The sequence below is a fragment of the Aquarana catesbeiana genome, linkage group LG07 (genome assembly GCF_042186555.1).
Source record: "Aquarana catesbeiana isolate 2022-GZ linkage group LG07, ASM4218655v1, whole genome shotgun sequence".
In the NCBI taxonomy this organism is placed as follows: Eukaryota; Metazoa; Chordata; class Amphibia; order Anura; family Ranidae; genus Aquarana; species Aquarana catesbeiana.
The window spans coordinates 268,571,559-268,811,992 of record NC_133330.1 but is presented as its reverse complement, the minus strand read 5'-3'; the positions used below and the strand labels follow the sequence as shown (position 1 = coordinate 268,811,992).

General features: G+C 43.1%; 1 protein-coding gene across 2 annotated transcripts; it reads right to left on the bottom strand.

Moving 5' to 3' along the window:
- Nucleotides 1-16,046: 16,046 nt before the first annotated feature.
- LOC141103574 (protein FAM163A-like) lies at nucleotides 16,047-136,586 on the bottom strand. 2 transcript variants are annotated; one of them, XM_073593315.1, is made up of 4 exons: nucleotides 136,208-136,582; nucleotides 82,618-82,749; nucleotides 23,266-23,379; nucleotides 16,047-20,936 (listed from the first exon to the last, which is right to left on the bottom strand). In XM_073593315.1, exons 3-4 carry the CDS (start codon nucleotides 23,356-23,358, stop codon nucleotides 20,631-20,633), a joined length of 399 nt encoding a protein of 132 aa, XP_073449416.1. In that variant the 5' UTR covers nucleotides 23,359-23,379; nucleotides 82,618-82,749; nucleotides 136,208-136,582; the 3' UTR covers nucleotides 16,047-20,630. The 2 variants fall into 2 exon arrangements, with proteins under 2 accessions (XP_073449416.1, XP_073449417.1); XM_073593316.1 differs by lacking the exon at nucleotides 82,618-82,749 and having other exon boundaries at nucleotides 136,208-136,586.
- Between the last annotated feature and the right edge of the window lie 103,848 nt (nucleotides 136,587-240,434).

Here is a 240,434-nt window from a genome sequence, read left to right as displayed (position 1 = left end):
CAGCTGCATTGAGAATGAATGGAGAGAAGACAGCGGCTCCTCTCCATTCATAAACTGACACATCGTAATCACAGGAGATTACAATGTTTCAGTTATGTGAATGGACAGAGTCAGCTGACTCTGTCCATTCACAAAGGAAGGAGGGGGAGGACGGAGGAACTGAGGGGGAGAACGGAGGGGACAGATAAGGAAAGAGGAATGCAGGGGACAGATAAGGAGAGAGGAACGGAGGGGGAGAACGGAGGGGACAGATAAGGAGAGAGGAACGGAGGGGGAGAACGGAGGGGACAGATAAGGAGAGAGGAACGGAGGGGGAGAACGGAGGGGGACAGATAAGGAGAGAGGAACAGAGGGGGAGAACGGAGGGGACAGATAAGGAGAGAGGAACGGAGGGGGAGAACGGAGGGGGACAGATAAGGAGAGAGGAATGCAGGGGACAGCGGAGAGGCACTGAGGAACGGAGGGGGCACGGAGGAGGATGCAGTGACAGTCAGCTGTGAGTGATCACCGCTGTATGTCACTAACGCTGCTGAAAGCCGCTGGGGGAGAATCTTGTAACTCCCCCACGCGCCGACCACAGCTGTCCTCTAGGTATCGGGGGAAGCATCGGGAGCATTTGCCCTAGTACAAGTACTTGGGCAAATGCTCGGTATCGGTGCCGATCCCGATACTAGTATCGGTATCGGGACAACCCCAGTTTAAACGATGAGCAAATCTTAGCTAAAGCTCACCCTATGATAGAATTAATTAGTGCCTGCAGCCTTAAAGTTCAGCTGAACTTTCAGAATAAATTAGCTTAATATACTGTTCAAGAGTTGATGCCTGGATCCGAATGCAGACACCCGCTCATGAACACATGTCAAATTTTGTCATGTGTTTGTGTCCAAGCTGTCGCTGTATCTGCACCCACTTCTATAGACTGCTTGCATGCAGCTCCAAGGTGGATGCAGATGCAGAAAAAAGTGTCACAGCACGCTCGATGGGTCTTACAGCCATTTGAATGAGCCCTATATGTCCCCATTGAATTTGTTGAGCTGAGTAGAGTCAACAGGGCCACCCATGGCTCGGTTTATGGCCAGTTGAGCAGAAATTACTTGGAATTTTGAGCCACGAGTATCCAGCATAACATTGGGACATATTTTGATAAGTTTAAACGATGGGCAAATCATAACTGAAGCTCACCCTATGATAGAATTAATTGGAAAGTGCCTGCATCCTTACAGCTCAGCTGAACTTTCATAAAATATGTGCTTAATACATTGTTCAAGAGCGGGTGCATGAATCTGAATGCAGACACCCGCTCATGAACACATGTCAAATTTTGACATGTGTCTGTGTCCAAGCTGTCGCTGTATCTGCACCCACTTCTATAGGCTGCTTGCATGCAGCTTCAAGGTGAATGCAGATGCAGAAAAAAGTGGCTCGGCACGCTGAATGGGTCCAACAGCCATCTGAGTGAGCCCTATATGTCTCCATGCTGGTGCTCCCAGATTAGAGTTCAGATTAGTAAACACATATGCAGAGGCTCTGAGTGCTGGGAAGCTTTACTGGTTTATACATTAGACATCAACTGCCTCCGCCACATCTTTGCAGTTTTTTTCACTTTGCATCAAACTGTATATTAACTGCTTTTCCGTTCAAACAATGTAGGCAAAATTGTCATTTAGTCATATTGGTTCTTCCATGGACAGTAGTTCTTCAGGATGGAATGTCAGACACAGAATTAAATGCACAATTGACCTGACTTAGCGCAAAAAAAAATAAATATATATATATTATTTTCCCCATATGTTTTGCAATTGTAAGTCTCAGGTTCCAGTTCTTGTATTCATTGTCATAAAGATGAGCTTTGAATTTCTTTTACTTTTACTAACTGAAAATGCTTGGCAGCTACAGTAAATGGTCAATTCATGTGACAAAATAATTTCACGCGTAACCAATAACTAAACATTTTAGGAGTAAATTATCTGAGCTAAAATAAGTAATATACCATAGTTAAAATAATTCTTGTGTCTTAGTGAATTAATCCTATTATTTGGTATTTCTGTTAGCTCAGCTTCTATTGGAATTCTTCTCAGTGCCCTGCTATACGATAAAGCAGTTGTGAACATGGGAAGGCTTAAAGTGTCTGTAGGAAACAAATAATGTTTTAGACATGGACCACGGGTAAATAGTATTTAGATTTATTACAAACCTTGCTACTGTATATGGTTATGTTACTCTGGTAACTTTACAGAGCCAATAAGCCTTCAATGTATTCTTTCATCAAAGGTGCTATATCATTAATAGGCTGTGTATGGCATAATATGCAAGAGTATACACTGTTTTCAAAGCGACCCTTTCCTCTGTGCATTCTGGGCAAATTAAAACATATCTTCTCCCCTTTATCATCTTTAAATGCTCACACCTATTTCTTTCTCCTGCACAGCTTAGTTTCTCCATTAGAACTTCTGGGTATGAGTGATTTACTCCCCCTCTTCCATGTGACAATGCTGGTGCCTCATGATTGGTGTAGGGCTGTCACATGAGGCTGGGCAAAGAGTCCACAGTCTGTGTAAGCTTTGACAAGCAGGTCTGGAGCTTACAGAGAGGGCTTTCTTTCCCATCCCTGGAGACTATACAGCACAGCAAGGGGAGCTAGACAAAGATGAGTATATGGTGCTAGGGAGAGGGGGGGTTAAGTTTCCCATTTATTGTTTCTCATTTATTGTATACACTGTATACACTGACTGGCACTTTGTTGTAGTCCAGCAACATCTTAAGAGCCCTACTTTTCCCACGCATAAAAGCAGGAGCATTCATATAGTTACACTGTTGTTATTTGTAGGGTCATATCAGTGTTTTGTCAATTCTCCCATACCCCACACAAGTATCCTGCCCTAGATATTTAAAGATGAACTCCAGGTATGCATTTTATTGCATAGTTTCATTGGTCCAGCTTGAATATGCCATACTTGTGGGAATGCTGTGAAATCAGAGAATCACTGTGTATTCAACACCATTGCACTGGTTGTCACTGTCTTCCGGGTCCCATGCCAAGCAGCTGCCTTGCTGCATAATAATCACAGGAGGGTTACTCATTCAGCACTGGTGCCATTACCAGAAAACCTTGCATTTTTTCAGTGAATGCAAGTTGTTCTCTGATTGGACAAAGGGAAGAGGTGAGGCATCACTATCACCACCTCAACCATCAGATACAAAAACAATCTTTTCTGTGAATGGCATCCATGCCAAGCAAGCAACCCCCTGTGGTCACTACTACAGTGATTCTCCGCTTTCACAGCAGTCCTACAGGTATGGTATACATAAGAATAAGTGAATACCTCGCGCCGAGAAATTAATATATAAATTAGTAAATAGAGCTGCTAACCCCCCGAGCTAGATATAGAAATGCTAGTGCAAATTGGAAACAAGTGTGATGGGGGCACTAGGCCACTAATTAATGCTTACTTCAATATATAGTGAATACACATATCCATAAAAAAGTTTTAAGTGTATCAGTACCACTTTAAAAAAACTTGTGTACATCTATATTGAATACCCATGTACAAATAGTGCATATGTCAAATAATTGAATTTGCAACCATATATTCACTACATGTGCTGAAACGAAAAAATTAATGAAATTTTAAAATGATGAAAAATCACAACAGAAAGCCCAATGTGCAAAACAAAAAAAAAAACAAAACAAAACAAAAAAAAAAAACATCAAAGAGTGCTTCTTTCACTGTAGAGATGAACCACCTTCACCGACTACGTTATACACCCAAAGTGCTCTGTAAGTGGATGTCTGCTTACCAGAAGTTGTTGATCTTATTAATTAAAAGAAAGAAAGGCTATACTTGACCTTCTTTTAATTAATAAGGTCAACAACTTCTGGTAAGCAGACATCCACTTACAGAGCACTTTGGGTGTATAACGTAGTCGGTGAAAGTGGTTCATCTCTGCAATGGAAGAAGCACTCTTTGATGTTTTTTTTTTGTTTTGCACATTGGACTTTCTGTTGTGATTTTTCATCATTTTTAAATTTCATTAATTTTTTCGTTTCAGCACATGTAGTGAATATATGGTTGCAAATTCAATTATTTGACATATGCACTATTTGTACACGGATATTCAATATAGATGTACACAAGTTTTTTTAAATGGTACAGTGGCACTGATACACTTAAAACTTTTTTATGGATATGTGCATTCACTATATATTGAAGTAAGCATTAATTAGTGGCCTAGCGCCCCCCATCACACTTGTTTCCTATATGTATACATACATTAGTGAAAGCTGGACCAATTTAAAAAAGTATAAAAATTTAACAAAAAATAAACATTTGTACTCACCTACGTAGGTGGGTGGAGCATCAGATCAATGTCCCCTGCTGCCTCTAAGTCTTTAGTGAGCAGAGAGTCAGTCACCGGCTCTCTGCTCTGCCCCTCCAGCACTCACTGGAACGCTGGGATGTGGGGGGGGCGGGAGGGGCTGGGTCAAGCTCTCAGCTGCATGCTGAGAAGCTGAGCCAGCTGCAGGTCCAGGCATCTGGGTAGATCCTGACATTAAAGTCGGGGATTCCTCCAGAGCCGGATGACGTCACCCGACAGCAGACTTAAGCCCACTGCTGAACACGGGCAAAAGGAATGCATAACAAAGTGCAATCCTGTGACCCACAGGAGAAGTAGGGCCAAATAAGCTTTGGCCTTATGGAGTAAGTAAAGTGAAGTGGCTGTTGCATTACTTGAAGCAAGATCAATCCTATCAGTGTCAGTGTGAGACAGTTTTTCCTCGGGGGTAGTCAGCGTTCAGGAGTGCAAGAAATGCACATTAAAAGTATATTGTTCATTTAGCCATGGATGGGTTGTGGTCAGTGCATGGTGAACATGTCAAAAATAATCACACTCACTTAATTGTCCGATATATGTTTTGTTTTTTTCTTGCACTGATTTAAAAGGTCAGTTCTGGTTAGATGAATCACCCACTGAAATCATACACCCTTTTGGCAATGTGGTTTTGGCACCTCGGTTACTAGATTGAGTCACATGGCCTGAGATTTAGGGCCATTGGCAATCATTTCCTTTTATTGGCCTGTAATGGCATAGAATCAATAACAAAGAAAATGGTGAGAGAGTGATATCTCACTGGACTGGTCTATAAGCAATCCCAATGCACCAGCAGATTTGCTTATTTGACATGGCCTATACTAAGAAAGATCCCAACACTGGAGTCATTTAGAGATATCAGTAGCTGGTGCCTGATTCAGGCCATCAGCATTATAATTTAATAAAATGGTTACATTCTGACAAAAATGAACATGTTCAGTGTCCATAGAAGTCCAGTCTATTGGAAGGTAAGGATATAATATAATATATGTCAGATCCATCAAGGCTAGCCATGTGGACTGTTGCAGCCACCTATATGTAATTCATTCATGTATTTGTGTGACATTGCATTCATTCAGTACCCACTAGACAAGTGCTATTAGTTAATCCCAAAGCATCATGGTAGATGTAGTGTAATCTTAAATGGAGAAACAATATTTCTCTTTTGTAGAGCCATCAAAATTGATCAACAAACCAAAGCTGTTTCTACAGCCCATGGCAGAATATATTGTATTCTTGAGACAAGGGCCGCCATGCCCCGGCTCCTGCTATAAAGACATTGTTTGAAAAAGATGTATTTTTATTATTCTAAATAAAAGATCTAAACAGAGGAATGTGGTTTTATTTTAAAATTGCTAATTTTGTTGTAGTAAAGTTTTTTATAAATGGTCAACTATTAACACTTTTAATTACACAGGTCCAGAGCTGTTCCATTTTTTATGCAAAGTAAGCTGCATAGGGCTAATGTGTAAATAGTGTGTGACATTATAAAACTACAGTAAATAAAACAGGAGCAAGTGTTAAAATGTTTCCCTCCTCACACGTCAGATTCCTTGTTTTATTTTAGTTGTGTAGACAAAAGGCGACTGAGCTGGTGGACAGGAGGACCTTTACCCCCTGGGCCAGTACAGACAGATTATTTTGGGTTAGTGGCAATGAATGGAGATGCTCAAGCATATGGTGGCTATACATGCTTCGTTTTTTTTTTTTTTTTTTTTATCCAAGTGATCTGCAATTCAATCAAAACAATTGAATCTGCAAAACAATAATACAATCACATTTTGATCAACTTATGGGAAAAAGGTGATGGTGGAAAGAGATGAGATTGATGACTTATGGTTGAAAGATCCAAACATATCTTAATCATTGATTGAAATCCACTTCCCAGTGTGTGACATATTGAAGGTTGTTGACTATAGATTGATTATCCCGATTGGAAAAAAAGTAATTTATTGAAGCGTGTATGGCCATCATTGGACTTCAATCAGAGCAGGGCAGGGCCTGCAGTCTTTACTACATACTGGACATTAGATAGCACTCTGCTCTCTGTGTAGATCTGCATCTGGTATAGGGAAGTCTTCCAGCACCAAATTACTTTGTGGTTCTAAGGAAGCTGATGCTGGAAGATGTAAAATGGAGCATAAAACGAACCGTCTATTAGGATACCTGTCTTCACCAAACCCACCAATCAATGAGGCACCATAGCACACTTTGTATGATGCACTTGCTTTAGCCTACAGAAATCTGTGACTTGTAGGCCAAAGGTTCCCAACCCTTTCCTAGATGCAGACTTTGAATGTAATGAAGGAAAAATGATACCCATTTGGCTGCTTTGAGTAACTGTTTTTATTGTTACCTTTACTCTAGTTTTCACAAATCACCTTTAGTGGTTAGTGGACAATAGCTAGTCAGATCTCATTAGTCTCTCAAGGTTTCCTTGTATGTGTTGATATGCTTAATATTTTATATAATTCAAGTTTGAATATGATTCAGGGGAAGTTGCATAAAACAGAATTTAGGAAGTACAGTATAATCTCAGAGCACCTGTGAGCAGATCTTTGGGTACTTGCTGAAGACTATCGAGAACTCACAATAGGGTAAACTCAATTTTCTGGTTTTAGTAAAGTTACAATATTTGCTAGATAGAATTAGTAGTTCACCTATTGGTTTCACTATGTGCCCAGGAATTCCTTAAAGATAAATCTGTCACTACGCCCATTCAAAGCAACATGAAAGGCTCTCCTATTAGTCAATCCTTCCGATTTCACTTGTCTTCCCAGAGCTCCCTCCCTTCTCTATATTTCTACTGAAGTTCAGAGTAGAAAGCCCTGTGTCAGATCCAGGGATACTGATCTTCCTCCTGGCTGCCCCCTTGAGTGCTTGGGCATGATGTCTGGCAGCTCACTGCATCATGGTAGAAAGGGAAGGAAGTCACCTTCTCTGCCATACCTAAACATGCCAGGTAAACATATCAGGTATTGCAAAGCAGGCAAGAGCCAACGAAAGTGGGGATCCTATCTAGAGAACCTGTCATTTTTCCTTAAAAAGGCAAAGTGACATTTTTTTTCAGTTTAAATACATATAGTACATTTATAAATTACTCAGACCCCCTTCACCTTTTTTAAATTTGTTATGTTTTAGCCTGATACTACAGCTGTTAAAAATATTTTTTTTCTCATGAGTTTACACAGAGTTACCCATAATGACATAAGGAAAACAGAATTTTAAGAATAGCTGTACAATTTATTAAAAAGAAAAACTGAAATATCACATGTACTCAAAGTGATATTAAACACACACTGTTTAATTTACATTGTTCCTTCTTTTTCTGTATGTGGATGATGGCACTGTAATTATTGTAATAAAAAAAAAAAATCTAAGTATTTTTTTTCTAATTGATATACAGTTGTCAGATGGTCCCGCCCTTTCCCAGGCTTTCTGCAGGAAAACATAAGCAGGAGGAGCTTCTAGTCATCTACTGCTGGTCACACATTCAAAATGAAAAAAATAAAGCAGCCTTTGGAATACAGAGTAAAAATAAGTAATATCAATAAAATGTTTTAAATTGGCATACAAATATATATTTGAAATTAAATCTTTATTATTTTGCAGAAATACCATGGTGTGGATGGATTTCTGCCAGTCACAGGCTGTATCAAACCCCTCCAGCCTGTGGCTTAGAATAAGAGGGAGGTGAAGCCTCCATAAATCTACATGTAATATCCCGTCCCCATTGTGTTTAGCTGGTTAGTGGGCACGGAGGAGGAGACAGAGAGTGGATTGTCATTTACTGCTGTGTATACGCCCACATATGTGAATCTATAGTCACATGGGCTGCTCAGATGTGATAGAGAGGAAATGCTCAGCATAGAAACTCGCTGAAAACTGAGCATCTACAGAGTTACCACCACAGCTGCCAAATCCCTAGCTGAATTGGGAACATGAACAGAAGGTGGAGATAGAGAACAGCAGGATCAACCAGTTTTGCAGAAAACCGAAAGCCAATGTCAGAGTGAGTGTGAGTATGAACAGCATGTAATACACCATTTGTTGATAGTTTTTTATGATGTGAGTTTAGTCACACTTTAAGTATTCAGACCCTCTACTCAATACTTTATTCAATCAGCTTTGGCAGCAATTACAAGCTTGCATCTTTTTGGGTATGAAGTTACAAGCTTTGCACACCTGGATTGTGGGATTTTCTGCCATTCTTCTTTGCAAATCTTCTCAAGCTTAGTCCAGTTTAGATGGGGACCGTCGGACAGTCATTTTTAGGTCTCTCCAGAGGCGTTCAGTAGGGTTCAAGTCAGGGCTCTGGCTGGCCCACTCCTGTGTTGTCTTGGTAGTGTGCTTAGGATTGTTGTCATATCTGAGCACTGTAGAACAGGTTTTCATTGAGAAAATCAATGTACTTTGCTCCATTCAGCTTTCCCTCAACCCTGACCAGTCTCCCAGGCCCTGCTGCTGAAAAACACCCCCGCGGTATAATGCTGTCACCACCATGCTTCACAGTTGAGATGGTATTGGGCAGGTGATGAGCGGTGCCTGGTTTCCTCCAGATTTATGTTTAGAAATGATGACAAACAGTTCAATCTTTGTTTCATCAGATCAGAGAATCTTGTTCCTCAGTCTGAGAGTCCTTCAGATGCTTATTTGCAAACTGCAAGTGGGCTTTCATGTGTTTTGCACTGAGGAGAGACTGCCATCTAGCGATTCTGCCATAAAGCCCAGGTCGGTGGAGGTCTGCAGTGATGGTTGTCCTTCTGGAACTCTGTCCCATCTCCACACAGGATCTCTGGAGCTCAGAGTGACCATCAGGTTCTAGGTCACCTCTCTTACTAAGGCCCTTCTCCCCCGATTTCTCAGTTTGAGCACTTGGAAGAGTCTCGGTTGTAACAAATTTCTTCCATTTGAAAATTATTGAGGCGACTGTGCTCTTGGGAACCTTTTGTTCAAGCCTTCCCCAGATCTGTGCCTTGTATTAATCCTGTCTCTGAGATCTGCAGGCAGTTCCTTTGACCTCATGGCTTTTGCTCTGATGCAATATGCACTGTCAGCTGTGAGGACTTTTATAGAGAAGTGTGTAACTTTTCAAATCATGTCAAATCAATTTACCACAGGTGGACTCCAATCAAGGTTTCAATGATCAAGAGAAATGGGAGGTACCTGAGCTAAATTTCAAGGGTCTGAACACTTATGCCAATGGGATTTTTCACTTTTTCCTTTTTCATACATTTGCAAAAATTTCTAAAATTCTGTTTTCACTTTGTCATTATGGGGACTGAGTGTGGATTAATGAGAAAAAAACGAATTTAAACAAGTGTAGTATCAGGCTGCAACATAACAAAATTGAAAAAAGTGAAGGGGTTCTGAATACTTTATGTATGCACTGTACATACTTGGCATCTGTTAATGGTAGTTAGTGAACACATCTTCCATCTGAGGAGCCACCTTATTTTTGTATACTTCCCAGCTGCTGCTTGACAGATGATAGTGAAGGTATGCAAAGATTTCAATGCGGTCATGTTAAAACAATAAAGATTTTAGGTGCCTTTTTGTAACATTTATTTAGCTGATGCCTAAGAGCAAACACACACATATGTATGACATTCACAAGCCCTTGAGCTTTCTGTTGCTCATCATTTTGCTCCTTCAAAATAATGTTTTCACCTAAGTTTAGTAGCAGCCTAGAAGAAACTGATACGTTTCAGCTGCAAAATGTGTTCCTTTGTCCTGCCAGTGATAACAGCCCAGGTTCCATCTTGTCATCCACCAAGCTAAGAGGAAGCAAGGTCAATAAATCTACAAATTAGCCACCTGTATCCAGCAGGGTTTTTAGAATAATACTACAGGGACTTATCTTGATGCCTGATCTGCTGCACTGCAAGTTGAAGGCAGTGACAGGCTGTTGGGTTGTAACCAGCTTCCACATCAGTAGGCCAGCAACAGCATTTACTTAAGTGTGTCTTAAAGATAGAAATAGCATTAAAAAGCATACTATATGAAGAAACTCTGGCAAATACAGTTAATTTGCTGCCACAAATGCAAACAGAATAATTTCTAGCTAGGCTGTGCACTGGCACATAGGAGGATGCATTAGGATGATTATGTCAAATCGATATGGGAAAATGAGCATGAAAGTATCCAGGCAGCAAACACCCAAGTAATACAGATGCTAATACTTCTAAACTGTCTTAGCATCATGTTAATTAATCTGAATGAGTTGAATTCCTGAGTAAAAACACACCATTTCAAGTATCAAAGTTATTTCTGAAAATCTCAGTTATCCTTTCAATATTCCTTTCCTTTCTAGTATAGAAACAGGAAACAGTCACTTTGTGTGTGCTACTCTATGATCCTTGGATGTGTACTGAGGAGGCCTGGTACAATAGTTCATCTCACTTGAAAGACTCTTTTTAAACATTTATTAGTTAGGAGTATCAAGTACTCCAATGCATTTGGGGGAAAAAGCCTCTCCCTTCTTCAGGACTGCCAAAGCCGGCTTCCTTTAGTGCCATCAGGAGACGTTTGTCTTCATCAAGTCTTAACAGAGGTCCCCTGGTGCATTTTGTTGCGATTGTCGTGACTGTTCAAACTCTGAAGAAGGGGAAGGCTTTTCCCCCTGAAAATTGTTGGCTGTATTTGATGCTCTTAACCATTAAATGTTAAAAGTCCTTCAAGTGAGATGAACTTTTGTATCATGCATTCCTCAGTATGTTGTCAAGAATTTACCGTCTGGCGAGTGCTTCTTTTGTTGTTAACAGAGAGGTAGCTGCCTAGAACCAGAATAGGGTTCACCTACAATACAGTGGGGAAAATAATGATTTGATCCCCTGCAGATTTTGTAAGTTTGCCCGTTTACGAAGAAACAAAGGGTCTATAATTGTTATCATAGGTGTATTTTAAATGATAGAGACAATATCAACCAAAAATCCAGAAAAACACAATACAAATGTTATAAATGGTTTTGCAGTTCAGTGAGTAAAATAAGTATTTAATCCCCTACCAAACAACAATAATTCTGGCTCCCACAGACTGGCTACAGTATGTGCTCATGTTGTAAACAGATTAGTCCTATTAATTTAAGAAGGTGCTCCTAACGTTAATGCATGTATAAAAGACACCTGTCCAAAGAATCTCTTCCATTCAAACCTTGCCATCATGGGCAAGACCAAAGAGCTGTCAAAGGACGTCAGGGACAACATTGTAGACCTGCACTGGAATGAACTACAAGACCATCAGCAAGAAGCTTGGTGAGGAGACAACTGTTGGAACGATTATTTGCAAATGGAAGAAATACAAAATAACCATCAATCGTCCTCGGTCTGGAGCTCCATGCAAGATTTTGCCTCATGGGGTAAGGATGATCATGAGAAAAGTGGGGGATCAGCCCAGAACTACACAGGAGAAGCTTGTGAATGATCTCAAGGCAGTTGGGACCGCAGTCCCCAAACCACTGATAACACAATACGTCTCCATGGATTGAAATCCTGCAGCGCTCACAACGTCCCCCTCCTCAAGAAGGCACATGTATAGGCGCGTCTGAAGTTTTTCAATATACATCTAAATGATTCAGGGAAGGATTGGGAGAAAGTGCTGTGGTCAGGTGAGACCAAAATTGAGCTTTTTGGCATTAACTCGACTTGCCGTGTTTGGAAGAAGAAAAATGCTGACTTTGACCCTAAGAACACCATCCATACAGTCAAGCACGGAGGTGGAAACCTTATGCTTTGGGGCAGTTTATCTGCTAATTGTACAGGCTGACTTTGCCGCATTGAGGGGCCATTGGACAGTGCCCTGTATTGTAAAATCTTGGATGAGAACCTTCTTTCCTCAGCCAGAACACTGAAGATGGGTCATGGATGGGTCTTCCAGCATGACAATGACCCAAACATACCACCAAGGCAACAAAGGAGTTGCTCAAGAAGAAGCACATTAAGATCATAGAGTGGCCTAGCCAGTCTCCAAACCTTAAACCTATAGAAGATTTATGGACAGAGCTGAAACTTCGAGTTGCCATGCGACAGCCAAGAAACCTTAAAGATTTGGATCTGTAAAGAAGAGTGGACCAAAATACCTCCTGCGATGTGTGCAAACGAATGTACCAACTACAAGAAATGTCTTATCTCTGTGCTTGCCAACAAGGGTTTCTCCACCAAGTCATGTTTTTCTTGGGGATCAAATACTTATTTTACTCACTGAACTGCAATTCAATTTATAACATTTGTATCATGTTTTTTCCTGGATTTTTGGTTGATGTTCTGTCTCTATCGTTTAGAATACACCTATGATAAAAATTCTAGACCCTTCATTTCTTTGTATGTGGGCAAACTTATAAACTCATAAACTCTTATAAACACTGCAGGTGGTCAAAATAATTATTTTCCCCACTGTATATTTCATGCACGGATCTGCTTCTTTGAAGAAAAAAATCACTTTATGGTAGATTCCTTGAAATTAACTTTACCATTTGGTCCAGTGCTATCGCACACACATCAGACACTGTGATCCTTGAAAATTAGAGGGAACATTTAACCTGCATGGTAGTAAGGAGGCCTGAACAAGCCTGAGTAGATATTTCACAGACTGCCTGTCTGTATGGACATTTTAATCTGTAGAATAAGTCATAGATATGACTCAGCAAAAGGTCAGGGAGTGGCTTTGCTTTAATATCTTATCACATTTTTTTTTCTGGAAGGGTCCATGCACACTGGCTTAAAAAAAAAAAATGCTGCTTCTAGAGGAGTTTAGTGTTTTGCCTGTAGAAGCAGCTAATGTTAACCTAGGTGTCCATGCACATTAGGACATTTAGAGGCATATTTTAAGCTCAGCGTTAGAGGCAGAAAAAAACCCTTCTGGTTTGCGTTTTTGAGAGCAGTTTTCTAGCAGAAAAAAAAAGCTAAACTCCTGTACAAAAACATTCTATGTGAGAGTTGTTTTCTGACAAAAGAACTGGCGTTTTCTTAGCTCACAGTGAATGGACCCTAAAGGTGGCCATAGGCCTTAGATATTGGTTGAATGTACAGGCACATCTGAACAGAGGAAGACTTTTTTTTCTAGCTCTGGCATCTTCTGAGTGGCATTTGTGTTATGGAGATAAAACTCAAATAAAAAAGCACGTAAAACTGACTAAAACAAATCTTCAAGGTCATATCTACATAAAGCAGATGTAAACACTAACAAAGCAACATTTAGTTTGGTGAAGCACAACATATCATAAGCAATTTCCAGTTTTTTAAATCAAATTTTGGTTTTCCCTTTTTTCGTACTTTTTTTTTAATCTCAGTGCTGCTGTTAACCTGGAGTCTCTTGCTAGCCACTTCCAATCTACACACACTCCAGGGATAGCTACATGGTATTTCTTCTGGTAGGTTTCTGGATGGTAACAACAGTCCCCACAAAATTTATGTTGAAACAGACAAGCACAACTTGGAGTCAAGGATAGATCATTGTCACCCCATAACAGGATGTGCCTGAACATAGACTTTTATAGCAGGATCACCAGGTTTTATTTTAATAAAAAATTGCAGAAATATACTGAAGTACTTCTGCCAAGGGCTGCAAAGAAGAAGTACATGGGACACAAACGTCACCAGTTTGACAAGATTGCTATGGAGGAAGGAAGGGAAGAGAAAGCACTTCTATCTTGGAGGAACCAACAAAAATGGAGCATAGTTTGAAAGTCTGTATAATCGATATTCCTTTCACTTCTTGTTCAGTCACTAGAGCAGAAGTGGGGAAGGGATAGAACCTTTTTTCAGTGTTTTACTGCTTTTTGTATACTTTTTAGGGAGATTTCCGCTGTGGCTGGCCATAGACAGTTAATTTTTTTTTTTGATCCGTCCATGGTTGCAGCCGAATGGCTTCAAGCAGCTGATTAACAGAAGTTTTCCAACAGTCTTGTTCCACAGAAGTCGATTGTTAGATTGACTTCTGTTGAGTGGCAATGATCATAGATGGACCGAAATTTGACCAGTCCCCGCTGAACTTTGGCCGTCCTAAGTTTGTGGTCATCGATTAACTGTACCATGAACAATAAAACCAGAAATTAATGAAAATGATATTGACAGTTTTATTTATTTTGATAGAAAAGTCCATATAATAATAACAATAATGTTTCTCACTTTACTTATTTGGCAAGTTCTGTAACAATATTATTCATATCATTTTAACCATGCCAGCTCTTTTTGAGTAACCTAAAGTTGGGTGTAAACTAGTGAAGCCAGAGGAACCCCTAAAATAATTTTTAGATTCCAAGGAACCCCTGCTAGTACCAATTCACCAAAGGCGGCCGGTGGTATTTTGGGGGGGTGCCAAACAGTGCACAGCCAGACACCCCCCCCTGGTCGGGACACCTGCACCTCTGCACCTCCCCCGGTCAGTCAGTCACTCGGCCACAACACTTGCCCCGGGCAATGGACGGGCGGCCGGCTAGATTCACCTGTCCTCGCAGTGGCCAGCGTAGCTTCTACTTTCGGCCGATCAGGAAACGGGTCCCAGACCCACTTCCTGGTTGGTCGGGAGGAGAATTAGTGTGACACTAGCGAATATTCATTTGCTAGTGTCGCACAACTATGTGGGCCTGGAGCACAATTCTCTGCACCCCAAGCCCACCCTATTTTGAAACCTATTAGAGCCTCTGGCTCTAATCATGTGCTTAAAGAAATCAACCATCCCATTGGAATCCATCTGTCGCCCCGAATATAGATTAGGGGGCCGAACGCCTGGATAGGGGGGGTGGCACCCAGGCGCCCCTAATAGATGGGCCGCCACTGCAATTCACTGGAGGTCAGTGGAAGGAATGCCCCTTACATTGGTGGTCATTGGGAAGAATTGTCCTTACATTAGTGCTCCATTTGAAGATTTCCTCATATTGGTAGTCAGTGGAAAAAATGTTTCTTACATTGGTGGTCAATGGGAGGAATACCACCCTTACAGACAGCAAAAAAAGGTCATTAGTGTCTTATTGCTGGCTCTACCAAGTAGAGTTCAGTCAGACACAGCTCAAGGAACCCCTAGCCTCTTCTGGAGGGAACCCTAGTTGAGAATGGCTGCCTTAGATGTACAAAATGGGTTTTATTTGGACCCTGAATGGTTTATGAAAGTCCATTTCATACTGAATAAAATTGGTCTTCTTAGAGAATAGATATTTTCCCTTAAATTCAGTGTTTTATCCATCGCCCATTAAAAAAACAAATAAAAAAACATTAAATTAACCCATGATTAACTATTGCAAGTACTCAAATGATAATAAAAATGGAACATCAAAGTTGAAAATGCTGACACTATATTCCAATTTTTAATATGATTTCATGTTTTCCCAAATAATAGTGCTTCTGTCTGTATTATATGAACCCTAAAGCAGATCAAAACCCTAAAAGGATGACATTTAGTTTGCAAAAGCACTGTGTATCATAAACAGATGCCCTGGTATTTTTTTTTAATAAAATAATGTTTTTACCTTTATTCATCCTATTTTGCATCTTATGAGGCTGCTAGTATTTTTCAGCCACTTGCTGTCTACATGCACTTGCTCCAGTGCTGTATGTGGACCATGCCTATGCAACATGTGGCAACAAGGCCTTCCGTAGCCTCCACTGAATGTAACAGGTTGACAACTCATGAGCACAATTGTCATGCTATAGCAAGAAGTGCCTGAATGAAGACCTTCACAGTAGGATCACAAGGTATTATTTTAATTAAAGCGTTATTTTTTTTAAAAACAATCAAAATTACTTTTGGAATTACATAAACATATTAAAATGTATAAAAGGCTTTAGTGATTGGGTTTGGATATACTTTAGAGAACAGCTGAAAAGTACATTTAGTTGGGCTGGAATGGCATATCTTATACATTTAAAGAAGTTTTCATAACCCAAGTTGGGTCCTCAATTTCTTTTGTTCAGTCAATTCCAGTCTTGTCTGGAGGAAAAAGAGACTTCCTTACAGCAGAATAATTAGAAAATTGTAATTGTACTTTTGCGACCAAATTGGGATAACACCTACTTTATATTTGTTACATGTTCCCATTCACATAGCATAACTTAAATAACATTTAAAAATACTGCTTACCTTTCAGAATTCAGAAAAGTATGGTGGGGGTAGGTGGGATGAGAGGAGGGGGTCGTTCGAGCAGCAGCAGCAGTATCAACTGGAGTGGGATGTGAACAAAATGGATCCTGGCAGTAGGGCTCCAAGAGGGATTCATTGTAATCTGGGGCAGGTACTTGTCAACTAAGGGCTGCCAAATGTTTGCAAACTTGCAGAATCTGTCATGCAAGGTAGCATCAATCTTAGCATGTATCATCCCTTGAGTAACCCTATGTCTGGTAGCAAGGGTATAACATTTTCAAGATCTGGCACTTGTTTGATGACAGCTGTAGCAATTTGGAGCAGGAATTTAAATTGGTTCTTGGTCAGCTCCAATGAGCTACTGTTCAACGGAGCAATCTGAGGGTCCGATTGGATGGTAATACCAAATAATTGAGAGAGGATATGGAAAACTTCGGACCAGAAGGACTGTAACTGTGGGCAGGTCCACCAGATATAAAGGTATGAACTGGGTTCTCCACAACCAAAAAAAACAAGTGGAAGGGTAACTTGAATCATGCTTTGCTATTCTTGTTGGTACAAGGTTCCATCTAGCATCTAGATCAGGGAGGAAGCGCTTTAGGGCTAATTAGGTTCTTAGAAAAAAATATATGCTTGTGGTGCTCAAAATGCTCGGGAGACCACAAATTGCAATCTGCCAGTATAATCACAAAGTCAACTCTAATGCCCCATACACACGATCGGACATTGATCGGACATTCCGACAACAAAATCCTAGGATTTTTTCCGACGAATGTTGGCTCAAACTTGTTTTGCATACACACGGTCACACAAAGTTGTCGGAAAATCCGATCGTTCTGAACGTGGTGACGTAAAACACGAACATCGGGACTATAAACGGGGCAGTAGCCAATAGCTTTCGTTTCTTAATTTATTCTGAGCATGCGTGGCACTTTGTGTGTCGGATTTGTGTACACACAATCAGAATTTCCAACAACGGATTTTGTTGTCGGAAAATTTTATAGCCTGTTCTCAAACTATGTGTGTCGGAAATTCCTATGGAAAATATGTGATGGAGCCTACACACGGTCGGAATTTCCGACAACAAGGTCCTATCACACATTTTCCATCGGAAAATACGACCGTGTGTACAGGGCATAAAACTCCTGGTAACAATAGTTAAATAAATCAGTCACTTGCCTTGAAGCCTAAAGACAATCTATGTGTCAGATGTGGATGGGCAGGTCACTGAATTAATCTAATGCCATGAAATAACATTACCATGTAACAAAGGAGATTGTACACAGAGGATGAGAACACAGTTAATCAAAATGAATGAACAATGTGACAAGGTAACTAAACACAAACACCAGAGGTAAAGCTGGACCTAAGCAATAATTAGCTCATCTGCCTTCTCTAATTCAGGCTGGGGACCTGGACACTGTCAAGAGACTGAGGAAGAAGGCAAGTGTATCCTTCATAACGCGTTTCTCATAAGCCCTTGTGCTCTTAATTGACAGATTCCATGGCAGTGTCCAGGACGCCTTCAGCAGTGATCCTAGTGGCTCCACTTTTGGCTCATGTGCAAGCCTCCTGGTGGCTTCAGTGATCTGTTGCAGGGACGGCTGTTATTTCCGGGTCCCACCTCTGTCCTGAGCTCAGCTGAGTGGTCATCCATCTACAGTGGGGATCCTCTGTACCTGTGACATACCTAGAGCCACTGATAGTTTTGTGAATGCATTATACAATGTTGTTTTTACTTGTCAAATAAACTCCATTCCTACACCATATGACTTTTTAGTGCCCTTCTCTCCTCCCTCTTCTAATAAAGCTTAGAGATCACCCCTTTTGTGCTTGAGTCAGCTGTACATAAATGCTCAAACATGATCATTCGGTCGAGGTCTGTTTGTGATTAGATTGTCATGGCTTAAAATTGCCTAACCTGAAGCTAACTAAATACCTCAGAACTTAAAACCAGTGGAGGTGGCCAGATGAGCTAGTCTCGCTAGACATAAGTGAGACCAACGATGAAAAGTAGCTAGGGAAACAAATGCTGGAGAAGAAAGAAAGCATTGGGTTATGTGGAGATAACAGTTCTGACGTGCATTTTTATCCTGTCCCAAAAAGCTAAGTGGTGATTGGATTCATAGGCAATCCCCAGACCATATCTGTACTGTGCTGGCACATCTCTTTAAGAGTTGTAAACTAGATGTCCCCATTCTGTCCCTCTGACATTATTCAGAATAGCTTGCTTGTGTATAATCCTGCTCCAAAGAAACAACTAGAAAGGTAGGAAATGTTTTTTGTTGTGTGAATGAAAACACATAAGAAACAATGTAGGCTTCAAATTTAACTGCAAAAAAGTAAATACGTTTAAATGCCTTTGTCTCACTAGTAAACCTGTTGCTGGCAAGTTTGCCAACTGTGGAGAATAGAAAACATGCACCTGTACCTACAGTATTGATGCCTCACTGGGCAATCTAGGGGGAGCCCTTCTATTATTGATCAGATGTGAGTAAAATTCTGCAGCTTTTGTCCAACAAGGGAGTTAAAGCGGAGTTCCACCCAAAAGTGAAACTTCCGCTCATTGTACTCCTCCCCCCACGGTGCCACATTTGACACCTTTCGGGGGAGGGGGGACAGCATAGCTGTCTTTCACAGGTATGCTTTCCCCACTTCTGGGAGCCTCAGCCGTGGGTACTGACGTCATGGCTGGGGCTCCCTCCCCCTGTCACCGGGCCAGTAGGAGAGAGGAGCGGAGCTTCACGCATGCGCAGTAGGGTTCCCGGCGTGAAGCCAAAAGGCTACACTGCAAGGGTTCCCTTACTCGCAATGGAGGCAGCATGCACCCGACAGCTGATGGAAACATCAGCTGCGGTGCCGATATCGCTGGACTCCAGGAGAGGTAAGTGTCCAATTATTAAAAGTCGTGCAGCTGCAGGCTTCTAATTTTTGCAGCGGTGGGCGGACCCCCATTTTAAGCCATAGGACCAGGTAAATGTTCTTTTCAGCAATCCTTTCAGCGACAGGATTAGTAAAGTCACATGGCCTAAAAAGCATTACAAGGAATAATTAATTACATTGCATACTTGACTGCAAGCCTTTGATGAAAGCAGCTATTGTCTGACCCCTGACCACAAAACAGTGCACTGGAGCTTGCAATTTCTCGGCAGGGTGTGTGTTGTGATCACATATTCATTTTTACAGGCAAGGCAGGTGTAGGATATTCTTCAGTTTTCTTCATGTTGTAAAAATTTGAAAAAATAAAAAATAAAAGACCTGTAAAATCACTCAGGAACCCACAATTCTGGTGTTGAACTATGAAAGGACAAACTTGGTATTTTGCTGTAAGAGTCCTGTTTTATCTGTGACAACAGTTCTGCTAATCCTACAGGTTATTACTGCCTTCTCTGTGCATTAATCAGAAGCAGGGTTTCCATTTACAATTATATTGGTAAATTGCTTTTTTACTTCAGAAGCGGGAAACACATCCTTTCAGTCAGTCAAGTCTCACTTAAGTTCATGTCTCAATTTGGAAGCACAGCATAAAATGACATTTGCTAACAAACTCAACATGGAATGCAAAGTACCAACCATTTCTCCTAACTTTTGTCAAAAGCCAGTCTAAACCTTTTGATAAACCTGAATCCAAACGTTACTAATCGTTGATCCAAAATAGAAAAAAAAAAGTGTTTTTCCAATGCCAAGAAGACATTACTTACCTCCCAAGACCTTTTTCAATCAGTTATATAAGTCTAAGCAAACCTATGTTGAAAATGCCCTACATAACGATAAATATATATTCATATATATAATATTACTGTGATAAATTAAGTTTTAAAAATTCATACAGTTCCTTTTTCTACAATTCAATATTTTGTTTCAGGCCAAAATAAAACTTTCCTGACATAATACTGGAATAAAAGTTACTGGTTCACATAAAGTAGGAATCTCCAAATGCCAAAGACACACCAAATCCTATTCTTCCATGTGACCAACAAGGAGATGTACGTTAGTCCTCTCTATAGCTAACATGATGTGAAAGTATTCAGATCATACCTACAGGTTGTACACAAGTTCTTAGACCTGGAAGGTTCATGGAATGACCTTCAAAATGGCCAGTCACTGTGTGAACACAGAGGTGGTGTGATATCCTTGAAACGGTTAAAATGCAAAGGCATTCCACAAAATAGTGGCTACTTCTCAGGTCATACTTGGGTACTGAGAGCCTGTAACCCTCTAGAAAGATTTGGAGTGCCCATCACAAGTAAAGGTCCAGCCTCTGCATAGTGAGTTGGAGTGAAGGAATCTCTTTCTCTTCCATTGCACATGGTATCTGCAGTCCGTATGATATAAGGGGAGCCGTATGGAGAGTAAGCTGGTGCCACATAAGGAGGAAACATTCCATCAAGATGAGCAGGGGAGCAGTCATGGCAGGGAAAGTGGGAGTGAGGGTGGTGACCTGGATCCTCTTCTGCCTCACCACGTAGCTCATCTTTTTTACAGCAGTAATACTACAATAAGAAAAAAATAACAAAATTAATATTTTACCTTGGACCTTGTATTGAGGGCTTTTATGGAACTTTCTGCATACAGGCAGTATGTTGCTTATTGTAAACAATCACATATTTTATATTCTAACCTGAAAAATAAAAAATTGGCTTTAAATATACAGTATCTCACAAAAGTGAGTACACCCCTCACATTTTTGTAAATATTTAATTATATCTTTTCATGTGACAACACTGAAAAAATGACATTTTGCTACAATGTAAAGTAGTGAGTGTACAGCTTGTATAACAGTGTCAATTTGCTGTCCCCTCAAAATAACTCAACACACAGCCATTAATGTCTAAACCGCTGGCAACAAAAGTGAGTACACCCCTAAGTGAAAATGTCCAAATTGGGAAATTGGGCCTAATTAGCCATTTTCCCTCCTCGGTGTCATGTGACTCTTTAGTGTTACAAGGTCTCAGGTGTGAATGGGGAGCAGGTGTGTTAAATTTGTTTTTATTGCTCTCACTCTCTCATACTGGTCACTGGAAGTTCAACATGGCACCTCATGGCAAAGAACTCTCTGAGGATCTGAAAAAAAGAATTGTTGCTCTACATAAAGATGGCCTAGGCTATGAGAAGATTGCCAAGACCCTGAAACTGAGCTGCAGCATGGTGGCCAAGACCATACAGCGGTTTAACAGGACAGGTTCCACTCAGAACAGGCCTCGCCATGGTCGACCAAAGAAGTTGAGTGCATGTGCTCAGCATTATATCCAGAGGTTGTCTTTGGGAAATAGACGTATGAGTGCTGCCAGCATTGCTGCAGAGGTTGAAGGGGTGGGGGGGGTCAGCCTGTCAATGCTCAGACCATATGCCTCACACTGCATCAAATTGGTCTGCATGGATGTCGTCCCAGAAGGAAGCCTCTTCTAAAGATGATACACAAGAAAGCCCGCAAACAGTTTGCTGAAGACAAGCAGACTAAGGACAAGGATTACTGGAACCATGTCCTGTGCTCTGATGAGACCAAGATAAACTTATTTTGGTTCAGTTGGTGTCAAGCGTGTGTGGCGGCAACCAGTTGAGGAGAATAAAGACAAGTGTGTCTTTCCTGCAGTCAAGCATGGCAGTGGGAGTGTCATGGTCTGGGACTGCATGAGTGCTGCCGGCACTGAGGAGCAGTTCATTGAGGGAACCATGAATGCCAACATGTACTGTGACATACTGAAGCAGAGCATGATCCCCTTCCTTCGGGACTGGGCCGCAGGGCAGTATTCCAACCTAACGACCCCAAACACACCTCCAAGACGACCACTGCCTTGCCATTTGCATAAGACTTAAAAGGCTCACACTACACTGAAAATCAGGCATGATGTAATGATTACAGGAGCAAAGTGTCCAGAGGTGCAAGAGTTCCAGTATCTTCTGCTGATTGTAAAGGGCCATGCCTAACCTACATGCAAATGAATTAAATGTACCTATATTTAAAAAGACCATTCCCATTTTATTAAATCCCCACCTTTTCTAAACCTTTCTGTTTAGGATAAAACATTCCTTATATCGTAGAGTTGGACGCTATGACAGACATACATTTAGAAATGAGCAAGATGCACAATGAAAACCACATTTACCAAAGCTATTACAATTTGCATGTAATGAAATCCTGCTTTATGGGGGTGTTTCCTCCCTCCTTCCTGATGGAAAATGATGAGTTTTTATGCTACATTACCAATAACCTCTTCCACCTGGCAAATGAAAGGGAAGGTAGGCACCCAACCGAGGCAGGATTCCTTCTTTTAGCAGTTTAACTGTGAAGGCCAGAAACCTCTTGCTGACTTAGTAGTAGACCAAAGAATGAAACCTAGAGTCAGAAAACTTATCACTAAATTACTGCGAGACAAATCAGTTTATGATATAGCATTTATAGTAGGCAGTCTGCAGCTGCTCTTTTGCTCAGGCCCTCTTTTCATCTATTTGAAAGTGCACTGCAAATGCAGGGTTGCCACCAATTAAGTGGAGCTTCATGCTATCCCCAGGCAGCTTTTTCTGTCCCTAGACACGGCACCTTGATGAAATCATAAATGTATTCCAGTAGTCGGAAAGAATGAATGGGCAGGATATGTCTCTGATGATGTCACACTCCCAGTGGGCTCTTGTGAGCCTAGAAGTACAGATCATTTCCAGGTAGTGTCACATGTCAGGAATTGCTCTGCTACGTCTAATCAGGAATGAGTAGCTAAAGGTACATTTTTACTGACTGACTTGTGATAATAAATTGTACTAATGAATCTGGTAGGCTGACAGTTTTCACATTTTAATATTTTGCGATCTGCAAACTAGTCTTACCTGAAGCCTGCAGTAGCATAGTACTCCAATAATACAAAGTAGTATTACAGACGCTAGGATTCCTCCTGTGATCACTACAGTTCCAGCTGTCATCCGAACAATCCCCCATCAAACCTAAATAGCAGGAAAATAAAAAAGAGCATATTTTGGGTAAAGTCATGGACAAGCAGGTAAAGTATAAACAATGATAATTTCCCAAGCTCTTCTATAATTTGTATTGCCTAAAGGGAGTCTTTCAAACCAATGAAATTCATACATTTAAAGTAGGTCTAAACCCAGGCACTAAAATCTTTTAAAAACTTTAACATCTCAAAATAATTTCAAGAGTTGTTTTGAATCTTTTTAAATCTGTGACTTTTAGGGGGGCGTGGCCTGACGCATGGAGGAGTAAGTCGCTCTCTCTTGGAGCTCCCGCACACGCCGGCACGATCGCGGCTCTCAGCGCTTCCCAGCACCGCCATCCAGGTCTGTTATGGGGAGGAAGGGTGGGCGAGACATGCACCGAACCCCCGATCCACATCCAGAAGGGGACATTGACCGCTTTTTTACACATTTGGGCCACAATCGCTCCGGTCCCCCCTCGTCCAAGATGGCGCCCGCCCGGACCTCAGGCTCACATGCTGCCTCACAGGGGGCTGCCTCACAGCGCTCCACGCCAGACATGAAAACCAGGCAAAGGGCCCGATCTCCCCCTGATTCTGAAGCAGGATCCACTCGTTCAGCCTGTCATTCCCCTGAATCCCACAGATCCTATTCCGGATGGGACATGGAAGCATATATCAAAGCACTCCCCACCAGACATGATTTTGAGGCCTATGTGCAACACTTAGAGCGTTCATACAAACAGGAGATGTCTGAGCTTCGCAGAGATATCACTATCAGAATCGAGGAGGTAGAACACAATATGGAGGAGACTACATCCACTCTGCAAACGCATGACACTATTTTGCAGGAGCATACCCTTCAGATTCAGCAATTGATGTATCATCAGGACGATCAGTCAGGAAAATAGGGCCAGACGTAACAACATACGCATACGCGGTCTGGCTGAATCGGTTGAAACCAAAGATAAAGCACCGGCTGTCACAGCTATCTTTAATGACTTGCTTCAGAAAGATAAAGATGACCCGCTGGAGCTCGACCGGGTTCACAGAGCCCTGGGCCCTAAAAATCCGAATCTGGAGCACCCCAGAGATGTGATCTGTAGGGTACATTTCTACGCGGTCAAAGACGCCATCATGCAAGCCGCACATGCTCAATCTGCCATATACTTTAACGAAACCCCAGTGTCTCTCCTCCCTGATATCTCTAAACTGACTCTGGACATGCGACGGGCTCTGAAACCTCTTACCGGAGCCATTCAAGCTAAACAGATTAAGTACCGCTGGGGTTTCCCCTTCAACCTGTCTGCATCCCATAAAGGAAAATCTGCGACCTTCCGCACGTTAGGTGATCTACCCAAGTTCCTGGGAACTTTTGAACTGCCACAGATCTCCATCCCAGATTGGCCCCTCCATGCTGCCACCCCGGGCTTCAAAGCTGCGCCAGGTTGGCAGAAAAGATCAAAGAAGAACAAACGGTCCAAGTCGGACATCTCCTCTGCGACTGATGGATGAACTCTCTTCTTAATTTTTTCCTTTTTTTTTTCTCCCATAGGTTACTAGCCGGTGGTGTTGTCCCCGGTTATAATTTAATTGGAACACTTGTACACTAATCTAATATGTTTTACTTCCTTAATACAGGATTTATATTAGAGTTTATGTTCCCTGATAGGACACTAGGACACCGTCCCTCAAACCCCATGTAGTACCTCACCCTCTCCTGTCCCCCCCCCCCCCTTCCTTCCCTCCCTCCTTGTTGCTGGGAAATTGGCTCTGTATGCTGTGCATTTATCCTGAAACCTTTGGGGGATATTTCCTCCCAGGAGGTCACTAATACAGTGTTTTGCTTACACAGACATGCGGAGCCCTGAGATGTTATGTTCATTGTTTCTAGTTTATGTTATTATCCAGAGCTATCATTTTTTTTGTTATCTACCACTTTACTGCCAGGCGTGTGCGGGTCCCCCCCCATGCGTTGACCACTGTTCCCCCATTTAGGTCTTTCAGCGCCCTTCGTGTGTTAGCTGTCAACACCATTAGTGAAGCCGTGTTGGCCTCTTTTTCTTCTTTCCCTTTTCTTCTTTCCCTTCTATTCCCTTAACTTCAGCTTCTTCTTCTTTCTCACCACTAGATGTCCTCCTTCTCCATCCCCAATCTCTCATACTCAGTTTTTGGAGACAGCGAGCCTCCCTTTTATCTGTTTTTTTATGCCAGATAGAACACTTTTCTTATGGCACCAGAAACCGCCTTGAAAATTTCCTCATTAAATTGTAGGGGTCTTAACGTTCCTGAGAAGAGACGACAAATACTTTACCACTTTCATAAATTACGTACTCAAATTCTTCTCTTACAGGAAACTCATTTTAGATCAGATAAAATCCCGCAATTCCTCTATAAACATTACCCCATTTGGTTTCACAGCTCCAACCCCACAGCAAAATCTAAAGGGATCTCCATAGCCTTCCACTCATCTTTTACTCCAGATGTCCTGGACTCACATATTGACCCGTTAGGCAGGTACATTTTTCTTAAACTGTCATACATGAATGTTATATACACTGTTGTTAACGTGTACTCTCCTAACCAGAATCAGCAACAATTCCTCACCTCCGTGATCGCCCGTCTGAAAAGATTTGGTACGGTCAACATGATTCTGGGAGGGGACCTCAACGCCACCTTGATACCTCGACTGGACTCCTCAACTGGTAAGTCCTCGATTTCCCCAACCTCCCTGACCAAAATTAGAACACTCCTGTCTGACTTATCTCTTGTTGATGTATGGCGGATGCTACACCCTTCCACCAAAGATTACACTTTTTACTCACCTGTACATGCCACTTATGGTAGACTGGACTATCTTTTTATCTCACAATCCCTATTAGATTTCTCGCCATCCGCATCCATTGGTATTACTCTTTGGTCGGACCATGCCCCTATCCACATGAGTTTGGGACGCACACCTACACGCAACCGAAATTCATCTTGGAGATTGAATGACAATCTCTTAAATTACCTGGTATGCTCTCAGGATATAGCACAGACTATTAACACTATTAACACTTTGTAGCTGACCACTCTCACAATTCTACTAATCCTTTTACAAAATGGGAAGCCCTTAAATGCGTGCTCAGGGGTAAATTTATGCAACATGGTTCCAGACTTAAACGTGCGCGTATTGCAGATACGACTCGTCTTCTCACCACCATTGCCAACCAAGAAGAATCGCACAAACAAAATCCCACTGACTCAACCCTCCTTGACCTCACCAACGCTAGGGGGGACCTCTTACGCATTTATGCGGAGAGGTCTCTCATAGCTAGGGACAAAGGCAGATTCACTTATTATTCTCAAGCCAATAGGTTCGGCAGACATCTTGCATCCACCCTCCAGCCCTGCCAAACTAGAAAGTCCATTCCATTCATAAACTCTTCCACCAAAGATAAAATCAGACAGAATTTGGCTATTGCCGAAGAATTCCGCCAGTATTATTCAACACTGTACAACCTCACCCCTCAGACCCTGTTATCAACATCCGCATCGCCAGATTTAGCCTCCTATATTCAAGAGACAGCACTCCCATCTCTCCCGACTTCAGATTCGCAGGGCCTGGAGGAACCTTTAGCCGATACAGAATTTCTCTCTGCCATAAAAAACCTTAAGAACGGCAAGAGCCCAGGACCGATGGGTTTTCTTCTCGTTTTTATAAACTCTTCGCACAACAACTTTCCCCTCTACTAGCGAAAGCTTTTAACGCTCTAGATGGGAATGTTGCCCTCTCCACTTCAATCCTCCAAGCCCAAATAGTAGTCATCCCTAAAGCTGGAAAGGACCCGTCCACCTGCTCCAACTATAGACCGATTTCCCTTCTAAATATCGACTTAAAATTATATGCCAAAATACTCGCTAACCGTCTATCCCCCCTGTTACCAAATTTAATACATAAGGATCAGGTTGGTTTCATCCCTGGTCGAGAGGCCAGGGACAACACCACCAAGACCATACATTTAATCTCTTTTGCACAACGCCACCGCTTACCAACCTGCCTCCTCTCTTGTGATGCAGAGAAGGCCTTTGATATGGTCAGTTGGTCTTTCCTTCAATCCACACTCTCCCAAATAGGTCTAGGCCCGAGAATGTTGACACGTATTATGGCACTTTATTCTACACCCTCTGCCACTGTCCTAGTTAACGGTATCCAATCACGTAACTTTACGATCGCTAATAGTACCAGACAAGGCTGCCCCCTCTCCCCTCTCCTGTTTGCCCTAGTTATTGAACATCTCGCTCAAGCTATTAGATCGAACCCCAACATACAGGGCATTCAGACCCCTTCATCTCATTGTAAACTCTCCCTTTATGCAGATGACTTACTCCTGTACGTAACCAAACCTCATATATCCATACCCTCAATACTGGCCGAGATAGACAGATTCGGACACTTTAGTAATTATAAATTAAACATCTCTAAAACGGAGGCCCTAAACATATCTTTACCACAACCTACACTCTCAATCCTCCAATCTAACTTTTCATTCCAATGGAAACCGAATTCCATTTCCTACCTAGATACGGCTATTCCGAAAAACGCCTCAGATATTTACGCACTGAACTTTAGCCCTCTCCTTCAAAAACTTAGACACTTAATGGAAGAACGAATGGATTTAACTGTATCCTGGGTGGGTCGTATTAATACACTAAAAATGGACATCCTCCCCAAACTCCTATACTTGTTTCAGGCCCTCCCCATAGCCCTCCCCCCGGCCTTTTTCCGCTCCCTTCGATCAATGGCAATTCGTTTTGTTTGGAAGGGTAGCCACCCGAGGCTGAAACATAAACTTTTGTGCGCTCCAGTTACAAAAGGTGGGTTGGGTCTACCGGACTTTGAACTATATCATACGTCCGCAGTCATCTCCCGCATCCTTGAATGGTTCCCTCGCCCCATGACCAAAGCTACCACATTTGTAGAGCAAGACCTATCCATGTACGACCTCAGAGCCCTCCTCTGGGGATATGACCTTTCATTTAAATCAATCGCTGCGATGTCCCCCCTCACTAGAGATGCCTTGACGATTTGGTATCGTAGGAAACTTACTTATGCTCTAATCTCGGAACCCAGCCCACTCACCCCTTTGTTTGACAACCCAAAACTCCCGGAGGGCCACTCCACACACTCTATAGACAACTATTATAGAGAGTCTTGGTCCACGGCACGACAATTCGTTGACCCCACCTCAGATACCTTTGCATCCACTCTAACAGACACAACCTCTAAAGTGACTTGGCTCACCCGTAGACATTTGAACGTATACTGCAAACAAATCTACGACTCAAACCAAACTCACAGACCTTTAACCGGATTTGAACAACTCTGCATTCTACCGGAGACTCCACGGCACCCTTTATCACTCATATACAAACAAATTTTAGAACACATTCACGATGTTCTTCCTATTTACACAACAAAATGGTCAGCGGATGTTGGGACTGAAATATCCGAGGGGGACTGGAGTAAAGCCTTTCTCTTCACGAGTAAGACCTCGATTTCGAGTTACATGCAGGAGAAGAATTATAAAGTCCTATCAAGGTGGTATCGAGTCCCCACAACCCTTAGGGTGATGTTCCCTACCAGTTCAGACATGTGCTGGAGATGCAACTCCATGAAAGGTACTTATATACATATCTGGTGGGAATGTGATGTGCTTCTACCATTTTGGACACACAGATTTTCCACATTTATTCAGAGATCTATGATAAACCTCTCATACCTTCTCCCACCATTGCCCTCCTCTCCATTTTACCTGGGACCGTAAAGTCACAAAAAAATAGTCTTTTGAAGTTTTTCATTAGTGCAGGTAGACAGCTCATTCCCAGACACTGGAAAACTACTACTCCCCCTTCTATAATGGAGTGGGTCAATGAGGTAAACAACATAATGTTAATGGAAGAAATGCAAGCCAATGTTCTTGATAAACAAGCTAAATTTTCATATGTCTGGAGTGTTTGGAGGCATTACTCCACTTCAGACAAACTTAAACAGAGATTGAAGACTACGAATCCTCCCTAAATGACACACATGGCTTTGTAGTAAAACTAAGGTTGTACCTTATGGTTGGTTTGGCAGATTGAGGTTCGCTGTCTAAACCCCCCCCCCTCCCCCCCTTCTCCCTACTCGTTCTTCTTTGAACAATTCTAACCTTTTCCTTTTCTCATTTCTTTCCTTGCTTCTAATCTCTTCTTCCAGGCTTTCCAAGTTTTTTTATAATCGCAATCTACTCTAAGGTTGTCTTTCCCCCCGTGGGGCATTATTCATGCCTTTCACCCCTGGTACCTTATAAGTTTTTGCACTTTATTTTATATAATAAGTTTGACACTTATTCTTCTTTGTCATTCTACTCAGTTTCTCTGTGTCCAAGGAAGCAGAAGGTCCCCATTGGGGCTTCCTAGACCAGGGTACTTAATACCTCAAAGTCAAATGTCTCATACACATGATCCATAGACAAAGTAATAATGTAAAGGATTAATGTTTGAGTAATTGATTGCACTATATCGACTTTTATATACTTTTGTATCTTGGTAATCCAAGAGACCTGATGTCAGGTCTCTTGCATTGTTGTTATTTTTTCTCTGTTATAAACTTGTTTAAAATTAATAAAAATCTAATTGAACCATAAATCTGTGACTTTTATTAATGTATTATTTCCTTGTTCATGCACATGTGTTATGGGGTGACAAATGTCTCCCAACTGTTTTTTTTTCTTTGGATGTGTACTGAGGAGTACCAAAAGCTGGTACAAAAGCTCATCTCACTTGAAACATTAATTGGGTAAACTGATTGTAAAGGTAAACTTTAAAAAAAAAAATTACAACATACTTATCTGCTCTGTGCAATGGAGCGGCCACAAACCTTCTCTTTTCGTCTCCCCCAGCGCCCTATGCATTAAGGCGAAAAACCTTCTTTGCTACAGCTGCCCGAAGAGCCCCCCTTTTTCTTACCTCAGCCCATCCGTTCCAGTGGTGTGCATGAGCCCAGTAGCTCCAGCCTCTGTCCTCATTGGCTAGATTGATAGCAGCAGGAGCCAATGGGCAGGGCTGTGTCCTGCTGCAGCATCCATTGACACAGACAGCAGGGCAGAGTTGTGGATGGCTTTGTATGTTCATGTTAGTATTTTGAATTAGGTGAGTGGAAGCCAGTGGGGGGGATTGGCAAAGGGGGGGTGGCAGACAATGACTGGTTGGTAAAGTGAATGAATCTGGAAGCAGCATTCATGATAGACTAAAGGGCGAAAAGCCTGTGTAGAGGTATTTCTGGCACATCAACATTTTTTTTTATGTAATTGCAGAGTGTTTAATAAGAAAAATAAGGGTAAATTTGCATGAACTCCAGAGATTTCCTGAATATTTTTTGATTTTGTCTTGACATTGATTGTTAGGATTATGGTGAGTGTGGGGGTTAAGGAGCAGTTTATAAATTGGTGAGGAAGAGATTAAAACCTGGTACACACTAGCAGGGCTAGAGCTGAACAAAAAAAACCAAACCTGACAGCCAAGGAGAAGCCACTGTACTAACTATGCAATGTTAGTACAGTGATCTTCCCTGTGTTCTGACAGGGGGGACTGCCAAAGCACTCTGGTCAGCGCTCTCAGCCATTGGCAGACCTTTTTTCGGCCATGCCCCTTAGACAGAAGCCGGCTTGGTGGCAGTACACACGGGCCGAATGTCGGCCGGTTTCTACTGATGCCTCCCAACATTCAGCCCATGTGTACTAAGCATAAGAGTTAATAAATCACTTTGGGATAAGTGTTAGAGAAGGTGATGCGATAGATTAAGGCTTAAGGATTCAGTATAGGTAGTAGTAGTCACTTTCAGCTACAGCGGTGTTTAGTGTTTAGGGCACTTAAGTGAATGGGATTTTTTTTAGTTACTTAACCTTAGAGTAGAGCTGCACGATTCTGGCTAAAATGAGAATCACGATTTTTTTGCTTAGAAGATCGATCACGATTCTCTCGCGATTCTCACAGCGTAAAATCATCTTTCACATTAAAACAAAAAAAATTGGGCTAACTTTACTGTTTCGTTTTTATTATATTTATTGAAGTGTATAAAATATACATAAAATATTGTGCAGTTTGTTAGATCTTTGTTAGATCAGGTTAGATCAACCGTTGTTTGCGTTAGATCTCACACAGAAGAAGCAATATTAACAGTTATTTGCTGGGGAGGCTAACCCGTCATCACTCCCCCCTTATAAAAAAATTGACCAAACAGCTATTTTGGAAGCAATTTGTTAGATCCGGTAAGATCAAGTGGTTTAACGTTAGATCTCACATAATTAGAGACTTATTAAGTGATTAATGAGGGGGGCTGGCCCCCCCTTATCAAATTTTCTGGCCAAAAATTATTCAGGCTTATAGATATTCGTTAGATCCGGTAAGATCAAGTGGTTTTAACGTTAGATCTCTTGCATCATTTCAGAGATATTCCACATCAAAATAGAGATATTAGGTGGTACATATGGACGGTTAGCCCCCCCTTATCAAATTTTCTGGTCAAAAATCATTCAGGCTAATAGATATTCGTTAGATCCGGTAAGATCAAGTGGTTTTAATGTTAGATCTCACATCATTTCAGAGAAATTCCACATCAAAATAGAGATATTAGGTGGTACATATGGACGGGTTAGCCCCCCTTATCAAATTATCTGGCCAAAAATCATTCAGGCTAATAGATATTCGTTAGATCCGGTAAGATCAAGTGGTTTTAATGTTAGATCTCACATAATTAGAGACTTATTAGGTGATTAATGAGGGGGGCTGGCCCCCCCTTATCAAATTTTCTGGCCAAAAATCATTCAGGCTAATAGATATTAGTTAGATCCAGTAAGATCAAGTGGTTTTAACGTTAGATCTCACATCATTTCAGAGATATTCCACATCAAAATAGAGATATTAGGTGGTACATATGGACGGGTTAGCCCCCACTTATCAAATTTTCTGGTCAAAAATCATTCAGGCTAATAGATATTCGTTAGATCCGGTAAGATCAAGTGGTTTTAATGTTAGATCTCACATCATTTCAGAGATATTCCACATCAAAATAGAGATATTAGGTGGTACATATGGACGGGTTAGCCCCCCTTATCAAATTATTTGGCCAAAAATCATTCAGGCTAATAGATATTCGTTAGATCCGGTAAGATCAAGTGGTTTTAATGTCTCACATCATTTCAGAGATATTCCACATAATAATGGAGATATTAGGTGGTACATAAGGACGGGTTGGCCCCCCCACATGCAATTTTCTGACCAAAAATCATTTAGGCTAGATATTTGTTAGATCGGGTAAGATCAAGTGGTTTTAATGTTAGATCTCACATAATTTCAGAGATATTCCATAAAGAATAGAGATATTAGGTGGTACAGAAGGTGCGTCCATCTTCAACTGTCTCTGGATGGTCTCTGGAACCTTCTTTGCATGGTTCTTCAGCGGGTGCCTTTAGTCTCTCCTCACGCCTCCATTCACCTCCCTGCCTCATGGTGATCTCTCCTCAGACCAACAAGCTTAAGTCTTTAGCTAGCACCCCCTTCTTGCAAAGCCAGCTGGGCTTGGTAGTTCCACCCCCTGTAGAAATCAATGGGGCTGTATTGTGGCCCATGGTCCTCTGCTGCTGCTTGATTGGCTCCCTCTCCCTGCCAATAGGGACAGGAAGAGGAGAAAGAGGGGGAGAAATCCCCCACAGGGACTGACAGGCGTGCTCTCCCTTAGTGAGTGCCAGTGTCAGTGTCTATTCAGTCCGGCGGTCACTGGCAGCAATGGCGGGAGGTGCGGGACCACGGTTGATAGAGTAGCCCCCGCTACACACTCCCCCCATCAAAGAACCTTTGGTCCGCCAAAGGAGGTTAAGAATCTATGATCTGTTACATGTTTTTGATATACACACGGAAAAAAAACAGGTTAGTGTGCACAGGAAACCATACAATTTACATCTGCATAAAACCCTGGCAGAGGAACATCCCACCAATTAGCATAGGAGGGGAAGTTGTCCTGCCTACAGGCCACCTTAACTGGAATGGCCCAGCTAGATGTGCCAGGGGGTGAGTGTCAGAAACCAAGAAATCAGACCGAGACAGAAGTACAGTTAAATCACACTTGTTTAACAACTTGCTTACTGGGCACTTAAACCCCCCTCCTGCCCAGACCAATTTTGAGCTTTCAGCGCTGTCGCACTTTGAATGACAATTGCGCAGTCATACAACACTGTACCCAAATGAAATTTGTATCATTTTTTTCCCACAAATAGAGCTTTCTTTTGGTGGTATTTAATCACAGCTGGGGTTTTTATTTTTTGCTAAACAAACAAAAAAAGATGGAAATTTTTGAAAAAAAAAAATCATGTTTAATAGTTTGTTATAAAATTTTGCAAACAGGTAATTTTTCTCCTTCATTGATATGCACTGATGAGGCGGCACTGGTGGGCACTGATAGGCTGCACTGATGGGCACGGATAGGCACAGATAAGGCGGCACTGATAGGCACAGTTAAGGCGGCACTGATAGGCACAGTTAAGGCGGCACTGATGGGGACAGATAAGGCGGTACTGATGGGCACAGATAAGGCGGCACTGATGGCCACGGATGGGCGGCACGGATGGGCGGCACGGATGGGCGGCATGGATGGGTGGCACGGATAGGTGGCACGGATAGGTGGCACGGATAGGTGGCACGGATGGGGGGCACTGATGGGCGGCACTGATGGGGGGCACTGATGGGTGGCACTGATGGGCAGTGATGGGCGGCACTGATGGGCACTTATGGGCACTGGTAGGTGACACTGATGGGCACTGATAGGTTGCACTGATGTGGGTGCTGATGGGTGGCACTGATGTGGGTGCTGATGGGTGGCACTGATGGGTGGCACTGATGGGTGGCACTGTGGGCACTGATGGGTGGCGCTGATTGATGGCACTGTGGGCACTGATGGGTGACTCTGGTGGGCACTGGTAGGCAGCACTGCTGCCTATTGCTTTGAGTTATAAGATCGCCGTGATCGGGACTGATGTCCCGATCACGGCCGCCAGTGATCGGGTTTTTTTTTTCCTCCTCACGCTGTCAGCGCGAGGAGGAAAAATAGCCGATTACCGGCTCTGTTTACATCACATGATCAGCTGTCATTGGCTGACAGCTGATCATGTGGTAAGGGGTCGGGACCAACCCCTTACTCTGATCTGTGATCAGGCGAGTCTCATAGACTCGCTGATCACCGAGCGCGCCGCGCGCGCCCTGCAGGGGGCGCGCAGGCCGCTCGTGCACGGGACGACGTCAATAGACGTCGTCCCGGCAATTTAGATCCGCGCTGTTGCCGTCATTTGGCAATGGCCCGGATATGAAGCGGTTAATAATATATAATATAATAAGTAAAAATAACAAAGGTAGTCAAAACATAGCCAAAGTTCAGTAACCGGAACGGATAGTCAGCCAATCCAGAAGTCAGGGATCAATGTAGTGGAACAGCAAGCAGGATCTGGAGCCAGAAGGGATGTCAGCAAAGCAAGTCTTGTACAGGATCACAGGAGATTTTTTCTGTGATGTTGACCAAGGCGAAGGCAAAGATCCTCTGGACTGGATGGCTTAAGTAGGCAGGACTGACGAGCAGGATATCATCGACAGCTGAGTAACTGTGGAGAGATAGGAGCTGGCAATTATCCGACAACTGAGCGGCCAGCTCAGAGAAGGAAGGGCTGAGCCCAGCCCTGACAGTGTGTTGGGATTGTCCACCACCAAATCTGCGGTGGAAGGGTCAGTTACTTCAAGAGTCCTTTTTGCAATGAGAACGACTCCTCAGAGCTTTCACCCAAAGTATCATATGTTAGTCTTTTGGGTGGGTGAATAACCCTTCGCTCTCGCTGTTCTTTAGGTTCTGGGGTTACAGGCACTCTGGTCTCTTCTTCTTCCTGCATATCAGCTTCAGCTTCCTCAATGAAGGATGGAAAGTCTTAGGGGTCTGTTGTCAGCAGGGAAGATTGGGGGTCTTCCAACTCTTCAAAAGGTGGACTTTGAGGTACAAACTCAGGAGCCTCTGGCCTGAGAGTCACCTCAGTCACCTTGGGAGGAGAAGAAAGGGGGGGGGGGCAGGCCCTGGCATTTGAGATGGCCACAGACAATCTTTCTCTTCATCCTCGCTGTTTTCATGTTCAGCAAGGGGGACAGAGTGAGATCTAGTCACTGGCCGGGATCTTTGAGAGGCCGTGGGTGTGGACGCATTAACTGCTTCCGACAGAGGCAACAGTTGATTGTGATGCCAAGTCTTCAGCAGGCCTGTGCTTCCCTCTGGCCGGATTTGATATCCTGGGTGTCCTGGCAGATGCTTGCAAACGACATAGGGCTGCGACTTTCAGCGGTTAGCCAACTTGTGCTTTCCAGGACACCCAGGTTTCTCAGCAGTACCTTGTCATCCGGCTGTAGGTCCTGCACTCGTACCCTGAGGTCAAAGTTTATTTTGTTTCTCTGTCCTCGGGCATATGAGGCAGTTTGAGCCTTATCATAGGCGGTTTTCAGACGTCTCTGCAGGCGATCCACATACCCTCTGTGGAAAGTTGCTGAGGTATGGTTGGGGGATGTGCCGAAGGCCAAGTCTACTGGCCTACGGTCCGAACATCAAACTATAGGGAGAGTAACCTGTGGCATCATTGGCGGTGCTGTTATAAGCATGCACAATAGCCACTATATGCTTGCTCCAGTGCTGCTTTTGTTCTGAATTTAGAGTTCCAAGCATATCCAGGAGGGTTCGGTTGAATCTCTCTGGTTGAAGATCTCCTTGAGCATAATACGGGTGGTTTTAGACTTCCTGATGCCCAACAGGTCTAAAAGTCTCTTGATGAGACTACTCTTGAAATCTCTCCCTTGATCAGAGTGGATGCGTTGGGACAGACCATAGTGCACAAAGAATTTCTCTGCAAAGATCTTGGCCACCATGGATGCTTGTTGGTCCCTCGTGGAAAACGCCTGGGCATACCCTGTGAAATGGTCAGTCACTACCAGGATATTTCCCTGCCCACTCAGATCAGGCTCCAAGCACAGAATGTCAATGCACAACAGCTCCATGGGTCCTTGACTCTGAAAATGGTCCATTGGGGCAGCTTGGTGAGGCAAAGTCTTCCTTTGGATACATCTGATGCAGGAGTGGCAATAGTCCTCAACTTCAGCCTGCATGCAGGGCCAGTAGAACCAGTCCCTCACCAGTAGAAAAGTCCTCTTGGGCCCTAGGTGGCCATGGTTGTCATGTAGGTGTCAGGGCTGGGCTCAGCCCTTCCCTTTCTGAGCTGGCTGCTCCCATTTCTCTCCACAGTTACCCAGCTGTTGTTGATTCTGCTTGTCAGTCCTGCCTCTCTGGCTCTCTGACATTTGCTTGGCTGACTACCCGATCTGGTTACTGAACTCTGGCTTGTTTTGACTACGCTTACTCTGTTTACCTTATTATTATTATTATTATTATTATTAATAAACAAGTGTGATTTAACTATACTTCTGTCTCGGTCTGCTTCATGGTTCCTGATAGTAGGGCAGTTAATACTGTCTCTGTATGTTTTTCAGTAGGAATAGCTGCCATTTTTCTTCAGAATCGTCAGAGGTGCCCCTTTGGCAGACCAACCCTCTGTGCACCTGAAACCGATCCCACTCTTGGTGCAGCAGATGGGTTTCCTTCGGGGAGTCAGTGAGGAGCAAGTCAGGGCATTGGTTCTCCAAGGCCTTCAATGCCAAGCTACAGGGAGGGTCCTCCAACTGGTCCTTCTGCAGGTCTTTGATAGCTTGGGCAGACCTTCATCCCTGACTTGGGCGACATTCTGGGGACACCAGCGGCTGACACTCCAACCTCTTCGGTCCTGGATTCTACTCCAGGTTGATGTTCTGCTCCTTGACATAAGGCTCGTACCCTTCAGGTGTCAGCTGGCCTATTCTTCTGGAGGGTCTCTGGAACAATGGGGCCTTCTTGACAAAGCATCCGCATCTTGTTTCCTGACCCCGGTCAATACTTCAGGCTGAAAATAAACCCTGATAGAGCAGCCAACCATCTGTGACCCGTGGCGTCCAACTTGGTGGTAGTGAGGATGTAGGTGAGAGCATTGTTGTCGGTCTTGATCACGAACTCCGCTCCATACAGGTAATCCCTCAGCTTATCCACCACCACCCACTTCAAGGCCAGGAACTCAAGTTTGTGCATAGGATAGTTCTTCTCGGCGGGGGCCAAGTTCCGACTCACATAGGCAACAGGCTGTAGATGGCAGTCATGCTCTTGATATAGCACCCCACCTAACCCATCTCGACTGGCGTCAAAGTGTAGCTTGTATGGCTTGGTTGGATCTGCATAGGCCACGACTTGAGCGGTTGTTAGGCTTCACTTTAGCTGCCTAAAACCTCTTCACACTTCGGAGTCCATTGTTCCTGAATGGACTCTCTGGGTTTTCTGGGCCCTCCAGCTGGTCTGACAGGCTTCGCCAGATCAGGGTCAGCGTCTTAGCGAATCCCTTGACAAATCTTCTGTAATAAGAGCAGAATCCCAGAAATGACCTAAGCTCAGTCACGTTGGTAGGCATCGGCCAGGAGGTGGCAGCTTCCAGCTTCTGGAGGTCAGTGGCCACTTCATCAGCAGACACAATGTGACCAAGGTAGTTGACCGAGGGTTGATAAAACTGGCACTTTTCCAGAGACTGCTTCAACCCCCTCATCATGGAGTCTCTTCAGGACCTTCTGCAAAAACTCTTCGTGCTCTTCCAGGGTCTTGCTGAAAACCATGATGTTGTCTAAGTACACCAACACCTCAATCAGTTTCATGTCACCCACAGTCTTCTCCATTAGCCTTTGGAAGGTGGCTGGGGCACCAGACAGGCCTTGATGCATACGGTCAAATCCAAAGATCCCCTCAGGGGTAATGAAAATGGTCTTCTCCTGATCCTCAGGGTGCATGGGGATTTGGTAATACCCATTCTTCAAATCCAGCATGCTGAACCACTTCGCTCCTGACAGGCTCTGCAAGGCATCTTCTATCCTTGGGGTGGTATATTGGCCGGGAATGGTCCTTCGGTTCAGCGTCCGGTAGTCAATACCCAACCTCAGTGACCCATTCTTCTTCCGTACCACCACTATTGGGGAAACGTATAGACTCTGGGACTCTTGGATGATACCTGCCCTCTTCAACTCTGCCAGCTGTTCATGCAGATCCTCCAACTCCCCTAAAGGAATCCATCAAACTCTTTCTCTGAACGGCTTATGCACTCAAAGAGATGGATCCGGTATTGGGCACTTTTTGCACACCCCACATCAAATTCACTCTTGGAGAATGCAGCCTGCCATCTCAGGAGCTTAGTCTTGGCCCTTTCTTTCCATTCAGGCAAAAGGGGAGTATTCTTCGGATAGAGCTCCTCCACAGAGATCCCATCCTTTGCTCCCCCCACCAAATCAGACGGCGGGACTGGGGTGGCCAGATTCACTTGTCCCAGCAACATCTGAGCCGGCATCTTCACTGACAAGGCTGTTATGTTGCAGACACTAACCAAGATCTTCCCGTGACTTCTTTGCAACCCTTTGGTTGAAACCACCTTGGGAATTATCTCCACTCCCATGTCTTCTCTCTGTCCGTCTGATTCAAGGACAATGAAAGGGCCTGCTTGCTTCCAATTTAGCTTGACAGATGCTCGTAAATAGGCCACTTTACCAGGCTGTAACACCTTCTCACACTGGTCCAAGCACCAGATATTTCCCTTCTGTTTTTGTACCAGGTGCTGGTAGGCTTGTCTCAGCATGGGGTGCACACTTGTAGTTGAACTGCCCGTCTCCAGAACAAGAGGTGTCAACAGCCTTTTGACAAGACCAGTATTGGTCAGTGTGATGACAAAACTCTTACTGGCCCCTGGTGGGCGAGGACAGACCACTGCCTAAGTTTCAAAAGTCCCGGCTTTCCCAACCACGGAGGGATCGAAGGTCAGCTTGACCGGTAGATAGCCATCATAGGGGAAGTTCTGAGTCACAATGCCCCATATCTGCAGCTCTTCCAACTTCTGCAAAGGCAGGTGCTTGAGGTGCCTGTCATAGAAGTCTCTGTAGAGAAGGGTCACTTAAGCTCCAGTATCCAGAAGGGGCTTGGTGTAGACTCCCTTTACTTGGATGGGAACAACAGGAGAAGGTTCCAGCAGCTTGTCAGGGAGCATGGAGGAAGTGGTGGCCCTGGCCTGTTCGGTGGCCTGGCCTGTTCGCTTCTCTGTGAGGTTTTGATCAGGCTTAATTCTGCGCTAAGTTCTGGGAGTCTGGTGTGCATTGACTCTCCAACACCAGGCATTTGTCAAAAGAAACAGGACACTGGGTTGCTTGGAGGCAACAACGGGGGGCCCTCTGCAAGGGTTTGGATTTTCGCTGCTGTCTCTTCGTGTCATTGGTTTTGAGCCAGGTATCGAAAATGGGCACCCGGTTGGCTCCTTCACCAGAGCCCTCCAAAGTTTCCCTCTGGCTTCTGGCACTGTGCTTCAGGCTTCACTGGGCTTGGACACACCTGTCGATTAATGACCCACATAATTTCAGCATACCTCGCTATGCTCAATGGCACTCCTCACTGGATATAGACACTAGTATGGATATGCGTGCATCGCTATCAAATATCCATAATATCCCTGTAATTATGGATAATCAAACAATAAAATCACTTGATCTTACTGGATCTAATGAATATCATTTAGCCGGGGTGATTTTTTGGCCAGAAAATTTGATAAAAGGGGACCAGCCCCCTCATTAATCACTTAATAAGTCTCTAATTATGTGAGATCTAATCTCATCCTTATGTACTACCACCTAATATCTCTAACGTTAAAACCACTTGATCTTACTGGATCTAACAAATATCTATTAGCCTAGATGCATGTAGGGGGGCCATCTCGTCCTTATGTACCACCTAATATCTCTATTTTGATGTGGAATATCTCTGAAATGATGTGAGATCTAACGTTAAAAACACTTGATCTTACCGGATCTAATGAATATTTATTAGCCTGAATGATTTTTGGCCAGAAAATTTGATAAGGGGGGGCTAACCCGTCCATATGTACCACCTAATATCTCTGTTTTGATGTGGAATATCTCTGAAATGATGTGAGATCTAACGTTAAAACCACTTGATCTTACTGGATCTAACGAATATCTATTAGCCTGAATTATTTTTGGCCAGAAAATTTGATAAGGGGGGACTAACCTGTCCATATGTACCACCTAATATCTCTATTTTGATGTGGAATATCTCTGAAATGATGTGAGATCTAACGTTAAAAACACTTGATCTTACCGGATCTAACGAATATCTATTAGCCTGAATGATTTTTGACCAGAAAATTTGATAAGGGGTGGCCAGCCCGTCTATATGTACCACCCAATATCTCTATTTTGATGTGGAATATCTCTGAAATGATGTGAGATCTAATGTTAAAAACACTTGATCTTACCGGATCTAACGAATATCTATTAGCCTGAATGATTTTTGGCCAGAAATTTTGATAAGGGGGGGCCAGCGCCCCCCCCCTCATTAATCACTTAATGAGTCTCAAATTATGTGAGATCTAACGTTAAAACCATTTGGTCTTACCGGATCTAAGGAAGACAGAGACAGTTGAAGATGGACGCACCTTCTGTACCACCTAATATCTCTATTCTTTATGGAATATCTCTGAAATTATGTGAGATCTAACATTAAAACCACTTGATCTTACCCGATCTAACAAATATCTAGCCTAAATGATTTTTGGTCAGAAAATTGCATGTGGGGGGGCCAACCCGTCCTTATGTACCACCTAATATCTCCATTATTATGTGGAATATCTCTGAAATGATGTGAGACATTAAAACCACTTGATCTTACCGGATCTAACGAATATCTATTAGCCCGAATGATTTTTGGCCAGATAATTTGATAAGGGGGGCTAACCCGTCCATATGTACCACCTAATATCTCTATTTTGATGTGGAATATCTCTGAAATGATGTGAGATCTAACGTTAAAACCACTTGATCTTACCCGATCTAATGAATATCTATTAGCCTGAATGATTTTTGACCAGAAAATTTGATAAGGGGGGGCCAGCCTGTCCATGTGTACCACCTAATATCTCTATTTTGATGTGGAATATCTCTGAAATGATGTGAGATCTAAAGTTAAAACCACTTGATCTTACCGGATCTAATGAATATCTATTAGCCTGAATGATTTTTGGCCAGAAAATTTGATAAGGGGGGGCTAACCCGTCCATATGTACCACCTAATATCTCTGTTTTGATGTGGAATATCTCTGAAATGATGTGAGATCTAACGTTAAAACCACTTGATCTTACCGGATCTAACGAATATCTATTAGCCTGAATGATTTTTGACCAGAAAATTTGATAAGGGAGGGCCAGCCCGTCCATATGTACCACCTAATATCTCTATTTTTATGTGGAATATCTCTGAAATGATGTGAGATCTAATGTTAAAAACATGTGATCTTACCGGATCTAACGAATATCTATTAGCCTGAATGATTTTTGGCCAGAAAATTTGATAAGGGGGGGGCAGCCCCCCTCATTAATCACTTAATAAGTCTCTAATTATGTGAGACCTAACGTTAAAACCACTTGATCTTACCGGATCTAACGAATATCTATAAGCCTGAATCATTTTTGGGCAGAAGATTTGAAAAGGGGGGCTAACCTGTCCATATGTACCACCTAATATCTCTATTCTGATGTGGAATATCTCTGAAATGATGTGAGATCTAACGTTAAAACCACTTGATCTTACTGGATCTAACGAATATCTATTAGCCTGAATGATTTTTGGCCAGAAAATGTGATAAGGGGAGGCCAGCCCGTCCATATGTACCACCTAATATCTCTATTTTGATGTGGAATATCTCTGAAATGATGTGAGATCTAACGTTAAAAACACTTGATCTTACCGGATCTAACAAATATCTATTAGCCTGAATGATTTTTGACCAGAAAATTTGATAAGGGGGGGCCAGCCCCCCCCCTCATTATTCACTTAATGAGTCTCTAATTATGTGAGATCTAACGTTAAAACCACTTGGTCTTACCGGATCTAACAAATATCTATAAGCCTGAATAACTTTTAACCAGAAAATTTGATAAGGGGGGGCTAGCCCGTCCATATGTACCACCTAATATCTCTATTTTGATGTGGAATATCTCTGAAATGTTGCGAGATCTAACGTTAAAACCACTTGATCTTACCTGATCTAACGAATATCTATTAGCCTGAATGATTTTTGACCAGAAAATTTAATAAGGGGGAGCCAGCCTGTCCATGTGTACCACCTAATATCTCTATTTTGATGTGGAATATCTCTGAAATGATGTGAGATCTAACGTTAAAACCACTTGATCTTACCGGATCTAACGAATATCTATTAGCCTGAATGATTTTTGACCAGAAAATTTGATAAGGGAGGGCCAGCCCGTCCATATGTACCACCTAATATCTCTATTTTTATGTGGAATATCTCTGAAATGATGTGAGATCTAATGTTAAAAACATGTGATCTTACCGGATCTAACGAATATCTATTAGCCTGAATGATTTTTGGCCAGAAAATTTGACAAGGGGGGGGGCAGCCCCCCTCATTAATCACTTAATAAGTCTCTAATTATGTGAGACCTAACGTTAAAACCACTTGATCTTACCGGATCTAACGAATATCTATAAGCCTGAATCATTTTTGGGCAGAAGATTTGAAAAGGGGGGCTAACCTGTCCATATGTACCACCTAATATCTCTATTCTGATGTGGAATATCTCTGAAATGATGTGAGATCTAACGTTAAAACCACTTGATCTTACTGGATCTAACGAATATCTATTAGCCTGAATGATTTTTGGCCAGAAAATGTGATAAGGGGGGGCCAGCCCCCCCCCTCATTATTCACTTAATGAGTCTCTAATTATGTGAGATCTAACGTTAAAACCACTTGGTCTTACCGGATCTAACAAATATCTATAAGCCTGAATAACTTTTAACCAGAAAATTTGATAAGGGGGGGCTAGCCCGTCCATATGTACCACCTAATATCTCTATTTTGATGTGGAATATCTCTGAAATGTTGCGAGATCTAACGTTAAAACCACTTGATCTTACCTGATCTAACGAATATCTATTAGCCTGAATGATTTTTGACCAGAAAATTTAATAAGGGGGAGCCAGCCTGTCCATGTGTACCACCTAATATCTCTATTTTGATGTGGAATATCTCTGAAATGATGTGAGATCTAAAGTTAAAAACACTTGATCTTACCGGATCTAATGAATATCTATTAGCCTGAATGATTTTTGGCCAGAAAATTTGATAAGGGGGGGCTAACCCCTCCATATGTACCACCTAATATTTCTATTTTGATGTGGAATATCTCTGACATGATGTGAGATCTAACGTTAAAACCACTTGATTTTACTGGATCTAACGAATATCTATTAGCCTGAATGATTTTTGACCAGAAAATTTGATAAGGGGGGGCCAGCCCCCCTCATTAATCACTTAATAAGTCTCTAATTATGTGAGACCTAACGTTAAAACCACTTGATCTTACCGGATCTAACGAATATCTATAAGCCTGAATAATTTTTGACCAGAAGATTTGAAAAGGGGGGGCTAACCTGTCCATATGTACCACCTAATATCTCTATTTTGATGTGGAATATCTCTGAAATGATGTGAGATCTAACGTTAAAACCACTTGATCTTACCAGATCTAACGAATATCTTTTAGCCTGAATGATTTTTGGCCAGAAAATGTGATAAGGGGGGGCCAGCCCCCCCTCATTAATCACTTAATAAGTCTCTAATTATGTGAGACCTAACGTTAAAACCACTTTAGCTTACCGGATCTAATGAATATCTATAAGCCTGAATAATTTTTGTCCAGAAGATTTGATAAGGGGGGCTAACCCGTCCATATGTACCACCTAATATCTCTATTTTGATGTGGAATATCTCTGAAATGATGTGAGATCTAACGTTAAAACCACTTGATCTTACCGGATCTAACGAATATCTATTAGCCTGAATGATGTTTGGCCAGAAAATTTGATAAGGGGGGCCAACCCCCCCCCCTCATTAATCACCTAATAAGTCTCTAATTATGTGAGACCTAATGTTAAAACCACTTGATCTTACCGGATCTAACGAATATCTATAAGCCTGAATAATTTTTGGCCAGAAGATTTGAAAAGGGGGGGCCAGCCCGTCCATATGTACCACCTAATATCTCTATTTTGATGTGGAATATCTCTGAAATGATGTGAGATATAACGTTAAAACCACTTGATCTTACTGGATCTAACGAATATCTATTAGCCTGAATGATTTTTGGCTAGAAAATTTGATAAGGGGGGGCCAGCCCGTCCATATGTACCACCTAATATCTCTATTTTGATGTGGAATATCTCTGAAATGATGTGAGATCAAACGTTAAAACCACTTGATCTTATAGGATCTAACGAATATCTATTAGTCTGAATCATTTTTGGGCAGAAGATTTGAAAAGGGGGGCTAACCTGTCCATATGTACCACCTAATATCTCTATTCTGATGTGGAATATCTCTGAAATGATGTGAGATCTAACGTTAAAACCACTTGATCTTACTGGATCTAACGAATATCTATTAGCCTGAATGATTTTTGGCCAGAAAATGTGATAAGGGGAGGCCAGCCCGTCCATATGTACCACCTAATATCTCTATTTTGATGTGGAATATCTCTGAAATGATGTGAGATCTAACGTTAAAAACACTTGATCTTACCGGATCTAACAAATATCTATTAGCCTGAATGATTTTTGACCAGAAAATTTGATAAGGGGGGGCCAGCCCCCCCCCTCATTATTCACTTAATGAGTCTCTAATTATGTGAGATCTAACGTTAAAACCACTTGGTCTTACCGGATCTAACAAATATCTATAAGCCTGAATAACTTTTAACCAGAAAATTTGATAAGGGGGGGCTAGCCCGTCCATATGTACCACCTAATATCTCTATTTTGATGTGGAATATCTCTGAAATGTTGCGAGATCTAACGTTAAAACCACTTGATCTTACCTGATCTAACGAATATCTATTAGCCTGAATGATTTTTGACCAGAAAATTGAATAAGGGGGAGCCAGCCTGTCCATGTGTACCACCTAATATCTCTATTTTGATGTGGAATATCTCTGAAATGATGTGAGATCTAAAGTTAAAAACACTTGATCTTACCGGATCTAATGAATATCTATTAGCCTGAATGATTTTTGGCCAGAAAATTTGATAAGGGGGGGCTAACCCCTCCATATGTACCACCTAATATTTCTATTTTGATGTGGAATATCTCTGACATGATGTGAGATCTAACGTTAAAACCACTTGATTTTACTGGATCTAACGAATATCTATTAGCCTGAATGATTTTTGACCAGAAAATTTGATAAGGGGGGGCCAGCCCCCCTCATTAATCACTTAATAAGTCTCTAATTATGTGAGACCTAACGTTAAAACCACTTGATCTTACCGGATCTAACGAATATCTATAAGCCTGAATAATTTTTGACCAGAAGATTTGAAAAGGGGGGGCTAACCTGTCCATATGTACCACCTAATATCTCTATTTTGATGTGGAATATCTCTGAAATGATGTGAGATCTAACGTTAAAACCACTTGATCTTACCAGATCTAACGAATATCTTTTAGCCTGAATGATTTTTGGCCAGAAAATGTGATAAGGGGGGGCCAGCCCCCCTCATTAATCACTTAATAAGTCTCTAATTATGTGAGACCTAACGTTAAAACCACTTTAGCTTACCGGATCTAATGAATATCTATAAGCCTGAATAATTTTTGTCCAGAAGATTTGATAAGGGGGGCTAACCCGTCCATATGTACCACCTAATATCTCTATTTTGATGTGGAATATCTCTGAAATGATGTGAGATCTAACGTTAAAACCACTTGATCTTACCGGATCTAACGAATATCTATTAGCCTGAATGATGTTTGGCCAGAAAATTTGATAAGGGGGGCCAACCCCCCCCCTCATTAATCACCTAATAAGTCTCTAATTATGTGAGACCTAATGTTAAAACCACTTGATCTTACCGGATCTAACGAATATCTATAAGCCTGAATAATTTTTGGCCAGAAGATTTGAAAAGGGGGGGCCAGCCCGTCCATATGTACCACCTAATATCTCTATTTTGATGTGGAATATCTCTGAAATGATGTGAGATATAACGTTAAAACCACTTGATCTTACTGGATCTAACGAATATCTATTAGCCTGAATGATTTTTGGCTAGAAAATTTGATAAGGGGAGGCCAGCCCGTCCATATGTACCACCTAATATCTCTATTTTGATGTGGAATATCTCTGAAATGATGTGAGATCAAACGTTAAAACCACTTGATCTTACCGGATCTAACGAATATCTATAAGCCTGAATAATTTTTGGCCAGAAGATTTGAAAAGGGGGGGCCAGCCCGTCCATATGTACCACCTAATATCTCTATTTTGATGTGGAATATCTCTGAAATGATGTGAGATATAACGTTAAAACCACTTGATCTTACTGGATCTAACGAATATCTATTAGCCTGAATGATTTTTGGCTAGAAAATTTGATAAGGGGAGGCCAGCCCGTCCATATGTACCACCTAATATCTCTATTTTGATGTGGAATATCTCTGAAATGATGTGAGATCAAACGTTAAAACCACTTGATCTTATCGGATCTAACGAATATCTATTAGTCTGAATGATTTTTGGCCAGAAAATTTAATAAGGGGGGGCTGGCCCCCCTCATTAATCACTTAATAAGTCTCTAATTATGTGAGATCTAACGTTAAAACCACTTGATCTTACCGGATCTAACGAATATCTATTAGCCTGAATGATTTTTGACCAGAAAATTTGATAAGGGGGGCTAACCCGTCCATATGTACCACCCAATATCTCTATTTTGATGTGGAATATCTCTGAAATGACGTGAGATCTAACGTTAAAACCACTTGATCTTATCGGATCTAACGAATATCTATTAGTCTGAATGATTTTTGGCCAGAAAATTTGATAAGGGGGGGCCAGCCCCTCTCATTAATCACTTAATAAGTCTCTAATTATGTGAGATCTAACGTTAAAACCCCTTGATCTTACCGGATCTAACGCATAGCTTCCAAAATAGCTAATTGTTTGGTCAATTATTTGATAAGGGGGGGCTGATGACGGGTTAGCCCCCCCCCCAAACTAACTGTTAATATTGCTTCTTCTGTGTGAGATCTAACGCAAACAATGGTTGATCTAAGCCAGGAGTCTTCAAACTGCGGCCCTCCAGGTGTTCAGGAACTACAATTCCCATCATGCCTAGTCATGTCTGTGAATGTCAGAGTTTTACAATGCCTCATGGGATGTGTAGTTCTGCAACAGCTGGAGGGCCGTAGTTTGAGGATCCCTGATCTAACCTGATCTAACAAAGATCTAACAAACTGCATAAGATTTTTTCAAAAATTTTGATATGGGGGGCTAACCCAGCAGAGGTAGATTATTTGTTTACACAGAAGTTCTATCCATTTGATCTAAGAAGGAAGTTAGTTACAATGTTTCAAGTTCTAAACTTGGCAGACTGCCCAGATGTTTTCTTTTTGACAGCTGGGTTAACAGATAATCTCTCCACTTGTTTATATGAAAGAATCAACAAACTCAGCAGGAGAGATCGTCAGAAGGGGTGAATCGAGATCATGATTTTTTAACTATTAATTGTGCAGCTCTACCTTAGAGCAGGCTTTATACTTATTCTAGGCACCAAGAGCTTCACACCAGAAATTACCACCACCAGACTCCCGACGCCAAGAACAAATCTATCCCTGCAAATGGTTAGGTAGTTTTAGAGCTTTTCACAAGTGCAAGTAAATAAATCATTACATAGAAGGGTCCCATAATGGAAGCCCTTTAACCACTTGCCGACCGCCTCACGCCTATATACGTGAGCAGAATGGCACGGGCAGGCAAAATCACGTACCTGATACGTGATGCCTTCCCGTCCGATCGGACCCTCCCCGGTGCCATAGGCGGTCAGCTCTTGTTCGCGGGCGATGAGAGGTCAGGGGGAGGCCATACATTGATGGCCACCCCCTCCCGATCGCTCCCAGCGAATCAAATGCTTCCTCTCCCTCTGTAATGTAAACAGAGGGAGAGGAAGTGATGTCATCTCTCCTCGAGCCGGTCTTTTCGATCCGGCACCGAGGAGAGAAGACATCCAAGTAAGTTGCACCAACACTACACTTCCAGTAGAACACGCAGGCACACTTTTCACCCCCCTTCACCCCCCGATCACCCCCCGATCACCCCCCTGTCACACTGACACCAATAGCAGTTTTTTTTTTTGCATTGGTGTCAGTTTGTGACAGTTATAAGTGTTAGGGCAGTTAGGTTAGCCCCCTTTAGGTCTGGGGTACCCCCCTTTAGGTCCAGGGTACCCCCCTAACTCCCCCTAATAAAGGTGATCACCCCCCATCACCAGTGTCGCTAAGCGATCGTTTTTCTGATCACTGTATTAGTGACACAGGTGACGCTAGTTAGGGAGGTAAGTATATAGGTTCGCTGTTAGTGTTTTAGAGCGACAGGGACCCCCATATACTACCTGCTAAAGGTTTTAACCCCCTGATTGCCCCCTAGTTAACCCTTTCACCAGCGATCACCGTATAACTGTTATGGGTGACGCTGGTTAGTTAGTTTATTTTTTTATAGTTTATTATAGTTTATTATAGTTTTAGGGCACCCGCCGTTTATTACCTTATAAAGGTTTAACCCCCTAATTGGCCGGCGGTGATATAAGTTACGTTTTCAGGGTCAGATAAGGTCTGCGTCGCCCCAGGCAGCGTCAGGTTAGCGCCAGTACCGCTAAAACCCACGCACGCAGCATACACCTCCCTTAGTGCTATAGTATCTGAGCGGATCGATATCTGATCTGATCAGATCTATACTCCCCAGCAGTTTAGGGTTCCCTGAAACGCAGTGTTAGCGGGATCAGCCCAGATACCTGCTAGCACCTGCGTTTTGCTCCTCGGCCCAGCCCAGCCCAGCTCACCCAAGTGCAGTATCGATCGATAACTGTCACTTACAAAACACTAAGCACACATAACTGCAGCGTTCGCAGAGTCAGGCCTGATCCCTGCGATCGCTAACAGTTTTTTGGTAGCGTTTTGAATCAGTCGCTAACAGTCAGGAGCTTTTTTGCCTGTGAGTCTCACTAGTGTACCCCTAAATTTAGAGCCCAAAATGGCAAATCGAAGGTACACTAGTGAAGAGGCCTACACGTTTCTGAGCATGACAGATAGTGAAGAGGAAGTCACTCATCTGTCAGATTCAGGCTCAGAATACGATCCTGTAGAGGACACCGGCTCCATGACAGATAGCTCTAACGACGGAGTTGTGGTCCCTGCTAAGGTCAGGCGTACCAGACCCCGAACTTCTTCTGTCCTTGAAGTGCAAGAACCGCAGGGCTCTCGTATGGAGCAGAGAAGTACTAGTGCCGCTATTCCTTCTGGTGAACTGGCAAGCACCAGCGGCCTAGTACACCCTGGTCGTACATTCAGCACTGCAGTAACACTTGGTGACGTGGCGAGTCCCATAAGTGCAGTTCAAGCTGGCGAGGTGGCAAGCACAAGTAGTGTCCCGCTGCCACCAAGAAGACGAACACAGGCCCGTCGTGCCCATAGTGCCCTTCCTGCTGCATTCGCCAATCCGAATTGGGTACCCACCACTTCTGCAGCACCCGTACTTCCCCCTTTCACTGGCCAACCCGGAATTCAAGTGGAAACAGTTGACTTTATGCCACTGGATTTTTATTCGCTGTTTTTCACCGAAGATCTCTATAGATCTATTGTGGACCAAAGCAATTTATACACTGGTCAACACATCGCCACTAATCCCCAGTTCTCCCTTGCCAGAGATTGGAAACCAATTACGGTTTCCGAATTTAAGATCTTTCTGGGCCTTTCCCTCCTCATGGGCTTGAATAAAAAGCGTGAGTTGCGGTCATATTGGTCCACTGACCCAATTTACCATTCGCCCTTGTTCTCTGCTTCCATGGCCAGGGCACGATATGAGCAGATTTTGCGGTTCATGCACTTCAACGACAATGAACTCTGTCGTCCTCGTGGAGACCCTGGATACGATCGGCTCTACAAAATTCGGCCCCTCGTAAACCACTTCAACCAACGTTTTGCAGACTTGTTTACTCCCCATCAAGTTGTCTGCGTTGATGAGTCCCTGGTTAAGTTTTCTGGCCGCTTGTCATTCAAACAGTACCTTCCCAGCAAGCGTGCCAGATACGGGGTCAAGATGTATAAGCTCTGTGACAGGGCCACAGGCTATACATGTAGTTTTATGGTTTACGAGGGCAAAGATAGTCACGTAGAGCCGAGAAACTGCCCTGACTACATATGAAGCGATGGCAAGATAGCGTGGGACTTGGTGTCACCCTTATTCGGAAAGGGGTACCACTTGTACGTGGACAATTATTACACGAGCGTGCCACTTTTTAGCCACCTTTTTGATCATCAGATTGGAGCATGTGGCACCGTGCGACCTAATCGCTGGGGCTTTCCCCAGCAGCTTGTATATTCCCATCTTAGGCTGGGGGAGAGAGCCTGCTTGCAGTGTAATAACTTGCTCGCTATGAAGTGGAGGGACAATAAGAATGTTTTTGTTCTTACCTCCCTTCATGCAGACACGACGGTCCAAATTCCTACGGCGCCTGGTGTTGTGGAGAAACCCTTCTGTGTCCACGAATATAACCTTAATATGGGAGGGGTGGACCTCAATGACCAGTTGTTGGCGCCGTACCTAACTGCCTGTAAGGCCAGACGCTGGTACAAAAAAGTGTCTGTTTATTTATTTCAATTGGCTTTGCTGAACGCTCATGTGCTATACAGAGCGTCAGGACAGACTGGATCCTTCCTTAAATTCCAGGAAGAGATCGTCAGAGCCCTTCTGTTTCCAGACGGTGCTCCACCTCACCTTCCCCAACCAAATGCAGTAAGCCGGCTGCATGAGAGGCATTTTCTTTATGCCCTCCAGAGTACCCCTACCCAACGAACCCCCCAAAAAAGATGTCGTGTCTGCAGCAAGCGCGGATTTAGGCGTGACACCCGGTATTATTGTCCCCTCTGTCCTGGCAATCCTGGTCTTTGCATTGGTGAATGTTTTGAACGCTACCATACATTAGTGGAGTATTAGCGTAGGGTACAGCACTGCAAAGACTAGGACACACTTTCACAGGGTCTCCCAAGATGCTGTCGCATTTTGAGAGACCTAAACCTGGTACCAGTTAAAAAAGTTAAAGTTACAAAAAAAAGTGTAAAAAAAACAAAAAAAGTAAAAAAAAAAGAAAAAAAACACAAAAAAATATATAAAATAAAAAAAACAAAAATAGTTGTTTTATTGTTCTCTCTCTATTCTCTCTCTATTGTTCTGCATTCTGTACTGCAATGTTTTATTGTTATGTTTTTATCATGTTTGCTTTATAGGTATGCAATTTTTTTATACTTTGTTTTTTTATTATTAACCACTTTTTTGTTTTCAGGTACGCCATTCAGCTGCAGAGCGGATTTATTTATCTTGACAGCAACAGCGCTTGCTCCCACGATACATAAAGTCGTGACTCCAGCGCTGTCGGAGGTGATTTCACCACCACAGTTATATACTTCAGCATATATGCCAAAGCGTGGGGGCAGCAGTGGGTCGAGGAGCGATTTGCTCCTGCCTTTTGCGGGAGGATGCCCCCATGCTTCGGCATATATCTATTTTAGGTAGGCACAGGTTGCGTTAAATGTTTTATTTTTTACTATGTTTTTTTTTGTATTTTGCTTTGCAGGTATGGTAAGTATTACTGTTATACTGTAATGTTACTTTTTTTTTGTTAACCATCATTTGCTTAGCAGGTACGCCATTCAGTTGCAGCACGGATTTATTTATTTTGACAGCAACAGCGTTTGCTCCCACGATACATAAAGCCGTGACTCCAGCGCTGTTGGAGGTGATTTCACCACCACAGTTACATACTTCAGCATATATGCCGAAGCGTGGGGGCAGCAGTGGGTGGAGGAGCGATTTGCTCCTGCCTTTTGCGGGAGGATGCCCCCATGCTTCGGCATATATATATTTTAGGTAGGCACAGGTTGCGTTAAATGTTTTATTTTTTACTATGTTTTTTTTTTTTGTATTTTGCTTTGCAGGTATAGTAAGTATTACTGTTATACTGTAATGTTACTTTGTTTTTTTGTTAACCATCATTTGCTTAGCAGGTACGCCATTCAGTTGCAGCACGGATTTTTTTAGCTTGACAGCAACAGCGTTTGCTCCCACGATACATAAAGCCGTGACTCCAGCGCTGTCGGAGGTGATTTCACCACCACAGTTACATACTTCAGCATATATGCCGAAGCGTGGGGGGAGCAGTGGGTGGAGGAGAGATTTGCTCGTGCCTTTTGCGGGAGGATGCCCCCATGCTTCGGCATATATATATTTTAGGTAGGCACAGGTTGCGTTAAATGTTTTATTTTTTACTATGTTTTTTTTTTTTGTATATTGCTTTGCAGGTATGGTAAGTATTACTGTTATACTGTAATGTTACTTTGTTTTTTTGTTAACCATCATTTGCTTAGCAGGTACGCCATTCAGTTGCAGCACGGATTTATTTAGCTTGACAGCAACAGCGTTTGCTCCCATGATACATAAAGCCGTGACTCCAGCGCTGTCGGAGGTGATTTCACCACCACAGTTACATACTTCAGCATATATGCCGAAGCGTGGGGGCAGCAGTGGGTGGAGGAGAGATTTGCTCGTGCCTTTTGCAGGAGGATGCCCCCATGCTTCGGCATATATATATGGTGCATGTATGCCCATCATTAGAAGTGGGTGGATGAAGGGAGGTATTCTAATGGTGGGCATACCCACCGATCAATATCTTTTTTTCGTTCAGCCCACAGGCTGCATGAAAAAAAAGTTTACAATGTATGCCCAACAAGGACCAGCAACGTACTGGTATGTTGCTGGACTTTGAGTGGTTATACCAGAATGATGCCTGCAGGTTTAGGTATCATCTTGGTATCATTCTTTTCAGCCAGCGGTCGGCTTTCATGTAAAAGCAATCCTAGCAGCTAATTAGCCTCTAGACTGCTTTTGCAAGCAGTGGGAGGGAATGCCCCCCCCCCACATTCTTCCATGTTTTTCTCTGGCTCTCCTGTCCCAACAGGGAACCTGAGAATGCAGCCGGTGATTCAGCCAGCTGACCATAGAGCTGATCAGAGACCAGAATGGCTCCAAACATCTCTATGGCCTAAGAAACTGGAAGCTACGAGCATTTCATGACTTAGATTTCGCCGGATGTAAACAGCACCATTGGGAAATTGGGAAAGCATTTTATCACACCGATCTTGGTGTGGTCAGATGCTTTGAGGGCAGAGGAGAGATCTAGGGTCTAATAGACCCCAATTTTTTCTAAAAAGAGTACCTGTCACTACCTATTGCTTGCATAGGGGATATTTACATTCCCTGAGATAACAATAAAAATGATAAAAAAAAAAATAAAAATGAAAGGAACAGTTTAAAAATAAGATAAAAAAGCAAAAAAATAATAAAGAAAAAAAAAAAGCACCCCTGTCCCCCCCCTGCTCTCGCACAAAGGCGAACGCAAGCGTCGGTCTGGCGTCAAATGTAAACAGCAATTGCACCATGCATGTGAGGTATCACCGCGAAGGTCAGATCGAGGGCAGTAATTTTAGCAGTAGACCTCCTCTGTAAATCTAAAGTGGTAACCTGTAAAGGCTTTTAAAGGCTTTTAAAAATGTATTTAGTTTGTCGCCACTGCACGTTTGTGCGCAATTTTAAAGCATGTCATGTTTGGTATCCATGTACTTGGCCTAAGATCATCTTTTTTATTTTATCAAACATTTGGGCAATATAGTGTGTTTTAGTGTATTAAAATTTAAAAAAGTGTGTTTTTTCCCCAAAAAATGCGTTTGAAAAATCGCTGCGCAAATACTATGTGAAAAAAAAAATGAAACACCCACCATTTTAATCTGTAGGGCATTTGCTTTAAAAAAATATATAATGTTTGGGGGTTAAAAGTAATTTTTTTGCAAAAAAAAATAATTTTTTCATGTACACAAAAAGTGTCAGAAAGGGCTTTGTCTTCAAGTGGTTAGAAGAGTGGGTGATGTGTGACATAAGCTTCTAAATGTTGTGCATAAAATGCCAGGACAGTTCAAAATCCCCCCCAAATGACCCCATTTTGGAAAGTAGACACCCCAAGCTATTTGCGGAGAGGCATGTCGAGTCCATGGAATATTTTATATTGTGACACAAGTTGCGGGAAAAAGACCAATTTTTTTTTTTTTTTGCACAAAGTTGTCACTAAATGATATATTGCTCAAACATGCCATGGGAATATGTGAAATTACACCCCAAAATACATTCTGTTGCTTCTCCTGAGTACGGGGATACCACATGTGTGAGACTTATTGGGAGACTAGCCGCGTACGGGACCCCGAAAACCAAGCACCGCCTTCAGGCTTTCTAAGGGCGTAAATTTTTGATTTCACTCTTCACTGCCTATCACAGTTTCAGAGGCCATGGAATGCCCAGATGGCACAAACCCCCCCCCAAATGACCCCATTTTGGAAAATAGACACCCAAAGCTATTTGCTGAGAGGTATAGTGAGTATTTTGCAGACCTCACTTTTTGTCACAAACTTTTGAAAATTGAAAAAATAAAAAAAAATATGTTTTTCTTGTCTTTCTTCATTTTCAAAAACAAATGGGAGCTGCAAAATACTCACCATGCCTCTCAGCAAATAGCTTGGGGTGTCTACTTTCCAAAATGGGGTCATTTTGGGGGGTTTTGTGCTATCTTGGCATTTTATGGCCTTCGAAACTGTGATGGGTAGTGAGGAGTGAGATCAAAAATTGACGCCCTTAGAAATCCTGAAGGCGGTGATTGGATTTCGGGGCCCCGTATGAAGCTAGGCTCCCAAAAAGTGCCACTCATGTGGTATCCCTGTACTCAGGAGAAGCAGCAGAATGTATTTTGGGGTGTAATTCCACATATGCCCATGGCATGTTTGAGCAATATATCATTTAGTGACAACTTTGTGCAAAAAAAAAAAAAAAAAATAAAAAAATTGTCACTTTCCCGCAACTTGTGTCAAAATATAAAATATTCCATGGACTCAACATGCCTCTCAGCAAATAGCTTGGGGTGTCTACTTTCCAAAATGGGGTCATTTGGGGGGGGGGGGGTTTGTGCCATCTGGGCATTTTATGGCCTTCAAAAATGTGATAGGTAGTGAGGAGTGAAATCACAACTTTACGCCCTTAGAAATCCTGAAGGCGATGCTGGGTTTTCGGGGGCCCCGTACGCGGCTAGGCTCCCAAAAAGTCCCACACATGTGGTATCCCCGTACTCAGGAGAATCAGCAGAATGTATTTTGGGGTGCAATTCCACATATGCCCATGGCCTGTGTGAGCAATATATCATTTAGTGACAACTTTGTGCAAAAAAAAAAAAAAAGTGTCACTTTCCCGCAACTTGTGTCAAAAAATAAAATATTCCATGGACTCAACATGCCTCTCAGCAAATAGCTTGGGGTGTCTACTTTCCAAAATGGGGTCATTTGGGGGGGTTTTGTGCCATCTTGGCATTTTTTGGCCTTCAAAACTGTGATAGGTAGTGAGGAGTGAAATCAAAAATGTATGCCCTTAGAAATCCTGAAGGCGGTGCTTGGTTTTTGGGGCCCCGTACGCGGCTAGGCTCCCAAAAAGTCCCACACATGTGGTATCCCCATACTCAGAAGCAGCTAAATGTATTTTGGGGTGCAATTCCACATATGCCCATGGCCTGTGTGAACAATATATCATTTAGTGACAACTTTGTGCAAAAAAAAAAAAAATTGTCACATTCCCGCAACTTGTGTCAAAAAATAAAATATTCCATGGACTCAACATGCCTCTCAGCAAATAGTTTGGGGTGTCTACTTTCCAAAATGGGGTAATTTGGGGGGGGGGGGGGGGTTGTGCCATCTTGGCATTTTATGGCCTTCAAAACTGTGATAGGTAGTGAGGAGTGAAATCAAAAATTTATGCCCTTAGAAATCCTGAAGGCGGTGCTTGGTTTTCGGGGCCCCGTACGCGGCTAGGCTCCCAAAAAGTCCCACACATGTGGTATCCCCGTACTCAGGAGAAGCAGCTGAATGTATTTTGGGGTGCAATTCCACATATTCCCATGGCCTGTGTGAGCAATATATCATTTAGTGACAACTTTTTGTAAATTTTTTTTTTTTTTGTCATTCAATCACTTGGGACAAAAAAAATAAATATTCAATGGGTTCAACATGCCTCTCAGCAATTTCCTTGGGGTGTCTACTTTCCAAAATGAGGTCATTTGGGGGGGGTTTGTACTGCCCTGCCATTTTAGCACCTCAAGAAATGACATAGGCAGTCATAAACTAAAAGCTGTGTAAATTCCAGAAAATGTACCCTAGTTTGTAGACGCTATAACTTTTGCGCAAACCAATAAATATACGCTTATTGACATTTTTTTACCAAAGACATGTGGCCGAATACATTTTGGCCTAAATGTAAGACTAAAATTGAGTTTATTGGATTTTTTTTATAACAAAAAGTAGAAAATATCATTTTTTTTTCAAAATTTTCAGTCTTTTTCCGTTTATAGTGCAAAAAATAAAAATGGCAGAGGTGATCAAATACCATCAAAAGAAAGCTCTATTTGTGGGAAGAAAAGGACGCAAATTTTGTTTGGGTACAGCATTGCATGACCGCGCAATTAGCAGTTAAAGCGACGCAGTGCCAAATTGTAAAAAGTGCTCTGGTCAGGAAGGGGGTAAATCCTTCCGGGGCTGAAGTGGTTAAGACATTACACGAGTAAATGGATATTGAAAGCATGATTAATAATTACACCCAAAACTCCTTTTGTGCCATATTTCTCAGTAACGGATAAGGCATTTTTAGATTACATAATTAAAGGTAAGCAAAAAATGTTCCTGCTGCTCCTTTGGGAATGGTACATAAGACAGCTGGGAATAAAATAATATTTAAAGCATTTAATGAACACTTAGGTCTGTACTGTACATAAATGTTTAAACATAGATTTCACACATTTTCCCAGTTAAATATAATCAGAAAAATAATGTTTGAATCTTGGGTAAAAACTGTATGAATCTTTTGTGAAAACATTTATAAGTAAATCTGTTAAAGTGTATCTATACTTATTTTAGTTTTGTATAGGAGGGATAGGAGAGGGTTTTCAGGTGTGGGAAATCGCATGGTGCAAAGGCATCATATGATCTCCCTGCGGCTGTGTTTTTTAAAAGGTGCAGGGATCTTTTTCCTGCATTTCCTACAAAGTACAGCAACCCATTCAAATGAATGGACTTCTGTGCTCACGCAAACGCATAGGTGTGAACCTAGTGAAATGAAAGGGTTATTCCCATTCACATTTACTTTGCACATGGACAAAGAGAAACAAACAGCTATTTCTTCAGACTAACAAAAGGTAGAAAACTGCAACAAAGTTTGTTAAAATCCATGCAATGTACATAGATCACACAGAAATGAATATTTTTTTTCTCAACAAAAATAGAGTTATGCTTTAAGGTTTCCGTTTGTGCAGTATGTAGGTTAACCGCTTGCCGACCGCCTCACGCAGATACACTGTGGCAAAAGGGCTCGTACAGGCAAACTAACGTACCTGTATGTTGCCCTTTAAGAGGCGGCCTGCAGGCACGTGTGCCTGCGGAAAGCTCCGTGAGTCGAGTCGCAGGTCCCGCAAACTCGATGTCCGCGGGGATACCCGCGATTGTCTCACGGAGAGGAAGAACGGGGAGATGCTAATGTAAACAAGCATCTCCCCGTTCTGCCTAGTGACAGTGTCACTGATCTCTGCTCCCTGTGATCGGAAGCAGAAATCAGCGATGTGCCACACAATACCACCAAAAGAAAGTTCTATTTGTGGGAAAAAAAAGGAAGTCAATTTTGTTTGGGAGCCACGTCGCACGACCGCGCAGTTTGTCAGTTAAAGCAACACAGTGCCGAATCGCAAAAAGTTCTCTGGTTAGGAAGGGGGTAAATTCTTTCAGGGCTGAAGTGGTTATTTGATAAAAAAAAAAGAAGATCTACTTATTTCATTTTTTTTTTAAAGAAGTTCAAAATTATAGTATTCCTTTAATGACACTCAGGTGGGTCTACCAGCTAAGTATGTTTGCGTACAGCTGGATTGATTGCCAGAGCATGTAAAACATGGTAAATAAAAAGGAAGGAATGGCGCAAAGACGGGTACAAGCACTGCGTTATGGGACTAATAACAATACATGAAGGAACACGTGTTTAAACAAAGGGCTATGTATAGGGTATAATATAATCTATAATAAATTAGATTAGCCTAAAAAGAACAAAGTCCCTGTATACATCAAAAAGTCCATAAAACAGTAAAACAGTAGCACTGATGCATTGGTGTATCTCAATATGGGGTGTGCAGTCACTCTGTAGTCTGGGGATACGTCCGGGGGTTTTGCCCAGAGATCTGAGGAAAAAGCAGAAGCTTTGAAACGCGTCATCTGACACGCCCCGATGTCACTTCCGGTTCTGGATTGCACCGAGTGCGTTACAGGCTGACACGCACGCCGCCGCTGAGCAATACACAGGCCGGCAGGGTCCACCACAGGCCGGCTGACACGCTCGCCCCTGCCCAGCAAAATGCAGGTCGGTTGGCTCCATCCTCTGGATCCCCTCACCTCATCCAGGAGGAGTTCAGTGCATTGGGACCCCACTCAGGACATATCCCCGGACTACAGAGTGACTGCACACCCCATATTGAGATACACCCATGCTTGTTTCTCACTACTGTCATGTGAGTAGCCATTTGGCTGATTATACTATTAATAAACCGTCATTTTAAACATATTGCACTTAGTAGGCGCCCCGCTTTGTTCTTTTACCATGTAAAGTATGGTGCATGTGCTATATTTTTTATGTTCAGGACTGTGTGCACACATGCTGTCTCAAACAGATCAGTTCTCTGCTGCTTCTGAATCTCACCTCGTAACCGACTACCAAGCACTATATTTATTAATACAGTTATGACTGGAGGAGGGGAGACCGGGGGAAATGCTACTTACTGCCTGCAGAAGATTGCTTACATAATGTCCCAGATTCCTTCCTATACAGCCTAGGAACAGTTAGTTGACTAAAATGCAAAGATTGATTTTTGTAACAATTACATATTTTCTGTATAATTATTGCATTGCTGTATATTGTGACATGTAAGTTAAGAATGTTTCCTTTAAGGGTACTGATTGTTGTTGTTGTTCAGTCGTTTAGCCGTGTCCAACTCTTCGTGACCTCATGGACCATTAGAGCTTTCCTGTCCTCCACTGCCTCCTGAAGCGTGCTTAACTTCACGTTCATTGTTTCGATGATGCTATCTTTCCATCTTGTTTTCTGTCGTCCTCTTCTCCTTTTTCCTTCCATGTTTCTTAGCAACAGGGTCTTTTCCAATGAGTCCTCTCTTCGAATTAGGTGGCCAAAGTATTCAAGTTTCAGCTTCAGGATCTGTCCTTCCAGGGAATATTCAGGGTTGATTTCCTTCAAGATTGACTGGTTTGATTTTCTTACCATCCAAAGGACTTTCAAGAGTCTTCTCCAACACCATAGTTCAAAAGCATCAATTCTTCTGCATTCAGCCTTCCTTATGGTCTAACGTTCACAGCCCCAGATTACTACTGGGAATACCATAGCTTTGACTATACAACACTTTGTCGGTAGGGTGATGTCTCTGCTTTTTATAATGTCATCTAGGTTTGCCATTGCTTTCCTCCCAAGAAGCAAGCATCTCTTAATTTCATGGCTACAGTCACCGTCTACCGTGATCTTGGAGCCTAGGAACATAAAATCTGTCACTGTTTCCATTTCTTCTCCTTCTATTTGCCAAGGAGTGAAGGGACCGGTTGCCATGATCCTAGTTTTCTTAATTAATTCGCTTTCTTACCTTAAGGGTTCTGATAGGTCCACTTTAATATTACTGCCATTGTGTTTAACAAAAACAGTGTGGATTTGACATGGGAATTCTATTAGCAAAAAGGCTAAAGTTTATAGGTGGGAGCAAAGAATAGATGTTTTTCTATATCTGAACAAATGCCAGTAATTGCTTTAGGACATACATGTCACAATGACATTTTGAAAGTTGAACAAAGAGAAATGTAGTGTATACCTGTACTGAGTTACTCAAATTTTGGACATGGAATCTTTGCTGGGAAAAAGAAGAGAACAGATCTGTTTACCCCTTTCCCCATAAATCTTTATCCCCTCTCTATATATTACTCCACCCTTTTTATACTTCTTTATAAAAATAAAAACAAAAACATTTACTCCCTGAGCTGCTAAAGTTTCTTTATTTTAGTTGGTACATCGACACATCGACATGGCAAGGCAATTTGTGGGGACTTTATGATTTGGAAGCCTCACCTTTATTTTGACCTGTATGAACTGAATAACACCATTAGCCATTTTCCCTCCCTGCTGTCATGTGACTCGTTAGTGTTACAAGGTCTCAGGTGTGTTAAATTTGGTGTTATCGCTCTCACTCTCTCATACTGGTCACTGGAATTTCAACATGGCACTTCATGGCAAAGAACTCTCAGAGGATCTTAAAAAAAGAATTGTTGCTCTACGTAAAGATGATCTAGGCTATAAGAAGATTGCCAAGATCCTGAAACTGAGCTGCAGCACGGTGGTCAAGCCCATACAGCGGTTTAACAGGACAGGTTCCACTCAGAACAGGCCTTGCCATGGTGGACCAAAGAAGTTGAGTGCACGTGCTCAGCATCATATCCAGAGGTTGTCTTTGGGAAATAGACGTATGAGTGCTATCAGTGCTCAGACCATACACCGCACACTGCATCAAATTGGTCTGCATGGCTGTCCACCCAGAAGGAAGCCTCTTCTAAAGATGATGCACAAGAAAGCCCAAAACTGTTTGCCGAAGACAAGCAGATTAAGGACTTGGATTACTGGAACCATGTCCTGTGGTCTGATGAGACCAAGATATACTTATATGGTTCAGAGGGTGTCAAGCGTGAGGGGCGGGAACCAGGTGAGGAGTACAAAGACAATTGTGTCTTGCCTACAGTCAAGCATGGTGGTGGCCAAAATGTACTGTGACATACTGAAGCAGAGCAAGATCCCCTTCCTTCACGGACTGGGCCGCAGGGCAGTATTCCAACATGGTAACGACCCCAAACACACCTCCAAGACGACCACTGCCTTGCTAAAGAAGCTGAGAGTAAAGGTGATGGACTGGTTAACCATGTCTCCAGACGTAAACCCTATTGAGCATCTGTGGGGCATCCTTAAACGTAAGGTGGAGGAGCGCAAGGTCTCTAACATCCACCAGTGGAAGAGGACGACAGTGACAATGTGTGAAGCTCTAGTGAACTCCATCTGCAAGAGGGTTAAGGCAGTACTGGAAAAAAATAGCGGCCACACGAAATATTGACACTTTGGGCCCAATTTGAACATTTTCACTTTGGGGTGTACTCACTTTTGTTGCCAGCGGTTTAGACATTAATGGCTGTGTGTTGAATTATTTTGAGAGGGCAGCAAATTTACACTGTTATACAAGCTGTACACTCACTACTTTACATTGTAGCAAAGTGTCATTTCTTCAGTGATGTCACATGAAATGTTATAGTAAAATATTTACAAAAATGTGAGCGGTGTACTCACTTTTATGAGATACTGTAGATACATATATATATATATATATATATATATATATATATATATATATATATATATATATGTCACTCACTGACATAGGTCTAAGTCTCCAAGTAATATATTTTACGATGAAGTCCTTCGCTATGCACCACTGACCACCGTGCTTGATTACTTTGAGCTGCAGAAATAAATGAAGAGTTTAAAAAAAGCCTGCAGGCCAGGGATGTTGCTAGATCTACAAAAGATCTGGGGCTAGAGCCCATAGCAGCGAAGTGAAGAAAGTCATACGGTTGGGCGGGCATACACATATTTATAATATACGTGTGTGTGTGTATATGTATATATATATATATATATATATATATATATATCATTACATCAGGGTCTTCAGGGTCCCCAGAGAGCCCCCCCCTTACATCGGGGTCACCAGAGAGCTTGTCACGTTACCTGCCACAAGATGCAGCTTGTCACTTGCCACGTCACCTGACACCAGATGCGGATTGTTACATACAGAGAGGCTAGGGTATATAGAAGACAGGCTAGGCTATATAGAAGAGAGTCTAGTATATACAGAGAGGCTAGTGTATACAGAGATGCTAGGGTATACAGAGAGGCTGGGTATACAGAGAGGCTAGTGTACACAAAGAAGCTAGAGTATACAGAGAGGCTGGGCATACAAAGAGGCTAGTGTATACAGAGAGGCTGGGTATACAAAGAGGCTGGTGTATACAGAGAGGCTGAGTATACAGAGAGGCTGGGTATACAGAGAGGCTGGGTATACAAAGAGGCTGTGTATACAGAGAGGCTGGGTATACAGAGAGGCTAGGTATACAGAGAGGCTAGTGTATACAGAGAGGCTAGTGTATACAGAGAGGCTGAGTATACAGAGAGGCTGGGTATACAGCGAGGCTAGATATACAAAGAGGCTAGTGTATACAGAGAGGCTGAGTATACAGAGAGGCTGGGTATACAGAGAGGCTGGTGTATACAGAGAGGCTGAGTATACAGAAAGGCTGGGTATACAGAGAGGCTGGGTATACAGAGGCTGGGTATATAGCGAAGCTAGGTATACAAAGAGGCTAGTGTATACAGAAAGGCTGGGTATGCAGAGAGCCTGGGTATACAGAGAGGCTAGTGTATACAGAGAGGCTGAGTATACAGAAAGGCTGGGTATACAGAGAGGCTGGGTATACAGAGAGGCTAGTGTATACAGAGAGGCTAGTGAATACAGAGAGGCTGGGTATACAAAGAGGCTGGGTATACAGAAAGGCTAGTGTACACAAGGAGGCTAGTGTATAAAAAGAGGCTAGTGTATACAGAGAGGCTGGTTATACAGAGAGGCTAATAAACACAAAGAGGCTAGTGTATACAGATAGGCTGAGTATACAGAGAGGCTGGGTATACAGAGAGGTCGTGTATACAGCGAGGCTGGGTATACAGCGAGGCTAGGTATACAAAGAGGCTAGTGTATAGAGAGAGGATGAGTATACAGAGAGGCTGGATATAGAGAGAGGCTGGGTATACAAAGAGGTTGGTGTATACAGAGAGGCTGAGTATACAGAAAGGCTGGGTATACAGAGAGGCTGGTGTATACAGAGAGGCTGAGTATACAGAAAGGCTGGGTATACAGAGAGGCTGGGTATACAGAGGCTGGGTATACAGTGAAGCTACGTATACAAAGAGGCTAGTGTATACAGAGAGGCTGAGTATACAGAAAGGGTGGGTATACAGAGAGGCTGGGTATACAGAGAGGCTAGTGTATACAGAGAGGCTGAGTATACAGAAAGGCTAGTGTACACAAGGAGGCTAGTGTATACAAAGAGGCTAGTGTATACAGAGAGGCTGGTTATACAGAGAGGCTAATATACACAAAGAGGCTAGTGTATACAGATAGGCTGAGTATACAGAGAGGCTGGGTATACAGAGAGGCTGTGTATACAGCGAGGCTAGGTATACAAAGAGGCTAGTGTATACAGAGAGGCTGAGTATACAGAAAGGCTGGGTATACAGAGAGGCTAGTGTATACAGAGAAGCTGGGTATACAAAAAGGCTAGTGTATACAGAGAGGCTAGTGTATACAGAGAGGCTGGGTATACAAAGAGACTGGGTATACAGAGAGGCTGGGTATACAGAGAGGCTAGTGGAGAGGCTAGGGTACACAAAGAGGTTAGTGTATACAAAGATACTAATGTATACAGAGAGGCTGGGTATACAGCGAGGCTAGGTATACAAAGAAGCTAGTATATACAGAGAGGCTAAGTATACAGAGAGGTTGGGTATACAGCGAGGCTAGGTATACAAAGAGGCTAGTGTATACAGAGAGGCTGAGTATACAGAGAGGCTGGGTATACAGAGAGGCTAGTGTATACAGAGAGGCTGGGTATACAGAGAGGCTAGTTTATACAGAGAGGCTAGTGTATACAGAGAGGCTAGGTATACAGAGAGGCTGAGTATACAGAGAGGCTGGGTATACAGCGAGGCTAGGTATACAAAGAGGCTAGTGTATACAGAAAAGCTGAGTATACAGAGAGGCTGGATATAGAGAGAGGCTGGGTATACAAAGAGGCTGGTGTATACAGAGAGGCTGAGTATACAGAAAGGCTGGGTATACAGAGAGGCTGGGTATACAGAGAGGCTGGGTATACAGCGAGGCTAGGTATACAAAGAGGCTAGTGTATACAGAGAGGCTACGTATACAGAAAGGCTGGGTATACAGAGAGGCTAGTGTATACAGAGAGGCTGGGTATACAGAGAGGCTAGTGTATACAGAGAGGCTGGGTATACAAACAGGCTGGGTATAGAGGCTGGGTATACAGAGAGGCTGGTGTATACAGAGAGGCTGGGTATACAAAGAGGCTGTGTATACAGAGAGGCTGGGTATACAGAGAGGCTGGGTATACAGAGAGGCCGGGTATACAGCGAGGCTAGGTATACAAAGAGGCTAGTGTATACAGAGAGGCTGAGTATACAGATAGGCTGGGTATACAGAGAGGCTGGGTATACAGAGAGGCTGGGTATACAGCGAGGCTGGATATAGAGAGAGGCTGGGTATACAAATCGGCTGGTGTATACAAAGAGGCTGAGTATACAGAAAGGCTGGGTATACAGAGAGGCTGGGCATACAGAGAGGCTGGGTATACAAAGCGGCTAGTGTATACAGAGAGGCTAAAGTATACAGAGAGGTTGGGTATACAGAGAGGTAAGTGTATACAGAAAGGCTAGTGTATACAGAAAGGCTGGGTATACAGAGAGGCTGGTGTATACAGAGAGGCTGGGTATACAGAGAGGCTAGTTTATACAGAGAGGCTGAGTATACAGAGAGGCTGGGTATACAGCGAGGCTAGGTATACAAAGAGGCTAGTGTATACAGAAAAGCTGAGTATACAGAGAGGCTGGATATAGAGAGGCTGGGTATACAAAGAGGCTGGTGTATACAGAGAGGCTGAGTATACAGAAAGGCTGGGTATACAGAGAGGCTGGGTATACAGCGAGGCTAGGTATACAAAGAGGCTAGTGTATACAGAGAGGCTACATATACAGAAAGGCTGGGTATACAGAGAGGCTAGTGTATACAGAGAGGCTGGGTATACAGAGAGGCTAGTGTATACAGAGAGGCTAGTGTATACAGAGAGGCTGGGTATACAAACAGGCTGGGTATAGAGGCTGGGTATACAGAGAGGCTGGTGTTTACAGAGAGGCTGGGTATACAAAGAGGCTGTGTATACAGAGAGGCTGGGTATACAGAGAGGCTGGGTATACAGAGAGGCCGGGTATACAGAGAGGCTAGTGTATACAGAGAGGCTGAGTATACAGATAGGCTGGGTATACAGAGAGGCTGGGTATACAGAGAGGCTGGGTATAAAGCGAGGCTGGATATAGAGAGAGGCTGGGTATACAAATAGGCTGGTGTATACAAAGAGGCTGAGTATACAGAAAGGCTGGGTATACAGAGAGGCTGGGCATACAGAGAGGCTGGGTATACAAAGCGGCTAGTGTATACAGAGAGGCTAAAGTATACAGAGAGGTTGGGTATACAGAGAGGTAAGTGTATACAGAAAGGCTAGTGTATACAGAAAGGCTGGGTATACAGAGAGGCTGGTGTATACAGAGAGGCTGGGTATACAGAGAGGCTAGTTTATACAGAGAGGCTGAGTATACAGAGAGGCTGGGTATACAGCGAGGCTAGGTATACAAAGAGGCTAGTGTATACAGAAAAGCTGAGTATACACAGAGGCTGGATATAGAGAGGCTGGGTATACAAAGAGGCTGGTGTATACAGAGAGGCTGAGTATACAGAAAGGCTGGGTATACAGAGAGGCTGGGTATACAGCGAGGCTAGGTATACAAAGAGGCTAGTGTATACAGAGAGGCTACGTATACAGAAAGGCTGGGTATACAGAGAGGCTAGTGTATACAGAGAGGCTGGGTATACAGAGAGGCTAGTGTATACAGAGAGGCTAGTGTATACAGAGAGGCTGGGTATACAAACAGGCTGGGTATAGAGGCTGGGTATACAGAGAGGCTGGTGTTTACAGAGAGGCTGGGTATACAAAGAGGCTGTGTATACAGAGAGGCTGGGTATACAGAGAGGCTGGGTATACAGAGAGGCTGGGTATACAGCGAGGCTAGGTATACAAAGAGGCTAGTGTATACAGAGAGGCTGAGTATACAGATAGGCTGGGTATACAGAGAGGCTGGGTATACAGCGAGGCTGGATATAGAGAGAGGCTGGGTATACAAATAGGCTGGTGTATACAAAGAGGCTGAGTATACAGAAAGGCTGGGTATACAGAGAGGCTGGGCATACAGAGAGGCTGGGTATACAAAGCGGCTAGTGTATACAGAGAGGCTAAAGTATACAGAGAGGTTGGGTATACAGAGAGGTAAGTGTACACAGAAAGGCTAGTGTATACAGAAAGGCTGGGTATACAGAGAGGCTGGTGTATACAGAGAGGCTGGGTATACAGCGAGGCTGGGTATACAAAGAGGCTAGTGTATACAGAGAGGTTGGGTATACAGAGAGGCTGAGTATACAGAGAGGCTGGGTATACAGCGAGGCTAGGTATACAAAGAGCCTAGTGTATACAGAGGGGCTGAGTATACAGAAAGGCTGGGTATACAGAGAGGCTAGTGTATACAGAGAGGCTGGGTATACAAAGAGGCTGGGTATACAGAGAGGCTGGGTATACAGAGAGGTTGGGTATACAAAGAGGCTGGGTATAGAGGCTAGGTATACAAAGAGGCTAGTGTATACAGAGAGGCTGAGTATACAGAGAGGCTAGGTATACAGAGAGGTTTGGTATACAGAGAGGCTGGGTATACAAAGAGGCTGTTTATACAGATAGGCTGGGTATACAGAGAGGCTGGGTATACAAAGAGGGTGGTTATAGAGGCTGGGTATACAGAGAGGCTAGTGTATACAAAGAGGCTGGTGTATACAGAGAGGCTGAGTATACAGAGAGGCTAGTGTATACAGAGAGGCTGGGTATACAAAGAGGCTGTGTATACAGAGAGGCTGGGTATACAGCAAGGCTAGGTATACAAAGAGGCTAGTGTATACAGAGAGGCTGATGATACAGAAAGGCTGGGTATACAGAGAGGCTAGTGTATACAGAGAGGCTGGGTATACAAAGAGGCTGGGTATACAGAGAGGTTGGGTATACAGAGAGTCTGGTGTATACAGAGAGGCTGGGTATACAGAGAGGCTGGGTATACAAAGAGGCTGTGTATACAGAGAGGCTGGGTATACAAAGAGGCTGGTGTATACAGAGAGGCTGAGTATACAGAGAGGCTGGGTATACAGAGAGGCTGGGTATACAGCAAGGCTAGGTATACAAAGAGGCTAGTGTATACAGAGAGGCTGAGTATACAGAAAGGCTGGGTATACAGAGAGGCTAGTGTATACAGAGAGGCTGGATATACAAAGAGGCTGGGTATACAGAGAGGTTGGGTATACAGAGAGGCTGGTGTATATAGAGAGGCTGGGTATACAAAGAGGCTGTGTATACAGAGAGGCTGGGTATACAGAGAGGCTGGGTATACAAAGAGGCTGCTGTATACAGAGAGGCTGAGTATATAGAAAGGCTGGGTATACAGAGAGGCTGGCTATACAAAGAGGCTGTGTATACAGAGAGGCTGGGTATACAGAGAGGCTGGTGTATACAGAAAGGCTGGGTATACAGAGAGGCTCTGTATACAGAGAGGCTGGGTATACAGAGAGGCTAGGTATACAGAGAGGCTGGGTATACAGAGAGGCTGGTGCATACAGAGAGGCTGGGCATACAAAGAAGCTGTGTATACAGAGAAACTGGGTATACAGAGAGGCTGGGTTTACAGAGAGGCTAGGTATACAGAGAGGCTAGTGTATACAGAGAGGCTAAGTATACAGAGAGGCTGGGTATACAGAAAGGCTGAGTATACAAAGAGGCTAGGTATACAAAGAGGCTAGTGTATACAGAGAGGCTGAGTATACAGAGAGGCTGGATATAGAGAGAGGCAGGGTATACAAAGAGGCTGGTGTATACAGAGAGGCTGAGTATACAGAGAGGATGGGTATACAGAGAGGCTGGTGTATACAGAGAGGCGTGGTATACAGAGAGGATGGGTATACAGCGCAGTTAGATATACAAAGAGCCTAGTGTATACAGAGAGGCTGAGTATACAGAACGGCTGGGTATACAGAGAGGCTAGTGTATACAGAAAGGCTGGGTATACAAAGAGGCTGGGTATACAGAGAGGCTGGGTATACAATGAGGCTGGGTATCCAGATTAGAAGATAAAAGATAACTGAGAGAAACAGGAACCTATTATCGAAGACACTTGCAATCAGGCATATTATGCTTCATAAATGTGTTTAGCTGTTAACTTGGGTTTCTCCATACAGTAACAGAGTTGCTCCTCAATTCCCAGAGTTGAATGATATGGATGTATATTATATAGGTAGAATAGGAGGGAAGGTGTAAAAATCTGTTGATGGTGGGTTAATATGGTATGTATAAAGATGGGTTTTGAGTCATCATCAAGTTGATTTATTTCACATAAAATACTCATTTTGTGGCTCAGACTTGCCTCTTTTTTTTTTTTTTTTTGTTTCACAAAAGTAGACTTGCCTCTTTCTCAGTATGAAGGTGATGCACAGATGTTCTGTACTTCCTGGTTCTTTGCATAATTGGAGTGTGTCTGTATGGAGATCTCCACACAGACACAGACCATACCCCAACAGGGCCATCTGCTGTTCAAATATGCATAAATGACTATCCCCTATTTAAAAAACAAAAAAAAATACAATAATATGCGATAATATGTGAAACAGTGATAACAGTGATAAAAGTGCTTGAATCAAAAGCAGATATTCATCTGCACTTTTATCCCTGTTTCACATATTATCAGATATTATAAATGTATATATATTTATATATATATATATATATATATATATATATATATATATATATATATATTTTTTTTTTTTTTTTTTCCGGGATAGTAATTTATGCATATTTGTCTATTTTTGTTTATTTTTGCTGTTTAGCTTCTTGAATTAGTGCACTTTATCACTGTTTCCTTTATTACTGCAAATTTTGTTTTGTGTTTTTTTTTTAAATTAGGGAAAGGCATTCATGAATATTTTTTAGCTGCTTAGCTTCTTGAATTAGCGCACTTCATCACTGTTTCACATATTATCGCATATTATTGCATTTTTGGGTTTTTTTCTTTTCTTAAATGAGGGATAGTCATTCATGCATGTTTGTTTATTTTTGCTGCATAGCTTCTTCAATTAGTGCACTTTATCATTGTTTCACAACATTATCACATTTAACTGCATTATTTATTTATTTATTTTTAAATTAAGGATAGTCATTCTTGCATATATATTGATCTATTTTTGCTGCATAGCTTCTTGATTTAGCGCACCATTTTTTATTATTATTACATATACACAAATACACAGGACATCCCATGAGGGGAATCGTTGGGTTTTCAGATCAAGGGGCAACAGATGCATAAATACAGAGATTGCAGAGAATAGCCAGCCAGGAATAAAGCTACAGAAGATGTCAACAGAATGTAAGAGGGAAATGGAGACGTTGCACACAATGTAGGAGACAAATCTAGCCATTTATAGACCAAGCCCAATACAGCACAATAGAGGAACCAGTAGTGAGGGAACCCTCCGCTCATCTCTCTGCTTTACTGTCAGGGATATAAGGCTGCCTACACCAGAAAGGTCATGTGACCTGAGACCTCTGTAGCATGAGGTGAGCCTCATAGATGGTGACAAAAGTATCCACCTTTTCCTATTTCCCATGAAAGGGATCTCTCTGTATACATCTGTATATATCTCTCTGTATACAGCACAATTCATGGGTCTCTCTGTATACAGTACAGTACTTGGATCTCTTTACAACACAGTACAGTCATCTTTCTATTTACAATGCATGACTCTCTATATACACCCCCTATAGCTTGTGGTATTCTGCATTGTTACTGTTTTGCTGGGATTTTTAGTCCTCTTTAAAGTTTCTATTTCCACCTCTCGTTAAATACACACATTTTTTGCTAAATCTCAGCATATGAAGAAGGAAAAATAAAACATTCCAAATTGTGCTCCACCAATGGGATATTCAGGTTACTTCTTGATTTCTACCTCTCTAAACTCCATATCAGATCTCATGGTTACCACTTACCTGCACACCACTCCCAAAGTGATTCTATGGCTGCCCCAACACCAATTAAAGAAAAACCTTATATACAGCAATAATACAAATTCATAAAAAGTAGTAATAATAAAATTCAGCGCTGACTAGTAAATGGACACAACAAGATAAATGCAAGCAGGCACTAAGGTCAATTCAAAAAATACCTCAAAAGCATAAATAATATAAGAAGTGCTGCGCAAATAAAAAAGTCCTTAAATCGACATATGAAAAATGTAGTGACAGGATCAGAAGACAGGGACCACCAGTGACAATATGCACGCTGAGATCAATATCTGGATAGTGACTATTATCCCTCCACCGGGCATGGATGGCCCCTCACCTCAGATATTCGACCTGAAACAGGTCACACCGCTTAAAAACATAGATGGATCAATCTGTATGGTTGGTGATTCCTCCTTCACTTCCCAGCACTCAGTACAGTAACGAATGGTACATATAAAATAAAAGGCAAAACATAGTGCTCTCCGTAGCTAGTTTATTGAATAGTAGAATAGTAGAAAAGCAAGTAGATAAAACACTCACAGAGACCGGCACTCCGATCCGAGTGCCGGCTGACAGGCTTGTGATCGTGTCTAACGAATGACCGCGGGTGACGTCATGCGCTCCTTCGCGTACGGGGGAAGGAGCGCATGACGTCACCCGCGGTCATTCGTTAGACACGATCACAAGCCTGTCAGCCGGCACTCGGATCGGAGTGCCGGTCTCTGTGAGTGTTTTATCTACTTGCTTTTCTACTATTCTACTATTCAATAAACTAGCTACGGAGAGCACTATGTTTTGCCTTTTATTTTATATGTACCATTCGTTACTGTACTGAGTGCTGGGAAGTGAAGGAGGAATCACCAACCATACAGATTGATCCATCTATGTTTTTTTTTTTTTTTTTTAATAAATTTTTATTAAAGGAAATAAGTACAAAAATAAACAGTTATGTCACAAACTGAGTACAAACATTATGAAGAAGCAAAGTCATTTTCAATACTCGGAAATTTACAATGAGTTTCCAGAAGCCAGAGAAACATTAACCAGTTCTGTGTATTCAAAAAGGAGGGTGAGAATTAATGTAGTGGTTAAGTAGAAAAGAGGCTTCTTTCAATGTAAACATAGAACTCAAAATATAAGGTCAAGGTGAAAAATCTTGCTTCAGTTAGAAAAGAAAAAAAAAAAATGATAACGCAAGCAGAAAACATGGAATACATAAAATTAGATAGTAGAAGAGAAAATAAAAAGAGAGAAAAGGGATAGTGAATAGAATAGAAAGTAAGATGGGAAGGGAGAGGGTAAGGGGGGGGGGGGGGGAGTGCTGGCATTCATGTACAAAATGTTGAGTTATCAAAATTTTTTGGGTAGTGATGTATAAATAATAAATTTATGAGATTTGCACTATGATATCCTTATATAAGGGGGTGGACTGAAATATTATCCAAGGAGCCCAAGTGGCTGAGTGTTTTTCTGAAGTGCCTTTGATGTTATGAGTAATGCTCTCCATTAGTTGAACTTCATCAACCTTCTGCAGCCAGGACCTAATAGGCGGAATTGTCGCTTGGCCCCAAAAGGCGGGTATTAAGGCTTTGGCTGTGTTCAAAAGGTGAGGAATGAGTGAACGTTTATATGAGCCTATGGAAGTTTTAGAGGCATGGAAAAGGATAGTCCATGGGTCCATGGGTAGGTTGACCTCCGAAATCTGTGAGATCAAATTGCAGATGGCTATCCAATAGGGGCGAATGAGTGGGCAAAACCACCAGATATGTGCATGAGTGGCTTTGTTCCCACAGTTCCTCCAGCACGATGGGGAACTGGCAGGGAACATTTGGTGAAGTCTAACGGGGGTGTAATGCCACCTAGTGAGTAGTTTATAATTGACCTCTGCCATTTTAGAAGCAAGGGAGGAGGTGTGGGCCAGTTGTAAGATCCTATCCTTTAGATTGTCTGAAATGGGAGAATCCAGATCAGCCTCCCACTTCGCCAGGAAGGGTGGGAACCCAGGGTTTTGGAGGGCAACAATAGCTCTATAAAATAGAGAAATGCTATGTAAGGGAGGGTCTTTTGGGTAGAATATTTCTTCTATTCGATTTAGGTCTTGCAAACTTCTAAGTGGGTGGGGGAGAGAGCTCAAGAAACATTGCAATTGATGGTATCTCCATTTGTCGAGAAACGAGGCAGGTTTGGGGTCAATAATCAAATGTAATGGTTTTAGTGTGTTGCCACGGAGGACATGATGTAGTAAGAGAGGTTCTCTCGGTCTCCAAGATTGGAAACCGGTATCTAATAAGCCTGGTAGAAAATATTTTGATTAAGGAGAGGTGTTAAAGGAGAGTTATACCCCCATGAGAATTTTTTATGTAGGGCGTCCCATATATCTAGTGAGGATATAGTGAGTGTTGAGGTGGATCGGTCAAGATTTCTGTAGGAGCGGGGTATCCAAGGGACCACTGAGAGATCAGCGCCGCTCAAAAGGTATTCAAGTTGAACCCATAATTTTGAGTCAAGGGCATACTTCCAATCGGCCACCCTAGAAAGTACAACCGCCTGATAATATGCCTTAAAATTAGGTAGTGCCAATCCCCCGGATACCTTGGGGCGAAATAATATTTCTCTAGATATCCTGGGGTGACTGTTCCTCCAAACAAACCGGGAGATCATAGTTTGTAAAATAGTAAAGAACCCCGCTGGAACCCCTAGTGGGAGCATTTGGAAAAGAAAGAGTATGCGGGGCAATATGTTCATTTTAATAATATTTACTTTACCTAACCAGGTGTGAGATAAACTAGACCATTTTCGTAAATCTTCCCTAATCCTGTTAAGCAGGGGGATGTAGTTATGCCGGAAAAGGGAATGGAGATTGGGGGTGAGATAGATACCTAGATATTTCATATGTTTTGGTTCCCATTTAAAGGGAAAGAGAGGTTTCAGGGAAGTCACCTCGGATTGGGGGAAGTTAATGTTCAAAATTTCCGACTTGGATAGGTTAATTTTGAAGTTAGAGATTGACTGAAAGGTGGAGAATGCCGACATTAGGTTAGGTATTGAGATGCGGGGTTGCTGAATAAAAAATAGTATGTCTTCAGCATATGCTGCGTATTTATGGGAGCTTTTACCAACTCGAATGCCCCGAATATCAATATTGTTCCTAATTGTCGCTAAAAAAGGTTCCAAGGTAATAGCAAAAAGGAGGGGGGACAGGGGGCATCCCTGTCTTGTACCATTATGTAAAGCAAAAGAGTCGCTCAACGTCCCATTAATTCTGATTTGTGCTGTGGGGTTAGAGTATAGGGATAAAATACGGTAGAACATCTTAGGACCCAATCCGAAATGTCTCAATGTCATTCTAAGATAGTCCCAATCCACCCTATCAAACGCTTTTTCAGCATCAGTAGAAAGGAGTAGGGTGGGCTGGGCGCTTCTCTGAACATACTGAATTAGGGAAATCGCTCTGAGGGAATTGTCTTTTGCTTCTCTATTGGGAATGAAACCTGATTGGTCTTTGGAGATCCAGTTTGGCAGTAGGGGGAGTAAGCGATTTGCCATTACTTTGGCAAATAATTTAATATCAGTATTTATTAATGAAATTGGCCTATAACTATTACAGAGGGTAGGGTCTTTATCAGGTTTGGGAATGACAGTAATGTGAGTGGAGAGGGATTCTGGGCGTAAGCCTGAGGACTGAGAAACTGAATTTGCATAAGCTGTGAGACGGGGAAGCAGAATATCACTAAATGTCTTGTAGTATAGAATAGTGAACCCGTCTGGTCCGGGTGCTTTTCCAGAGGGAGTAGACTTCAGAGCAGCTTGAAATTCCTCTACCGAGAAGTCTGCCTCCAATTCTTTAAAGATGGATGCAGGTAATTTAGGTAGTTTAGCTTCTTTCAAATAGGAGAGCATGCGACTACGTCTCTCTTTCTGAGACAAGGAGGACAAATCATTTTTGACGCAGTATAGATCTGCATAGAACTCCTTGAAAGCCTTAGCAATGTCTGGGGTTGCATGAGCGAGCTCTCCTGATGATAGTTTAATTTTGGGAATGAAGGAGTGCATTTGTTTAGCTTTTAATGACCTAGCCAATACCCTACTTGGTTTGTTTCCCCATTCATAGTACTTCTGTGATAGGCGTTGGAATTTTCTCTTAGTGTCTAAATTAAGAAGAGACTTCAATTCCTCACGTTTAAGTGTGAGGGATTGGAGGTGCTCACTATGGAGAGAGAGTTTATGTTGCTTGTCTAGAGCCGCTATTTGTTGTAAGACCTGCTCGAGTCGCTGACCATGCTCCCTTTTCAATCTAGCCCCAAGTTCGATAAACCGTCCTCTAATAGTGACCTTATGAGCCTCCCAGACAATGGATGGAGAGGTATCGGAGGGTTTGTTTTCCTTGAAATATTGTGAAAGATGAGAGGACATTATGGAAACCTCGGCTTCGTTAGTAAGAAGGGAGTCGTTGAGTTTCCAGTTATTAGCGCGGCGTGCTAGGGAAGGCATAGTCAGCGTAATCGAGACAGGTGCATGGTCTGAGATAGTTGTGGTACCTATGTGAGCAGACTGTAAAAGGGGGAGGTGAAAGTGATCCAGGAATATATTGTCAATTCTGGAGTACGAGTGATGTGTTGTGGAGAAATGTGAGAAATCTCTCTCTTTGGGATGAAGGAGGCGCCAGACATCCATTAGTTGGAGGTCCAAAAGTCTCTTTTTGACAAATTTCAGGCGTTTAAAAGAAATATTAGATCTTCCTTGGGACGTGTCTATTATTGGGTCTAGGGACATGTTGATATCACCTGCTAAAATGGTAAGACCTTTGGCAAAATGTGATAATTTGGTTAGGATTTTTGAAAAAAAGGTAGGTTGATTTTGGTTTGGGCAATAAACGTTTGCGAGGGTGCATTGGGTATTACCGATGAAACCCCGGAGAAAAAGGAAGCGGCCCGAGTCATCAGCTAGCATGTCAGACAAAAGAAAGGACACGCTTCTGCTAAACCCAATGGCCACTCCCTTAGCTTTGTTAGTGTCAGATAAGCTATAGTACCATTGTGGAAAATGGGGTGAGGTCAGTTTAACCGTTGTTGTATGGGTTAGATGTGTTTCCTGAAGAAAAGCAATAGAACATGCGGCTTGTTTTAGTTCACGGACTGTTTGGTGCCGTTTGGCTGCGACGTTAAGACCTCTAACATTGTATGATAGAAGTTTCAATGTAGTCATTGTTACATCTAGGTAGGATCTTTCAGCCTATGCTTCCATGTATGCCAGCAGGGGAAAGGGAGGGGGGGAAGGAAGAGGGAGAAGAGAGTGAAGTAAAGAATAGGAAAAAAGAGAAGAAGGAAAAAATGAACACATAAAGAAATCATACACATGAATTAAAGAACTTTTGGGAAACGTATGAATAACACGCAGAAATCTGCAGTGTTCCCATTGGGGAAGGAGAGAACGAGCGACCATCCGAAACCTTAAACAAGGATTGGATAAAATAACTTTTAGGGTCGCACGCATTCGCCAACCCCAGAAGGAGGGGGGGGACCGGATTATGTCGTAGGGGAGGAGCAATATAAGAAACGCGCCCCAACAACACACGGCCCGTAATAGATAATCAACTTGTAATTAAAGATAAATAATTAGTTCCAGCTAAATAAAAATAAGAAGTTATGTGGGCAGGAACAGAAATCAACTTAAACAATGAAATTCCTACTGGGCAGCATAAGTTGTAGACCATTACTAATGCGGCAACAAAACAACAATAAAAACATAAAAGAAAAAGCAGTGGTCTAACTAGTCATAAGTCAGAGTTTACCAAAAATAGTCAGGTAAGTGTACGTAAATTTTGCATCTGAAATCTGACTTGGCTCCAATTTTCTGTAGGAAAGTAAGCATCTGTACTGGTGGAATGTGGTTGAATGAAAAAAAAACAAAGGAACAAGTTTGCGCAATTCAACCATCCTTTTGTGCAGAGCCTGGGAGAGAGGAGCGACTTGCCTTTGAAGGGGTTTTTCTCCAAACTGAATCTGCAAGATTTGAAAATTTAGGAATGGAGTCCTGCCAACCTGGGAGTTCCAAGGGCGGAAGATCGAGAGCTTGCAAGAAGGTTTTGAGTTCCTCCGGGAACCTTAATGTGTGGGATCGGCCATTTTTTGTAGCAATCAGGCAGGCTGGGAAGCCCCATCTGTATGTGATCCCATCCGTACGCAAAAGGTCAAGGAGCGGCTTTAGAGCTCTGCGACGATCTAAGGTATCTTTGGAGATGTCTGGGAATACGGTGATGGTTGCCCCGTCGAAGTCTATGCTTGGCAGGCCCCGCATCTTCATCATAATTGCATTTTTATCTTCAAAGTAATGCAAGCGACAGATAACGTCTCTAGGTTGTTCAGAGTTAGCACTGCGGGGTCTCAGAGCCCGGTGAACCCGGTCAAAGCGGAGTGGTGCGGTGACAGGATTACCCATAATGGTGTTGAAAATGCCCCGTATTGATGGTTCTAGGTCACTATCTCTAGTGGCCTCAGGTAGGCCTCTGACCCGTATGTTGTTCTACGCAATCGTTGTTCTACGATTGCGGTTCTCGAGGTCTTCGAGCTTGTATAAGGAGGCCCGATGAGCAAATGCTAGCTGGGTAACAGTGCCCTGCAGTTCTTTAATGGCTAGAGCTTGTGAGTCTTGCCGTTGCTCCGTCTCCTCTACTCTGACCAAGATGTGAGACATGTCCGTTCTAACTGCAGTTATCTCTTTTTTAATAGACTTTTCCAAGTTATGAAACATGCCTGCAAGTTCTTTTTTAAGACCGCTCATCAGCGTAGACATTTCGGAGCCAGCGGGGGAACCAGGGTCATCCATGAGGTCCGAGCAGTATGAGGAGGCCGGAGAGCTTCCCCTCACAGAGGCAACGTGAGATGAGGGAGAGGTTCGGGCCTGATTGCCACGTGCGTTAGCCAAATATTGTTGAATAGAGCCTGCAGATATTGAATTAGACAGTGATCTCTTACCAGATCTTTTACCTGCTGCAGAGCGTGATTTAGTTGATTTGGAAGGCATAGCTGGAACTAATAGGCCGGTGGTCGTGCGGGGCACCTCTCACTTACATTTGCTCAGTGTCAGTTATACTTCCAACACAATATGGTAGTTTGTAGAGACCTTCGCAAAAAACAAAAGAAAAAAGAAAGTTGCGGGTATTGAAAGTCCCACCTCAGCCACAGAGAGAGGGGAGATCTGACTGAAGCTGAGTCTAGTTGAACAGATGCATGGGCTGCAATGAGCAAGTGGAGGCACAGATGTGGGTAGGGAGCAGTTGGAGTACAAAGATGGCCGCCGACCTCCGGAGGTAGGCCGGAGCCGCGGACTTTCCTGACGGTCCAGGCCGGCCAGGTGGGCACCGATAGCGCGGAGACCTCGGGCGGCTTCGTTTGGGCCAAATTACAAGATTTTAATTAGTTAGAGCAGTCTCTGTACTGATGGGAGGTTGGCCGAGTGGTAAATGGTAGGGAATCACGGTACTCACCGCTGTTTAGAAGGTATGATAGGTCGGGGCGGTAGGCCGCAGGATGGCGTCAAACCCCCGGAGGTCGGCGTGTCAGAAGAGGGATCTCCGGGTAGTGGTTACTGGTTACTGGAGCGGGGGGATCTCGAGTGCGGACGGCCACGCAGCCAGGGATCCGTGCAGGAGCCTCTCGGAGGTCTCCGGAACAGAGCAGCAGGAAAGCGGGAGGCTCCGAGTCTCAGATAGGCCCCAAGATGGCGGCGGGCGTCCGAGGCTCGGACTGAATTGTAGGCCCCGAGCCGCTTCTAAGTGCCAAGTGGGTAAAATATTCCCCAGGGGCCGTAGCAAAGTGTGTCCAGATGCTCCTGAGACTTAAAAAGTGCTCCAATGTGTTGAGGAGGGGTAGGGATGGCGTTGGATGTAGGCAGCCTAGACGGAGCTAGAGCAACACACGTCCTCCCTGTTGAACGTCCGGACACGCCCCCCCTCCATCTATGTTTTTAAGCGGTGTGACCTGTTTCAGGTCGAATATCTGAGGTGAGGGGCCATCCATGCCCGGTGGAGGGATAATAGTCACTATCCAGATATTGATCTCAGCATGCATATTGTCACTGGTGGTCCCTGTCTTCTGATCCTGTCACTACATTTTTCATATGTCGATTTAAGGACTTTTTTATTTGCGCAGCACTTCTTATATTATTAATAATACAAATTCAGCCACAGTGGCACTTGTGGTGGGTTAACTATTAAACAACATAACTGAACTAGAACTTGCAGCCGACTTGCAGAATGTTTACATAGAAAGTTGATCTGGAGTCATGCAGTTCAGACTTGCTGCAATTGTGCAACAAACTTGTGAAGCCTGGCAAGAGCTTAGCTAGTCATTTTCAAACTTGCAGCACAATTACTTGCTATCTGGGAGCGGGTACTCGGAAAATAGGAGGAGCCAGGAGCATTGACAAGGGACCCCAGAAGAGCAGGATTGGGGCTGCTCTGTGCAAAACCAATGCACAGAGCTTGTACAGTGCATCCGGAAAGTATTCAAGCACTTAACTTTTTCCACATTTTGTTATGTTACAGCCTTATTCCAAAATGAATTAAATTCATTATTTTCCTCAAAATTCTACAAATAATAACCCATAATGACAACATGAAAGAAGTTTGTTTGAAATCTTTGCGAACTTATTAAAAATAAAAAACAAAAAAAATTACATGTACTGTACATAAGCAGTCACAGCCTTTGCTCAATATTTTGTTAAAGCACTTTTGGCACCAATTAGGCCTCATGTACACTGCTGCTGGTAAATGAACGTTCAGAGGCAGTTGGCTGCTTTTTTCAGCTGCCCCTGAACTCATCCAATGTAATCTATTGTGTACATGTACACAGGTTCATTTAATGTCGTTTTTAGGCTGTTGATTTTCGAGGCCTTTTTTGGAAAGCAAAAAAATGAGTTCAGACGCTGAGTTTAGAGGCATTTCAAGCGCCAAACGCTTCTAAACGCGGCTAAATGCGGTAACTCACATTTAGCTGCATTTCGTTTACAGGTGTTTTTCATTTTTGGCTATTTTGAAAAAAAAAATAAATTTTTTTTCAAACACTTCTAAATGCAAACGTGGCTAAATGCGGCATGTAAACACAGAAAAACGGACGTTTTAAACGTGGGTTACTATCAGTCAAGTTAAATCGTTCAGGAGAGGTTGTAAAAACGTCCCGTGTACATTCAGCCTTACAGCCTCAAGTCTTTTTGAGTATGATGCTACAAGCTTGGCATACCTATTTTTGGGTAGTTTCTGACATTCTTCTTTGCAGGACCTCTCAAGTTCCATCAGGTTGGATGGGGAAAATAGGTGCACAGCCATTTTCAGATCTCCCCAGAGATGTTCAATCAGGTTCAAGTCTGGTCTCTGGCGCCGGCTGGAAGGTCACAGATTCGTCCTACTGGTAACCGCAGCAGCGATGAGAGGTGACACGAACGTGTCGCTCCGCGCTACGCGACATTTCGTAATAGAGTTACGTCGTCCAGCGCTCCAGACATTTTCAGGCGCTTACTTTATACCATCTACTTTTCATGATCATATCCACTCTGCTGCGGGTTGGTGCCCTATTACCGGTCAGTTGGAATTCCTTCACTACGGTATCAAGGTCTCTGATGTGCCATCAAACTCCAAGGCTTCTGGTTTTATGGTTGTGATCCAGATTATCATCCTTCTAAACAGCTCTCTCTGATCCTCTGTAGCGGGGGATCACAAGTTTCTGGTAAGCGGCCATCGTTTACCTACGGTGTTGGATCAAGCACTCTTGTCTCTTCTTGGCAGGAATCATAGTTCACATGGACTTTTTTCTATCACATGATGATATATATTCACTTTATGCACATGGACTTTTGTCTAATTTTGTTATTATTTCACATTCAGCAATGTACATTTGATGAACTGTCACTTTATCAATATTTTTATATTTTGTGCTTAAATTGTTTATTCACACATTTTACAAATATCGTGGATTGGTGATCATATGCATGGTCACGAGTCCCTTGTAGCGCAATTCCATTTTTTTCCAAACTTTTTTCCACTGTGTTTATGTTACATAGAGGAATTGCAGCTTATTTATTTTATTTCTATACACTCCACTTAAGCGCAGTTTCTCTCCCCCTTTTTTCCTGTTAGAATATGAATCTTCGCCCCAGTCTGAGTCTCCCAGTTCCTGCTGTTGAAAAACATCCCCATAGCATGATGCTGCCACCACCATGCTTCACTGTAGGGATGGTATTGGCCAGGTGATGAGCGGTGCCTAGTTTCCTCCAGACATGATGCTTGCCATTCAGGCCAAAGAGTTTCAATCTTTGTTTGAGAATTTTGTTTCTCATGGTCTGAGAGTCCGGTGCTCCAGGTGGGCTATCATGTGCTTTTTACTGAGGAGTGGCTTCCACCTGACCACTCTACCATACAGGCCTGATTGGTAGAGTGTTGCAGAGATGGTTGTGCATCTGGAAGGTTCTCCTCTCTCCACAGAGAATTGCTGCAGCTCTGTCAGAGAGACCATTGGGTTCTTCGTCATCTCCCTGACCAAGGGCCATCTCCCCCGATTGCTCAGTTTGGCTGGGCGGCCCGCTCTAGGAAGAGTCCTGGTGCTTTCCAAACTTCTTCCATTTACAAATGATGGAGGCCACTCTGCTCATTGCTGCAGACATTTCTCTGTACCCTTCACTAGATCTGTGCCTCAATACAATCCTGTATTGGGGGTCTACAAACAATTCCTTGGATATCATCACTTGGTTTGTGCTGACATGCACTGTTAACTGTGGGACATTATATAGAAAGGTGTGTGCCTTTCAAAATCATGTCCAAGCAACTGAATTTACCACAGGTGGACTGCAATCAAGTTGTAGAAACATCTCAGGGATGATTAATGGACACAGAATGCACCTGAGCTTGATTTTGAGTGTCATGGCAAAGGCTATAAATACTTATGTACATGTGATTTTTTTTGTTTTTTATTTTTCATAAATTTGCAAAGATGTCAAACTTCTTTCACATTGTCATTATGGGGTATTGTTTAAAAAACAAATCCTTTACAATAGCTTTAAACTGAGAAATATATCTTAAGCTGGGTCTATTTTGATTGCCTCTCCCTTGTGCTCTTTGTCTGATTATAAAGTAACTGGGTAGCCTGACATTTTTGTTATAGATGGGAATAAATAATGATATAGAACATCAGCTAAAACCAACTGTCACACAGCCTAGGTTCACATTGGATCGATTTGTCATGCAATTTGAGAGATCAAATCACATGACAAGTCGCAGCCTATTGGAGGCAATGGCACTGTAATAATCGGTGCAACAACGATTTTGCGGCACCGCACCGATTTGCAAAAGTAGTTCCTGCACTACTTTTGCCGATTTCAGGTTCGACGTCAATAGACATCTGTGTATGAAGCCACGCAGATGTTTATCAAGTAGCACCTGAAATTGCACTGACCTTGCTACTTTGAAATCGCACTACTTCAAGTGAAGTAGCGCAATTTCAAAGTAGCATCAGTGTGAACCAGGGCTAAAAGATAGTGTTTTTAGTGTTGCTACTCGCTTTATTTATTTTACCCAGTCATGGTTGTATGAGCTCAGCAAAGAACAGCAAGAGCTCTTTATACTGGCCTTAAATATGTTAGTGCCATAAACAGTGTGTAATTATATTGTGCTGTAATAATGATACATGATAGCTGTTAGCAGAAATGAGTCATACCACAAGTACTGTAGGTCAAGGTAGTGCAGAAGCCTGGAAACCAGAAGGGTAAGATAGAGAAGAAATGCTGTCAGTCTGCCTTAGGTCACACAAACCGCAAATGAACTCAACCAGATATCCGGTCGTTTTATTCTGCAAAGACACAAGACAGGAGACAGGTGTTGGCAGAATGTAATACCAGACATACAGCATATATAATTATAAATACCTGTATTTATAAAAGCATACATAGAAAAAAATAATCACCTAAGATTGTACAGTGCCTTGCAAAAGTATTCACCCCCCTTGGCTTTTTACCTATTTTGTTACATTACAGCCCTTAGTTCAATGTTTTTTTAATCTGAATTATATGTGATGGATCAGAACACAATAGTCTAAGTTGGGGAAGTAAAATTAGAAAAATATATACATAAAACTATTTTTCAGAAATAAAAGACTGATAATTGGCATGTGCGTATATATTCACCCTCTTTGTTATGAAGCCCAAAAAAAGCTCTGGTGCAACCAATTACCTTCAGAAGTCACATAATTAGTGAAATGATGTCCACCTGTGTGCAATCATGACATGATGTCATTACATATACACACCTTTTTGAAAGGCCCCAGAGGCTGCAACACCTAAGCAAGAGGCACCACTAACCAAACACTGCCATGAAGACCAAGGAACTCTCCAAACAAGTAAGGGACAATGTTGTTGAGAAGTCAGGGTTAGGTTATAAAAAAATATCCAAAGCTTTGATGATCCCTAGGAGCACCATCAAATCTATCATAACCAAATTGAAAGAACATGGCGCAACAGCAAATCTGCCAAGAGACAGCTGCACACCAAAACTCATGGACCGGGCAAGGAGGGCATTAATCAGAGAGGCAGCACAGAGACCTAAGGTAACCCTGGAGGAGCTGCAGAGTTCCACAACAGAGACTGGAGTATCTGTACACAGGATGACAATAAGCCGTACGCTCCACAGAGTTGGGCTTTATGGCAGTGGCCAGAAGAAAGCCATTACTTTCAGCAAAAAACAAAATGGCACGTTTTGAGTTTGCGAAAAGGCATGTGGGAGACTCCGAAAATGTATGGAGGAAGGTGCACTGGTCTGATGAGACTAAAATTGAACTTTTTGGCCATCAAAGAAAACACTATGTCTGGCGCAAACCCAACACATAACATCACCCAAAGAACACCATCCCCACTGTGAAACTTGGTGGCAGCATCATGCTGTGGGGATGTTTTTAAACAGTCGGGACTGGGAAACTGGTCAAAGTTGAGGGAAAGATGGATGGTGCTAAATACAGGGATATTCTTGAGCAAACCTGTACCACTCTGTGTGTGATTTGAGGCTAGGATTGAGGTTCACCTTCCAGCAGGACAATGACCCCAAACACACTGCTAAAGCAACACTTGAGTGGTTTAAGGGGAAACATGTAAATGTGTTGGAATGGCCTAGTCAAAGTCCAGGCCTCAATTCAATATAAAATCTGTGGTCAGACTTAAAGATTGCTGTTCACAAGCGCAAACCATCCAACTTGAAGGAGCTGGAGCAGTTTTGCAAGGAGGAATGGGCAAAAATTCCAGTGGTAAGATGTGGCAAGCTCATGGAGACTTATCCAAAGCGACTTGGAGCTGTGACAGCCGCAAAAGGTGACTCTACAAAGTATTGACTTTAGGGGGGTGAATAGTTCTGCACATTGACTTTTTCTGTTATTTTGTCCTATTTGTTGTTTGCTTCACAATAATAATAAAAAAAAACATTTTCAAAGTTGTGGCCATGGTCTGTAAATTAAATGATGCAAATCCTCAAACAATCCATGTTAATTACAGGTTGTGAGACAACAACACACGAAAAATGCCAATGCACTTTTGCAAGGCACTGTATATAGCAAGCATAGCAACCAACTGTCCCTGATTTCGAGGGTCTCTCCCTCTTGCCCTCCTCCACATTTGTCTCTCATTTTGGTCTGATCTAAATAATTGTATATCAAATGCACTTTTTATCTTTCAAAAAGAGTTTCTCAGTGCTAAATCTTTCACCCAAATTCTAGATTGCTGCATTAGTAAATTTTAAAAGCCAGTATAAATGAATAGTGGAAAAAAAAGCACTTGTGGGTTTAACAAATCATTTTTTGTATAATTCTCCTTTAAGGGGGCGTGGCAGGGGATGTGCCCTATATCTACATACTTTTTCTAATACAGTGGGGATGGAAAGTATTCAGACCCCCTTACATTTTTCACTCTTTGTTATATTGCAGCCATTTGCTAAAATCATTTAAGTTCATTTTTTTCCTCATTAATGTACACACAGCACCCCATATTGACAGAAAAACACAGAATTGTTGATATTTTTGCAGATTTATTAAAAAAAGGAAAACTGAAATATCACATGGTCCTAAGAATTCAGACCCTTTCCTCAGTATTTAGTAGAAGCACCCTTTTGATCTAATACAGCCATGAGTCTTTTTGGGAAAGATGCAACAAGTTTTTCACACCTGGATTTGGGGATCCTCTGCCATTCCTCCTTGCAGATCCTCTCCAGTTCTGTCAGGTAGGATGGTAAACGTTGGTGGACAGCCATTTTTAGGTCTCTCCAGAGATGCTCAATTGGGTTTAAGTCAGGGCTCTGGCTGGGCCATTCAAGAACAGTCACAGAGTTGTTGTGAAGCCACTTCTTTGTTATTTTAGCTGTGTGCTTAGGGTCATTGTCTTGTTGGAAGGTAAACCTTCGGCCCAGTCTGAGGTCCTGAGCACTCTGGAGAAGGTTTTCATCCAGGATATCCCTGTACTTGGCCGCATTCATCTTTCCCTTGACTGCAACCAGTCGTCCTGTCTCTGCAGCTGAAAAACACCCCCACAGCATGATGCTGCCACCACCATGCTTCACTGTTGGGACTGTATTGGACAGGTGATGAGCAGTGTCTGTTTTTCTCCACACATACCACTTAGAATTAAGGCCAAAAAGTTCTATCTTGGTATCATCAGACCAGAGAATCTTATTTCTCACCATCTTGGAGTCCTTCAGGTGTTTTTTTTAGCAAACTCCATGCGGGCTTTCATGTGTCTTGCACTGAGGAGAGGCTTCCGTTGGGCCACTCTGCCATAAACCCCCGACTGGTGGAGGGCTGCAGTGATGGTTGACTTTGTACAACTTTCTCCCATCTCCCAACTGCATCTCTGGAGCTCAGCCACAGTGATCTTTGGGTTCTTCTTTACCTCTCTCACCAAGGTTCTTCTCCCCCGATAGCTCAGTTTGGCCGAACGGCCAGCTCTAGGAAGGGTTCTGGTTGTCCCAAACGTCTCCCATTTAAGGATTATGGAGGCCACTGTGCTCTTAGGAACCTTAAGTGCAGCAGAAATTTTTTTTTAACCTTGGCCAGATCAGTGTCTTGTCACAATTCTGTCTCTGAGCTCTTCAGGCAGTTCCTTTGACCTCATGATTCTCATTTGCTCTGACATGCACTGTGAGCTGTAAGGTCTTATATAGACAGGTGCGTGGCTTTCCTAATCAAGTCCAATCAGTATAATCAAACACCGCTGGACTCAAATGAAGGTGTAGAACCATTTCAAGGATGATCAGAAGAAATGGACAGCACCTGATTTAAATATATGTCACAGCAAAGGGTCTGAATACTTAGGACCATGTGATATTTCAGTTTTTCTTTTTTAATAAATCTGCAAAAATGTCAACAATTATGTGTTTTTCTGTCAATATGGGGTGCTGTGTGTACATTGAGGAAAAAAATGAACTCAAATGATTTTAGCAAATGGCTGCAATATAACAAAGAGTGAAAAATTTAAGGTGATCTGAATACTTTCCGTCCCCACTGTAGGTGTCCCTCGTTCCCATCTCAAAAAGTTGGGAGGTATGAGAAAGGAGGGTTCATCAAGCAAGGGGCTAATGATATTTGGTGCGTATCTAAGTCTTCATGTACATGACCGCCTACTATTGATTTGTACCAGCTACCTTGAAAAAGTGATCCTGCAAGGTCCAGGAACATCAGCCTGTGATGCCTGTTGCTTTGTGGCTAATGGACAAGATTATCACCTTATCAATGTGAGATTGTGAATATTCTTATTTTCCTGTGATTGTATGGTGGTGCCATCCACCAATTCACTACAGCATGAAGGTAAAACCTTCTGTGTGCAGCGCCCTGCGCACCCAATCTTTACCTGAGCCCCCTCCAATCCAGTGATGTTCACGAGAGCTTTGGCTGTCCCGGGACTCTCCCTTCTCATTGGCTGAGACAGCAGCGGGAGTCCATTGGCTCCCACTGTTGTCAATCAAAGCTAGTGATAAGGAGGGAGCGGCGTAGGACCGAGCCAGGGCTCTATGTGCCTTATGGATGCATAGAGCAGCGGCTCAGGAGTGATCATGCAGCGGTGCCCCAAGGGCAAGTGGCTTTCTCTGGGGGCACTGCTTGAGGGGGAGGCGTCAAGAGCCGAAAAGAAGAGGATCAGAGTTGCTACATATTGTAATATGTTGGGATGATTTATGTAGGATATTATATTATTATATATGTGTACACTTACAGTACAGTACAATACAGCACAGTATCTAGGTATGTGAGGTATGGCCTATTAATCTAATTACGCATTTCAAAGGGGACTTGTTGATCAAAGGGGATACTGACCAAATAATATTTACTCCACATATCAAAGGGGACAGATAGTGACTCTGTGCTATGTTGATGTTAATATGCAAGAATGCAAATTAGGGCAGTTTATGACTGTTTACAGCTAGGGGTCATTATCCACTATGACTAAGCAACAATGATGTTGTGAAACGCGTCAACTGTTTGTCCTGCTTCTGTTGTCACATGAACATTGACTATTCATTAAAAAAAAGGCTTTTATCGGAGTGCAGCTGTCCAGAATCTATTTCTTTAATAGGGGTCATTATCTGTCACTCTGAAAGACAGAAGCAGATCAAAAACCTAATGGAAACGGCCAATCGAATTGCTCAGCCCTTCGGTGTATAAGGTGTATAAGCTGGCAGTCTGTCTATTCATTCTCCATGAATGAACTGTTCTTTGTCATATTTACTCTGTTGGATTTTGTCATCTGTTGCAGAGGTATAATATGGAATTTGTTCTGTCTGAAGTTTCAATAAATGCATCTCTCTGGAAGAACCGGGTTGCTGCTGGAAATTACTTACATTATAATAATAACTAAATAATTATCATTACCCACTCACACGACTACAACACTACACTACACAGAGCGGGTAAGTGCCGGTTCACACTACAATGACTTGGGATCCGCCTAGTCAGACCTCAAGTTGCCCCAAGTCGCTGAACATAAGAAATTCCATTGAAGTGAATGAGAGCTGTCTTAATGTACACTACTGAAGTTGCTCCGACTTCAGAAAAGGTTCTTGTACTACTTCAAGGCGACTTCTAGGCAACTTGTACCCATAGATTTCAATGGAAGTTGCCTCCAAGTCGGATCTCCATCTATATTGAAGCAACTTTACAGGAAAAAGAAAATAATTTACATAGGTATTTCCCACATTTACCCAGGCAACCCCCTCCCTCTCACAGAGCTGATTATTCTGTGATTGGCCACAGCCAAAGTCACCTGTCCTGGAGGCAACTTTAAGTCGCGTTGTAAGTTGCGCAAAGTTGCACTGAAGTCACCTCCAAATCGCCTTGCAAAGCCGCGCTGTAAGTCGGGTTGCCCCTGTGTGAACCGAGCCTAAGTATAACATGTGGATTATTTAAATAAAAAACAAAAAACAAAGCTTTAATACCACTAAATTATTGGAGCAGGGAAGAAAAGATTTATGTATCAGGCTAGGACTCTACAAAAATGTTTCTGATAATCTGCTTCATTCTTAAGCCCCGTACACACGATCGGATTTTCTGACGGGAAATGTTGGATGTCAGGCTGTAGGTGGAAAATCCGACTGTGTGTACACTCCATCGGACAATTGTTGTCGGACTTTCCGCCAACAAATGTTGGCTAGCTGATTATTCTGTGATTGGCCACAGCCAAAGTCACCTGTCCTGGAGGCAACTTTAAGTCGCGTTGTAAGTTGCGCAAAGTTGCACTGAAGTCACCTCCAAATCGCCTTGCAAAGTCGCGCTGTAAGTCGGGTTGCCCCTGTGTGAACCGAGCCTAAGTATAACATGTGGATTATTTAAATAAAAAACAAAAAACAAAGCTTTAATACCACTAAATGATTGCACTACTACCTTGGAGCAGGGAAGAAAAGATTTATGTATCAGGCTAGGACTCTACAAAAATGTTTCTGATAATCTGCTTCATTCTTAAGCCCCGTACACACGATCGGATTTTCTGACAGGAAATGTTGGATGTCAGGCTGTAGGTGGAAAATCCGACTGTGTGTACACTCCATCGGACAATTGTTGTCAGACTTTCCGCCAACAAATGTTGGCTAGCATGTCTTCAAATTTTCCGCCAACAAATGTGTGTTGTCGGATTTTCCGATCGTGGGTACACAAGTCTGACACACAAAAGTTCAAAGTACAAACACGCATGCTCGGAAGCAGAAGCGGTCGGTCTTGTAAACTAGTGCTCGTAATGGAGAATTAACATTCATGACGTGGAAAATTATAAAAACTCTAAATGCAGCGCACATTCTCTTCTTCTTTAATGGGATAATAATGAAGCTGCTTTGCTGGTGATAATGATGGAGTTATTGCAAACCAATTTTCAAAGTCTTTTTTTTTCTAGTGATATCAAGAATAATATGATTATGTTTTTTTTTTTTATTTGTGCAAGTTACCACAACATCATTATCCCGTAGTTTATAAGATCAAAGATACAAGTATGTTGGTGTTCCTTGTCAATTTTACATTGCATTTTTTAAAATGTAACTGCCGACTCCCAAACTGTGATTTGAAGTAAAAGACATAGCCAAGTATTATTCTACATATTTTTTTTTATTGTGCATTAAAAAAAAAAATTAGACATGCTATATGCCAATAGAACTTAACTAAAAAGTGTACTCTATGCATCCAAAAATATAGAAAATATAGTAAATCAAATCATTATTCAACCAAAAAAATGTCAAAGCAATAACTCCAAGGCCAATAACAAATAACACGTTATCTCCTCCGATTCCGCAACATGTCTGGTTGACAAACGGCCATTCATAAACGAAGAAAAGCACAAAATGAAAAACGTGAAAAGAAAAGCGCGAATCAACACTCACCAAATTTCTACTAACACGTAATTAGCAGAAAGAGCCCAAAGGGTGGTGCTAAAGAGCTGAAAAACCATGTCACTACGTACGTCACTACGTTCGTAATTGTTGACCAACATTTGAGTGACCGTGTGTATGCAAGACAAGTTTGAGCCAATGCCCTTTGGACAAAATTCCATGGTTTTGTTGGCGGAAAGTCCGATCGTGTGTACGAGGCATAAGAGTTTTTTCTTTTTTGCTTCAGAGCATAGTGTAGTTGATAAATAATCTCTATAGCAGTGATGGCGTAGCTTGGCACCCCAGATGTTTTGGAACTACATTTACATGATGCTCAACTACACTGCGGAGTGCATTAGCATCATGGGAAATGTAGTTCCAAAACATCTGGGGTGCCAAGGTTCATCATCACTGTTCTATAGCCTTAAAAAATATGTCATATTCCTGATATGTGTCTGTTGTACCATGTACTTGTGTTAAAAGGCATCCTGTTTTCTTTGTATTGCTTCCTTTGTGTGAAATACCTGGTCATCTTAGCACTCCCCCGCGTTTCTATTTCACACTGACCATACTAGGTATAAGAGCACATCTGTACCAGTGTGGTAAGGTGTGTGTGGGGGGTGGTTGGGGTGTCACAGCCTGTCTATCCTCCAATGATCAGACTTGTGCTGACACGCCCCCTGCACATCCATTCACTGGGAAGATCAGTGTGCTGTTTTTTTTTATGTTTTATATATATATATATATATATATACACATACACACACTGTATATATATATATATATATATATATATATATATATATATATATATATATATATATATATGCTGTATACACGCACACACAAATGCTTAGGGAAGCCAAAGTCCAAAATGGGGGGGCTGGGGGGCCGGTCACCGACAGGTGTTTTTTCACCCTAATGCATAGGATGCATTAAGGTGAAAAAACGCGTACCTTTACAACCCCTTTAACCGCAGCTGCCTTGATGAAGGGGACCCTGCGTGGTCCAAAAACATCACATAGCTTATTATAACTAAGTAAAGCTACAAATCTGAAACTTATGTATTGGTGTTCTGATGACATCCTTACTTACCATTTTAGATGCAACACGCCAGGGAGGACTTCCTTGCATAGCTGAATGAGAACTTAAAGTGTAACAAAACACAAAACTTTCTTTTTTTCATTTTGGATAGCGTAAGGGAGGGTTATAATTTTGTCAGTTTCTGTTTCAGTCGTGAGTACTTTACAGAGCAGCAAACATTCAACCTTGTCAGTTTCTAACATCTGTGTCCCATTGGGGTGCTTTCCCTTCACTTCCTGTCCCATAGCTAAAATAGAAAGCGAGAGAAAACCCCTGGAAAGTAAGGGAATTCCGGAGTGTCACCAGGGTCGCCAGAACTAGTATCCTTATCTGAAGATTTCCCCCCTATTACTGTTCTGAAATCAACCCAAAATTTAAACAGGACAAATAGAGAGGGGAAGGAAGTACTAAAGGTCGCACATCACAGCAAAACCCTGGGCTCCCTGGACTGAGGCTGTCATACACCTCCTCACAGGGTTTTGCTATGATGTGCGACTTTTAGGACTTCCTTCCCCTCTCTATTTGTCCTGTTTACTGTTATCATCGAAAATGAAAGTAAAAGAAAAAACTGGATGCTTTGACCTAGGACGAGTTCTGTCGTTGTTGTCACTCCTAGTGGCTTGTCATGCAAGAAGACCTGGTGGAGCCTTGAGCGGTACCTGTAATTTTTGTTGTGGGTCACAGGACAAATAGAGAGATTAAATCTCACTAATAGGCGCACAGACAGCAATAAAAGCTGACACGTGTTCTAAACCCTCTCCATTCTATCCAATACTAAAAAAACACATTTTGCCTTTAGTTACGCTTCAGGCCTCATGCACACTGTACGTTTCGCTAATTCTCCTAGATTTTCTTCCTGGTAGCAGAGTTTTGGCATAAAAAACGCTTGTAAACTTGTGTAATAAGGTTAGGCGTATCATTAGAATGAATTATTGAAAACATGCCTAGTGCTTAGGCTCGTTTAGATGCATTTACACGTCGCGTTTAGGTGTGTCAAGCGTTTTTTCTGCCAAAACTCTGTTGCTCCTGGATGCACTGGCTATGGGTTTTTTCTGCCTCTAAATGCCCTAGCCTCTAAACTCCTCTAAAGCCCTATGTGTGCATAGATACATAGGCTAACATGCAGGGGCATTTAGAGGCAGGAAAAAAAAATAGGTCAAAAGGCCCTATGAGCTACAGAAAAAATGTCCAGTGTGCATGAGGCGTTAATGCTTAACATTCCATCTCTAATGACCAAAGTCAACAAACTTACTGGTTAGGGTTCTGACTTATGCTGCCTAAAGGGAATAACTTACACCACCACCAGATTTGAAAGTAGTTTATCACCCTTGTGTTTTGATCTAGTTACTTTGTTCAAGTAACTTGCTGTAGTAAAACCAAAGCAAGTGAGTGCTCACTGAGCAATAATAGAAAAAATGTGGACTAGAAGTATCCAGCCCAAAGACTGGACTTTACTGGCTCAGTAGGGTGGTGGCGGCTGACATGAGAAACCGGGTCTAATGAGTCTCTAACTCAGTGTGAGACTATTTTTCCATTTTGGGATATGATGGTACTCCTCCTTCCCCTCAATGTGCTGGATGCTCTGATATATGCTGGGCACTAGTATCTGCCCCAAATACTATGGGAATTTGGTAATACTGTATACTTTTCTGGATACTTGGTATCTATACATTTCAAGACCTCTCACCTGTTCTCTGAATCCAGTCCTTGCCACTGCCTTACCGTCTTCTGCCTGTCCTTGATGCTTTGTGGCCCTGATGCCCTTGTGCTCACGAACCATGGGCGATTTCTGGACACCTCTTGACCTATTCTACCTGTTTATACCTTGTCTTGTCATTGGGTCCTGAAGAAGCCAATAATTGGCAAAACGCATTGGCTCATCTAGACCTTTTCACTGGAGATCTATAATACTGCATTTACATTTATCACTATCTAGGATACATTTTAGTATACTGTATGTGATATATCTTTGATCTTCGTGTTTTCATGGTTGACAGGGTATTGGGCTTTTAACCTTGTGTGGCTTTTTGTCAGGTGAGGATAGTGTCTCTTTATTATCTTTTTATTGTGTTTTTTAACATGTATAATAAGGTTGTTTACATTTTATCAATACAAGTGTTGTCTCCCATGCTGAGCCAATAAAGTCCGGTTGACTCTTTGGGCTGGATACTTCCAGTCCACATTTTTTCTATAGTTTCAGATGTGGCTTACAGAAGTCATACCTATTCTCACTGAGCATTAATGTAGCAGTGGTTGTTAAGCAGATGTCCTTAAAGGAGAATTCCAGGACTGGAATTTTTTACTTAGTTACATTAGTCCAGCTTGGACCAATGTAACTCTGCATATATCATATCTATGGGATCCCTTTCGAATTTGGAAATCACTGTAGCATACACTACTACTTGAGTGATCTCCACTAGCTTCTGGGTCCTGTGCCGAGTAGCTTCCTTGCTGCACTGTGAGCACAAGAGGTCGGCCACCCATGATGGGCGCCATTCAGAGAATGCTTTGTGTTTTGTGGTTTGTGTTTTCTCAATGAATGCAAACTGTTTTTTAAATTAGACAAGGTTTACATATGGGACAGTGATATCACACTCTCCACCTTGCTTTGCATACTCTGGGAAAATGCAAAACATTCTCTGAATGGACGAGAGGGATATTTGCTGACCTCCTGTGTTCAGAATGCTGCAGTGCAGGCACTTCGCATGGGACTCAGAAGCTACTGGAGGTCACTGTAGTAGCAATATCTAATACAGTGATTTCCAGCTTCTACAGGGATCCCATAGGTATGGTATGTGCATAGTTACATTGGTCCATTCAGGACCAATGTAACTATGTATAAAATGCCATACTTGGAATTCTTCTGTAAAAGGTCACCTAGCTCTAAGCTGAAGACAATCATTTCTTGCAAAACTATCATTTTCCAGGCAACAAAATCTAAACATAAATATTTTAAGATAATCCATGGTATACTGAGCTCCTCTATTACTGCATACCAGATTTTAAGCATGAGCTCTTCTGCAAAATCTGTAGACTAACATTGCACAAAACAATCAGATGGTATCACAAAAACTTCAAATGCTCTTCTGGGCTGGTCATTTTTTAAATGTATTTATTAACATGATAAGGAAAGATGGGGTTTACTTTACTTCAACATAGTGCAGCTAAATACAAAAATTGTAGAAATGAATAAGACCTTCCTATACAGTAACATATTAATTACTGAGTTTTTTGTTGCCTTGCCTGTAGTTTTACTTTAATTCTTTATTTGTGGTTACCTTGTCTCATATTAACCACATTTCTTATATTAGTCCCCTCAGTATACAGTTTTTAGTTAATCATTCATGACCACATACAATATTAATATCGTCAGTTATCTCACTCGCCAATAAAGAAAAAAATATGCTTCTTGGTTTTCAAGCAAATGCATTTTTTATGCATTGACCTAGTAAGGAAATCCACTATACCCAAGAAAAAGGTTTGTATTAGGGATACACTGTAGTCAAACATGAACATTTAAACTCACTTAGGGGACATATGCTGAGTGGTTCTAGTTTTGATGCTGGCATTTCACAGCTGGCTGTACCTTTCCCTATAATCCAATACTCATTTTCTGAAAAGTCCTGTATCGGAGGCTTTGAAAATGCAAGCCATGTGTTCATTAGTTTTATTCTATAATTCTCATTTAGTGAGGTTACACAGCAAAGAAACACATGACTAGATGTTACAGACCTATTTAGAAACACTGAGCCAAACTAAGGATTCTGTGTATATGATTGTAAAGATAGGCGCTGCTCTTAGGCTCTATGTGAATAACCCCAAAATATAATATATGTCAGTGTTTCTCAACCTTTTTTCAGTTAAGGCACCCTTTAAAAGTATGGACAATCTTGACGCACCCTCCAAAATTATAGACAGTCTTGAGTTGCCCCATTCTAAAATGTTAAAAATATTCTGATAGTTTTACATAATGCAGCAACATCAATACATGTAGGACACCCATCAATACATGTAGGACACCCAAGTTGCCCCATTCTAAAATGTAAAAAATATTCTGATAGTTTTACATAATGAAGCAACATCAATACATGTAGGACACCCTTCAATACATGTAGGACACCCAAGTTGCCCCATTCTAAAAATGTAAAAAATATTCTGATAGTTTTACATAATGCAGCAACATCAATACATGTAGGACACCCAATGCTAAAGGTGATTTAATCTTCGAAAGCAAATACACTTCGAAGTGCAGGAGAGGAGAGGAGAGGAGAGGAGAGGAGAGGAGAGGAGAGGAGAGGAGAGGAGAGGAGGGAAGCTGGCAGCACTACAGGGAGAAGACAGGGGGCGTCAGGAAGCAGGGGGAATCAGCACCGCACAGGGTGATTAGGGTGTGCCCAGGCATACCCAGCACACCCTGTGCGCACGCCTATGCTCACTAGTATGCCAGTGTTTCTTTTCTCCCTCAGTTTTGATCCACCAATTAGCTAATGAGACCCCGAAGCTGATGGAGAGACACAAGGGAGGGTCAAACAAGGATGATATGCAGGCAACTGACATCCTCCTTATCAACTGATGATGTTATTGGTCATTAGGAGGTTGGCAGCTAGAAGGTTGTAGTGGTGTACAATGAAAACCTGTGGCTTTGTGTAACTAAAAGGCTGGCTTCATCCACCCACCGGCTTGTATACAATTTTGAGGCAATTTTTAGGCATTTTGCCAAGGCATCCCTGAAGAAACCTGAAGGCATCTTGGTGAAAAAAGGACTGTTATATGTGATACAATATGTGAAAACATATATAGTGTAGCCACAAATCACCATAATAACGAAACATACACTTAAAAAACTCCTCAAATTAGTGTCCATAAGTCTATAGGATATATTTCCAATTAGGCTATAATGCCAAATATGCAGTCCATATATGTATATACTTAAACCCAAATACCATTCCTTTAAAGGATTATTGACATCTCTTCAAGGACTATTTCCACTTTACTATGGTATCACATATACTGTCGATAAATGTATGTGTTATGCCCGCTGTCAGAAACCATGAACCAGACCGAGACAGAGTACAGTAAAATCACACTTGTTTATTAATAAAAATAAAAAGGTAAATAGAGTAAGTGTAGTCAAAGCATAGCCAGAGTCCAGTAACCGGATCGGGTAGTCAGCCAAGTCAGAGTTCAGTAATCAGATCGAGTAATCAGCCAGGCCAGAAGTCAGGAATCCAAGTAGAGGAACAGCAAGCAGGATAAGAAGCCAGAAGGGATCTCAGCAAAGCCAGTCTTTAAACAGGAACGCAGGAGATGGTTTCTTGTGATGTGACCAAGGCGAAGGCAGAAATGAAGTGAGCTGGAGATCTTTAAGTAGGCAGGACTGACGAGCAGATCCACAAGAGCTGGTTAACTGTGGAGATAGATGAGAGCTGGCAATTAGCCAACAGCTGAGCGGCCAGCTCAGAGAAGGAAGGGCTGAGCCAGCCCTGACAGCACCGGGCTTGAGGGGAAAATGTCTATGTAAATCACTGAGGAGGGCAGGAGCATGTATGTCCGAGGATGAGACCCAGGAGCGTTCCTCTGGACCATACCCCTTCCAATGCATCAGGTACTGTATGTGCCCACGGAAACTATGGGAGTCAACAATGGATTGTACCTCATACTCCTCATGGTTCTCAACCTGTCTAGGGTGAGGACATGGCACCAAGGTGGTAAAGCGGTTGCAGACCAACGGTTTCAATAAGGAGACATGAAACATGAAATGCGCATACCAGGAGGAAGGTCCAACGCGTAAGCCATTGGGTTAATCCTGTGAAGGATATGGAAAGGCCCAGTAAACCGAGGTGCGAACTTCAGTGAGGCAACACTAAGTCGGAGGTTGCAAGATGACAGCCCTGTCCCCAACCTGGTAGGAGGGTGCAGGCGGGCGTCTGCGGTCAGCATGGAGTCTGTATCTATCATTAGCATGACGCAAAGCCTCCTGGACTTGTGCCCAAGTGGAACGAAGACCACGGAGATGCTCCTCTAGCACAGGAATACTCTGCGGAACAAACAAGTCAGGCAACATGGAAGGTTGGAAACCATAATTCGCCATAAACGTGGACAATCGGGAAGCAAAATTCAAGGCACTGTTGTGAGCAAACTCTGCCCATGGTAATAGGTCTGACCAGTTGTTGTGATGGTCAGAAATATAGCAACGTAGGAATTGCTCCAAGGACTGATTGGCTCATTCTGCGGCCCCATTAGACTGTGGGTGATACGCAGAGGAGAAAGCAAGCTGAATTCCCAGCTGTGCACAAAAGGCTCGCCAGAACCGGGACACAAACTGACTACCCCGAGACAATCACCTTGGGTAGCCCATGTAAGCGAAAGATCTCCCGAGCAAAAATGGAAGCCAGTTCCCTAGAAGTGGGCAGCTTCTTAAGTGGAATACAATGACATATCTTTGAGAACTGGTCAACCACCATAAGGATAACTGTGTTGCCTTGGGAGTTGGGAAACTCCACAATGAAATCCATAGACAGGTGGGTCCAGAGCCTCTCTCCATTGGGAATGGGTTGTAGGAGGCCCAGTGGAAGGTGTCGGGGAGTCTTACTCTGAGCACACATGGAACAGGCAGCTACGAAGGCAGTTACATCAGCACGTAGACTAGGCCACCAGAATTGTTGGGAAATGGCCCAAACAAGTTGATTCTTACCAGGGCGGCCAGCTGCCTTGGGAGAATGGTAAGTCTGGAGCACGGCAGTAAGGAGACACTCTGGGACAAAGCAGCGATCACAAGGTTTCTCAGGAGGAGCATCGACCTGAGCAGCAAGAATTTTGTCACCCAAAGGAGAAGTAAGACTGGTGCGAACCGTAGCCAGAATACGATCAGGAGGAATCATAGGAACCGGAACCGACTCCAACTTGGAAGTGGAGGAAAATTGTCGTGACAAGGCATCAGCTCTTACATTCTTAGTACTGGGTAAGAATGAGACAATGTACTTGACAAGAAAAGAGCCCATCGTGCCCTTCTGGGAGAGAGGCGTTTAGCCTCAGACAAGAATGTGAGATTCTTATGGTCAGTAAGAATGAGAACCGGCACAGTAGTACCTTCGAGGAGATGTCTCCATTCTTTCAGGGCTAAAATGATTGCCAACAGCTCTCTGTCACCAATCTCATAATTGCAATCGGCAGGTGACAATTTCTTGGAAAAGTAGCCACAAGGATGCATAGCACTCTCAGAGGTAGGACGCTGAGACAGAAGGGCGCCAACACCAGCCTCAGAAGCCTCAACCTCAAGGATAAAAGGTAACGTAGGATCAGGGTGTGCCAACACAGGAGCAGAAACAAAGGCAGCCTTGAGACTTTCAAAGGCCTTAATAGACTCCGAAGACCAACTCTGTGGGTTACCGTTCTTTCTGGTCAGGGGCTTGACCAGAGATGAGAAGTTACGAATAAACTTCTGATAACAGTTGGCAAAACCCAGGAAACGCTGCAGAGGATGTAACCCCACGGGTCGAGGACACTGTAGGACTGCCGAAAGTTTCTCTGGGTCCATCGAAAAACCAGCAGAGGAAATGACATAGCCCAGAAATGTAACCTGTTACCGATGGAACTCACACTTCTTCAGTTTACAATAGAGATTGTTCTCTCTTAATTTCTGAAGCACACGACAGACATCTGTGTGGTGGCTCTCCAGGGACTTGAAAAATATGAGGATATCATCGAGATAAACCACCACACATAACTGCAACAAATCTCGGAGGACATCGTTAATAAATTCCTGGAAAACTGCCGGGGTGTTACAAAGGCCAAAGGGCATTACGAGATTAAACGCAGTTTTCCACTCGTCGACCCCCTCCTTAATCCTCATGAGATTGTAAGCCCCTCTCAGATCAAGCCCCTCTCCCTTGAGGCGGTCAAATAACTCTGTAATCAAAGGGATCGGATAGGCATTCTTAATCGTGAAACGATTGAGACCCCTATAATAAATACAAGGTCTCAGTTCACAGCTCCTCTTCTTCACAAAGAAGAAACCAGCACCAGCAGGAGACGAGGATTTGCAGATGAAACCTCGAGAAAGTGCGTCTGCATCATACTCCTCCATGGCTTTATCCTCCAAGACCGACAAAGGGTAAACCCAGCCACGAGGGGGAGGGGGAGTTGAAGCTCAATTGCGCAATCATGCGGCTGGTGTGGAGGCAAACTACCGGCTTGACCTTCGTCAAAGACATTGCTAAAATCACGGTACTCCTCTGGCAGGGAGGAGAGTGAAAAGGTACACAGGACCTTGGCTACCTTTCGGAAGCATGTTTCACTGCATTGTGGTGACCAGGACAGAACTTAAGCACGGAGCCAGTCAAAAGAGGGGTTGTGCCTCTGTAGCCAAGGATAACCAATAACCAGCGGAAACTTGGGAGAGGAAATCACTTTCTCCTGGTGAAGATCCCCTACGGCCATGGACAACGGAACCGTCTCATGAGTCACATGGGAAGGCTGTAGAGGTCTCCCATCAAGAGCCTCAATGGCAAGTGGAGTGTCACGCAGCTGAAGTGGAATCGAGTGCTTTGATACAAAGGCAGCATCAATGAACAGGCCTGCAGCCCAGAGTCGATTATAGCCTGTATCTCGATAGAAAACTTAGCCCAAGAAAGGGTAACCAAAACCAGGGGCTTATCCTTCTGGATAACTGGGGACGACACAACACCACCTAAGGTCTGTCCATGACAGGACTTCAAGGTTCGGATATTTCCAGGACGGGTAGGACAAGACTTCAAAAAGTGACCTGCCTGGCCACAATAAAGGCACAATCTCTCCCTCCTCCTAAAGGCTCTCTCATCCTCAGAGAGACGCGCGAAGCCCAAGTGCATGGGTTCATCTTCACTGACCTACTCGGTACCAGGAGGCATGGGAGGTGAGGGAGGCACGGGTGGGACTGCAAAGCTCGGAGGCAAACAAACAGAAGGCTTCCGCAAGTGCTCCTTAAAAGAAAGTCTTTCTCTGAGTCTGGAGTCAATGAGGATGGCAAACGAGATCAAGCTCTCCAGCTCAGTGGGTATATCTTGGGCTGTTATCTCATCCTTGATGGGATCCGAGAGACCATGAGAAAAAGCAGCCACGAGGGCCTCATTATTGAAAGCAACCTCTGCTGCCAGAGTACGGAACTCAATGGCGTAGTCGGCAACAGTTCTTTTACTCTGTTTGATGGACATGAGGCACTTGGCAGCGGAAGCGGAGCATGCGGAAACGTCAAATACCCTTTTAAAGGAGGCCACAAACTCTGGGTAACTCAAGACAACAGGTTTTTGCGTCTCTCATGGAGGGTTAAGCCAGGCCAAGGCTTTCTCAGAAAGCAAAAATATCACAAACCCTACTTTGCTTCTGTCTGTGGGAAACGCCTCTGCATTGAACTGGATTGCCCCCAAATCGCTGGGGAAGCAGGGCAGAACCAGACATAACTCTTATAGAGGTAATACTCAAGGCAGGTGCCTGCACAGAGACTGGCGCAGCAGCAGGGACGGCCTGCAACTCAGGCTGTACCGGAGCAGCCACAGTGGGGGATTCCAGGTGAGCGTCTCTCTTTAAACCTGGGCAAATCTCTCCTCTCCTCCTCTTCTCCTCGATAGAACAGAAACTTATGTCCTCACAACTCCCCAGGGGTAATATGTAAGGCAGAAAGGACAGACATAGTGTACTCCATAACATGCTTTCCAAACAATGTCGTCCGGCTCACCACCTCCAACAGCGCAACTCCGGTGTAACGTCACAAAGCTCAACTCCTCCCCTAGACGTGTATCACCACATGATAGAGCTTCTTCAGTTGGTATTTTGAGTTTTTTATTTTAGGCTTTTTCCCTTTATTTTCACCTAGTATTCTGGTCTGTAAGTTGGTTATTTTTTTTAACTTCCTTTAAATGACCAAGTGGTCCAGACAAAATAGCAGTTAGAGGGTTGAGGCAAACCATTTAACATTGACTGGGGTGCTTACAATGGTCAGATTTTATTAATTTATGTAAAACCTTTTATCCTAATAGGAAAAAAGTGTTCACTGTAACTTTAGTTTCAACTTGTTAGTCAAGTCCATATAAATCTCCTAATCTAAGGCTGGCCATACATTATACAATTTTCTGGTTCCATTTTTTTTTTAGATTTACAAAAACCATACAGTATGAGGTCAAACCTAAACACTTACAATCTGAATGCAATCAGGCAGGCCCTTATGCCCCGTACACACGATCGGACTTTCTGACAACAAAACTGTGGATTTTGTTTAAAGGTTGTTGGCTCCAACTTGTCTTGCATACACACGGTCACACAAATGTTGGCCAACAATTACGAACGTAGTGACGTACAAGATGTACATGATATCTCCATTACAAACGCTAGTTTTACAAGACTGAGCGCTTCCGGGTCGTACTTGATTCCGAGCATGCGTGGACTTTTGTCCGACGGACTTGCGTACACACGATCGGAAAGTCCGACAACAACAATTTGTTGGCGGAAAATTTGAGAACCTGCTAGCCAACATTTGTTGGTGGAAAGTCCAATAACAAATGTTCGATGGAGCATACTTTCCGCCAACAAGCTCACATCCAACATTTGTTGTTGTAAAATCCGATTGTGTGTACGGGGCATAACACTCCATAGTTGAAGGTAAATCTAAAGGAAATTGAACAAGAAAATTGTATAATGTATAGCCACCTAAACACTCCCCTCTCCCCAGACTGATAATGCTGCTGTCCAAAGGTGTCTGCTCTGCTACTTCATCTGGAATGCAAACACCCTAAGACAGGAAGAGTTTTACTGGCCAGATTACCAAGTAAAATAATGGGAAAAATCCTAAACAAGAAAACTAATGCAGCTACCACATCCAAGGACTGGTAAGCTGCAATATATTATTTTTGTTTTTGGGTTTAATACCACTTAACCGAGGCTCTCATACTTCTATCCAAAATCTAAGGAAATGTAGCTTGAGTCTGACTTGAATTGCGTACATTCCAACAACATATGGTAGAAGGAGAGAATTAAAAGGTTTAAATCGTAATCTGTTTATCTAACCAAGTTAGATAATTGATACATCATTCATCAGAGTAAAACATTTATACAATTAGAAGAAATTTATATAGAACTGCAATTGCATGCATTTTTTAGTGCCACATCCAGTATTTGAAGCTAAAGATGTTCTTTAGCTTTACACAATTAGAAAACCTTTGTGGATTTAGCAGTAAGAACAAGATGTGAAATTGGTTTGGGTGCTGTTGAGTCATCAATGCATAAGATCAGGAAGTGCCTTTTAGCTCCATTTGCTGTGAGTGCCCTTGAGACCCTGTTCTTCTATCTACATAGGGTCAGAGGAATAGGAGAAATGCATTTCAAGTGTACCAGCCGCTGACGGAGAGATGATCTTTCACTATAACACTATTTGGACTGACTCTATGACTTTGAAGCAAAAACTACATGACCCAGTTGGCAGAAAATGTGAATAATTTACTGTACTGCACATACATAGCTGTAGCAAGGGAAGCTAGTGCCCAAGGCTAATTTCAGCCTGCCATTTACCCATCCTTCCATTATTGGTTTAACATGCAAAGGACAAAGAACAGATCCCAGTTCAATTGTTAATATTGTTTGATTACATTGGAGGTTAAAGCTGAATAAATTAATGCAGCAACTATTATTAGATCATTAAATGCATATTTTTGAATACACACAAGTGTGAGAACCTGGATTTGACTTGGTTTCACCCTTTTGCAGTCTACTGTATAGCAGTGCTTAGAGAGTGGGAGAAGAAGCAGTACATGGAGTAGGGCTGGGGAAAAAAGGCGAGGCCGCAGCTTCGGCCTAGTCCGCGAGGCCGGATGCCACGGACTAGGCCAAAGCCGCGGCCTCGCCTAAAAATTCCTGCCTGCAGCTCCTCAGGACCAGCACGGTGTCCTTCAGAAAAATTAAAAAAAAACTCGATTCGAATCGTGAATCAAGTTTTTTTTTTTAAAAACGCAGATTTTTTTTTTTTTAGAGAAAATCACCCAGCTCTAACATGGAGCCAGTCTAAGGCCCTATTCAGCTTTATTTATGTCTGCTATCACACACTTTCCTTGCTTTTCTTTATTTTCATTTGTTGCACGATTATATGCGTTGTGGATTTTTGGTTTTGGCCAATGAGAATACTTTTCTTGTAGTGACATTATGAGGGAATGTGCTTCCTGGGTTTCTGTATCTGAAGTTGACGAAGCACGGCTGAATTTACACAGCTGTTTACAGATGCTGCAGCAACTGTTGCAGTCTTCATTTAACATCAGGGGAAGAGGAAGAGGTGCAGATTCTGGTTCAATTCAGTGCTAGAAAATCGAAAGCAGATCAGCTCTGCTCTTTGCAATGTCTCGTTCTTAAAGGATATCTAAAAGTTCTTTTTAAAAAAAACAAAAAAAAAAACACAAACATGTCATACTTACCTCCTCTGTGCAGTTGGTTTTGCACAGAGTGGTCCTGATCCTCCTCTTCTGGGGTCACTCAGCCATGCTCCTGGCTCCCCTTCTTAAGTGCCCCTTTGGAGAGCCTCTCTCCCTCGGGGGGAATTGGGGCGGGCGCGCTCCCGTATCCTGCTGCTGCGTCTATTGACACAGACAGCAGGACTTGGCCCCTCCCTTTCTCATTAATGGATTTAATTGACAGCAGCGGGAGCCAATGGCTGTGCTGTTATCAATCTATCCAATCAGGACCCAAGACACCGGCTGGAGCTGGTGTGCTCTTCCCTGTCGCTGGAAAGACCAGGCTCAGGTAAGTAAGGTACTGTGACTGATTACTCAGAGTTGTTGATTTCATATGTTGATAATACTTTCCAATTTTGTCACCACACTTCTGCTGTCCTTAGGATGCTGACTACCTTTAAAAGAGAAGTATGGACTTTTTTTGCAGAATCATGCTTACCTAGGTGATTGCAGCATCGGTCTGCTGCTGCATTTGTCCCCCACCTGCTCTTACACTGAGAACCAAACTCAGGACTTCTCGAGCAGAGAGCCGGTGCGTGTCAGTCACCGCTGTCTGCTTTGCCTCCCTCGCTCACTGGAGCACTGGGCTGTGGAGGGGGAAGGAGCAGCTGGCTCAGGCTCTCAGTGGCTTGCTGAGAGGCTGAGCTGGGTGCCGATCCAGGTATGTGGGCAGATCCCGACTTCATTGTCGCGATCTTGCCTGAGCCTGGACCGGCTCTGTGACATTAGCCGACAGCGGGCTTCAGCCCACTGTCAGCTGCCAACGGGTCACAGGCGTGCAGAACCAACTGCACTCCTGTGATCCATAGGAGAAGTACAGCCAAATGAACTTTGGCTGTATATCCCCTTTAACCACTTGCCAGTCGCTTCATAGCAGATTTACTGCTACAGGGCGGCTGCACTATGCATAATCACCTATATATATATATATATATATATATATATATATATATATATATATATATATACGTGAGTCTGCACTTCTGGCTCGCTCCCGCTGTGATTTTACATAGTTTGTAGACGCTATAACTTTTGCGCAAACCAATCAATATATGCTTATTGGGATTTTTTTTACCAAAAATAAATTGTCGGTGGTTCTTTTAAAAATATATATATATATATATATATTTTTTTTTAATTGTCGGTTGTTGTTTGTTTCTAGCAAATAACACCAAAAGAAAGCTCTATTTGTGGGAAAAAAGGACATACATTTAATTTGTGTACAGTGTTGCAGGACCGTGCAATTGTCAGTTAAAGTAACGCAGTGCCGTATCGCAAAAAATGGCCTGGTCATGAAGGGGGGTAAACCTTCCGTAGGTGAAGTGGTTGAATAAAGAATTAGCAAAAAAATAAGGTGGGTGCGAATATGTTACTGTGGGGTCACCTAGGCCAGGAACTGGTGGAAAAGGGCCGATTTAACGTTTCTTTGCCATGTATGATTCAAGGGCACTAGTCCGTTTCCTTACCCCAGGATGTTATGCCATAGAACAGAATACGGGGGGTCACATTTCTCTTCAAACTCCCTGAAATAGAACAAAACTTGAAGTTCTAGTTTTTCAAAAAACGTTTTTGCTGTTTGCTGGACCTGACCATGGATGGCATTAAAAGAAAAAAATTATGATATCCATGCCCCTGTAAATTTGTTTGGACATGAATTTGTACAATTGCATGTTGTATGTTATATAGGCATGTAATATGTAGTCAGGTTTTAGGGGTATAGTTTTCTAATTATTATTAGTACAGTATCAAAGGTTCACTACCCTGTTTCCCCGAAAATAAGACCTAGTGTGATTGTCAGTGATGGCTGTAATATAAGCCCTACCCCCCAAATAAGCCCTAGTTAAAGTCCTTGTAGGTCTTATTTTCAGGGTAGGGCTTATTTTCGGGGAAACAGGGTAGGGCTTATTTGGGGGGTAGGGCTTATATTGCAGCCATCACCGACAATCACGCTAGGTCTTATTTTCGGGGAAACAGGGTACTAATATGAGGATAAAGATTATTCTGTAGGATTCAAATATGGAAAGAATATAACATATAAATGTAAAAACTTTGGGTTTATTAGTGTTAGAAAATTAGTGATATTTAGGGCTCTTTCACATGGGCAAATGCGGGGCAGCAAAAACAGGTGGCCGAATTTTGCCCCCCTCGCCAACCCCAGTCACCCTCCCAAACTCTATTGGGATCAATGGGGCCGCAGCTGAACTGTGAGTTTTTCTTGCAATTGTGGTGCATTCCCGCAGCAGTACAGCATTCTGAACACCTGTCAGCCGCTGTTATACCGCCCTCTTAGAAACAGTCAACAGCAGATCACTTTTCAGAGGGCAGCAAGTTTACCACCTGTCTGAAAGTACCTTCAATGTATGTTTAAAGCTGAACTATTTGCTGGTGTAAAATTAAGTCATGCAGTTGGGCCACTCTCATGCACTGTATGGGTTAAATGCATGTTTTGCCCAGGGAATTGATTTTAGCACAAATGCATTATTTCTTGCTTCCCTGGCAGCTGGCTCTTTTCTTTGCTCACTGAGACGCCATTCTGCATTGTACTATATATGACCATGTCTTGGTGCCTGCGACCAGCGGAGTACAATGAGAAGTAGCTTTGTGGGACAAGCTGCACAGCTGGGAAGCATGCAAGGTCCAGGAATAATGTAAGTAATTGTACTTATTCCAATAATCCTAGACAAAACAAGCATTTAGCCCATGCAGTGCAGGAGGGTGCCCCCAGCGCATGGCTATTTTTTTTTTGTTGCTACTGTATTTATTGGCGTATAACACTCACTTTTTCACCATGAAAATCGGGTGCAAATAGTGCATGCGTGTTATACGCCAATACTTCAGTTTTAGCTGCCTCGGAGGGGACAGGGAGCAGGATGAGCACCATCAGATTACATAAAGTGAGAATCTCCTGTTTACTTGGCGGCCTCTGTAATAGGAACTCCTGTCTCCTGGGCCTCCATTGGACCACTGTTCTGTCTATCATAGGAGATTCTCACTGTATGTAATCTGTCGGCCCTCGTCCCGCCCCCCTCCCTGTCCCCTCTGGGCTGCAGATGGGCATCGATCAGGCTGCATTGATGGCAATGGTGAGGCTGCATTGATGTGGACAGATGAGGCTGCATTGATGTGGACTGATGAGGCTGCATTGATGTACTTGTGAGGCTGCAGATGGGCATTGATCAGGCTGCATTGATGGCAATGGTGAGGCTGCAGATGGGCACTGACCCTTGTTTTGCTTCAAAGATCCTTATTTAAAATTTAAGTTTTTTTCCTGAAACTTCCCTCTTAAAATGAATGTGTGTGTTATACGCCTGTGGGTGTTATATGCCGATAAATACGGTAGTTAAAAAGTGAATGTTTGATGATAAGTCTGAATGCATCTTCTATTGGTCCACAGACTGGGGTTCAATAAGCCCTGCTAGATAAAGCAAAGGGAGCTCAATAGCCCACTTATTTGTAGAGGACATTGTTAAATGCAATAAATTAATAATGCTGCTGAGCAGCTCACAGAAGCTCTTACAGGTCAGGTCCATCTGGCAAATGGGTAGCCTGCTAATCTGGACCACTGTTTTCTGCTTTCTTTATACAGCATTACATGTATAGTTCTCTCTGTTGTATCCAAAAATATAGTTTCCCTCTGTAACACACATGAATGCTTGTCATGCTTTTAGGCTTAGCTTTCCCCTTGTTGTACACTCTCCCCTATACAACACATCCGCAGAAGTGTTTACATAATATGGCCACACATGCCCTACTGTTGGCATTGTGTATATAGGTCAAACACTACACAGAATAGGTTTTATCTTGGTTTCACAAAGGATACATCTACTGTCTCTTTCCCACTATACCCAACTGCCACCTCATGTTACATATGTAGCGCTACCCCCACATTCACTCCTTTGCCTCAAATAAACAGTCTAGGGGTTGTATTTTAAAGTTTATTGCAGGGTGACTTGGATGGGGGTTAAAGGAGCTGTGGGATACTCCAGAACACTAACTGGAATGTGAGGATATTCTTCCCTTTGCAGCTGCTTCTCAGATCTGTCCTTTAAGCAGTGGGACATCAAGTGGACGGCACTGGGAAACCATAAACAATGTTCCAGGGCAGACAAGCCTTAATGCTAGTCCACCAGGGGTTAAAAGCAGCAACAGTCACTAGGATCCCACTATCAGGACTGTACTCCCAGTGTCCCTGGGGCTTGGATGTCTCCCTCCAGACTCAGGCAGACAGTCTACTCAGTGAGCCTCCAGACTGGATCCTAAGTGAAACCCCGCTGAGTTGTGTCCTACGTTCTTTTCCCACTAGTGCAGCGGCAAACAGGGACATTCACTCCCCTTCAATCTAGGGGTTGCCTTTTTTCAAGTTTATTTTAGAACTTGGATGAGGCTTAAGGAAGCTGTTGGATACTACAGAACACTGAATAGGAATGTAAAGACACTTCGTTTTGCAGCTACTTCCTAACACAGTCCTTAGAGCAGTGATGCCATGTTGCAAGCCAGGTAAGCCCTAAACTTAGTGCACCAGGGGTTAACAGCAGCAACAGTCACTAGGATCCCTCTCTCAGGTCTGTACTCCCAGTGTCCATGAGACTTTAATGTCTTCCTCCAGACTCAGGCAGACAGTTTCCATAGTGGAGCCTCCAGACCAGATCCTCAGTGAAACCCCTCTCCCAGCTTGAGCAGCAGAATAGGCCCCTAGCTATGCACAACTGGAACCTCCATGAGACAGGCAGAATCTTCTGCCAGTCTACCAGGAAGGTCTGCCAGCCCTTCTGGCTGGGAATCTCTCTTCCTGGGGAGGATCCCTGAGCTCTGAGGCTCCAAACTATTGATGCACCACTCAGCCACCATCTGGGCACACCTCCCCAGGGATTGGCTGGAGCTGCATAAATATTCAGGCTGCTCATTTGACACTCCCACCCACTATATTCTGGAAATCTCTACAAGGCAGGGGAAGCAATCAAACTTGCAGCCTGGAGAGCAGCCTAAAGCAATCACATGTGGCTCTGCTGATTACAGGACAGCCACAGAACCAAATTTGCCTAACCAAGCCTAGCAGCCTATTTAGGTAACCTTGATTTTGTATGAATGTTCTTCCCACATGCTCATGTCTTTTGCTGTTGTTTTTTTAACTTGTGAAAAAATATTGAGTATTAGGGCTCTTTCTCACGGGGCGGATCAGTTATGATCCGCCCCGTGAACACCCGCTTGCTCAGCGGGTCCCCGCTGAGCAGGAAGATGACAGGTCCATCGCTGCACGCTGTGCAACTACGGACCTGTCAGAGCGCCGCTCTCCCCTATGGGGGGATCGGATGATGACGGACCGTAGAGTCCGTCGTCACCCGATCCGATCCGAAAACGGATGGAAAAGTAGGTTTTTCCTCCGTTACACTTTTCGGATCGGAGCGGGGTCGGATGTCAGCGGACATGTCACCGCTGACATCCGACGCTCCATAGGGATGAATGTATGTCCGTTTTTCATCCAAAAACGGAAGGATGAAAAACGGACATACGGATCCCTCGTGTGAAAGAGGCCTTACACTGATATAAAGACTGAAGAGCAACAATGTATCAAATCTATCTAAATCTATTAGAAAAAAGCCCTGTGAACCCAATAACAATATTAAGCAGCACTACCTCAATAACTGTTTCCTGAAATCAACAGTACAGAAATACTCCATAGGCTGTCTTCCCGCTGATGCATTTTGCCCCCCACCCCAGTGGAGCTTAATCATTGTGGTGTCCGTTTATGAAGCAGTGATCAGCGGTGATCCCAAGGATCGCCGCTGATCACAGTCCATAAACAGTTTATGAAACAGTGATAATCGGAGGAGAACATGTTTGAACTTGTTCTCCCGCCGATTATCTCTACACATGGAGAATCCTCATTGAATGACACAGTAACGGCCAGTTTATGAAGCGTTGATCTCACCGCTTCACTGGCGATCTGAGTCAGAATTCACACTCCCAGGTTCACCAGCTCAGAGATGGTGAATTGGGGAGTCAAGAGGAAATCTGGGGGGATCTGAGGAAGAAGGAAGAAGATTTTTAACTTCCTTATGCCTCGTTCAGACCCCCCAACACTGTAAGCATGTCCCCCTGTCATATTTATGTGTATACATATATATACATATATATATATATATATATATATATATATATATATATATAATGTGTATATGTATGTATATATATATATATATATATATATATATATATATATATATATATATATATATAATGTGTGTGTATATACATGTATATATAATGTGTGTGTATACATATGTATATAATGTAGGGGGACTCATTATTTTATTAACATTAATCCACGGCGTCTGTCCGTGTATTGAGCGGTGATAATTTATCACTGCTTAATAAACTGACATCTTTGTGTTTCGGTGAATTTCTGGTGCTGTAATCTCGTAAAGTCTCACGAGATTCCAGTATCAGGGGCCGTTCTCCACTGTTGGAAGCGTTTGAAGATCGCTTCACTCCTGAGAAGGTGAAGCAATCTACACCGCTTCATAAACAGGCACACAGAAGAGAAAGATCTTCACTGTGAATGCCGGAGAATTAAGCAGTGAATACATTTCACTGCTTCATAAACGGACACCACAGTCATGTAAACCAATATATGATTGGTGAAACAGGGGGAGGGGTATATACAGTATCTCACAAAAGTGAGTACACCCCTCACATTTTTGTAAATATTTTATTATATCTTTTCATGTGACAACACTGAAGAAATGACACTTTGCTACAACGTAAAGTAGTGAGTGTACAGCTTGTATAACAGTGTAAATTTGCTGTCCCCTCAAAATAACTCAACACACAGCCATTAATGTCTAAACCGCTGGCAACAAAAGTGAGTACACCCCTACGTGAAAATGTCCAAATTGGGCCCAATTAGCCATTTCCCCTCCCTGGTGTTATGTGACTCTATAGTGTTACAAGGTGTGAATTGGGAGCAGGTGTGTTAAATTTGGTGTTATCGCTTTCACTCTCTCATACTGGTCACTGGAAGTTCAACATGGCACCTCATGGCAAACACCTCTCTGAGAATCGGAAAAAAAGAATTGTTGCTCTACATAAAGATGGCCTAGGCTATAAGAAGATTGCCAAGACCCTGAAACTGAGCTGCAGCATGGTGGCCAAGACCATACAGTGGTTTAACAGGACAGGCTCCACTCAGAACATGCCTCGCCATGGTCGACTAAAGAAGTTGAGTGCACGTGCTCAGCATCATATCCAGAGGTTGTCTTTGGGAAATAGCCATATGAGTGCTGCCAGCATTGCTGCAGAGGTTGAGAGGGTGGGGGGTCAGCCTGTCAGTGCTCAGACCATACACCAGACACTGCATCAAATTGGTCTGCGTGGCTGTCATCCTGAAGGAAGTCTCTTCTAAAGATGATGCACGAGAAAGCCCGCAAACAGTTTTCTGAAGACAAGCAGACTAAGGACATGGATTACTGGAACCATGTCCTGTGGTCTGATGAGACCAAGATAAACTTATTTGGTTCAGATGGTGTCAAGCGTGTGTGGCGGCAACCAGGTGAGGAGTACACAGACAAATGTGACTTGCCTACAGTCAAGCATGGTGGTGGGAGTGTCATGGTCTGGGGCTGCATGAGTGCTGCCGGCACTGGGGAGCTACAGTTCATTGAGGGAAACATGAATGCCAACATGTACTGTGGCATATTGAAACAAATCATGATCCCCTCCCTTCGGAGACTGAGCCGCAGGGCAGTTGTCTAACATGATAACGACCCCAAACACACCTCCAAGATGACCACTGCCTTGCTAAAGAAGCTGAGGGTAAAGGTGATGGACTGGCCAAGCATGTCTCCAGACCTAAATTCTATTGAGCATCTGTGGGGCGCTCCTCAAACAGAAGGTGGAGGAGTGCAAGGTCTCTAACATTTACCAGCTCTGTGATTTCATCATCGAGGAGTGGAAAAGGACTCCAGTGGCAACCTGTGAAGCTCTGGTGAACTCCATGCCCAAGAGGGTTACAGCAGTGCTGGAAAATAATGGTGTCCACACAAAATATTGACACTTTGGGCCCAATTTGGACATTTTCACTTAGGGGTGTACTCACTTTTGTTGCCAGCGGTTTAGACATTAATGGCTGTATGTTCAGTTATTTTGAGGTGACAGCAAATTTACACTGTTATACAAGCTGTACACTCACTACTTTACATTGTAGCAAAGTGTCATTTCTTCAGTGTTATCACATGAAAAGATATAATAAAATATTTACAAAAATGTGAGGGGTGTACTCACTTTTGTGACATACTGTATAGATATATCATTTTTGGATGATGGTACTATTGTATGCCTAGGTTTAGGTTTTTCTATTTGAGGCTATACTCAAAAATTCTCAATATATGATCGATGATCGATGATCGATTGATTGTCATCCCCACCTGGAGTTTGCACTAACTTGTGGTTCTGGAATTTTTCCAATGCTATTATCTTTCGTTAATGATTAGACATTTGTGGATGGAACCTTTAAGCAATGATGCAGGTGTGACTTAAAAAAATGATACTAAAGCCTCAGTTTTTTTTCTTTAAAAATAACAAACATGTCATACTTACCTGCTCTGTGTAGTGGTTTTGTACAGAGCAGCCCAGATTCTCCTCTTCTTGGGTCCCTCTCTTGCGCTTCTGGCTCTTCCCTCCGCCTGAGACCCCCACAGCAAGCAGCTTTTTATGGGGGCACCCGAGCCGCTGGTCGGTGTGTCCATTCAGACATGGAGCTGCGGTGTGGCCCCGCCCCCCCTCTCTCTCCTCATTGGCTCACTGCCTGATTGACAGCAGCTGGAGCCATTGGCACCGCACTGCCGTCAGAGACTGCAGAGATGGTACAGGAGATGGTCAGAGACTGAGGACATGGTACAGGAGATGGTCAAAGACTGAGGACATGGTACAGGAGATGGTCAGAGACTGGGGACATGGTACAGGAGATGGTCAGAGACTGCAGACATTGTACAGGAGATGGTCAGAGACTGAGGACATGGTACAGGAGATGGTCAGAGACTGAGGACATGGTACAGGAGATGGTCAGAGACTGCAGACATGGTACAGGAGATGGTCAGAGACTCGGGACATGGTACAGGAGATGGTCAGAGACTGAGGACATGGTACAGGAGATGGTCAGAGACTGAGGACATGGTACAGGAGATGGTCAGAGACTGAGGACATGGTACAGGAGATGGTCAGAGACTGAGGACATGGTACAGGAGATGGTCAGAGACTGCAGACATGGTACAGGAGATGGTCAGAGACTGGGGACATGGTACAGGAGATGGTCAGAGACTGCAGACATGGTACAGGAGATGGTCAGAGACTGGGGACATAGTACAGGAGATGGTCAGAGACTGCAGACATGGTACACGAGATGGTCAGAGACTGGGGACATGGTACAGGAGATGGTCAGAGACTGGGGACATGGTCAGAGAGTCACAGACTGCGGACATGATACAAGACATCAATGCAGCCTCACCAGTGCCCGTCAGACGCAGCCAGCCAGTGTCCCCAGTAGTGCAGCCAGTGTCCCCAGTAGTGCAGCCAGTGTCCCCATTGCAGCCAGTGTCCCCAGTAGTGCAGCTTGTGTCTCCCTTGCAGCCAGTGTCCCCAGTAGTATAGCCAGTGTCCCCAGTAGGGCAGCCAGTGTCCCCAGTAGGGCAGCCAGTGTCCCCATTGCAGCGTAGCCAGTGTTCCCAGCAGTGCAGTCACTGTCCACAGTAGTGCAGCCAGTGTCCCCAGTAATGCAGACAGTGTCCCCAGTAGTGCAGACAGTGTCCCCATTGCAGCCAGTGTCCCCAGTAGTGAAGCCAGTGTCCCCAGTAGTGCAGCCAGAGTCCCCAGTAGTGCAACCAGTGTCCCCATTGCAGCCAGTGTCCCCGGTAGTGCAGCCAGTGTCTCCAGTAGGGCAGCCAGTGTCCCCAGTAGTGTAGCCAGTGTCCCCAGTAGTGCAGCCAGTGTCCCCATTGCAGCATAGCCAGTGTCCCCAGTAGTGCAGCCAGTGTCCCCAGTAGTGCAGCCTGTGTCTCCATTGCAGCCAGTGTCCCCAGTAGTGCAGCCTGTGTCTCCATTGCAGCCAGTGTCCCCAGTAGTGCAGCCAGTGTCCCCAGTAGTGCAGCATAGCCAGTGTCCCCATTGCAGCCAGTGTCCCCAGTAGTGCAGCCAGTGTCCCCAGTAGGGCAGCCAGTGTCCCCAGTAGGGCAGCCAGTGTCCCCATTGCAGCCAGTGAAGGGAGAGGAGAGCCGCCGCCTGTTTGATTACAGCGCCGGGAACATCACAGCTTTCATTTCAATAGCTGTGTGTCCCCCGCTGCGCGCCGTCACATACAGCCTCTCCCCCTTGTCCGGGGACATTTGACAGACAGATCACCCATCCCAGGATTGGACGGGTGATCTGTCTATCAAAGTGCCCAGACAAGGGGGTGGGGCTGTATGTGACGGCGTGCAGCGGGGAACACACAGCTATTGAAATGAAAGCTGTGATGTTCCCGGCGCTGTAATCAAACAGGCAGCGACGGCGGCTCTCCCCCCTTTCAATGATATAGGAAGTCCTCCTGATAGGCGGCACCAGGGGTGGGGGCGGAGCCCCGCCCCATTTTCGGCGCCAGTATTGGCAAAAATTCTCTTTCGGCTTTTTGCCGAAAGGGCCATTTTCGGCCGATATGTTTCGGTGGCCAAACTTTCGGTGCATCCCTAGTATGAAGTTCTATCACCCCCCTCATTGCTATAAAATACATTTGACATCACTGCTTATTATTTTCTAGGCATTCACTAATTTATTATGCTCTCTGGGTTTATAGTGTGTTTCTCTTTTTTTCTGGTATAAAGATTTTATTGAGATGCAAAGGAGAAAATACAACCACAGTATTCCTGAGCAGTTGATAAAAGTAATTGTAGAACAGCATGAGTAACATAGGATGTTCAAAGGAATATGAACTGTCAAACAACAATAACCCTGCAGCATGGACCACCATGAACACTGGAGTCCTAAGAGCCAGCAGCTGAAAAAGGTTTCAGGTGTGGACTCACCGGTCTACTTTAACCACTTCCATACCGCAGGACGTCATATGACGTCCTGGGCTTTCAGTGGTGATATCTGAATGATGCCTGCAGCTACAGGCATCATTCAGATATCTTTTTTCTGCCAGCGATTTCCTGCACCGTAAAAACAATCATAGCGGCAGATTGTTTTTAGAGGCAGCGGGAGGGGAAGTCACCCCTACCGCCGCCCTCCGGTGCTTCTGCTGGCTTGCCCGTGTGATCGGCAAACCAGAGAAGGAATTGGCAATGGTTTACCATAGAGCTGACTGAGGTCCCCGGTCATCTCGATGACTCTCGGAGGCCGGGCGTGAGGTTATAACATCATGCCCGGCACCGACAGTTGTAAGCGCTGCCGTGTGTTGGACTGGAAAGCCTGAGATCGTTTTTTTTTTTGTTTTTTTTTTGATCTTATAGACCCCACATCTCTCTATAAAGAGGACCTGTTATACCCTATTCCTTTTACAAGGGATGTTTACATTCCTTGTAATAGGAATAAAAGTGATCAAAAATTTTTAAAGAGAACGTGCAAAAATAAAAAAATTCTAATAAAACAATAAAAGAAAAAATTAAAGCGCCCCCCTCCCCGCATGCTCACACGCAGAAGCGAACGCATACGTAGGTCGTGTCCGCATATGTAAACGATGTTCAAACCACACATGGGAGGTATAGCTGCGAATGTTGGAGCAAGAGCAATAGTTAGCATAAGACCTCCTCTGTAACTCTAAATTGATAACCTGTAAAAATTTTTAAAGCGTGGCCTATGGAGATTCTTAGGTACCGAAGTTTGGCGTTATTCCACAAGTGAGCGCAATTTTTAAGCATGACATGTTAAGTATCTATTTACTCAGCGTAACATCATCTTTCAAAATATAGAAAAAAATTGGGCTAACTTTACTGTTTTTTTTTTTTTTTTTTTTTTTCAAAAAAGCCACTTTTGAAAAATTGCTGCGCAAATACAGTGGGACATAAAAAACTGCAATGACCGCCATTTTATTCCCTAGGGCAGTGATGGTGAACCTTGGCACCCCAGATGCTTTGGAACTACATTTCCCATGATGCTCATACACTCTGTAGTGTAGTTGAGCATCATGGGAAATGTAGTTCCAAAACATCTGGGGTGCCAAGGTTCGCCATCACTGCCCTAGGGTCTCTGCTAAAAAAATATATATAATGTTTGGGGGTTCTGAGTAATTTTCTAGCAAAAAAAATGATAAATTTTACATGTAGGAGAGGAATGCCGGAATTCGTCTGGTATGAAAATGGTTAAAAATGGGGTGAACAAAGCACAAACCAAAAAAAAGGGGGGAGGGAAAGAAAAATGAGAGGAAGGAGTGAGAAGAATGAAAGGGAACGAAACGAAAGGGCATGTAGAAGAAGCGATCCTCTCTATTTTGGAAAATGAAGAGGTTGGTTCCTCTACATGCTGCCCCGCCTATCCACCTCCTGCTGTGATTGGGCCCATGTGTGATTCCCTGGCCCCCTCTCATCCCCTGCAGCACTCCCGGGTTTCCCCCCTCCCCTCTCCCAAAGGCTGCTGCAGGGGATCTGTTGGGATGGAGATCGTGAAAGGGGCCAGTAAATGTGTAATTTACTACCCCATCCTTGTCTTAATGAATCTGTTTAATGAATCTGTACCGATCACTGACTTTATTAATTCATAACTGAGGCATAGTAAACAGTGGTTACTATGCTTCAGTTTATGAATGGACAGGAAGCTCTGTACAGAGCTATTTCTGTCCATCTTTCTGTGCAGCTGAGGCTGCAGAGATGGAGAGCTATGTCCTTAAAATGGAGCGCCACCCAAAAGGGAAAGTTCTGCTTTAAGTACTCTTAACCCCCCCACATTTGGCGTTTAATTTTTTTTTGAGAAGGGGAGGGTGGGGGGGAGCGAGTACCTAGTTTTGACAGACACCCATTCCAACTTCCGCTCCCCTAGGCAATCTGAACGGAAGTTCTCCTCTCTCCCTCTCTCCCTGCTGTCTTCTGGTACACATTAAAGATCCCACAAGACTGCCGGACCATTCAGGAGGCACAGCGTGACTTGCGCATGTGCAGTGGGCACCCGACTGTGAAGCCACAAGCTCTTACAGCCAAGGTGCCCACAGTTGAGGTGTCGGGGAGAGAAGAGGGAGAGAAGGCACGGCTTGGTTGAGCACATCGCTGGATCCTGGGACAGGTGAGTATGTGTTTATCAATAGTCAGCAGCTAAAGTTTTTGTAGCTGCTGACTTTTAATAAACTCAAAAAACGACTGGAGCTCTGCTTTGAATCTCCTTTGTCTGTCTCAAAGGTTAAACATCAGAGGTCTGTTTAGATCTATTCACCAAAGCCCAACAGGGCTCCTAAAAATTTTTTAAAAATAATAAAAAATAAAAAAAATAAAAAAATAAAATTGTAAAATAAATAAATAACATAAAATGGCAAAAAAACCCACCAAAAAAACGACTGAAACCAGTGGCGGAACTACCAGGGTCGCAAAGATCACACTTGCGACTGAGCCCTGGCTTTCTGCCACAGGCCAGGGGTCGGGGGGCCCTTTATGGTTTCCTGCACTGGAGCCCTGAAAGTTCTAGTTACACCTCCGATCTACAAGAAAAGTAAATACCAGACATGGAACATCTCATACTTTTGAAATATAGCTTTAGGCAACTACAAAAGCACCTGTGACAATAAATATGTATGTAAATGTTAAACGATGATGGTGCATGAAATATTCACAGATACATGTAAGCTGGCAGCTGTTTTATTCTTGCTATGGCCAATGTCGTTATAACGATGTAAAAGATTTAGTTCTGTAACTGCGAATATTTGTATGACATTTTATATGTTAGGCAAGAAACCATTAAATGTTTCCTGAGTCCCTGATGGGCTGAGAACAGGGCAAGTGAGAGAGAAAGATTCAGAGTGCAGTCAGGCACATGATGTGAAGTGAAAGGTACAAATGCTAGCATGCCTACAACATCAATCAAGAACATATTTTGTATCTTGGGACTTGTACCAGCAGTTAGTAGTGAGAGAGTGATATCTGCACACGAGGTCAGGTTCAGCCAATCAAAAGTCCCTTCCTATTAACCATATTCATCCCTAACTGATGCACCTGGATCATAACTTGTGCTCTTTATGTGCAACTTTTATAGGGTAAAATTATTTAACTAGCCAAGCTTTTTTACCTGTGAGCACAATTTTATTGTATGCTGTTTTTTATGAAAATAAATACCCAATTTATTTTTGATCTGCACTATTGGGAGCCTTCTTCTTTTTTCCATATTGTTTCCACCATGAGCCCGCCTGATCCATCTATCTGCCCATCATTGGCCCAATAGCCGGCTCTTTTGTCGTAATCGTATTGGGAGAATTACTGACCCCCGAGGACATCGGTGTCTGCTCCAGTCCCTTTGCTGAATACTTCAGGATACTTCGAACCGTTCCTGTTGCACCGAGATTGCTGTTATCTATGCCTGTTCGATCTGGTGTCGTTGACATCCAGGTCCACCGGTTCTGGTAAGAGTACCCATTCATTTGCTTCTGTGATATTTGCTGTCGAGATTACACCTGGTGTTCCTGACTTCTTGTATCAAGAAAATTTCAGTCAGCTGTGCCTATGGCCCCTACATGAACAATTTTTGACTTGTGGTTTATCCACCACTCTTTGGGACTGACCCATTTGTGATTCATCACTTATTTTATTGTTTTTTGGGACTTATTCACCTTTTGATTGTATCTCTCATTCATATGTTCTTTATATATTTTTTATATATTTACACAGTTTGCTAGCACTGTTTTTTCACTAGCGCTACATTTCCACTCACTTCTATTCATTAATTTTTGTCACATTCGTATGTAGCTGCTTTGTTCTTAGATTTTTTCAAGATGGCGCAATCGCTTTTTCATAATTATACAATAATTTACTGAACTGTAGAAGCTGTGCCCAAAAAAGGCAAGTGAAGATCAAAGGAATAGGTCACAAAATTGCTTGTGGTCTAAACCTCTTTCTATTACTGAGTAACCATGCCTTGTTCTGCACTGCTTAGGGTGGCTATCTTCATAGAGACCTGCCCCCAAGGAGCAGAAAGCATAAATCAACAGAGTGGATGAAGGCACCAGGGCCTTAGACAAGCTCACAGATCTACAGCTATAAGTCTCAAAACACAGGAGTGCCAAGGCATGTGTAGTAACTGCACAGTTGACACTTCAGGATATGCCCTATAAGATAGCAAATCTTGACTTTTGGTGATAAGATCTATTTACAGATGGGATTTTTGCTGTAGTCTTTAAATGTAGCAGTCCCCTTTCTGATGAACTCTACATGTTCAATTGTATTTAGCTGATCTTAGGACATACAGTGGTTATAGTAAAGAATCACCACCCTAATAATTAAATTTTAGTTTCATCTGACTCTAAGGGCTCTTTCACACGGGGAGTCCGTATGTCCGTTTTTCATCCTTCCATTTTCGGATGAAAAACAGACATACATGTATCCCTATGGAGCGTCGGATGTCAGCTGTGACATGTCCGCTGACATCCGACCCACTCCGATCTGAAAAGTGTAACGGAGGAAAACCCTACTTTTCCATCCGTTTTCGGATCGGATTGGGTGACGACGGACTCTAAGGTCCGTCATCATCCGATCCCTCATAGGGGAGAGCGGCGCTCTGACAAGTCCGTCGCTGCACAGTGTGCAGCGATGGACCTGTCATCTTCCTGCTCAGCGGGGATCGGCGGAGTGATCCCCGCTGAGCAAGCGGGTGTTCACGGGGCGGATGATCACTGATCCGCCCCGTGTGAAAGAGCCCTAACACCTTTTTCCATGTGAAAATGTCAGAATCTTCAAGGTGCTTTTAAGGTGGTCAGAAGAGACTAAAATAGAATTATTTGGCCTCAACACCAAACGGCAGGTCTGGTGGAAATCCAATACAGCTCACCATCCAAATAACACCATTCCTACGTTAAAGCATGAAGGTGGTAATATTCTGTTATAGGGGTGTTTCTCTGCAGCAGGGACTGGAGTGCTTGTCAGGATAGAAGAAAAATGGATAAGAGAAAAAAAAAGTTATCAATGGGAAGGTTTATCTTTCAACATGACATTGAACCAAAGCACACAGCAAAAATGAGCACGCAGACCACTGATCGCTCAGTTCTTGGTCTTCAGTAAGCCGAGAGTTGGTGAGTGTCAGTCACTGGCTCTCTGCTCTGCCCCTCAGTGGCGAATTTATAAAGGGGCTATTGCTCCAGGCTCCCCCTGCCAGAGGGGGCCCCAGACTTCCTTTATAAAAAAAATGAAACATATTTTCCATCAAGGCTTTATTAGTGTGGTCGTTGAGCAAATTGTCCAGTTTGCAGTCTTTGCACAAGCTCAGTTCATGTCTCATTCCATCTCAACAGGCAGCTTTATTACATGATGAATATATTTGGGCATGGTGGTCACTAGTTGTTTGGTAGAAAGGTCGTTCAGTAAACTGGCGCTGATAAGAAATTATTTGAGAACCATGGTAACCCATGAAAGACTGGTTGTCGAGAGCAGTGTTCTCAAGATGATACAGCATGACGAGTTAGTTAAAGATTTTGCAGATGCTAACGAAGAAAGATTTTTTGGTAAATATTGTAGTGTGATGCATAACTGTGATGTATGACTTGCCAGTTCCAATTACCTGTGTAATGTGTATTCATACGGTCAATAAAATTGAGAAAACAAATCAGACAAGTGTCTTCTTCGGAACCTAACATATTTTTTTTAGAACAAATGCATTTATTATTCATTACAGTTCACTTTTTTATTTGTCATATAATTTAATTTCTATGTTGAGGGTCCCCCAAACTTGAATTTTCCTGGGTCCCCCAAGGTCTAAATCACTGGAGCACCAGGCTGAGGAGGGGGTGGGAGTGGCTGGCTCAGGCTCTCAGTGGCTCCCCTGCCTAAACCTTATGAACAATACTGTATGTCACATGGTATTTGCACAACGGTTTATCAATCACAACATTTCAGCAAAAAAAACCCTTAAGTTAATTTTAGGGTGCACAAAGGCAATATATTATCCAATATTTCGGTAAAATACAAAAGTTGGGGTTGCGCCAGATAAATAGATACCCAACATGTCAAGCTTTAAATTTGCGTGCACCTGCAAAATTGCAACAAACTTCAGTACCTTATATTTTCCACAGGTGATGTGTTAAAAGCTCAAAAAGGTCAGTACTTTAGAGTTAACTGTGAATAATGGGTCTAGAATTATTGCTATCACTCTGGCATCTGTGACAATATGTAACATATGTAGCGCAAGAGACTTTTGGTATGTAGGTGTCCCAATGGGTATGTATGTACTTGTGTGTACACATACATTGGGGAAGGGCAAGCTCAAGTTTTTGTGCTTGCGTGAAACTATTTTTTTTTACACTTTTTTACTAAAGCCTTATTTATATAATCTAGAGGACAAAAAGTACCTTATGTGTTATAAACCCTTTCGGACAAGTTATCTCTAATGAGACATCAAGGGTTTTAGACCCCCGATGGCTCATCTGCCTTCCACTGAAGCTAATGAAGTACAGATCAAGGAAACCATAAGTGTCACTTCTGGGTTCTTGGCACCTAGCAACAACCGCCATATGCGTTCCAGGCTTAATCTACTCCCTCAGTTCTTTAGTTCTCCCATATAGAGGAGTGTATTTCTCCCATGGTTCAGAGAAGCAGGATCTCCCATTCTATGGATAGCGTAAGGACCCCTGATAATGGGGTACTTTGTCACAGTAAGTGGGCTTAAGCACCATATAGCCATATGTTGTGACCAAATCCCCATATTTTTTGAAAATGATCAGGTCTTTTAAATAGCCTTGCAGGAGTTAAATGTCATTTTTTGCATGTGTGTGCTGTAATATTTTGTTCCAGGCTTAAAGGTGGGACAGTGGAGCCCTGGAAGTATGACAGGGGGAGTTCACAGTTTTGGGGTTCACAGAAAGTGATCAGGTGACTGTACAGCTGATGATGAGTTTGTGGGGTCTGCACATACTCCTGGCAGCTGTAGCCACCAGGAGTGCGTGTAAAACCCACCCCGCTGCATCCTACATGCGACATATACTGGTGACAGTAAAAGGGTTAATCTACTCATATGACTGACAAAGTTCTGACGTTATAGCTGAACTCTAGGGAAATAACAAAACTAATTTTGTAGTGGGGCTCTCTCGGCACTGCAAAGGTCAAATGCTCCTTTTGTCTAGTCTAGGGTATTGAAAAAAGTACTTTACTTGCCTTATTCCTTGATCTCACAGGCCTCTTCCTCTTAGTGTGGCCAGACCCCCAAAGCTGTTTTCTTTGGACTGGTCATAGCTCTGAAGGGAGCCTGCTGGAGTGAGGAGTAAGGTAAGTATTTATTCCTTAACCACTTAAGCCCTGGACCATTTGGCTGCCCAAAGACCAGAGCACTTTTTGCGATTAGGCACTGCATCGCTTTAACTGACAATTGCGCGGTCGTGCGACGTGGCTCCCAAACAAATTTGATGTCCTTTTTTCCCCACAAATAGAGCTTTCTTTTGGTGGTATTTGATCACCTCTGCGGTTTTAATTTTTTGCGCTATAAACAAAAAAATAGCGACAATTTTGAAAAAAATGCATTATTTCTTACTCTTTTTGCTATAATAAATATCCCCAAAAAAATATATAAAAAAACATTTTTTTTCCCTCAGTTTAGGCCGATACATATTCTTCTACATACTTTTGGTAAAAAAATAACAATCACAATAAGCGTTTATTGACTGGTTTACGCAAAAGTTATAGCATCTACAAAATAGGGGCTAGCTTTATGGCATTTTTATTAATATTTTATTTTTTTACTGGTAATGGCGGCGATCAACGATTTTTATCGTGACTGCGACATTATGGCGGACAGATTGGACACTTTTGGCGTGATTTTGGGACCATTCACATTTACACAGCGATCAGTGCAATTAAAAATGCATTGATTACTGTGTAAATGTGACTGGCAGTGAAGGGGTTAACCACTAGGTGGCGCTGTAGGGGTTAAGTGTGTCCTAAGAAGTGATTCTAACTGTGGGGGGGGGGGGGTTATGTGTGACACGACACTGATCACCGCTCCCGATTACAGGGAGCTGTGATCAGTGTCCTGTCTCTAGGCAGAACGGGGAAATGCTGATGTAAAGTTCTTCCTCTCCGTGAGATGATCGTGGGGACCTGCGTTCATACTCACGGAGGTTGCGGCGGCAACGTACAGGTACGTTAATCTGCCTGTACGTGCCCTTTTGCCGATGTATATCGGCTTGCCGGTCGGCAAGCGGTTAATCATACCTCCAACCTTTTGAGATGGGAATGAGGGACACCTATTAGCAAAAGTATGTAGTCATAGGGCACACCCCCTGCCACACCCCCTTAAAAGAGAATTATACAAAAAAAAAATCTTTAAAACCACAAGTACTTTTATTTTTACCACCACCATTCTTTTTTACTGGCTTTTGAAATTTACAAAGGCAGCAATTTAGAAACGGGATGAAAGTTTTAGCACTTGAAAACACTTTTTGAAAGTTAAAACGTGCACTTTATATACAACTATATAGATCAGACCAAAATGAGGGACAAATGAGGGGGAAAGAGGGACTTTTTTTTTCCAAATCAAGGACAGTCCCTTGAAATCAGAGACAGTTGGGAGTTATGCATAATCCTTTACCCCTACACTAAACGTCGGCAGAATGGCACGGGTGGGCAAAACGTACAGGTACGTCCCCTTTAAGGAGCAGCATTGTGAGCGCGCGCGCCCCGCCGCGTGCTCCGTGACTGTGACCGCGGGTCCCACGGACTCGATGTCCGCCGGGTGCCCGCGATCGTGTCACGGAGCAGAAGAACGGGGAGATGCCTTTCTAAACAAGGCATTTCCCCGTTCTGCCTAGCGATATGACAGAGATCACTGCTCCCTGTCATCGGGAGCAGTGATCGCTGTCATGTGTACAGTAGCCCATCCCCCCCACAGTTAGAATCACTCCCTAGGACACACTTAACCCCTTGATTGCCCCCTAGTGGTTAACCCCTTCCCTGCCCGTGTCATTTACACAGTAATCAGTGCATTTTTATAGCACTGATCGCTGTATAAATGACAACGGTCCCAGAATAGTGTCAAAAGTGTCCGATGTGTCTTCCATGTCGCAGCCCCGATAAAAATTGCAGATCAACACCATTACTAATAAAAAAAAATTATTATTAAAAATGCCTTAAAACTATCCCCTATTTTGTAGCCGCTATAACTTTTGCGCAAACCAATCAATATACGCTTATTACGATTTTTTTTTTACCAAAAATATGTAGAAGAATACATATCGGCCTAAACTGAGGAAAAAAAATAGTTTTTTTATATATTTTTTGGGGATATTTATTATAGCAAAAAGTAAAAAATATTGCGTTTTTTTCGAAACTGGCGCTTTTTTTTGTTTATAGCGCAAAAAATAAAAACCACAGAGGTGATAAAATGCCACCAAAAGAAAGCTCTATTTGTGGGGAAAAAAGGATGTCAATCTTGTTTGGGTGCAATGTCGCACGACTGCGCAATTGTCAGTCAAAGTGACGCAGTCGAAGTAAATCCTTCCGGGGCTGAAGCGATTAAGAGGGTGTGGCAGGGGGTGTGTGCTATACCTACATACTTTTGTTATATGTGTCCCTCGTTCCCATCTCTAAGTTGGGAGGTATGCTTTAGACATTAGTTATAGGTCTATAGTTAAAGAGGAAGTAAACCCTGATGGGTTTACTTCCTCTTTGTTTCCCTGCAAAGGTAAAGCATAATGGGCTACTATGCATTGCATAGTAGCCCATTATGTGTCACTTACTTGACACAGGAGCCTGCAATGTCACCGCTGTCCCCTCTGCTATGGAGCGTCCATCTTCTTTCCGGGTATCGTGGCTCCGGCGCTGTGATTGGCCGGAGCCGCGATAACGTCACTCCCATGCATGCACACGGCAGCCACCACTAACGGCATATCGCCGTTAGCAGCGGCATGCTCAGTGCGCCTGCGAGCGGTGTTTACGGGTGCCTGTCTTTTTGCAAATATCTCCTAAACCGTGTAGGTTTAGGAGATATTTCTTGGACCTACAGGTAAGCCTTAATCTAGGCTTACCTGTAGGTCAAAGTGGTCTGTAAGGGTTTACAACCACTTTAAAAAAGTGTGTGTAAAGGGCGCTATCTGGATAAAAAACGTTAAAATATAAAAAACTATAAATAGAGTGGGATCGGGTCACAGAGCATGCGCTTCGATCCTACCCAGGTGTGCTACAACAGCAAATGAATATTCGCTGTTGCAACACTAATCCTCCTACCGGCCAATTGGGTAGCGAATCTGATACCCATCCCCTGATTGACTGAAAGGACAGGTGCTCCTATTGGACTCCTAGGAGGAGGGAAGGAGACGAAGGAAACGAGGGGGAGAAGAACCGATGCATGGATGCCCAGTTTCTGCCGCTGCTCCTAGGATGCCTGATCCCCACCGCTGCGCTTTGGATGCCCGATCCCCACATCTGCTCCTCAGACGACCAGATAGGGTAAGTGCCAGTGGACCGACCGACAGACAGCAGTGGGGGGGGGGGGTTTGAGCTGCCGCGGGGGGGGGGGGGGGGGGGTTTGGTTGTTTTCCACCACCACCAAACAAAAACCCACCAGCTGCCACTGGTGGTATCGCTGTGATAGGGCGAAAGCAATAATTCTAGCACTAGACCTATTGTATCTCTAACCTGGTAGCCATTAAAATTTTTTAAAGCTTCGCCTATGGAGATTTTTAAGTACCGTTGTTTGTCACCATTCCACGAGTGTGCGCAATTTTCAATTGTAACATGTTTGGCATCTATTTACTTGACGTTACATCCACTTTCACAATATACAAAAAAAAATTGGGCTAACTTTACTGTTTTATTATTTTTTAATTAAAAAGGTGTATTTTTTTTAAAAAAATTGCGTTTGAAAGACCGATGCGCAAATACCGTGTGACATAAAATATTGCAATGACCGCCATTTTATTCTCCAGAGTCTTTGCTAAAAAAATATTTATAAGTTCTAAGTAATTTTCTACCAAAAAATACTGATTTTAACTTGTAAACAACAAGTGTCAAAAGTGGGCTTCTTAAGTGGCTAATCCATGCGCCCGCCCCTATTCTACATGCAAGGTGCCGGACACATGGATTTCAATAAGTTTTTTTTTTGAAGCACATGATTAGTGCTTCAAACGGATCCACGCTCCGTAAACACGGGTGCTTTTGCCCACATCTAACCCTAAATGCTCATCTACGGTGCTGCGCCAAAGAGGAAGAAGACAATGGGGTTGATTTACTAAGACTGGCGAGTGCAAAATCTGGTGCAGTTGTGCATAGAAACCAATCAGCTGCCAGGTTTTTTTTGTCGAAACTTAATTGAACAAGCTGAAGTTAGAAGCTGATTGGCTACCATGCACAGCTGTACCAGATTTTGTACTCTCCAGTTTTAGTAAATCAACCTCAACATGTCATGTGTTAGTGGCCCTCCGAAGAAATGGGGGGTAGGTGACTGTGAGGTAAGGGGGCTAGGCCTGGGGTCAGGCTTTATACTGAATCTAACCCCCAACTATAATGCCACACAAAAAATATGATTACTACTAATATACCAGAAAAAAAAAGAGAAAAGGTCACAGATGCTGAGACAATGGCAGAACTCAGTCCCTGAAACTTGTAAGAACCAAAAAGAACATTTTGCCCATGGAACTTTTGTGAGTTGCGCCAAATATAGTTGATAACAAAATGTTAAAAACAAACACAATTTATTTCATATTACAATTAAAATCAGACATATTAGACATTGTATATGTCATGATAAAAACAAGTCACAGTATACATATATTCCTGGTAGTTACATATATACTGTACAAAGTTGCAAGGGCACTTGAATGGGTGCACTTTTTTGAACTGTAATACTACTAATATATCATCATGTCAATAAACCTGCCAATAAAACTGCTGATATTCCATTGAAATTTTCAGTTAACCATGTTCATAATTTTGTGAACAAAAAAAAAAGAAAAGAAAAAAGCACAGAGAATATTGCACCTAAAACTAATAGTCTGGATGTGCTTTTACTGTCATTTCTGATTTGCAATGACAATACCACGTGGCAATATAAAAAAGGCAAGGCATGTGTCAGTATAGCAAAAATCAAAGTAAATGCTATAATGGGATATAAAATGCTAACTGAAAAGTATGTGTCCTCTACCTTTAACATTTATGCAATTAAGAAAATATTTGAAGGGTTCCAATGGAAAAAGCAAGTATTCTGTTACTCTATGAAAACAGCAAGGTGACAGAATGATGGATGGCGTCACCTCTGCGCTCAGTCGTATTGATTTTCCGCCATACCTTAATTTATAGATCTCTTTTTATTTATGTGGTTTCAGCCTTGAACAGCAATATGATGATACGTTTAGCACATGTTCCTATATGTGATGTTTACAAACAGGGCTACCGTGCTCTGTAAACAATGACAGAATTGGCAACAAGGCACAAGCCAGTGAGTAGACCCATCTGCTCTTCTTAAAAATCAGGATGGACAGGTTTGATTTCTAGAGAGTGCAAAATCTGGTGCAGCTGTGCATGGTAGCCAATCAGCTTCAAACTTCAGCTTGTTCAATTAAGCTTTGACAAAAAAAAAAAAAAAAAAACTGGAAGCTGATTGGTTTCTTTGCAGAGCTGCACCAGATTTTGCATTATTCAGTTTTAGTAAATAACCACAGTGTTTGCCTCCTTCACTGCTACACACACTTGCATGGTCACACACATACTACATTATTTTTTTTTATGTCACTCATTTATTCACATCTGAAGTCCATTCAAAAATTAAAACATTTAAAGTGTTACTAAACCTACAACAGTAAAATCAATCTGTTTATGCAGTAAAGCATGCTTGTGATCATCACTGCAGAACCTAAGGGGTTAATTCTCCGCATTGTGTAAAAAGGCTGTTTGATCCTGTCTTATCTGATCCTCCCCTTCCACTGTCTCCAAACCATCTCCTGATAGTAAAGCGCCTTTGGAGTCACTCTGCACATGCTCAGTTTAGTGTGTTTTGCTAGAGAGTTTTTTTTATTCCCTGGGAGGGTGCTTGTGATCAGCACAGGGCCAATCAGCACTGTCCAGACAGAGGGTCAGGGGTCCTGCAGCCTCATAGGACAGTCAGAGGAGAATGAAAAATCCTCCTACAAGCTTTAACCAGACACCAATAGAAGTCACAAGACTGCTATATACTGCTGATGAGAAAAAATATTTAGTAGTTTATGATTAATAAAATAATTGCATTTCCATGTTCTGTGTACTGTGGGAGACTAGATATAGTGAATGCAGGGTCCTGGGTTTAGTAAAACTTTAATGAACGCAGTTTTTTGGTTATTATAGAACATTAAAAAAGTCGTATTGAACCCAAAAGCATACATTTATTATATTGACAATTTTTAGATGTGGTGACTGCATTAGTTTTCTTTATTAGGCTTTGTTTCCTTTATTTTCACCTACTGATCCTACCAGTAATGCCCTGTACACACGATCGGACATTGATCGGACATTCCGACAACAAAATCCATCGGATTTTGGGCCAAACTTGTCTTGCATACACACGGTTGCACAAAGTCGCACAAAGTCGTCGGAAAATCCAATCTTGAACGCGGTGAGGTAAAACACGTACGTCGGGACTATAAACGGGGCAGTAGCCAATAGCTTTCGTCTCTTAATTTATCCTGAGCATGCGTGGCACTTTGTGCGTCGGATTTGTGTACACACGATCGGAATTTAAATGATCGGATTTTGTTGTCGGAAAATTTTATATCCTGCTCTCAAACTTTGTGTGTCGGAAATTCCGACGGAAAAAGTCCGATGGAGCCCACACACGATTGGATCGTGTGTACAGGGCATTGGTCTGCTGTTTTTCAACAGAATAAGCTGTCCTGCAGATGCAGCATTTAAGGGCTTAAGACAAACCATTTACTACTGACAGGGGAGCTTACAATGGTCGACTTTTATTTCTTTATGTAAAATTGTTATCCTAAAGGGATCAAAAAACTGTTTTCTGTAACTGCTTATAAAGACCCCATTCAGATCTGGTGTAGCAGGAATGCTAGTTCCCGCTCCTGATTTTTTTTAAGCATGATATATACATGTTTCCACATCATGCATAGGGCAGCCCATTCACTTCAATGGGCTGCCCTATGCAAGTTTTTAGGCAAAATTAAGCTCCAGTTCCTTTCTGTGTGATGAGCTTCATGCAATTTTAAAAGGTGTGTTTTGTTAAGGTTTCCACGCAGCAAAATCGCACTGTGGTTGGTGTTTTAATGGCAGCCAAATGCATGTTGCATGTTTTACTGCGATTTGGAATCATGGGCAGAATCGCTGAAATTCTGCCAGTTATTCCAAGTGTGAAATGTTAGCTGGAGTTTGGCTTCAATTTGTTAGCATATCTAAATCTGCTAGGACATCCTAACCCCCCCTCCCCCCCAATCCCCCTAGATTAACAATGCTACCATACAAATGTTCCTACCTGGCTAGGTCACTATGTGAAAACAGAAGGAAAAAGGCCAAACAAAACAAAACAGCAGCCACCACATCTAATGACTGATTTTACATTTTGGTTTTGGGTTTAAAGACATTTTTAATGCAGGCTCTTCTATAGTGGACATGTGCTGACAGTGCACATGCAGATTGAAGGAGAGAACAGAGTGAGCAAAGGGATGTCCTCATAAATCCGCTGCTGTTCCTTCATTGTCCAATCATAGGCTGGGCATGTTTTTGACCAAGCTGTTCTGCTTAGATTTAGTTGTTTTGTGTGGCTGGGGTGCCTGATAAGAAAACTGTCTGCACAGAATAACAAATCCTTCAGTTCCCACATATAAAGATTCTAGTGGTTCTAAACTCAAAAGCTTTTTTTTTACTTGAATGCATTCTTTGCATTAGAGAAAAAGGCCCCACTACTTGTTCTACCCACCCCCATTCCTAAACACTTACCTGACTACCATCACTACTTCAGCATGATCACGGCTGCAGTGTTGCTCCCCTCACTTGTCGCTTTCACAGGAGACCGTGAGGGCAGCAGGAGCCATAGGTTCCTGCTGCTGTCAGTCAAAGCCCTGCGAGGTGGTAGCAGAAGCGTGGCTTGCTGGAGCTGTGTGTGACATGCACAGCCTGGCTCAGGAGCACACGCACATAGGTGCCTCCTTAGCATTGCAAGGAGGCACCTGGAGGAGGGAGAAGCGGACAGCAGAGAGGGGGGGTGGGGGACTTCTGGAAGAGGGGGAAGGTGACCATTCCTTGCAAAATGTTTGCACAGAGCAGATAAGTATGACCTTTTTTTAAAAATTTTAACAAATAAAAAAAGTCTTTAGCATCACTTAAACTATGTATTTAACATCTTTCCGGGAGTTTAGCCTTAATGCATTTAGCAAGCAGGAGAAAGATAATCCTGACTCCTCAGACGGAGGATAAAGCTGTAGAACCATCAAGATTAGCAATACATGTAAAACATGATTTTTCCTGCATTAGGATTCATTACCAGATGCATTGTCATTTATTCTTTGTGACTAGATCATAGTGTTTCACTGCTATGCTGCATACACACGATAGGACTTTCCGCCAACAAAACTTGTCTTGCACACACACGGTCACACAGATGTTGGCCAACAATTACGAACGTGGGAACGCGGTGACGTACAAGACGTACGATGAGCCAAGAAAAAGGAAGTTCAATAGCCAGTGTGGCTCCTTCTGCTTGATTCCGAGCATGCGTGAACTTTTGTGCGATGGACTTGTGTACACACAGACTTTCCGACAACAAAGTTTTGTTGGCGGTAAATTTGAGAAGCTGCTATCAAACATTTGTTGGCGGAAAGTCCGACAGCAAATGTTCGATGGAGCATAAACATGGTCGGACTTTCCGACAACAAGCTCACACCCAACATTTCCCATTGGAAAATCCGACCGTGTATACGAGGCATTAGATACACATCACAGTGTACCAACACCCCATTTAAAATTTCAAGAACACACAGGGACCATTGTTGGGGACTTTTTAGGTACATATTACAACTTCATTTTTAGATTAAAACATCCCTTTATTCATATATGAACATAAAATCGATATCATAAAAACAAGCGGAATACAGCTGATTGTTAAGGGCTGATTACACTCTACACCTCACAGTCCTATCTCATGTTGTAAAATCATTCAAACACCTCTATATGTGGGTTTGTTATTGTTTACTAAGCTCTGCCAAGGAGCAGGCACTTCTCAACGCGTTTCGCAAACCAACATCCGCTTCTTCAGAAAAACATATGCAGAATGGTGTATATCTATAACAGCTCTCCAATTACTCTATAATCATCCTCAGATAAGTAAAACAGAAGTATGTTGAATTGTGCATTACCACAACATCTGACGTAGAGACCATGGGGAGGAAATAAAGAACCACCACCAAGAATGTTTATTGTCAAAGTACCTTAGAGAAATTAGAGATCTCATTGAGCAAAAGAATCCTTGTGGATAACCTTACCATTTAAGTTGTTTCTGGGTGTCACAGAACTGAGCCCCACGTAAGCAATCCAAGAGCTCTTAATCCTGGAATACCATTATATACTATTGTTTATGTATGCCCACTCACCCCCTCTCTATTGGGCATTGCTGCCAAAACAGAGAGATGCAAAGAATCCACAAACTGTTCCCCCCTAGATCTCAGATCGTCCTCACAGTTCCCTTCCAAAGGCCGCTGCAGCCCAAAGTCCAATGGACATCAAATATAAACTACATATAGGTTTTATAAACCCACTCACATTTCACTACAGAGCAATAGTAAAAAGTCCTGATTTATTTTAGGCTCCATGCACACTGGGCTTAAAAAATGCCAGTTCCCTTGGCAGAAAAAAACTCTCATATAGAGTGTTTTTTGTACAAAGTTTAGGCGAGTTTAGGAGAGTTTAGCATTTTTTTCTGCCAGAAAGCTCCATTCAGAAAGGCAAACCAGAAGGTTTTTTTTTCCTGCCTCTAAAGTTTGAGCTTCAAATATGCCTCTTATCGCCCTAATGTGTATGGACACATAGGATATCCCAACCACGACACTACCTGCTTGGAGTTTGCATGTTCTCCCTGTGTCTGCGTGGGTTTCCTCCGGGTACTCCGGTTTCCTCCCACACTCCAAAGACATGCTGGTAGGTTAATTAGATCCTGTCTAAATTGTCCCTAGTATGTATGAATGTGAGTTAGGAACCTTAGATTGTAAGCTCCTTGAGGGTAGGGACTGATGTGAATGTACAATGTATATGTAAAGCGCTGCGTAAATTGACGGCGCTATATAAGTACCTGAAATAAATAATAAATAGGATATCATCGAGCTTCTTCTACAGGCAGAACACAAAATTACTGTAGAAGCAGCGATTTTTAAGCCAGCGTTCATGGGGCCTTAAATATGACAATGCAATTGCCACTGCATCAGCCAAGTGAATGGGATCCTTTTACCATCACATTAAAAAAAAAATGTAACCCATCACAAGCTGTCACAATGCCTGAATAATGGTGAGCATAAACCTTTACACACCAATCGTCCCAATGTTAAACATGCTGCATCTGATAACAGCTCTGACCCCACCTATTAGCTACCTACAGTGACACAAATATACAAAAATGTAACATATGACAAAATGTTTAAAAACATTCTATTTCCAAAGTAATCTCAACAAGCCCTGGAACATGATTTCATTAGTTTCCAACACACACCATGGAAACAAAATTTTGCACATAATGGTGCCAAACTTGATTACCATACCCAGTCAACCCATTTCCTCCAATTATTAGATTTCAAAATACTTTCATAAGTATTGCAATATTTTATGAGATACTTTGTGTGAAATGGACAAACAGAAATCCTTTCAAGTACTCATTTTAATAAGACAATCTGGTCTTATCACTAGGTAAGCCATGTTCAGAAGGACATATAAATTCTATAGTGGAATATCTCAGCCAAGGAATGTACACCTCAAGGGCAGCTTTTATGGGGGCCTTCTGATAGTTAAAAAGGTACATTTATTATTTGTTATTAAATTTATTATTTTAGAAAACTTAAAACAAGTTTTTTTTTTAACATATGGTATTGTGTGTAAAACATATAAACAAATAAAAGTAGTACTTGTAATAAGTGTACATGCGCCATGGGTAGGTATACAAAAGTGAGATTCACCAGGGTGTAACTGGTAAACAGAGATGAGAAGATTTGACTATCTATAAAATGTGTAAATCTGATCATTTCTATTGGTGGAGTCTTGTGGCCCATACAAGGTTAGATTTTTGTTTGAACGTTTATAGAAAAGTCGTTTATCAGAACAAGCTTCCTTTCTATCATTGAGGGCTGGTTCATACTGGAACGTGTTTGCTTCTGTGTGGTCCTATGTGGTCCAGTTTTGACAGCCCATTTATTTCAATGGGCTGTGAAATGTATTGGAATGTGGAAAAAGGAGTGCAAGAACTACCTTTTCAGATCGCATCACACCAAACCACATGGTAATGCGCTGCATTTTTGATATGAGTTTTGGGTGCCATTAACAATTAACTGGCACATGGGTGTATCTCACATCCCTGATGAAGGGGTCCTATGCGACTCCGAAACATTGCACTACCTGTTCTGTGATGTGATCATGCTTCAATAAAAAAATGTTTGGATGCTACTTGACAATCAATGATGTGCTGGCAAATATCCTCATTGAATCTTACAAGGGCAGCACGTTCATGTGCGGTGTGGGAATCGCGCATGGAATGCGCCTTTTTGCACCATGTTCCAGTGTGAACTGACCCTGAGTCAACTCATTTTGTTCAAAAGCCCTTGAAATGATGTCCAGACCTGCTATTAGAATGGTATCCCAGATGTGTTTAAAGTGGAACTTTAGTCAGAAAATTAAATCCTGCTAGATCACTTCAGACTGGCCCCTTTTACCAGTATAGCTATGTAAAACATTAAAAATAAGTGCCTATGCTGTGTAAAACCCAATAATACACTGTCTCAACCTACTCTGCACATGCTCAGTTGCTCTCCATTTTTAGGCAACTTTAGGCACTGCCGAGTTTATAGAGGCCAATCTGCTGACAGCCTTGAATCGGAATTAAACCCTCCTATCCTTTACAGCCAAGGAAGCTGCTTCTGTTTGATCTGCAACTGCCATGGTGCTGCACATGTGATTATTTATGACACCAGCCATTGGATGGTTTGAAAGTTTGGTTGAGGATTGAAGCAAATGTGACAGTTGCAATCCTGGCATTCCAGGAATGTAACTGTTTTTTGAATCCGTTAAATTGATGGGTTTAGTTCCTCTTTATAATTTACTGCTGTTCAGGGGCTCTGGGCTTTAACAGAATGGAAGCCTCCGACAAGAAGTAACAGGAGTAATGCTGGAGGCAATTTACAGTATGTACTAATTTTGGTAGCACAATTATTAATGTGGAATGTATGATCCTTGCTAAAGAACATTATTTTTCTATCAAGTTGCTATGGGTAAAGTTCCGCTTTAAATATGTATGTTTTTTCCTACAACAGAAAACACATTCACAGTTAGAATTTTGTCTGTTCAAGAACAATTTTCCATCCTACTCCTTCAAATTTTCTCATCACTGTGGCTGAAAACTGAATCTCACTAACCATTAGAAAATGAAATGCACCTTCAAAAAATGAAATATTTTGACCAAAATTCTACTGGTGCGAGGCCAGCTTAACAATCAAACACATTGGCACAAAAGAATTGCGAACATCACATATCACCCGGAAAGCCTAATTTCCCTTAATCCACCAAAAATGGTAAAGAATATTTCTAATCTCGGTAAATAAACATTGCTTGCTATACAAAGGCACATACTAGGATAAACTTGAGAAGCAGTGTTCTCTACTGTATACATTATATACCAAGCATAATATGTTATGATGAAAATCAGTGAATGATTTGGATGGGACAGATGGCATGTGTACAAGAGAGAGTTGAAGAAGAAGCAGCCAGTACAAGGACATGTGAGATCCAATGATTCTTCATCTTCTCTCTCCAGCCTCTCTGCTCCTGTGTAGTAAGGCTCAGTAGAGCCTGGGACCTAATGATACCTTATCTTCTTTCTCCAGCCTCTCTGCTCCTGTGTAGTAAGGCTCAGTAGAGCCTGGGACCTCATGATAACTCATCTTCTATCTCCAGCCTCTCTGCTCCTGTGTAGTAAGGCTCAGTTGAGCCTGGGATCTCATGATACTTCATCATATAACTCCAACCTCTCTGCTCCTGTGTAGTAGGGCTTTGTAGAGCCTGGGATCTCATGATACTTCATGTTCTATTTCTAACCTCTCTGTTCCTATGTAGTAAGGCCCCGTAGAGCCTGTGAGCTCATGATACGTCATCTTATATCTCTAGCCTCTCTGTTCCTGTGTAGTAGGGCTGTGTAGATCCTGGGATCTCATGATGTTTCATCTTCTATTTCCAGCCCCTCTGTTCCTGTGTAGTAAGGCTCAGTAGAGCCTGTGATCACATGATACTTCATCTTCTCTCTCCAGACTCTCTGTTCCTGTGTAATAAAGCTTAGTAGAGCCTGGGATCTCATGATATTTCATCTACTCTCTTCAGCCTCTCTGTTCCTGTGTAATAAAGCTTAGTAGAGCCTTGGATCTCATGATACTTCATCTTTTCTCTCCAGCCTCTCTGCTCCTGTGTAATAAGGCTCAGTAGAGCCTGGCATCTCATGATACTTCATCTTCTCTCTCTAGCCTCTCTGCTCCTGTGTAATAAGGCTCAGTAGAGCCTGGGATCTCATGATACTTCATCTTTTCTCTCCAGCCTCTCTGCTCCTGTGTAATAAGGCTCAGTAGAGCCTGGGATCTCATGATACTTCATATTTTCTCTCCAGCCTCTCTGCTCCTGTGTAATAAGGCTCAGTATAGCCTGGGATCTCATGATACTTCATCTTCTCTCTCCAGCCTCTCTGCTCCTGTGTAATAAGGCTCAGTAGAGCCTGGCATCTCATGATACTTTATCTTCTCTCTCCAGCCTCTCTGCTCCTGTGTAATAAGGCTTAGTATAGCCTGGGATCTCATGATACTTCATCTTTTCTCTCCAGCCTCTCTGCTCCTGTGTAATAAGGGTCAGTAGGGCCTGGGATCTCATGATACTTCATCTTCTCTCTCCAGCCTCTCTGCTCCTGTGTAATAAGGCTCAGTAGAACCTGGGATCTCATGATACTTCATCTTCTCTCTCCAGCCTCTCTGCTCCTGTGTAATAAGGCTTAGTGGAGCCTGGGATATCATGATACTTCTCTCTCCAGCCTCTCTGCTCCTGTGTAATAAGGCTTAGTAGATCCTGGGATCTTGTGTACTTCATCTTCTCTCTCCAGCCTCTCTGCTCCTGTGTAGTAAGGCTCAGTAGACTGATCCCACTAACACAGCCATGCTGCACCATTATGTAAATAGGAGCATCCTTCCTCTATCCTGCACAGATGGATTCCTCACACCTGAACACACAGCAGCTAGATGATTCCTTGGTTTCTCCTATACAATATACTAGTGTTGCTTATCCAGGGTGTATGAGGAATGTATCTATCCTTCCTGACAGCACACATCCAACAGAACAAACAGCATAGGGGAGGGGGGCAGGGACTGCATAACATGACACTTGTAACAAATCCAGCAAGGGCTGCTAAATAAATGAGGTCAAATGCACATTATAATGGCCATTGATACCATAATTTCACCAAACAGCTAAGGTGATCAAGTGACAACAGCAAATGCATATGGCAGAACAGAAAATTCAGCACGAAATGGCATGCAAGCCAACTTACTCCTGATCCTCCTGGTTGGTAAGGCAGCTGTGTGGATGGAGGTGGGTGTAGAGCTGCTGCTGTCCGGTCACAGGGGAGGTGAGTGCATCCTTCTCTCCCAGCTGCTGCTACATAAGACAGACAACATGGGTATGTGATATTGCTGCCTCCACCCCTCCCCCAACCCTACCACTTGTCCAATGAAGGGAAATCCTATTGGAAACATGGGGAGATCTGCCCCTTCCTCTGAGCAAAGAGCTCCATCACCCTATCACAGACACAAACAAACAGGATAATCATTCATAAAGACAATGCCAGCCCTTCACATGTGCACAGAGGAGACAGACGCACAGCCTTCCTCCTCTCTATACTTCCCAGGGCAGTCACCTCCGTCCGCTCTGCTGTCCATGGTGCTGAAATCACACACTCTGCTCGGCTGCTGAGAGCTAAAGTCTGCAGAGCAAAGACAATTGCTGAAATCCCCATAACAACTAATCACCTCTAATGATAGCACTACAAGAAATGCACAGGTAACATGTATACAGGAATATACAAAATATATACTCTATATTAGGGGTGTCCAAACTTTTCTCAAAGAGGGCCAGATTTAATCCATGAGGGCTGACCATTTTGCCTGACATTCTTTGAACCATTAAAACTTGGTCTATGTGTGTTCGTTCGAGCACTAATACACTGCCCAACAAGAATTCTCTTGCCTTTGCGGCTGTGCGTGAGTAAAGAGATGAGCTCAGGCGTGTTATTTGGATATACTGTATTTATTGGCGTATAACACGCACCTTCACTTTAAGAGGGAAGTTTCAAGAAAAAACCTTAAAATTTTAAACAAAGAACTGTGAAGCAAATCTGCAGCCCCACCATTGCCATGAATGCAGCCCCACCATTGCCATGAATGCAGCACCCCCATTGCCATCAGTGCAGCACCCCCATTGCCATGAATGCAGCACCCCCATTGCCAGGAATGTAGCCTCACCATTGCCATGAATGCAGCATCCACCATTGCCACGAATGCAGCACCCCCATTGCCATGAGTGCCATGAATGCAGCACCCCCATTGCCATGAATGCAGAACCCCCATTGCCAGGAATGCAGCACCCACCATTGCCAGGAATGCAGCACCCACCATTGCCAGGAATGCAGCACCCACCATTGCCATGAATGCAGCACCCCCATTGCCATGAATACAGCACCCCCATTGCCACGAATTCAGCACCCCCTTGCCATAAATTCAGCACTCCCATTGCCATGAATGCAGCACTCCCATTGCCAGGAATATGCAGCACCCACCATTGCCAGGAATGCAGCCTCACCATTGCCATGAATGCAGCACCCACCATTGCCATGAATGCAGCACCCCCATTTCCATCAGTGCAGCACCCCCATTGCTATGGGTGCCATGAATGCAGCACCCCCATTGCCATGAATGCAGAACCCCCATTGCCAGGAATGCATCACCCACCATTGCCAGGAATGCAGCACCCACCATTGCCATGAATGCTGCACCCTCATTGCCATGAATGCAACACCCCCATTGCCAGGAATGCAGCACCCACCATTGCCATGAATGCAGCACCCCCATTACCAGGAATGCAGCACCCACCATTGCCAGGAATGTAGCACCCATCATTGCCAGGAATGTAGCACCCACCATTGCCAGGAATGCAGCACCCACCATTGCCAGGAATGCAGCACTCCCTTTGCCATGAATGCAGACTCATCATTGCTATCAGTGCTGCCTGATTGATGCCCATCCATCTGCAGCCTTGGAAGGGGGTAGGACGAGCACCAAAAGATTACATACAGGAAAAACTCCAGTTTTCCGCCTCCTATGATGGACAGAACAGTCGTCCAATGGCAGAGCAGGAGACGGGATTTCTTATTACAGAGGCCGCCGTGTAAACAGGAAATTCTCCTGTGTGTACGGCACTCACCCCGCCTCCTCCCTGTCCCCTCCAAGGCAGCCAGCATATATATCTTTTGTGGCAACGGCGCTGGGAGATCATTGGGGGCCACAAAAGATATATATGTCCAAATAACCAGGCAGGCCTTCTTACAACCGGAATGCGGGCCGCGATTGGCCCGTGGGCACCACTTTGGCCATGCCTGCTCTATATACATATCTATTGCCAAAGAGGTGCGTGCTGCACATAGAAGACTCATCATCTGAGCTGTCTATACATCCTCACCTGTGTCTGGACAATGCCTGCTGTCCATGGTGCTGAAATCTGTAGGGTGCTGCCAACCATTAATAAAGTCTGCAGCACAAAGAGCATAAAAAATAACCAGAACTCAGCTCTGAAATATTTATACATCGAATAGCTTATATCTATCTATCTATCTATCTATCTATCTATCTATCTATCTATCTATCTGTGACAGACTCACCCAGGATAGATGCTTTTGGAGGGGACTGAATGTGAGCCTCTTGCCTACAGATTATGGGCCCTGGCATTTGGGGTACCCTTGAGATGTTGTTACTTTGGCTTCGGGTCCTTGTCCCCAGGACACACAGACTCTGGGGACCCTGTATTTGCCATAGTAGCAATAGTGACTGAGTCATACTGTTGGGACTCATACTGTGAGAAGATGCTAATGTCATCAACTCCACTCACCTGTCTGATGTCAGCTATAATGTGTTTAATGTAAATGAGTTTAGTCTGGCTTACCAAAGGTTCTAAGGGTATTTAACTCATTGTTGTTTGTTCTAATTAACCCTGTGTTGATGTTTATGGTAATGTTTGTTGAATAGTCAATGAGCTAGGAGAAGTAGTCACCTAGGCTGTATAAAGGATTAGATAATTAGCTCATGTTAATTAGGTTACAGTTGTATTGTTAGAGGAGGTTCCAATGGCATATAAAGTCTTGTAATTTTGATTCTAAATAAAACAGTCCATGTTAGCATCTAAGCAAGTGTCGCCTTGTTTTGTGCTCAGAGCGGTTGGAATATCTGATATCTGTATCCAGACTACAAGGAAGTGGTATACTGACGGAAGCACTCAAGCGGAGTGTGGGATGTTCCGTGACACTATCTATCTATCTATCTATCTATCTATCTATCTATCTATCTATCTATCTATCTATCTCGATTAATCATTAAAAAATTCCCAATCTCGATTCAAGCCCCCTCACGATCATAATCTGTCATTTCCACGATTCTGTGTAAGCAGTGCGGAAGCCTTCTCTGCTCACTCACAGCTATTAAAAAAAAAAAGTAGCCTCCAGAAAATGTTTATCACCGATAACTATAAACATTGTAACTTTAGTTCTTTTAGATCAAAGGAATGAACTTCGGTTTGTAAATGAGGTCAGTTTAACCACTCAAAGACCAGGCCTTTTTCTGACACTTGTTGCTTACAAGTATAAAAATCAGTATTTTTTGCTAGAAAATTACTTAGAACCCCCAAACACACACACACACACACACACACACACACACACACACACATATATATATATATATATTAGCAGAGACCCTAAAGAATAAAATGACAGTCGTTGCAATATTTTATGTCACACTGTATTTGCGCACCGTTCTGTCAAACACATTTTTTTTTTAGCAAAAACTACACTTCAGTTTTTTTTAGTTCATTGAACGGTAAAGTTAGCGCAATTTGTTTGTATAATGTGAAAGATGATGTTACACTGAGAATCGTGATCTTTATTATAAGCAAAAAAATTGTGATTATTATTTTTTCCAGAATTGTGCAGCTCTACTTGTTCTGTCCACCAGATATTTTATACTGGTTATTTGTACCAGTGCTGTTAAATTTACATGTAAAGTGTGTAATTTACTTAAGACAATCATATGTGGTGTGCAGGCTCCATCTAGCGTTCCTTTTTGGTATTGCTGCAGTTCTGTTTCTTTTTTTATTTGTATGTGTAACTAAGGAAGTTGTCAGCAAGCAGGGAATTCTGGGTAGAATCTTTACAGGAATTGAAATAGCCACCATTTTGATAGAAGACATTCAGGAAACAACACATGTCTTTCTCTATCTATCGCCATCACCCCTTAGAGAACTTAAAAAGTAAGTTTTTACTATCCCATCTTGTACAGTATATAGTTGTTTATGCAATGTATGCTGTATTGTATGCAATATTTCACTTATTGAGGTCTATTTCTGTTATTTTGTAGTTTCACCTGGCTTGTTCTAATAAAACTGAGATCAAAGAAATATGGTATCTATAGTTATTGGGATAAAGGGGTTTAGCTATCTGCTCCTTGAACCAGAACACTACTATCTATCTATTCACCCTATCAGTTGGGTCCAGACTGTGACTGCTGTCCATGGTGCTTTAATCACACACTGGTCCAGCTTGTCTGCAAGGTGCTGCCAACTATGTATAAAGAATTGCAGTATCCCATACCATAGCAAAGAATATATACTGTATACACCAAGTATTGGGACACCTTCCTTTACACGCACATGAACGTTAATGGCATCCCAGTCTTACTCTGTAGGGTTCAATATTGAGTTGGCCCACCCTTTGCAGCTATAACAGCTTCAACTCTTCTGGTAAGGCTGTCCAGAAGGTTTAGGAGTGTGTCTATGGGAATGTTTGACCATTCTTCCAGAAGCACATTTGTGAGGTCAGGCGCTGATGTTGGACAAGAAGGCCTGGCTCACAGTCTCCACTCTAATTCATTCCAAAGGTGTTCCATCGGGTTGAGGTCAGGACTCTGTGCAGGCCAGTCAAGTTCCTCCACCCTAAGCTCGCTCATCCATGTCTTTATGGACCTTGCTTTGTGCACTGGTGAGCAGTCATGTTGGAACAGGAAGGGGCCATCCCCAAACTGTTCCCACAAAGTTGTGCAAAATGTCTTGGTATGCTGACACCCTAAAAGTTCCCTTCACTGTAACTAAAGAGCCATGCCCAACCCCTGGAAAACAACCCCACACCATAATCCTCCCTTCACCAAATGATTCGGACCAGTGTTCAAAGCAAGGTCCATAAAGACATGGTTGAGCGAGTTTTGGGTGGAGGAACTTGACTGGCCTGCACAGTTTCCTGACCTCAACCCGATAGAACACCTTTGGGATGTATTGGACCTGAGACTGCAAGCCAGGCCTTCTCGTCCAACATCAGTGCCTGACCTTACAAATGCGCTTCTGGAAAGAATGGTCAAACATTCCCATAGACACACTCCTAAACCTTGTGGACAGCCTTCCCAGAAGAGTTGAGGCTGTTATAGCTGCAAAGGGTGGGCCAACTCAATACTGAACCCTACGGACTGAGACTGAGATACAATTAAAGTTCATGTGCATTTAAAGGCAGGCATCCCAATACTTTTGACGATATAGTGTATGTATAATATCTGCAGCATGGAAAGAATTGCAGTAAGGGAAGATACTGTGTATATATATATATATATATATATATATATATATATATATATATATATATATATATATTTTTTTTTTTTTTTTTTTGATGAGTACTGATTAGTTGCTATGGGATACTTCAATTCTCTTCTCTCTAATCTGCAAGTATATACATACACACATCAATCAGCCATACCATGGCCTCCAATCATAACCTGCCGAGGCATGGACTCCACTAGACCTCTGAAGATATGCAGTGGTATCTGGCACCAATCTGTCAGTAGCAGATCCTTTAACCCTTTCCTTCCGCCACCTCCAAGCCATAGATGCCCCCATATATGCGCCGTGCTGGTGGGAAGAGTTTATGTCCTGTAAGTTGTGAGGGGGGCCTCCATGGATTGGACTTGTTTTTCCAGCACACCCTTGTTTGGGTTGGGATCTGGAGAATTTGGAGGCCAAATCAACACCTCAAACTCATTGTTGTGTTTCTCAAACTATTATTGAAGTCATCAGATCAGGCCGTGTTCTTCCATGGCTCTGTGGTCTAGTTCTAAAGCTATGTACACACGATAGGATTTTACGACAACAAAACCGTGGATTTTTTTCTGAAGGATGTTGACTCAAACTTGTCTTGCATATACACAGTCACACAAATGTTGTCTGAAATTCCGAATGTCAAGAACACGTTGACGTACAACATGTTCGACGAGCCGAGAAAAATGAAGTTCAAAAGCCAGTGCGGCTCTTCTGCTTAATTCCAAGCATGCGTGGACTTTTGTGCGTCAAAATTTGTCGGAAAATTTGAGAACCTGCTCTCAAACATTTGTTGGCGGCAATTCCGACAACAAATGTTCTATGGAGCATACACATTGTCAGACTTTCCGACAACAAGCTCATATCCCACATTTGTTGTCGGAAAATCCTATCGTGTGTACGGCCCATAATGCTCATGTGCTCATTGTAGGCATTTTTGGCTGTGGACACGGTTCACACCTAACACCTTTCTATCGGAACCAGCATTAACTTTTTTCAGCAAACTTTTATTAGATTGGGCTACACATCCTAGCCTTTGCTCCCCAAGTGCATCAATGAAACTTGGCTACCCAAGACCCTGTTGCCGGTTCACCGGGTTTCCTATCTTGGACCACTTTAGGTAGGTCCTGAACATGGCAGACTGGGAACATCCCACAGGAGCTGCAGTTATGAAGATTCTATGACCCAGTCATTTAGCCATTACAATTTGGCCCTTGTCATAGTCACCCAAATCCTTATGCTTGGCCATTTTTTTCTGCTTTTTAACACATCAACTTTTGGGGAAACATGTTCTCTTGCTGTCTAATAAATCCCTCCCACTTTCAGATGCCATTGTAATGAGAAAATGAATGTTATTCACTTTACCTGTCAGTGGTCATAATGGCTGATTGGTGTGTATGTGTGTGTGTATATATACAGTATTTCACAAAAGTGAGTACACCCCTCACATTTATGGAAATATTTTATTATATCTTTTCATGTGACAACACTGAAGAAACGACACTTTGCTACAATGTAAAGTAGTGAGTGTACAGCTTATATAACAGTGTAAATGTGCTGTCCCCTCAAAATAATTCAACACACAACCATTAATGTCTAAACTGTTGGCAACAAAAGTAAGTACACCCCTAAGTAAAAATGTCCAAACTGGGTCCAAAGTGTCAACATTGTCTGTGGCCACCATTATTTTCCAGCACTGCCTTAACACTCTTGGGCATGGAGTTCACCAGATCATTGCAGGTTGCCGCTGGAGTCCTCTTCCACTCCTCCATGATGACATAACTGAGCTGTTGGATGTTAGAGACCTTGTGCTCCTCCACCTTCCAGTTGAGAATACCCCACAGATGCTCATGTAGCAAGGTCCCCAGCCTCCTTTGGTCTAATGAGAACCTCCAGGGCCAGAGATAGCTGACATCATTCTGTATGTGGTATGTTGTGGGGGATAGTGGGTGCAAAGTAGTTAAAGTCATTGGGCGCCAGACACTTCTTGAATGCAAAAGAGATTTTTACTTCTCTTAATAGAACTTTGGGAGGGAGGGTTAGGACCAGGACACCCTTAGGTAGTTGCAAGATTAATTGACAGAATCCGAGACTTCAACAGGAGGACAGCCATGCAGGGAAAGGCAAGCCAGTAAGACGCCACATCTGCATGTATAGGAATACTGCCTCCTATGGCAACAGTCTTTAACAGTTCCTAACACAAAGTGTAACAGTTCCTTCAATTCCACTACAATCACGTCTTGTGGTTCTTCAGCTCACTGAGCTCCCAGTCTCTCTCACTAGACTAGCTGATTCTCTGCCACAGAAGCCCTTGAGCTCCTCCAATCCTCACTGTAGTATCTTCCTCAAGCGTCACCCCTACTTCCCTGCTGGGTCCCTAGATTGGCACTCAAGATACTTCTCAAGCTTCACCCTACTGGCCTGCTTGGTCCCTAGCTTGACACACAAGGCTGCTCTGCAAGCGTCACCTCCACTGGCTGGGTCCCTGGCTTGATACCCACTGAAGTTTCCTGATTCTTCACCGTCCCGGGTTGGTGAGAATTCTGCTCCGGTGCTTGCTTCAGTTACTCACTGTGGTCCCTGGAAATAAGCTGGTTAGTCCCTTAGGGGCGACAGCTTCCCCTCTACCTCATATCCACGGCAGGTTCTCCAGCCGGCAGAACCGTCACTTCTGGTTGGACTGCAAGCCACAATCCCAACACTGCACTGCTCTCTTGCTTCTTGATAGGCCCTCAGACAGCTTAGCAGCCAGATGTGCCCGGGATAGGCTCAAACTCCGGCCTAGCAGCCAAGTATATAGGTTCTCCCAGCAGGCCAAGGGATTTAAGAAAACCCCTGCCCATTGGCTGGGATACCCCATATACCCATAATCTGACCTTGCAGTGCCCTTCTCATATCTAATGCCACTAGGTACCTGGCCACTTAGCGGCAAAAGAGAGAAGTGCGGCACTTACAGACTTAGAGTGAAATCAATTGATCCTCAATGATTAGCCAAGGCAGCTATACCTGACAGGTAAATTTAGGAGAAACCCTGCCTAATCACCAGGGTGCTACATCCTTCCCCTGCCTACAAAACTATGTCTCAGAAAATAATTGTAAGCTCTCAAGCCTGAGAGCGAGTGTCCAGGCAAAAACAGGGGTAGGTTGGGAAACAGGGAAAGGTTAACAATATAACAATAGATGTGGCGTACCAAATTAAATAAACATAGATATCAGTGATATAAAATGGTAAATCACATATGACAATGAAGTATCAAAAATATTTATATACAATTTTAAAGGCAGGCATAAGCGATGACCCTTTTTTTCCTATCTATCTAATATATACAGTCATAACAAAATATAAAAAAAGTTAGTGTTGTCATAAGGTTAGATCCCTGTCTCTCCTTAGCCAAGGACGACGCACCGATACAGCAACACCTGAAAAAGAAAATCAACAGCAATGCAAATGTATCCTATCCTATTGTAGCAAGGTGCAGTATATACATATGTGATTGAATGGTTTTCAGTTGTCCTCAGCCGAAGACAGCATAGCAGTGTAAATACACCCTATAAAATATCTGCATTATTTACATAGTGAAAGCAGGCCCCATCCTGCCACCCCTTTCTGTTAATCTGAAAAAAAAACCTTTCACTTAGCACATTTTATCAAATGCTAATAATGTGAATAAAGTTCACTCAGGTAAGCACCGCTCATGCCACCTGGTGACCAACACTAGAAACAGTTCTGATGCATGGGTTAGGCCATTTTTCACATGAATGGTTAGAATCTGCCCCTTTATCATAGCCTATTCCAGTGATGGCGAACCTTGGCACCCCAGATGTTTTGGAACTACATTTCCCATGATACTCAACTACAATGCAGAGTGCATGAGCATCATGGGAAATGTAGTTCCAAAATTCCACTCAGGGTAGACAACTTCCCAGCAGTTTCCCTTCATCTTTAAGGACAACTCCGGGGACAAGAAGGCACAGCTGCATTTTAGGCAACAAGCAGCTCTCTGGAATGTTCTCCACAATCAGCAACTTGAATGTGAGTGTGAAGTGGCTGTCAGCATAGCTTCCTTGACATCACACAACACATATTTGTAATCCATGGTAAGGATAATAGCAGCATCCTGATGATATTTACCAGTAGTACTCGGAGTCAGGCAGAATTACAGACTCTCCCTCTTTATTCACCGAAGTGACAAAGCATTTACTGTCCCTTTTGTCTGGTCTGCAGATGACTACGCTGTCCAGATTAATTTTCTGGCCGTAACCCCAGGTGTTTAATACTGACAGGTATTTTCCAGCCATCTTGGGTGACAATTTCAGGAAGTCTATGTTGAGAGGGATCTGGAGGAAACTGCGCACAGCTTCATCTGCCCATTGAGTCCCCTTCTCTGAGATTTCCTTTTCCAAATGAGCGGGTATGTATGGGTAGAGATACCCGTATTCTTCTGCCACTTTCTCTATTATTATCTGCTGCACTTTTGACAGCCGAGGCAGGGTTTTGAGATCCCCATATCCGGGTAGAACCTGGGCGTCTGGATCATGCTGATCTGAGCACCCAGCAACCACATCTGGCTTATGATCAGGTTTGATGTTAGCTATGGGCGTGATGGGGCGGACTTTGGGAACCCATTGAGCCCAATGATCTTCCTCAAAAAATCTGGAAATGCTGATCAGCGGGGCTGCATTGGCAGACAGCATGATGTCTACATTAGCAGCGACAACAGGGGGAACTTCACTCTCTTGCACATCACTCATTTGTTCCTCATCGCTATCACTTCACTTCCCGGTGCAAGACAACGTGTCAGAAAAGAGTTCAGATAGACCGTCAGATGGAATGTCTGAATCTGTAATAGTAGAGCATGGCCGGGATATATTTGCACTTGGCACTTGCTTTAACTGACAGAACTTTAGCTTCCCCTTTAATGGCCATTGGCATCACCTCCCCCACGGGCACACCACTCTCACTCCTCGCTGGCTTACCCCGTTCCAGTACTTTCCTCCTGAGTGACTTGGACATCAAGGTGAACAGCTGAGCCTGACCACGGCTTCGAGGAGCGGTCGGTTCACTGGGTCCTGGAGTAGTCACCGAAGCAGGGTTAGCAGCTTCCTGCACGACTTTGGTGATGGCAGGTGGGCTCTGGATATCACTCCCAGCCAGGATAGCGACGATCCTGTCCCAGTCAACTTGCAGTATCCATGGAGGTTGAGTTGGGGAGACAACCTCAAACAAGTGCTCTCCGCAGCGTACATAGATGACCCAAGGCCTCAACTGTGTGGTGAGGCTGGAACATCTCTTGCAGACCAGTTCCAAGACCTCAAAGCCTCCTGCCATATACAGGGCAATCGTACCCTTTGGTGTGCCACACTCCGGTGTCAATCAGGACAGGTTTTGCATTGCTCGGACCAAAACAAACACCCGGAGTGTACTTTTTCCAATCCACCACTCCTACGAACTGCGCCATCTTTCTCTCCAACCCACAATCAGATACACGTGGCAGCACTTCCTTATCCTCCTCTGCAGAGCGGGAGCTCCTCCTTCTGCCAATGAATTGGTGCGGATGTTCTCTGAGAACTGTGGCGCCCGCCTTCTTCATGCTGCGGCGTGCCAAAACTGTACTGGAGTCCATTTTGGAGTCTGTGTTAACCCTCACAGCCCTGGCGGGAAGTGTCAAAAGACCAGGCTGATCCTCTTCCATGAGCAATGAGACTTGGTTCTTCCCCACATTGGTAGTACACACAACAACACAGTCTATTAGAAGTGTAGATGTTACTTGCCACCTTCCCATGGAGCCAGACGAAATCTCGATGAAGCTGAAGCCGGTTGCTATGGACGACTGCTGCAAGGATAATGCCTTGGCCCTACATTGGGCGCAAAATGTAGCAAGGTTCCCAGCCTCCTTTGGTCTAAAGAGAACCTCCAGGGCCAGAGATACTGTAACTGACATCCTTTTGTATGTGGTGGGTTGTGAGGTATAGTGGCTGCAAAGTAGTTAAAGTCATTGGGAGCCAGACACTTCTTGCAAAAGAGATTTTTATTTTTCTTAAAAGAACTTTGGAAGAGATGGTTAGGGCCAGGACACCCTTAGGTAGTTGCAAGATTAATTGGCAGACACAGAGACTTTAACAGGAGGAAAGCCATGCAGGGAAAGGTATCCAGCAAGACACCACATCTGCATGTGTAGGAATGCTGTCTCCTATGGCAACAGTCTTTAACAGTTCCTAACACAAAGTGTAACAGTTCCTTCACTTCCACTACAATCGCTTCTTGTAGTTCTTCAGCTCGCTGAGCTCCCAGACTCAGCTCCCACCTCTCTTGCCTCTGGATAGGCCCTCAGACAGCCTAGCAGCCAGATGTGCCCGGGATAGGCCCAAACTCCAGCCTAGCAGCCCGGGCAATACAACACATGTCCACTCAGACAGCCGTCCAGGTGGCAAAGAACACAGATCGGCTGACTACACCCAAATATATAGGTTCTCCCAGCAGGCCAAGAGATTTAAGAAAACCTCTGCCCATTGGCTGGGATACCCCATATACCCATAATCTGACCTTGCAGTGCCCTTCTCATATCTAATGCTACCAGGTACCCAGCCACCTAGCGGCAAAAGAGAGAAGTGCAGCAATTACAGACTTAGAGTGAAATCAGTTGATCCTCAACAATTAGCCAAGGTAGATATACCTGACAGGCAAATTTAGGATCAAACCTGCCTAAACACCAGGGTGCTACACTCAATAGGGTTTAGGTCTGGAGACATGTTTTGCCAGTCCATCACCTTTACCCTCAGCTTCTTTAGCAAGGCAGTGGTCATCTTGGAGGTGTGTTTGGGGTCGTTATGTTGGAATCCTGCTCTGTGGTCCAGTCTTCAAAGGGAGGGGATCATGCTCCGCTTCAGTATGTCACAGTACATGTTGGCATTTCTTGGTTCCTTCAATGAACTGTAGCTCCCCAGTGTCGGCAGCACTAATGCAGCCCCAGACCATGACACTCCTACCACCATGCTTGACTGTAGGCAAGACACACTTGTCTTTTTACTCCTCACCTGGTTGCCGCCACACACGCTTGACACCATCTGAACCAAATACGTTTATCTTGGTCTCATCAGACCACAGGACATGGTTCCAGTAATCCATGTCCTTAGTTTGCTTGTCTTCAGCAAACTGTTTGCGGGCTTTCTTGTGCATCATCTTTAGAAGAGGCTTCCTTCTGGGACGACAGCCATGCAGACCAATTTGATGCAGTGTGCGGCATATGGTCTGAGGACTGACAGGCTGACTCCTCACCCCTTCAACTTCTGCAGCAATGCTGGCAGCACTCATATGTCCATTTCCCAAAGACAACCTCTGGATATGACGCTGAGCATGTGCACTCAACTTCTTTGGTCCACCATGGCGAGGCCTGTTCTGAGTGGAACCTGTCCTGTTAAACTGCTGTATGGTCTTGGCCACCGTGCTGCAGCTCAGTCTCAGGGTCTTGGCAATCTTCTTATAGCCTAGGCCATGTTTATGTAGATCAACAATTCTTTTTTTTGGATCCTCAGAGAGTTCTTTGCCATGAGGTACCATGTTGAACTTCGAGTGACCAATATGAGAGAATGAGAGCGATAACACCAAATTTAACGCACCTGCTCCCCATTCACACCTGAGACCTTGTAACACTAAAGAGTCAAATGACACCGAGGAGGGAAAATGGCTAATGGCCCAATTTGGACATTTTCACTTAGGGGTGTACTCACTTTTGTTGCCAGCGGTTTAAACATTAATGGCTGTGTGTTGAGTTATTTTGAGGGAACAGCAAATATACACTGTTATACAAGCTGTACAATCACAACTTTACATTGTAGCAAAGTGTAATTTTTTCATTGTTGTGAGATACTGTATGTATATATATATATATATATACTGTATATATATTAGTTTCAATAAGATTTCACAATTCTCTTTGAGATTTAGAATCTATTCATAATTGGCAGCCACTTGCAGACAAGCTGGGGTTGTTTGTGTGATTTCAGCACCAGGAATAGCACCCTGGACCCAGGTGAAAGCCCTGGGAAGTATACAGAGCCTCAGGGAAATGATACACAGTAGACAAGGCACAAAGTAGACAGAAAGGCTCTCATCATTTTCCTGAGACACTGAACGCTTCCCAGGGCTATCACCTGGGTCCAGGCTGTGACTGCTGCCCATGGTGCTGAAATCACACACACTGCTGGGCGAGCTTGTCTTGAACAATCTATAAAGTGTGCAGAACAAATAGAATTGCAGTATCTCTAATCAGAACTCACATCTAATTATTTAGGTGCAATAAACACAGATAACATGTATATATGGATATACAGTACAATGGTATACACTGCATATAACATATACTATCTATCTATCTATCTATCTATCTATCTATCTATATATATATATATATATATATATCGGTGTTCAAGCGCACAGTAGACAAGCAATACATAAGTAACATGTATGTATGGATATGCATGCATGTATGCTGAATAGCAGATTTAAAGAGTATGTAAACTCTAACAATCAAATATACTTTAATTGTATAAGCACTTTGTTATATCAGATTGACAAGTGCAAAAGAATTGCTGATCATCCAGCCAAAAATCATGTAAGCTTGCTGGGCTCTCTGCCTCTGGACTGTTATCAGTTAGCATTGTTCCCAGCAGCTATCTCAGTGGACTACAAAAGACATCTCCTCCCTATGTTATGGAGAATAGGAGAAAGAGAAGTGTTTTGTAGTCCTAACACACCCACTGTCCCAGAGTGACAATGCTCCTCCTCCTAGCTACAGTATGGTTGTCACCCCAGGGCCGGAAGTGTGTTCCCGATAAGATCATCAGCTTAAAATAAAGAAAAAAGAAAGCGGGGAAGAGGAAAACTTTAATCTTAAACATTCCAGATTAGTTACAAATAATATAACGCATCCTACATCCTACATCATAGTGCGATAACTGCATTATCGCAGACATAAGAATATTGTGTAGAGGTGAATGAGTCACTTACAAAGAATCTCTGACTCCTACATAGTAAGAGAAACATTTACAGTACAAGAAATAATATTTACAGACCCAACAAGGCATTATAAAGAATCCCTAACCTTTACATTTCAGCCTTGACTTATCTGTGTAATATTTTTTATCTACAATTTTTAAAGACATGGTTCTTTGGTAAAGGATGAATACTTGGGTATACAGTGAAGAACAAGCTGAAAGCATATAACCAGAGACAAGAGTTTTATTCAATATTTTGATCAGCCCAAGTTCTTAACCACCCACTTTTTTCACATTAACTACAGCTTACCTGCCTACATTACGTTAGTCTTCCACGTTTACAATATATGTAATATATGGTAATAGAAAATTAAAGGTGGCTCGGTTCTGCAATAATAATAATAATATTTCTATAGCATTTTTCTCCTTGGGAACCCAAGAGCTTATCAAACTGGTGTTGGGATCTTTAAAGGGAAGGATATTCCAGATGTTGCTAGACTTAGGTGAACATACACTATATCACCAAAAGTATTAGGATGCCTGCCTTTACATGCACATGAACTTTAATGGAGTCTTAGTCTGTAGGGCTCAATATTGAGTTGGCCCACCCTTCTGCATCTATAACAGCTTCAACTCTTCTGGGAAGGCTGTCTACAAGGTTTAGGAGTGTGTCTATGGGAATGTTTAACCATTCTTCCAGAAGCACATTTGTGAGGTTAGGCACTGATGTTGGATGGGAAGGCCTGTCAGTCTCCGCTCTAATTCATCCCAAATGTGTTCTAGCAGGTTGAGGTCAGGACTCTGTGCAGGCCAGTCAAGTTCCTCCACCCAAACTTGCTCATCCATGTCTTTATGGACCTTGCTTTGTGCACTGGTGCACAGTCATGTTGGAACAGGAAGGGGCCATCCACAAACTGTTCCTAAAAAGGTGGGATCATGAAATTGTTCAAAATGTATTGGTATGGTGATGCTTTAAGAGTTCCCTTCACTGGAACTAAAGGGGCAAGCCCAAACCGTGAAAAACAACCCCACACCAAAACCCCGCCTCCACCAAATGATTTGGGCCAGTGCAAACATCAAGGTCCATAAAGACATGGATGAGTGAGTTTGGGGTGGAGGAACTTGACCGGCCTGCACAGTCCTGACTTCAACCCGATAGAGCAACTTTGCAATGAATTATAGTGGAGACTGCAAGCCGGGTCTTCTCACCAACATCAGTGCCTAACATCACAAATGCATTTCTGGAAGAATGGTCAAACATTCCCATAGACACACTCCTAAACCTTCTGGACAGCCTTCCCAGAAGAGTTGAAGCTGTTATAGCTGCAGAGGGTGGGCCAAAGCATTATTGAACCCTATGGACTAAGACTGGGATGCCATCAAAGTTCATGTGCATGTAAAGACAGGTGTCCCAATACTTTTGGTAATATAGTGTATATCTCTTGAGTATTGCCTGCTGATTTACATTTTTTACATTTATTTGTATATTTTACTAAAACCAACTAAATTATATATATATTTTTTTACAGTTTTTGCTTAACTTAGCCCACACCATGTTCAGGTAAAAGTGTAGCAAAAAATCTGTCCATTCTTTCAATATCCCAACTGCAAAACTATACACAAGGCATCTTTGCAAAGTGTTCCCTAACTCTAAACTATCTGAGCTTTTCACCTGGGAATTTCTGTATATAAAGCATTGAATACTGTATATCAAGAGCAGGCATATCTTGGAGGTAGCCCCATCTTTAATAAAGGTACAACAGTACACCAGAAGCCCATTAAGGGCAGCTGAAGACCTCCAGTGTTAGCATCCAATCCAGCAAAGCAAAAGTGGCAATTGTATCTGTAGCCAAAACCTTTTTCTTACTTTTAGATACAAAAGGGGAAGGGTTAGAATGCCTTTCAGGCTTTTACTCCTATCCCTGGCTCCGTTATAAAGAGATTTCCCCCCACTTTGTGTTTTGGGGTCAGCGTTTTACCAGAAAAGAAGTGAGGGAAAGTCAGCACCAGGGAAACAGGCATTGATTAAAAGCTGACAGGGGTTCTAATCTTCCCCTTCTTAAATATTTTGGCTATAGATACACATTAAAGAATCAACTAATATAAATACTGCACTAATCTATAAACTATTGTCTCTTTTTTATTGTTCTGGCATATTATGAAATCAAATTCCACATTATGTTAGAAACTTGAAGGCGGCATTTTTTAACATTCAGTAGCTGATAGGCTGAGGGCAGCTCTAAACCATATTCAGTACTTCTTACACCCTTCAAAACATTTTTATTGCATACACATAAATTAATTTTATATTATTATTATTTTACAGGTCACAACCAGAAAATTAAAACATAATTCTAAAATACTGTACATGTCTACCTGATGAGTGGATTTTAGAGTTGGGATCCCAGTGCTATTATCTTAAAGTTATTGAAAAGGTATTTTTTTTTTACTTACCTGCTCTGTTCAGTGGTTTTTCACAGAGCAGCCCCAATCCTCCTCTTCTTGGGTCCCCTGCTGGTGCTCATGGCTCCTTCGTCCTGCTGAGTGCCAAGTGGCTTGCTATGGGGACACTCATGCAGGCTTGCTCCTGAGCAGCACGGTGTGTGTCCATTGACACACACACACAGTGTGGCTCAGACCCGCCCCTGGTCTCTCCCCATTGGCTGTGGTTGACAGCAGCAGGAGCCAATGGCTCCCACTGCTGTCTCTGAGCCAGTGGGAAGTTAGAGAAAGAGCAGCAATGCTCATCAGTACAATTGGGCTCAGGTAAGTATAAGAGGGGTTTGCTGCACACAAAAAGGTTTTTTTACCTTAAAGTGGGACCCTCCCGCCTCATTGGCTGAGACAGCAGTGAAGCACCATTGGCTCCCGCTGCTGTCAATCAAAGTCAGTGAGCCAATGAGAAGAGAGAAGGTGGCTCCATGTCTGAATGGATGCAGGGAGCTGCGGCTCGGATCGGGTGCCCCCATAGCAAGCTGCTTGCTGCGGGGGCACTCAACAGGAGGGAGGGGCCAGGAGTGCCGTAAAAAGGACCCGAGAAGAGGAGGATCCCGGTTGCTCTGTGCAAAATCACTACACAGAACAAATAAGTATACCATGTTTGTTATTTAAAAAAAAAATTAAACCTTAGTATCACTTTAATGCTTAAAGGTAAAAAAAAATTCTGCCTTTAGAACCATTTTAGGTTGCAAAGGGGTTCGTTTTCAGCTCATATTCCGGAACAGAATAAGTAATTATCCAAACAAGGGTAAACCATTAAACAGGGTTAGTGTTAGAGAGAAGGTTAATGTGAGAGTTAGTGTTGGGGTTGCAAGGGGGGTTAGCGCTGGTGTCAGGGTTCTTCTGGCTAGGAAATGCAAAGTACCATGTTACTAAATTACTTCACAGGCTTGTGCACTATAAAATAACATTACAGATACAGGTAAAAATGTAGTGCTTGCATTATTGATGTGGTTATTTAACCTCGTTCTCATTTCCACTGCAGGACTCAGGTCATTTGAAAGGCTGTAACTGAAGCAACAGAAAATGCTGGGAAATGTCTAAAGAAAAGAAGCTGTGTGTAAAAAATACATACTGACTGTGGTAGAGATTTAGCTTTTTAGGGTGCTTCTGTCCTTACCTTTTTAGTATTGCTAAAATAATAAAGGTATACAGTGCCTTGAAAAAGTATTCATACCCCTTGACATTTTCAATTTTTTGTCATGTTACAACCAAAAATGTAAATGCATTTAATTGGGATTGGGATTTTATGTGATAGACCAACAAAGTGGTGATTATGAGGAGTGGCACATAATTGTGAAGTGGAAAGAAAATGATAAATGGTTTTAAAAATGTTTTAATAAATAAATATCAGATAAAATCCCAATAAAATACACTTATGTTTTTGGTTGTAACATGACAAAATGTGGAATGAAGGGGGTATGAATACTTTTTCAAGGCACTGTACATGCAAGAGAAAAGAGAGAGAGTGTTGAATCTTAGAGATCATTGCTCATACAGTAATGCCCCGTACACACGAGCGGAAATTCCGCCAGCAAAAGTCCGATGTGAGCTTTTGGTCGGAAATTCTGACCGTGTGTATGCTCCATCAGACTTTTGCTGGTGGAATTTCCGCCAGCAAAAGATTGAGAGCAGGTTCTCTATTTTTCCGTCGGAAAAAGTTCCTATTGGAAATTCCGTTCGTCTGTATGCAATTCCGACGCGCAAAAAAAACACGCATGCTCGGAAGCAATTCGATGCATGCTCGGAAGCATTGAACTTAATTTTCTCGGCTCGTCGCAGTGTTGTACGTCACCGCATTCTTGACAGTCGAAAGTTCAGAGAACTTTTGTGTGACCGTGTGTAAGCAAGCCAAGCTTGAGCGGAATTCCGTCGGAAATACCATCCAAGATTTTTCCGACGGAAATTCCGCTCGTGTGTACGGGGCATAACTCTTTATACACACCATGTAGTATTCTGAAAATATTTCTGTATTGTTTACTTTATTTCTGTTCCTTAAAAAACTCAGGAAGAATTTCCCTTGTGTGTTTCATTTCACTCCAGCTTGCGATTTCTCCAAGACCAGGTTATAAACCTCTTTTTAATTTACACTTGCTTGTTACCGCACACATAAACCAATGAGCTAATATTAAAATCTGCTTTTCAGGAAAACCTGAGCACACACGTATGTTAGACCCAAGGGTATTTTTTGTATCTGAAATTGTGAAGTCAGCAAGCATGACAACTGTTATATTACAAACATCTGCCTATGTGTTCATTTACTTCAAACTGAAAGTGTCATGCAAGCGTCTTTGTAAAATATCCATAAAGGCATATTACAAACCTGAATGCTATGGTAACCTATTCAATATTTTATGGCTAGCCGAAATGCTGACTTCACAGAAAAATGTCACTATTACTAGATAAGCAATTTCCTGTAAACTGAACACAATTGCCATTTAGGAAAAGTCTCCATCTCATAGCAGAATGCAAGATATTAGGCTACATCTACGACATCACTCCAGTCCTAGATGTGACCCAAGTACAATGTGACCATGAACAGCAACTGTGCTGTGTTTGCAAATTCTGCAAAGGGAATTCCCTAAGCGTATTTCATTAGTTTAATGTGAAACTCTGGCTTTGCTCCCCCCCCCCATGTATTACTTATATTACAATGATTTTAGAAATCTGAACTTCAGATTCCTAAAAGCTTCCATTCTAGAGATATAAATACATTATTTCTTTGGGCTTTTTTATTTATAGAATTTGAGGTTTTGCAGAAAGAATAAAGTGAACAAATTTGGATTGAACCTGCTTAAGACAAATACTAAGCTTATTGTCCATGGTATTAAAGTGCATGTAAATACCACACATTTTTTATGTTTTGGATACAGTAAGAACCATCTGTTAAGGTTTTCTGGGTCCCCACTAGGGAGATTCACCTCTTTGTACTGGTGACCATTGTCAACAGAATTGAAAGTGGGAGGAAATCTGATATTTTCCACTTGAGTGCTTCTGTCAGTATACCACTTCCTCCCAGTCTGGATACAGATATCAGATATTACAAATACTCCCAAGCACAAAACAAGGCGACACTTGTTTCACTGCTAACATGGACTGACTTTATTTGAGATCTCTCACAAATATATACAGCAGGATGACTAAAACCTAACTTAATTAACATGAGCTAATTATCTAATCCTTTATACAGCCTAGGTGACTGAGACATGAACTTTTGCCCAGACTTGTGGTCACCGAGCTTCACACAGTATATTATACATTATCATAAGTACAACCACAGGACATTTTCTCACAATAGCAGGAGCTAATTACAATTAACAATACAAACAATGATCTCCCTCCCTCCTCAGCCTAGTCATCAACAAACTATAGTAGGAGTAGACTGTTCATCTCCTAGCCAGTCCTAGAGGCCAATGTGATCAGCTCACTCAATTAACAGGTTGAGTTCAGAATCAAACAAACCAGTAATAGTCTTTACATATCCTGGGAGATATTGGGGATAAATAGTACTGTCCCATTTTAAGCAATCCAAGACATACCCTCCAAGTCACCATTTCCCATATGGCATACACAGGGTCCCCAGAGTGTGTGTCCTGGGGGACCAGGACCCGAATCCACAGTAATACCACCTCAAGGGTCCCCAGACATACAGCTCACAAAGAGCACCGTTCCCCCAAATGCCAGGGCCCATAATCGGTCGGCAAAAGGCTTGCATTCAGTCCCCTCCAAAAGCCTCTATCCCGGGTGAGTCTGTCACATAGGCCAAGTGCATTCTATGTGTATTTTGGTAAACATGTAAGCAAACACATGTCCAGGCAACTTAACCCTCACGTTCAACATCATAGATGTGTACACCTTGGTCTTTCAGCCATTCTACTTACAAGCTTCAGCATACATAAGGTTTTCAGTTCCTTCAAAGGTCAGCAAGATCTGTTACAGCGTTTTGTGCCTTCCAGTTCATCATACTCATATGATGTCTATATTATACCAGCAATCCTGTGTGAATTTTTGCTTCATGTGCGGTTCAATGCATCCCACAAAATATACTTACCATACATTAAATGGCAGACAGTGGTGGTGGGGTACTACTGGGAAATAATAATTGACGATTAACAGAAAATCAAGCTCTACTTATTGTAGGTGTATTTCATGTTGACACTGTTCACTCCACATATATACTCCTGCAGTCGTAGCTCTGCTTATTAAGTTATTGATGGCTGTGTCTATTGATTATTTTATACCCTAGTGATGAAGGTGTCAAAAGTCAGACTGTGACTGATGACGAAGAATCCTCCCATCCCCCAAGCACTATCATATTTTCAATCCTCTGTGTGATGTCAGATGACCACTTTTGGAGTCATTTTTAAGTGGACATAAAAGTATGTTTTCTTAAAAGGAAGTGTTTTGGTGGATCTTTTTTTGGGGGGTAAATTGCCAAAGGCTGTGTCCCTAAAGTTAATGATAGACAATGTCCTATCTATGTTCATCAGCTTCTCCATGGTTCTTTAGGACATAATTGTAATACATTGTAATAGGACCACAGATCTCCTTTAGGCTAGGTTCACACTGCTGCGAATTTTATTGCGAATTTGAGCTGCTGCGATCGCTCAAATTCGCAAGTCATTTTAATAACATTGTTTTCCATGAGTGCTGTTCACATCAATGCGTTGCGAATTTAACCTGCGTAAAAAAAGGGTCCTGTCCGAGTTTGATCCGTGTGCAATGCGAATTCAGCTCCATAGATTGCAAAATTTGCAGTAGAATCGCAAGAACACACAAAGAATTCGCAATGCAAATTTGCAACGCAATCGGATCAAAATCGCGCTAAATTCGCACTGCAGCAGTGTGAACCTAGCCTTAATAAGACCCCATACACACTATACAACTTTTGTTGTCAGATTTCCTTCAGATTTACCAAAACCATGTAGTGCAAGCCTGCCTGGTTGCATACAAATTTAAACTCTTATGCCCTGTACACATGATAGGACATTGATCGGACTTTCCGACAACAAAATCCATGGATTTTTTCCGACGGATGTTGGCTCAAACTTGTCTTGCATACACACGGTTGCACAAAGTTGTCAGAAAATCCGATCGTTCTGAACGCGGTGACGTAAAACACGTACGTCAGGACTATAAACGGGGCAGTAGCCAATAGCTTTCGTCTCTTAATTTATTCTGAGCATGCATGGCACTTTGTGCATCGGATTGTGTACACACGATCGGAATTTAAACGATCGGATTTTGTTGTCGGAAAATTTTATAGCCTGCTCTCAAACTCTGTGTGTCGGAAATTCCGATGGAAAAAGTCAGATGGAGCCCACACACGATCGGAATTTCTGAAAACACAATCCGATTGCACTTTTTCCGTCGGAAAATCCGACCGTGTGTACAGGGCATTAAGGTTTGACCTCATATTATATGGTTTTGGTAAATCTGAAGGAATAAATCTACAGAAAATTGGATAGTGTGTATCCAGCTTAAAACAGTCAGAGGAAAAAAAATTTTCAGCTAGTCTCAACTCTTCCAACACTTTAAACCACTGGTAAGGTAAACCTTGGTACTGGCTAAGCACTATGAATCTGCAGTGTTTATTCTTGTTAACCACTTCAGCCCTGGAAGATTTGACTGCTCAATGACCAGAGCATTTTTTGCGATACAGCATTGCGACACTTTAACTGACAATTGCACAGTAATACGACGCTGTACCCAAACAAAATTGACATTTTTTTCCCCCACAAATAGAGCTTTCTTTTGGTGATATTTGATCATCTCTGCGTTTTTTATTTTTTGTGCTATAAACAAAAAAAGAGCGACAATTTTAAAAACACAATATTTTGTACTTTTTGCTATAATAAATATCCCCAATTTTTTTTCTCAGTTTAGACCGATATGTATTCTTCCACATATTTTTGGAAAAAAAAAAATCACAATAAGCGTATATTGATTGGTTTGCACAAAAGTTATAGCGTCTACAAAATAGGGGATAGATTTATGGCATTTTTATTATTATTATTTTTTTTACTAGTAATGGTGGCAATCTGCAATTTTTATTGTGAGTGCGACATTATGGCGGACATATCGGACACTTTTGACACATTTTTGGGACAATTGACAGTTATACAACGATCAGTTCTATAAAAATGCACTGATTACTGTATAAATGTCAATGGCCGGGAAGGAGTTAACACTAGGGGGCGATCAAGGGGTTAACTGTGTTCCCTGACTGTGTGTTCTAACTGTAGGGGGAGGGGACTTACTATAGGAGATGACAGATCATGGTTCCTAGCTATTAGGAACTCACGATCTGCATCTTATCTCAGAACAGAACAGGCATTTGTGTGTTTACACACACACGTCCCTGTTCTGCCTCTCATGCCCGCGATCATCGGCACCCCCGCAGTGCAGCGGGAGCGCGCCTGCTATCCCGCTTAAAGGAGCCGACGTACAGCTACGACAGCTCGCGGGACCGTGCCGACCTGCTGCAGTATAATGATGGCGGCTGGACGGCAAGTGGTTAAAACAGCGGTGGGATGGTACTTTTTACCTCCTAATGTTGCACATTGTTCTATGAAGCCATACCACATATTTGAATAATGGTTGAAGCAAAAATGAAATTTATATATATGTATATATAACCTATATACGGTATATACTGTATATAGGTTGATTTACTAAAAATAGAGAGTGCAAAATCTGGTGCAGCTTTGCATGGTAGCCAATCAGCTTCAAACTTCAGCTTGTTCAATTACATTTTCACAAAAAAACTGATAGCCGATTAGTGTCTATGAAGAGCTGCACCAGCTTTTGCACGCTCCAGTTTTAGTAAATCAACTACCATAGATATTTCTCTGATACCTCATGATTAATAAGAACATATATAAAAACATTTTTTAAAAAGTGATCACATACTATAGTGTCGTAAACAAAAAACCCCACAAATTAGCCTAGATTTCATTGTCCTCCTAAGTGACATCTCATATGACTTTTGCCAGCTAAGATTATCTGTATCAATGTACTTACACCATGCACAATGTGAATATTACCTAGCAAATGATTTCTGTCAGTATAGTGCGCTCTAGGTACTAGGAGGTTGACCTTCAAGGAGGGAGTCACCTCACTGATTTCTGTGTCCTGTGACCTTAGCTGTCTTGTGGTTAACCAAAGCACCAAACTGTGTTCAGTGAATGTAACATGCCAGTGCGTAGCACCCAATATCAAAGCAGACATTGGTGTCTCAACCTTCATCAAAGTCAGTTTAAACACAATAGAAGGTCTAGTGGGCAAAGAATACTATGGTATGAAGGATGACTCTTTCATTATAGATGAGTACAGTGATTTTGCTTACTGAGCTCCTTAGGCAAGTGTTGATTGGAAGATATGGATCTACTTCTTTTATTTTTTTTAATTTTTTTCTAGTGGGTGAAGCGTTTTACTTTGGGGGAAAGGGGGAGGGGTTATATTTAGGGCAGTTTAGTCTCATTTTTGTATCTGTATATGTCATTGCTGTTTGTGTTCCATTTTATTGTACATTATTATTCTACTTTTTTCATTTCTGAAAAATAAATTAAAACCATAAAATAATAAGGCTAAAAAGGGGCACAAGAAACAGGTCCGAGATAGCTGAAATGAGTTTTTGTAATTCTTAAAGCGATCGTCATTTTTTTTTTTTTTTTTTTAACAAACATACGTGTTATACTGACCTGCAGCCCTGATCCTCCTCTTCTCAGCTGCTCTGTCAGTGTTCCTGGCTACTTCCCCTGCTGATTTCCCCCATGTATTAGGACCACAGATATCAGGGTGCCGTGACGAGGCTCTGTGGCTTACGTATGCGTTTGCAAATGCGTGCGGACTAAACCCCTATTTTTAACGCAGACTGCTAGACAGGGTAATTCGGTTGTCTGCGAGCTGGTTGGTAAGTAGGCTTGGGTTTTTTCCTGGGCATTCCCCAGGCTTTGTTGTTACCTGTTTTAGCCGTCCAATGCCGCTTACTGCGATAGCCAGCTATAGATGAGGGTAGTGGCAAGTTTTTTCGTTATCATGTTGGTGTTTATATTGGTCCAGCAGCGCACCAACACCTTTGCAGCCATTGTGCTACTTGCTGGGTGTTTGGTGTGCTCCTGTACCTTTAAGAAGGGGTGGGCTCTCCTTCAGTCCACCTGCCCTCATTTATCCATAAGAATGCATGTGCCTCCACTGTGGGGACACTCATATTTTAGTGTTAGGACCACAGATACCAGCGTGCCGTGACGAGGCTCTGTGGCTTAAGCATGCGTTTGCAAATGCGTGCGGACTAAACCCCTGTTTTAACCGCATACTGTTAGACAGGTTAATTCGGTTGTCTGCGAGCTGGTGGCAAGCAGGCTTGGGTTTTTTCCTGGGCATTCCCCAGGCTTTGTTGTTACCTTATTTCCCCCATAGCAAGCAGCTTGCTATCAGGGCACTCATGCATGTTCACACCTGAGCCACCTCTGTATATCCAAAAGACACACAGAGCACAGCTCAGCCTTGCCTCTCACTCACGCCACACTGGCTGTGATTGACTGCAGCAGGAGCCAATGGCTCCCACTGCTGTGTCTGAGCCAATGAGAAGGGAGAGAGCCGAGAGACATGGGTCCTCTGTTGGTGTCATTGGTGTGGTGGACCTTTTCGGTACTGGGACATTAGGCATCGGCTCAGAGCCTAGAAATGGCCGGCACATTCTCAGCAATCCAGATGCTGGATTATGGACTGATCACCTGTGCGGCTCGGGACAGTGCACTGACAGCAGCGCAGTTTTTACCTCCCGATGCATCTACCTTTGTGAGTAGGATCTTCTTCCATGTTTTTTTTGCAATACTTTATTTTTGAAAAGGAACACACAGTAAATACATAGACCACAATCATGAAGTGTACATCAGGGAACAATTCCCAGAATAAAAAGTCAGCATCACTCAGGTCATTGCATATATATTTAAGAACATTTAACTGACGTTCAGACTGTGAGCATCGGGATCTAAGGAGTTTCTGTAAAGGCCCATACACATGATTGGACTTTTTGACAACAAACATGCAAATTAGCTGTTTTAAGGCAACATCTGACCGTGTGTATGCTCCATCGGACAAACTTTTTTGGTTTTCATCGGACAAATGTTGGCTGTGCGAACAGACAAACTTGGCGGCAACAAAAGTCCTAGGTCGGCAAGTCCGATCGTGTGTACACAAAACTATCGGACTTTAGTACAAAGTACAAACACACATGCTCAGAACCAATGCAAAAGATCAGACAACAATACAGAAGTTGACCAAAGGGTGGCATCGGAGAATTGAACATCCTCTTTTGAAGTGTCGCCAGTACGTTGAAATGTCACTACGTTCGCGTTTGTTGCCTAAAAAGTCCTGCCATGTGTATGCAATACAAGTTCAAGGCCAACGCCCTTTGGAAAGAAATCCACGGAAAAGTTTGTTTAAAGTCCAATCGTGTGTACGAGGGTTATGACTTTTTTTGCACGGTATACGCTGTGCAACACGAACAGCAAGAAATTTGAATATATTAGAATAGACCCTTAGGCCTCAGCAAGAAGGAGACAAAAAGAAGGGGGGTGAGAATATGGGTAAGGGGCCACCAACCACCAGCCATTCCTTCCAGGTCAGTTGACTCAATGTTTTAGTCCCTAACTCTCGGGGATTCAAAAGACTAGTTCCGCGTAATCCTCAGAATAGACAAAATCATGCCAATAAAACCATTTTTTGGAAAATTTCTCAATGAGACCTTTCTCTGTTGCTACCAAATCCCCAATTGCATTGATTTTGGCTACTTTTTTAGCGGCGGCTGTGTCTGCTTTCAAAACAGTAACTTTTTGCGGATGTGAGCAAGAGGGGCAAGATAGATTTCCTGTTTCTTACATTGTTTTAATAAAGGCTTACACTGACACCAGAGCAGTGGCACTGTCTGTCCCTTTCCCTCTTTTATCTTCACACAGGTGGATACCCTCCTCCATAGTTGACAGCAGTACACTTTTAGTGTTGGTTTTTTCATGTCTAGTCCAGGGCTACCTACTCATTATTCTTGTATCCCATTTATTTAGATTTTTTGGATATTTTGTTTATTTTTTATTTTTCCAGTGAAGCACATACATTGATCAATTTCTCCGGTATTCTTTTACTGTCTTTGGAGAAAGCATTGGTGAGAGTCAAGCGATGCGCTCAGATTTTTATGTGGTTCCCTCAGAGAACAGAGAGAGCCTCAGTTCTCATGCACATCGCTGGATCATGATCGGGCTTGGGTAAGTATTTGGGTGGCAGGGGGCAGGCTGGACAGGGCAGGTTTCTTACTTAATTGCAGAGAATGCATCAAGGTAAAAAAAAAAAAAAAAACCTTCAGGCTTTAGAACAACTAGCCGCCCGCTGTCATTTGACGGCGGCTCCTCTGCACGAATCGCCATAGCTGTACGGCGGGTGCTTTAAGGGGTATAGGAGGCACGCTCGCCGCGTCACTGAGGAGCGGACGTGCGTGCTCAGCGGTCGTGATGTCCGCCAGGAGCAGGAATGTGGATCTGTGTGTGTAAACACACAATTCCACGTCCTGTCAGGGGAGAGGAGACAGATCGTGTGTTCCTAGAATATAGGAACACCGATCGGTCTCCTCCACCAGTCATTCCCATCCCCCCACATTTAGAACACACAATGAGGGAACACATTTAACCCCTTGATCTCCCCCTAGCATTAACCCCTTCCCTGCCAGTGACATTTATACGGTATTCAGTGGCTATTTATAGCACTGATCGCTGTATAAATGTCAATGGTTTAAAAAAAGTGTCAAAAGTGTCCGATCTGTCTGCCGCAATGTTGCAGTCCCGATAAAAATCAAAGATCTCCGCCATTACTAGTAAAAAAATTTTAAAAATGCCATAAATCAATAACCTATTTTGTAGGCGCTATAACTTTTGTGTAAAGCAATCAATATACGCTTATTGCATTTTTTTTTTTTTTTTTTTACCAAAAATATGTAGAAGAATATATTTCGGCCTAAACTGAGGAAAAGATCATGCTACGAGGAAGATTCCGGCCGAAACACGTTAGCGTTTTAGATGTCGCTCTCCTGTTAGTGCTCAATAAAGATTTAAGAAGAAGAAATCGAGTTGCCGGCATTTTTTGCTATTTTGAGGAAAAAAATTTGTTTTTTTTTTTCAAAAAATTGGGGATATTTATTATATCAAAAAGTTAAAAATATTGTGTTTTTTTCAAAATTGTCTTTCTTCTTTTATAGCGCAAAAAATAAAAAAAGCATAGGTGATCAAATACCACCAAAAGAAAGCTGTATTTGTGGGAAAGAAAAGGACATCAATTTTGTTTGGGTACAGCATCACACGACCGCGCAATTGTCAGTTAAAGCAACGCAGTGCCGTATCGCAAAAAAAATGGCCCGGTCAGGAAGGGGGTAAATTCTTCTGGGGCTGAAGTGGTTAAAGCCCAATAAAAACCTAAAAACTACCAAAAACATCTTACAGTTGTCTTCCCCATTCACTCCAATGTATTTCACCAAAATGGCAAATTGTGGGAAATGAAACCTCTCAATTTTGCTCATCTATACTCATAATGTCAGTAGCCGTATCGACTAGACATGTAATCAAATTGAAAACACAATACTTGACTTCTTTTAAAATGGTTGACTTCACTATGATAACAGAACCACAGTCATTTACATTTTCCTAAAATAAAAAAAAACGCTATTCATTTTCCAAGTATTGCAGCCAGGTGTACACAGGCAATTCAAGCCAATTATTATCATGAGACTTTTAATAATGCAGTGACTACACTGAAGTGTGCTGTACTGCATACACAATCAGGATGGATATTAAATTAAAGTCATGTGCTGTAATTAGGGAGATCCTGGATAAAATCTAGCACCAGCTGTGTTCAACCTTGTGTAATTAGCTTCCTTTCTTTTATTGGGAAGGTAGCAGAAATTAGATTGGGAAGCAGTGCCTGCATTACTCTGCTCTGTGCAGTGGCTGTATACTTATATGTAGTGTATTCTGCAGTCCCTTACTACCCCCCCTCCTCCCCCACCTTGAAAATCAATTATGGCATCCGAACTCGCAATACATAATTCACAGAGTCTGCAGGGTGCATTGCCATCGTTATTATTTCCCTGATTTGTAAGTAGTGAAATTCTGCAGAGTACCCGAGTCATAATCTAATTGGAATGATTATTTTGTAAATTGCTCAGACAGTGAGCTCAGCCTTAGCAAGCCAAAGCAAAACTCCTTTTCTTGCCCTTAGCATCTGTGCTCGACAAACTGGGAAAGAAAAGATATCTTCTGTTGCAATTTAGACTGTTTTAGTAATAATAATAATAGATACACTGAAATGTATGTATTAGGTTAAAACCCAACTCAAGGCAAAATGCATTTTTTTACATTTTGGTTACAGTGGGAAAGGGTTATAACCAAAGATGAGCAACCAGGTTGATTTGCAGCTAGTTCTGTAAAACATTCTAAGAATTTGGAAATCTTGATGTTCAATGTTTTTCTTTCGTTGGACTAATAAACTATTGCTAAAAAAGAACCAAGCCATCTCTTTCCCAGGCAATGCACACGCACCTGGCCATCTACATGATGTAAAAGAAAACACAATTCATCAGATCAGGCCACCTTTTCCAATGCTCTGTGGTCCATTTCTGATGCTCTCATGCCCATTGTAGCCATTTTTGGCTGTGGATATTTGTCAGCATGGGCACCCTGACTGATCTGCCATTACATAGCCCCATACAAAACAAACGGCAATGCCCATTTTTTCTGCTTTCAACAGATCATATCTTTAGGGACAACATGATTACTTGCTACCTAATATATACCACTGGCTTTCTGATGCCTCTGTAACAAGATGTTCAATATTTTTCCCTTATCCTGTCAGTGGTCATAAAGTCAGGGCTGTCTTAACACATGGACCAACCTAGGCACCGCCCAGGGGCCCCAGGTGCATGGGAGGCCCCTGCAGTCCCCCTTTCCCCCGCAGTTTCCAGCACTTCTCTTACACTTTTCAGGGGTTAATAAAGAACCCCCCCCCAAGGTGGAGCATCTCACTACTGCTGCTTGCATGTGCAGGATCTGCAGAGGCGGCTCTAGGCTTTGTGAGGCCCTAGGCAAATCTATGACATGAGGCCCCATTCACATACATAATGGGAAAAATAATTTAAGCGATAAAAATTAACTGTATAAATTGCATATATTAAGAGTTTTAAATTCTATGAACTATGAATTCACCGTTTATAGAATTTTCTCTTAACAATTCTTCTTTAATCAAATATATATATTACATATATATATTATATATTATATATTACACGCATATTTATCCATGGGGCTTGTAGTTTTAAAACAGCTGGAGGGCTGTCTGTTTGAGACCCCTGATTTACATGAAGGTCACATGATACAAGAGACGATCAGAGACTGCAGACATGATACAGGAGATGATCAGAGATTACAGACATGGTACAAGAGATGGTCAGAGACTGCAGACATATTATAGGAGATGGTCAGAGACTGCAGACATGATACAGGAGATGGTCAGAGACTGCAGACATGATACAGGAGATGATCAGAGACTGCAGACATGATACAAGAGATGATCAGAGACTGCAGACATGATACAGGAGATGATCAGAGACTGCAGACATGATACAGGAGATGATCAGAGACTGCAGACATGATACAGGAGATGATCAGAGACTGCAGACATGATACAGGAGATGATCAGAGACTGCAGACATGATACAGGAGATGATCAGAGACTGCAGGCATGATACAGGAGATGATCAGAGACTGCAGGCATGATACAAGAGACGATCAGAGACTGCAGACACGATACAAGAGACGATCAGAGACTGCAGACATGATACAAGAGATGATCAGAGACTGCAGACATGATACAGGAGATGGTCAGAGACTGCAGACATGATACAAGAGATGGTCAGAGACTGCAGACATGGTACAAGATATGGTCAGAGACTGTGCTGACACACTACAGGAGATGATCAGAGACTGCAGACATACTACAGGAGATGATCAGAGACTGCAGACATAGTACATGAGATGATCAGAGACTGCAGACGTTATACAGGAGATGGTCAGAGACTGTGCAGACATGATACAGGAGATGGTCAGAGACTGCAGAGATGATACAAGAGATGCTCAGAGGCTGCAGACATGATACAAAGATCAGTGGTGGCTGGTGCTCACAATTCTTGGGGGGGGGGGTGCAAACAAACTAAAAAATTCTAAAAAAAAACAAAACATCAATTGCAGCCACTGTGCCAATCAAATGCAGCCACTGTGACCATCAAATGCAGCCACTGTGACCATCAAATGCAGCCACTGTGCCCATCAAATGCAGCCAGCCACTGTGACCATCAAATGCAGCCACTGTGACCATAAATGCAGCCACTGTGCCATCAATTGCAGCCACTGTGCCCGTGAAGTGCAGCCACCGTGTCCATCAAGTGCAGCCACCGTGTCCATCAAATGCAACCACTGTGCCCATGAAGTGCACCCACTGTGCCCATCAAATGCAGCCACTGTTCCATCAAGTGCACCCACTGTGCCATGAAATGCAGCCACTGTCCCCATCAAATGCAGCCACAGTGCCCTCAAATGCAGCCACTGTGCCATCAATTGCAGCCACTGTGCCCATCAAGTGCAGCCACTGTGCCCATCAAATGTAGCCACTGTGCCCATCAAATGCAGCCACTGTGCCCATCAAAAGCAGCCACTGTGCCCATCAAAAGCAGCCACTGTGCCCATCAAAAGCAGCCACTGTGCCCATCAAATGCAGCCACTGTGCCCATGAAGTGCAGCCACTGTGCCATCAAATGCAGCCACTGTGCCCATCAAATGGATGCCACCCCCTTTGTGGCAGACAGCATCTGTTTGATTGGGGGAAGATATGTGCTAGGGGGGCTTTGGGAGGGGAGAAGATATGTTCTGGGGGGGTAGAGCTGGAATGGGATCGGGGGAATGGATGGAGCCAGAATGGGATCGGGGGATGGATAGAGCTGGGATGGGATTGGGTGGTAGATGGAGCCGGGAAAGGATTGGGGGGATGGAGGGAGCCAGGATGGGATCGAGGGGATGGAGGGAGCCGGTATGGAATGGGGGGATGGAGGGAGCCGGGATGGGATTGGGGGATGGATGGAGCCGGGATGGTTTGGGGGGATGGATGGAGCCGGGATGGGTTGGGGGGAATGGATGGGATCGGGGGAATGGATGGAGCCGGGATGAGATCGGGAGGATGGATGCAGCCAGGATTGGATTGGGGTGGGGTGGATGGAGCTGGGATGGTATGAGGGGTGGATGGAGTTGGGATGATATGGGGGGATGGGATGGGAATCGTATTGGATCAGGGGGATAGATGGAGCTGGGATGGGATTGGGGTGCATGGAGCTGGGATGGTATGGGGGATGGATGGAGCTGGGATTGGATCGGGGGGATGGATGGAGCTGTGATGGGATTGGGGTGGATGGAGCCGGGATGATATGGGGGATGGATGGAGCTGGTATGGGATCGGGGGGATGGATGGAGCCGGGATGGGATTGGGGTGGGGTGGATGGAGCCGGGATGGTATGGGGGGATGGATGGAGCTGGGATTGGATCGGGGGATGGATGGACCCAGGATGGGATTGGGGTGGATGGAGCCGGGATGGTATGGGGGGATGGATGGAGCTGGGATTGGATCGGGGGATGGATGGAGCCGGGATGGGATTGGGGTGGGATGGATGGAGCCGGGATGGGATTGGGGTGGGGTGGATGGAGCCAGGATTGGATCGGGGGATGGATGGAGCTGGCATTGGATTGGGGGATGGATGGAGCCAGGATGGGATGGGGGTGGGATGGATGGAGCCGGGATGGGATTGGGGTGGGGTGGATGGAGCTGGGATGGTATGGGGGGATGGATGGAGCTGGGATTGGATCAGGGGATAGATGGAGCCGGGATTGGGTTGGGGTGGATGGAGCCGGGATGGTATGGGGGATAGATGGATATCCTCTCCCCCAAATCACTCCAAGTGAACTCTTTGCTTGTTCCCCCTCGCCCTCCTCTTCATGCCCTCCTCCCCTCCAAGACTCACTTTTAGATGACACAGACCTCAGACCAGCACGCCTCTCAGTACAGTGGTGTGACTCCTTCCCTCCTCCTTCTCCGTGCACAGGAAAACATCACAGCACAGGAGGAGGGGCGGGTTCAGTTTGCTTCGCTCCGCAGTGCACTGTGTGTGTCAGGCAGCTGGGGAGAGACGCCGGCTGCAATGCACAGTGGAGTGGAGTGGAGCTTGCGGCGTGCGGGAGCGGAGACACCCCGCACAAGCCGCGGGCATTGCGGGAATCTGATTTGCCGGGACTCCGGATCGAGAATGCAGGGCGGTCCCGGTGAATCATCAAGGTTGCAGTATGGGCAAATTAGGCGGCCGCGAGGCCCCTTTGGGGGCGAGGCCTAAGGCGACCGCCTAATTTGCCTAATTAGAGAGCCGCCTCTGAGGATCTGTGTACTGCTCCAATTCATGGGATGAATAGGAGAGTGGGACCAGCGGGGGTCGGTGCAGAACATGTATCTGCCCACACAAGCAACAGTGGTAAGATCATGGCTGGATTTAGGGGCTGCTGGGGGCGAGGCCCGGGTGGGCCCAGATGTCAGTTGCACCTCCCAAAGCCCTCCACCACCCCTGATACTGTGCCCGCAGTCTCCCATTCCTACACAGTATACAGGCACTGAGAGCTCCTTCTCCCCATTCAATTCTCTTAAACACAGCTACGATCTTCCCAGTGTATACCAGGCTACTGCAAATTGAGCTGCCATGCTATTCCAAATTTCACAGGTTAGAACTGTAACACAGTAGCCAGATATACACTGTTCACATTGTGTCTGTGTGTAAGAAAATCGTGTTTCAGCTCCAGTGTGTGCTGTGTGGGGAGCAGGAGATCTTAGTGCCTGTGTTCAGGCTGTGTACAGTGCATGGATGGGAGATATAGCTCTGCCTAGTGCACTGTCAGCAGTGACCTCCTGTACTGTGCACTCCTGGCCCCCTCTGTATTGTGCTCTCCTGCCTGCCCTTTACCATGTCCTCTTGCCCACCCTGTGCTGTGCCTCCCTGTACAGTGCTCTCCTTTTCTCCCTGTACAGTGCCCTCCTGCCTGCCCTGTGCCCTCCTGACCCCCCTGTACTGTGTCCCCCTGACCCTCCCTGTACTGTGCCCTCCTGCACACCCTGTAATGTATCCTCATGTACACCCTGTCCTGTGCCCTCTCCCTTGTACTTTGTCATTTAACCCCTCTATACTGTGCCCTCTGGTCCACCCTGTCTTCTGCTCCCCTGCTCCCCTGTTCTGTGCCTTCCTGCCCTCCCTGTTCTTTGCACTCCTGTACTGTGCCTTCCTGCCCACCCTGTACTGTGCCCTCTGCCTCTCTGTACTTGTCCTTTAACCCCTCTGTACTATGCACTCCTTCCCACCCTGTACTATGCTCCCCTGCCCCCTGTACTGTGCCCTCCTGCCTGTCCTGTATTGTGTCCTCCTACCCCCCTGTACTGTACCCTTCTGCCTGCTCTGTACTGTGTACAGACATATATATATATATATATATATATATATATATATATATATATATATATATATATATATATATATATATGCCACTAATAGGCTGGAAGAGACATTTATGACAGGGGGTGTTGAAAAAGAAGGTCAGTGTATAAAGAAGGGCAGTACAGTGCGTACAGGGGATCATTTTAATTTGGAATAATTCCATAGTTGTGTTTATTTGTTGTTTCTAATCAGACTACAGTGCTCTGCCCAATAAGTAGCATAAAGTTATGGCTGATTAGTGTTTGGGATCTGTTTTTACGTTTTTCCACTCCCATATGTCTTTGATGTATTTGTTTCATCAAAACAATTCTCCTGAATTTAGACACAACATCTTTTCAGATCAGGTTATTGATAACCAGGTCTTCATGAAAGTTACAAAATTCAGGTTTTCCGGAAGGCTGTGTGGTGTAACCAGCAAACAGACCAAAGGCAGAGTCTGTGATAAGTAGCTTCTACTAGTTTCTACTAAAGATTTTTCTTTAGTTTTTAATTTGTGATTTTACATGGGGTACTAACAAATAGCGTTTAGGTAGGTTTTAGTAACAGTTCTATTTAAAAGCCCCGCTGTAAATATTTGAAATATTTAATTTATATTAATATGAATGGCTGAATAACCTGTTTTGATCGCTGTAAAGGCATCAGAAATGAAAAGCAAAAAGTGAATACTGTTGTAAGTGCAACCTATCAGTCATTGATCTGTTTGGACAAAACATTATCCATACCAGTATGTATTGCAGTAAAGATCATGAACTGGACAACCTATTTATTTGTACATAAAGTCAATAAGCAAAGATGACAGATACTGTATGTACAGTGCGCTAGTCATGTCATACTATTAACTCCCCCTTTACTTAGAGAAAAAGCCAATACTAATGAAATAAAAGTGGAATGCAATACAACTTATCTTTATCTCCCCTAAGGAAAACCTCTACCAAGATTTCTCCACTGTTATTGCCTTTGCAATATAGTGTGAGAGCACTGGGTTTGAAATATGTTGATTCTGACAACATCTATAAATTAGAGCAGACAGAACTAGAGCACAGTAAATGATAAGCATCTCAAAACGTGTGTGAAACTGAAACATCAAAATAATACAAATCAAGAAGATTTTGAGGCATAGTTTTAAATAATAATAAAAATAAAATAATAGTAATAATAATTATTATTATAAAAAATAATAATAAACACGTTAGGAGTGTTATAACCATTTCACAAGTGTTTTTAAGTCAACTCTTTCTGTCTGTAACCCTAGTTTGGGTGGGGGTATGAGAAATGGCCCTCTCCAAGCAGAATATTGTGCTAAACCTGTAGGTGAATAAAAGAACCAGAACCTTCGCTACGTGGAAGAGTGGGTTTGATAATAAAGTTGACAGTTCCTCCACCCAAGACATGGCCTCTGTGAAGAGAGGAGATTCCCTTCCTGGGAAATTATTCAATAATCTAATCAAAGTAATTGGGAGAAGAAGAACTACTGCAACCAGCATATAACTGTGACAAATGGGTTAGACACTGTCACCTTCACCAACTTGTGACAAATGGCTGGTCAACCTCACACCGCGCTGTCACTAATTCGCAACAATGGCACTCTCAGCCTCACCCTGCACAAAGATTTTTTAGCTTGGGAGACCGCAATCTAGGTGACAACAGACAGAGCAATTGTCACTGGGTTTGGGTAACTAAGCAATTGACCTCTTAAGCTGGGTTCACACTGGTGCGATGTCAGACATCGGATGTGATTCATACTGCACTACTGTGCAGATCACATGTGATGTCTGTGCGATGCACACTCAGCCATACAGATTGTATGGCTGAATTTGCATCGCATTCGGACCAAGCTCATGCAGCTCTTTTTTTTGTCAGCACCAGAATCGGACCGCATGGGTGTTCACACCCATGCGATCCGATTCTGCCTGAATTCACAGTTCATACTGCGATATGCTAACCAATCTGGGGGGGTCTTTAACTTTGTATTGACACTCCCAGCAGTTCGCATAGGGCAGTGTGAACTGCCTGCAAGGCAGGTGTACTGGATTCACAGGGTTTCCTGCAGTGTGAACCAAGCCTTAAACTTCCACCAACTACTTTTTTCAAAAAAATAGTAAATGTTCACAAAATTAGCAATAGCAATGATGCCTTTAGAATAAACGTCTATAACATACACTGTCACCATAGATAGGTAAATCCAGAGATTTATCACGTAGTAGCACTCTTCAAGAAGCAGGGATTCTTTAAGTTTTGCGTTCGGGCATTGGAGACAGTTTTAACACTTTTCAAAATATGGTTTAATAGTGAAAAGGTAAAAAAAACAGCGCAAATAAAATATTTACAGAAAAAAAGGTATTACAAAGACAACAAAGAGTCAACAGTGCAACAGCAAAACAAAAGAGTTGAAAAATGAAAATACTTATCAAGTCCTGGTTTCAGCAAAGTTCAATCAATGAGCAAAGTGGAAAGGTGGTCTCATAAACTTGACACATCTTTCTTTGATGGATGGTGAAACGAGAACTTTCAACTACAAGGAGCGGCCCCCTTTTCTTGTCGGTGAGGGGGGTGTTAACCGGAAATGATCTAAACAATCATTCGGTGTAATGCCTGGCACACACTACAAGTTTTTTTTTTTATAGTTCAACCCGGTCGGAGCCCCTGTAGTAACCATCCGAAGTTAGTACAGCGATCTCCCCCATTGAGCTGTTGTGTTTTGACAGGGGCACGGCCCCCATGACAGAACACTTCGATCAGTGCTCTATGCCATTGGCTGAGAAACCTGATCGAGAGTTGGTCGGCTGCTGATTTTCCAGCATGCTCGTCTAACAGAAGCAGGCCAAACGGCCGATGTCTCCAGACATTCAGCCCGTGTGTACGGGGTAAAGGTGTGGCTGCTGGGATGTCACTGTGTTTATGACCCTGTCCCATATATAGTTTTCTATAGGTATTAATATCTTTGAATACCTACAGGTTACAGTATACTAATTTGCATATTATTGTCTAGCATTAAATTACCTTTTGAATGGATATAAATATGACAAGTTTTGGATGTCTACTTTGCTTAGGATGGGTAATGTGTCTTGTTGGCTCCTCTATCATCTAAGATAGGGGTGTTTGAACTTAAAACGTTGAGCTTTTTTACAACTGTTAAATGACTGATAGGCCCGAGACTAGGTGGGTATCTGTTAAAATTCGTTACCTAGGCTTGCTAGTCTGATGTTTTCACTGGTGACGAGGTCAGTGGGACATATATTGGGGTTCTGCTAATCCTATCACAGTACTAAGAAGGGGTGTCTGGCATGCAGCTAGGAATTTGTGGATTGTATAAACTGCAGGTGGAGGGAGGGGAAAGGTCACTGCAGCTATTTCTATCCTTATAACACAATGGCATAGGGGACTTGTGACCTGAACAACATGGCCACTGCATACAGCTTTTCATGTGCCCAATGTGCTATATCATTACAATAATGTTAACCAAAAGCATATAGATGCACAGTAGTATGGAAATAATACAAGATTTATGTATTTATAAGAAGAAATTAATAACAGTACATACATCCAATGTACAAACAGGTATTATCAACATAGGGCCCAACAGGAATCCTGGTGGAATTGTGCAAATATACCCTGGTATATATAGTATTTAATAAAGATACTTCCAGATGAATGTTTCAGCAAAGTTCAGTTGCAGGGCTCCCTGAGGATGATCACAATGCAGCGTCCGTCTTTGTGTCAGAGACCTGAAGACAAGATCAGTGGTGCTGGGGAGATCATCTAACCATGGCCCAACCAGCCTGAAATGCAGATTCACACAAACTGAAACCATGGCGTGGTACTGGAACTTACAGTTAGCCTACGCTGTGTCTTAGTCCCCAGTAGATCCTAATCCATCCACTGAGCCTCTTACTACCAAATTGGCCATCGGATGTCTAACAACCTGGCTCTAGCCTATGCTGGTTATGAAGCCCTATGCTAAAACTAGCTATAGAATCCCAGACCAGAAGGGACAGGGCTAACTAAAATAACAAGAGCTATATATAAAAACTATATTAAAATAAACAGTATACATACTGATATGCAGCAAGGTGACCACTACAGTATACAGTGTATATATACACCCAGAAGCTATGGGCAACAATAGTCAACTATTAAACATAGAAGCACTTGCCTAGTAATCCCTGTATTCTGGTCTGAGTTCAGCAACAACTGGATCAATGTTCGATTTCTTAACTGGATCAATGTTCCCTTTCTCTTTCCCTTCCCCTCCTCCCCCCCCTCCCCCTTTTTGCCCCTCTTCCTTCCCTATTTGCTCCGTTTATAGACTATATAGACCCACACTTGCACATTTCTTATATATATTTTTTTATTTCAGTTATTGCACCTTTTAGTGCTTCCTGTGTTTGCCACGGGGGGATTACCCGTTCAGGGTGCCTCAAATTTTGCCATCTGGTACCCTTCCTTGGGTTCCCATTGGTAAGCCTTGCCTGACTATAACACTCCAAAATTATCTGATTTGTTGTATCTATGTAAATTGAATTTTTTGCTTTTCATTGTTTGTCTTATGTGTGATTATATAATTATAAGATTGTATTTTTCTATAGATGTTTATGGTCAACTCCTCCTGAAGAAGCGACCTCTGTCGCGAAACATGTAGAGGATTACATTTGGACCTACTGTACATCTTTCTTCCCCATATTACCTGTTCTCCTTTTGAATCACTTGTAATAGTATGCAATATCCTTTTTATATGTTGTTGTATCTGATGTCCTTTATTTATGTTCTTTTTTCAATAAATTAATACTTTTATATTTACTCTGTCTAAATCCCTGGGTACCAACATAGTCCATAATAATTTTTGTTGTCATGGGGCATTTTTTGGATTAGCCCCTGACACACCCATCTTTCATTATTTTTTACATGAATATCATTTAATGTTAACACATAGAGATGGGCCGAACGGACCCCTGTTCGGTTCGCACCAGAACTTTCGAACACTGCGAAAGTTCGTCCTCAATAACGAACCCCATTAAAGTAAATGGGATCCGAACGTCAAAAATCAAAAGTGCCCATTTTGAAGGCTTATATGCAAGTAATTGGGCATACAATGGTTATAGGGGTCCAGGTCCTGCCCTGGGGTCATGTATCAATTAAAAAGAAAAGTTTGTGAAAAACATAATTTTTAAATGAGCAATGGTTTTTTGATTTTTAAAGTGAAAGCATAATAATGAAAAATTCCTTCCAATATAGTGCCCGGGGGGGGTGGGGGGGTGGGGGGGGGTGTCCCCTTAGTCTACCTGTAATGTGACGGATCTGTACCACGTCTAGAATCTGCTGCAGCAATAACTTCATTTATAAAGCCAAAAAAATGACATTTTTTCTGCAAATTGCCTTTAATTTGTTGAGCAACAGCTGGGGAGCCAGTGTGTACCATGAGGCCACAATGTAGTGCACTGGGAACAAGATTAGAGATTTTTTGGATATATTCTGGTGTCACTTTTACTTGGGTTGAAGTAACGAGTGCGTAAAAATTGGTCTTTGGGTGTCGGTGGCGCCTTCCCATCATAACCCTATAGACGTACTCTTGATGAAAGCAAGAATTGGCCTTGCTGTAAAAAATTGCAATGATATGCACCTGTCAAACAGGTGCAGAAAAATTACTCTTTTGGTATCGGGGGCACCTTCCCACCGTAACCCTATAGAGGTACTCTTAATGAAATCAAGAATTGGCCTTGCTGTAAAAAATTGCAACGATATCCACCTGTCAAACAGGTGCAGAAAAATTGGCATTTGGGTGTTAATTGTGCACATGAAACCTATACCAAAAACATTCTTCCAGATGAAATGATTGAATACCTTCAAGGCTAGGCAGCCTCGAAGTCCTGCAGAGATTCCACATCCCAAAAAGACTTAATCAGTGACATCGGCATCAGGGGCTTCAAAGCTGGTAATCCAGGACTGATTCATTTTTATAAAAGTCAAACGGTCCACGGAGTTTGTGGACAGACGCGTTCTATAATTGGTAACAAAACCTCCTGCAGCACTAAATGCCCGTTCTGAAAGCAGGCTGGATGCAGGGCAGCCCAACATTCAATAGCATACTGGGCAAGTTCTGGCCAGTGGTCTATTCTCATGCCCAGTAAGTCAGTGGAGCGTCAGCTGGAAAGCTCTCCATGTCTATTTTGGCCCCAAGATAATCATCCACCATGTGATGCAGACGCTGCCAATGGGATGTGGTAGCTGACAGCCCTGGGCGGCGAGGACTAAAAAAATCCCGAAATGCCTCACTTAGGCAGACACCTTCTCCTCTCCTCACCTTCTCCTCTCTTGACCAACAGAAGACTCAAAACTATGTTTTCCACAACACTGTAACCTACTGGAGTCAGGAAAAACGTTCAATAAAATCCTCTTTAACGTGTCTTCAATACTTGATTTGATTGTAGCTGTATTAGTGCAATTGTGACAGAGAAAATTGAGTACTGTCCGTGATGCTTTCTTTATTTGCACTAACATACAATTTTTCAGGACAAGCTTTCGGGGTATGTCCCCTTCTTCAAGGTCCAAGCAGTACTGATTCACAAATTTTTAAGCAGCATGTTAAAGGAAAAAAAAAAAAAAGGGAAAACCAAACACATACAAATCAATGGTAATAAAGATAGCAGCAGAGTTAGTGAGATAAGACAGAGGGAGAGAGAGCTATAGAATGCAGGGGGGGGATACTAGTCACAGAGGGGTCGTTAAACTTTAGCATAATGTGTAAGGAAACCAATATCTAAATTCAGGCCATAGCATGGCTTTTGTTGTATGCTGTTCAGGAATTTGTCCTCCTGTTATGGCTAACCTGGAGGACAAATTCCTGAACAGCATACAACAAAAGCCATACAGATATTATCACTATATTGATGACATATTCATGATATATTCATGATATGGACTGAAGGTGAAGAAAATCTAAACCAATTCTTCTCATTTATCAACACTTTTCACCCATCTATCAAACTAAAAATGGACTATTCGAAAACACATGTCAACTTCCTGGACACTACAGTATACATCAGGGATGACAAGCTTCACACGTCGATATACAGAAAACCTACTGACCGATGCAGCTATCTTCATAGTTCCAGTTTTCACCCCCAACACACTAAACGGGCCATCATACACAGCCAGGCCATCAGATACCACCAAATTTGTTCAGACCCAGAAGACAGAGATAAAGATCTCAGAACACTGGCAGACTCCTTCCATAAGAAAGGTTACAAAGTAAAAACCATCAACAACAGCATAAACACAGCCTTGAAAACCCAAAGAGAAAATCTCCTCCAATACACAGAGAAAAAAAACAAATAACCGAGTACCTCTAGTCACCACATAAAACCCAGCACTAGAAGGGATCAAAAAGAAAATCAAAGATTTACAACCCATTATAACAGAGGATGAAACTCTAAAAGGAATATTCCAACAACCCCCATTATTGGCTTTCAGACATCCACCCAACCTCAGACACAAACTAATCAGCAGGAAACTTCACTCTGATTATGAAGTCACAAATAATGGAAGCAAACCCTGCAATAAAAAACGCTGCAAACTATGCAGCCAGATCAATCTATCCAAAAGTGTTACACACACAAATGGGACCTTCAATATCATGGGATCTTAATGCTGTACCTCCAGTAATGTTGTGTACCTCATCCAATGCAAAAGGTGCAGCAAAGGATCTTATGTTGGTGAAACAGGACAGAAGTTGCAAGCGAGGATGAATTTGCACAGACATACCATTAAAGAACATAAAGAAGACAGTTTATGCACACCTGTGGGACATCATTTCTCACAGCCGGACTACACTATAGAAGACCTCAATGTTTTAGTTCTTAAAGGGAATTTCAGAACTATCCAGGAAAGGAAAACGTTTGAACTAAGAATGATACTTCTTTTTGACACGAAAAATAACGGCCTGAATTTAGATATTGGTTGCCTTACACATTATGCTAAAGTTTTACGACCCCTCTGTGACTACAACCCCTGGCAAAAATTATGGAATCACCAGTCCCTGAGGATGTTCCTTCAGTTGTTTATTGTTGTAGAAAAAAAGCAGATCACAGACATGGCCAAAAACTAAAGGCATTCAAATGGCAACTTTCTGGCTTTAAGAAACACTAAAAGAAATTAAGAAAAATAATTGTGGTGGCCAGTAACAGTTAGATTTATAGAACAAGCACAGGGAATAAATGATGGAATCACTCAATTCTGAGGAAAAAATTATTTCATTACAAACACTAACACCTGCATCAGATTAAATCTGCTTGTTAGTATGTAGGTAAAGAGGGTAAATCATCACGCAGTGTTGCACAAGATGTTGGTTGTTCACAGTCAGCTGTGTCTAAAACATGGACCAAATACAAACAACATGGGAAGGTGGTAAAAGGCAAGCATACTGGTAGACCAAGGAAGACATCAAAGCGTCAAGACAGAAAACTTAAAGCAATATGCCTTGGAAACAGAAAATGTACAACAAAACAAATGAGGAACACATGGGAGGAAACTGGAGTCAACATCTGTGACCGAACTGTAAGAAACCGCCTAAAGGAAACGGGATTTACATACAGAAAAGCTAAAAGAAAGCCATCTCTAACACCTAAACACAAAAAAACAAGGTTACAATGGGCTAAGGAAAGGCCATCGTGGACTGTAGTTGATTGGATGAAAGTCATATTCAGTGATGAATCTCGAATCTGCATTGGGCAAGGTGATGATGCTGGAACTTTTGTTTGGTGCCGTTCCAATTAGATTTATGCAGACGACTACCTGAAGAAAACATGCAAATTTCCACAGACAATTATGATATGGGGCTGCATGTCAGGTAAAGGCACTGGGGAGATGGCTGTCATTAAATCTTCAATAAATGCACAGGTTTACATTGAAATTTTGGACACTTTTCTTATCCCATCTATTGAAAGGATGTTTGGGGATGATGAAATCATTTATCAAGATGATAATGCATCTTGCCATAGAGCAAAAACTGTGAAAAAATTCCTTGAAGAAAGACACATAAGTTCAATGTCATGGCCTGCAAACAGTCCGGATCTCAATCCAATTGAAAATCTGTGGTGGAAGTTAAAGAAAATGGTCCATGACAAGGCTCCAACCTGCAAAGATGATTTGGCAACAGCAATCAGAGAAGGCTGGAGCCAGATTGATGAAGAGTACTGTTTATCACTCATTAAGTCAATGCCTCAGAGACTGCAAGCAGTTATAAAAGCCAGAGGTGGTGCAACAAAGTACTAGTGATGTGTTGGAGTGTTATTTTGTTTGTTTGTTTTTCATGATTCCATAATTTTTTCCTCAGAATTGAGTGATTAGATAATTTATTCCCCGTGCTTGTTCTATAAATCTAATGCCGCGTACACACGGTCGGACTTTCTGGCCTACTTGGTCCGGCACACTTTCTGACGGACTTTGTCCGCCAGGTGCGCCGGACTTTAAAACAGACGGACTTGCCCACACATGACCGGACTTTGCGGCGGGCTAGGTCCGCCTGTCTTTCCGACGGACTTTTGCAGGGCACCCCCCTGCAAAATGGTCCATGACAAGGCTCCAACCTGCAAAGATGATTTGGCAACAGCAATCAGAGAAGGCTGGAGCCAGATTGATGAAGAGTACTGTTTATCACTCATTAAGTCAATGCCTCAGAGACTGCAAGCAGTTATAAAAGCCAGAGGTGGTGCAACAAAGTACTAGTGATGTGTTGGAGTGTTATTTTGATTGTTTGTTTTTCATGATTCCATAATTTTTTCCTCAGAATTGAGTGATTCCATAATTTATTCCCCGTGCTTGTTCTATAAATCTAATGCCGCGTACACACGGTCGGACTTTCTGGCCTACTTGGTCCGGCACACTTTCTGACGGACTTTGTCCGCCAGGTGCGCCGGACTTTAAAACAGACGGACTTGCCCACGCATGACCGGACTTTTCGGCGGGCTAGGTCCGCCCGTCTTTCCGACGGACTTTTGCAGGGCACCCCCCTCCCCCAAAGCACCCACCCCCCATGTTGAGGGCATGCGGCCTGGTACGGTTCAGGAGGGGGGGCGCTCGCTCGTCCCCACCCCCTTTTCTGACCGGCCAGGCTGCGTGCTCGGATCGGGGTCTGGTATGGATTTTAGGGGGGACCCACGCCGTTTTTTCGGCATGGGGGTTCCCTTTATAATCCATACCAGACCTAAGGGCCTGGTATGCCCCGCGCTCGCCGCAATAGGAAAATTTGTTTTTCCTATTGCAGTGAGCGCGAAATGCAATACCCTGCCCTCGCATTGTATCTGGTCCGTTGGACCAGCATACACACGAGCGGGCTTTCCGTCCGACCAGCACACAGACGAGCGGACTTTCCGCCAGAAACTAAGTCCGACAGAAAGATTTAAAACATGTTTCAAATCTAGTTCCGGCGGGCTTTTGGGAAAAAGTCCGCCGGAAAAGTCTGCCGGAGCCTACACACGGGCGGATTGTCCGGCAGACTCTGGTCCGCCGGACCAAGTATGCCGGAAAGTCCGACCGTGTGTACGCGGCATAACTGTTACTGGCCACCACAATTATTTTTCTTGATTTCTTTTAGTGTTTCTTAAAGCCAGAAAGTTGCCATTTGAAATGCCTTTAGTTTTTGGCCATGTCTGTGATCTGCTTTTTTTCTACAACAGTAAACACCTGAAGGAACATCCTCAGGGACTGGTGATTCCATAATTTTTGCCAGGGGTTGTAGTACCCCCCCTGCATTATATAGCTCTCTCTCCCTCTGTCTTATCTCACTAACTCTGCTGCTATCTTTATTACCATTGATGTGTATGTGTTTGGTTTTCCCTTTTTTTTTTTTTTTCCTTTAACATGCTGCTTAAAAATTTGTGAATCAGTACTGCTTGGACCTTGAAGAAGGGGACATACCCCAAAAGCTTGTCCTGAAGAATTGTATGTTAATGCAAATAAAAAAAGTATCACGGACAGTACTCAATTTTCACGTGTCCTCAAGATATTTTATCTTCTGCACTCTCTGTGGGGACGGGATGAGTTCTGAGACCTTCCCCTTATAATGGGGGTAAAGGAGGGTTGCCAACTATTAATCATCCTTCTCTTTTATGCTCTCTTTTATGCTACGTATTCTTGGGTCCTTTCGCAGGCTTTGAAGCATGAGGTTGCCCATGCGCCTCAAATTTGCAGAGGCTTGAGAAGCAGACTCCTCGGGGTCACTCAGGATGACAGGGACCCCAAGGGTCCTGGGGTTGGAAAGCCATCGCTTACAGATTGACGCATGTCTTCCTCTTCTTCAAAGCCTATGAAAGTGCCAGAATCCTCCTCCCCTCTCTCTTCCTGTGTGTTCTGTGACATAGGAATGATGGTGTCTAGATAAAGTGGGCCTTGAGAGGAAAGGAAGTCCTCCTCTTCCACCTGCTGCTCTGCCTCCAGCGCCCTATCCATAATGTCACACAGAGTCTGCTCCAGCAGCAACACAACAGGTCACCGATTGTGTCACTGATACATGCACTGTCACTGCTCACCATCCTTGTGGCCTCCTCAAATGGTACAGTGCATGCATCCTTAATGATCAGCCATTGCGTGGGGAAAAAAAGCAGAGGCGGCCTGAGCCTGTCGTCATGCCACACAGGTACTCGTTGACGGCCCCCTGCTGCATGTATAGCCGCTGCAGCATTCCCAAAGTTGAGTTCCACCTGGTGGGCATGTCACAAATCAGGCGGCTTTACAGGCAGGTGGAATTCCCGCTGAATTTCAGGCAACCGAGCACTGGCTGTGTATGACCACCTGAAATGGCTACAGACTCTTCTGGCCTGCTTTAGTACATCTTGTAACTCTGTTCAGGGGGGACGTGATCCGCGTTCCATCTATGCCTGGTACGCTGGCACCGCTCGCGCGCGTGCCCTCTCGTCGGTTGCTCACGCGTGTGCAGTCACGGGGAGTGAGTGTGCATGCGTGGGAGGCCGGCACCATTATACAAATAGATCCCCGCTCTGACGGTCTGACAGGCACTGCAGAGCGGGGAGACACCAACCATTTAGACCTGTCCTCGTATATTTGGTAAGCATATTTATTCTGGATGGCCAATACAGACCCTGCATGGGCAGTTTGTGGATGGCCATTTGTATTTACGTTTTTAGATGCTCCCTGAAGCGCTGTCTTGTTCCCTATAGGAAAGACAGATACCTATGGGAATAAGGACGCACTGGTGCTACTTACTAATCCGGAGCCTTATTGAAAGCTCTGACCAGCCACCTACCTTATTTTTTGTACAGCGGACATTTGTAAATATACAAATATTCTTTATGCCCCTGTATTTCTTCTATATTACAACTCTATACATAGAAGGGTTCTATATTCCATATGGTTTGGCACTAGTCACCAGGGTTCCATATGAAACACCATATGCAGCGTTTTCTTTTCTCTTTCTTCCTAGTTTTTTATTTTTAATTAATTAATAAATTAATTAATTAATTAATTTTGGTGCTGTGTCCTTTTATCGCCAGTTTACTTGAACCGCTGGAATCTATTTGCTGTTGCTCATCAGGCAAACACTAAACTGGGAACTTTCTGTTCCAAAATCTTACTACTGCTTGGTTGGCGTCCATCTACACCCCCACTGGCACAGTTGCTTCACCTATTTTTTCCTTTATGGAATCATTTTGTATGGTATGTACTCGCTGAAATGGCATGTTTGTTCATCTGACATATATGACTACTATGCATACCCCGTTCTTGTCCGTACCATTTTTTGATATGTCCTTTTATTTTCTAGAGTAAAAACAAATTATGACTATCACCCTGACGAAGGTGTATAACCAGAAATGCGGATATCAGGGATTAGTATTTACTGGAGAGTATCCATATCTCTTTGTCATATTTCTCATGTAAATTGTTGTGTTTTGTTTTTGTTGTTTTTTCATATGTATGTATATTTTGTACAAACTTTGATGTTTTTTAATATCGATCATCTCATTTGATCGTAGACTTTTATGTATATCTAATAAACTATTTTCCGTATCACACAAGTGTATGTTGCCTTTAACCACTTCAGCCCCGGAAGGATTTACCCCCTTCCTGACCAGAGCACTTTTTACAATTTGGCACTGCGTCGCTTTAACTGCTAATTGCGCGGTCATGCAATGCTGTACCCAAACGAAATTTGCGTCCTTTTCTTCCCACAAATAGAGCTTTCTTTTGACGGTATTTGATCACCTCTGCCGTTTTTATTTTTTGCGCTATACACGGAAAAATAAAATTTTGAAAAAAATTGATATTTTCTACTTTTTGTTCTAAAAAAAATCCAATAAACTCAATTTTAGTCATACATTTAGGCCAAAATGTATTCGGCCACATGTCTTTGGTAAAAAAAATGTCAATAAGTGTATATTTATTGGTTTGCGCAAAAGTTATAGCGCCTACAAACTGGGGTAGATTTTCTGGAATTTACACAGCCTTTAATTTATGACTGCCTATGTCGTTTCTTGAGGTGCTAAAATGGCAGGGCAGTACAAAACCCCCACAAATGACCCCATTTTGGAAAGTAGACACCCCAAGGAAATTGCTGAGAGGCATGTTGAGCCCATTGAATATTAATTTTTTTTGTCCCAAGTGATTGAATAATGACAAAAAAAAAAAAATTACAAAAAGTTGTCACTAAATGATATATTGCTCACACAGGCCATGGGCATATGTGGAATTGCACCCCAAAATACATTTAGCTGCTTCTCCTGAGTATGGGGATACCACATGTGTGGGACTTTTTAGGAGCCTAGCCGCGTACGGGGCCCCGAAAACCAATCACCGCCTTCAGGATTTCTAAGGGCGTGAATTTTTGATTTCACTCTTCACTGCCTATCACAGTTTCGGAGGCCATGGAATGCCCAGGTGGCACAACCCCCCCCAAATGACCCCATTTTGGAAAGTAGACACCCCAAGCTATTTGCTGAGAGGCATGGTGAGTATTTTGCAGCTCTCATTTGTTTTTGAAAATAAAGAAAGACAAGAAAAAAAAATTTTTTTTTTCTTTTTTCAATTTTCAAAACTTTGTGACAAAAAGTGAGGTCTGCAAAATACTCACTATACCTCTCAGCAAATAGCTTGGGATGTCTACTTTCCAAAATGGGGTCATTTGGGGGGGGGGGGTTTTGCCACCTGGGCATTCCATGGCCTCCGAAACTGTGATATGCAGTGAAGAGTGAAATCAAAAATTTACGCCCTTAGAAAGCCTGAAGGCGGTGCTTGGATTTCGGGGTCCCGTGCGCGGCTAGGCTCCCAAAAAGTCCCACACATGTGGTATCCCCGTACTCAGGAGAAGCAACAGAATGTATTTTGGGGTGTAATTTTACATATTCCCATGGCATGTTTGAGCAATATATCATTTAGTGACAACTTTGTGCAAAAAAAAAAAAAAAAATTGTCTCTTTCCCGCAACTTGTGTCACAATATAAAATATTCCATGGACTCGACATGCCTCTCAGCAAATAGCTTGGGGTGTCTACTTTCCAAAATGGGGTCATTTGGGGGGGTTTTGAACTGTCCTGGCATTTTATGCACAACATTTAGAAGCTTATGTCACACATCACCCACTCTTCTAACCACTTGAAGACAAAGCCCTTTCTGACACTTTTTGATTACATGAAAAAATTATTTTTTTTTGCAAGAAAATTACTTTGAACCCCCACACATTATATATTTTTTTAAAGCAAATGCCCTACAGATTAAAATGGTGGGTGTTTCATTTTTTTTTTCACACAGTATTTGCGCAGCGATTTTTCAAACGCATTTTTTGGGGAAAAAACACACTTTTTTAAATTTTAATGCACTAAAACACACTATATTGCCCAAATGTTTGATGAAATAAAAAAGATGATCTTAGGCCGAGTACATGGATACCAAACATGACATGCTTTAAAATTGCGCACAAACGTGCAGTGGCGACAAACTAAATACATTTTTAAAAGCCTTTACAGGTTACCACTTTAGATTTACAGAGGAGGTCTACTGCTAAAATTACTGCCCTCGATCTGACCTTCGCGGTGATACCTCACATGCATGGTGCAATTGCTGTTTACATTTGACGCCAGACCGACGCTTGCGTTCGCCTTAGCGCGAGAGCAGGGGGGACAGGGGTGCTTTTTTTTTTTTTTTTTTTTCTTTATTATTTTTTTGCTTTTTTATCTTATTTTTAAACTGTTCCTTTCATATTTTTTTTTTAAATCATTTTTATTGTTATCTCAGGGAATGTAAATATCCCCTATCATAGCAATAGGTGGTGACAGGTACTCTTTTTTGAAAAAATTGGGGTGTATTAGACCCTAGATTTCTCCTCTGCCCTCAAAGCATCTGACCACACCAAGATCAGTGTGATAAAATGCTTTCCCAATTTCCCAATGGCGCTGTTTACATCCGGCAAAATCTAAGTCATAAAATGCTCGTAGCTTCCGGTTTCTTAGGCCATAGAGATGTTTGGAGCCACTCTGGTCTCTGATCAGCTCTATGGTCAGCTGGCTGAATCACCGGCTGCATTCTCAGGTTCCCTGTTGAGACAGGACAGCCAGAGAAAAACACGGAAGACGGTGGGGGGGGGGCATTCCCTCCCACTGCTTGTAAAAGCAGTCTAGAGGCTAATTAGCCACTAGGATTGCTTTTACATGAAAGCCGACCGCTGGCTGAAAAGAATGATACCAAGATGATACCTAAACCTGCAGGCATCATTCTGGTATAACCACTCAAAGTCGTGAATGGCGTACCTGAAGACAAAAAAATGGTTAACAATAAAGCACAGTAAACAGTAAAGTATAAAAAATTGCAGACCTGAAAAACAAACATGATAAAACATAATAACAATAAAACATTGCAGAATAGAATACAGTAAAAAAGAGCAGAACAATAGAGAGAGAATAGAGAGAGAGAGAACAATAAAACGACAACTATTTTTTTTTATTTTATATTTTTGTATGTGTTTTTTTTTTTTTTTTTTTTTTTTTTTACACTTTTTTTTGTAACTAACTTTTATAACTGTAACCAGTTCCAGGTTCGGGTCTCTCAAAATGTGATGGCATCTTGGGAGACCCTGTGAATGTGTGCCTAGTCTGTGGAATGCTGTACCCTACGCTAATACTCAACTAGTGAATGGTAGCATTCAAAACATTCACCAATGCAAAGACCAGGATTGTCAGGACAGGAGGGACAATAATAGCGGGTGTCACGCCTATATCCGCGCTTGCTGCAGACACAACATCTTTTTTGGGGGGGGGTTCGTTGAATAGGGGTACTCGGGAGGACATAAAGAAAATGCCTCTCATGCAGCCGACTGCATTTGGTTGGGGATGTGAATGGGGGAAGTACGGGTGCTGCAGAAGTGGTGGGTTCCCAATTAGGATTGGCGAATGCAGCAGGAAGGGCATTATGGGCACGACGGGCCTGTGTTTGTCTTTTTGGTGGCAGCGGGACACTACTTGTGCTTGCCACCTCACCAGCTTGAACTGCATTTATGGGACTCGCCACGTCACCAAGTGTTACTGCAGTGCTGGTTTGACTATGACCGGGGTGTACTAGGCCGCTGGTGCTTGCCAGTTCACCAAAACGCTACCAAAAAAACTGTTAGCGATCGCAGGGATCAGGCCTGACTCTGCGAACGCTGCAGTTATGTGTTTAGTGTTTTGTAAGTGACAGTGATCGATCGATACTGCACTTGGGTGGGCTGGGCTGGGCTGGGCGGAGGGGCAAAACGCAGGTGCTAGCAGGTATCTGGGCTGATCCCGCTAACACTGCGTTTTTGGGAACCCTAAACTGCTGGGGACGCTAGTATAGATCTGATCGGATCAGATATTGATGCGTTCAGATACTATACCACTAAGGAAGGTGTATGGTGCGTGCGTGGGTGTTAGCGCGACTGGCGCTAACCTGACGCTGCCTGGGGCTGGTGCTTGCCGGTTCACCAAAACGCTACCAAAAAAACTGTTAGCGATCGCAGGGATCAGGCCTGACTCTGCGAACGCTGCAGTTATGCGTTTAGCGTTTTGTAAGTGACAGTGATCGATCGATACTGCACTTGGGTGGGCTGGGCTGGGCTGGGCGGAGGGGCAAAACGCAGGTGCTAGCGGGTATCTGGGCTGATCCCGCTAACACTGCGTTTTTGGGAACCCTAAACTGCTGGGGACGCCAGTATAGATCTGATCGGATCAGATATTGATGCGTTCAGATAGTATACCACTAAGGGAGGCGTATGCTGCGTGCGTGGGTGTTAGCGGTACTGGCGCTAATCTGACGCTGCCTGGGGCGACGCATATCACCGCCGGGCGATCAGGGGGCTAAACCTTTATTCGGTAATAAACGGCGGGTGCCCTGACACTATGAAAAATAAACCAACTAACCAGCGTCACCCGTAACGGTTATACGGTGATCAGTGGTGAAAGGGTTAACTAGAGGGCAATCAAGGGGTTAAAACATTTATTAGATAGTATATGGGGGTCCCTGTCACTATAAAATGCTGACGGCGAACCTAAATATTTACTTTCCTAACTAGCGTCACCAGCGACACTAATACAGCGATCAGAAAAATGATCGCTTAGTGACACTGGTGACAGGGGGTGATCAAGGGGTTAAAACTTTATTAGGGGGTTTAGGGGGGTACCCTAGACCTAAAGGGGGGGTAACACTCACTGTCCTAACACTGTAACTGTCACTAACTGACACCCTGCAGTAATCAGAAAAAAAAAAAAAAAAATACTGCTTGGTGTCAGTGTTACAGGGAGGGGGGAGGGATCGGGGGGCGATCGGGGGGGGGAGATCGGGGGTGTTTTGTGTGCCTGGCATGTTCTACTGTGTGTGTGTTGGTGCACTTACATGTCTTCTCTCCTCGGCGCTAGAACGGAAACTGCCGAGCCGAGGAGAGATGACATCACATCCTCTGCCTGTGTGTACTATACACAGGCAGGGGATGTTCCTCATTGGCTGGGAGCGATCGCGAGGGGGGGGCCATGATCGGATGGTCTCCCCCTCGTCTCTCATCGCTCCTAGCCAAATGCCGACCGCCGCTGGCACCGGGGGGGGGTCCGATCGGACCCCCCGCCCGCGGGAAGGCAATCACGTATGGGTACGTGATTTTGCCTGCCCGTGCCATTCTGCTCACGTATATATGCGTGAGGCGGTCGGCAAGTGGTTAAAGTCCCATTGAAGGGGGTTCTTTTTTCTTAATTATATACTAGGGATGTGGCAACTACACTATTTTGACCTGATATGGTGAAACCTTCTCTCTTGCTATCTTGCAACCCTGGGTACGTACTTAGGAAACGCTGCACTACCAAATTGAGGACATATGCCAGGCATGGCACATGTGCCAACTTTCCCTGTCTAAGGGCGGACAGGAAGTTTGAGCCATTATCGGACACCACCATTCCTGGCTCCAGCTGGCGTGGTGTGAACCACCTCTGGGCCTGTCCCTGCAGAGCTGCAAGAATCTCTGCTCCGGTGTGGTTCCTGTCCCCTAAACACACCAGCTGAAGCACTGCATGGCACCTTTTAGCCTGACTCTAGGAATAGCTCTTTGAACACTTAGGGGGTACCTGATGTTCATAGGACAGTTCTGCAGAGGAGGATATGGAGGTGGCGGAGGAGGATGGGGTAGAGCTCACAGGTCTGGCATCATCACCACCAGCTGTATGGAGACGTGGGGGCACAACAAGCTGCAGCACCGAGCCCTGTCCTGCATCCTTTCGAGTTGCAAGCAACGTTACCCAGTGTGCTGTGAACAAAATATCGTCCCTGCCCATGCTTGCTGGACCACGTGATTTTACGGCTGACTGCCTTGCCCAACGATGCCAGAACATTCCCTTCCACGTGATGGTAGAGAGATGGAACAGCCTTACGTGAAAAGTTGTAGCGACTGGGAACCTGCCATTGTGGTACAGCACATTGTGCGAATTCATGGAAGAGGGCAGAATCCACCAGGCTGAAAGACAGAAGTTGGAGAGCCAACAACTTGGACAAGCCTGCATTCAGAAGCTGGGCATGTGGGTGGCATGGACTGTATTTTTTTTTCCGCTGCAGCAGATGGAGCAGAGAAATTTGCCGGACACAGTTTACAGCTGGTGATGTGCTGCTGGCAGATGTGCTGCTAGGACCTGGGACACCCTGTGCTATACCATCATCCCTGTCAGTGGAGGCTGCTGAAAGGTAATGACTTGGTATCGCAGGGGCAGACTGAAGTGGGTAAGAAAGAGGAGGAGGGACAGATTTGTGCCCCTTTGTGTGGCTTTTAGGTGCTCTTGCCAATGGGCTGAGTGGTTGGATGTTAAATGCCTTGTTAAGTATGTGGTACCCAAATGGTTGGCATTTTTGCCACATTTGATGTGCCTGAGACACAGTTTGCAGATAGCAACAGTGCTATCTGCTGCAGATGTGCTGAAAAAGGCCCAGACAGCTGAGCTTTGGGGAGTGGGCTGGGAGATAACAGCTGCAGAATGTGATGTAATAGGGTGACTATTCTCTACTCTTTCTTGATGTCGGCCTCCTTGGGGTTGAGCCGCCTCACCTTCAGTTTCCTCCTCTGCTCTATCTGGCACCCTAGTTGCATCAGTGACCTCATCATCATCATCTCCATCTCCTCCATCTTCATCATTACCACTGGAGACAACTTGGCAATACACTGCGGCTTAGGGAACATGAATGCCAATTTGTCTAACAGTGTTCCTCCCTTTTTCTAGGCTTATGTTCCTGTCATCCTCAACCTCAGAACCAACATGAATCCAGTAATGGCCGAACATCATCAAGGAGAAAGTGGCTAGCGCTGTGGTCAAATAACTCAGCTGACTCCTCAATGACTGATGTTGGGGCTATGGCAGGAATAGATGTGGACAAGGAGGCAGGTTTATCCACTCTGGCAACTGCAGGGGACTGCACACTTTTCTCTGTTTGTGTGATAGAGGATGAGGAGGATGAGGAAGGTTTAGTAAACCACTCCACCACCTCCTCTGCATGCTGTGGCTGGATAGCACAGGCAAACTCACTAAACAGAGGAAATGATGCCCTGCCTGAGGACTGACCACCACACCCACCTTTGCCTGTGGACACATGTGTTGCTGGCCCCCTTACAGTGCCAAGGGAACCTCTGCCTCTCCTTGTTGTCCTCCCAGACATTATTGGGAGGGAGGGGGCGGTGCTTATAAGCAAATGTAAAGAAGAAGTTGAAATCTGTACGTAGATGCACTTTAATCAATGTAAAGAGGTGTTTGGTGAACTTTAATTTGAGTACTCTCACTACACAGACACACGCCACGGATACTATACTGCAATATAATGCGCCAAACGTACAGCAACGCACAGAACTATATGGCGTTAAACTGGCAGCAATGCACACAAAACTATATGGCGTTAAACTGGCAGTAACGCACACAGAACTATATGGCGTTAAACTGGCAGTAACGCACACAAAACTATATGGCATTAAACTGGCAGTAACGCACACAGAATTATATGTCGTTAAACTGGCAATAACGCACGCAAAACGATATGGTGTTAAACTGGCAGTAACGAACACAGAACTATATGGCGTTAAACTGGCAATAACGCACGCAAAACGATATGGTGTTAAACTGGCAGTAACGCACACAGAACTATATGGCATTAAACTGGCAGTAACGCACACAAAATTATATGGCGTTAAACTGGTAGTAGCGCACACAAAACGATATGTCATTAAACTGGCAGTAACGCGCACAAAACGATATAGCATTAAACTGGCAGTAACGCACACAGAACTATATGGTGTTAAACTGGCAGTAACGCACGCAAACCTATATGGCGTTAAATTTGCAATAATGCACACAGAAGTAAATGGCGTTAAACTGGCAGTAACGCACACAGAACTATATGGCGTTGAACTGGAAATAACGCACACTAAACGATATGGTGTTAAACTGGCAGTAACGCACACAGAACTATATGGCGTTAAACTGGCAGTAATGCACGCAAAATAAGATGGTGTTAAACTGGCAGTAGCCCACGCAAAATGCTATGGCCTTAAACTGTCAGTAACGCACACAGAACTATATGGAGGTAAACTGGCAGTAACGCACACAAAAATCTATAGCATTAAACTGGCAGTAACGTACACAGAAGTAAATGGCATTAAACTGGCAGTAACGCACAAAACTATATGGCGTTAAACTGGCAGTAATGCACACAGAACTATATAGCATTAAACTGGCAGTAACGCACGCAAAACTATATGGCATTAAACTGGCAGTAACGCACACAGAAGTAAATGGCATTAAACTGGCAGTAACGCGCGCAAAATGATATGGCATTAAACTGGCAGTAATGCACAAAACGATATGGCATTAAACCGGCAGTAACGCACACAGAACTATATGGCGTTAAACTGGCAGTAATGCACACAGAACTATATGGCGTTAAACTGGCAGTAATGCACGCAAAATAAGATGTGTTAAACTGGCAGTAGCCCACGCAAAATGCTATGGCCTTAAACTGGCAGTAACGCACACAGAACTATATGGAGGTAAACTGGCAGTAACGCACACAAAAATCTATGGCATTAAACTGGCAGTAACGTACACAGAAGTAAATGGCATTAAACTGGCAGTAACGCACAAAACTATATGGCGTTAAACTGGCAGTAATGCACACAGAACTATATGGCATTAAACTGGCAGTAACGCACGCAAAACTATATGGCATTAAACTGGCAGTAACGCACACAGAAATAAATGGCATTAAACTGGCAGTAACGCACGCAAAATGATATGGCATTAAACTGGCAGTAATGCACAAAACGATATGGCGTTAAACCAGCAGTAACGCACACAGAACTATATGGCGTTAATCTGGCAGTAACGCACACAGAAGTAAATGGCGTTAAACTGGCAGTAACGCACGCAAAATGATATGGCGTTAAACTGGTAGTAGCACACACAAAACGATATGGTGTTAAACTGGCAGTAACGCACACAAAACCATATGGCATTAAACTGGCAGTAACGCACACAGAACTATATGGTATTAAACTGTCAGTAACGCACGCAAAACTATATGGTGTTAAACTGGCAGTAACGCACACAAAACGATATGGCGTTAAACTGGCAATAATGCACACAGAAGTAAATGGCATTAAACTGGCAGTAACGCACACAGAAGTAAATGTCATAAAACTGGGAGTAACGCAATTCAACCATCACTACACTACACTACACTATCTGAACTGTCCCTACTCTAGCTATACACTAATGGAAAGATTACTGAGATGATGTGGGATCCTCCGCTCAAAGAGGGGCTTAAACCAGAGTGCTTGTGTCTCATTACCTCCAGAAAGAGAAGAGCCCCAAGTGCTGGCTAAATGCTGATGCAAGTAGAAGAGAACAAGAAGACCTGGACAGCCGCACATCGAAATGGATAAATCCATCTTTTTATTCAAAATACAGGATCACGTGTACACAAAACACGACTGTGGGGTGGTACAAGAATATCTGATACGTTTCGTACTTACACCAAGTGCTTACTCATGAGTAAGTGTAAGTGCAAAACGCGTCAGCTATTCTTGTACCACCCCACAGTCGTGTTTTTTGTACCCCATGATCCTGCATTTTGAATAAAAAGATGAATTTATCCATTCCAGTGTGCGGCTGTCCAAGTCTTCTTGTTCTCTTCTACTTGTAAAGATTACTGACACGGTCTCACTCCACTACACTGAAACCAGGGCTTTTTTTCAGCGGGAATGCGGGGGAACGCAGTTATGGCACCTCCAGCACTGAATGTATGTAATAGCATGGGGTGTGGGGTATGCTGAAGGGGCTATTGATGTTGGCTGCTGGGGGATCTATTGTCACTGGTGGGGATCTGATTTTGTGTAAGGGTCTATTGTTGCTGATGGGGAATCTATTGTTGCTGGGGGGTCTTATGTTGCTGGAAGGGATCTACTGTTGAGGGAAAGGTATATGTTTACTGGCTGCTGGAGGATCTATTGATGCTGGCTGCTGGGAGATCTGTTGTTGCTGCTGGGGGGTCTAATGTTGCTTGGGTGGATATTTTGTTACTGGGTGTGATATTTTGTTGTGGGTGGTTTACTGTTGCTGCAGGGAATCTATTATTGTTGGGGTGGAGTCCATTGTTGCTGGGGGAGTCTATTGTTGTGTGGGGATCTATTGCTGGGATTCTTTTCCTGGCTACAGGGGATCTATTTTACTGCTTTTCTTTTTATCATTAACATGTTCCATACAAATGATTTAGCACCACAAAATGGTACTTGGTTCTGTATTCTCTAAAAGGGGCAGTACTGGTAGGTGGGTAGGGGGTGGAATCAAGGGACGTGGTCAGAGGTGGGTAGGGGCAGAGACAAGGGGTGACTCAGATGGGGGGAGTTCCTGCACCTATTCTCCAAGGAAAAAAAGCCCTGACTGAAACTATATGAGCTGTCCTTACTCTACACTAATGTATGAATGACACGGTCTCAGTACACTACAGTGAAACTATTTGAGCCGTCCCTACTCTAGCTGCACACTATGCAAAGCTGAATGATGGTCCTCCTCACTACACTCACTCTATCCCTAGACTGACACTAAACTAATATTCTACACTGACAATTGAAGCAAAATAGCACAGTATAGCACACTAACTAACTAATAGCACTAAACAGAGCCCTGTTCTATCTCTCTCCACGCCGAAATCACACTGAAAATGGCTGCAATTGAAAGAATACTTTTATACTGTGGGGCGGAATAAGCCATGATTGGATAAAAGCATGACGACAGTGTCCAATCATGACTCTGACAGTGCCCAGTTTGGCTGAAGCTTTCACTGCTTCAGCCAATCAGGGCTTGCAATGCACTGTTCGGCGCTGCAATGCATTGTGGTCTGTTCGAGGGGTGAACAAACGGTTGAACGACCCGTTTGTTCGGCTGTTCGAACCGAGCATTACCAAAACATTTTGTAAAAGTGATATACATAATATGCTGGTATTTTCTGGCGCAATGCATTTCATGGAATACTCTACTTCTTCAGGAGCCGCCAGTCTAGTATTGTATTAAAATACAATTGATACAATACTAGACTGGCGGCTCCTGAAGAAGTGGAGTATTCCATGAAACGTGTCGTGCCACAAAAGACCAGCATATATGTATATCACTTTTACAAAATGTTTTGGTGAAACCGATAATTAAGATTGTATCATGGATCTATTTTATGGAATATTGTATGGTATATTAGTATGTTTTTATACGTAATTGAATAAAGAATGTATATTTTTTTTAATAGTTGTGCCTCAAAAATCCCATCTTTAACAATACGTTACTAGGAATTTACAATAAAAGGGTGTTGCACTTTACAAATAATTTAGTATTATAGTAATATATTTGAATTAAGGTTTTTGCACCAGGATTCAGCTTTAATAAACAATCCAAAACTATTTGGCCAAGAATAGGTGAGCAAATATTGTCAGTAAGTAAATAATCAGCATGACTGGGAGTTAAAATGGGAAGATAACAGCTATAAATCACATTTCCCTTAGGAATACATTCTCTCACAACACAGCACCAAATTCATACTGTCCTTTAGAAAATAGTACAAATGGGCTACCACCCACTGCAGAATTGGGTTTAAATGAAAGATAGCAAACAGCATCAAGCCTGAACAAATCTAACACTCTCATCTGTTCATACCAGGCCCTGAGGGCAAGGAAGCAACATTAACCCCTCCTATCCAGCGTCTATTTCTGAACATCTAAGTACATTTTTTTTTTACATAGCTTTTTTTACGTTTGACTTTTACTGAGATAGAAAGACACATGGAGGTGACCTTTAAAGGTTACTGTGCGTGTTTATATACTGCTATTACTGTATCTTACTTATGTAGCTTTATATAGATCCACACCAAAGAGAGATAAAGCAGATATGTGTGTACCTAGCGCTGCCAATCCATGGAAATTTTATTTTTAGTGATCTTACAAACAAAATAGTTATTTATGCTTTGCGAGACTGCTGTCAAGTTGAATCATATGCTGGCTTTTTACAACGCTCACAGACTCCTGTGGCAAAATATCTCTCCCAGAATTCCCTGGTACTCCCAGATGTAGATATTTAAAATACAAATCATTGGTAAAATCTTCTGCATGGGGGGTGGGTGGAGGGGAGTAGCTCAGATTGCTGAAATTAGATATGCCTACTTCAATCAACTGCGACTATGGATGAATGGAATTAAGAGTTTTCATTCCCCCCCAAATCTTTGCAAAATTGGAAGATTTTAGATACATTTTGCTATTTTAAGGAAAGGTAAATTAGTGGGTAAGGTAAAATTAAAACCTGACTCTGGGCTAGGTTTAAAAAAAAAATGCACTCAGGCTGCAATCCTCACTTCCTCTCTGGCACTGTACCCCCCCCCCCCCCCCCCACACACACACACACACACAGTACCAGTAATCCCTTTTTACCATTAGATTTCCTTTAGATTAAAGCTAATGTGTTGCTTTGCATTACTAAGGACCTTCCACACTGGGAAGACGATGGTAGAGGATCATGTGCATTACATTCTTAACTTGAAAGCATTAAGAAAAGATCTGTAAAAAAAAAAAAATACATTCAGGGACCCAGAGAGAAAAAATAACAGTATACAAACAATAAAATACATGCACAAAAAAAAAGTAAAAATAAACAAAAATACAAAGAACACTAATGCCACGTACACATGAGCGGACTTTTTCGTCCGGACTGGTCCGACGGTCTATCCGACGAACTTTCGGCGGACTTCCAACGGACTTTCCTAACGAACGGACTTACCTACACACGATCACACCAAAGTCCAACGGATTCGTACGTGATGACGTACGACTGGACTAAAATAAGGAAGTTGATAGCCAGTAGCCAATAGCTGCCCTAGCGAAGGTTTTTATGTTTTATTTCTAGGTCCGTTGGACTTTCGGGAAAAAAAGTCTGCTGGAGCTCACACACGATCGAATTGTCCGACGGAGTCCGGTCCGCCAGACCAAGTCTGCCGTAAAGTCCGCTCGTGTGTACGCGGCATCAGTGAATTTTTGTGTAGTGTACTTTTTATTTTTATAATATTAACAAGACAAACAAATATATTTTTTAACCCTAAATGTAATTAATATAGAAAATGCATACTAAAAAGTTATTTGTTTGCATTTAATGTGGTTCTAAAAGCTGAAGGTTTAAAGCGGTTGTATTGCCGCTTGGTCATTTTTACCTACAGGTAAGGTTTACCTGTACGTAAAATGAATATCTCCTAAACCTGAATATCTCCTAAACCCTGAAGGTCCGACTGCTCATGACGGAACTTGCCGGAAAGGAGGACTCCCGCTCCTGACAGCATTGCGGCTCCGGCCACTCACAGCGCCAGAGCCCGCAAACCCGGAACAAACACCGGGGGAACATGTCAGCCCCCTCGGTGGTGACCGGGTGAGCTGTGGGAGCTTCAATCTAAGGTAAGTATTTCATAATGTGCTAGTATGCGATGCATACTAGCACATTGTGCTATTGTCTTGCAGGGTTTTTTTTTCACCCGTTTACTAGTGCTTTAATGCATTCTCTGAATAAGGGTACAAAACCTTCTAAGTGCAGCCCTGACCTATATTTACCTGAGCCCGATCTTGATTCAGCAATGTGCCAGCCAGGACTGCTGTTAAAAATCACGGGGCCCTGTACAGTCTACCTGACAGACCCCCCCCCCCCCTGAAAATATTGAATTCTATTTTTGCTAAAAATACACTTCTTAAAATCATTGTTAGAGGACACAAACACATCAAAAGAAATGCTACATCTAAAAGATAAAACTATGTTAAATTAGACTCCATTCACACAGGGGCAATTTTGGATCCGACTTCAAGTCGCCCCAAGTTGCCCCTAGTCGCCTCAAGTCGCGCTACATGAAAAAATCAATGTTACTGAATGGATCCGTCTTAATGCACACTACTGCGGTCGCACCGACTTCAGAAAAGGTTCCTGTACTACTTCAATCCGACTTCTTGGCAACTTGTACCCATTGATTTCAATGGAAGTCTCCTCCAAGTCGGATCCCTGTTCATAATGAGGCAACTTTACAGGAAAAAGAAAAGAATTTATCAAGGAAGAGTGACCGCGATATGCCAGCACTGAGCTGGCTCGCTCATCGGGAAAGGAAAAATTTGTTTTTTCCTTTCCCAATAAGCGACAAGCAATACTGACACTGCAAGTGAAGGGGTTAACCACTAGGGGGCAATGAAGGGGTTAAGTGAGTCCTAGGGAGTGATTCTAACTGTGGGGGGATGGGCCACTAGTCACATGACAGCGATCACTGCTCCCGATGACAGGGAGCAGTGATCTCTGTCATATCACAAGGCAGAATGGGGAAATGCCTTGTTTACATAGGCACTTCCCCGTCCTGAGGCTCCGTGACACGATCGCCGGGAGACTGGCAGACATCGAGTCTGCTGGTCCCGCGGGCATGGTCACGCTGTATGCGGCGGGCGCGTGTGCCTGCTATTCCCGCCTTTTAAAGGAGACGTACAGGTACGGCCATTTGACCACCACTGCCATTGTGCCGACGTATATTGGCGTGCAGCGGACGGCAAGTGGTTAAATAGACTATAGTGCCTTTGTTAATGTGCTTATTCTGTCATTATGATAAATCTACCTTTATATACAGTTTGTTAAAATTCAATTGTATAATAGGTTCTCCTCTAATTAAAGTACATTCTCCATCTACAATAGCTCGCTGGACCCACAGCAAAAAGGTGTCCCTAGATTTTTTTTTTATCAAATGTTGGCAACTATGCTAATTTGTGGCCCAAAGATAATCAGTTCCACCAAGGAACATGCTCGCCATGGTCTGCCCAGCAATGGTGTCGTGCAGTGTAGAGATGTTGGGATCAGCATGCGATGAGGACCCACTGGAAGTCTACTTTGTGGCACTGGCAAGTCAAAGGACTCCCTCACAGCAGCCACAAAGTAACAGCTTTTCAGCAGGTCCCTATTATTTGCTAATCCTGATCTCTTGGCACTGCACAACTGCAAACCACCTCCGCTGGCCATAGGAAGCAGACAGGCTCCTTGGTAGAACAGACAATCTTCAGGCAAGAGATAAGCACTTGATTTTTTTTTTTTTTATGTTACCTTTGAGAATGCATTTTTATACAATTTCTTTGGATGAAACCTTTTATGTTAAACTAGGTTGCTGCACCGCTCTCCTGTTCTTTTTATGTACCTCATAAAGGTTTAGATTAGGGTTGCGTATGTGCTTTACTTCTTACCTGTCACAGTTTCAACAGTATAAGTTTTGACCCGTAGCCAGCTCAGACCTAATACTGAAACAACGGTGGATGTAATGTTATTGGAACATGCATTGACATTTCAGCATTGACCACAATGTGATTCAGAAAGCAATGTATTTGTATGATTACCAGTGGATTAGAGAAGCTTATATTCAGCAAGCTGTGTTCAGTAATGGGAAGATTAAATTATGATTGTGGCCTTCTAGCTCTGAGCTTGTGGTCAAATTTCCTAAATGGATAATTAGTGCTCATCTACATGGTATTATAGACTGCAAGCGTCTTGCTTGCCTTTGCTTGTACAGGAGATTATAAGAGGTCAGTGCCTACTCAGATAAAGGTACTTACACTAGTTCCATTAAAAATACATTTAATGTGCTGTTAATAAAAACATAACCACATCCGTTGGTATATTTGATCTGTTTTGTATCTGCCTAGAGTTCAACCTTAAAGTCCAACTCCAGCTAAAATATTTTACTTGGGTTTGGGTAAAGCAGGAAAGGGTTAGAGTCTCTGTCAAGGTTTATATCCATCTGTTTGACTATTGGGAAGATTATCTCTAATTTACCAACACAGGCAGTGATGGGAGTCACTCCAATAAGAACAAAAGCAAACACAAAAATTCCCTTTTTAGTAGAGTGAAGAAGTTTTAAAAATGCTGAATTTTTTTTTTTATTTATTCAACAATATAGTATATATATATATATATATATATATATACTATATTACCAAAAGTATTGGGGCACTTGCCTTTAAAACGCACATGAACTTTAATGGCACCCCAATCTTAGTCTGAGTTAGCCCACCCTTTGCAGCTATAACAGCTTCAACTCTTCTGGGAAGGCTGTCCACAAGGTTTAGGAGTATGTCTATGGGAATGTGTAACCATTCTTCCAAAAGCGCATTTGTGAGGTTGTGCACTGATGTGGACAAGAAGGCCTGGCTTGCAGTCTCCGCTCTACTTCAATCCAAAGGTGTTCTATTTGGTTGAGATCAGGACTCTGTGCAGGCCAGTCAATTCCTCCTCTCCAAACTCGCTCATCCATGTCTTTATGGACCTTGCTTTGTGCACTGGTGTGCAGTCATGTTGGAACAGGGAAGGGCCATCCCCAAATTGTTCCCACGAAGTTGGGAGCATGAAATTGTCCAACATGTCTTGGTATGCTGACGCCTTAAGAGTTTCCTTCACTGGAACTAAGGGGCCAAGCCCAACTCCTGAAAAACAACCCCACACCATAATTCCCCCTTCACCAAATGATTTGGACCAGTGCACAAAGCAAGGTCCATATTGACATGGATGAGTGAGTTTGGGGAGGAGGAACATGACCGGCCCCTCAACCTGCTAGAACACCTTTGGGATGAATTAGAGAGGAGACTGTGAGCCAGTCCTTCTCATCCACATCAGACCCCACAAATGCACTTCTGGAAGAATGGTCAAACATTCCCATAGACACACTCCTAAAACTTGTGGACAGCCTTCCCAGAAGAGTTGAAGCTGTTATAGCTGCAAAGGGTGGGTCAACTCAATATTGAATTCTATGGACTAATGCCCTGTACACACAATCGGACATTCCGACAACAAAATCTATGGATTTTGTTCGATGGATGTTGGCTCAAACTTGTCTTGCATACACATGGTCACATAAATCTTGTCGGAAATTCCGAACGTCAAGAACGCAGTGATGTACAACACGTACGACAGCACTAGAAAAGGGATGTTCAATACCAAGTGCGCCACCCTTTGGGCTCCTTCTGCTAATTTCGTGTTAGTAGAAGCTTGGTGAGAGACGATTCACGCTTTTAAGCCTTGTGCTTTTCCGATTATTACTGCTCTTCAGTTTGTGCTTGTGGGTTTGTATCTGGTTTTCAGTGCTTGCCCCCCCAAAGCGCACGCAAGGTCCGTATAAAATATATGGAGTACTTTGCGGGTAGGGGGGCCATTGATATGCTAGAAAATGTTTAATAAACATTTTAAAAATAATTTTTTTTTATTTAAACTGAAATAATATTTTCTTGGATTTACTGCTTGTGTTTCTTTTAGCTGTCTCCTAGGTTCTCCAATGCCCTTTTTTTTGGACATTTTCTTCAATAGTGCAAACATAATTTATTTGATACATGAGGTGACAATATCTTCTTCAGCAAACTATTAGGCCCCTTTCACACATGCGGACAGTATGTCCGTATTTCATCCATCCGTTTTCGGATGAAATACGGACATACATGCATCCCTATGGGATAGCGGGTGTCAGCGGATGTACATCCGCTAACACCCGATGTTGTCCGGCTCCGCTCTCGTCCGATTCTGCGGACGGAAGAAAATCCTATTTTTCTATCCGTCTGCAGAGCGGATCGGATGAACACGGACAGACGGTCCGTGTTCCTCCGATCCCCCATAGGGGAGAGCGGAGATCTGACAGGGCGGTCCCTGCACAGTGTGCGGGTCCCACCCTGTCATCTGCCTGCTCAGCTGGGGAAAACGGAGCGATCCCCGCTGAGCAGCGGATAAACACGGGGCGGATCAACACGGATCCGTCCCGTGTGAAAGGGGCCTAATTATGTTGTGGGTCTGCTACACACACACCTTGTTTTTGTTGTTAATGTATGTAATGCATTACTGTAAAAAATATACATCATTTTCAGCACCATGAATGAATTTTGCAGTCACGAAAATGGCATGATTGTGGCAAATTATAATGCACTGTGGGAGTTACTGTATTTACTAAAGGAAAATCCACTTTGCACTACAAGTGCACTGCAAAAGTGCACTTGAAACTGCACTGAAAGTGCACTTGTAGTGCAAAGTGGATTTGCCTTTAGTAAATAACCCCCATTTCAGTGTAAACACCAACTTAGTCCAAAAAATGATATTGAGCATTGAAAGAAGAAGCCACACATTGTTGAGTAAAAAACTTTTTACTTTGTGCACATTCACATGTGTGTTAGAAAATGGTTTTTGAACAAACCAACATATTTTAGTAATAACATTTTTTTTTGACAGTACAAATAGCCTTTTTTGTGTTAAAACAGGCATGTTTAAAACCATAAAACAATACACAACTCAGGAACTTACAAATTTCAACTTTGACAAAGTGAAAGCAATATTGGACATTAGTATGTCCAAACTGTGTTGATATTGCCTTCATCAGATGGGGTGATGTCGCCCCTGTGAAAGCCAAATTTTGAAGATGCACACAAATTGACTGTTTAAATGGGGATTTCCCTCCTGATCCCATGCCTAATGTCAACATGTGCTAGCTCCCATAATGGGAGATCAATGGACGTGTTGCGGGGGTGCAACCCCTTCCTCACATCTACTTTAGTTGCAAGGAAGGGGTTGCACCCCCAAAACGCGTACCAAGATATCCCGTGATGGCAGGTAGCACATGTTGACACACTGTGTGCATCTTCAAAATTTGGCTTTCAAAATTTTTTTGAAAAAGTTAGAAAAATAGAAAGAATTTGATAAATGTTGGTGTGTTTTCGATTCTGCCTAAAACATCAATGATGTTTTTGAGTCTTTTTTCAACATCATTGATGTCTTCCTTGATCTTCTGTAAATCCCGATTGCATACTATGATCTCCCCGATGAGGGCTTGTGCACTTGTGAAATGTGTTTCTTCTTCAACAACATCCACATCACCTCAAAAAAAACACACCATGTAATATAAATATGCAGGCATCCATCTATTACCTTAGCTGTGGTCTCAGACACTCACCTGTTCTGGTCACTATTTTGCCCACTTCATAAACCTCTCCTTCCTCCACATCCTCTGGTTGTTGTTTTTGGGATTTTCCCCCCTCTTTAGGAGCTTGGGGGTCCCTGGTGACCTCAGACGTCCCGAGTCTTTTTTCCCCTATGTGAATAAAATAAAGGCATACTTAGCACACAGATATTTGAGGCAAGAAATTGGAAGTGTCGTACAATTGTCTGTTTTCACAGAGTTCAAAGCTGAAGACATGATTTTTTCCCTTTACAATGCTGGAATACTTACAGTGGGGCAAAAAAGTATTTAGTCAGCCACCAATTGTGCTAGTTCTTCCACTTAAAAAAATAAGAGACCTGTAATTGTCATCATAGGTATACCTCAACTATGAGAGACAAAATGTGGAAACAAATCCAGACAATCATATTGTCTGATTTTTTTAAAGGATTTATTTGCAAATTATGGTGGAAAATAAGTTTTTGGTCACCTACAAACAAGCAAGATTTCTGGCTCTCACAGACCTGTATCTTCTTCTTTAAGAGGCTCCTCTGTCCTCCACTCATTACCTGTATTAATGGCACCTGTTTAAACTTGTTATCAATATAAAAGGCACCTGTCCACAACCTCAAACAGTCACACTCCAAACTCCACTATGGTGAAGACCAAAGAGCTGCCGAAGGACACCAGAAACAAAATTGTAGACCTGCACCGGGCTGGGAAGACTGAATCTGCAACAGGCAAGCAGCTTGGTGTGAAGAATTCAACTGTGGGAGCAATAATTAGAAAATGGAAGACATACAAGACCACTGATAATCTCCCTCGATCTGGGGCTCCACGCAAGATCTCACCCCGTGGGGTCAAAATGATCACAAGAACGGTGAGCAAAAATCCCAGAACCACACGGGGGGACCTAGTGAATGACCTGCAGAGAGCTGGGACCAACGTAACAAAGGCTACCATCAGTAACACACTACGCTGCCAGGGACTCAGATCCTGCAGTGCCAGACGTGTCCCCCTGCTTATGCCAGTACATGTCCGGGCCCGTCTGATGTTTGCTAGAGAGCATTTGGATGAAGAGGATTGGGAGAATGTCATATGGTCAGATAAAATCAAAGTAGAACTGTTTGGTAGAAACACAACTCGGCGTATTTGGAGGAGAGAGAATGCTGAGTTGCAACCAAAGAACACCATACCTACTGTGAAGCATGGGGGTGGCAACATCATGCTTTGGGGCTGTTTCTCTGCAAAGGGAACAGGACAACTGATCTATCTACATGAAAGAATGAATAGGGCCATGTATCGTGAGATTTTGAGTGCAAACCTCCTCCCATCAACAAGGGCATTGAAGATGAAACGTGGCTGGGTCTTTCAGCATGACAATGATCCCAAAAACACTGCCCGGGCAACGAAGGAGTGGCTTCGTAAGAAGAATTTCAAGGTCCTGGAGTGGCCTAGCCAGTCTCCAGATCTCAACCCCATAGAAAACCTTTGGAGGGAGTTGAAAGTCTGTGTTGCCCAGCGACAGCCCCACAACATCACTGCTCTAGAGGAGATCTGCATGGAGGAATTGGCCAACATACCAGCAACAGTGTGTGACAAACTTGTGAAGACTTACAGGAAACGTTTGACCTCTGTCATTGCCAACAAAGGATATATAACAAAGTATTGAGATGAACTTTTGATATTGATAAAATACTTATTTTCCACCATAATTTGCAAATAAATTCTTACCAAATCAGACAATGTGATTGTCTGGATTTGTTTCCACATTTTGTCTCTCATAGTTGAGGTATACCTATGATGACAATTACAGGCCTCTCTCATCTTTTTAAGTGAGAGAACTTGCACAATTGGTGGCTGACTAAATACTTTTTTGCCCCACTGTACCGTATTTGCTAAAGTATCACACATGTAGAAATCCCTAGTATCCACTGGAGCACCTGTGTGGGACACCCTAAAAAGTTTGAGTGTCCTCTCCTTACACTGAATCAAGTTTGCATTTCATTCTAGTTACAAACCCATCTAGACAACAATGTACTAAACTTCTTTTAAATAGGCCTGACCAAATGTAGTTAACCTGCATCTGCAAAAAACATCGTATTAGTGGGCGAATGAACGATGTTTACTATGAACGATTACTGTGCCCACAAAACTGAAACTTGCCATTTTAAACTGTACAACAGTAAAGAAAAGCACATGGAGCAGCACGAACGTAAGAAGAAGAATATGAACACGTGACAAAATACTTACTTTTTTACAGCACTCTCTTGATTCTTCTGTACTGATCGTGCTCCCTCAATTTGAGGTCTGACCATCATTTCTTCAGTTGATCCTTGGATCGCCATACCCCAAAATTTTTCTGCAGACTTTTCACAACTTTAGTCATGATCTTGGGGCCTTTCTCACATTTGGGTTTGGGTACGGTCCATGCTTCCCGTCATAGTCGGCCCTCTTGAAGATGTCCACCGTCTCCACCATCTCTATAAAGGCCATATTTCAGGCCTTAAATCTCCTAAGGTATCGGGACGTTTGTGGCTCCAGGCTTTCCTCGTCGTTGCTGCTACTCTCAGGCACACCCCCCTCTTGGAAAAACTCTTACCAGATAAGAGCCTAATCTTTGCATGTATATCTCTCAAAACAGTGGAACATCTCTGCCGATATCCTCCTTCCTTTATCCAAAGCGTGACAGTTAGTCACTTAGTCCAGTTCCACTTGGTCAGAGTTCCAGCAAGCAAAAGGGTAGCAATCTTTGCAAAGATTAAGCTCTTATCTGGTAAGAGTTTTTACAAGAGGGGGTTCTCCTCCACACCCCCCTCGTTATTTGTGCACGTGTGATGTGGGCTTTACTCTGGTGACAGCAATTCTTAGTTTCAAGAATTCCTTACGTAAATGATTTCAATGGACTTGCTGTTTTCCTACAACAATTAATGACACAATCTTTGTGCTTTTATCATTTTTTACGGATTCATATTGGTGTACGGGCTACATTGAATGGACATATATTGAATTGATTGCTCATGTTATTTGATTAGTCATAATTGTAAGCGCTGCCTGGGTCCATCGGACCTTTTTATTTTTTGATTGTACTATGATTCTATTTTTCTAAAAAGAGTTTCTTTAGGCAGCAGCTGTTGCCATTCATTTTGGTTGTTAGATACAATCTGTCTCATTGTATTTTATTGCTCCCAAAGCGCTTGTTCTTTGTGAGAATAAGCCCCGTTTCTCATTTTTTTAAAAAATTTTATCTATCTATCTATCTATCTATCTATCTATCTATCTATCTATCTATCTATCTATCTATCTATCTATCTATCTATCTATCTGTCTATCTGTCTATCTGTCTATCTGTCTATCTGTCTATCTGTCTATCTGTCTATCTGTCTGTCTGTCTGTCTGTCTGTCTATCTCTCTGTCTGTCTATTTATCTATCTGCCTGCATATCGATCTGTCTGTCTGTAGACCCTATCATGGATGAGTGACAGAGGGGGTTGGAGTCGGTTGGGGCTCTGTCTGCGCCCCCCCCAAAAAAATTGAGCACCAGTCTGCACTGTATATTCCATACCTGGTTGATGCCCCCAGAAGCTGGAAATCACTAAGTTAGACACTGCATACCCAGTGATCTCCACTTGCTCCTGGGACCCATGCCAAGTGACTTCCCTGCTACATTCTGAACACAGGAGGTCGGCCGCTTGGCACAGGCACAATTCAGAGAATGTTTTCCATTTTCAGAATGAATACAAAGAGTTCCCTAAGTGGACGGAGTAGAGAGACAGGGCGATGACACTTTGTATTTATTTCGAAAATGCATAGCCTTGTGTGTTCAGAATGCAGCAGGTCAGCTGCTCACCACAGGACCCAGAAGTAAGTGGAGACCACTGGAATATCTGTCATATATTCATTTCCACATCGTAATTCATTTATTTCCAGCCTACTCCTATTAGTCTGAATGATCTTGAAGCTGTAAACGTACTTTGTAAAGATCCCCACACATTTACTTCCTTGAATTCTATAACATGTATTTGCTATGTCTTGTAAGTAGGCCCTGTTGTGTCACACATGTCACAGAGCCTGCCTTATGAACTTGAGAGGTGCAGAGAGATGGAGTTTCAGGAGGTGGGGTCAGTACAGGAATCACGGCTTGCAGGCAGCAAGGTACCATGGGGTATGTAGTCCTTAGAAATTTACCATAATCAGCAGAGGAGAAGATCCAAGCATGCAGAGAATCCAGGACATTGTGGAAAGAGATGGGCAATAGACAGGCAGAACTCACAACATGAAGAGAGATTTTTCAAGTAAAAATGTATTGAATTGTGAAATAAAACAGTTGTTTGCATTGCTATGGCAATGCTGTTATAATAGAAAAGTGAATAGGAAAGCGAATGCTGTGAATTTAGAGATTATTTAAGAAAAGTGGAGAAACTGGCAAGAAAGTTATAGAATAAAGCATGGAACTATTAGGTTTCTGCATACTAAACAGCTAGTGCTTTGATGAGCTGAGAAATTGGGAATTGCAACAAATGATTTTTAGTAAAACTTGTTTACAAGGGAGTAAAATCAGGATTAATGGGAGCCCACCCAAAGATCTTTCTGTGAGAAATGAAAAATATTACTGAATTGAAAATGTATCTTTATTACACATTTCAATATGTGCTGTACTGATTGCTCTAAATTCCTTCTCAAGGTCATTGAATTCTCTTTCCTGGACACAATTTGCCCTAAGTACATCAGTGCTAGTCTTCATCAATTGATTACTTAATTAAATTACCAGCCAGTCAATTAACAGAAAAGACTGAAATTTTAAAAGCCTTTAACTGGTCATAAAATTACCTTGGTCATTCCTTGATTATTAACAAGAGACTTCCTTGGTAACTGCTCTGTCTACAGACTGCCAGGCAAAACAAAAGCTTGAAAGTAAATGTGTTATAAGAGAAATATGGGGTTGTCATTGCTGAGCAATACTGAACATGCTAATTGATTTTGAAGTTTTCTGACCCACTAGCCTAAATAATCTTGCTATGGGACAGTGACAAAGGGCTCATTTACACTTATCCGCAAGTAACATGAACATATGCTACATGTGTTAGTAGGTTGCGGTACCATTCACACAAAGGCACTAAAACAATGCACCTCCAACACACATGCATTTTAGCACATCACAACACACATCAGCATACTACCATGTATTGTAGTGTGCTGCCTTGGATGCAATATCATGCATGTCCATTTTTTTTGTCTGCTCTGGTGTTGTGGCAGCCTATTAATTTGAGTGGACTGCCTTAACGCAAAGCATATTAATGTGTAACACAACAAGCCCATGCTAGGGAAACTTACCATAAAGGCAAGATGGTCAGCATCACAGCCAGGTAATTCATTCATTTTCAAAAGTATTATATTTTCCAAAGGAGAGGTCAGCTATGGCAGCTTTCAGCTTTCAGATTCTCTTGTGAAAATCAAATTTATATAGCAATACATGTTTCTTGTCAATGTCTTTAATATATATTAAATAATTCACCACCAGTAAATGCTTAGTCTATGACACTGCTTTACAAAATATGCCCCTAGATCTCCTCTTTTTTCAGAGAACTACTGTATACTAACCGATGGGTTCTCTCATTGACTCCTGGATTAAACCCCTGCCTTGTCTTTAGACACCTCAGATAGTGGGCCTAAATGCTCCACAGGGGATGCATTAAATTGTGCTGGGGTACCATTGACTATGTCATTTGTCGGGCAACACAACCTCTACTGGAGGCGATGATGGAAGATAGGTATCTGAAGGTCAAGCTCAACAAACTTGGACAGGTTCTTTGCACTGAACTAGAACTCTGTCCCTAAGTTGAAGGTCAAAGTCTGATGTCTGATATCTCCTCCCGCTTTACCATGACCAGTCTTTGATGAACCGTTGGACTTCAGACAGGCGCTATATGCACTCCTGAATCCTGGATGTCAGAGTGTGCACCAGTTCTTCTTTAGTCAATGTGTTCCCTTCAACACTGGACAGGCCACACAGTGGCAACAAACTAGCTGAAAAGACCCACACACATGGCTTGTCTATTGAGGCTGGGGAAAATCTTATAAACACCACAGTGTCCTGCTTCTACATAGATTACTGTATTTATCGGCGTATAACATGCACTTTTCCCCCCTGAAAATAGGGGAAAAATCATGGGTGCGTGTTATACGCTGACATAGTGCTGCCTCAGAGGGGGGCATGGAGAAAGATTGATTTCTATCTTGATCATATTATTTACTCTATGGGAACTCTGTGCTGTCTGTTGTGCCTGGGTGTCCTCTGTGCAATCAGGGCCTGTTCTCTATTTATATCTTAACTTTTTTCTTGCTTTCTTCCTTTTCATTTTTTGTTCTCTCCCACTGATGGGAGTGGGGTGGTTCATGTGGTTCTGGACGATTATGGGATCTAGCGCTCCATTGCGCTGATCCCATTCCATCCGTCCGTTCGGCATTTCCCCTGCGATCCCCCTTTTATAGTGGGCATCATTTGCCCTTATTCACTTGGGCAGATGCCTTTTTTCCCCACCAACTTGCCCCACTTCCACAGTCATATGACTGTCAGTGCGATCGCATGTAATCCCATTATGTGCGGCCGCTATGACAGTCCGAGGAGACTATTCATCATCTCTTCAGTCTCCCCCGTATGTCAAGTGGCTCCCCGGGTGACCGCTAATGCGTGTTGGTGGGAGCGCGGCGCATGACGTCACTCCTCCCACATCGCCATCTTTGATGTGGGTAGGGGGTGATGCCGTTCGCCGTGCACTCGGGGGACCGCAGCGTCAGCAGGTATGCATGTATGAGGTATTTGCCATCAGGCAAGATTACCCACACCTGCTAGGAGGCTGAGGTCAGCGTGTGGAGCTCTTGTATTTATAGCCATTGTAGCACTCAGTGTTGTGGTCTCCACAGGACGGCGTGATCTTGGGAGGTGCCAATTCAGGTAAATGCTATTCTGAATATGGGGAGATTTGGGTACGTGTCTGGCCATATGAAATTTGGATTTTATTTACACCACCTTCTTTACAATTCATAGGTTATACTTCGGTGGACGAGTGTATCTATGAGACACTTCTAAAGCCCCGCTTTGACCTCCTCCCTATTTGTCAAGCCCCATACATATATATATATACTCTAGAGGGCATCAAATCATTCGCACATTCGTACATTCGTACATTAGTAAATTAGTAAATTCGGAAATTCGGAAATCTGAAATAATAGTTAACTAATAATAGCTTAACTATTAGTAATTACTTGTAACTTTTAAATTATAGGTATTGTAATTTTCTTTCAAATTTGGCTGTTAGTGAACGTAACACATACAAATTTATCCGAAGTTATGAATGATCCGAAAAAATGGAATGGAATGAATTAATAATAAATAACAATAATAATAATAACAACGTTTTATTAATATTATTTATTATTAATTTGTTCCGTTCCATTTGTTTAGATGCAGCATTCATTTTGGATAATTCGTAACTTCGGATAAATTCGTATTTGTTACGTTCACTGACAGTCAAATTTGAAAGGAAATTACAATACCTATAATTTAATAGTTAGTTACTATTTCAGATTTTTGAATTTTCGGGTTTTTGGATTTTCAAACTTCGAATTTACAAATTTCCGAATTTTCTAATTTACAAATGTACGATTTTACGAATTTACGAATGTACGAATGTACAAATGTAAAAATGTACGAATGTACGAATGAATGAATGTACGAATGTTCGAATTTACGAATGTACGAATGAACGCATTTACGAATGAACGAATTTACGAATCGCGATCATAACGAATGACCCGAAAAACGAAAAAAAATAATAAACTAATAAAGCGAAAACGAAAATGAATGAATTTTTTGGCTGTGCACATGTCTACTAACTGGTGTTCACCAGAACTCCTCATGATAGAGATGGATTTTGCTGCGTGTTAGTACCAGGTCGCAGTCCTCAGGGTCGCCCCACCAGGAGGTGAGCAAGCTGGGGTCCAGAAACGGATAAGCAGGTAAGGATCAAACAGAAGCGTAGTCGGTAAACAAGCGAAAGGGTCAATAAGGAGTAGTTGCAGGTTGGGATCAGGCAGAAGCGTAGTCAAGGAATAAGCCAAGGGTCGATAATGAGTGGTAGCAAATATGAACGGCAGCAGGGAAAACAGTAGCGAGATACTGGCTGGATATAGCACAATATTCTGGCAAACAGGAAGTGCAGACACATGGCTTAATCACTTAAGGACCGAGCGTCTTTTTGACACTTTTTGTTTACAAGTTAAAATCTTTTTTTTTTGCTAAAAAATTACTTAGAACCCTCAAACATTATATATTTTTTTAGACACCCTAGAGAATAAAATGGTGGTCGTTGCAATACTTTATGTCACACCGTATTTGCGCAGCGGTCTTACAAGCCTAACTTTTTCGGAAAAAATACACTTTTTTGGCTTAAAAAATAAGACAACAGTAAAGTTAGCTCTTTTTTTTAATATTGTGAAAGACAATGTTACGCAGAGTAAATTGATACCCAACATGTCATGCTTCAAAATTGCGCCCGCTCGTGGAATGACGACAAACTTTGACCCTTAAAAATCTCCATAGGCGACATTTAAAAATTTCTACAGGTTACCAGTTTTAAGTTACAGAAGAGGTCTAGTGCTAGAATTATTGCTTTTGCTCTAACAATCGCGGTGATACCTCACATGTGTGGTTTGAACACTGTTTTAATATGCGGGCTCGACTTTCGTATGCGTTTGCTGCTGAACGCGAGCTCGGCGGGATGGGGCGCTTTCAATTTTTTTTTCTTATTCATTTTACTTTTCATTTTTTATTTTTACACTGTCCTTTTTAAAAAAAAAAAATTGGGTCACTTTTATTCCTATTACAAGGAATGTAAACATCCCTTGTAATAGAAAAAAAGCATGGCAGGTCCTCTTAAATGTGAAATCTGGTGTCAAAAAAGACCATAGATCTCACATTTACACTTAATTGCAATAAAAAAAAAAAAAAAAAAATTAAATGTCTTTTTTTCAAAAAAAAAAAAAAAATCCCCCTTAAGACCATTGGGTGGAAGTGACATTTGACGTCGTTTCCGTCATCCAATGTTATGGAGCCGAGTGGGGGCCATCTTTCCCTCACTTGACTCCAGGCCTGTCAGGGGAGAGGACGTGATTGTCTCTGCCGCTACCGACGGCTCCAGTAAGCAGCGGAGACGTCCGGAGCGCTGCGGGAGTGCCGGTGTAGTGTCGATGAGTGCCTCCCGTCGAATAATGCCTCCTACATACTGCACATGCACAGTGCGTCACATCACGCCAGCTGATTTCCCGATCAGCTGGCTTGGTGTATCGACTGCACATGCGCAGTACGTAGGAGGCATTTTCCGACGGGACACGGGGAGCACGCGGAGGTAGAGAAAAGAGTGTCAGTGTAGGAGCGAGGCTCGGGAAAAGCAAAAGTGATCACAAGGCAGAGACAAGAGAGCAAAATAGGAGATAATTAGAGAACATAAAATATATGAAAAAATTACAAGAAAGAACAGCAATAGAAAGGAGAGAACTGGTAAAAGGCAGAAATGGCAGAAACAGAGGGAAAAAGGAAAAAATGGAAAAATGGGGGGGGGGGGGGTAGGTAGGAAGAAAAAAATAAATAAAATGAAAACAAAATAAAATGAGATAAAATGTAAAAAATGGAATAAAAAATAATAATTAAAAAATAAATACAAATAAAAACAAACAAAATAAAAAAAAATATATATATATATAAATGTAAATAAAATAAAATTAATAATAAAAAATAATAAATAAAAAAATAAAATTAAAAAAATAAAATTAAAAAATAATAAAAATAAGAACTGGTAAAAGGCAGAAATGGCAGAAAAAACAAGAAATAAAATGTAAATAAAATAAAATGAGATAAAATAAAAAATGAAAAAATGGAATACAAAAATTATAATTAAAAATAAATACAAATAAAAACAAACAAAATTAAAAAAAAATATATAAATGTAAATAAAATAAAAATAATAATAAAAAATAATAAATAAATGAAAAAATAAAATAAAAAAATAATAAAAATAACAACTGGTAAAAGGCAGAAATGGCAGAAACAGAGGGAAAAAGGAAAAAAAATGGAAAAAAGGGGGGGAAAAAAGGAAGAAAAAAAATAAATAAAATGTAAATAAAATGAGATAAAATAAAAAAATGGAATAAAAAAATTATAATTAAAAAATAAATACAAATAAAAACAAACAAAATAATATATATATATATATATATATATATATATATATATATATATATATATGTAAATAAAATAAAAATAATAATAAAAAATAATAATAATAATAATAAATAAATAAAATTAAAAAAATAAAATAAAAAAATAATAAAAATAAATCTAAATTTAAATAGAAAAATATATATATAAGAATGCCTGTCAATGAAAAAAATGAAAATAAATAATCAAATATTAGAAAAGCAGAGACCCAAGCGACTCGCTCCTATGTGGAGCACCCTATGCTAATATCACAGTGTAAGCTTAGAGTTATATCAAAAGCTAAATGGTTTATTGTGCAAGCCAATGGAAGTAAAAAATTGTCACATGCGGCTATTATGAAGCATGTCGGAATATATACCGAAAAAACGTAGGTATACTTGGCGAGTCGCTTGGGTCTCTGCTTTTCTGATATTTGATTATTTTCTATTGCTGTTCTTTCTTGTAATTTTTCATCTATTTTATGTGCTCCTCTTTTGCTCTCCTGTCTCTACCTTGTTCATGTATAACTTTTCTATTGCTTCACTCCCTTTTCCCGAGCCTCTCTCCTACACGCTGACACTTTCTTTTCTTACCCCCTGCGCACTCCCCGTGGCTTGCGTCCCGTTAGAAAATGCATCCGACGAACTGCACGTGTGCAGTCAATACGTCACGTCAGCTGATCGCCAAATCAGCTGGAGGGACGTGACGTACTGCGCATGCGCAGTACGTAGTATGCATTTTTCAACAGGAGGCAATAATCAACACTACACCGGTGTAACGTCGATTATTGCCTCCTGTCAAAAAATGCCTCCTACGGCGTGACGTATCGACTGCACATGCACAGTTCGTCATATGCATTTTCCAACGGGAGGCAAGCCACGGGGAGTGTGTGGAGGGAGAAAATCTCAAATGTAAGATTCAGCCTCGCTCTCTGTGGCGTGACGTATCGACTGGGCATGCGCAGTTCGTCGGATGCATTTTTTGACGAGAGGCAAGCCACGGGAGCGCGCGGAAAGAGAACACTGACGTAAGGGAGAACTCCGCAGGGAACACTGACGTAAGGGAGAACTCCACAGGGAACACTGACATAAGGGAGAACTCCGCTGGCTTAATAACGTCAGCGGCAACACCGCATCCAGCCCCGCTCCCAACACACCCCTAGGCTGCTCTAGAGAAAGGGGGCGAGCGCCATGCATAAGCAGTGTATTTGTCAGGGAAGCTTGGATTGACACAGCGGTGCCAGCGGGAGGGCCAAGGTCTGTGCTTCGAGAGGGGGGCGGGTCCCTGAATAGCTATGTATGTGTAAGTGACCTACACTGCAGTTTAAGAAAGCCCATCAGAGATCCCGTTCCCAAGAACTTGCAATCTATTAAAATGACATACAGTTTATCTCTGTTTACTCTTTGTTCTTTTGACAAGTGTGCTCTAGATAGAGCATGTCAAGCCGTAGCTGTGCTCCCTGGGGATATGCTGATCGCCCATCCGTGCTGCTGCTGGAGGGAGCCCAGGTGACCATAAATGAGGGCCCTACAGACTTGGTCATGGTGAGTGACCAAGTCACCAAGTGGCATATCCCCCACACCATCCCATACCCCACTCCATCTCCCCTGGGGACTGGGACCCTCTAGGCCACTCACCTGGGGACAGGGACCCCCCCTTCTGCCCTGTGGACTGGGACACCCATTTTCCCTGGGGACTGAGACTCCCTTCTCACCTGGGGACTGGGACCCCCGTCTCACCTGGGGACTGGGACCCCTTCTCACCTGGGGACTGGGACCCCTTCTCACCTGGGGACTGGGATCCTATCTCACCTGGGGACTGGGATCCTATCTCACCTGGGGACTGGGATCCTATCTCACCTGGGGACAGGAACTCCATTTCTTCTGGGGACAGGAAACCCATCTCCACTAAGAACAGGAACCTGATCACCCTTTGTGTGCCAACCTCACCGCCCTGCCTGTTCACCCTGTGTGTGCCAACCTCACTGCCCTGCCTGATCACCCTGTGTGTGCCAACCTCACCGCCCTGCCCTATCACCCTGTGTGTGCCAACCTCACCGCCCTGCCTGACATGTGTCCTGTGTGAGGGCCCTCCTGTGAAAGCTCTTGTCAGGACTTTACCTCACTGTGTGCTCCCCTACATGAATACATGGATGTGCTCCCACTACATGACTGACCCCTCTGTGTGCTCCCCCTACATGTCTGCAAATTCTGACCACCTCCTGTATCCTGTACACATGTTCTGACTGCCTCCTGTACCATGTCCGCAGCCTCTAACCACCTCCTGGCTGCAATATCTGACTATCTCTTGTCTTTTATCATGTCTGCATTCTCTGTAGAAGAATCAAGATTAAGGCCCCTTTCACACTGGGGCGGTAGGGGGCGTCGGCGGTAAAACAGTGCTATTTTTTAGCGCTGTTTTACCGCGGTATTCGGCCGCTAGCGGTGTGGTTTTAACCCCCTGCTGGCAGCCGAAAAAGGGTTAAAACCCCTCGTATAGCGCGGCTATAGCCGTGGTACTACCGCGGTATAGCCGCGCTGTCCCATTGATTTCAATGGGAAGGAGTGGTTTAGGAGCAGTGAATACACCGCTCCTTCCCCGCTCCAAAGATGCGGCTCGCAGGAGATTTTTTCTTCTCCTGCCAGCGCACCGCTTCAGTGTGAAAGCCCTCGGGCTTTCACACTGAACAAACAGCGGAGGCTGTTTAGGGGCAGTTTGCAGGCGCTATTTTTAGCGCCATAACGCCTGCAAACCGCCCCAGTGTGAAAGGGGTCTAAGAGCGCCGCTGGGATGGGTATTAAGGGCAGAGTCAGATGTTTATGGACTGTGGAGACTATAGAATAAAACCAGAGCCACCAACTTGGAGCCATATAACTGAGCCCTGCACGGTGCACCTGAGAGGTCAGTGACAGTGCCGTCAGGCCAGTCTGAGGGGGGTCACTGATGTCAGGGGGTAGTGAATACAAAAATGTAAGGGGGTACTGATATAAAGGTTTCCCCTTATATCAGTAATCCCCCACTTACCTTAGTGTATTCACTCTTGGGAAGGTGGTCTCTGGTCACCAGAGTCCCCCTCCCACATTAGAGTTCCCGGCCTTTCTCTTTACATCGGAGTCTACAGGATTACTACATACAGTACAAGGGAACTCAGATGTAAAGGAAAAGGCTGCAGAGCATGAGCTAAGGAGGAACTCTGATATAAGGTGGTCTCTGGTCACCAGAGACCACCTTATATCAGAGTCCACTGCATTTACATCAGTGTTCACAGAGTTCCCCCTTGCAATGTAAGATTAAAAGGCATGGAGGCCCAGAGACATGTCCAGGGAACACAGCAGATACATGGGTTAGATTAGAAGGGATGAAAGAACAGAGACATGTCCAGAGTACACAGAAGATACATGGGTTAGATTAGAAGGGATGAAAGAACAGAGACATGTCCAGAGTACACAGAAGATACATGGGTTAGATTAGAAGGGATGAAGGCCCAGAGACATGTCCAGAGTACGCAGAAGATACATGGGTTAGATTAGAGGGGATGAAGGCCCAGAGACATGTCCAGAGTACGCAGAAGATACATGGGTTAGATTAGAAGGGATGAAGGCCCAGAGACGTGTCCAGAGTACGCAGAAGATACATGGGTTAGATTAGAAGGGATGGAGGCCCAGAGACATGTCCAGAGTACGCAGAAGATACATGGGTTAGATTAGAAGGGATGAAGGCCCAGAGACATGTCCAGAGTACGCAGAAGATACATGGGTTAGATTAGAAGGGATGAAGGCCCAGAGACATGTCCAGAGTACGCAGAAGATACATGGGTTAGATTAGAAGGGATGAAGGCCCAGAGACATGTCCAGAGTACGCAGAAGATGCATGGGTTAGATTAGAAGGGATAAAGGCCCAGAGACATGTCCAGAGTACGCAGAAGATACATGGGTTAGATTAGAAGGGATGAAGGCCCAGAGACATGTCCAGAGTACGCAGAAGATACATGAGTTAGATTAGAAGGGATGAAGGCCCAGAGACATGTCCAGAGTACGCAGAAGATACATGGGTTAGATTAGAAGGGATGGAGGCCCAGAGACATGTCCAGAGTACGCAGAAGATACATGGGTTAGATTAGAAGGGATGAAGGCCCAGAGACATGTCCAGAGTACGCAGAAGATACATGGGTTAGATTAGAAGGGATGAAGGCCCAGAGACATGTCCAGAGTACGCAGAAGATACATGGGTTAGATTAGAAGGCATGGAGGCCCAGAGACATGTCCAGAGTACGCAGAAGATACATGGGTTAGATTAGAAGGGATGCAGGCCCAGAGACATGTCCAGAGTACGCAGAAGATACATGGGTTAGATTAGAAGGGATGGAGGCCCAGAGACATGTCCAGAGTACGCAGAAGATACATGGGTTAGATTAGAAGGGATGAAGGCCCAGAGACATGTCCAGAGTACGCAGAAGATACATGGGTTAGATTAGAAGGGATGAAGGCCCAGAGACATGTCCTGAGTACACAGTAGATAAATGGGTTAGATTAGAAGGGGTGAAGGCCCAGAGACATGTCCAGAGTACACAGAAGATACATGGGTTAGATTAGAAGGGATGAAGGCCCAGAGACATGTCCAGGGTACACAGAGGAGGCCTCCGTCCCTTTAATCTAACTCATGTGTCCTCTGTGTACCTTGGACATGTCTCTGGGCCTCCATCCCTTCTAATCTATCTCATGTATTCTCTGTGTTCCCTGGACATGTCCCTGGGCCTCCATCCCTTTTAATCTTACAGTGCAAGGGGGAATTTTGTGAACCCTGATTTAAAGGGGAACACTGATGTAAAGGGCAAATCTGCAGACTCTGATGTAAGTAGGAACCCCTTACATCAGAGATCCTCTTTAGATCATGCTCTGCATCATTTTTCTTTACATCTGAGTTCCCTTGCACTGCAAGGAGGAATCCTGCAGACTCAGATGTAAAGGCAAATGCTGGGAACTGTGATGTGGGGGTGGAGGGGGGGACTCTGGTGACCAGAGACCACCTTCCACAGAGTGAAAATGCTAAGGTAAGGGGGGGTTACAGATATTATGGGAAACCTTTATATCAGTGGAATCACCTCATCTCTTAAGATGGCCGCCGTGTCACCGTCCCACCGCGTCCTGCGTCGCCAGTCTCTATCATCGCCCATGGGCCCATGGGCGATGATAGAGACTGGCGACGCAGGACGCGGTGGGACGGTGACACGGCGGCCATCTTTACGGTTAGAAGCGATGGACGCTTCACACTGCTGTATACCTTCTTACTAAATGTGAGTGGTTTTTATCTTTTCAATAAATCATCCTTGTTTATGGAGATTGCGCAATGAGCGTTTTCTTTTTATTCCCTACGTACCACGATCTTGAGGTGCATATGCATACTGGAGTATACTTGGTTTAATATCCAGCTACCAAAAGGAGATCTACAGCCTTCCATTTAGTTCAGAGGGGAATATGTTGGTGCTACTCCATTAGAAGATCGTTGGTTTATTCTATGAAGACTGACTTTTTTCTACACACGTGTATAACCCATACACTGCTGGTAAGGGTCAGTTTGTTTGGGTGTTGGTGACGGTGTTTTCATCTCTCTTCTGTGTCTCCTTTCAATATGGATCTCGCTGATTAGAGTATTATTTCTTCCTGACGGAGAGGACTTTTGTTTGACCATATTTATTTTGGTTCTTATTGGGACATTTTTACATTAATATTTTTAGCGCTGCACCATTCCTATTGAAACTCCATAATATATATTTTTTTAAACTATCCCTGGCCGATTTGTCTACATAGCCAGAGATTTCCAGCCAGCAATCGAACAGGGCCAGTGACATCGCTGGTTGCTAAGGACATGACAATCCAAAAGAGGGAATGTTGGGAAATACAATTAAATCCGACTCTGATGCCTACAAGGTAAGTTATAAAGAATTGTAATAAATAGTTAACAGCTAAAATCCCAGCTGAGGTTTCTTACTTTTGCTGCCATGTACAACCACACAGATGGCACAGGACAAAGGGTGGCTATGCATACAGAGATGCCTGTAATTGTACATGAATGCATCATAAAGGCTCTTTTGGTCGTTAGATAGTCAGCCTTTTTGTAAATGAGCATTTAATAGTTCAGAGACATCTCTTGACATAATATTTTTACTCGTGTTCCATCACGTATCTTAAGATGATAGCATTGATAGCATTGCTTTGGGTGAGATGGTTTCTTCAAGCATTAGGCCAGGCCTGCTTTCCTTCACTCTAATAAAATCCAACAGAGCTTCGGCCTCTGGGTCGGAAACAGGTCAGATGCAGGAAGTACAGCTTTCATACTTGTGTTCATTGCGTTTAAATCTGAAAGGGATTACTTTTCACACAGTCTTAAATCTATTATGCATATTTTCAAGCATTTTTCAAATTTCCCCTAAAGTCCCTGTTAGGCTGAAAAATATAATTATCCTTGCAGCCCCCCTCCCCCTGCCCTGCAAGGGTTAAAAAACCACCTTGTTTTGGAGCAGAGAACCAAGCAGCTATACTTACCTTGCTTCATACTCCCATTGTAGCCGGTGTTCTCTGATGCTCAGAAATGTTGTTAGGTCCTCACCGCCTACAAAGTAGGATTGCTGGTCTTGAGTTGTACGTGATGACGTTGACATGTCTGAGACCAACAGAGTGGTAAATGGGGAGCTTTCAGGGGACCAGTTGTATAGCAAGGAGCCCCAATTAGTATTTAACTGTTGCTGTGCTGGTGGCACTCTGGAGGGGTTATTTTTTCACACAACCGAGGTTTCAGCTTTACTTTCATGATCACATATATACAAATATCTTGTAATTTAAAGATTTGAACATTTTTAATCCTTGCTCTAACCTGCCATGGCACACATCCCCAAATATACACGTCTGCTGTAAATACTTTGAGTCTTTGACCCAGAACAAGCCTGCTGATAAACTCTTCTTCTACTTGTATCAGGTCAGTGTTAGGAGGTACTGAAGCCAGAGGGTAAACATAACAACTTTAAAATTAGGATCTTCAAAAGGAGGCCAGAAATGCTAGCCTACTTGTTTCTCTTTTCAGACAAAAAAAGAAGAATGGCTGGATAGTCCTCAATGTGATACAGCACCTCATCCCAATATTTTAGAAAATCAAGTTGAGAGGAGGAAGTACAGGGATTATAGCGGTGCCAAAAGATACACGATTATACTTAGGTAAAAAACATGAATATTTTATTAACAAAATTATTAAAAAGTCAACAAAAGGTTCACAAGGACAAGGTGTGCATAATAACTAAAACAATTAAAAACAATTTCGTAGCAAAATTTTACGGAACTTGGCCTGAAGGGCGTAGCGGCCAACTCCGTAGATAGGTTTTTAAAAGTCCGACATGGCTTCCTCAGGGACAGATATTTTAAACCTAAAGCGCTACAATTCAATCTATAAAGAAAAATAACAGTCAGAACAATTGTATGGTAATTTGACCAAAGGTAAATCAAAAATATACATGATTTAAATGGATAATTACATAAGTTTGTGAACTGTCAGACGTGAACCACAAGCACCGACCCAGAGTCCACCCACAGAAGCCACACGCACATCAGGACACCAGCCCAGCCTTTCACCCAACCACCAAAACCTAGCCCCCTTAAGATGGTAAATGACTACCTGTAGGTCACCAGGGATGGGCGCAGCAAGCCCCTAGAGCAGCACCACAGACACAGGTTACAGTAGATAGCTGCAGGGGGCAAATAGGAGGACCTGGCAAGATATATCTATAAAGAAAGGGCAACAAGTAAGTCAATTACGGTGGGCCCCCAAACGACCCCTAAGGGGTCCACCAGTTTATGGAACAGCATTGGACTAACATAGTCTCTAGCAAATACTTACATGAATTATGTAAGGAGGTTGTATACAGGACACCGGAACGCGATTGTTTCATAGCATCAAACCTGCCACAGAGTGCATAGTGGGGTAAACAACTCTAAAAATAATTAGTAGAGAAAAAAATGATATGTAAGGATCTCACCAAAATAAATGAATAGAGGTGAGGGGATATGGACCGGCTAGATCCATTAATAATTAATACAGGTTTATTTATGTAAAGAAATCCTAAATACAGTATATTGCTCTTACCATTGGGCATAGTGCAATAGATTAAGTGAATAGCTGGAATGAAGATTGCGGCTGATTACATCTCCCAGTAAGACACACTGAGGGATAGAAACAGAGCATAAACTTAGCATAAAAATACTGTCCAATACTGTCCAAAAGAAGCAGAGGACAGTGCTCAAAATAGACCATCATAATTTTGATCCTCATGTTGTAGGCTTCACAGCTTTGGAACATATCCCTGCACATGCCAGAGGAGGCGATATCGATCAGAAACTACTCCAATTGGAGACAAAATGGATACATACTTTAGATGCCACTAGATATCCAGGGCTTAATGAGTATATTAGCTTTATGTCATTTCTTTAATTTAGCCCCTTATGGAGTCAGTCAGATCTGTTTTACCAATTTACATTGTATGCTATATATCTTCTGATGTTTTGTTTTTCCCCACTGTCCCCCCCTTCCCTAATTCAGGAATCGGCCTAGGTCGATCAGGACATAGCTTCAACTCTATATAATCAGTTTAGTCTGATATTCTTCCATTTTTAGACTTATAACATCATATGTACCACCTATATGTTTAGTTAAATGATAAACCTTTCCTTTTGTTGTTGTATTCACGTAGATATACTCTCTTGTAGTCTAATTTTGAAGTCAGATTATACATTGCGATATTGGTGTTGTTCTTTTTGCGAATTGTCAGACCTGCCCACATGGGGCGCACGCTTCGGACTTTGCCCCCTACATTCCTTTTTTTCCCCCTTTTTTCTCTTTTCCTTTCTTATATGCCTATGGTGTGCAGGCGATCTTTTGGGGCTTTAATTAAGTCCTAGGCTTGTTCCCACCCACCCCCATTTTTTCCACCATGTCCCCGCTGGATTCAGTACGCCCCTCTGATGCCAAGCCCTCCCCTTTCTATTCCTCCGCCTGACCTCTTTATTACCCCCTGCCTTATGACCTGTATGTGGGTTCCCATGGGCGGCGCGGATCCTATCTGGCGCTGTCACCCATTTTACAGGAATACTTCAGCTGTATGGACACCCAAGGGCATTGGGATTCCCTCTGCCCATTTCAGCCACTGCCAATTGGTGATCCTAGGATCCTATCACCTCCAATGTATTGTGCTGCCCTAAGCGGCCGTTCAATACTGCGCCGTGTCTGTGGCGTGCTTACACACGTCACCATGGACACCATCGCTATGCCTCCTGGTCCTTGTAGGCCCGGACGCATCTGCGAACAGTGCATGCGCAGTGGCTCTGTTTGTCCCCTCACACGTGCGGTGACGTCAGACGCTGCACGTGTGTGGGGGGCATAAGAGCACCGGCATCCCTGGCCTGCACATCGCCAGGGATCAACAGGACACCCTCACGTCACTTACATCCTGTCTTGGTAGGCACATTGAATCTATAACTTTTTTATCTTTACAAGCGCTGTCCTCTGCTTCTTTTGGACAGTATTTTTATGCTAAGTTTATGCTCTGTTTCTATCCCTCAGTGTGTCTTACTGGGAGATGTATTCAGCCGCAATCTTCATTCCAGCTATTCACTTAATCTATTGCACTATGCCCAATGGTAAGAGCAATATATTTAGGATTTCTTTACATAAATAAACCTGTATTAATTATTAATGGATCTAGCCAGTCTATATCCCCTCACCTCTATTCATTTATTTTGGTGAGATCCTTACATATCATTTTTTTTCTCTACTAATTATTTTTAGAGTTGTTTACCCCACTATGCACTCTGTGGCAGGTTTGATGCTATGAAACAATCGCGTTTCGGTGTCCTGTATACAACCTCCTTACATAATTCATGTAAGTATTTGCTAGAGACTATGTTAGTCCAATGCTGTTCCATAAACTGGTGGACCCCTTAGGGGTCGTTTGGGGGCCCACCGTAATTGACTTACTTGTTGCCCTTTCTTTATAAATATATTTTGCCAGGTCCTCCTATTTGCCCCCTGCAGCTATCTACTGTAACCTGTGTCTGTGGTGCTGCTCTAGGGGTTTGCTGCACCCATCCCTGGTGACCTACAGGTAGTCATTTACCATCTTAAGGGGGCTAGGTTTTGGTGGTTGGGTGAAAGGCTGGGCTGGTGTCCTGATGTATGTGTGGCTTCTGTGGGTGGACTCTGGGTCGGTGCTTGTGGTTCACGTCTGACAGTTCACAAACTTATGTAATTATCCATTTAAATCATGTATATTTTTGATTTACCTTTGGTCAAATTACCATACAATTGTTCTGACTGTTATTTTTCTTTATAGATTGAATTGTAGCGCTTTAGGTTTAAAATATCTGTCCCTGAGGAAGCCATCACTGGCGAAACATGTCGGACTTTTAAAAACCTATCTACGGAGTTGGCCGCTACGCCCTTCAGGCCAAGTTCCATAAAATTTCGCTATGAAATTGTTTTTAATTGTATTAGTTATTATGCACACCTTGTCCTTGTGAACCTTTTGTTGACTTTTTAATAATTTTGTTAATAAAATATTCATGTTTTTTACCTAAGTATAATCGTGTATCTTTTGGCACCGCTATAATCCCTGTACTTCCTCCTCTCAACTTGATTTTCTCTTTTAAGACAGGTTTACTTAAACTTCCTATACCAGTGACTAAGTATAGAAAATTAGAACTTTGCGGTGTGTTAATGCATGTGGTTTTTGTGGTGCATTAACATGTGTCATGTTAAGGCACCCACTGAAATAAACAGGGCTGCCAATGCACCCTAATTTGCCAAAGACCATGCCAATGCATCATAACACACTAATGTGGGTTGCCTTGTGTTTCAGCATGCTACAACTCAGGTGTGTTACCCTAGTGTGTTGGGGTACTATTGTAGTGCTACTCCCATAGGAGCCACTGGATAGGATGGGTCCTCTGTTCTTTGCCTTGACTCTCTCAAGAACCTCAGCCCCTCTAACACACCAGGTTAAGTGCACAAACATACAATATTACAGGAAATCACTGAAAGTAATACTTAGTAGAAAATAGTAGTGCTACATCAAAGAAAACAGGCACCAAACCAGGTAGTAAAGGTAAATGTAATATATTGTCACCCAATATGGTTGATAACTAGGCATAAATAAGCATAAATGAGACCAACGGTGGTAATAACCCAATTTAGCATTCAACATGATTGACAGTAAGGGTTTAGGCATAAGATGATATTTAGTAAATGGATCAACATAAACAGTAGCAAGCCAACCTCAAGTGCAGCAGTGAGCAGTGGTAAAGCTTAACTTAATGAGTGCTGGAACTATGCTGCCAGAGTGCATTTATGGTGGCAATGCTAATCCTAGACCGGCTGGGTATGCACTGACCAAACCAAAAGGAGGATGGTAGTGGAAGGGGCAGGGAAACAAAGGGGCTTGCAGAATAATGAGAGCAGCAGTCCTTTGAGATGTTATTCTGCCGACTATCGCTGGGGCCCTTTAAAAGCACCTTTTCACTTAAAAGCAATCTCAGTTAAAGTGGTAGTAAAGTCTGCTCTTTGATTTATATAATAAATAAAGCATACCTGTAGGCACGGTAAGTATCTCCTACACATGAACCGTTTAGGAAATATTTATGTTAGTAGCAGCCAGTGACATCACCAGCGCATCTATACAATGCTCTGAATGGACAGTGCCATCCATTCAGACTTTGATTAATGTCACTGAGGCTCAGCCATTAAAATACCTAAACTCCACGACCCTTGAAGGAAGACCAAGTGAAAAAAAAAAAAAACGCCCTGGCATTGGTGGCAGTGCGTCGCTGGAGAACTTCATTTTAAGGTAAACCTTTCATAATGTACTAGTATCTGATGCAAACTAGCACATTTATGACATTATCCGCCAGGGGCCCGATTTTTTTTTTTGCAGTTTACTACCTCTTGAACCTGCATGAAGTATAGGCATGGTATAGTCTCAGCACAGGTGCAAGGTAGATGTGGTTCAGATGCAGTGACAGTTTGGTATAACTGCAGTAAAGAGTTAGTATGGGTGTAGTATAGTTTTGGTAGAAGTGAGGTATGGGGCTGGTATGAATGCGGTATGGGTTGGATGCACTGGGTGCTCTGTTCTCAGTGGCTCATTCTCTATTAGCATTGTCAGTAATGGGTGGATAGCCCTCTCACCAGTTCCCAGGGTGTTGCTTTGATTGCTCGCTGTAGAAGGGGCTCCAGTCTCTCCCTGAGAGTCTCCAGAGATCAGCACTGGGAAGCAAAGGGTGAGTTGACACTTCAGCCTCTCTGCAGCAGTTGTGCAGGATCTGTGATGTGGGCGGTGCTGCACTGTCCTGTGTTTCCTCACTCTTGGTCTCAGGCTCACATCCCCGCTGGTAGTTTAATACTTGGATGGAGGTGCTCTACTTTCTCTCTACTGGGCACCAAGAGAAAGACCTTTCCTGGGCAGTTTAACAAACATCCTCTCTCCACACCTCCTATTGCACAGTGTGCTTTGGAATCTATAGTCCAAATAGTCTATGGGTCCCTTTATATGACTGCTGTCCCAAACTACAGCTCCTAGGGTTCTCAGCGATCTGCACTAAAGTCTATGGGCTTGCCTGGCTTCAGCTATCCCCCTGTTGGCCAGAAGAGAATGGTGCAGCACAACATCAGTATCTCAGTAGAGGGAGTGAAGAATAAAAGGAATGTGCTCCATTCCCAGAACCAAATCGCATGCGGTATGTAGGTGTCAGGACACATTTTTCCTAAATATCGCATGAGATCCTGCAACTGCCAATTCACGATACCGCTTTGCAGTATTTACTACAAAATGCTCAAAACGGTCAGTAAATACCGCATGAAAAGGGGTCAATTCACAGAAGGAAATAAAAAATTGAATGCATGTGGTAATTAGGTAGTGGTTCAAGCGTGCAGTATTTAAGGAATGTGTATGATTTTGAATGGTTGTTAAGGAGCAGGTGGCCACCAGCATCCGTAAAACATCCAGTAAGTGTTATGGTTGTTAAGGAGCGGGCGGAAGACACTTCCTTAACAACCAATGAGTCATTAGCTGTCAACTGATGGAAAAAAATTGATTTTGGGGTCCCCCCAAAATCCATAGCAGAACCTTATTTGAGCACGCAGCCCGGCAGATCAGGAAAGGGTAGAGATGAGCTGGGGCCCCTCCCCTCCTGAACCATACCAGGCCACATGCCCTTAACATGGAGGAGGGTGCTTTAGGGGCACCCACCAAAGCACATAGTTACATAGTAGGTGAGGTTGAAAAAAGACAAGTCCATCAAGTCCAACCTATGTGTGTGATTATATGTCAGTATTAAATTGTATATCCCTGTATGTTGCGGTCGTTCAGGTGCTTATCTAATAGTTTTTTTGAAACTAATCGATGCTCCCCGCTGAGACCACCGCCTGTGGAAGGGAATAAGGGAATTCCACATCCTTGCCACTCTTACAGTAAAGATAGGGACAAGGGCCTCTTCCTCACAACCCTGGCCAATGGTTGTGGGAGTCTGCGAGTGGGGGCTTATCTGAATCCCCAGATCCTGCCCCCCCCATCTGAGTGAGTAGGCACCAAAAAAGTGCTCAAAAAGTAAATAAAAAGGCAGACACAGTTTTTAACAAATCCCCCCCGTGTAGATCCATTTAATCACAATGACTGATGCCACTGCCGACCCGAAAAAGAAAGAAAAAAATAGGAGGTCCACACCTGAAGCTGGCTCCTGCCATCTGACAGCTCTGCTTCCTCCCATCGCTAAATAAACTAAGAGGTGGAGCCACCTGGTGATGTCACCAGGTGGCCCAACCCCTTATCACACCACTGACTGGGGCATGACATGCTGGGTCAATGACCTCACAACTGGCGGGGCCATCCGTTGACATCACTAGGTGGCCCTGCCTCTTAGTTTATTTAGCCAAGGAGCTGTTAGATTTAGATGGCGGGAGCCAGCATCAGGGGCGGACCTTTTTATTCTTTTCAGGCCAGTGGTGGCAGTGGTCAGCGTGGTTGATGATGGATCTATGGGGGAAGAAATTTTTTTTTATACATAGAGGAAAAAAAATTGTGTCTGCCTTTTTATTTACTTTTTGAGCACTTTTTTGGTGAATGAGTAGGGCTAATCGGAACCCCGTACTCATTTATATGGGGGGGGGGTGGGATCTGGGGCCCCCTTGTTAAAGGGGGCTTCCAGATTCTGATCAGCCCCCTGCCCACAGACCCCACATCTACCAGCCTGGTTGTGGGGAAGAGGTTCATGTCCCTATCAACATGGGGACAAGGTGCTTTGGGGGGTTCCCCCCCTGGCCCCCAAGTTGAGGGCATGTAGCTTGTTATGGCTCAAGGGTGGGGGCTCACTCTCCCCCCTTTTCCTGACATGCCGTGATGAATGCCTGGTATAGATTGGGGGGGACCCCATGCTATTTTTTCCGTGACTTGTTAATGCCGGCAAATCTTCAATAGCACATGTGGTAATTTACTAGCGTTTTTGGTGAATGCCAAAATGTTTTGGAAAAAATGCTGAGCAATATTTTACCTCATTTCTTAAAATGGTAGATACCACTTTGTGAATATAGCCTAATGTCTCTTTTTCCATAGTTAGCCTAGCACCCGACTACTACATTTAATGTATGTAGCATGCATTGCCACATGTTAAGTTAACACAGGCTTTGCTGCAATTCAAAGAAGTAAATTGACCCTAAGTGAAAGAAATATAGAATTCGCCTTTAGTTTGTTCTGAAAATGTTGGTTCCCTGGCTCTCGTGCTGATTATTTGATATTTTTCTTTCTAAGTCGCTGATTGTGAACAAGCAAGCAGATAGTGAAGTATGTGTCAAGTTAGAGGCATTTATCTGCTTACTTGCTCTCTGTCAGTGATTTAGAATGTAATGACAGCCAGGAAGCTAGCATTTTCAGAAACAGAGGTCAGCAATTCCAGTCTCCACCTTGGCGTACATTTTCATATTGAAAAGCAGGACATGGAGACATTAATGTTTGTTAAATTAAAGAAGTGATCAAACCTCCCCTTAAACACATATAGAGAATATATATGTAATGATATATCGAAGAATTAGGGCAAAAAATTCATAAACATAAAGAGCTGCAGTGTATGATAAAGCAAATTAAAAAAATAAAAACAGTGAAAAATAGTCCATGTACAACAACACCCAAAAGTGATGTAACAATCCAAAAATGTCCAATTGTATGAAATCACAGGTGTATGGGTCCACCACCATAGACAGAATGCCTGGCCGAACCCCATGACCCCCCGTTACAGAGGGTCTAAATGGGCTGTAAGATCTTGCTACTCCGGAACACCAAGGAGACAAGATGGAAGCTGGAATGGAACATCAGGGACTGTAGTGCAGATGGATGGATCCACAGGGAAGAAAAGGCTTAGCCCTCAGCAGAGTGGTATCATCATAGAAGAGAGAAAAAGGAGGGCTCCGATAGTGTAAAATCAAATGGTATTTATTTAAAAATATAGTAAACACTCACATATTAGTTAGGAAAAAACGTCCTCTGAAGAAGAACAGTCTGTGGCAGTCGGATGTTCACAGACAGCCCGTCCTGCTGGAGTTTGCAACGACAGTAGGAGGTGACGCGATGACACCGCTCAGCCCTACGCTGCGTTTCGCAAGAGAATTGCGTCTTCCAGGGGCACGGGCGGCACATCACGTCACCTCCCTTAAATAATACAGTAGAAGCCTCACTCTGGGTTCCACCTACATTGGACTTCCGCAATAGCCTGGGACGCCAATCAGCAGAGTACATGTGCGCATGCGCACCCTAAATCCCGGCCTGCATCACATGATGCTACGTCGGGCAGCCAACTGATTGAACCCGGAATAGGAGTTGGCCGAATACATGTGCGCACGTGCGCCCTGAATCCTGACCTCCATCCCATGACGCCACGTCAGGTGGCCAAATCGATGGACCCGGAACAAGAGACGCGGTCGCCCGAGTGCGCATGGGCACCCGAGGCCGCAACGATGGAAAGAAATGGACACTCGAGGCCGCAGTAACAGAATAAAATATAGACACCGGTCACTCATAGGAGGTCTATCATATATACGTATTATACCTGATCAAAAAAGTAAATAAAGATGCATAACCTCAAAAGGTCCCCGTTCCATCAGAATAATGTGTGTTTATATCGGGGCGGATAACCTAAATCTATGCTAAAAACACAATATTAGAAGTCCGCCCGACCTAAGTCGTGACACACATAAAAAAAATATATAAAAATGGGGCCTCAGGGGACCTAAAGAGGGAGACCCCTGGTGGCCATCCTAGAATTTACATGTAAACTTTTTAAAATAGATATACATGCAAATACATGTATAAATGTAAAGAATAAATGAGTAAATTAAAAAATATATCAGTATATTGCACACTAGAAATAGGAGAATTCCAAGATATTTAAATGTAAACTTTAACGCAGATAAACCCACTAATGGGAATACCCTCCCACAATCCCTAAAAAAAATGTAATTGTGTTAGCGCATGATTGTCCAGTACAATATGCCAAAACAGCCACAAATTCAATGTGGTCGAAAAACCGAGAGCTCATCCGATGCTCCAGATGTGGGGACCCAGAGTGATGACTTTAACAGTAAATTTGTTAAATCAATATATGTATCACATGATCAAACACTATTAACATGTTTGCGAAAGGAAAAAAAAGGAGGGGGAAGGGGAGAGGGACTATAAACTAACTGGATGTTGAAAATCAAAAACAAAAACGTCAAATGAGTTAGGCGTTGTTAATGAAGGCATTCACATCTGTATCGACGTTCATGCTATATGGTACATAACCTTTAACCCTATATATCCAGGACATCTCTAACTTGGAGATCTCCCTAATCAGTGAGCTACCTTGCCAATGGGGTTTGTACTTATCAATGCCTACAAATAGTGTCTTGGAAGGGTCTCTTCTGTGGACCTGATCATAATTTGTTTATCGTATCCTCTTCTTATATTCCCTATGTGTTCGTTTAAACGGACACGTAGGGCCCTTTTGGTCCTCCCTATATATTGGAGCCTGCAAGGACATTGTAGGAGATAGACCACCCCTTCAGAGCCGCAAGTAATGAATGGTTCAATTTCATGTGAACACCCAGTGCTAGTAGATGTGAATGTCGTAATACGTCTTGATCTATTAGCGTTAAGAGAGCACACTTGGCATTTTCCACACCTATAGAACCCAGTCAGGCTCTGGAGATAAGATCTGTTTTCCCGTGGGGGATCTTGAACTGTAGGTGCTATCTTGTTCCTCAGGGAGGCTGCTCCCGTAAATATCACTCTGGGTCTCGGAGGTAGAATGGCATTAAGAGTTGAATCGCTGCCAAGGACATGCCATTGCTTTTGTATTAATTGCTTAATCGCACAATGCTGCACTTAGTAGGTGGGAATAAATGGTACAGCATCCGAAACCTCATGCTTAGGTCTGGGAGCATCAGACAGAAGAGCTGCCCTATCCCTATCCCTTGCTGATTTCACAGCCTGAGAGAGGGAGAGCTGGTCATATTCCTTTTCTAGGAATCTTTCTGTTAATATGGATGCTTGATGGTCAAAGGTGGCTATATCTGAACAATTGCGCCTAAGGCGCAAAAATTGTCCTTGAGGGATAGCCTTCAGCCAGGGTTCGTGATGGCAGCTGTCTACAGAGATATAGGAATTTCTGTCAGTTGCCTTAAAGTATGTAGACGTCACGAACTGTCCTTCCAGTAATCCAACATTACCAACCATCCGATGGTCCGGGTATTCGGCCAACTTCTATTCCGGGTTCATTCAGTTGGCTGCCCGACGTAGCATCATGTACTCTGCTGATTGGTGCCCCAGGCTATTGCGGAAGTCCGATGTAGGTGGAACCCAGAGTGGAGGCTTCTACTGTATTATTTAAGGGAGGTGACAGGATGTGCCGCCCGTGCCCCTGGAAGACGCAATTCTTTTGCGAAATGCAGCTTGGCTGAGCGGTGTCATCGCGTCACCTCCCACTGTCGTTGCAAACTCCAGCAGGACGGGCTGTATGTGAACATCCGACTGCCACAGACTGTTCTTCTTCAGAGGACGTTTTTTCCTAACTAATATGTGAGTGTTTACTATATTTTTAAATAAATACCGTTTGATTTTACACTATCGGAGCCCTCCTTTTTCTCTCTTCTATGCTGATACCACTCTGCTGAGGGCTAAGCCTTTTCTTCCCTGTGGATCCATCCATCTGCACTACAGTCCCTGATGCCAGCTTCCATCTTGTCTCCTTGGTGTTCCGGAGTAGCAGGATCTTACAGCCCATTTAGACCCTCTGTAACGGGGGGTCATGGGGTTCTGGTAAGCGGCCAGGCATTCTGTCTATGGTGGTGGACCCATACACCTATGATTTCATACAATTGGACATTTTTGGATTGTTACATCACTTTTGGGTGTTGTTGTACATGGACTATTTTTCACTGTTTTTAATTTTTTTATTTGCTTTATCATACACTGCAGCTCTTTATGTCTATGAATTTTTTGCCTTAATTCTTCGATATATCATTACATATATATTCTCTATATGTGTTTAAGGGGAGGTTTGATCACTTCTTTAATTTTGCACATTGTAGTTTGGTATATATTTTCACATTCCATTTTTGTATTCGGTTTTCATCAAGGTTGGGATCACCTTCCAGCCATATACACTGTATTTTAAGCGCGAGTCACCAATTTTCCATTTCCACGTTGTGTGTTTGTGTCACATATAGGACTTCGCAGCATATATAATTTTTTCTCTGATGCGCAGTTATTTTTCACTGTTCTTGTTTTAATAATGTTTGTTAACAATATTAGTATCTTGTCCAATTTAAATGTCCAATGTGGCCAAAAGAAGATGTTTAGATTTTACTGATATCCATTTTATCGGCAGCCCTTTGTTATTCAATATAAAGTGCTCACACAGTTGCCTCAGATATTAATGCTTTGGGGTGCAGCAATGGAACTATATGCTCTTGTTTAAGTTGTTGGTGAATTGAAGAAATTGTTATCAGAAGCTTGACCAACATTATGACAACGTACACTGGGTCAGTTCATAATGAGTATCAAAACTACAGTGCAAACAGTATTAATATTTACAATGTGCTCACAACAATCAGCTTAAGAGCCACAACTGTACATATACAATAGATATAGTCCAAAAAATATATATAAATATTTGTAAAATCCAAATAAACTGTGAACTTGATAGTCCCCAAAAACAACTTATATAAGATTTCTTCCAAAGTGCTGGTGTGCAGAAAATCCTAAAGTACCCCACACAACCCCCTTTATGCCTTTACTCACCGGATAATATGGACTTCTTAGCAATACTGTGGGTCTATTATGCTCTAACTGGTGAGTGGGGAGATGTTACCACCGGTCACCCATTTCTTCGTATGTATTCACCACTCATGCATAGAAGAAAAGAATTTGTATAGTGTAGTACGTTCTTGTTTATTATATAAAAGGTTAAAATCACACTTACAATATTCCAGAGAATATGCGCCTACTCATGAAATGCTTATAGCAGGGCAGTTGGCTCACTCCAGGAACTCGCTGGGTTGCCATGACCTTGCATGCGTTCCACTGCTTGCTGGATGTGACGTCACTAAGGAACCGGAATCTATGGTGACATATATTCTTTTCTTTTCTGCATGAGTGGTGACTACATAGGAAGCAACACTGGACCGGTTGTTACATCTCCCCGCTCATCAGTTAAAGCATAATAGACCCACATGCACTATTGGTCCATACTATGCGACATGACATGCGAGGCTCAGGAGGTTGCTACACCTCTCGTCGAATGAGCTCCAACTTCCAGTGGTGGTGGCAGACCCTTTACAGAATAAGTATAGTGAATAGTGCTTTGGAACCATGAAGCAAGAACCCTTGGAGAGACTGTTTTCCTTTTATTTGAGCCTTTTGGGTACACAAAAGGGTGGTTTTCCACTCTAAACCCTTTTGTTTTTTTCCAAGTATGTTGCCATGACATTGACAATGTCAAATGTCTTCAGCGTCTCATGGATCTTGAGATATGGAAGCATTCAGCACAGATTCCCAGTTTAAATGATAAGATGAAGAAACCTATGGCCTAAATGCCTGAGAAGGTCAAAGCAACGCCTTATCTGAATTTATTATACAGTAAGATTCTTCAGAGGACAGAGCTTTCAATACTGATGCCTTTCTGACTAAAGTAATTACTGTAATGCCCCGTACACACGGTCGGATTTTCCAACGGAAAATGTGTGATAGGACCTTGTTGTCGGAAATTTCCGACCATGTGTGGGCTCCATCACACATTTTCCATCAGAATTTCCGACACAAAAAGTTTGAGAGCTTGCTATAAAATTTTCCGACAACAAAATCCGTTGTCAGAAATTCCGATCGTGTGTACACAAATCCGACGGACAAAGTGCCACACATGCTCAGAATAAATTAAGAGATGAAAGCTATTGGCTACTGCCCCGTTTATAGTCCCGACGTACGTGTTTTACGTCACCACGTTCAGGATGATCGGATTTTCCGACAACCTGAAGGGTCTGGTATGGAATTTAGGGGGAACCCCACATCATTTTTTAAAAAAAATTTTGGCCGGGGTTCCCCTTAATATCCATATCAGACCTGAAGGGCCTGGTATGGAATTTAGGGGGACTCCCACGTCATTTTTTTTTTTTAATTTTGGTTCGGGGGTTCCCCTTTGGGGAATTCCCATGCCGTTTTTATCAATGAACTTCTATGTGTATTGTCGGCAATGCAATAGCCGCGGGTAGTTTTAAATGAGTTTTTTCCTTCAAAATGTCATTTTGCTGTCAGACTGTTCTAAACACAGGAAACATGCGCCCCTTTACAGGCATACTATAGACACCCCCCAGGTACGAAATTTAAAGGAATATTACACTTTTATTGTTTGACTTTAAGCATTATTAAAATCACTGCTCCTGAAAAAACGTCCGTTTTTAAAACTTTTTTTGCATTGATCCATGTTCCCTGGGGCAGGACCTGGGTCCCCAAACACTTTTTATGACAATAACTTGCATATTAGCCTTTAAAATTAGCACTTTTGATTTCTCCCATAGACTTTTAAAGGGTGTTCCGCGGCATTCGAATTTGCCGCGAACACCCCAAATTGTTCGCTGTTCGGCGAACTTGCGAACAGCCAATGTTCGAGTCGAACATGAGTTCGACTCGAACTCGAAGCTCATCCCTAATAGGAACCCTCCGGGGTCACAAATGCAGTCTTCTCTTTGGAGCTAACAGTCAGGGGTATTTGCCAATAACCTTTTGTCAAGTCCAAAGTGGTCAGATAGAGAGCCTTGCCAAGTCGGTCTATAAGTTCGTCCACTCTGGGCATTGGGTACGTGTCAAACTTTGTCACTGCATTAAGCTTCCTGAACCTCCAACCTCCAAGTGCCATCCGGTTTTGGGACTAACACGATGGGGCCAGACCAGTCATTATTGGATTCCTCAATGACATCTAGCTCCAACATTCTTTTAACTTCCTCGCTGATGTCCTTTCTCCTTGCTTCAGGAATTCGGTACAGTTTGAGCTTGACACAGACCCCAGGTTCAGTAACAATATCATGCTGAACTGCTGAAGTCGTGCCAGGTAACTCTGAAAATTTCTCTCTTTTTCTTATCAGGAATTCTCTAGTTTCCTGCTTTTGGGAATATGACAGGGTGTCTGGAATAGTGACCTCGGGGATCAGAGGGGACTCGGCACCCTTAGGCGTTACCGGGAGGGACCTTGCAGTTAACGCCAGTCTATCCTTCCAGGGCTTTAACAGGTTTATATGGTAAATCTGTTCGGGCTTCCTTTTCCCTGGTTGATATACCTTGTAATTGACCTCCCCAACTCTTTCAATTACTTCAAAGGGACCCTGCCACTTAGCCAGGAACTTGCTCTCAACAGTGGGAACTAACACCAGGACCCTGTCACCAGGTGAGAAAACACGGAGTTGGGCCCCCCTGTTGTATATCCTCTGTTGGGCTGCTTGGGCCTGCAGTAAGTGTTCTTTTACCATCGGCATGATTGCTGCAATCCTGTTCTGCATTTGAGCGATATGCTCAATGACAATTTTATGGGGTGTCTGCTCCCCCTCCCAAGTTTCTTTGGCTATGTCTAAGAGTCCCCGTGGGTGTCTCCCATAAAGCAACTCAAATGGAGAGTACCCCGTGGAGGACTGGGGAAGCTCTCTGATGGCAAACATCAAGTATGGTATCAGGAAGTCCCAGTTTTTCCCATCCTTGTCAACATTAGTTTTGAACATGCTCTTTAATGTCTTATTGAAGCATTCCACCAAGCCATCCGTTTGAGGATGGTACACTGAGGTTCGCAATTGCGACACCTTAAATAACTTGCACAGCTCTCTAGTTATTCGTGACATAAATGGGGTGCCCTGGTCTGTAAGGACTTCTTTAGGGATTCCAACACGACTGAACACCATAAACAGCTCTTTGGCAATGTTTTTAGCAGACGCGGTGCGTAAGGGAATGGCCTCGGGATAACAGGTAGCATAATCCATGATTACAAGGATATGCTGATGACCTCGGGCAGACTTGGGGAGTGGACCCACAAAGTCCATGGCAATCCTCTCAAAGGCCACTTCAATAATGGGCAAGGGCACTAAAGGACTTCGGAAGTGGGGTAGTGGGGCTGACATCTGACACACAGGACAGGATTGACAATAATTCTCAATATCCTTCTGTATCCCGGGCCAATAAAACCTACGCAACACCCTTTCAGTTGTTTTCTCAACCCCTAAATGACCTCCTAGCAAGTGCCCATGGGCAAGTTTCAACACCACCCGTCTGTATGGCTTAGGGACCACCAACTGTTCAACCACTTCATCATTTTTTTTTACATACACGATACAGTAAATCCTCATTGCTGCTAAAATAAGGAAAACAAAGCCTGTCCCCTGATTCGACAGGTACATCATTAATCACTATTATATTTTCCCAGGCCCTGGCAAGGGTTGGGTCTTTTCTCTGCTCGGTACCAAAATTTTCCTTGTGCACATTAAGGTCAGCAAACTCCAACGTAGGCTCAGATTCAGCAGATGGCTGTCCAGCTCCACTGGTTGTGGGGACCTTCTCAGGCTCCTCCAGCTCTCCTGCCATAACTGAGAAAGGAAAACCCGGGGAACCCTGAGAAGAGTCCCTTGAACCCACATTGTCAGTAGCGGCCAGGAGTTCTGGCTCTGTCACTGAGTCAGCTATTGCGACCGGGTCGGGACGATCTGTCACGTACCTGGTAGGTTTTGAGCCCGAAGTGCAGAGAAAGACCTCCCTTACAGCTCCCACTCCTGTTCCTCTGGAATGGAGACAGAAGGCCCAGGAGTGAGGAGTGGTATGGGTGCCTGGCAGGATCGACAGTCACCGGAAGTTCAGGAGTGGTGGCACCCTCTGGATCCAGAAGCTGAAGAGGAGGCTGGAACGCAGAGAGGACCCGGAGCCACAGCAGGTAAGGAAGCAGGTAGGTAAGCAGGTAAGTAGGCAGGACTGGAACCAGGAACAAGCAGCAGGTAGTAGCCTGGAACGCTGGACTGGAACCAGGAACAAGCAGTAGGTAGTAGACTGGAACGCTGGACTGGAACCAGGAACAAGCAGCAGGTAGTAGCCTGGGACGCTGGACTGGAACCAGGAACAAAGCAGCAGGCAGTAGACTGGAACGCTGGACTGGAACCAGGAACAAGCAGCAGGTAGTAGCCTGGGATGCTGGACTGGAACCAGGAACAAAGCAGCAGGCAGTAGACTGGAATGCTGGACTGGAACCAGGAACAAGACAGCAGGTAGTAGACTGGAACGCTGGATACAGGTATCAGACTGAGGGATGGTCAGACAAACCGGAGGTCGGTATCGGTCGATCAGCAAAGGTACCAGGGACAACACAGAGGGATGGTCAGGCAAGCCAAGAGGGTCTGGTGCAGGCGGATAGCAGGATGGTCTAACAGGAAGCCGGGTCAGATAGAGTACACAGGTCAGATCAGGTTAAGGCACACGGAACGCTGTAGAGCAGACAGCGGGGATAGAGTGTGACAGGCCGGTTTAAATAGCCCGCCTAGCACTAGCGGGAGTGCGCATGCGCGTGCCCGTGCATGACAACACCCGTGAACGCGCGCGCATGCGCAGTGGAACCCGCGGCCGTGTCCCCATGCGTCTGGATCGCTGATTACTGGCAGGATCTTTATGACATTGCCCCCCCCCCAAGGGGCAGTCTCCGGATGCCCCTTTGAAGAAATTTCTCCGGATGGGCTCTTTTAAAAGTTTGCAATAGATTCTCAGCATGAATATTATCCTCGGGTTCCCAAGAATTTTCTTCTGGGCTGAACCCCCTCCATTTTATCAGAAATTGATTTTGGTTACCTCTTCTCCTATGGTCCATGATAGCCTCCACCTCGAATTCCTCCTCCCCATCTACCAAAATTGGATCAGGAGGATCTGTACTTCGGCCTGGAAATGGGTTAGAAACAGAGGGTCTGAGTAGAGACACATGAAATACTGGATGCACTTTTAATGAATCCGGAAGTTCAAGTTCGTATGCCACCTCATTAATTCTTCGCTTGACAGGAAATGGTCCAAGAAACTTGGGACCCAATTTCTTTGATGGGCAAGCCATCCTGAGATTTACTGTAGATAACCATACCTGGTCCCCGGGTGTAAGTAACAGCTCGCCTTGTCTCTTCTTATCAAAAGTTGCTTTATTATACTCCTGGGTCCTGGTCATGGTCTCCTGCAAAACTTGGTTGTTGGAAGTAAAGAAGTCCAACCTCTCCTGAACTGCGGGTACTGTGCACTCTGGAAGAGAATTAGGCAGAAATGAAGGGTGGAAACCATAATTTGCAAAAAATGGGGTTTGTTTGATAGCGGAATGAATAGAATTGTTGTAGGCGAACTCAGCCAATGGAAGAACAGAAACCCAATCATCTTGGGCAAACGAAGAAAAACAGCGTAAATATTGTTCAAGAGTCTGGTTTGTTCTCTCTGTTTGCCCTTTAGTCTGGGGATGATAAGCAGATGAAAATGAGAGTTCAATCTTCAATGTTTTGCACAGAGACCTCCAGAATCGGAAGGTAAACTGTACCCCCGATCTGAAACGATATTAACTGGTACCCCATGGAGCCTAATGAATTCTTTAATGAATGCCTGTGCCGTTTCTGTAGCTGAGGGGGTGCCCTTCATTGGGACAAAGTGGGCCATCTTCGACAACCGGTCTACTATGACAAAAATTGAGGTGAAGCCCCCAGCCGGAGGTAATTCCACAATAAAATCTATAGAAAGCATCTTCCAAGGCCTATCTGGGACAGGTAATGGCTTTAGCAAACCCCATGCCTTGGTCCTGTGCCCCTTGTTCCTGATACAGGTGGTACAGGATTCAACAAATCTCCTACAATCTTCCCGTAACTGAGGCCACCAAAAGGTACGCTGTACCAGATCAGTAGTCTTAGCCACTCCAAAATGCCCAGCCAATGCATGGTCATGACAGAGTTCTAGTACTGAAACTCGTAGGTCTTCAGGTATAAAGATCCTTTTCTCGTGCCACAATAACCCATCCTTAACTTGGAGTTCTGACCTAATGGAAGATCCCAACTCTGCGGAAGCCTGCTTAATCTGGGAAAGCAGGTCTCCCTGAAGCAAAAGAAAATTCCCCAGGGACAGAATGGTGCCCGGAGGGGAAACCTCTTGGGACTTGTGAAACATCCTGGATAGGGCATCAGGCTTGGTATTCTTGGAGCCAGGGCGATAAGTGACATGAAAGGAGAACCTGGAGAAAAAGAGAGCCCACCTGGCTTGGCGTGGCTTCAACCTTTTTGCAGATCTCAAATACTCCAGGTTCTTATGATCTGTAAAAATTAAGACTGGATGAGCGGCACCCTCTAGCAGATAGCTCCACTCCTCCAACGCTGATTTGATAGCCAACAACTCTCTGTCACCTACATCATAATTTCTCTCTGCCGTGGACAATTTACGAGAGAAGAAGGCCACAGGATATAACAGGGCCTTAGTTCCCTGTCTTTGGGACAACACTACTACTGCAATTTCGGATGCGTCCACCTCTAGTACACCTCTAGTACAAATGGCAGAGAGGAATCTGGATGCTTTAGTACGGAAGCAGAAGTAAAAAGGCCCTTGAGAGTCTCAAAAGCCTTTTGAGCCTCAGCAGACCAGTGGAAGCGTGTACCCTGTATAGTTAGCTGTGTGATGGGTGTGATGATGGCTGAAAACCCCTTAATAAATTTACGGTAAAAATGAGCGAATCCAACGAATCGCTGGATCCCCTTCTTATCTGTCGGGACTGGCCAGTCTAGCACTGCAGCGACCTTTTGAGGGTCCATCTTAATGCCTTTACTGGAAATGATTAACCCCAAAAATGGAATACTTTCCTGTTCAAATTCACATTTCTCAGCTTTTGCATATAGACCGTGTTGTCGAAACCGGGCCAACACACTTCTGACGTGCCTGCAATGGGATTCAAGGGAACAAGAAAAAATTAGTATGTCATCTAAATAGACGATAACAAACAGATCTAGAAAGTCTCATAAAACATCATTGATGAAGTACTGGAATGTAGCAGGGGCATTGCACAGACCGAACGGCATCACAAGGTATTCAAAATGTCCATAACGGTCTTCCATTCGTCTCCGTCCCTAATACAAACTAAATTGTAGGCTCCGCGGAGGTCAAGCTTAGTGAATATGGTAGCTGTCCCAAGTCTTTGGAACAATTCTGGTACCAGGGGAAGAGGGTAACGGTTTTTTTACAGTGATTTTGTTCAGCTCGCGGTAGTCTACACATGGTCTGAGGGTCTTGTCTTTCCTCTGTACGAAGAAGATACCTGCACCTGCTGGAGATGTGGATGGACGAATGAAGCCTTTCTTTAGATTCTCATCGTTATATTCTTTCAAAGCCCCTTGTTCCACTTCCGTCAAAGGAAATATTCTTCCAAAAGGTATCTCAGCACCGGGGAGTAATTCGATAGGACAGTCATAGGCCCGGTGAGGGGGTAAGACCTCTGCCCCCTGCTTGCTGAATACATCTAAGAAATCATGATATGCAGAAGGGATGGAGAGGTGTAGACTAGGATCTGTGTTCAAACAGAGCAAGGTAGGGTTCTCCTGAGTGTTCTGAAGTCTACAAGACTGTTGGCAATATGGGGAAGAAAAGGTAACTTCACCTGTGATCCAATTAATGTCAGGATTGTGGGCCTGTAACCATGGCATGCCGAGGATTATGGGGAACAGAGGTGAAGCGATGATATCTAGGCGTAACAGTTCTTGATGAGAATTGGAGATGGAGACGGGTATTGGAACAGTCTCTTGGGTAACAGGCCCAGACTTAATGGCGGTTCCATCAGCTAGATGGATGCGTCTGGATCGCTGATTACTGGCAGGATCTTCATGACACGATCCCACAGTTCCCAAAACTTAGGGAAGTCCCTACCAACGATGGCCTCGTGCACCAAATGGGGTACAAGTCCGACCGGATGG

Excerpts from the sequence above, each read along its gene's own strand:
- LOC141103574 (XM_073593316.1), bottom strand. The coding sequence starts at position 23,358 with ATGACAGCTGGAACTGTAGTGATCACAGGAGGAATCCTAGCGTCTGTA. Across the intron at positions 20,937-23,265 it reads TATGCTACTGCAGGCTTCAG|TATTACTGCTGTAAAAAAGA; the intron begins GTAAGACTAGTT and ends TTCTTATTGTAG.